Below are 282,375 nucleotides of genomic sequence, written 5' to 3' on the forward strand. Positions count from 1 at the left end.
TGTTCCTACTAAAACAAATTGTAAAATATGCAAAGGCCGAGAACGAGGATCACAAGAAGAAGGTGGACGCTAAGAACTCGCTCGAGAACTACGCCTACAACAGCGTAACACACGCTGTGCCAACAGTGCCTTCCCACTTAACCCATTAGTTTTCTTGCTTTTAAGAAATCTCATAGGAGTCGGTCAAGCCGTGTTGTGTAGTTGCCCTGGTCATTGGCGATGATCACCCATGTGTGATGATCACCCATGCCCTGCCCCTCCCCACATTTGCTCCTTGGTCGGGATGGTGGTGCCCCTTGGATGATGGGGTTCATGGCAAACTGGTTCTTAGCGATGTCACCGATGGGCCTCTCAGAGTTGGTAAATATGAGTACGACGGTGTTGTGCGGTTGCCTTAGTCATTGGCGTTGATCACCCATGCCCTGCCACTCCCCACATTTGCACTACCTCATTCCTCATTGCTTTGATTATCCTCAATCACGAGGAGCACAGGAAGAAGGTGGACGCCAAGAACCCACTCGAGAATTATGCCTCCACGCTTATATATTTCGTTTATCCTGAGTATCCATATCGTTTATCCACTCTTTTATATTTCATTTATCCTGAGTATATTTCGTTTATCCTGAGTATCCATTTCATTTCGTTTATCCACCCTTTTATATTTCGTGTACTAACCCTAAAGCATGCGATGTACGATGGTGTTGTGCGGTTGCCCTGGTCGTTGGCCCTCCGCACATTTGCTCCTTGGTCAGGATGATTCCGGGAGGACTGGAGTGCGGTGTCAGCACGCGGTGTTCACCTAAGGAGCAACTTTAGACAGATACTCCCTCTGTCCCCTTTTGTATGTCGTTTTGGGAGTAAAAGTAAATGTCTATATCCTCCAAGTCTAGATAACTATTGTTGTATATGGTTAAGAGCCCTAACGACTTACATATAGGGACAGAGAGAGTATGTTTGATCTAGGCATTCGCGTGGCTTTGATGCCTAGCCTAGGCTAGGTAAGCGTGTTCCCCGGGTGGGAACCAAACAAGCCTGGAGTCGACAAGTGCCAAAGGGAGATCATAGGCGGTAGCCTTGCATAGCTGTATGCGGATTGATGATGCAGCCGGTGAGTGATCGGACTAATATGCACACGAAGTTAGGTGGGACAATTGGGTCTTGAGTAGTGGCTAGCACATGAAACTCTAGGCAGCCCCAATGGAGGTGACAAGTGGCCAAGGGAAGGAGAGGCGAGGAGAGTTACAATTAGAGAGGGAGACTAGTCTATTATGGTGAGATGCAACTCTCGGGGATTGCTGGAGCAAGAGAAAAGGCTCATCTCTCATAATTTATTTTATAAGAATGATCGAATGAGAAGTGGTATATTGATATTGAGGGACTATTGGAGATGTCCTAAGTAGAATTTTACTTGGTTTTAAGTTTATTGCTACAAAAGTTTGGTGAAATAAAAAGTAGTGTCTTTGTTATTGGCTTCTAGTTGTTGAAGAGAGAGAGAGTTTTGTAACAATACCACTATAAGTAGGTCTTAGTCTTTCGGAAGTACTCCTAGTCGTAGAGATAGGGTATGGCCAGCCTCCTGATGCGCCCATATAATTGGAGATGACATCGATTGTGGACTTCGATGGATAGATAGATATGCAGCCATAGCTCAGTAGCAGCTGGAATTCTGAAGCAGCGACAGATCCATGGAAAACTATACGTGGCCTCGGTCGGCGGTTCACGACAAGTCCTTGGAAAAAAACGCTGCAGGGTACGTTCTAATTAATCACTGTTTATAATTGATGATGAGGGTGGACTTTGCTACGCCATGATCATGCAATTAGCATTATATAAACTTTCTTCGTAAACAGGTACAATATAAATAAAGATGTATTAATTCGCGGATCTCGAGCAGTGCCAGCTGTCCCCTGCTAGCGAACCATGAGCAACGGCAGTCAGGCACAGAGAGCCTATTTGGTTGTGTCCTCGAGCATACCTGCTCTTCTCAGGCGTTGAATTTTGGTTACCTCGTCAACTAGCTGCCTGTCACTGTCAGGGTATGATCCAAACAACCCACAGTCCTATCAGCAATGCGGCAAGGTGCTGCATTGTTAGCAGAATGGGATAGCAGAGGAGAGTGAAGTAATTGGTACAAGATTAATATGCTATGAGCCGGCCAGCGGGTAAAGGGTGAGCGAGGGGCAAGATCGACATTTTGCATGTCTAGCTGGCCACGTGGTGAGCCATCAAGGGGGCATGGACGAGATTGAGGTCAAAATCAATTATTTAAGGACGAAAATGTACTATTTAAATATTGAGGGACCAAAATAACTATTTTATCATTAATTAATACTTGAAAAACTTTTCTTCCGGTCTTAGTTTTGAGACCGTCACTACCGGAGAGCCGGCCTTTGCCGTGTGTCCACCCGTTTGCCGTGAGCAACACACGGCAAAGGTCGAGTTTGCCGTGTGTCTAATCAAAGCACACGGCAAACGCTAGGCACACGGTATATCTGTCCTCTGCCGTGTGTTGCACACGGCAAACACCAGGCACACGGCGAACTGAAATTTTTACACACGGCAAAAGCTAACCCACGCTGACGTCCACCTCCAGCCGTCAACGTTTGCCGTGTGCGGCCGTTAGGCACACGGCAAAGCCTGGGTTTGCCGTGTGCTTGAGGCTGGCACACGGCAAACACAAACTTTGCCGTGTGCCAGGGGTGCGACACACGGCAAACAATTTATCTTTTTTCAGTTTTTGCCCTCCAAATTTTTTCTTCTCTACACATTCACCATTTGTAACTCCATACTCAAATTTCATAAAATTTGAAACATGTTTGCTATATTTTTGCAATTAACATTATTTATTTTCATTTTTCCGGTTACGTTCAAATTTGAACTACGAGTCAGTGAAATAGTTGGAAAAAAATATCCAAAAAATGATATTTATGTTACCCAACCCTGTCTGAGAACACACATTCGAAACGGAAATGACTTTTGAATGCCGTGGTTAGGAGACACGACGCGGAACGTGCGTCGGTACATTTCGAAAATTCTAATAAATGCTATTTTATTCCGTAAATCCTGAAACTTATACATATGTCATGTTATCATACATAGAGGCCATAAAAAAAGTTTGGAAAGATTTCGAACAAGTTGTCATGTATGATGTATAGAAACCAGACAATCTTCGAAGAAGTTCCACAAAGATATGAGTGAAGAAGCATGAGTTGGAGTAGATTTGACTTTTATATTTGAATTTGATTTTAAAACTTTTTCTGTAGGCACTGCACCATATAGGTTGTGTCGTGTCCAAGTTTAGAATATTTTCGGAATTGTTTACTATTTCTTAATTATTTTCAGCATTTTAATTGAAAATTTTAAATTTTCAATTTTAAAAATAACATCGGATGGAAAAACTCTCTAAATAAACTTTGTAGATCTCAAAATGTTATGAAACTTTGTAGTTGATAACTTTTTATTTTGGAATCATCTTGTCATGCAAAAACTACGTTTGAATTTCTCAAATTTGAAATTCAAATTTTGTAAACGACCTCGGATGGAGAAACTCCCTAAATGAAAATTGTAGATCCCAAAAAGTTATGAAACTTTCTAGTTGACAACTTTTTGATTTGAAATCATTTAGGACCTCAAATTATCAATTTACACATAATTTGATATAATATTTGAGCAACCGAAATGCAATATAAACACAAGTCATAGTGTGGTGCAGTGGCTAAGAGCGAAAAAACGCGAGAGAGAGGTCATGGGTTCGAATCCCATGGGCTGCAAAAAAATTCAGGACTTTAGATTTTTTTCGTTGGGGTTTGCCGTGTGTCCAACCCTGGCACACGGCAAACCCTGAAACTTTGCCGTGTGTCACCCGCCATTCGTTATCTTTTCTTTGCCGTGTGTCAAGATTGACTTACGGCAAAGTTTCGCCGTGTGCCCATAATTTGGCCGTGAGCAAAAATAGGGTTCACCGTGAAAGAGTTTGCCGTGTGTTCTTTGCCGTGAGCAACACACGGCAAAGCCTTCGCCGTGTGTAATTTGGGCTTTGCCGTGTGCGCCAGGCACACGGCAAACCCCTGCTATCCGGTAGTGCGTGCGTTTAGAAGAGAAAAATGATTAAGAGGTGCAATATGTTAGGGCTTGCCTAACGCGATGATCTAGCGTGCTGCCCCAAATTCCACCTCAACCCTGTATATCCATGTCAGTTGTGCTAGCGGTCTCGCAGAGCTGCGGAGACTCCTGCAGAAGCAACATTGGCCTCCTCTAACAAAAGGGTGAGGATAACACCCAAGCAAGCGTTGAAGTGTGAGAATGACCGTTTGGTGACGTGCAAACGCTACACCAGATACTAAAGCGGAGACTATGAGGTCCCAATACAACAAAATAAATTAATATATAATTGAAGTTTGAAATGCTCTTTTACTACTTGCATTGGAAGATTAACTGCCTCATTGTGCTGCTTCATCGATGTGGCTTTTCTTTTAAGGCCAGTCTTAATGCATGTTTTATGAGAGTGTCATGCACATTAAATAGAGTGCCACATAAGCAAAATTGCTGACTTGGCAGAGTCATTAAATGAAGGAGTTTCATCAGATGAGAGGGGAGTTTCATCCCTATGAAACTCCTATGGCTCGGTTACCTAGTTTATAGTCTTGGTAACTGTGCCATGAAACTATGCACTGAGACTGGCCTAACTGGAACCACCACAGAACGTTCACCTCCATTGGTCCTGCCCTTAGGGCACTCACAATGCAAGACTCTATCACAGAGTCCAAGACAATTAATTACATATTATTTATGGTATTTTGCTGATGTGGCACCATATTTATTGAAGAAAGAGGTAGAAAAACTAAGACTCCAAGTCTTATTTAGACTCCAAGTCTACATTGTTCGAGGTAATAAATAACTTTAGACTTCATGATAGAGTCTGCATTGTGAGTGCCCTTAGGCTAGTCTCAGTGGGGGTTTCACCAGGATGTCATGCACATTTATTAGAGCGCCATGTCAGCAAAACTGTACTTTTTGCATGAAACGAAGAGGAGAGAGAAGGAAGTAGTTTCACCATGGTGAAACTCCGGTGGCGTTGTTTCCCACGCGGTGAAACATGATGAAATCCCCACTGAGGACTAAATCGTTTCACCATCTTACATGTGATCCAATCATTTTGTAGTAATTAAATGCTTTGCCCAGTCTAGGAAACATCAAGGTGAAACTCATGCATTATGGAGGTTGTTTCATTGTTTGTTTTATTGATGCTCTGTTAGCAGATTTGTTTCGAAAACAGTACATTGAAACGGGCCATTGAGACAGGCCTTAGACCCAGGAAGTAGCTTAGACTCAGCTTGCACGTTCGTCCTATTCTAGGAAATAAAGAAGTAAACTTTATGGTGCAAAGATGTAAACTTCAAAAGTTATCTTCAGTTATTCAAAGTTTTTGAAGTTATATAACCATATATAAAAGTTGAGACGTAAACCCAAACTAAAAATCATTGTCTTAGTGCTGATGCATCTAAAATTTGTTATTTTCGTTTCAATTTTTCTAGTTTGAATTTACATATTAATTCAGGTGCATATTTTTTCTAGTTTGTTTTTTTCATAAATATTAATTTTTTAGTTTGAGTTTATTGTTTGGCCATCTTTTTTTTTTGAAATTTAGGAAATAAAATTAATAGTTATTTAGGGACGGAGGGGGTATCTATGAAGTGTCATCGTAGAAGACTACTGTCATGGATATATATATTTATAGTTTTATACAGAATGTCCGAAGTACACAAGTAAATGGGGTCTGTGGCAGATTAATTCAAGGGTAAATACAAATGCTAGTAGCACGGAAGATACACAAACGTTCACACTACTCGCTTGCACGCGCGTGCTCAAGGAATTGGACACACTCACACACATAAGGAGAAGCAGCTATAGGTCAAGTCGATAACATCACATCCTCGTCGGCGACGGTGGCCCAGGCATCGCCGCGGCCTTCTTCTTGTTCGACACCGGCGCTGGCGGCAGCTTCAGCCTCGTCCCCAAGGAGCGCCTGTTCCAGATCTTCCCGCCGCGGTAGCCGTAGACCTTGCCGTCGTTGCCCGCCGTCACGACACCGGCGCCGGCGGCCCATACACTCCTCCCATCATCTTGAGACGAAGAGTAGACTGGGGCGGCGAAAGAACCCACGAAGACGACGACCATGAACAACCAAGCTAACATTCTGCGACCCATGGCGGCGCGCTGCTGCTGCTAGCGCTAGCGGTAAAGCTCAGGAATGGTTTTTGGAGTTTGGAAGTGTGTTGTCACTGTGTCCAAATTCCTCAACCCTGTTGCATATATATATAGTACTATGTAGACAGGCGATTTTGTGATGGATGCCAGCAGTGTGTCCATCGAAAACTGGATGCTGAAGCTAATCTTCTGAACAGGCTAATTAGCTGTAGTATTATACTGCACCTACTGGCTGCTGATGAGCTGCTGTGTGATACAACGAACGACTCTCTGTACTGGTACAATGTTTGTAGTTCGTGTGCAGGCTTTTTTATTGTTGACTTCAATTTATGATGTTAGATTCATTGGTTGACGTTGACCTCACATCGAATGGCTGGCGGACAGACTTTGGTGGCGCATGCGATTGAGGTTGGGCCAGGCAGATGCCAGTACTCTCCACGAGCTCCCTTTGCCTGTCTCCAAAAAAACCGTTCCCATCCTCTGAAAAGATAATCTGCTTGCTTGTCTTCTCTGAATTTCGTGGCTTTTGAAACCACTCGGAATCCCGAAGCTCTGAAAGATTTCCTTTTAAAAGTTTTGGAGAACTACGCGGCGTCGGTCGGCTGTTGACAACCCACGCCGATAGATACATGACTACATGTTTAAGCTTCGAGCAACCAATTAATCGTTGATGTTGACTTTGCTCCATGATAATCACGCAAGAATAAGTTAGGCCAGTTCGTGATCTAGCCTAAATTTGTTTCTTCAAAGACGTACTTAATTATTGGCGGATCCTGAGCTGTGATGTCTCCTCCTAAGGTACCGCGCTTGACATTATATGGGTGTGGAGCGGGTACCTAGTTATTTACCTATAGGTGGGTTTCCATATACCCACACTCGGCACTCAAAACGTACATCTACTTTGATTCTAAATCAAATGGATAGGTAATTTCCTCATTCAAAATAGGCACGATTTGTTTATACAACTACTATCTTATAAGAGCAACTTGAAAAGATACTTTATATCTTTCCTAGATTTTTATAGAAAAATACCCTCCAACGGTGTCTTTAATTGGATATTTAAATATAAACATTCTCTACTTTAGATTTATCACTAACCAAAGATAAAGAGCGAAGATGACTCTCTAGAGTTCACAATAGTTGTTGGAGGGTACAAAGATATAGAAAATATTTTTTATTCAAATGACTCTCCAAATGGTAATTTGGAGAGTAAATTAAAAAACTCTTGGAGATGCTCTAAAGATGGAGTTCTCCATCTCCAAAAATATCTCCATTTTCAACTACTCTGCTCCATGTCTTTTTGGTCCACTCTCAAATCCGCAAGCCAAACAACATAGCTAAAAAAACAGATATAGGTTAGCAGTAGAAAAAATGCATTTAGGCTCTAAGTGATTAAGTTACTAATGAATTTAATGAGAACTACAAGTATATTTAGTCTCAGGTATAACTGATATGTGTTTGGGCTCAAATTATGAAGCAAATGACATAAGTGAGAAATGAGTCCAGATTTATTGATGAAATGCATGAATGATAAGCATGTGGTGAATATGATAAAACAGACATGGTTTGATGGATATTCATGGGCTCTCTCATATGAAGCTTGGTCATATAATGGGATTGGAATTTGGGTTTCATGATGCATTACACACCTCTCAAACTTTAGAATAGCCTCTAGAGAGCTCCCAAGTCACTCTTTGTGCGATTTGAGTGATTTTTTTCCATATCCATTTGAATTGGAGTGCTATATTTGAGTCCTTGAGCTTAGTGAGCAATGGAGAGCTGAACATAGCCTTGAGCCCTTCTTGACAACGCCAAGTCCATGGTAAAGCATTTGTTCTTACTCTTGGAGCTTCGCTGCTACACAACTAGGCATCACCGATGAGTACCCAAGTTTGTGGAGTGCTGCGTCAAGTTTGTGTGGGGTGCAACCTTGCCCCAGAAAGGGAAAAGATCAACTAGTGGAGCGTGGAAAGTAGTTGAGAGCAACTAGGCTAGAGTGCATCGAGGATTGGTCACTCATGGCTTCCACAATGGAGACAAAATGGTCCAAGTGGGGATCTAAACTCTAGAAAATACATCGATGTGTCTCCCTCTTTGGTTTACCTCGCAATTGCCTTTAATTCTTATTCACATTGCATATTTGGGATTCACTTGTGTCTACTAGGTTATGCTTGTTTGTGGGTGTAGGGACACTTTGACTAATTCACAGAACAGCTGAATACACCATCAAGCACCTTGGATTGAAGTGGAGAAGGAAAGAAAGCAAAAACAATGTTCTTGTGCATGATCAATGAAAACAGGTCCTTGGTTTCTCTAGGGACATTTGAAGTAGCATGAGAACACTGACCCAGGCTGGTCTTGGAAGGTTGGGCTCAACCATGTTGTTTAATTACTAAGTTTGCTTGATAAGTTTTGTATAGCCTATTTCCCCCCTGGGCAATGACTCGGTCCTTTCAACTACATTGTTTGTGGAGCTCCTCCTTAAAATTTGAGCTTTGTATTTTCTTATGTAGTCGAGAAAAATTATCACCACTTCCACTAATAAAATATTGTGTGTTATTTGTTCTTTTCCCCCATAAGGTTGCCCCTCCACCCTTGATCACATGTTCTCTTCCAATAATGACCTATCGCCCGGTCCATTCCTCCAACCCAGGGGTATTGGCCAAAACCACCCACTATAAGGTTTCCCTATCAAGGTGACCACCGCAATGGATGGATTCATGCAATGGTCCTTCATCAGCCAACCCTATTTTTCATCCTAACTTTTCTGACAGGGGCGCCCATAGAACACACAATCAAAGGGCCTTCTCCTAGAGACCCGATCGCCCAAAGCCTCCTCATAGTCAGTCAGGCCATGGGTGGCGGCAGTGTGAAAACCCTAGTTTGATTTTAGATAATTGATGAAACCTTAGTACTAAACTCTATACTAAGTGTGTGTAGACTTAATAAGGTTGGTATATGCTGTTGACACTTGCTAACACCACTTGAATACTAGGTTGTCATCACCAGCATGGCACTAGAGTGTACTATGGTATTTATACGCACACAGATAATCCGCAAGCGCACGGATACCGTTGAAGCTTTTACCCGGTTAAAGGTTTTATCGTATCCACAGGGAAACGGGAGAACTGATCTACGCTCTAACTTAACCAAGATAAGTAAATAGGTGTAAATAGGAAAGATGGTAGAATCAAATAAGAACAATATTAAAGGTAAGATAACAGTGAGTGATAATATGGGAATAGAGAGTAGAGCAATCTAGTATATGGGCGATGGTAGCAGAATAGAGAGGATAACTATGGTTTCTCTACTTCAAAGGGGTATGTCTATGTCTGGGACGAACCATGTGATAAGATTACACCACAAAGGATGCTTATCCATAGGCCGATAAACCCTACCCGTCCTGCTAACGAGAGGTGGACTACAGAGGACCAACGTAACTGTCACCTACGCGGCCTACCACACGATCCAGCTAGACAGGGGATATCCACAAGTAATCTAGGTCTAAGCACCACGCTTACACCTATACTACAACTCTAACCTATAGCGTCCTATAGATTAGAATACTCAAAAGAGTTGTGAACCAGAACATACATGATTAGTAATTGCATAATGAATTAGAAGTAGATTACCAGAGTCATCCCATGAGCAAGCTTGATTAGAGCTTGATCATGACGAAGTACAACCGGAGGAAGAACCGACAGGCCGGCCTCTCCTCTAATCCTCCTTCGCTCTCCATCTCGCTACTATCTAGATCTACTCTAGTTTAGAGAAGAGAGGAGAGCTCTCATCTCTAAACCCTAGCTTTTGCTCTGTCTATGAATAATGAATAATGATCAAGGGGTGCCTCCTCCAGGGGGCAGGGGGTCTGCTTATATAGTCTTTTTAGATGAATCTGGGCCGTCGGATCAAACCGACATTGATCGTGTGGTTTTCCTTGAAGTATTAGGTCGGTGGAGCATGATCCGCGAAGTTGAAGCTGATTGGTTACTGTAGCTGGGCGGGCACCCAAGGGACTTGGGCGGGCGCCCTGCCCCCGGGCCCGATCGGCCTCCCGTTCGTTCCCGTGGCTTCTGGAGTCTTCTAGATGGTAGAAAATTGCGCGACACGTTAATATCTCTATGTAAACCCGATGTGTGGGCCTTTGTTTCATATTTCCTGATAACCCCCTGCAGAAATAGACAGACACCAAAACTCATGGAATTCTGTTAGATAAAACCCTAAGTCTAGATGTTGATTTCATTTGGATCCTTTTCTTTGTTTATTTGATAATTAAATTTGATACTTAAGGACCGTCAACAAACTCCCCCAAGCTTACCTCTTGCTCGTCCCGGAGCAAGGATAGACTCGGCAATGGATCAGAAGTTGTTGCAATATCTTAAAAATTTGACGGTACACATGCTTTTAAATAAGATCTCATCTCTGAGTTAGAGTAAATTGTCAAGAACTAAAACTTACTTACTTTACCTTTCACCATGGGACTTGTAACCGTCACTTCTGTCTTGAGTAGTTAAAAGATAGAACAGTCTAGCCAAGTGCCATGTCTCTTATTTTTTATCAGCTATAGCTCTGGAGTTTTTGCAGATTTTCAAATAAAACTCAGAGATTCCTTGTATGACTCTCTAAATCTCTCTTTTGTGGTATTTATGGATCCTTACCAAGGCAGTGATGGTATATGCCTTCTCTCAAGATATGTGGTATTTGTGGTATAAGGCATAGTGACATTGCCTTCTCTCTCACCCTACTCTAATAAGGCTTTAATATCTGGAGCTCATAGGTGGGAGATAAAGTATACATACTTACAAGACATTTATTGTATAGTCAAACCATGGATCCAAAGAAACAAATCAATAAGCCAAATCAAGATGTGCATGTGTGGCGAATGAATGGTGTATGGTGATGATGGTGATAACAATGGTGAAAGTCTAATTCTTCTTTTGCTCTTTTGAGGGGATACATACCTTCCTTGCTTTTTGAAACTTTATGAGGAGAATGAGATGCTCTTCTTTTTCTTTCCTTTCAGGTGGGTATCTTGTACCCCTAATTCTACTGTCGGACACTTGTCCATTTTTACCTCTCGTCTCACTTTTTCTTTCTTTCGAGGTTCCGGGCACTTGCCCCTTTTTATTTCCTCGTTTATTTTTTTTCTTTTCTTCTCTTTTCTTTTTTTCAGAGCACTCATCTCTTGAGATAATATAGCAAGTGGTAGTAGCAAGATAACTTGAGCATTTATTTCACAAGGGAAAATTGAAATATTTTTGGCTATTCTCTCCCGGATTAGGAGTAGAATATTTTTGGGTGGTTCTGGAGATGGACATGGATGGATATATGTGGATGGTACTTCCGGAGTAGAAGTAGCATATATGAGTGAACGTGCAAGTGAATCTTGATTTAACCATATGACAAGCTCCTAAGGGTCTACACAGCTTGACCACACTCAATGCTCATAAGCAGTAAACAGTAAATGTGTGGCTCAAAGTCTAGCAAGCATGTATATATGGCTGTGGTAGGAATTTAAACTCTTATCATACAGGAACTCATCATGCAATATTTTAAAGTTTTTCAAAGATAAAATTCTCCAGAATTCTAGCATCTCTAGGAACAGATAAACAGCAGCTCAACCTTCCCATATCATATCCGTTAACAACTTAGATTTCAGATCAAGTTTTCATCCCACAAGTTTAGATCTAGAGCAAGCTTTAAATTATAACAGTTATGTCTAAACTTGAGAGAGAACTTCAAATTTGCAAATTAGGCAGAGCAACTATTCATCATATCCATGCTAGAGTTTCATTATTAAGATTCAGATTAGCATAGCCACTTTATTTATTTATTAAACACACTAAGCAAAAGATATATATATATATATAAGCACAAAATCTTTATTTGGTTTTTCATAGTTTATGTATTTTAATATTCTAACATAATATAAGTATAAAGATAGGTAGAAATACTTAGCGAGATAAATGGGGGTGCTCTCCCCCAAGCTAAATTTTGACGTAATTTCTCTTGATGTAGCTAGCAGGTGGCAGAGGTGTATTTGAAAGTCAGCAGCATTCTGACAGCGATTAGAATGTCCTCCGTCTGCTAGTCTTCTTGATTCTTAAATTCTGTGGAGCTCAAATAGACAACAAAGCTTATGGAACTAATTAAGTGTTAGCATAAATATCTAGCCTTCATCATGTTGAGCTTCCTCAATAAATATTACTCCCTGTTTTTATATTTTTATTTTATGAAGCAGAAAAGAAATATTTATTTTATTTTTATGCCACCACAGTGAAGGTACTTATGGGTTTTATGCCACTCGTATACTCACATGGGGCTTAGTATTTTTAAACATTTTTATTTTCTTTTCAAGATAGCATGATTAACTAATAATCTATTTAAGGAAAGTAAATAATTAAAGGGAAAAGGGAATGCAGAAATGATAAATATGGATAACTACCGATCTTACCTTTCGGTGAGGGTTCAATGTTTTAAGTCTTCTTAACAAGACTTCTCACCGTGTTCATTCTTGAGGTGCGTCATTTGATTCAGGTGCGGACCTTGACGTCTGCACCTCTTCGTTTGCCCAGCAGTTCGAAGTGCGGCGTTGGCAGTATCTTGCTCACTGTGTTTGTGCTCGTAGATCCAGGTCCTTCACTTGGTAGAGTCTGAGAGTTATAAAACTCCTCCGTGTTTTGCTCGAAGTATACCTGCTCATAGAGACAAGGCAGAGATCAAGTGCATGGGTCCTGTTGGTGGAAAACACCAACAGAACCTAAAGTGTATTTGTTCTTCTCTAACCCTAAGCATAGTGAGCAAGACAAAGTTGATGGATGAAAAGTTCATGAGTGTAGCACTTATAACATTTGTCAGATCAGATTCGCTCAACCTTATGGAAAGATAATCTATCTATGTATATGTCTTTTTCTTTATATCTCTCAATGATTGAATGTGTAACATTTTAGCTCATATGATTAGGAGTGTGGGATCATGGAGGTAGTACTAAGAACAAAGATTAAAGGACTAAGCATGTTGAATCAGTTGGGTTGGTTAATTTAGAGTTGTAAATCATACATGTTTGTCTCTTTTATTTATATGAACGCCAGAACCAAGGAGAAGCTTATAAAAGTGATAGTCAAGTACCTTAAGATATTACCTTGCTTGAAGAGTGATGGTATAGTATCACCTTGTGGAAGCTTTCCTTTCTTAGCGGTTGTGCATCGTGTTTGTGGCACCCTCCATGGATCATCTCTCTATGATGAATGAGCTATGTCCTTCTTGTGCAAATTGTTAAACTTCATGTGTCACTCTCTTCGTCTCTGATGTGAGTTTATCTCAGGATTTCCCAAATCGATATTGATAGTTTTTCTGCAGGGGTTAGTCCGACAAAAATATACCAATGTCTAAACAAGCAGTTTTTAGTTCAATAACCAAACTAGACTCCATGTCTAATCAGATTAAGGAAGGCTGTTTAACCTAAGCACCATGATTAATTTAAAAGTCAATAGAAGTATGTGCAGTACTTCCAAACTAACACTTACTAGTAAATAGACAAAGGTAACATGACAGCATTTATAGAGATCTACTCAAGTGGAGATGAAGTAGTGTGATTAGTATTTAACAAATTGAGCATGTCTTAAAGGTAGGGACAACCAACATAGCAACATGGCAAATGATGTTTTTATGTAAAGTACTCCCCCAAGCTTGAATTTTGCAGAATTCAAGTTTGGATGAATTTAATTCAATGTTGTATGATGATTGGTTGGACATACCTTGTGCTTGACATTCATCCAATCTTCTTGTTCCAATCCTGGAAAGGTTAGTGACAAGAATACCCGAAGGAATATTTTTACAATTATCCTTATATGCTCAATACACAAGGTAATGTTGCAAATAATTAAAAACTCATGTTATGATTTGATCAATGCTTATTTTAGGACACCAAGCTTGTCCTTGGGAAACCATCAATTTATGTCGGCGAAGTGGTTTCCCTTCCAACGCTGACCTATATCAAGATTAGCTCAACGAGATCTGCAATATTTATTATAGACATATGCATCGACAACCGCCCTTTTAAAGTTTTTATAAATAGAAAGGAAAAGGGGGTTGGAGATCTCAAATGTGGTGATGTTGGAGAGACCAATAGATTGGGAAGATGTTTCATATGAGCATAGAGTAAATGAAGTGGTTATGAAATAAATTCCATGCTCATTAATGTTATCTTCATCTCCAATCTGAATGTTCAGAGTTTCTCTTGGATTGGTCTCACTTATGTCCTCTTCTATAGTTGGATGAATCCCATCTTCAAAGGGAGTCAAGAACTCACCATTTGAAATTGAACCAAAGTCAGAATTCATTAAGGCTTCTTCCTTATCCATCCATTCTACACATTCTAGCCATTTAGAACTTGTGATCAGGAAAGGGGAGGTGTTAGAATTTTCAATATGGCTTAGCTCTCCTTCACTTGATATGTCATCCTCGACTTCTTCATAACAGGAACCAGGACATTCTCTAAGAGAACCATTATTGCGAGGATTTGAATTATCCCTGCTTGAAGGTCTCTTATGGAACCAGAAGTCTAAACCATCAGCATCTGAAAGATTTAAGGTCAGAATTCTTTCCTCCCTTGGAGAATTTTGGGGTATTGATGGTTTAGGATCGATAGCTAAAGTTTGGAATTGAAGTGGTTGTGATCTGGCTATCGAAACTTCTTCTTCTTGTCTAGGAACTGGTTCTGTCTCTTTCTCAAGGATATAAAAGCTAGGAGACTTTCCACTTAATAAATCAATCAAATTCCAAGCTTCACTAGCAGGTAGGTGATAGAAGGATCCTCTAGAGGCTGTATTCAAGGTTTGCTTATTTTCCCCACTAAGGCCCTCAAAAAAGTGAATTAGAAGAACTTCTTCTGGAATAGAAAGCTTTGGGCCAGTGAGAGTAAGGTTAATAAAGCGGTCCCATGATTTCCTAAGAGATTCTTCTTCCATTTGTCTAAAAGAAATAATCTCACGCTGAAGTTCCGCCACTTTAGAGATTGGAAAATATTTTAAAAGAAAACTATTATGTAACTCCTTCCAATCTCCATGAACACTCCCTACTTTGAGTTTATACCAATGTCTAGCTTTTCCCGTTAAAGAGAACGAAAAGAGCTTCCATTTAAGGGTCTCATCGGACATTCCTTCTATGCGAAGGAGGTCACAGACTCGATAAAACTCTCTTAGGTGTGTGTATGGGTTTTCCTCACCTTCTCCTGAGAAAGGTTGTTTTTTAACAAATTCTATGTATTCGGGGTCTATCTCAAAACTAGATGCTATGATAGGCTTTGAAGATTTTGGTGGTTCGAGATGTGTGCCCGTAGGTCTATGGAATTCATAGATAGACATGCTTGAATGATAGACCAGAGATCAAGGATTAGATAAGAAGAAAGATTAGCAGAGATGAGGCAAAGGATAAAAGGAAAATATATTTTTTTTTATTATTTTTTTTTTAGAAAATGATTAAGCTAGTTCGTAGTCAACTCAGCAACCGTTTCTCCGGCAACGGCGCCAAAAATGCTTGTTGACACTTGCTAACACCACTTGAATACTAGGTTGTCATCACCAGCATGGCACTAGAGTGTACTATGGTATTTATACGCACACAGATAATCCATAAGCGCACGGATACCGTTGAAGCTTTTACCCGGTTAAAGGTTTTATCGTATCCACAGGGAAACGGGAGAACTGATCTACGCTCTAACTTAACCAAGATAAGTAAATAGGTGTAAATAGGAAAGATGGTAGAATCAAATAAGAACAATATTAAAGGTAAGATAACAGTGAGTGATAATATGGGAATAGAGAGTAGAGCAATCTAGTATATGGGCGATGGTAGCAGAATAGAGAGGATAACTATGGTTTCTCTACTTCAAAGGGGTATGTCTATGTCTGGGACGAACCACGTGATAAGATTACACCACAAAGGATGCTTATCCATAGGCCGATAAACCCTACCCGTCCTGCTAACGAGAGGTGGACTACAGAGGACCAACGTAACTGTCACCTACGCGGCCTACCACACGATCCAGCTAGACAGGGGATATCCACAAGTAATCTAGGTCTAAGCACCACGCTTACACCTATACTACAACTCTAACCTATAGCGTCCTATAGATTAGAATACTCAAAAGAGTTGTGAACCAGAACATACATGATTAGTAATTGCATAATGAATTAGAAGTAGATTACCAGAGTCATCCCATGAGCAAGCTTGATTAGAGCTTGATCATGACGAAGTACAACCGGAGGAAGAACCGACAGGCCGGCCTCTCCTCTAATCCTCCTTCGCTCTCCATCTCGCTACTATCTAGATCTACTCTAGTTTAGAGAAGAGAGGAGAGCTCTCATCTCTAAACCCTAGCTTTTGCTCTGTCTATGAATAATGAATAATGATCAAGGGGTGCCTCCTCCAGGGGCTAGGGGGTCTGGTTATATAGTCTTTTAAGATGAATCTGGGCCGTCGGATCAAACCGACATTGATCGTGTGGTTTTCCTTGAAGTATTAGGTCGGTGGAGCATGATCCGCGAAGTTGAAGCTGATTGGTTACTGTAGCTGGGCGGGCACCCAAGGGACTTGGGCGGGCGCCCTGCCCCCGGGCCCGATCGGCCTCCCGTTCGTTCCCGTGGCTTCTGGAGTCTTCTAGATGGTAGAAAATTGCGCGACACGTTAATATCTCTATGTAAACCCGATGTGTGGGCCTTTCTTTCATATTTCCTGATAACCCCCTGCAGAAATAGATAAACACCAAAACTCATGAAATTCTGTTAGATAAAACCCTAAGTCTAGATGTTGATTTCATTTGGATCCTTTTCTTTGTTTATTTGATAATTAAATTTGATACTTAAGGATCGTCAACATATGCCAAGTGATGGAGCAAGTGATGATCATGGTGATGACCACAAGATGATCAAGTGCTCAACTTGAAAAGAAGAAAGAGAAAAACAAAACCCTATGGAGATCAAGGCAAAGGTATTGCTTAGGGTTTTAGTTTTGGTGATCAAGACATCATAGAGGATTTGATCACATTTAGATAGATAGTCGTACTATAAAGAGGGGAATTCTTTGGCTAAGCGGTTATCAAGTGCCACTAGATGTCATTGTTCATGTACATGCATTTAGAACCTAGTGAGCTAACTTAACTCCTTCGAAGAAAATAGTTGTGAAAACACTAACACACTTACACATGTTGGTACACACTTGGTGGTGTTGGCACACTTTAAGAAAGAGGTGGAGTTGAAGGGTAGAGAGGGGTTTGGGTTCCTCTCTCCCTCCCGCCGAGCTTCTCCAAACTTTCCACCGGCGCGATGAGGGTTTTTTGCCGAAAAGAAAAACACTCGGCAAAGAGGGTTTTTTGCCGAGTGCTAAAAAAACACTCGGCAAAATCTTTGAGAGTGTTTTTTTGGCACTCGGCAAAGAATCCACTTTGTCGAGTGTTTTTTTTGTCGAGTGTTTTTCTTTTGGCACTCGACAAAGAAGCTCTTTGCCGAGTGTCAAAAAAACACTCGGCAAACCACTAGACACTCGGTAAAGAGCCAAATTCCGATAGTGCATCCATTGGATGCGAAGAAGTCCATGGTGCATGATTCTAAGACTTGGCACGCCTCAAGCGTCCTATGTCTGCCATCATCCACGATATGTAATAGAGCCCAGAGCCAAAGCCAGTATGTCCCTGCAAAAATACTTTCGGGTGATATTTATTAAACATTATTAGCCAAGCCCAGCGAAGAGCAGCAGCCCCAGTCAATAATGCCAAATTATAGTTTTTGTCCCCCAACTTCAACCAACTGCACCGTGTGGGAAGCGTAGAGAGCACCTTCTCAAAAACCTTAACCGATTGCCAAAAAGATGGTAAGAATGTCAGGGCGGCTTGATACCAAACACAACGTGGACTATACGCCAAAGAAAACAAGCATAACAGCATTCAAGGAACAAATATTGGATTGTTTCATTTATATCACAAAAACTGCAAACTCTACTACCATTTCAGTTCGTCCTTACTCGATTATCTTTAGTGAGGATCACTTCCCTTTTTAAATACCACATGAAGATTTTTATCTTGAGAGGATTTTTCATGTGCCATATTTCTTAGGTAACCTTTATGCCGTTATTGATAAGATGACGATACACATAGACTTAACCGAGAAAGAGATCTGTTTTTATATAAACTCCACACAAACAAATCCAAACTCTCATTTAGATCGATATATGTGCAACTGCACTAGGAAGGAATTGTATAACGTGCATACAACTATATACAGGAGGGAAAGCTATTTACACCTAGCTCGATGTCAGGCTCTCTTCAACGGTGCCATCCGCACAGGCATCGCCTCGGACCTCATCATGTTCGTCGACAGCTCCGGTGGCCGGCCGTCATCCTCGTCCTCAGAACCACCTCCTCTTCCTGTTGCGTGCTGTTGGCCGCCTACGCCCCGGCCCTGCCGCCGCCGGCCAGGGTAACGCCTGCGGCGGCGACCCATGCCTTCATCATAACTAGAGCTGATGATTCATATATGTACCACAGATATATAGGTTAGCCGCTGCTTGCATGATTGCAGTTTATTAGCCGCAGGAGTAGTAGAAATCCAAAGCCGAGCAACTCACATACCGATAGTGCGCGTGGAGCAGATTATTGGGGAAGCACATGAAGCCGGCCATGAGGGAGATGGCCATGAGGAAGATGGCCACGAGAACCAATGCGACGACTTTGCGATACATGACGGCAGGTGGTTACGTTAGCTCAGGAATGAATTTGGGAGGGTGGAAATATGCCGAGGCTGTTGTATACATGCATGTGTACATGTGTGTCGAAACGACAAAACCAATCTCTAGCTAAGCTAAGCTAAGCAGGTAGCAGGTAGGGTTAGTTCATATATACTCCCTCCGTCCCAAATTATAAGTCATTCCAAGAATCTTGGAGAGTCAAAGTTTTTCAAGTTTGACTAAATTTATATAGCAAAATAATAACATTTTTTGTACCAACCAAGTATCATTAGATTCTTTGTTAGTTATATTTTCATAGTGTACCTATTTTATGACATAAATCTATATATTTCTCTCTATATTTTTTGTCAAACTTGAAAATTTTTTGACTCTCTAAGATTTTTGGAATGACTTATAATTTGGAACGGAGCGAGTACTTCACATGCTTTGCTGCTGCTGCTGCTGAACTGCCGGTGCAATGTACTGGTACATATGTTATAGGCCTTGTTTAGTTGGTAAAATTTTGGTTTTTTGGCTACCGTAGCACTTTCGTTTTTATTTGACAAATATTGTCCAATCACGGAGTAACTAGGCTCAAAAGATTCATCTCATAAATTTCAGGTAAACTGTGTAATTAGTTTTTATTTTTATCTTTATTTAATGCTCTATGCATGCGACCAAATATTCGATGTGACGGGAAATCTTGAAAATTTTTGCGAACTAAACAAGGCCATAATGTACAATAGCTCGTGTATAGATTTTTAATCGAGACCACAGCTCGGTGGCACTAGCTACGTGCTGTCCGTCGACGGAGGTTGACAACGCACGGCAACAGGTGCAAGTTAACGTAAGTTTTAATCATAGTTGTCATCAGTTATACAAAAAGGAGAGATTAAAGTGCATTATTTAGCTTATTTTGATGAAACTATGTGTGGGTACACTTTAATTTTATTGCATAGGTCATTCTTGGAGTCGATTTTATTTGCATGACATCTGTTTCACATGAGTCTAAATACACATATTGAGACTAAACATATATGTGGATAGTCTCATCAAAATAAGTTAATTCTTTAATCATGTTGTCGTCATTGCAAATTAGTGCATATAAGGTACAAACATAGCTAATATGTATGCACTAGTTAGGTGCTATAATTAATTGATAATCCAACCAGTATGAACATCCCATACCAAACTCGGACAATACTAGATTGGTTACAATCTACAAAATATGATCACACTTGCACTAGAAAACCTGGACAAAGAAAATATCTAGTAGGGGTGTTGATAAGATGGAGAGGGAGAGGGTGGTCAGAGTGAGAGGGAAAGGGTGACCGGAGTAGGAGGGAGAGGAAGCCGCGTCGGGATGGTAGGGGGCACCGCGGTGTAGAGAGAATTGGGAAGCAAGGGCGTGAGGAAGGTGAGAGAGGGAGGCGGCTGACAGAGTGATGGAATGGTGGAGGCAAACTCTAAGTCCATTTTATATAGTAGAAGACAGAAATTGGGCCTTGATGGGCTAGCGGACAGAGTGTTGGGCCACTATTTTGCGAGGCGGGCCTTATATTATGACCGTCTCGGTTAATGGATTTACGGAGGCGGTTATTATAAGGCGACCGCCCCCGAAAATAAATTATTTTTGGAAGCGGTTGGATTAAAATGACCGCCTCGCTAAATTTATTTAGTAATTATAACTATGAGCAGTTCACGGTTTGTTAGACTAAATCAACATCCACCTACCAAATTCTTCTCCACTGAATGTATTTTACCTTAAATTTTAGAATAGTATAGTAGAGGCCGTGCAAACACATACCTCTCTACCATAAATTATGACATCCATTCTCCAAATTCAAATTGAGGGGATGGTAGACCAACGCATCTACCAATGTGGATCGTCATTGATCTAGGCCATGAGTCTAGTTGATCATCCATTGACCCCGTTCAAATCAGTATGAAGGTAGCCTAACCACTAAATTTATATTGACGCCTCCGGCTGAAATCCAAGTTGAAGCGTCTCAATCTCGGCCTTCTAACGTGGCTCCATATGGCAGCAGATAGCCAGACATTGGATGGCCCATCGGCATATGCGTTCCGGGGCCCATGGCCCAGTAACAACAACTGGCTCTCATTCCTCCTTTTCAAGAAACGATGAGAATGGAAGCCGATCTGGTCTGCCATGATTCAGACTTTCAGAGTAAGCAACTAAGCAAGTCTCCTCCATTATTGCTGTAATAATAATGGAATCGCCTTTCTGACAAAAACTTGCCAACGGCAGCGACAAGCTCACCTACATGCTTTGGACACGAGAGAGATCCTACCACTTGTTGCGTGGCCACCACCAACACTCGAACAGCCATTTCATTTTCACCGCCGTGGCGCCATTAGAGGTGTGTGGAGGTGGTGAAGGGCCGGCGGCGCCATCGAAACCGACGTGATGCATGCGCCATCAGAGGCGTACGTGGCGACAAGAACTGCGGCTCCGAGGTGCTGAGCACGTGAATTACGTACGCACACCCAGGGGGCCATGGATTATTGCACGGACATGGAATGGAAGAGCCAAAACGCAAGCGTGTCTCCGGCTAGTGGTAGGAAGGACCAGTCGCAATCTCTACTGGAAGTGGAATTCCGGTGAGTTCGGCTGGTTTCTGCAGACCCCAAGTATGGTAGTGCAGACCCACAGCCATGTATTGACATTGTATTGGCTAATGGATGCGTGTGTCCATCACCAAGACACCAACGAAATGGGCATCATGCATGTGATCATTCAGCATCCGTTGGGAAAGCATAAATCCCGCGAGAATTAATACTGCAGGAATTTTAACCGGAAAAAAATCCAGTTCGAACTTCGAACCCTGCAGTGTGATTACGGGGAACAAGAACTAGATCCTAGTACTACGTTCTAAAGAGACCTGCAACAGAACTGCGTTGTATCTTGAACCGAGCAAACAGACAACCATTAAGTTCAAAGTAACAACACTGTACACGGAGCGCGCGATTGATCTAATTCACAGTTCTTTTTTTATTCCCCTCTACTAGATCAGGCATTCAGACGACCATCTTCACATGCATTACGTACTGGAACCGCCAACACCAAAAACAGAAATGCCCGGCGGCGGCGTCGCTCACTCGCTCCAGCCGCCACAACAACCAAAAAAACGCTCTCCTTGCTCCCGATTGACGAGAGGACACGGCGAAAGGGCAAAACGGCACAACCTATGCCGAATTCTGCCTTGTGGTGCGCCCAAAGCGTGCGAAACCGTCGAGGCACCCACGGTTTCTTCCTTCGTGCGCGTTTCGCCCGTGCTCCGCTCTGCGCCACACAAGGCCAGTCACCATTCCACTAGCGTGGCAATGGCTGGCGTGGGTCGACAGCGACGACAAAAGGCGCTCGCTGGGTCGACCCGGCGGCACCGCGGCCGCGGGCAAGAGGCCCCGATCGAGCCTCTGTGTAGGCGCTAGGCGGTGGCGGTGGCGGTGGCGTGGGGATTAATTATTACTGGCGGCGGCGGCGTCGACGGCGGCGCGGCAGAAGGGGCAGCGTGAGGTGCCCTCGAGCCAGGGCAGAGCGCAGGACCAGTGGAAGCGGTGGCCGCAGGGGAGGTGCGCCAGGACGTCGCCGGCGCGGAACTCGTCCAGGCACACCGCGCACTCCGCCTGCTCCGCCGCGGCCCACCGCGGCCGGCTCCACCGCATCAGGCGCCGCATCACGCCTTTCTTCGAGTACACCTCCCGCTGCACGCCGGACATCGCCGAGCACTCGCCGCGTTCGTCCGCGACGGCGCCGGCGGAGGCGGCGGTACCGCCGCTTCCGCTCCGGTGCGGTCTGCTCAGCTTTATGCTCCCCGTGCTGTGATGCCTGCAGCAAAAGATGAGATGAGATCGTTAGGAATCTGTATCTGTTTGTTGTTCAGGCTGCCACGGAACGGAACAAACGACGACGACGTGCCGTGTGGGTGGCAGGTCTACCTCTTGATGGCGGCCTCCCTCTTGCTCCGCAGCTTCTGGTCCAGCCGCTCCTTGGCCTCCCGGGCATTGCTGTCCAGCGTCCACCCGTGGATCATCTCCATCACGCCGCTCCGCTGCTGCTGCCGCAAACCAAATCTCCCAATTCTCAATTCAGAAACCAATCACCCCCCGCCGCCGCCGTCTTATGCTTATCGCGATTCGTGACAACACAAGCAAAATGATTGCGATTCACCTACCTTGCCAGAATTGCCGCCGCCGCCAAGGCCACCAGCACCGCCGTGGCCGGCCGCGTACAGGCAGAAGGAGGACCGCCTCGTGCCTCCTCCGGCCGCCTCCGCACCCTGCCGGAGCCGCCGCCGCCGCGCGCACTCCACGCCGGGGAGCATCCCAGCCATGATGACCATTCACGCAGGTGACGCCTGCCTGCTGTCCTCTCAGTACTCCACAGTCCACTATAACCACAAGCCGCCGCCGCAGCAGACGACGACGCCTCGCGCGGACGCGGCGAGCCAGGGGGGCCCACAGCGGACCTAATCAACCGCGGGCGCGTTTCCGTGCGGAGGATCCAGCCGCTCTAGCGAGAACCATGCGGGCGCCGGCCATTTGAGGCAAGCGCTCGTCCGCCATCATCTCGTCGTCTTCTTGCTCCCTTCTGGTATGGCTGGGGTGGGGTGGGTGACGACTGTGAGCAGCAGTGATGGGGGGCTGATGATGGCAGTGCCGCCTCTGGTTGCAAGGATCCCCTCCCCTCCCCTCCTCGCGCTTTATTAATAGCTGCCACCACTCGTGTCCTGCCGGGGGCGCGCGGCGCGGGCAACTACCTGGCCACGACGACATGGGGGTGCCGGGGAAGGGGATCGAATCGGTCTGGTGCGGTGGGCCCCGCGTCGGGATCAGGGTCGTGTCAGGCCACATGACCACACTGATGTGATCGCCGGCCGACCTGCACTGCAGATTTTCTCGCGGTGAAAGAAACTGTCACTGCCGCCTCTCGAAACATCTCGCCCCTGCCGACCCTCGGCGTTGCTGAGAACTACTGCATGGATATTTATTTTTATCGACAGATGGATTTTCAAGTGGGAAGGGTCTCATTGGTTGGACTCCAAAATTTGTCCTGCTAAAATTAGGACAAGGCAAAAATAAGGGCATACTCGTACCAAATACCTACCAAATTCTAGTTATCAAAACTTAGGGGGAAAAAAATTGGTATAGCAACAAGTTGGGTGTGCAATTGTGAAATCCAAAGCAAGAAATCTTGTATCCCGCCGCCGATCGATTTGGCCATAAGCTTCAACACGCCAAATTCCGCCTATGTTGGAACCAAACCCTAAACACAAACACAAGAAAGAGGAGTGCTTTCGAGTTTCGATCTGGTGGTCAGTGCGACCGCAACATGCAAGTGGCTGGTCCTCAAGACGAACGAATGAGGCCTTGTTTAGTTTAAAAAAAAAATCAAAATTCTCTATTACATCAAATTTTATGGTATATACATGAAGTATTAAATATAAACTAAAAAAATAGTTGCATATAATTATTAAATAATATTTGTTAAATAGAAACGAAAGAACTACAGTGCTCGAAAACCTAAAACTGAACAAGGCAGGACAAAGGGTGTACCGGACATGAGTGATGAGATGAGAGCGAGAGAGGCCCCCCCGGAGCGGAGCGTGTCGTCGTCCGTTCCGGCGGGGCCGGGCAGCTAGCTGGTGAGAGGGACCATGGCGCCTTCGCCGAAGCTTCCGGGTAGCAGCGGCCGGACAGCCAGCCAGACATGGCACCACCCCCGGCCCGCCATTATTTCCTGGCTGCTCGATCTCGCACCGTGCTGCTGTGCTGCCCCCACGTACGTCTCGTTGCTATCGATCGGCGCCGCACAGGACGGGCTACAGCGGTGTGCATGCATTAGTACGTGTTGTTGTTAACCCCCATCTCGATTGTTCACGCATGCATTTGGCATTTCTCTATCGCTCTCCAGTCTCCACGCACGCATCATCATCACGCTCACACAACTTGGTGTGGTGGTAGCGATAGCACAGACACTGATCGATGAAGGATGGGCCTGCACTGCGTTCAAAAATGGGATTGGGATGCCGCCGCCGCCGCCCATGTGAGTGTCACCCTATCTTTTCGCCAGGCCACGTACGCGCGGTGGTGGTGTTCCTGATCGAGCTCTCCTCGAATTGTTTTATCCAGACAAGTACTATACCATATCGCGATGATTGCTATGCGTATCGTCATGAGATCGTCGTAATCTGATTCTGCTCAAGGAATCTGATTTAGACATACGTCGTCATACGTTCATGGGAGCAAATTGAACTGCCCACAGTGTATAGTATAATACTGTATTATCATCAGATGAGAAACTGTTGACGCCAGAGAGGGAGGAGGGGAGAGAGATTGCAGTTCGTAGCGTCAAAAATTCAGATCCAGATAGGCTATCTGGCCGGGCCGAGCCGGGCCCGTTCATGGCTGGGTATCTTACGGCCTCACAGAACACAAGGCCCACAGTATAGTAGGCCACCACGAAATGTAGCCTGTGAAAATCAGCGGCGTCTACGGGCCAACGAAGATATCCGCACGGGCCGGCGGAGAACGAGTCGGCTCAGCCTGGGCCAACAAATATATCGTCCTAGCTGTGGGTGGCCGTGTTGGGCCGCACGGAAAACCTACCGGCTGGGCCTCGAGCCCACGACCACCGCCAACGCACCGGGCCGGCCATCCATGGGCTCGGGGCTCCCACCCGCGCGCACGCACGCCGACTACTACGTGCCTACGTATACACCGGCACGCCACGGCGACGCTAGCTGCTCAACCTCCATGGCTGGCTCCATGCAATTTCGCGCCCTGTTGGGGCCCAGATGCAGACCTGCAGTCAGCAGAATCTCTTTTTTTTTTTTGTGTGTGTGTGAATAAGTTCTTGTTTAGTTCACCTCTAAAACCAAAAAATTTTAAAGATTCCACGTCACATTGAATCTTTCAGCACATACATAAAGTATTAAATATATACGAAAATAAAAACTAATTGCATAGTTTATCTGTAAATCACGAGACGAATCTTTTGATCCTAATTAGTCCATAATTAAACAATATTTACCACAAACAAACGAAAATACTACAGTAGTGAAATTCAAAATCTTTTCGCATCTAAACAAGGCCTAAGTGAGCAGAATCTCCTCGTGGACAAGCATGCCTACCATGGCAAGCCGAAAGCGGGGTGTGCATTATGATTATGGGGAGTGACGACGACTGGTCCACGAGATTTTAGTATACCTGATCTGATGATGCGTTAAGTAATTTGGAGTTGGATCGTCAGATGATTTGGGCTTGTCTGCACGTAATCTCGGTTCCGGAGAGAGGGACGGATCGACAGGGCAGGTCGGGTCGGGTCCCGTGGAATACTGAGGGATGTCGGCGGAGCGGGGACGTGATGTCGGCCGGCGTGGCGCGTGCGCGTGGGGCAGGCCCCGTGTCTGGACACCGCGGCGGTCGGTCGTCCACCATCGTGATCGTCCAGGTGGTGCGCTCGCTCGCTTTCCAGATTTAGAATGTGATCGTTATCACTAAGATCTTTTTTGCGAACATGAGTACGTACTTAAAGTTAGTGTAGTTTGTGGCCAGACGTCTCGGTTTCAGGATGACACCAAACTTTACGGCCTAAACTATACTCCTATTTATTTATTTTTTGACAACACTGTACTCCTATTCTTTATTTCGGTGCAGTAAACAAGAATAATAAGTTGGTCAGCGACGTCAGCAACGGAGCTGATGCCCAAACTGCTCGGTCTCGTGTGTGACGCAAAGATCTGCGGCTCCAACATGCAGGTAGTCAAGATCAATTATCTGCGCAAGGAAAAACGGGCACAAATTCGTCGTCTTCCCTACGCCGAGTGAAATGGCCCAGCAACCGTCTTCTTGCCGGCTGCGCAGCCGTTTTCAGCTTGGAACCGCAGACAGACGCACCAGTTTGTCGTCAAGCGCACGTCGGGGAGGCGCGTCACCAGTGATCCTCGTCCGAGCCCCACACGGCAGGCGCCGCACACCATCCAACCTACTACCTGTGGCCCGCGCCCAGACCCAGTCGTCCCTCTGCAGCTGCAGCAGCCGGGGCGCGACGCGTAGCGGGGACGGGGGCGGGTGCCGCCGCCGGCTCCCGCACACGTCGGCACGCCGCGCTTGCCACGCGCCGCTCCCTCCCAGCTCGCCCAACCACATTTTTTTTTCGACTGACGAGAACTTGTTGCACTTTCCTGGACGAACCGGGAGATGTCCAAGTTGTCGTCTGCGGGTGGGGGTCACCGAGGCGTGGCAACCTGGCAGCGGCCGGCAAGGCGTTGGGTAGTGCTGGCGGGAAACGGACGCCCCTGTCGCGACGCCCAGCGCCGTCGAGCGCTGCCACGCCGTGCCCTGGTTCGGGCGTTCCTAGGCGTACCGGGGTGGTGCAGCCTGTCTGTCACCATCGACCGCTCGGGTTCCAGACTTACTTTTTATCAGTATGTTTGGGCCTTGTTTAGGCCTTGTTTAGTTCGCAAAATTTTTTGTTTTTGAGTACGGTAGTATTTCGTTTTTATTTGACAAACATTGTCCAATCATAGAGTAACTAGGCTCAAAAGATTCATCTCACAAATTACAGGTAAACTGTGCAGTTAGTTTTTATTTTCGTCTATATTTAATGTTCTATGCATGCGACCAAAGATTCGATGCGATGGGGAATCTTAAAAAATTTTGCGAACTAAACAAGGCCTTAGTTCCCAAAATTTTTTATTTTGGTTCACTGTAGCACTTTCATTTTTATATAATAAACATTGTCTAATTATAGACTAACTAGGCTCAAAAGATCCATCTTATGATTTACAGGTAAACTGTACAATTACTTTTTTTTTTTGTTTATATTCTATTCTCCATGCATATGCCATAAGATTCAATGTGATGAAGAACCTTGAAAAAAATTTGTTTTTTGGATGAACTAAACAAGGCCTAGTTCCCACCAAAAACAAAAAACTTTTCAAAATTCTCCGCCACATTGAATCTTACGGCACATGTATGGAGTATTAAATATAGATGAAAACAAAAACTAATTGTACAGTTTGTCTATAATCACGAGACGAATCTTTTAAACCTAGTTACTCAATAATTGAATAATATATGTTAAATAAAAATAAAAGTGCTACAGTGTCAAAAACTCCGGAACAAATTTTATCTAAACAAGGCTGGAGCGAGCGTTTAGGAATAGAAGTCGAGATCGGTGGAGTTTTTTTGAAAATCCGTGTAAATTACGATAAAAAAATTATCTAAATTCATCAGAAAATTATACATATAGATGATATAATGATACATAGCCTTATTAAACAACTTTGAAATTTAACAGATTTCGATCTTGTTTAGTTCGTGAATAGAAAATTCTACAACAATATCATACTATAGTGTTATTATAGCAAAGCCAGTGAAGCCACAGTAAACTGGTTTCACGGGCTTCTCCTTCTCTGTAGTTTTTTCTAAAAAATATATAATCAGCAAGGCCGGTTTTGATTATCAATTAATAAGAAGAAGAAGCATAAGCATTCATCCCATGCGCGAGTAGCGCCCCCAACGCTGCCTAAGCTGCGTGGTGCAGAGAGAAAAAGAGATCGTAGTACAGTATTCGTTATGTTATCAAAGGGGTAGACATACGAATCTTATTAATTGAGCTCATGGATATACTCGTAAAGGGGTATACTCTTATTAATTGAGAAAAAGAGATCGTAGTACAGTACGAATCTATTTGGAACGTAGAAATTCTACATGAACCGTTAAAATTTTCACAATAATGAATCTAAATTTACAGAAAAAGACAAACAAGAATAGAAAAAATTTCTTGCGCTCCAAGGCCTTGTTTAGTTAAAAAAAATTTTAAGATTCCCCGTCACATCGGATATTACGCCACATGTATGGAGTATTATATTTAGACGAAAATAAAAACTAATTACACAGTTTGTTTGTAAATCGAGATATGAATCTTTTGACCCTAATTAGTTTATAATTGGACAATAGTTACCACAAACAAACGAAAGTGCTACGATACCCAAAATCTAAAATTTTTGTCAACTAAACAAGGCCCAAATAAACCCGTAAAGTTGGACGGAGGGAGTAGAATCTACTCGTACTAGTTCGTACATGGCTGTACAAATATTAGGGAGCACAATGAATTAATGATGCCACACTTATCTACCCTCACTCACATGGCTGCACAAACTTTAGGGAGCACAACGTAGCATAGCATTCGCCGGTCCCTAGTCCCAACACAGACCCTGGAGTAGAAAAACACCATCACCGTGTCTGGCCATCGCCCATCGGTTCGCACATCGGGCTCAAGCCTTATTTAGTTCTCAACAAAATTCAAGATTCATGTATGGACATTAAATGTAAATAAAAAATAATTAATTGTATAATTATTTATAATTTACGAAACAATTTTTTTTAATTTAATTAGTTCATAACTAAATATTAATTACTAAATACAAACAAACGATGTTACAATAGCGAAAACTAAAATTTCCGCTAACTAAACAAGACCTCAGACGCAAATGTGCCGATTCCCGAACCAAACCGGGCGACGCAAAAGTGCATCGAGGTTACGAAAGTCAACAGGAGCACGCGCCGCCTGCACGGCCCTTAATCTCATCGTTAAATGCTACTCTCTCTCCTAAAAGTTTCAATTCTAAAATCCGTCTCTAAAACTATTTTAAAATTTAACTAACTTTATAAAAAATAGCATCAATATCTAGAATATAAAATTATTATCTTAAGAAAATATATTTTAAAATAAATATATTACCGGTCTCTAAACTTGTTCAGGTGCGTCATCCGGTTCCTAAACTCGCAAAACGATCGCTTTAGATATCTAAACTTGTTCGGTTGTGTTATTCTAGTCCCTAAACATAGAAATCTCACATATAGGTCCTCAAACTTATTTAGTTGTGTCATTCTGGTCCTTAAACTAGTTTTTAAGTCTTATCTAATCAAAATAGGATGAATCTAAAAACTCTGTACAACTCTGTACAGAAAAATAACTCATAACTTTTCCGTATGAGCTCAAATGGCTCATAACTTTTTCATATGACCGGGATGATACAACATAACAAATTTGAGAACTTAAACGGGCGGTTTCTAAGTTTAGGGACCGTGATGACACAGTTGAACAAGTTTAGAAGCCGAGATGACACAGATAAATAAGTTCGAGGACCTAAACGATCGATTTACGAGTTTAGAGACCAAGATGACACGACCCTATAAGTTTAGGGACCGATAGTGGACTTTACTCTATATTTTATGATAAATCTAATGGTATTAATTTGATAATATAAAACCTAATATTTTTTCTAGAAATTTAATTAAAATTTAAAATTTTTGACTTAAAACAAGTCTAGAAATTGAACTTTCATCGGACTCATGTTAGACTCATTGGTCACCCTCTAGTGGAGTTAATCGATCATGAAACACTAAGCTGTGAGCGGTACGTATCCTGCGTTAGACATAACACGTCACGTGTTTAGCAACATCATATCAAACTTTCACTTGTCATATATAGCATGCCGTTCTCTTTAGCTATTCTATATAAAAATTGTTATGAAACTCTATACTTTGAGTGAGTTTTTTATTTTATATAATGACTAAATCTTGTAGTTTTGAATATAATTTTATCTAGTCTGTTGGAGGCTATTTAATTTGTCGCCTAATCGCCCCGCCGCTCGATGCGATGTAGGCCGCACCCACGGTCGTGGTACCGAAACACTGCGTTATCCGTGTGAGACGGTATGTAACCTGCGCTAGATACGGCGCATCACGTGTTTACCGGCGTCGTGCCGAACCAAACCGGGATATTTGCCAGCCCAGATTTAGCCGCCTAATTGACCCGGCTGCTCGACGTGATGCGGGGCACGTTGTCAGTGTGTGACGGTACGTACCGTGTGCTAGATACGGCGCGTCACTAGTTCACCGACGTCGCGCCGAATCAAACCGAGATATTGCCGGCCTAAACCTCCTAGATTTCACCGCCTAATCGCCTTGGCGGCTCCACGTAATCAGTGTGCCAAAACACCGCGTTTCAGGGCTTGTTTAGTTCTTTTTTTTGGTTTTTAGGTACCGTAACAATTTCGTTTTTATTTAGCAAATGTATTATCTAATTATAGACTAATTAAACTTAAACGATTTATCTCGTGATTTATAGGCAAACTATAGAATTATTTTTTTTATCTATATTTAATACTCTATACCTGTGCTGCAAGATTACACGGAATTTTAAAAAGTTTTTGTTTTTTTAGGTGAAATAAACAAGGCCTCACTATGTGACGGTACTTATAGCTCGATACTATGCGTCATGTGTTTATCGATGTCGTGCAGAATCAAGTCAAGATATTTGCACGGTCTAAATCTATCAGATTTATGCGTCTAATCACCCCGGCCGCTCGATGCGACGTAGCCGTACTGAAACACCATGCTGTTAGTGGGTAACGTTACGTACCTTTGCTCTAGATATGGCACGTCACGTGTTTACCGACGTCGTAGCGAAGGGAACCAAATCGCCGCTCCACGCGACGCTGAGGGCCGCGGTCGCGCTCGCGGTCGCGGTACCAAAAGCGTTAAACCGTTGAGTCACCCAGCGCACGGGACGGCGAGGTCAGTGGGTCACGGCCAAAGCAAGCGCGCTGCAGTGTGGAGAAGGGTCGCGGGAGGGCCCCCGCGAACTTATCCCCCGCACCGCCCGTTTCCCACCGCCAATTCCGCGATTCGTTTCGGTGCCGCCGCAGCCCGCAGTGGAGCGGAGCCACCGAGCCAACCTCCTGCCGTGGCGCGCGCGTCCGGGCCCGACCGACCGACCGAGCGAGAGAGTGGCAACGCAAAGGCAAGTGGGGATTGCGGGAAGGAAGGAAAAAACCCCCCGCGCGAGACTCGCGTCGCGCCTCCGGCCTCCTCCTCCTCCTCCTCCTCCTCCTCTCTCCCCCGCCCCCCGCGTTTCGGGTTCTGTTGCGCGGCCCTCGCCAGGGGCCTCGGCGGTGCGCGCGAGCGGCGGAAACCCTAGGCGCCGGCGGCCATGGTGAGCAGGGCAGCCGCAGGGGTGGCGGCGGCGGCGCCGCCGGCGGGGGACCCGAGCAGCCCGAGCGCGAGGGCGTGGGGCGGCGGCGGCGGCGAGGACGAGGCGGCGTCCGGTGGTGGTGCGGGGAAGGTGAAGCTGATGTGCAGCTACGGGGGCCGGATCGCGCCGAGGCCCGGGGACGGCGCGCTGCGGTACGTGGGCGGGCAGACGCGGCTCATCTCCGTCCCGCGCGCCGCCTCCTTCGGGGAGCTCCTCCGGAAGGTGGAGGCGGTGGACGAGGCCTCGGCGTCCTCTGGCGGCGGGGTGCTCGTCCGGTACCAGCTCCCCGGGGAGGACCTCGACTCGCTCATCTCCGTCTCAGGGCCCGAGGACTACGACAACATGATGGAGGAGTACGAGAAGCTGGCCGCCAACGCGCCCGACGGCTCCGCCAAGCTCCGGGTCTTCCTCTTCCCGGCCTCCGGGTCCGGGACCGACGCGGCCGGCGGCGGCAGCGGCGGCGGCGGCTCGGGACCCCACCACCTCGCTGCCGCTGCCGTGGACGAGTCCGGGCAGCGGTACATCGACGCCATCAACTGCGTCTCCGCCGAGGCTATGGCCGCGGCCATGCGGCGGAAGGACAGCGTCGCCAGTGCTGGTTCCTCCGCGCACAACTCCGAGGCGTCCGAGTACAGCGGCCTCGTGGAAGGTATGTCGCCGCGGGCGGGGTTGCCGCCGCCTTCGTCCGTCGCAACTGAGTATTCGTATTCAGGTGGGGGCCATTACCTTAGTGCTTTCCCGGAGTCGGTTGGCTTCACTGCGGTCTCGGTGTCACCTTCGGCGATGGGCATCCCGGCTCAAAATCCCATCTTGGTTAGGACAGAGCCCTCAACGTTGCCGCCTCATCAGGCTGCTGCTGCTGCTGCTGCTGCTTATGCAACACCGCATCAGCCGCCTCAAGTAACCACTTATGTGCAGCAGCAGCCTCAAGTCACCCATTATGTACCACACCAGCAGCCTCAGTCTGCTTCTTATGTGCAGCAGATGCCGCAATCGTATATAGAGCCGCAGCAGGTACACTACGTCAACGCCCAACAATTTGGTGTTCATGGGGTGCCACAATCTGTCAATTATGTGCCTGTGCAAATGAGCCAATTCATGCCCAGCATTCCTGCGACGGGTTCTGTGGCGACCACTGCTGCTCAAGTCGGTACGTTCAGGCCTGCTTCAGCAGGTGCAGAACCTGTTCTGGAGACCACGCAGTTCACAAGGCCAGTGCAAGCTCAGGTTGATCAGAGTTATCGGGTGGTGCAGACTCCACTATCGCAGCTTCCTCCTTTGTCATCTGTGCATCTGCAGACAAATGATGTGCAGAGGCAGAGATTTGGTGTTCAACAAGTAATGACAAGCGCAGTAAGCATGCCAGTGGTGACCAGCTCAGGCACAATTCCTGTGGTGGTTAGCTCGGCCACTGTTCCATCGTTGAGGTATGATGATTGCACAATGTGCCAAAAAGCATTGCCGCATGCCCATTCGGATAACATTATCCGGGAGCAGGGAAATTCTCGTGCAACGGGCAACCTTGAGGGAGCTCCAGTGTTTTACATCCCTCATCAAGACAGTGCATCCAACAAATCTAGTCCAAGTGCAAGCTCAGGAACTCCTGCAAACTATGCGGCGGAACCAAGAGCTGGGAACACAGCAGTGATGGCACAATTCGATTCGACTCTTCCTGCCAGAAAACATGCAGTCCAGGCAACTGCATCTCCGGATACAGGTTTGCCGGTTCAACCCACCATGATTGCTTTACCAGTGTCTAGTGCACCTGCTCCAAATGGAGTATTTGTGGGTCATTCTCGTCCGGCTGGGGTTGAAGATCATATCAGGTACCAGCAGCAACCGTTCTCTTATAGCATGCAACCACCACAAGTTCCAGTGAATGGCCCACAAGGCATTGATGCTAGTGGATACAAGGATTCAAATCATCCAGCAGCGGAACCGCTTAGAGAATATGCACATGATCTTCCTCATGACTATGCCAGAGCTATTGATGCTCGTATGCAAGCAGTTCATTTGGGTCCTATTGCACCACCAGAATCTAGTGTGCATGGAAAGCCTTCTATTCCTCATGGTGTCACTGATCATGCCAAAGTTGGGAAGCCACCTGTAAATATTGATGGTAGTTCTATCTATAAATCTCAAGCTGGAGGGTATCATATGGGGATTACAAATGCCTTTACTGCTCCAGCTTTGACCCAAGAGGACAACATTGCCAGGCACAGTGAGCAGCCACCTTATGCTTTTGATGTCGGTGCACAAAATGCCCATCCTGACATAATCCAGTGGCCACCCAATCTGCCTGTCCAGAGCAACCTTAGAGTTCCGATTGAACAACCTGTTTCTAATGAAAAGTTTACTGTGCAACTACCTAACGCTGGTGCTCAGGTTCCTGCTGGGCCTCTTCTACAGCATCCTAAAGAAATGCCCAATCACTTGGTTTCTGCTCCCCCCAATGGCAGCAGTAAATTTCCATTGCAGGTTACTGTTGGAATTGATCCTGTTGAAGTTACACATGAACCAGCTTACACAGATTCACTTTTCTCAAATCAGGATCCTTGGAAAGCAGTGGGCAATGCTTCTTTAGTGCCTCCAAGACCAAGCAAGTTAACTAAGGAGCCTGTTGTTCTTGGAGGTCAATATACTGATGGCCATATGGCTGATATGAACACGCATGCTGCCGTACTCTTTGAAGAAGACCCAAGTTTTAAGGATATCCACACAGTTAAGTTGAACAAAGGTTGGTACACTCTGTCATCCTATACTATTTCGGCAGTATTACTATCGTATTATTTCAAAATCATAATGGACTAAGCAACAATTCCTCTGCCACTCTCTTTGATCCTTTTTTTTCTGAAAGGATTTGGAGAAGATAATATTAAGCAACAATTGCAAGCTGTTGCTGAAGGGGTAGCAGCATCAGTTCTTCAGCCACCCTTTCCTGAAAAACCAGCTGCATTCTCTGGGGATCACATTGATTCACATGGAACAGTAATTGATGTGAAAGTTCAGGTGGGAGATGTTTCTATCTTCGCTGGCCTAATCATTGTTCTTTGGTTGGTTGTAATCTTTTGGTTTACTTTTGGGTTCAGGATGAAGGGAATAATCAGTCAGACAAAACAAGCCAGGGGGTTCAAGTTTTAGATGACATCGATAACCTTCAGGTTTTTGGCTATCTATTATTTATTTCCACATTTTATGCGAAATTTTAAATGTGTTATACTTATTTTCCACTTTGTTGATAACAGATAATAAAGAACAGTGACCTTGAAGAATTGCGTGAACTGGGTTCTGGAACCTTTGGTACTGTTTACCATGGAAAGTGGAGAGGTTCAGATGTTGCTATAAAGAGAATCAACGATCGATGTTTTGCTGGGAAGGCATCTGAGCAAGAGCGTATGGTATGCAATGTTTTGTTTTAAATTGAGTCCACCATGTTCTAACTTCTATTTTGTCTGTAGAGGACTGATTTCTGGAATGAGGCAGACAAGCTTGCATCTTTGCACCATCCAAACGTAGTAGCATTCTACGGTGTTGTTCTAGATGGACCTGGTGGATCTGTTGCAACGGTAACAGAGTACATGGCTAATGGCTCACTCCGACAAGCATTACAAAGACATGAAAAGTATACTACTCTTTTCAATGCCAACATAATGCTTTTCATATGATGACAACTCTAAGTTCATCATTCTATCAGCAGGATCTTTGATCGGCGTAGGCGTCTATTAATTGCCATGGATGTTGCATTTGGAATGGAATATCTCCATGGGAAGAATATAGTCCATTTCGACTTGAAGAGTGACAATCTGCTTGTCAACCTAAGGGATCCTCAACGGCCTATATGCAAGGTGCTTATTCTTAAACACCCACCCTCCTAATTGTGCATGCACAGTAAACTAGATCAGATAACCCTTAATAACTTATGCCAGTGAAGTAATGCACTTGTACCTTATGTTATACTGGATGTGTAGGCTTCTTTATTTGTCTTTAAGGCAGCAAGTGACCAAGTAAGGTCCAATCTTTTTTCCACTTGTATTAATTAATCAAAAGCACACTCCCAACTCATATGGACTAATGTGTTTATGGAGCACAATATTATATTTCTTTTATAGAGTGTGCAATCTTTGAATGTGAGAAATGTCTTCGACTCTTGCCATACCAAGGATGTAATTCTTTAGAGAATTGTTGGTTCCAGCACTAGCAGAACAACATGCAAGCTCTTAAGCATCTCTGATATTCTTGGTTGTGTTTGGACATGAGGATGACCTTCCTATTTTTGTAGGTTGGTGATTTGGGATTATCAAAGGTCAAATGCCAGACACTAATCTCTGGTGGAGTAAGAGGAACACTTCCTTGGATGGCTCCTGAGTTGTTGAATGGCAGCAGCAGCCTTGTCTCTGAAAAGGTTTGGTTCTGTTGCACCCTTTGGCCTAATGTGTGCACTCCTTTTTCTTTGACCTGCATCTGGAGGAATATGTTCCCATTCCCTGGGTCACCATCACATTCTCTGGATGTAGGTTGACGTTTTCTCGTTTGGCATTGTGATGTGGGAGCTACTTACGGGTGAAGAACCTTACGCCGAGCTGCACTATGGCGCCATTATAGGTACTCGCATAACTTACACTGTTATTATATATCTTATATACTTGGGGAATCCAATGCCATTCTTGTCCCTGAACTTTCTGCCAACTTCACTCAGGTGGAATCGTGAATAACACGCTGCGACCTCCGGTGCCTGAGCCCTGTGATCCCCAGTGGAGGTCACTGATGGAGCAGTGCTGGTCAGCCGAACCCTCAGAGAGGCCGAGCTTCACTGAGGTCGGCAAGAGCCTGCGCGCCATGGCAGCCGCTGCTCCTACCAAGGCACAACAACAATCGAAATAGATGCTTTAGCCTTCTTCTACCTCTCGCGCCCTTCTGTTTAGCAGACTGTTTCAGTCTTCAAACTGAGGAGGTGCCACCATGGCTAGCCTGGTATTTGTACATGAATGAATAAGTTGAAGAAAGATAGGAGAATATGGCATGCTTATAGAATCGGTGGATGGTTGATGCTTCATGTCTTGCTTTTGGCATGGATCGTGGGAAATATACATATGGAGCGAGCGGTGAGCATGTAGATGAATCAGAAGATGAGGTGTTATAGGATCTGCTGGCGACTGATGCTCGTGCGCTCTTGTCCATTGCGATTTCTTTTTCGTCCGTGCTAATGTACCAGGGCCGTGCAAAAGAAGTGCTGTTTGTGCCTTCTCACTTGGAGGAGCACTTCAACAGAAAACAAAGTTGTGTACTTTCTGCGGTACAATCCAAATGAAACCAGCCACACGTTTGTACTCTTTGGACTGTGATGGTTTGTCCGCAAATGACAAAATTATGGTACGGGGACTGTGATGGTTGCCTGCAAATGACAATTATGGTACAGCGTCTTTCTGTTTTGTGGTGGAACTGGAACCGGACGTGTCTAACGCGACTTAATTCCGTGTCAGTCAAGAGGAACAAGACAGGCGTCCTCTGTGTTTGTTGTGGCACTGGACGTTTCTAACGCGACGTCATGCCGTGTCAGTCAAGTTCAAGAGGAACAAGACAAATGAATGAAGCACACGGTTGATGACTTTCAGTATTCAGGCGCTGCTAGTTGCTGCTGGTAACAATTTGGCTTGTAGGATCGATCGTGTCAAATTGTAAGAGTATCCAACGTTTCTGGTGATACCACAATGAGATTGAGAAGGGAATGCACACCAGAGATGGAGAGAAGGCCCGTAGAGCAAATTCAGATGCCGTTAGAATTTGTGAGATATTCAGAACTTCAAACTACGCTTTCAGTGCATGAGAAGCACTTGCTAACTTTGGGACGATCCAAAGCATTCCACCATTGCGGTGCGTGCAGAGGACACAGGACAGATCATATGCTAAGGATCCGAAGAATCCGATTGTTGTGACAGGATAGAGCATATGCACATGAATAGAGCATGAAGTTTTTTTTTTTGGGTGGACAAGAAGAGCATGCAGTTATTGGTGGAGCTCTTGGATCTGTGAATGAAAATCTGCTTGGTGGAGTAGCCAGCTAGCTGATATTGGCTCTGAGCAACCTAAATCCTTGTTTCACTTTGTAGCATCGTGCAGTTGCTTTATAGTCGTGTTGTACCGGAGGCTGGTTATGTTGCCACTTTTGACTACCCAAAATGTTTACGATTACGGCCGATCCCGTTTTTGTCAGTAGTCCAAATCACTTTGGACCACTATCGGGCCTAATCCACGACGTAACATCCACGGAAATCCCACTATAGGGCCACCTCCATCATGGCGTGTCCCAACCGTGGTTGACCATTTTGTCATGGAAACGGCCTCATTTTTCAATAAAGGAAAACACAATCTGCTCTGCATTGTTGAGTGTATGCAGCCCAATAATGTTACAAACAAAGTAGCACTTAGGCTACAACACACCATAAAAAGAAAAGATTTACAAACTACTAGCAACAGAAGCTTCAATTAGACTGGGAAACATCCAACCAAACCGCTAAAAGGCTCCAGAACAATAACCTGAACCAATCATTACATGCATTACAAAGCGGCTGAAAAATGGTATTCCAAATGATCCTAGACACATGGTAATTAAAAAAAACAAGTAATGAATAGTTTCACTAGCTTTGCAGAAACAACACTTAGTGCTTCCTTGCCATTGTCTTTTAGCCAAACTATCTTTAGTTACAATCATCCCTTCATTGAAATACCATAAGAAAACTTTAATCTTGAGAGCAACTCTCTCACTTTCTAAAGATTACATTTCCTTGGTAAAGTATTGTTCTGAATAAGTGCATTATGCATTGATCGAACAATGGAAGTTATTATGCAAATCACACTTGAAAATGTCCTCGTCATTCAAGTTCACCTCAGCACCCCTGAAACTGGTTCAAACCAAGTTGCTAGATTGTGTCCTACCAATGTTCTCTGAAAAGAGACATTATTAAGAGGGATTGAATTTAGCACAATACCCACTGTTGCAAACTTCCTTCTAACTTCCTGCAATATCAATAGAAATCGGCATTGTCAGCACCAGTTCATTCCAAAAAGAAGAAGACGAAGAAGATATCCATCTAACAATTATGTATAGTGTGGGGGTAAGCCACCATCAAAGGTTTATCACCAATCCAAAAAATAATCTTCCCAAAATCTAATGCATGAAGTGCCAGGTTCAGCATCATTTTGTAATTCCTAGTACCATAGAAAGTTTGAATTGAGAAGGCATCGGTTTGTATGCACTCCCTCCCTATTTAAATCACAGGGGCGTAGTGTTTGTTCACAGCTACAAGCAACTAAGCCAAGGATCTCCATCTTTAGAGCTTTTTCCACAAATCCAGAGCAAAGCTAATAGTACTTACTATAGTATTTATTGGTTCCTCTTTGCATTCTCCATCTCCACAATGCCCAGATTCCTCGCCCTCGTAACCATCGCCGTTGCCGTAGTCAGCTCCAACCATCTCTCTGCAATGAAACCGACTGTCGTCGATCGTAATGCGCTACTCTCCTTCAAATCTAGTGTCCAAGGGTACCTTTCCAATTGGGCCTCCCATATGTGGACTTGGACTGGCGTTGCATGTAACTCAAGAGGGCGTGTAATTTCCCTCGACCTCGCTGGCTTCAACCTCACCGGCGTCATCTCGCTGGCGATCAGCAATCTGTCTGCACTTGAGTATTTTGATCTCAGCGACAACCAACTCTCCGGCAACATCCCCCAGACCTTGGCAAGCTGTCACCGCTGTGGTTTCTGAGCCTTCACAACAACCTTCTTTTTCTAGAACACGACTTCACGTGTATTTCATTAAGGAGAGACCAAGGTACAGAACAAAGTTCTTAACACACAACAACACGAACAGAAAAAAGAACACACGAACAAGAAAAGCCACGAAGGAAACACCAGAAACCGCAGGCGAGAAGCCTGTGGCAGGCTGAGCCCAAAACCGGAAACGCAACGAGGGCAAGAGGCCCTCGACACCAAGGACTAGGAGACTACTCGCGAGCAGCAGGCGCGACAAGTGCCGCCAGAGGTTTGAACCCCGCGGCTACCCACAATTCGGCCTCAGCGACCACCACCCTGACTACTTCGGCGACGGAGGAGGCGGCGGCGTCGAAAACCCGGCGATTACGCTCCTTCTAGAGGGACCAGCCGACGAGGAGGGCCAAGGAGTCAAACCCACGACGCAGCCCTTTGGGCAACCTCTTCCTCGAAGAAAGCCACCAGTCAACAAAGGGCGGGGCGCCAACGGGCAGCTGCAGCCGGATATGGCAACGTCGAAGTAGCCGATCCCACACCTCCCTAGCAAACACACAGGAAAGTAGAAGGTGGTCGGCAATTTCGACCTCCTGATCGCACAAGGCGCAGGAGTCGTCCGCCTGCAGTCCGTGCCTCCGTCGGCGATCCGCCGTCCAAATGCGACCACGCAAGGCAAGCCAAGTGAAAAGCTTCACCTTGGGCGGTACCGAAGCTTTCCATAGATGTCGAGCTCCCGGTAAGGAGGTGAGGCCGTGGAAAAACGCCTTGTACGCTGAGGAGGAGGAGTAGACACCGTCCGCCGACCAACGCCAGACGACACGATCGCGGACGCCCGGGCGGAGCCTTCACAACAACCTTCTCACAGGGGTTATCCCTGAAACGCTTGGCCTTCTAAAAAGCATGACTGACATTTCCCTTTCTCCCAACAATCTCATCGGTGAAATCCCAGATATCTGCAATTGCTCCTCCTTGATCATCATTCTCCGAGACAACAACCTCACCGGAGAGATTCCTTTCTCTACACGATGTCAGCTTCCATACCTAGATGTGCTCTTCCTCTTCGATAACAGGCTCGTCGGCGTCATCCCGTCCGTCATCAATATCGAATTTTACAAACCTTAAAAATGTGTACCTGGATGACAACAAAATTAGCGGTGCAATTCCTGGCGCCATCGGAAACCTTCCCTTTCTGGAATTTTTAGGCCTATCCAACATGTTGGATGGGCCAATCCCCTCAGAGATCTTCCAACTGCAAGCTCTTAGTGAAATAGACTTGTCATATAACCAAATCAACGGAGGAATACCAGATACCCTGTCGAACATCACTGGGCTGGACCACCTTATCCTTTGGAACAACCGGATCAGTGGTGAAATTCCCAAATCCATAGGTGCAGCTCAACAATTATCTTACATCGACATATCCTACAATTGTCTTCAAGGTGCAATACCGGAAACCTTGTTGAACCTCACTTATCTGCAGCATCTTGCTCTCAACGATAACCAGCTCTCAGGCCCCATAGCACCTGGTCTTAGCTGAAGCAAGAAGCAAGATCGTGGGCCTTACCAGTTACCAATAGCATATATTCAGGTTACTCTTACTCTTACCGATAAACCTGTCCTGGGCTTAATGCCGTCAGAGTCGGTCAGTGTTGTGTAGGCACCACTACAGGAAAGCCGAGCTTTGCCGAGTGTTAAATGCTTTGCCGAGTGCCGCACTCGGCAAAGCACGGCTCTCGGCAAAGAGCTCTTTGCCGAGTGCCAAACACTCGGCACAGCACGGCACTCGGCACAGATGGTCTTTGCCGAGTGTCGGACTCTCGGCAAAGCATGACACTCGGTAAAGGCTGACGGTCGTGCACACCGTTAGCCTTTGCCGAGCGCCAGAAGTCGACACTCGGCACAGATGGTCTTTGCCGAGTGCCAGGATTTTGGCACTCGGCAAAGATTTTTTTTTTGGTTTTTTGTCTCCAAATTTTTTCTACTAACTTTACACTTTATTTTGAAGCCTAAGTTAAAATTTGGCACAATTCTCGATATATTTCATATATATATTTAATTTATTTCGCTTAAACGTATTTCTTCCGAAAATACAATATTGAACTACAGGTGCATCCAATCATAGAATTAGTTGGTTAGAAAAATGATATTCACAATACTTACTATAGTTTGAGACCATTTCCAAGAGCACACCCGGAATTTCGAACGTCTTATACACGAAATATGGCGACAAAGTTGCGGGAGAAATGCATTTTAATTTTATAAATTGCAAATGAAGTCCAAAAATCTTAAAACTTGACGATATGTCTTTACATCACATGTAGATGCTATGATAAAAATTAGGGAACGTTTCACAAAAGTTATCACGTACGTTAGTTATAAACCCACACCTCTCACATGTGATCACATGTGAAATGAGATGAGAGACGTTGGTTTATAACTGTCGTACATGACAACTTCCGCGAAATGTTCTCAAATTTTTATCATAATGTCCTCATGTGATGTTAAGACGTGTCGCCAGGTTTTAAGATTTTCGGAGGTTATTTGTAATTTATATAATTAAAATCATTTCTCTCGCAACTTTATCGTCATATTTTATGTATAAGACGTTTGAAATTTTGGACGTGCTTTAAGAAATAGTCTCAAACTATAATAAGTATTGTGAATATCATTTTTACAATCATAGTATTCTATGATTGGATGCACCTGTAGTTTAATATTATATTTTTAGAAGAAATACATTTAATCGAGATAAATTAAATATATATATGAAATATATCGAGAATTGTGTCAAATTTTAACTTAGGCTTCAAAATATAGTGCAAAGTAAGTATAAATAGTTTTAAGACAAAAAACAAAAAAAAACTCTTTGCCGAGTGCCAGAAGTTTGGCACTCGGCACAGATTAACTTTGCCGAGTGCTGTAGTTTCTGACGCTCGACAAAGGATATTTTTTTAAAAAAAAACAGAAAATACGAATTTTCCAAAAAAAAACAGAAAATAATTTTTTTTAAAACCTTTGCCGAGAGCCAGATCTGGCGGCCCTCGGCAAAGGGACAGTCATATACGCCACTCAACAGCAAAAGGACGCAAATACATCCAACCCAGCCCCAACGCACCCGACGCCAGCCCCAACGCTCCCGGCGGCGCCGCCCGCCAACCGCGCCCGCCCACCGCGCCAGCACCACCGCGCCCGCCCGGCCGCGCCGCTCGCCCACCGCGCCCGGCCTGCCGCGCCGCTCGCCCACCGCACCCGGCCGCGCCCACAGCGCAGAGGACGACGTCCTCAACATCCTCGGCGAAAGCTTCAGCTGCGCCTTCTGCTTGGAGCTGCTGGATCTCCCTGTCACTGCTGGATGTGCTTTCGCGATTTGTTCCCAGTCCGATCCGTCTGCTTGGTCTGATCTCTTGCATCCCCACGGATCTGCGTTCCTCTTCACAAGGTTTGTTGTTTCTGTGCAAAATTTCTCTCCATTAGTGTAAAGTCAGAGATATTGTCAATGGTCATAAGCTGTCATAGAGTCAATGGAATGCTATTTTTAGGTGCTACGTACGTATTATGTAGTCATGCATTTCTTTGCCAGTTTTGACATCGTCAGTTTTGACATCGCCACCATGACTCAGGAACTAATGATTTATCAAGTTACATAGTCTGTACAGTGATGACCTTGGCCCAACGTAATGAATGAGCTTTAGCGTGATCGATGCAGCCACAAATAAAACTGCTTTTCTTCTTTTATATTTCAACTTTGAGATCAACGATTGCACTTCACTGCTTGATGATAGCCACTGAACAAGTTTATATTGGCTGTTTATCAACCTTGCAGTCTTTTCCTATTTTGTTTTTACGTTTCTACTGCTGCGCAAACATATCTTTGCTTATAGTTCTACCAATTCTTGTTGTAATTCCATGCCAGGATTTCTAGTTGCTAATATATCTTTGCTTATAGTTTTACCAATTCCTGTGGACGGAGCTCATTCTTTGTAGCACTTTGCTATATGCTATATCATTTGCAATAGTGTCATCTTTGTGTTCTGGTGTTTGCTCCATGTTGCTTGGATTCTAGTACTGCTTCTTCCGGCAATGAGAAGTCCAAAATATGGATGTCGGCCTTCGTGTCGATGGTTTTTTTTGCAGGTTTTGAAAACCTACCCGTAGAGGGGAGGTTCTGCCAAAATTTTTAACTAATAGTATTGTGTTTCTTCTTTTGCAGAGTAGAGTTGTTGGAGGGTAGCCGGAGCACCTAGACGACCCTGTCGGCGCTGCGGTCTTACCTGCACTGCACCGACTCGCCACTGCGCCACTAGCCTATCTCCACCGCCAACTTAGGTATAATTAACCTCTCTTTCTTAAGTACAAAGTTCTCTTTGCATGTGTTTGTTCGGTTGGTACACCACAGTCGCAGTGTCATGGTACAACACAGTTGCAGTTCTCTTACGATGCACTTGTGTTACTTATTTGGACTTGTGATGGACTTGTGGATTTATTTAGATGGACTTGTAATGAACTTGTGGATTTGTACTTATGGATTTGTTTAAATGTGACATTTATGTGATGTGCATGATATTTATGTGATGGATGTGAGATTTATGTGACAAATATGAGATATCTTTGAAGAATGTGAAATATATGTGATATATTTTGTTTATCACGATTAAATGTGAAAATTAAATAAATAGGTCGGTTCTGGTCACTTTGCCGAGTGCCGGGAAAATTACACTCGGCAAAGTGACCATTTGACCCAGTAGGATTCCCAGCTTTGCCGAGTGTCCCCCAGCAGAACACTCGGCAAAGAATTTTTTAAATAAAAAATTAATTTCTTTGCCAAGTGTCCTGCCTGGAGACACTCGGCAAAGAATTTTTTAAAAAAATCCCGAATTTCTTTGCCGAGTGCCTCCTGTCTGGGCACTCGGCAAAGAATTTTTAAAATAAAAAAAATAATTTCTTTGCCGAGTGTCCTGCCTGGAGACACTCGGCAAAGAATTTTTTAAAAAAATCCCGAATTTCTTTGCCGAATGCCTCCTGTCTGGGCACTCGGCAAAGAATTTTTAAAATAAAAAAAATAATTTCTTTGCTGAGTGTCCTCCTGTCTGGGCACTCGGCAAAGATTTTTTTTAATAAAAAAATTAATTTCTTTGCCTAGTGTCTCCTGTCTGGGCACTCGGCAAAGAAATTTGGGATTTTTTTTAAAAAAAATCTTTGCCGAGTGCCTTCTTGGAGACACTCGGCAAAGCTACCGTTAGTTTATAACCCATCGTAACGGTAACTTTTCTTTGCCGAGTGCCTCCTGGAAGACACTCGGCAAAGCCTTTGCCGAGTGCCCGATAAAAGACACTCGGCAAAGAAACCTTTGCCGACCCAAAATTTGCCGAGGGGCCTTTGCCGAGTGCGGCACTCGGCAAAGCCTTTGCCGAGAGCAATAGTGCCTTTGCCGAGTGCCGCAGGCACTCGGCAAAGCAGCTGTCTCCTGTAGTGCACCTAGCAACAGATAGCAGTAATATACATGCCATTGTTCGTGAGTTGCTCGTCCGTGCATCACCCTGATGACAAAAACAGAACCGGACTGTACAAAATTCTGGGCACTATTTTTGTCAGTCAGATTAGGAATTGTAGATATGCAATGCAAACCAAATAACCAATAGTCCATGTAAAGGGAGTACTCTGCAACAACATCAGTTCTTGCCTACGCTACGTCAGTGAAGGTCGTTCTTGTATATAACAACTAAGTTTAATTCTCTTTAACATAAAGGAATTCGTGGTTTCCTTGAGTCTTATTGAGAAAATTAGTTCTAGTTTGTTGCTAGAAACTTATAGAGGCCTTGAGAATTTTAAACGAGTGTTTGAGGACCTCTCACCTCAACTGTCACTCTTCTTCCACATCGCGTCCACGCTGGTCTCCATGGCGCGGCCGTGGCCTTCTCCACGGCGGCGCGGCCTCGCCGGACTCTCCACGGCACTCGCCCGCACCGGTCTCCATGGCGCGCGATCCTCCACGGCACACCCGCGCCCTCCACGTCAGGGGGCGGCGAACGGAGGCGGCAGATAGAGATAGCGAGAGAGAAATGCCGTAAGCCCGTAACGAAGAAAGGAGAGAGAGGATAGAGTTGAGAAAGACGTCTCAGCTATCCATTGTGATCCACCGGTTCAGACTTCAGAGCACAGCTACTGTTGATTTGGGCCAGGCTTGGATTGGTTTAGGCCAGTTTGGGCTGAATTTAAATACATATATATTCACTTTAATATCTTTTTAAAGTATATTCACCACAATCTATGGGTGTAATTGTTCGCTTGAACGGCAGCTAAGCTGATAAGCTATGGCAGAAAGTTTGGGCTCTCCTATTGGCCACTTAGGGCAGTCCCAATGGAACATTAATAGTGGTTTCTATCTCTATTAAATGAGATGCCACATAAATAAAATGCTGACATGTCAATCTAATTAATGAGGAAAGAGATCAAAATCTGAGGAAATCGTTTCCTAGAGGAGAAACGACGTCTTCCCTAGAACCGATGCAGCAAGAAACGATGAAATCGCTATTGTGAAGAAACCACTGATTTCTCCGCGCCAGCACCGCTCACCCGTGCCGCCCGTGCACGTCCGCGCTAGCTCTGCTCGCTCGCCCAGCCCGCTCCCCCGCACCGGTCCGCGTCGGCCCTGCTCGACCACGCCGGCCGAGCCTGCCGCTCCCACCTGCGCTCGCCCGCATGGCCTGCACCAGCCGCGAGCTGTGCCTGTCCGCGCCGCCCCTGCTCGACCGTGCAGCCCGCTCCGCCGCACCGCACCCGCTCGCACCGGCCACACCTCCACGACGACAATGGGCGCGAGCAGCTGAGCATGCGGTCCTCTTTGGCGAGCAGCCGGAGAACCCACACTGCCCGCCATTGCTACACACGCTCACTGCGCCTCGCTACGCGGTAGCACGCGTGCTCGTCGTGCCTGGCCATGCCGCCGCGCAGGCTGCGGCCGTTGTCGGCCCCTCGCTCGCGTTAGTCGCGTTGCCGTGCCACCGCCCGTGCAAGCTCCGCTCGCTCGCGCTGGTCGAACCGCCACGGCCACCTGCGCCGGCCACACTCGTCTGCGCTTGCTCGTCGGCCGCCGTGTTCTGCCGTTTGCGCTTTGCGCTCGCCCGCTGCCACATGCTTGCCTGTACCGCGAGCACTTGCCGGCTGCCGCACTTGCCCGCACCGCCGCATGTGTTCTGTCTTTTTGTTCCAAGTCCGGCGTGGCATGCATTCTATTGCTGTCCTGCGTCATGCGAGGCTGATAATGCAGGAGAGCAGAGAAAGTATCGGAGCGAGGAAGAGACAAGGAGAGAGAAAAGAAAGATTATGTAATATTTATTATATCAAAACACTTTCATTGTACAGAGTAGTTTCTATGGATAAATTTTGGGGGGGGCTTCGCGTCCGAACAGCCGGACCGGAGACGTCGGCCGAACAGCTCCCGCTCATTTTTCCCGCCCAAATTCTCGGTCGATTTGTTCCAGATGTTTCAGGGTCCCACGCGAACGAGCGCGCCTCAATCACCGAGCCACGCAGGAATCGGCTGCATATCAGCGTTGCTGACCTGCTGAGCCATGTGGGTTACGTTAATTTCCTTTTCCTCCCTTTTTTATTCTTCTTATTTCTTACTTTTTATTTTTATTTTTTATTTCTCTTTCTTCTTTTCGTGCTTCATTTTTTCATTTTGTTTTCTTTTATATGTTTTACGTGATTTTTATTATTATTTCCATTCTTATATTTTTATGTTTCTTTTTTCTTTTCCTTTCTTTTTCTTATTATTTCCTTTCCTCTAGTTTATTTTTTATTTTTGTTTATTCTCCGTTTCATGTTATTTTTATTATTCTTTTCATTTTTAATTTGTCTTATTTATTTTGTTTTTCTATTTTATTCTTCTTTGTTTTTCTTCTTTTTTATTTTCCCTTTGACTTTATGTTTTCTATAGAGTTTTTTATTTTTTATTTTTCTATTTTACCTTACTTAATTACTTTATTCATGTTTATTTTTTATTTTCTTTTATTTTTGTCTTCTATTCTTGTTATTTTTCTTTTCTTTTTCCAATTTATTTTTGGTTTTATTTTTCATTTCATGGGATCTTTCATTATTCTTTTCATTTTTTATATATTTTTATTTGTTATAGTTCTTTTTTCTTTTACTATTTTGTTTGTCATATTTTATTTTATTTTAATATTTATTCTTTCTGTTTTTCTTTCTTTTTCTCTTTGCCTTTATTTTTTGTATAGATTTGTTTTTCTGTTTAACCGTACTTTAATTATTTTCATCTTAACTTTTTTTTATTTTTCTTTATTCCATGAGATGTTGTGATGTTTATTTAATATTCTGTAATAAAATTTTTGTGATGTTCACATAATACATATATGATGTTCTATGATATATTTTGTGATGTTCCTGTAGTATAAATATGTGTTCTATAATATACGTTGCGATGTTATATGATGTACTATGTTATTACGTCTACATACTATGATGTATTTTGTGAGATTCACATAATATATAAATGGCATTCTATGATGTATTTTGTGTTGTTCATGTAGTATACATGTAATGTTCTATGATATTTTTTTATGTTCGTGTGATATAATGCAATGTTCTATAATGTAATGTTCTATAGTGTATTTAGTGTTATTCACTTAGTATACATATGATATTCTATAGTATATTTTTAGAATGTTTCAAAAGTATTTATGTGATCTTTTTTTCATTTTTCTCTATTACTATTTTTTCTTATGCTTTTCTGTAGATTTTATTTTTTATTTATGGTATGTATGTATTTATTTATTTATTTTATGTATATTATAATAACAATATCATGCACCTAAGACTAGAATATTATTGTTCTAAATCGAGAATATTATAGAACATTATTCTCTAAACCTAGAACACTGAATAATGTTCGTTGATAAAAATTACCTAAATATATTCATGTGAGATCTTGTTTTGAAGGATTTAGTTTAAGAGATTTGATGGTAATATCGAAATTTAATTTGGATGTTTAGTTTAGTAGTTATCTTTTTTTTGGTTCATGCACGTTAAGGTGATTCCAGCTTCATTATCTGCGCTATTTAATTTAGATCCACGCGCGACCGTATCCACCCGGCCACCCAGTCCGCCTGCAGCGCCGCTGCTGTCAGCCGTGAGGCTGTGACCTAGAAAAAAAATTCCCGCGCTGCTACCGGCGCCAGAAACCGGTCCGAACGACCGGACCGTAAGAGCCCCCCCGACGCCGGGGGCTCTTCCCTTCCGCCCATCGGACCATAACTTCGCGCCGATACTTTTTCTCGCTTACTTTTCTCGCCCACATAGGTAACTTCCGTAACCTCCACTCAAACGTGCAGACAGATGACAAACTATCCCATGGCATGAGACCTACTCACCTATGCATACTAATAAATTTTAACAAATTTAAAAAAGTTATTACTCATGAACCAAATATCAAAATTAAATTCTAATTACACCATTAGATTTCTCGGAACAAATACTTCAAAACAAGATCTCACATGGATATATTTAGATAAAATTTAATTAACGAACATTTATTTTATAAAGATAGAACATTTTCTTTTATTGAGTAAAGACAATATTTTAGGTTCACATAATAATGTTTCATCTTCATAAAAAATCTCAGTTTAAAAAAATAGTATTCTAGTTTTAGATTTGTGAAATTTGTAATATGATATACATAAAAATAAATAAATAAATAAATAAATAAATGGTATATGTATAAATAATAAGATCTACAGTAAAACATAAGAAAATAAAATAAAACATGTAACAGAAAATTGAAAGAACATCGTGAAATATACTACAGAACATCACTTGTGTACTAAGTGAACATCACTAAATATACCATAAAACAGCACTAAATACATTATAGAACATCGTATATATTAAATGAACATCACTAAATACACCATAAAACACCATTAAATATATTATAGAACATCACATATATATTACGTAAACATCACTAAATATATCATAGAACATTACAATACATTGTGTGAACATCACAAAAAATAACATAAAACATCACATGTATACTATGAAAACATCACATATTTGGAACATTACATGTATATCACGTGAACACAAAGAAAACATCACACAACATCGCATGTATAAGACATAAACATAAAAAAAACATCACTACATGAACATGAAAAACAATATAGAACATCGTAAAAGATAATATAAAAAAATAAAAGAAATAAGAAATAAAAGAAAGTTATAAGATATAAAAATATAAAAATAATAATAACCACATAAAAAATAAAATAAAAAACAAAAAAAATAAATGAACCACAAAAAGGAAAAAGAAAAGACAAAAAAAGAAAAACATGAATTGAATAAAAACATAATTAGAAAAGAAACAAAAGAAAAGAAATTAAAAGAAAAAAAAGAAAATATAACAAATAGAACATTACATGAAATATACTACAGAACATCACTTGTGTAGTAAGTGAACATTATTAAATACACCATAGAACACTATTAAATCTATTTATAACATCACATATATATTACGTGAACGTTATTGAATAATCATAGAACACCATATGTGTACTAAGTGAACATCACTAAATACACCATAGAACATCACTAAATACATTATAGAACATCGTATATATTATGCGAACATCACTAAATACACCATAAAACACCATTAAATATATTATAGAACATCACATATATATTACGTAAACATCACTAAATATATCATAGAACATTACAATACATTGTGTGAACATCACAAAAAATAACATAAAACATCACATGTATACTATGAAAACATCACATATTTGGAACATTACATGTATATCACATGAACACAAAGAAAACATCACACAACATCGCATGTATAAGACATAAACATAAAAAAAAACATCACTACATGAACATGAAAAACAATATAGAACATCGTAAAAGATAATATAAAAAAAATAAAAGAAATAAGAAATAAAAGAAAGGTAAAAGATATAAAAATATAAAAATAATAATAAACACATAAAAAATAAAATAAAAAACAAAAATAAATAAATGAACCACAAAAAGGAAAAAGAAAAGACAAAAAAAGAAAAAACATGAATTGAATAAAAACATAATTAGAAAACAAACAAAAGAAAAGAAATTAAAAGAAAAAAAGAAAATATAACAAATAGAACATTACATGTGCGAGCAGAAAGAAGAAAAAAAAGAAACTAAAAAGTAAACATAGCATGTCGCGAAAATAAAAAAATGAAAAAGTAAACATGAAAAACAAAACAATTAAATAGGGTAAACAAAACAAGGAGAAATAAAATATATATAGAAAACATTAAGAAAAAAGAAGAAAAAAAAGAAACATAAAGACAGAAAGAATAGGAAAAGAAAAAAAGTTAGAAAAGAAAAAGGATTATAAAACAAAAAATAGAAACTAATATATAGGAAATAAGAAAAAAAAGAAAAGAAAACAAATTAAATAATAAAATATACAAAGAAAATAAAAAGAGAAAAAAGAAAAGTAAATAACAATGAGCGGAAAAGAAAAGAAAACTAAAAACAAAAAAATAAGAAGGAAAGAAAATAAAAATAAAAACAAAGGAAATAAAACAAAAAGAAAAACAAAAGAAAAATATAAAGAAGACATACTTACCTGGAAGGCTGGAACCCGTCACGGAGGAAGCTCGCGCGGGAACCATGGGTGGGAATCGGAACATGTCACGCATAAAGATGGCAACGGGTACCCGAAACCCGAGTACCCGATGGGTTTTACCCGATAATAAGACGGGTACGGGAAGACTTCTTCACCCGTGGGTATGTTAGTGGGTAAAATTCTCTACCCAGCGGGTAGAGCGGGTGCGGGTGTGGGTTCATATTACCCATACCCGTATACCCGTGGGTAATTTATACCCGCTATATATGTTAGTCTTATCAATTCAGCCCAAAATAGTCAAAGAAAGTTGCGGCCCAGCCCAACTAAGAAACATATATATACTCAAAGTTGATCTGAAACCCTACCTCAATCTATTCCTCTCCCCTTCCGTCTTCCTGTTGTTGGCCGCCGCTGCATTACCTGCGCCTCCGTCTGTTCGCCGCCAGCACACCATACACGCACCACACCTTCACCTAGTTGGAGTTTGCGAGTCATTACTTGCTTGCCTCCTGTCGCCTCTAGTATCTAGTCTGACTCGTGAAATAATGTTGTCCTGTGACTAGATCTGGATTCAAGAATCTGGAGGTCTAGAACAAGGCTACATGCCTGAGACAGCGACTGCACTTTTGTTGTTTGCGTTGCCTTCCAGTTGATGCAAGTCCTTTCTAGTATCTGATTGGAGTATTTATTTTTGAAAGACATTTGTTGGTTTATTTTTTGGTTTCGCTGTTGGTGATTGAATTGAACACTATGCTTCCATCAAATTTCACACATGCTAGTAACAAAACATTTTGGTTTATCCTGTTGGATTTTTCTAGTTTGATGTCTGAGCTCGGGTGTACTGTCGGGTGTGGGTTACCCGCCGGGTACGATTACCCGTGCGGGTACGGGTGTGGGTAAAGTTTTGTACCCGCATGTGTGTTACGGGTGCTGAAGCGGGTAAACTTTTCCTTAGCGGGTGCGGGTATGAGATGGCAATACCCGTCGGGTATGTACCCGTTGCCATCTTGAGTCACACAGGAAGCTCACGTGGGAACCATGCGCGGGAATCGTCGGACGGTGTCTCCTGTCCGAATATTCGGACGGAAAGATTTCCGCGGAAACCCCGCGCGGGTAGTTTTCCCACCCATTCATTAGCTTTCCCGCTCCCTCGCCAATTAAACGCTCAGGCTTGTGATCCGCCCCGCACCAGGCAAGCTGCATCGCATGTGAAGCCGTTTAGCGCAGGAAGTGGAAGGCCAAAGACAAAATACTTTTTCTCATTTTATATATATATATATATATATATATATATATATATAAAATGCGAACATCACTAAATACATCATAAAACCTCACATGTATACTATATGTACATCAAATGTATAATACGTAAACATCACATATATATAAGAAAAAATAAAAAAGTAAAAAATAAATCATTAAAATAATTTGTTAGAGTAAAACAACAAATTACATGAAATACATAGAATAACTTAAATACACATAATTTGTTAGAAACATGATTAACAAATGATAAATACATAAAGCACATAAAACAAGTGAATAACTTAAATAAGGACAAAAAATTACAAAGAATAATGAAAAATCACATGAAATAAAAAAATTGAAAAACTCAGAGAAAAGAAATTAAAAATAATAAGAAAAGAAAGGAAAGTAAAAAAGAAACATATAAACATAAAAAATAAAAGAATAATAAAAATCACATAAGCAAAAAAACAAATAAAATAAAAAATGAAGCACGAGAAGAAAAAGAGAAAGAAAAAAGAGAAAAATAATACAATACAAAATAAAATAACATTAAACAAAAAAAAGCAGCAACACTATAAAAATAAATAGAATAATAAAAGTCACGTGAACTAGAAAGAAATAAATTTAAAGAAGTAAATAAAAATAATAAGGAAAGAAAAGAAAAACGAGAAAAAGAAACATAAAAAGTAAAAGATGAGATGAAAATTAAAATCATATAAAACGAAAAAGAAATATAAATAAAAAAATAAAGCATGAACAGAAAAAAAAAACTTGAAAAGAAAATAAGAGAAAAAAAGAAAAAACAAAAGAAAAAAAAGCATACGTATACTTACTTATACGCTGGGGAATCGAAACTGTCATACGGGCAAGCCGCGGTGGCTTCCGTCCGCAGCGGAAACAGCAACTCCCAACCACAGCTCACGCGTGAAACATCGACGGCGCATGCGGGAAAGCTACCGCGCGGGAAACATCGGCGGAACGTTCCCGTCCGAACGTTCGGACGGGAAGAATCTGATATGATTCGTTGGATACCGTGCGTAGTTTCAACCATAGGGATTGCCCTTATTAGCCCAATCATTGATTTATTGTGAGAGAAAAACAATATTGAATGATTGGACTAATAAGTTGTTCAAAACGGATAATGCAGTTTAAACCAGCCCACACCATGAACGGAGCCGTTGTTGCCGCACGGGACAGGTGGCCAATAGGAGAGGCCGAGACGTGGGGCACACAATATTTCAAGGTAAACAAATAACATCTATACAAAATCGCAACAGATATAAGTCCATCAAATTAAAAAATTATACCACTCTAGCCTTTTTTTTTAGAGTATTCTAACACCTGGACTCTACTTATCGGCCCAAGTCAATTTAGTCTAGGCAAACAAACAAATCCTACGGTGTTCATCTCAATCTACTCTGACATATATGGATTAAGATAAATCTTTGAACATCCAAATAAGATTTTCCTGAACTGGCCAAATATACTATGCGACCTAATTATCGAGATACTTCTAGAGGACCTGTTCAATCTATTACCTTAATAAAAAATAAAAATTGGATATTTTCTTTTTTTATTTTTATGTCAAAATAGGGCCCTTTGGATACATGAATATTAGAGTTGTATATATCTAGGTCTTGTTTAGTTGCAAAATTTTTATAAAATGGACACTATAGCATTTTGTTTGTATTTAACAAATATTGTCCAACCATGAATTAACTACACTCAGAAGATTCGTCTCGCAAATTACATGCAAACTATGCAATTAGTTATTTTTTAATCTATATTTAATGCCCTATTCATGTGTCGCAAGATTTGATATGATGGAGAATCTTAAAAAAATTGCCAAATTTTTGAGAAAGCAACTCCAACAGCTTAGCTATTCATGTTGTGGAGGCTATTTTAGAATTTGCATAGCAAAAAATAGGCTCCAACAAATGTGTTATCTGGTTTGTAAAAAAGAAAGTTGACTATCTCTTGATTTCCGGTGGCCATATATAGCCAACCAATGACACTAGCTATCTGTTTTTGTAAAATAGCAATGTTATTATGGATTCCTTCTTTTTTTAAGCAGTTTTTTATTTTACAAAATGGCTAAACAATGAAATTTGGCTATTAATTTTAGCCAAGCTCTTGGAGTTGCTCTAAGGGGGTGTTTAGTTCCGCGTAGAATACAAAATGCAAAATGTCAATTCCTTTGGAGTGGTGAAATGCAAAATGCCAAAAATTTTAGGGTCATATTTAGTTCCATCCAAAATAAAAAATGTATTGTCGTCATGAGAGCCTCTTGAGGCTCTTTTTAGATTTTTTTAGTCTCTTGAGGCTAAAATCTAAAATAAATTTGCATAGTGTTTAATTCTATTATATAAAATAATAAACTACAACCTAATTTTTTTTGAATCCCTGAACAAGGCTGAACATATACTCGAGCTGTCCCCAAAAGGCCAAAAACCTCACAAAGCCGCCGCCCACTTTGCTCGAATCCCCGCCGCGGCGTGTCTCCGCACGAAGCGCCCCCAAAATGCCGCGGGTGACGCCGGTCGGCGCGAGTCTCATCCTGGAGCACGTCCTGGCCGACCCCTCGGTCCCCGCCGCCGTGGTCAACAAGCTCCTCGTCGCGCTCCCCGTCCCCTCCCACCCGACCCCGCGCCTCCGCCGCGCGGTCCTCCTCCGCCGCCTCGCCGCCGACCCGGTCTCCGAATCCTCCCTCGACACGCTCCAGCTCCTGGCCGCGCTCCCCGCCCCCGCATCCCCAATCGCCGCCGCCCACATCGCCGTCGCGGCCTACCTCGCAGTCTCCGCGTCCGACTTCGACGACGCCGCGGGGGCGCTCTTCGCGCGTCCCAACGGCCGCGTGCGCCTCGCGGTCGACGAGGGAGGGTCCTCCGCGCTCGCATCCGATGAGATCATGACCACAGTGGACCAGTTCGAGGCCGCCGTCGGGAACTCCTTCTCTCAGGCCGTCCTCAGGGGCCTGTGGGGCGACCGGTCCGCCACGGAGGAGCGGGTCAGGGACCTCCTCGCCGCCGAGTGGGCTGCCATTGGGCCGTCGCTGCTCGTGCAGGCGGCTGAGCGGATCGTCGGGGATGGGGCCGTCGAGACATGGCGTGCCGCGGATGAGGCCACCCGTGCCAAGCTCCGCATTTTGGGTGAGCATTTTTGTTTTTTTTGGTCTGTGGTTTCCAGGGCATTGTGGTTTGTTTGATGAGTAAATTTGTTGGTAGCCTCTGGATTGGATGAGTCACGATGCTATAATTTTGTTGATGGCATGGAGCAGAGAAGATAACCTAGATAGTGTACAACAAACACAGATGCAATGCAACTCTAAGTTTATATACAAGCAATGTACTCGTTGCACATTGTATTTTGCAGCAGCATTGTGATTTGAGTAGATTGCTCTGTCTGTGGTTAACTCAAGGAACTAGTGTGTAGTGGGGCTTTCATGTCTTTTTTAGTGATATAATAAAAAAAGGGGAACATTGAGTCGGGATTTAGAGGTCATATTCATCGTGGTCTGGAAATCTGTTTGCCTAAAGTGTTATCTCTGAAACAACCATTAGTTGAAGCTATCCTAAACAGGTAATTGGAGTGTACTTGCTAATTTTTCTGCTTCTAGTTTCTTGTTTATCATAGATCAAACTACATAATTTTAATCTTGTGAATACTTTTGACGGTGCCACTACAATATTTTAATGGCTTTATACCATTCACATCAGTTATTTTAGTACTCCGTATGGACCGTATCTTTTTGTTTGTCTGCATCTATGTTTCTTATTGATTTTGCAATTCTATGCATTCCATATAGAGCAGTTTGGGTTTCATCTTTTGGGCCAGCTCTAGGTCTTTATGTGCATTGTTACCTGCTAGATGTTTTACGTTTCTAATTTGTTGTAATTCTGGTGTTCACAAGGTCATGGCCTTCATAGCCTATAATTGATTATATGAAATGAAATTTACAGCTGGGGAAGAAAGAACACATGAGATTCTCAGCAAACTTGAAGAACCTACCTCCAGTGCAAATCCAATTTCAACACCAGCTGTTGAGAAGGTAATTAACTCGCTCAAAACAAGCTGTGCTGAGCTTCACAGTGTTGTGGAGGATCCGCTTCCAGCTGCGAAGGCAGTTGCAGATGAGGTATTGGCTGCAAGGATGGAGAAAAGCGTTAGTTTGGATGCTGAAGAAGCAAGAGGTCAACCAACAACTTGTGGCACTGCAGGCCCGAGCGCTCCTAATGATAAAGGCAAGGGTCCAAGTACAGGTAAACCTCACAGCCTTATGGATTGGAACCCAACAGCACGCACCTTTCAGGTGAGCATTTGTTTTTGAAAGAGTTATCTTTGCTTTTTGAACTTTGTCCATACTGAACTTGCTTTGATTTTTAAATTGAATTTGTGATTGTAATTACTAGCCTTTGTTTCCATTGTGATTGAAGATGATATCAGTGCCTATATCATGTCAATGTTTTGCACACATTTTATTCGTTTCTCTACTGATTGAGTTTTCAGTAGTCAGTACAAATTGTTCTCTACATTGCCAACTTTCTGCTCCTGCCTACATTCCCTTTATTTTCTGCAAAATCTGGATGATATGTGTTCTGAAATATTTTGAGGCTATATGCGGTCTTAGTAAGATGCTGTGACCATGACAAGAAATAATCAAATGGGATCACAACCTAATAGTTGTAGGATTTTGTTTCACTTTAGTAAGGTAGCTACTGAAATTTGGATTTCGGATCATGAATGCTCTACCACAGTCCCTCTTTCGTGTTACACTCAAACGTAATCTTACTATAGTCTAATTTAAGCTCAATTAAGATACCTCATAACTTTTTAGTTAGCCTATAGGATAGCTTACTATCACTACCGTAAAACGTTAGATTCTGGTCATGTTTCTGAAAAGAAAACACTTGTTTGCAGTGGGAGGAATCACCTGGTCCTGAGAGTTCAGAACCGTCATTACGCAGACCACACTTGCCTAGCCCAAGGAGAGCACCAGTTTCTCCTTTGCCACCGGGAGAAAACAAAAATAGGCGTAGAAGGGCTAGGAAGTGGTGCTTGTTAGAAGAAGAAGCACTAAGACAGGGTGTTGAACAGTATGTTTTGTCTTGATGTTCAGATATTGTTATTGTTTGACTTGTCAGCTTTCTTGTTCTAAAACACTGGTGTTTAGATTGTTGTTGTTGTATGTTCCTCATCGTCATGTTGTGCTTGTTTCATGTGTAGGTATGGTAGTGGCAATTGGAAGGACATTTTAAATAACAACCCTGACGTTTTTATCGGCAGAACACCGGTGGGTACTTGGTTATTACAGTGAAGTTTCTGTGGTTGCCAATCAAGGTACTGACGGGTTGTATGTATGATGTATTGTAGGTGGACTTGAAGGATAAGTGGAGGAATATGATCAACCGTTAGTGTAATGGAGAAACATGTTGGACAAGTTACTGGAGCCCCAGCTTCCTTCGGACAGGACTAACTTCACGCTCTAGAGCACCTTCTAATGGTTTACTAGGGTGAAGTAGCTAGCCTGTTACCACTTACCACTGTAGTCGTGATGTACTTAGCGACGTCACTAAGTGAGCACAGTTAGTCTTTATTGAACCCCAGTTTCGCTAATCTCGGCCAAACTTTTATGACAGAATGTTTATCGAGTGGCTGGTTCACCGCACAGGTGTATTATGAGCTCTGTTTTATATTTTTATATGTATGTTGTCCTCGTGCCTGCATGCTTTGCATCGTAGCTTACTCGTATGTGTAAAGTATACATATACTGTAGATCAACATTACACTGCGTAATGCTGGATGCTCGACGGCCTTTAAGGCCCAATAAATAAAGGGCCCGAACATTAAGCTTTTAATAACTGGGCTTCCTGATTCAGTACCTGGAAAGCCCGGTCCAGAAAGGGAATCCTACGGGCTGAGCGTGCGCCAGGCCCACCAAATCCTCGCCGTCATTCCCATGAAAAAGAAATCCTCACCCTCACCTCTCTTCTCTCCACTCCGCAACGGCAGCAGGAAGCCAGGAACCGCCGCCGGCAGCCTTTTTTCTCGTCAAGGCCGGAGCGCTGGACGCCATGTTGCCCCCGCTTTCTTCGGCTCCTTCCCGTCTGCTCCCCAGGCGAACTGTCGCTTCCGCCACCGCCTCCTCGCCCTCGCCTTCGCCTTCGCCTTCGCCTTCGCGCGCAGGAGGGCACGGCCGCCGCCCCCTGCGCTACGCTGTCCTGGGCGCCGGCTTCGCGGGTCTCTCCGTCGCGTGGCACCTCCTCAAGGTCACCCTCCACTTCCCCTCTTCCTCCTCCTCCTCCTCCTCTCTCTCTCTCTCTCTCTCTCTCTCTCTCTCTCTCTCTCTCTCCCTGTGTGTACTATGACAAGCAGAAATCGGCTGAACCGACGGTGGCGCGATTTCAATTTTCAGCATAGCCCGAGGGATTCTCGCGTGTCGGTGGACATCTACGACGAGAACGGGGTCGGGGGAGGTGCGTCGGGCGTCTCGGGAGGGCTTCTCCATCCCTACTCGCCTAAAGGTCTTCCCTTCCTCCACCCTCTCAACCAAAACCATCTGAAATTCATGGGTTTCGTACCCCGCCTATGGCTACCCAGCGGATGGCCTGTCATCCAGCTTAATTCAGTTCTGTTATGCGTTTGAATTCTTTGTTAACTACTACAGTGAAGCTTCTCTGGAGGGGTGCTGAGTTCTGGAAAGAGAGCATGGATCTCCTTCGAAGCGCAGAGCAAGCAAACAGAACCACGGGGGCAGATATAACTAATGAAGATGATAACCTTATCTGGAGAAGGCAATGCATACATCTTTGCAGCTACTGTAATCTGTAGTATTTCACTTCTTGTCTCCACCTGCTATATATTTAAGGGGAGCTTCTAACTGAGCAGGGGAATTGTACGGCCGCCTACAACTGAGAAGGCTGCAGACATATTGCTGGAGGTACTGCTGGATTGAGATTATGCAGATGCGCTAAGGTGCTTCTTTTGTGCTTCTTGGTGTTGGTGCGTCATTTTAATTGCTTCAACCTATTCAAGATAGAATGTTCAGAGTTGCCTCGAGAGTTGCAGCCTTCAACTGCTTGATTCTGATGCCGCACAGCGTCTGATCCCTGGGTTGCGTACCCCATTTGACTTTGCAGTTTACATGCCACTGGCACTGAACGTCAACCCTAAGAAATATCTACAGGTTCTGCATTGCTTCTTGCTTCGTGTCATTTTGTCACTTGTTTTGCCATTTCTCTGTAGCCTGTACCTTGATGAACTGATCTATTTCTTTCATGGGCTTGTACAGGCACTGTTCTCTGCATGCCAAAATCTGGCAGATGAAGCATCCTCATTACCAAGTGAGCAGAAAGAGTTCAAGCTATACAAGCAACATGTTGATGATCTACACCATTTGGCAGGTAAATTCTGGTAGTCTCCAGTAAGAACAATGGACATATTACAATATTCAGTAACTTGTATTTTCTGTATTTTCTTTTGTGTCATTGTCGTTCACATTTTGGCTTTCAAAACTATCAATATTCTACTACAGTGAAGCATTTTAAGTAATGACACTAAATCAAAATTCTAATAGTGTCAAGTGTCAACTTGCATATATTTGACAGTTTGTATGGCTCTTTGAAGCAATTGCACTGCAGTAAGAAATTTTTTTATGCCTAAGGCACTTCAAACATGTGCAGGAAATTATGATTCGGTGATCGTCTGCCTTGGGGCCAAGGTTCGCTCACTTCCTGAACTTGCAAATAAGTTGCCTCTTAGGACCTGTAGAGGAGTTATCGCTGAATTTAAGTTGCCATCCGATACAATGTAAGGAGTCTCTGCATAATGAAAATTTGCACTACTTGTTTGGCAAATCTGAGTGATGCATATTGCGTATACTTCCTGCAGAGAAGAGTATGGCAGTCAAAGCCCTTCAATCTTATCTGATGCATGGCTGGCATTCCAAGGTCCCCGATCTGTTTCTATCGGATCAACTTGGCAATGGAAGTCTGAGAACGATTCTTCAACTGTATCTGATGAAGAATCTCTTACTGCAATGGAAGAGTTGCTCCCAAAAGCTTCTGGCGTATATCCAAGAATAAATAAATGGGATTTTGTAGGTGCAAGAGCTGGAATTCGAGCCATGCCTCCACTTACAGCTAATGGGTCGTTGCCACTGTTGGGTTGTTTGGACGATTTACTAGGCAAGAAGAGCAACTGCACATTTTGGATAGTTGGTGGACTTGGTGCAAGAGGTCTTCTGTATCATGGTTTAGTTGGAAAGTTGACTGCCAAAGCTGTGATTTCCTGTGATGAAAACATAATACCTTCTGAGTTCACATGCTGGAATACAATTAAGCCTTAGTGAAAGCTGAGATGTGGTCTAAACTTCAAGCATGCCGTTCTTCATCTGTAGGAAATGGAACCCTTGTAGATAGCCAAAGTCTGACAAGGATGGTGCAAGACCCATGGTGATCCTGGTGCAGTGAGCCAGTCACTACTGCTGTCCGTCCATGTAAACACAAATGCCACCACAACTCTGCAAGTAAGATGAGGTTCTGCTTCAGATGCCTGAGCTTGTGTTCAAAGAATTGTGACTAGCTTGTATGTTTCCCTGGTGAACTCAAATGGCAGCGCTGAAGCTTGGTTGAGTTGCAAGACTCTTTCTGTCCTAGGAAACGATTGGTTATCAGTGGAGCATAGGTCCGTCTACACATGTTCCTATACTTCCATATTACTCTGAGACCCCTTTGTGTTTCTTTTTCTAATTTCCTACTGTTAGTTGAATCATCACTTCTGTAAACCTCTCAAAGGTTATGAGTTTTGCATGAGTAGAGTGTTCAGACCAGTAAAGTATTCTGGCATTCACTAACCAGTTAGATGAGATAGTGAGATTGTTGCTTTCAAACTAGCAACCATTTTGCATTTACCATGTTTGATGTTATGTTCTCATGATTTAATTGATTCGCAACTGTAAGAAATATTTTGAAATGTAGGTGAATGATTAGTCATCCATCGGCTAATGCACTTGTGATACACTTCAACTTTACCCAAACTCGAAATCATTGAATAAAAGAAAGACTGGAAATATGATGATTGGATGAACAGAACTAAGTATATTGTATATGGATGTTACACCTCAGCATTCCCGTACCTTTGTGTAGTGTAAAGCTGTACAATGTAGAATTAAGAACACAACAATACGTAGGTACATATTCACTTGATCAGACACACCAGATCTCAGAAAAAGCTCTCTTGCCGCCCAAAAAACCACATAAGTACACCTAAGGAAACGAACGAAGAACACAGGACTCCCCCCCTCCGGCCACCGCTGGACGCCGTCGGTCACACGGTGTAGCTCTACGGAAAGGTATCGACGCCGATCCCCTTCTGCTAGCTTCGCCACCGACTCGACGCGCCTCTTGAGTGTCTGCAGCTCCACAAGTCTGCAGGCACCAAGAAGACCGGCGAGATCAGCGGCGCTAGAGATGGCTAGATCGTCGCCGGAGCCGGAGAAGACGGTGGCTAGGCTAACATACCTTGCGACCTTGGCTGGCCTGCTCGGTGAGCTCGGAGGAGGTGGAACGTCGGAGGAGGTGGCGAGCTGGTTGAGGCCCGTGGAGTGTGTCCTCTGCTCTACCGCCCACTGTGCCTCGCGCTCGCCCTCTTGCCGCAGTCCTTGTTCGTGAACGCCGTCCCCGCGCGAGACAAGCACCACGACACGTATCACTGGAGACGACGACGCGACAATGGCAAGGCAAACGATCAAGACAACAACAATGGAGCAGTTTGCTGAGTGAGAGTGGGCAAAAAGCTTGCCTTGTTCTGGACGTTGCTGCCCGCGGCCTTGCCTCTGAGCGCGGCGCGGATCATGAACTTGAGCACGTCGAGCGGGATGTAGGTGACGATGCTGAAGATCCAGATGGCGCCGCCCCACGCCCAGCCGATCCCCTGCATGCGGCAGAAGTCCCAGTTGGCGTACACCGCGATGCACGTCGCCACCAGCTGGGCGGCGAAGAAGGCGAAGAGCAGGAGGAATCCCGGCCGCTCCACGAACGACCAGCTCCGGGACCGCGTCACGAAGATGAGCGCCTGGCTGATGATGCTCACTTGCAGGTACAGCGCCGCCATCAGCTCCCTGTCGTTCTCCTTGATCGACTGCACGCCGAACACGGCCTGGGGGGCATCGCAATCGGCCAATCCCATCGCATGCAAAATTGGGAATGGCTGCTGGGTGAGCGAGCTTTGCTTGCTACCAATGTGGCAATTAATGGCAGTGGGGTAGTTGTACCGTGAAGAAATCGGTGTCGTGGGCGAGGTAGAAGAAGATGGCGGTGACGATGGCCATGTAGGTTCCGAGCACGATGCCGGTGGCGAAGATCTCGTCGAGCTTCCACGAGTCGGGTGTGGGCGATGGCTTCACGCGGTCCTTGGAGATGGTCATGATGGTGCCGTCGTTGAGGATGGCGATGATGAGCACCATGAAGGGCGCGAAGTCGAACTTCCAGATGAGCGCGATGAGGAGGAAGCCCAGCACGATGCGGATGGTGATGGACACGGCGTAGATGGTGTAGTTCTTCATGCGCTGGAAGATGGAGCGGCTCGTCAGCACGGCGCTCACGATCACGCTCAGCCCGGGCTCCGTCAGCACGATGTCCGACGCGCTCCGCGCCGCGTCCGTCGCGTCGTCCACGGCGATGCCGATGTCCGCCTTCTTCAGCGCCGGCGCGTCGTTCACGCCGTCGCCGGTCATGCCGCAGATGTGGTTCCGGTCCTGCAGCCGCTTCACGATCTCGTACTTGTGCTCGGGGAAGACACCCGCGAAGCCGTCGGCCTTCTCGATGAGCTCGTCGATGTGCATGCCGTTCACCGTGCTGTTCTTGTCGCCCAGGAGCGTGGTGGAAGGGTACATGTTGGTGCCCATGCCGAGCCGGCGGCCGGTCTCCTTGCCGATGGCGAGCTGGTCACCGGTGATCATCTTCACGTTGACGCCCAGGTGGAGCGCGCGGCGGATGGTCTCTGCGCTGTCGTGCCTCGGCGGGTCGAACAGGGGCAGGAGGCCGATGAACTGCCACGGCTCGCCAGCGCTCTCCTTGCTCTTCTCCGGCACCTGCTGGTACGACACGCCGAGCGACCGGAGGCCGCGGTCGGCGTACCCGTCGATCAGGGCATGGACCTTCTTCTCGGCCTCGGCGCCCATGTTGCAGAGCTCGATGATCTGCTCGGGAGCGCCCTTGCTGACCCTGTGCCAGTCGCCGTTGCCGTCGATGTAGGTGATGGCCGTGCGCTTCTCGACCGGGTTGAAGGGGAGGAAGTGGACTTCCTGGATGCCAGCGCGGGCCTCCTTGGGGTCGGCGAGCATGTTCACGATACAGGTGTCGATGGCGTCCTGGTTCTCGACGCGGGAGGCCCTCGCGGCGTAGAGGAGCACCATGTCCTTGTCGACGCCCTTGGAGTAGACCTCGATGAGGGACTTGTCGACGGTGAGCTTGTTGAGGGTGAGGGTGCCGGTCTTGTCGCTGCAGAGCATGTCCATGCCGGCCATCTCCTCGATGGCCGTCATGCGCTTGGTGATGGCCCCCTGCTGCGACAGGCGGTGGGAGCCGATGGCCATGGTGACCGAGAGCACGGTGGGCATGGCGATGGGGATCCCGCCGATGAGCAGCACGAGGAGGTTGTCGATGCCGTCGCGGTAGGCGCGGTGCTGGATCGGGTACATGACGACGACCTCGACCAGCATGCCGGCGGCGATGGAGATGATGCAGAAGTTGCCGATGGCCGTGAGCACCTGCTGGAAGTGGCCGACGTTGTTGGTGCTGTCGACGAGGTGCGCCGCCTTGCCGAAGAAGGTGCGGACGCCGGTGGCGATGACGACGGCCTCGATCTCACCCTGCTTCACCGTTGAGCCCGAGAACACCTCCTGCCCAGGGTGCTTGTTCACGGGGAGCGACTCGCCGGTGAGCGCCGACTGGTCGATCTTGAGCGGGTCGCCCTCGAGCAGCCTGGCGTCGGCGGGGATGATGTCGCCGAGCTTGATGCTGATGATGTCACCGGGCACGAGGATCGCCGCGTCCTGCTCCTCCCACCTGCCGTCCCTCAGCAGCTTGGTCTTGGGCGCCAGCCCAGCCATGAGCGCCGCGGCGGCGTTCCCGGCGTTGGCCTCCTCGATGTAGCTGATTGTGGAGTTGATGAAGAGCAGAGAGACGATCCCGACGAAGTCCTGCCAGTCGGGCGGCCTGCCGCCGCCGTTGGCGAGCGCGATGGCCATGATGGCCGCCATCTCCATGACCCAAGAGAGCGGGTTCCACATGAAGCCCAGGAACTTGAGCAGGTTGTTCTCCTTCTTCTCCTCCAGCTTGTTGGGTCCGAACGTCCTGAGCCTATTCTCGCCCTCCGTGCTGGACAGCCCCTTGCGGTCGCATTTCAGCGTCTTGAACACCTCCTCCACCGGAATCTTGGACTGCATGCAAAATCCCAAAAGCCATTATCACGTATGACGGCCGGCGGTCGAGAAGAACGGCCGGCGGTGGTGATCGCGGCTGCGCAACGTACCAGATTGACGTCCCCGCCGATGGTCTCCGGGGAGATGGACGCCATGGTTTGCTTCTTTTTTTTTCTTTTATTGGAGTGCGTGCGGCGAGCCTCTAGCCGTCGGGGCGGGCGGGCGCCGTCTCGCCGGGGGCGGCGGCGTTGGTCTTCGGAGCGCACGGAGGGAGGGAGGGGCACGCACCAGCTGCCTGCCTCTGCCGCTCTCTCCGTGGATGGACGAAGACGGCATTGTCCGTAACACGGGCGCGGCCGCCTTATAGGGAGGGAAGGGGCGCCCGCGACACCGGGCTCTTTTTTTGGCTGCCCGTGCCCCGGCCTTCGTGGGGCGCCTCTGGTTCGTCTCGGCGTGCGCTGGCTCAGAGTGCGCGGACGTCGAGGCGTTCCGGGCGCGCGGGGGAGGAGGCGACACGCGGAAATACCAAACCCGCCACGACATGCGGCCGCTTACGCTATCCTGGCATCCTGCTGGTCAACTCCTCTTGTTAGAGCGTCACCGACTATGTTCAGAAAACAGTCCAAAAGGCATGGCTTTTAGTTGTCGAAAAAAAGAAAGGCATGGTTTTTAGTTGTCCCGGAAAAAAAAATAAGGGCATGATTCTTAGTTTAGAGGAAGAAATAAACTCCTCAGCAATGGTCCTATTTTTTATTTCCACAAAAACTGACTCATGGATTCTAATACAAAAATGTTATACAACATTTCGAGAGTTTTGGAGCAATCCAACACTCTTTGTCGCTTCTCTTTTCTTTCTCTTTCTCTCACTCTTTTCTTCTCCAACTCAGACAAACTTAAAAAGGAATTGGGTGAGGGAGGCAGGCCAAGCAGTGGGGTGATCATGGCCATGGTGACAGCTGGGGAAGGGGAAAGAGGAGGTTTCCGTGGACACGGTAGGATGTCGTCGGAGCTCGAACGAGACCCTACCATGCTACGATGAAGTGGTGGGTGGTGGCGATGTGAATGCAGTGAAGCACCATGGATCGGAGGTAGAAGAAAACAGATGGAGTGTCCATCTCTCATCGGATGGTTGAAATGAATCGAGTGCCAATGGCTTTAAAACCTAGACTTTCTTTAGCACCTCTTTATGTGCTTTCAGAACTATCTTTTTTCTTAGGAGCACCCCGCTAGGTGCTCTAACAACTCAACTTTTTTTTCCTGAATTAGAGTAGCTTTTTTTTTCCCTGGAGTAGAGTTGCGTGGAACTGTAAAAAAATTTTAGATTTCGCTACTGTAGCACTTTCGTTTGTTAGTGACGAATATTATCCAATTATAGACTAATTAGGATCAAAAGATTCGTCTCGCGATTTACAGCTAAACTGTGTAATTAGTTTTTATTTTCGTCTATATTTAATGCTTCATGCATGTGCCGCAAGATTTGATGTGACAAAGAATCTTGAAAACTTTTTGGTTTTTGGGGTGAACGGCCAAAATGGAACAGTCCCAAACAATCCTTAATGTGAGAAAAATTATATGTTTGAGAGTAGACATGGAGGCCCTTCTCTTGCTGGTTACTAAGACAACAGAGCATTAGTAAGAGATAGGGGATGTTTCATGACAGAGCATTAGCAGACCCAAGTAATACTCCCTCCGTGGCTCGTTTCAGATTATACAACATTTTGACTGACATCGTTTTAAATCTGTATCTAAACAATGTATACATCTAACGTACATAGAAAAGTCAAAAACCTTTTATAATTTGAAATGGAGAGAGCAGTAGACTCAAAACAGGCTTAAGATGAAAAAAAATAGTGAAGCGCATTTGAAATGTGGAACTCAACGCCAATCATATCAGAACATAAGGAACTAAAGACCCTGCAAGGTAAACAATTTTAGCCCCAGCAGCTAAAATCAACTCAAGATGTCAGTGCATTCTATTCCTACGTTTTTCCTATTCCTGTGTTTCTAAAATCATGTGTTCCAATTCCAATGAGGCAATTAGCCCATTACCCCCAGCAGCTGAAAGCAGTAGTAACAGATGAGCTAGATAAGCAGCCTTATTCACATGAATGGTCCAGTTCTGATTGTGTAATGAGCACCGGATGTAACGTAGGTTTACACAAGCTATCCACCGAATAGGGAAAACATCTTCGCAGGCAATAAACCCTGCATTCTAATTCAAGTAAACAGCACCGCCTCTACTTATTCACAGCTTTTCTATGGAAAACACAGTTCAGGAACATCTATCCAAGAAACTGTGTCAGGATTGAATGCAATTTAAATAGCAACACAAATTTTGTCACACGAGCTTCAGCAGCCAGGAAAGAGCATCCAATGTATAATTCAACAGCTCCATGGTCATACTCTTAACATGTTTCTGACCTAAATGCACACATGTAACCAAGCAATACAACTCCATTAGGAACCTTGATGGAAAATACTAAACTATCATGCCAGATCATATATCAATACTGCACAAAAAAATGCTCTTAGTATCATAAACTATAACTGATACAAACAACCAGCATGAAGCATTGGCCAGTTGCTCATAGATTATAACTAGATCCTACACCATTTTGACTACAAGGAATACAGGAGGATACAGACAATCCGAATGCTGAAATTTTGGAAACAAGGTATCAAGGAGGGTACAAACAGTCCAACAAATTCTGAAAGGACCAGACAGAGCTTTCTGCTCGCCATGAATTGCACTAGCTTGAGCACAAAATAGCACACGAGACAACTGTAATGACACCCAACACTAATCACATGCCTACAGCATGCCACCAAAAAGAAGAATTCAAATTATCGCAAAATTAGCAGATCAAATGCATACCAAATCACAAGTAAACCAACCTAAATCATAGAAAAGTGTTGAAACCAGACAGTTAAGAGAAATGGACAACCATGCACAAACAGAGAAGCATAGCAAACTGGCGAAATAATTGGCTCGAGATCAATTAATTAAGGCACTGCAGGTTAAATAAATTCAGCATAACATAAAGGCTGTTCTTTAACCATCAGACAAACATGATATTCTCAGAATGCTACTACAAGCACAACTGATAAGATCCCTTTAATAACACAAGCAAAATCTTAAACAAGAGCTTCCTAGCTTGCAGAGCCCTAATCCTCCCCAAGCATCGTTGGCTAGCATCTCTCCGACCGCTCAGAAGCCGAGCTTGGTGCGGCGCCAGTGCCTGCGCTTGGCGTTGTACCTGACACACAAAACAAAGAAAAAAAAAGATACAAATGAGCGACCGAAACACGGAGCACCTAGCGAAACAGGACGAAGGTGCTGAGGCCAACGAACCTGATGGTGTTGTCGGTGCGCATGCGGATCCAGTAGGGGATGGGGCGGTTCTGGCGCATCTTCTTGGCCAGCTTCTTCTTGATCCGGAACGTCTTGTGGGACGGCTGCGCGGGGACGGGACGCAACGCAACACGACGGCACAAAGCGTAAGATCGACGAGGAACACCACGAGTAGCACATGAATCCGAGAGCTTAAGCGCAAAGGTCGGAGATACGTACCATGGCTTCGGCGGGCGGAGACGACGGAAGCAGCAGCGGCGGCGGCGGAGGAAACCCTTGGCTGGATGGGAGAGATCGAGAGGACGGACACCGCTAGGGTTTTTATCGGGGACTCGTCACGGGTGGAATGGGCTGGATGGGCTCGGGATAGTTTGGACTTAATTAACAAGGTGGGGGAGATTGGGCCTGTTTATATCCTACAAAAGGCCTCATCATGTCATACATACCCTCAATTTTGGGTTCGGCCTGCAAAAAAAAATATTTGGGTTCAGCATGTACTCATGTTACACCCTCGATTTGGGCATGGAATTCCCTCGTGCTCAGTGGGAAAGAGTTTAAACGTAGGCCTTAGCGACTTTATTTGGACCAGCCTTACTAATGCTCATGTTTCGGGCGTGGAAAGGGTGGGCCAGTATGATGAAGTTTCGGCCCAGTTTGTTGGAGACCGAGAACGGAAAAAAAAATGGTCTGCGCTAGGCACCCCCAACTTTTTGAGAGGGTGTTTAGTTCCCTATCTTTCCCTAATACTTAATCATAAAAATTTCAGTCTGCCATTGGAAATTCTATCCGTCTCCAGTGTCCGTCTCGGTTCCGACTCCGTCTGCAACGTGAAAGAGATTTTTTTTTTAAAGTTCCCAATGCAAAACCTTCTATAAGATGGAAGACTGTGAGAAAAATAAAGAACGATAAAGGACTCCGATGCAAATGTATCCGCGAAACCTCACCATCTCGGCTCCGCATCCACCGCGCCCCAGTCACCCTCACCCAGCTCCACACACCGGCATCTGGGAGCCATCATCGCCCTCACCGGCATCAGCGAGCGCGCCGCCGCCGCTCGCAACTTCCCTCGCGCGGCCTACCGCCGCTCGCGCACACCCTGAGGCCACCTTCCCCATAGCGGAGATGGCATGGCATCCCGACGGCGGAGGCCGCACGACGTCCCGGCGGCGCTTCTCCCATCCCGCAGCTGCAGTCACGATCTCACGTCACAGATACTCCTGAATCCCAATCGCACGAGCGGCGCGATTTCGAAACCCTAGCGTTGTTCGCCGAGGCGGAGGAGCTGCGTCGTGTGCTGCGGGGGGTGGGGATCGTCGGGGAGGAGATGTCGGCAGCCGTGCTCGGGGATCGAACGCAGCCTTCTCCGATGGTGGCGCTCGGGCCCGTCGCCCTCCCTCGCTGCTGTCTTCCACGCCCAGCAGTAGCACCAGCTCCCTGATGAACAGCAACACGAACTCCACACGACTTCCACGGTCAACAGCAGCACCAGATCTGCTCGACCACTTCACATCAATTATCGTTACTTCCTTTTACTCCTTTGGTTCCTTCCTAATCCCCTGCCCCCTACTCCAATTCATGTTCTTCATTTGAATCTGAAATACTTAGTTCATGTGCTGCATTTGTACATCCAGTTTCCCTTTTTTCAACAGGCTCGGGTGCTTGCTAATTAATGTGTTCCCATTTTTTTTAATATGCAGTTCTAATAGATCCTCCTGGTAGCGGACTGAGTAGTACACAGAATTATTTATTTGTAGTGGCAACATAGTCCCTCCGAGACAACATGACTGTTTATTTCTGACTCAAGATAGTTGTTTTGAGCAACTCCAACAGTCTGCTAAAAGTACTTGGCATCCTAAGATTTTTGCCAAAACCACAAAAAAACAACCTCCAACAAGTTGGCAAAACTACTTGGCAATTTTGTGAGCTTGGCAAAATTTCTTCTTCACTTGGCAAATATGTCAAGTCCTCCATCACTTGGCATTATGTGTATCCAAATTTGCCAACTAGTTTTGCCAACTTGTTGGAGGCTCAATTTTGTGATTTTGTCAAAAATTTTAGGATGCCAAGTTCTTTTGCCAAGCCCAAATAACAAACTGTTGGAGAAGACTTCTTTTTTTACTTGGCATTTGGTTTTGAGACTTGGCAAAACTATAGATTTGCCAAGTGAATTTTAGCAAACTATTGGAGTTGCTATCAACTTATTATACGATTTTGGTTGTAGTTGTGTAAACTGCACACTAGTGTGAACTTATCACATACTGATATGATGTGAAGTGGATAGGTTTATGTAAACTTCAAAGTAGATTCCTTAAGAAACGCTGCTATAACATTTCTGAAACGCTGAACACCTAGCCAGCAACATGACACGAGATGTCCATCTAGGTAGCTGTAGATTTTCAAATGATGAAAATTGCTGAAATACGAACATTGTGAAATACTGAACATTAATCATTCTCATGTGTAAACAAGCACAACTGAAGCTGTTCACAATTTGTTTGGTCCAAATTTAGCCGGAACAAGATGAGTATGAAGCGTCCCTGGTAAACCAGGAACTCAAATGTGATACAATACTAGTCCCTGAAGGCTAGTAACACATTTATTACATCAGATAAGTTTCAGCGCAGTAGTCTCGGAAAGCGTGGACAAGGAAGGCACGCTATAATAATAAGACACCAAAATACAACATAGGTCCAAAGGACCCAGAAACAAACGATATCGCCATCGAACATCTGACGAGTCCCAATGCCACAGGCTTAGTTGGGTGCAGACACGACCTTACTCGAACGCCACTTCAGGATCGAAGTCCGGATCTTCCTCTGTTTAATAAAGCAAGGGTGAGTACAAAGTACTCAGCAAATCCAACCTTACCCTACGGAAGGGGTTAACAATATATATGCATATGGATAAATCAAGGATGAGGCTTAGTTTTATTTGCATAAAGCTATCTTTTTACACATGCAAGGTTTTATTTCACAAATACTGTTGTAAAAGACCTCTTTTCCACATATGATAGTATTTCTGAAAATGGGGGTTTGATCACAATTTTAAGTGTTGTTGAACCCTTGTTCCCACAACACAATGGCAGTCAACCATTTATTTCCAAAATCACACTCACTCTCATATTTTTCACTCATCCCAACCCATCTAGTTGTTGAAACCAAACCATAACCCGTCCGAGACCGCGGACACGGCTATCCAGATAGATTTACACTCTGCAGAGGTTGTACACTTTTCCCACAAGTAGGATACCATAACTTACACCGTCGTGCAAGCACAGATCCATCAAAGTCATTACCCTCCATAGCTAAGTAATGGCGCTCACCACGGGAACACTATGGCCACATCTCATGATACCACAATAATTCACAAAGCTCTTTTCATATATTTCCACAATTTCACATACATCACTTAGTGTCCCGTTGCACACCTGCCTCCAGGTGATTGCCATACTAACTAGAGGGATTTAGACTAAGCTTTTCCCATGCAAGGCGAGTGGTTGTACGATAAATGAGTTAGGCAAGATGAATCATCAACTCAGTCCTTAATCGAGACAAGACGGATATCTTCTCGCTTAACCCCGCAAGGTATAAGCCACAACACCAGGGCATCCCCAAAAGAGATCCCATCCGCCCCATCTCCATAGTAATCACATCTATAACTTGTTCATTAACCCTTTTATAATACCCACAATTTATTTTCACCACTCACACCTTTTACTTTTGAAATCATTATATTTGAGAAAATATAGCGATGAGTATCCAGGATGAGTAATAAGTCCTAAGCATACTAAATAATAATATTTCTATCATAGCATATTATTTGTTCCTAGGTTCGAACAAGACAATTACCGGATAATATCAATTCAAGGATGGTTATTCAACAGGTTTTAACTAAGCAGCGAAAATACTTCGTACATATATTGTACATGCAATATTTAAAACGGCTTCTACGGGTTGTGTTTAAAAATAGGATCAATATGCATCAAAAGGGATCGGTTGGACTTGCCTCCGTCGGCGTCCTCGGCAAACTCTTGCTGACAGTCCGGGTCCTCGGCGTCAAACTCGCGGTACTCGTTTCCAACGTTCTCGTTTTCCGGCTCGTTCACTCCGTCAGCTAAAATACGCGACGAACGACACAGACAACAGGCACAGATAAATAATCACATAAATTCAAATGAGCTCTAAAAATTATGAAATTAATATGAGAGGTAGATCATGATTTTAGATGAATTTAGAAAAAAGAATTATTGAAATCAGAGTTAGCATGTGGTATTTGTAAAATGGCCGGAATTTAATCATGCGAAAAAGGCTAACGGTGATTAAGGAATGGATGCTTCACGTGGGCATTTGTTTGGCTGGTAGTGCATGGTGCATGCATGTACTATTTGGAGTTAATGCTTAGGCTATCTCCAATAGAGGATAGGCATTACAGAGACACATTCCTCCGTTTGGGTCGTGTACAGGATATGGGTCACAGACTCAAATCCTTCGATCTCCAACAACACAGGCAAAGGCAAAGGGGAAGTCGCCTCCCTCGCCGCCGAGCTCTTCCGCCTGGCCGCCAGCGTCGTCCTCAAGTGCCGGAGCAGCATCACCAGGCGAGGAGGTGGAGGAGGCTACCGACCAGCGGCAGCTGCCATGGCCCCGGAGGCGGCGGCGGCTTCCCGGGCTGCGACAGTGACGAGCTTGATGAGGAGCACGAGGAGCAGGCCAAGCAGCAGCAGCGTGCCGTCGCAGGCCCGTCGCGGGCCTACCTCGGCGCCGCATCCTCCTGGCCGCTCCGGTCGCAGGCCCGCCTCGGCGCCGCATCCTCCTAGCCGCTCCGGTCGCGCCCGTCGCGACCCGCCTTGCCGCCGGCGTCCGCCTCGCCGGCGGCATCCGCCCACTCCTCCGCAGCGCCGTGGAGGCGGCTACGCCCCGCCCCAACACCTCCTTCGGGCCCACCACGACGGACGCAGCAGTTTTGAGTTCTCTGCCTCTCGCGACGCATATTTGCCTCTCGGATCTGCTCTCATGCAAATTGGGTCTCCTGACTGCGTTCTCTGTTGGAGGCAGTTTATGATTGGCAAAACTCCTGTTCGTTACTCATTTTGCGTTTGCCTTCCATCGTTGGAGACAGTCTTATGGCCCACGCATGCATGGTTAGAGAGAAATTAGCAGGGGTCATTAGAGCTCTTCTGTATGTCATGGTTCTATTCGTGGAGTTCTTGGCAGTGAATCGGTACAGATAAATACAAAGAAAAATACAGGAAAAATACTACAGAAAGACAGAGAAGAGCAAGGAGATGCTCATGAGCTGCTCACCTCGTCTTGCGACGACAGTCGAGCTCGGCTTGTGCGTATGGCCGTATACGGTATACGCGAAGTGAGAACGAGTGAGCGAGTGAGTGAACGTGTTTCTCGGGTGGTGAGAGTGAGCACCCGAGGCTGGCTTTTTATAGGCCAAAGCCCTCAGCTGCGTGCCATTAAAAATGCTACTGTAGCGCATGGTCGGTGCCTAATTGCATGCCAAGGACGATGTCCCATTTGCATGCACAGTGCATGCAAATGGACGGTGCCTAATCACCGTGTCCTTGCATGCAGGTGCATGCAAATGGACGGTGCATGCTCGTCCTGCATGCATGCATGAGATATATATTCGTGTAGGTGTACTGCTATGTTTTCTTGCATGTAAGCTTGCTGGTACTCGCTGTTATTTATGCACGAAAAAAAATATGGATGGATTAGATGGAGATACTATAGAGCTCAAATTATTTTATAGTTTTTGAAATATATTTTGAAAATAATTTTTAATGCGAGTGATTTTTGGAATGTGAATTTTTGGGATGTTACAGAGTAATTCCACAAAACTGACGAATCCAGTCTCCAAGCTACATATTATTGTAAATATTAACTATCTAATACCATAGATGGTATGGTTATCAATAAAATAAATTGTGGACTTTAAATTTTAGAAAAAAGGATAAATATAAATAGATATGTAACATTATGTCATAATTTTTTATGGTCATTTGATGTTTTTCTCCCGTTGCAACGCACAGGTATATTTGCTAGTAGAATCCAAAATATAAAATGTTATATTTTGGAGTGATGAAATGTAAAATGCCAAAATATTCATGGTCATGTTTAGTTCCATCTAGAATGCAGAATTTATTATCCTCATGAAGCCTCTTGAGGCTCATTTTGAGGGTTTTTTAGTCTCTTGTGGCCAAAATCCAAAATGGAGAATAACTACCTTTTTGTCAAAAACTTTGCATGGTGTTTAGTTCAATTTTGTAAAATAATAGACCAAAAATTTTTTTAGAAAAAAAATGGGAACTAAACACCGAAGAAGACCTGGCTGACAAAGCCCTCGGACCCCATGCCTACGTTCTCACCTAGGGGCCATTTACTCTGTGAGCGGGATAGTACATTTACCTGGGCTTTGGGAAACTTGAGGCCCTGTTTGGATTCAAGGAAATCCAATGGAAAAATGTTGGAATCTAAAACGGAGGAAAGGAAATCGTTATCCGCGTTTGGAACGAAGGAATCGTTAGTTCCTTTCCTCTGGAATCCTGGCTAGCCATTTCATAGGACTCGAAACATCCACTCCGATCCGTTGTTTTCTTTTCCTTCGCATTTGTCCAAGGCAACGCGTGCAAAAGAGAGAACAACAAGTCAAAAACCAATCAGTGCAATTTGTCGATGAACAACAAACTCCTCCCATATGCGATGCCCGATGCAGTACCTATTCCTCCTTGCAACCATGGAGGTTGACGGAGCCGTTGCAGCCATCGGCGCGTAACGGAGCCATGGGAAGTGTGGGTGGTGCCAGCAAGGCTGCGTCGACCATGGCCTTGTCCCTAGCCTGGCCTCTATCTAGCTAGGCGTGCTTGTTGGTAAATGGCTGCGTCAACCATACATCTCTTGATGGTAAATGGCTGCTTGTTTTTCTCCACGTGTGGACCATGAAATGCATTTGCATATGTTCCAATTCCTATGTTCCAAACTCCTAATTCTAAATTTCCTTTGAGTTTTTCTTTCCTCTGTTTCACCAATACCACATATCCTATTCCTGCGTTTTTCTTTGTTCCTCTGTTTTCCAATCCTCCATTCCAATCAGGCCCTGACAGGCCAAGTACATATATCTTATTTTATACGAGTATAAAATTACTTTGAAACCAAGAATGTGGGTCCACCATAAAATACGTGGAAGTATGGTCTGTGCCAGCATGATGAATTTCGGCCTAGAACAACCAATCAGCAATCAGAGACCACAAAATCCTCCACAAAATAAAATACCATCTCTCTCATTTTTATACATTATATCATACTCGATTTGCTAATAATCAGGATGCATGCCGCGCTCTCAAGCTTGTTTTCTATGATCCCATTGGCCACTCTCATCGTCGATCTCATGATTAATTTCTGGACATGTCATTATAGCAATCACGCATGGCCACATGGCGTCTCCAGATGCTGTCTTCTCGCAGCGCCAGGAAGGAAACAATGGTCAGTAGCAGCAGCCAGCAAGAACAGGATCTGATGCTGCTGATGTGCGATCGACACGTGGAAACGCGCTTGGTTTCAGTCAGCGACGAGTCCAAACCGCCACACGTGCATTCCAATTTCCAAGCCAGAGCGCGACACGTACGGGGGCAGGACACGTCTGATTGCGAGCACAGGCCTTGTTTACATACACCTTAAAAACCTAAAACTTTACAAGATTCCCCGTCACATCCAATCTAGCGGCACATGCATGAAACATTAAATATAGATAAAAAATATAACTAATAGCACAGTTTACTTGTAAATCACGAGACGAATCTTTTAAGCCTAGTTTCTCCATAATTGGATAATGTTTCTCAAATAAAAACGAAAATACTACAGAATCCAAAAAGTTTTTGATCTAAACAAGGCCTTAATTAGCTGAAAATCTGCTGGTTGTGCCCAGGCACACACATGCCCTCACATCATTTTGTCGGCTTTAAATTAAGATTATTATGTGCATTACAAAAAAGAGGTTTGTTAATTTTCTGTTTGCAGTGTACTGCTTCTCCAGATTCTCCTGCTGCGTGCATGCATTTCAGCATTTTGCAAGTATAATAATGCAGACTGCAGACACAGTATCCGGGATTAAGGCCTTGTTTAGTTCGCAAAAAATTTTGTTTTTGGCCACTGTAGCACTTTCGTTTTTATTTGATAAACATTGTCCAATTATGGAGTAACTAGGCTCAAAAGATTCATCTCACAAATTACAGGTAAACTGTGCAATTAGTTTTTATTTTTATCTATATTTAATGCTCCATGCATGTGACCAAATATTCGATGTGGCGAAGAATTTTGAAAATTTTTGCGAACTAAACAAGGCCTAAGTATGAGCTGTTAAGGCATTTGGATTTGAAGAATAGGGAATATCATATCGTCGTGTCCAGATCATCATAAGATGCACCGTGCTCCCTTGTTTCCTGGCGGCAAACAAAAAAAAAACACCAAGAAACGTGGGTCGTCACGCATTAGTTCAGAGATGCTGATCATCAGTTAAGTGAAGACTGCATTCGGTTTGGGTGTTTGACCACCTGAACCTGACCAGCTTTATCAAATCCTACTAGGAGCAAACTGAAAACCACACTTTGTTGCAGTGAAGTGAGGCTAATTAGGATGCTGTTTGTAATGGTGAAAGTTCAGACATAAGTGCTGCCGGTGATGGATTGACGTGACTTCATGGAATCCACGGAATAGCAACCGGCGCATGTGTTAGGTGACAAGATGTCAAGATGGATGGACCCTTCACCATCCATCTATTCCCGCAGCGTTCAGAGACGACAAGATTGCGAAAAATAGGAGGAGATTCAAAAAGAGCATGAATTGATAAACAAGGAGATCAAGGAACACTGATGTTGCTAGCCTTTGAAACAGGAAGATGTACTAATAAAACAGCAGCACAAGGACATGCTGCATGCAGAGAACAGGCAAGGCAGCTCTCACAGTCACATGGGTGACTGGGCATTGAAAGAAACATGTCATGATCTATAGGTTAATGGATCCTAATCCAGAAATGTTGGTTGACTGGAAACTGGTCAACCAGTCACTTGTTTCCAACTTATTACCCTCAAATGATCCAGCAGATGAGATCATTGTCGTTTGCTACTGCCATACTCCCCCTGTCCCCCATTTTCAAGTACAGTATGTTTTTATTTTAACACAAAGGGTCAGAAGTGTGTCCCTCTATATATTTGGTTGTCTCCATAAGTTTTTATACAGCCTTGCATAGTGCTCAAAGCAGGTTCATTGTAGCATTAGCTTGATGCCATATTTGGTCGTACAAGGCCTTGTTTAGTTTCCAAAAAAATTCAAGATTTCTCGTTACATCGAATCTTACGGCACATGCATGAAGTATTAAATTTAAACGAAAACAAAAACTAATTACACAATTTACTTGTAATTTGTGAGATGAATCTTTTAAGTCTAGTTAGTCTATAATTGTACAATATTTATCAAATAAAAACAAAAGTACCAAAACTTTTGCCAACTGAACAAGGCCCAAGACAATGCAGATTCGCATGAGCCAATGAACACACTAAAAACAAAAAAATTCTCACATCCCTTATTAGCTCTAATAGAAATATGAGGCCTCTATTAGAACATGAATATGACTACCTGCAACAAAATATAAATAATCACACAAAATTATACCAAACGCAGCTTGTGTGTGCGGGACAACCAAACACGACACCCAGACAAGTATACGTCTGTGTTGGCTTGGCCGGGTTATCCCGCGTAAGGAGCAACTCCAACAGTTTTGTAAAAAGGTTTGACATTTTTGTTTTTTACTAAAACTTTTAAAATCTCCTATCCAACAATTTGATTGGACTTGATATTTATAGCAAGTTGGAAAATTCTCATTCTTTCTTGGTATTTATGCACGCCTTAAATAGGCTTGACATTCTACATGCGCGCTTTTATAGCAAGCTAACAGTCTGATGCTTCTTCCCGGAACCCCTAGATTTTTTCTAAGTTAAAATTGTCAAACACTAGAGATGCCCTTTTTTTCCTTCTCATATCGTTTTGGGAGTTGACAAATAACAACATTTGTCAAATAAAATTTGCAAAACTGTTGGAGTTGCTCACAAGCCCCCAATCAGACCCAATATACGTGTATATACGGTATTTTTATTTTTTTAAAAAAACACGTATATAGAATGTGTTTTCTACGGGCAAAGTAAAAGAACAAATTAATTAAGGCCTTGTTTAGTTCGCAAAAATTTTTGTTTTTGGCTACTGTAGCATTTCGTTTTTATTTGACAAACATTGTCCAATCACGAAGTAACTAGACTCAAAAGATTCATCTCCCAAATTACAGATAAACTGTATAGTTAGTTTTTATTTTCGTCTATATTTAATGCTCTATACATACGATCAAAGATTCGATGTGACGAAAAATTTTGAAAATTTTTGCGAACTAAACAAGGCCTAAAAACAATTGAAATCTAACATGTGTGCTACTGCTATATGCTGCTGCTGAACAGCGTGGTTTGTGTAGCCACAGCGCTGCAGATCGGGAGATCCGGCCAAAGATCCGCCCTCGGATCTCTTCTTCGCAAGCTCCCCGATCCTGTGCCCTGACACGCCCATCTCTCAATCTCTCACGCATGCCGGCTGGGGGGGCCGTAGGGGCCGGAGCGCTGCCTTGCGGCCACGTCAGGCTTGCGCCGTACAGAGACAGAGAGAGGCCCTAGTGGTCGTCTGCCGCGAGATCCCCCGATGCAGATTCGATCAGCCGTGACATGAGGATCCTAGTATGTTTTTTTGGACAAGGCTAGCAGGCTAGCAGCAGCTCGTGCTTTCGGCCATGGCAGACTGGGAGTTCAACAGGTTTGGAGCTGAGCTGCAGAACCCTAGACCCTAGCATGTAGCATCTCCTCTTCTTGTTCAGTTCAGCATTCTACTGATGCAAGCAACTCCAACTGGAGCACCTAAATCAAGGCCCAATATCTCATTTGGTTGTTCTCCTACTTTTATTGACCCTCTATTTTGCAATCTTCTCCGGCGAAAGCCCCCTAACCTAAGCCCCCAAATCCTTTTTAACATACAATGATAATTGGGACCCACTTGTCATCCTATATTCAGACAACTGAGTTATCTTAACGCAACAGGAAAGAAAGAGCGACGGTAGCGGCGCCTACGGGCGAAAGCGCCGGCGAGGGGAGGGAGCCAATGTGCGGTAGATCTGGTGCCAGCGAGAGGAAGGAGCGGCGGTCCTGCAGCAGATCCGCGCAGGAGGGAGCGCCATCGCGGGTCACAGGGAAGAGGAGGGAGCGCCATCACATGTCGCAGGGAGGGAAGGGGGTGGATCGCCGGAAGGGAGGCACGTGTGGTGGGGCAGCGACCAACACGTCCTTGCATCGGTCCATGCGACGAATGTCGGAGCAGCCCACGAAGGGAGGGGAGGAGTAGCGCCTGCGCGGATGGGGGTTGGCTTGTTGGGCCAACAAAAATCGGGTCTAGAAAAGTTTTGGATGCCCATCCCAAATTAGGGGCTCTAGTAGGAGCCTGCTGGAGCTGCGTTTCTTGTCAGGGCACCTATATTTAGCTATAGGAGCTCAATAAGAGCACTCCCAATGCAAGACTCTATCATATAGTCCAAGACAATTAATTACATATTATTTATGGTATTTTGCTGATGTGGCACCGTATTTATTGAAGAAAAATGTAGAAAAAATAAGACTCCAAGTCTTATTTAGACTCCAAGTCTTATTTAGACTCCAAGTCCACATTGTTCGAGGTAATAAATAACTTTAGACTTCATGATAGAGTCTACATTGTGAGTGCCCTAAGGGTCCCGCTGGAGTTGCTCTACTGGCTAGAAGTACTCTCTTGTTTAAGAAAGGAACTTTGTTTATGATGCAAATATTTTCTTCTTGGTAGCATGTGTGATCATGTTCTGAGGTAGCCAGATTAATGTCCCTACCCCAGTACTATGGAGTAGGATGCCAGTAAGTGTATTTATATATCCAATTCTTTTGAGGTTCATGCATGTAGCTAGTTTCTCTACATAGTTTAGTATCCCAACCAATTGGAAGTTGCCGAGTACATAAATCAGCTTGTTGGGTGGGTCAACAACTCTTCCTTAAAACAAAGAGTAAAAAAGTTTGGCAAGGTCCTTTTCTTCAAATGATTATTGGACTAGCTAATGCATGGTTTGTTACTACCGGAACCCTGCCCACATGGCTCAACAGTTTATCTGCTATATGAGCCCATGACCCTCCAAAGGGAAGCACACAGCAACCCTGCCTGCTCCAATGATCCCAAAGCGATGCTCCCCATAACATGGCACACCAGTACTCCTGAAGTCCTGACCCTTCCTGAAACATCTTGTGTGTCTGGATGAGATCAGATCACCAGCATGTACACATGAAAAAAGAACACAACACCACCTACAGTATCTCATGTCAGCATGGCTCTGAAAGCCTGAACCCAATGGACCATTTTTGCATACATTGCTGAGGTAACCACTTGTAGAACCCCAATTGCCTGGCAGTACGAGAGGATCGGACACTAAACGCTAGCGTCCAAGCTAGAGGACAGGACGAACCAAGATCGTGTGGTGGATACGGTGCATGCACGAAGGCCGGCCAGTCCATATGATGATGGCATGCCACACATGCATGCAGAATTTGCAGCGGCAGAGGTGGTGGTATGCTTGCCTCGTCAGCGGCAGGCATGCATGCACTGGAATAGTGGGCGTGGTCTTGCGTTGCCTTGCCTTTGCCTACGGCCTTGTTTAGTTTCGAAAACTAAAAAGTTTTCAGAACTGTAGCACTTTCGTTTGTTTGTGGTAAATATTGTCTAATCATAGACTAATTAGAGTCAAAAGATTCGTCTCGTGATTTACAGTCAAACTGTGTGATTAGTTTTTGTTTTCGTCTATATTTAATGCTTCATGCATGTACCGCAAGATTCGATGTGACGAAGAATCTTGAAAACCTTTTGGACTTTGGGGTGAATAAACAAGGCCTAGCCTTCGATATGATATCTGATCATCCATCGTCTGCTCTTCCCAAGGCGCAGGCAGCTCTTCCCAATGCGACACTCTGGATCCATGGATGATGCCAAGGGAGCTACGATGTAGCAGCCCAATGGAGGTGATTTCAGCGTCATCATCTGCACAGCCACTCCGAGTCCCCAATTGGTCAACAAGGGTACCACGAATGCGTAAACGGTCAACAAGGATACTACTCCTTCTCTGGATTACGCGAGAGAAACGAAGTTCTGATAAAAAAAAGTTCACTATTAGCTTTGCTGAGTGTTCCAGACACTCGGCAAAGTTTAAAAAACACTCGGCAAACATTTTGCCGAGTGTAACACTCGACAAAGTGCACACTGCAAAAAAAAAATGGCAAAGGACGCTTTGCCGAGTGTCCTTTATCGGACAATCGGCAAAAAGTTTACGGAGTACCGCTCCGACACTCGGCAAAGCAAAGTTGCCGTGACGGAAGAAGCTGCCATTAGCGTTCAGTTTGCCGAGTGTCGACCACCTGACACTCAGCAAAACGGGGCAGTTTGCAGAGTGTCAAGGCAAAAACACTCGGCAAAGTGAGCAGGTTTGCCGAGTGTCAGATGGTCGACACTCGGCAAAGTGACTAGGTGGTCGTATGACATGACATGATATCGTATGTGGAGATATCTTGATTTATAAGCATCCTACGTCACAATTTTCACAAAACCTTATTAAATTTTTATCAAAGCCTCTGCATACGATATCATGACATGTCGACAAGTTTTATGATTTTCAAACTTTATTTGCTTTTTATAGATTTTAAAACCAACTCGCCCGCAAGTTTGTGGTCATGTTCCGTGATCAAGATGTTCGAACTTGGTGGTCTATTCTTAGATAAGGCCTTAAATTAGTCTCAATAACAAGAATATTTTTTTTTTAATTTATTTTTTCTATTATTCGAGTGACTTTCAGTTTAAATTTGAATTACCCAAAAAATCAGTTAAATAAAATAAATTGACTAAATATAACAAACACTTCGAAAAGCATGCTAAATTTTAACATGTAGTTTATTTAACTATAGGAGTACCATAGAAAAAATTTTGGAGGTCAAGACTAAAAAAAAGTTTGCTGGGTGTCATGGAGACGACACTCAGACTGTGACACTCGGCAAAGCATGTCTTTGTCGAGTGTCAACCCTGTGACACTCGGCAAATTTGAAGCACTAGTTAACGGCCGTCAACTACTGCCATGGGGTGCTAACAGTAAAAATTTTGCCGGGTGGCTGACACTCGGCAGAGCAGGAGTGTGCCGAGTGTCGTTCACTAGGCAAAGGTCTATTTGCCTAGTGTTATTATTTACCGAGTGCCGAACACTCGGCAAAAGGTTATTTTGCCGAGTGTCACGTTTTGCCGAGTGTCCGATTTTTAACACTCGGCAAAGATATTTACACTCGGCAAATTTTGCGTTTCCGGTAGTGGTTTCTCTATGTTTAGGCCTTGTTTAGTTCACGAAAACAAAAACTAATTGTACAATTTATCCGTAAATCACGAGACAAATCTTTTAAACCTAGTTACTCTACGAAAACAAAATAGTTTATCTGCTAGAAAAGCATAAAGATTTGTTTTCATGATTTACAGATAACTAGGATACACAGGGAGCGAGAAGATGGATCACACGGGTTAAGCGGAAATAGCAGTGAGATTTGTATTAAAAAAAAGAATAAAATGCCATCAAGTAAATTGCCCCCGACCGGCGGTTAAAAAATTAGCCCAAAACACGGGAGTACAAAGAGGCTTTATCAGTAGTTGGGATGATCTCACACCTCATCAGCCTTCCACCGATGCCTTGCCTCTTGATTTTGGCAAGGACCAAGGAGATCCTCAACCATATATAGATTGGGGACGTCCAAATCTTGCATTCCTCTCCTTACATTGGATTTTATAAAGATCTAATGGCTTCCAATCAACTAAAAAGACCTTATCTAAAACAAGGAAAAAAAATCTAAACCAATGAATTTTGATGATCTAACGACATAGATTAAACTAAAAATCTAGACATAATACAGATAACAAGTAGTAAATTCAGAATATTAAGTTCAAGAAATTAGCAATCTGATTTTTATTAAGAGTTAGAAATGAAAACACAGAATAGCCAAATTGATCCCTCATCTTCCGTCTCAGGTTCAATTTAGTCAACTCTCAAAATGGCCAAACTATTCCCTCAACTTTCGATTTTGGTGACCATAGCAAACAACCCCTTAATAATATGAATATCGGAGTGTTCATTGGATTTGTAAGTCATACCCTAATTTCCAAAATATTTGACGTTTTATGATTCAAATTTTATCCTAAAATAATTTTATTTTCACTCATTAATATACTTTATTTTTTTCTCCCAATACATTATTTTTTCCAATCTTTATCTCTGCTTTTCTAGAGTATTCTAGTTTTTTGCCTTCTATATCGAGGCTATGTTCTGTCAGCTATTTTACAGTGTTTTTTAACAAATAATACTTTTAGTTATAATTTTTTCTGCCAAGCAAATAGCACCTGATTCTCATGATAAATTCTAGTAAAACGTAAGTATTATGTGAGGGAGTATTTATTTGGAGCGAGCAGGAGGATGCTGGTTCTATGGCGGCGAAGATCTTTGCCCCCCACAGGACACCTTTTTTCCCCCAGGGCATGCTTTGCGGCTGGCCGGGACCCAGGAGACAGAGAGAAGTAAAGGATGCTCAACCCATGCTGGGCCCACAGTCAGCCAAACACCCTGGTTGAAGCACTAGCGGGCCCACTTGGAAGCTTTCCCTATTTAAAGTCTCCCAGAGCTCGCCGGTCGCCGCATCAAACCGCTTGGCTCACTCCTCACCTCCCACCCTGTCGCACACAACGCAACGCAGAGGCCAGAGCCAGAGCAGAGCAGCTGCCCCCTCCGATCCGAGCGAGCAAGGGCGCCACCGTCGTCTCCAATGGCGCGGCCACAGCAACGGTACCGCGGCGTGCGGCAACGCCACTGGGGATCCTGGGTCTCCGAGATCCGCCACCCCCTCCTGTACGCAACCCGTGCTTCTTGGGCTGGACCGGACTGATTCTTGGCGTGAGTGGCTGACCATGGCGGCCGGCGTCCTGATTCTTGGATTTTCTATGTGCGCGCAGGAAGACAAGGATCTGGCTGGGCACCTTCGAGACGGCCGAGGACGCGGCGCGCGCCTACGACGAGGCGGCGCGCATCATGTGCGGCCCGCGCGTGCGCACCAACTTCCCCGAGGACGCCGCAGGCGCCGGCGACGGGCAGCAGCAGCAGCAAGCCGCGTCGTCGTTCCTCTCCCCCGCGCTCGTCGCCAAGCTCCACCGCTTCAACCTCGCGTCCGTGCAGGCGGCGCGCGGCAAGGCCGACGCTGCCTCGGCCGCAGCCGCCTCGGCGCCCGCCGTGCTCCCGCGCATCGCGGCGATGCCTGCCGGCAATGCCGCCATGGGAGGAATCGCCCCCTCGCCGCCGCCGCCGCCGTCGTCGTCGTCGGCAGGAGACTGGAGCGGCGGGTTTCTTGAGGAGCAGTACGTGGACCAGATGATCGAGGAGCTTCTAGACTCCAACTTCTCCATGGAGATCTCCTACTAGTTTTCACACGCACGCACGTCCGTCCCCTCCCCGGCCCGCCTCCTCTGCTCTGTGCCTGTGTCTCGTCTCTCTGTTTGGTTTCGTCAGTCAGCTCAGCTAGGGATCGTAGTGAGTTACTTAGTAGTGTCATTAGGCATTAGCTATGCCAGGAGGAACTCGAGGTTACTTTGGTCAGACGATCGAGTTAGTTCTTGAGCAGCCTGATGTGTACGTATACGGTAGCATCGTCAGAGCATAAAAAAAAATTGGATTGGACTCCATTTTTTCTACTGCCAATGTTGGAACTTCATGAACAACGAGCGGCGAGTAAAACTGAAAACTGAACAAGGAGGCACATGTTTAACTGATAAGCATAACTACGCTGCGACGTGTTTTGATTGACAAGTCTTGGATGAGAGGCTTCATCAGAGTCAGAGACGATTCATGAGCTTCATCAGAGTCAGAGACGATGCAAGCTTTCTGCTACAAGATAGATGATCGATGCAACATGTGTGTACTTTGGATAGCAGACCAACTTAACTGCGAACAAGGAAAAAAGGAGCTTCTAAAATCGATCCGTGGACAGACTAGAATCTCGGCGTCGAGGACAAAAGCCGCGTGATTTATGGCTCCGATCCTCTGGCACCCAAATCCTGACGAATCCATGAATTCTATACTCTGCATTGCGTTGCGCTGCATGAACATGAATCCTCTGCATATCATAATATCATATGCTAAGTACTCCCACAAGTGTGTTGCATGAATTCAGCAGCGGCAATGTCAATGGCAATGGCAAATGGCAGGCGCGGTGCCGTAATGCAAATCGTAGGCGCGCAGCAATCTGTTCTGAAGCTCATAGTGCGTCATCGATGACAGTAATGGTGAAGAATGGAAGGGGGGACTGATGAGTGATGACTGATCGTGATCTGCTGCTGATTGATGGAGTAGTAGTTGTTTAACCAAAAACCAAAAACTTTTCAAGATTCCTGTCACATTGAATCTTACGATATATGCATAGAGTATTAAATATAGACAAAAAAAACTAATTGTACAGTTTGACTGTAAATCACGAGATGAATCTTTGGAGCCTAGTCAGTCCATAATTGGACAATATTTGTTAAATAAAAACAAAAATACTACAGTACCGAAATCTATTTTTTTTTTTAAAACTAAACAAGGCCGTAGTAGTATCTAGGCGAGGATTCAGCTCATCATGGCATGTGCCTCCACATGCGCCTCGCCCAATCATGCTGCTGCTCCTGCTCCTGCTCGGGCTCTGCCCTTGAGACTTGCGACGCAAGAGACGTCGTCAGCCTGCTTCCTGCGCGCTTGCCCGCATTTGTCAAAAGAATCCGCGCCCTTTTGCGGCTGTGACAGTGACGGATATGCTTTTTGTAGGAGCCAGAGCCAATAATAACCGGAGTACACGGTTAGTACATGTTACCCGTTAGTATAACCGTACTGTAGGAACGTTCCGTATCCACCGGTTTTCGCCCCTATAGTCAACTCCTGCATTTCTGTTCTTTAGATAGAAAAAATGTGGTTAATAAGTTTATATACTTGGATACTTTTCTCACGCCTTGTTTAGTTTGCAAAAATTTTCAAAATTTTTCGTCACATTGAATCTTTGGTCGCATGCATGAAGTATTAAATATAGACAAAAATAAAAACTAATTGCACAGTTTACCTGTAATTTGTGAGATGAATCTTTTGAGCCTAGTTACTCTATGATTGGACAATATTTGTCAAATAAAAACGAAAGTACTACAGTAGTAAAAAAACCAAAAATTTTGCGAACTGAACAAGGCCAATGAAGTGTGAAGTAACACCCGAACCAAGAGAGATCAGTCAAGCCAACAGCCCTCTAGCAGTGTAGCACCATGTTACCACCACTTCTCCAATATCGCTCCTGTTTCGCCAACAATGTTCGGGTCGACTAGACGGACCCAAGTCAGGCTCCGACCAGGCAATTAGGTATGGATTTAGATTTTAATAGTATAATCCGCACAAATTGAACGCATTTGTGGGTGCTGACGTTAGATTAAGGTCCAAATTACACACCGGCAAGAAGGTTGGAAAAGAGCAAAAATTGGGTAATATTATAGATGTAAAAATGATGATCGCATGTTGGATAAGTTAAGCGATCCTCTAGTATATTTAGAGGGAACAGTCTTATCTAAGTAGAAAACCCTTTCACTAAATTTTGTACTAATGGTGATCCTGCAGGAGTATGGATCCTCTAAGTTTTCCATAGGTTTGAAAGAATTTGAATCAGAATACAAAAGGCGAGATCTGAACTAGGTCTTTTTTATTAGGGCCTTGTGTAGTTCCCAAAATATTTTGCAAAAGTTTTCACATTTTCCATCACATCAAATCTTACGGCACATGCATTAAGCACTAAATATAGATTAAAGAAATAACTAATTATATAGTTTATCTGTAATTTACGAAACGAATCTTTTAAGCCTAGTTAGTCCATAATTAGACAATATTTGTCAAATAGAAACGGAAGTGGTATTATTATTATTTTGCAAAATCTTTTGAAAGTAAACAAAGCCTTGGGCCTTGTTTACTTCCACCCAAAATCCAAAAACTTTTCAAGATTTCCCGTCACATCGAATCTTTAGACGCATGCATGGAGTATTAAATATAAACAAAATTAAAAACTAATTGCACAGTTTGGTCGAAATTTACGAGACGAATCTTTTGAGCCTAGTTAGTCCATAATTGGACAATAATTATCACAAACAAACGAAAGTGCTACAGTGTCCCAAAAAATTTCGGCAAGGAACTAAACAAGGCCCTAGGTCGATGACCCTGGACAGCCGAGCAGGGCCTTGTTTAGTTCCCAAAAAATTTTGCAAAATTTTTCAGATTCCCCGTCACATCGAATCTTTAGACGCATGCATGGAGTATTAAATATAGACGAAAATAAAAATTAATTGCTTAGTTTGGTCGGAATTGATGAGATGAATCTTTTGAGCCTAGTTAGTACATAATTGGATAATATTTGTCACAAACAAACGAAAGTGCTACAGTACCTATTTTGCAAAATTTTTTGGAACTAAACAAGGCCCAGGTTTCTTCAAATTTATCAGATGTTACTTCCGACAAGGGTCAGAACTTCCAAAGTCGCAACATCTTCCCGAAGACGTAACTCTTTCATCCGAACTTCAGATTAGATGTTTTACCATCTCGATGAGAAGAATGCAATGGTGCGCATAAACAACCGCCGTCACTTGAGTTGGCCCAATTTTCAATTCCCAAGCTCGCATCTTGCAGCCTTGGTAAGTGACTTTGGTTCATGTAAGCTATTTCCACACTAGCGCAGATCCATTACAAGGAATTCTTTTTTTTTATTTTACTTTTCTTTATTTACTTTTCCTTTATTAAAATATTATTTGCCTTTTCCTTCATAATTTTCCTTTTTATATTTTTCTTCACATTTTTACTCATCGACTGAAGAATCATTCTACATATAAATATTATTCTCCTAAATTATAAATCAGAAACCATTTTTACTTATATTTGAGAATTCATTTAATTATTTTACTCTAGTTGGTTTTGAACTTAACTTGAAATATCATAAGAATCTTGAATTTTTATTCCCCTAGATCTTGAATATAGACTGAATCTTCACTGAAATGATCACATGTCTCACAATTTTCCTACAAATGAAGGCATTAGAATATTTCCTTGTATAAGAGCATCTCCAAGAGTACTTAATAATCCTTCTCAATCCTTGTTTTTTTTGGAAGAATGGAAAAAATCCATCTCCAACAACTCCTAAAATGACCACCTAATCTTTTAGCACTTGGGGGAAAAAAGATCCAATACACGTAAAGATATGCGGACGGCCCATCACGCGTATCCGCCCTCCCATCGCGTGCTCCTTTTGCGTCGGCATTTTCTCCCGTGGTCTCCACGTGGGAAAGAAAAATGAGAAAATACAGGTGAGAAAACCACAAGAGAAAAAGATCTAGTGGAGAGCTTAAATGAATATAGAAACAAATTTATGATTTCTGATGCAAAACATCACAACTCCTAGCTGAGACCAACCTTTTGATTTTTTGAAAGTGGAAGATTAGAAACTCTTAGAGATGACCGTCATTATTCCTCCTAATACTTTTTTAAGAGTCGGAAAACAACATGTTTTTAGAAAGAAAAATATGACAGTCTTGAAGATGCTCTAATTAGGCTGTGTTTGCTATGTTACAAGCATATAGATATATAATATGGCTGTAGGAATCCTACAGATATAATAGATTTGGACCTTGTAACATGTGTCTTTTGCCAATGCCAACGTCCTTAATTTGTTTGAAAATTTGTAGAACCCTATTTATTATGAGACACAAAGGGAGTATATGAAAAGGAAAGGGAAAAGACAGAAAATGTACTCTTTATTATAGAACTTTGACAGATCTACCAATACATTCTGGTCTAGATGTTCCGATTTCAAAATGTGATGCAACGTAAAAGATATGATTAGTTTTTACAAAGACCTGCATATAGGTTTTGTGCAAAAACTGAAAACATTTTTGTCCTTTTATTATGAGAGCAATCAAACAGAAAACTGAATGCATGATCTTTGCTAAAAAAAAAAGTGGACTAGCTCGATATCTTTCCCCATTTGATGGCCCAATTATTAGGACAAGAATTTAATGCGGTGGTGAGGGCCCATATGCCTTGGGCACTTGGGCCGAACGAATTACATGCTAGCCCATTGGAAACTAACTTATGCTCATAAGCCATTTTAAATTGCGATAAAAGCAAGTCATTTTCGAAAATTAAACGCAAAATTTGAAATATGGGATTGTCAATTTATTTCCAGAAAATCTAAGACGTACAAAATGTTTCAGCTTTTTCTGATGAAATAAAATAAAAAAACCCGACCTTGATTACCACTACTTGAAAAATCAAAATTTCAGAAAAAAAAATTCGATGTCTACAAGATTGCTACCGCGCACAGTCAGCCAACTTTAAACTATTAGACCTATTTAGTTAAATAAACATCGAATTTATTTTTCTAAAAAACTGTTCGTTTGAGCTTATTTGTCAAATGTATAAGTTATTCAACAGTATTTTTTTACTAGTATTTTTAGTCATGACTTTTTAGACAAACGAACGTAGAAACAAAGCAGGTTAGGTCAAACCTTCAACCCTCTATTTTGACCGCAGACATCAGTGCCATTCACATCCAAGAACACCATCACTAGTAGGCAAATCAGCCCTACACAAGACTTATATGCAACAATCTTTTTGATTCGTGCTATTATTGGTCTAACTTTTACTGCTCCCTACAGTAAAAAAGGATGGTGCCTTTTGCTCCGAGTCAACAGGATGCTACTATTATAGTCTGCTGAATCTCTGAATTCCAGAACCTTTCAAATGTGGGAGACTCAAATCAGTGGAATAATTAGTTGGTATTACTGAGCCTCATAGGTAATTATAGAGTATAATATAGGCTATATTGCTTACTGTAGAGGAACGTAGTCTCCCTTTAGCTAAGAGCCTAAGACATGCTATAATTAAAAAAACATAATCTGCCATATATGGATCTCAATATATTTTAAGATCTACTCCCTCCGTCCCTGAAAGCTGTAATTTTTAGAGTTGTCCTAAGTGAAACTTTTACAACTTTGACCAAATTTATAGAAAAAAATGCTAAGATTTATAGTACCAAATTAATACCATTAAATGTATTATAGAATATATTTTTGAAAGATACTTATTTTATGTCATAGATATTGATACTCTTTTCTATAAAGTTGGTCAAAGTTAGAAAAGTTTGACTCGTACGAATTCTAGGAGTTGAAGCTTTCGGGAACGGAGGGAGTAATAAAAAAACATAATCTACCATATATGAAGATATCTCAATATAGTTTAAGATTTCGCGGTCATAGTGAGAGCGATACAGATGATATAATACTTTATTATAAGATGAAGTTTGTTATAAGATGAAGTTTGTTAAGGCGCCAACTATTGAAGTATAAGTGAATTGACTTTTCTTTATCAACTTAATCCTTTTGGTTCGACTGATGATTGATGAATGCCACTCAATATGATATTAGGACTGGAGCATACACAATTAAATAAAATAATTGTACCCGATTTCTATTTTGACATTTGAGACCCGGTAACTCAGGGTGGGCATTCGGTTCTCGGTTCGGTTTCGGTCGGTTCTCTCGGTTATTTATGAAATTCGGTTTCTAGAATATAAGAACCGATCGGTTCCAAAAAAATTTAGGAACCGAGCATTTCGGTTCTCGGTTATTTCGGTTCGGTTCCGGTTCTTACCGAACTAACCGAATTTTCCTAGTAAAGGTTATTACAACAAAAAAAATATGTAGGTTTTAAAGCAAATATAGGCAACACCACTTCTAATTTAGATAATAATAATTGGTAAGATTACAATAGCAATATAGTAACATAAATACATAGTAATTTAGTATGAGACGTCACACAAAAATCAAACTTTGTCTTACAAAATACTACTAAGTAAAGTAAAATTCATGAATTTCGGTTCTTTCGGTTAATTCGGTTAACCGAGGGTAGGAACCGAATTATTCTCGGTTATTTCGGTTCCTCAAAACTTGAAACCGAATAAGGAACCGATTTTTTCGGTTCCGGTTCTTTCGGTTTCGGTTCCGGTTCTTTCGGTTCGGTTTCTCGGTTTCGGTTAATTGTGCCCACCCTGACCGGTAACTAGTTTGTATTCTCACGTTGTCACATCGAGTGCACGCTTATACAAAGCATACTTTCGCTCGCTAGGTTCTATGTGAGTTTCTGATTAGTAGAGCTTGTGTTTGGATAGCAAGAATCGTACTACGCCAGATGACTTTCGAGACTGTCCAGTTTCGCAACGCAAAAAGAACTTGAATAACTATTATCTATTTGTACCGTCTGTAAACATTCTGAAGACCAAACACACATCGCGAACTAGGATCACCAAGGATGTCTCCTTTTTTTTTTTGACAACAGATGTCTTTGATTTGTTCTTGGAAATTAACTATGCGTGGACATGTTTTCCCACCTAGAGAAAACACATGGATACATGTCAGAGTTTCTCTGGGTGTGTCTCTGTTTTTTGTTAAGTTTGAAGTAAAACCCCCCACCAAATCTTCCTCACCTAAAATCAGACAGGGATTTGTGGTGGACCCCCAAGTTTGGCAGTCAATCAGTGTTCAGACTACAGAGTAGTAGAGTTTGACAGGAAATGGTCAGCATACTGTATCTGTTGCCGTCTCCTCCTGTAGACTATGAATTGTGCTCCTACTCGCCAGTGTTGAAAACTACTAAGGCCTTGTTTAGTTCCGAAAAGATTTCGGATTTTGGTACTGTAGCACTTTCGTTTGTTTGTGACAAATATTATCTAATTATGGACTAACTAGGATCAAAAGATTCGTCTCGCGATTTCCAGCTAAACTGTGTAATTAGTTTTTGCTTTTGTCTATATTTAATACTTCATGCATGTGCCGCAAGATTCGATGTGACGAGGAATCTTATAAACTTTTTGCTTTTTGGGGTGAACTAAACAAAGCCTAACTACAGTCTACAGCATATCTCATCAGCTCGCATTGACTGTTTGGCGTTTGCTGCATGCTTTGCTCGGAACGCAGCGTGTTGACAGTGGGCTCTGGGCTGCCGCACGGACCCGTAGTTGGAAGCCATGTCCACTGGTGTGTGGCTCTCCGGGACACGTCAGGGTAGCCAGCCGGCCGCGAATAGTTGACACACGGCCTTGGTTGACTTTTCACGATCGTGGACCCACGATACATATCACCATTTAATTTTAGACATGTGCCCAATAAATCACAACTCTGATTTTTGTTCAGTTTGTTTCTTCAATCATTTAAGTTGCTTTAATCCACCGTGGAATAATTTTGTTTTTGTTTCACTACGTAGGAGTTTTTTTTTTGAAAGATCCGGCATACAAGAATATCTCCAAGAAACTTTTTATATCTTTTCTAATTTATAGAAATATAGATTTTGATGACAAAACACCCTCCAACAGTCTCTTCAAAGAATATCCAGATTTCTCGCTACTTAAAAATGGAGAGCGGGGATAACTTGAACAAGATATAGAAAAAAAATATTGGATAGTATAAAGATATAAAAAATGATTTTTATTACTTTCTAAATAATGATTTAGATCGCAGATTTTAGAAAGACTCTTAGAGATGCTTTAATGAATCACAAGTTCTTCAATGTATCATTGTTTTTCCACAATATGAGATGAGTTTATAAAGTTTAAAAAACCTTGTGAACCTGTGTGGTGCGTTCATATGTCACGCCACATACGCTCGCACAGCCAAATGGATCAGACGTGTAAAATGTCCTTGACAGGATTAAATTTTAAAATATTGGCTAAAAATGTTAAAAGTTAAAGAAGAATAGGACTCACGTTTTTATTTGTTGAAGTTCATCAAAAAACCAAAAACACGAAACTGCAAACTGCAAATCTATTTATGAACTCAAAAATCATGGTGTTTGGAAATTTCTCTCTCTTTCTTTTGAGAGAGGCGCGCGTTTGGAAAATTTCAATCATGCGCGAGACCAAAAAAAAAAAAAAAGGGCGCCAAAAAAGTGCAGAAGACCGCGTCACATTTTACACGCGGCCATCTCGAGTCGCCGGTCTCGACGCTACGTACGCACTGGTGCAACTACTCCCTCTCGAGCCTGCCATCAAGAAGCCGCCGTACTTGCCGCGTCCCGCGTGCGCCGCGCCCCAGTTCCCATGCCGTTCCCCTGCTTCGCCGCCGGCGCCCGAGGTGGCGGCGACCCGTCCGTGGCAGCGGCGCCATCCTCCTCGGCGACGTCCGTCTACTGGACCCACCTCGGCGGCGTCACGCTGACGTGGTCCCGCGCTCCGATCGGCCTCCTCCTGGCCGCGGAGCTTCGTCTCGCCGGGGACGGCGGCGACGACGACACCGCGCCCGCGCGGTTCGCGTTCCGGCCGTGGCTCCCGTGGCGGCGGCGCGGGTCGAAGCGGTTCTCCGCGCCGGGCGGCCGCGCCGTCAAGTTCTCGTGGGACCTGTCGCGCGCGCGCTTCGCCGCCACGGGACGCCGGCCGGAGCCCGTGTCCCGGTACTCCCTGCACGTCTCGGTGGACGGCGAGCTCGCGCTGGCCGTCGGGGACCACGCGTCGTCCGCCGCGGGGCTCCTCCTCTCCCGCCGTGAGAACGCCGCCGTCGCCGACGACGGCCGAGGCGAGGCCTACTCGACCACCGTCAGCGTCGCGGGCGAGAGGCACGACGTGTCCCTCGCCGTGGAGGGCTCCACCATGTGGGTCGCCATCGACGGCGAGAAGGCTCTCCAGGTGCGCCGGCTCCGGTGGAAGTTCCGCGGCAGCGAGAGGCTGGACCTCCCGAGCGGCCGCCGCATCCGTGTCACGTGGGACCTCCACGGCTGGCTCTTCTGCCCGGACGCGGCCGCCGTCTTCGTCCTCCGGTTCGAAACCTCTGACGACGCGGACGACGAGGACGACGTGGACGAGGACGACGACGACGGCGGCGGCGCCAGCCCGCACGTGCAGAGGCAGAGTTCTTTCAGTTTCAGGAACCACCACCAGGCACACGGCGGTGGCGGCGAGAGCTGGTACAGCAGCGACAGCGATAGGAGGGGGTGGAGGCGCGGTCCGTTCAGGTCGGGCTCGGACACATCGCCGTCAGTGTCGGTGGCGTCGACGTCCGCCGCGTCGTCGGCCGGCAGCGTGGCCACGGTGTCGGAGTGGGCGGCCGCGGAGGAGGCGGCGGCGGCGCTCAAGGACGGCGGTGGGTTCTCCCTCGTCGTCCAGCTCTGGAAGAAGAGGAGATAGTGGTAAGTGCGTCGCCGCCAATCCATTGCACTGCCTGCCGAGCATTGCATGGAAGAAGTAGAAGATCGTAGATCGATCTCGCTCGTGCTTGGAATTTGGAAACCAATGCATGTCGGAGCGGAGAGGAAAGATTTTTTTTTTTTGGTTGTCAAACTGGATGATGAACAATCTGCGAGTAAAGTAAAGCTTTGATCTGTCGTGCTTTTTCTGTATGCGAGTCGGTCCATAAAATGGCAACGAATTCAAAACATGGCGATTTGATCTGATTTTATTTTGCCTATTTAATTCAATTGAGATTATATACAAATGAGCTATCACGGGCACACTTCGAGTTTATACCAAAAGGGAATGGATATTGTTTGTGATACAGCTTTAAAACCTTCTGCCATAAGTCGTTTTTGTAGCAGTGCATTAGCTTTGTTATTTGGATTGCCCTTGACTCCGTCACAAGCACAAGTTGTGCTGTGACTGAGAAAAAGTCAAGAGCTACGACCGGTGCATTAGCGGCGCGTTGCTCTAATTGCAAAGTAATTTCCCCCTCAAGCTCATTTGCACATGCCTGATTCACCTCTCGCTTGTCTTTATTATACTTCATCATCCATCTTAAAGAAATCAATTTCTAAAATCACAGTAAGTCAAACTATTTTAGATTTAACTATTTTTTTTAGAAAAAGATAACAACATATATGTAATTAAATAGATACACTATGAAAATATACTTCATAATATATCTAGCAATGGTAATTTGGTGCCATAAATATCGGTGCTTTTTATCTGTAAAATTTGACAAGACTTAAAATAGTTTGATTTAATTTTTTTAGCATTTTAGACACTAAGAGATATTTAAATTATAACTTGGACTTTGGTATGTAGTGGAAACATTTATCCAGAATAGTGGCATTAGGTTTAGAGTTCTAAGGTTCTTTAACATTCACTACATTAAAAGAGGCCTGACGATACAATAAGCGACCTAGTTGTGGCTATGGGTGCAAGGGAGCGGAGGTAAGGCAACGCACCGCTAACTATGGGGCAATGCAAGATTGGTGAATGGGCAGTGTCGAGCCAGGGATGAGAGGAAGCCATTGGATTAGTGTGGGAAGTGGTAGTGAGCAAGACTTAGCGGCGGTGATGTAGATTGGCACTAGGATGAGAGGAAGTTAAGATCTCCCCGTTTTGGGTAGTTCTACTCCCTGATTCTTCACCTCTGCTCCTTGATTCTTTGATGGAGTCATTCCATTGGATTTCTAGAACTAGGTTGGAGAGCTGATAAGAATTGATTCTCTATTGATCCCTACCAGAATATGACAAGGAGTAGAGTGAAGCAGATTTTTTATAGTTCCCAACTTCTAGTGTAAATGAAGAAGTGATGATCTCCTGATCCTCACCGGAATCAGTTGACATTTTGGAGCATTTGGCTTGTTGGGAGTGATTCTCTTTTTAAAATGTTGAAGCTAGAGCTCTCCCAAATGGCCCCTAAACTTAGAAGTAGAGAGAGTGTTCCTTTGGCGCCTATAGAGAAGATACTCAGGGTGCTGAATGGAGAAAAAAGATAAGACAACATCTATTAGATGGAGAATCAAGGGCTCGTATTGGTTGCATGACAAAAATTTCATTTTTTCAGACACAAAAAATATAAGATCTGAAAATGTTGCTCCAATCGCTCGTAAATACATGGTGTCCGAGGATTTAAGGCCAATTAAGGAAGGTAAGAAAAAGTCAAATGTATCCCCACATCAAAGTAAAGCGTTACAATCTTTGATTTGATTGGCCCCAATATGAGGAAAGACAGAGGTGGGAGAGATACATTATAATGATTTTTTTTGGCGAATCATTATAATGAATTAGTTTACGCTAAACCCATTACATTTATGGGTTCAAACTTCAATCATCTGATCATCTCTTATACTATTTGGAAGTAAGTACTCGCTCCATGTCTCTAAAGAATATCGTTTTCGACATCAACATGGTCTAGAAAAAACAACTTTGACCACTACTTTTTGCTATAAAATATTTATAGAATATAGTCGATAACTTTTATAAAACTATATTTCAAGATGAGTCTACTTACATCAATTTCATACTTTCAAATTTAAGCTGAAAATATTTATTTGTAGCTAAATTTTAAAATATTTAACTTAAAACAACCTGAAAACAAATTTCTTTACAAACATAGAGTACCTCTCAGCTACGTACTGCATCATCCAAAATGCGGCACCTGTCAGAACCTTTTCCGTGAATGAAGCGTAAAAGGACACTGTTAATTTTTTCCCCCTGCAATGTCGCTCGCAGTCGCAGTTTGCTAGTGATGGCGTATTACGTGCGATCGCCGTCATCTGTGATTATTAGTAAAATTCACTTCCGCGTATAGAGATAGAGAGATGTCGACACTCTACGTCAAAAGATTTTAAATTTTTTTTGGCTGTACACACTCAACAGCGACATGATATACTACCCTTTTTCTGGCTTTCTCGAACGACAGAGATGCCGCCGGCTGCATATGCATATGTATATTGCCCTACGTCCACCGTCGATATTCAAATCCGATGGTCTGTTCCACGGGTCCTCCAGTCCCGGACAAAACAACACCCAAACCCTATTTGATCCGCAGTTCGCAGCGGGCGATTTCCTATTTTGGCCTTCTTTAGTTCTGATTTGTAAGATACTGTAGCATTTTATGTTTTTATTTGGTAATTATTGTTAAATTATGGACTAAGGTCTTGTTTAGACCTAAAAAGTTATTGGATTTTGATATTATAGCACTTTTATTTTTATTTGACAAAAATTGTTCAATCATAAAGTAGATTTTGACACTGTAGCACTTTCGTTTTTATTTAACTTACTAGGTAGCATGCCCGTGCGTTGCTACGGGATAACTAATAATTTGTATTAAAAACATACGGATCGCACAATAAGATAATAATACTATAAAAAAATAAATATTCAAAAATAAAGTTTGTGAAATTACAGTCATGAAGAGCACAGATAACATCATTTGAAGTCCTCCCATGAATAACGAAGACTGGCCGACAGCGCGTGGCACGGTGGGCGGATCCAGCGTGCCTGCAGCTGAGATGCATTTGGCTGAGATGCGTTTGGCGCAAGGCGCGGATCGAGAGGAGGAAGAGAGACCAGAAATTGCGCGTGTTTCCTATAATATGCGGCGTGAGGCACGGGTCGCAGGTCAGGAGCGGCAGGCTGACGAAAACCAAAACCGCACCAAAAAAAATATCCCAGTTTTAGTCTTTTTAGTTGTAGGAGATATTATTTAATCATAAAGTAACTAGGCTTAAAAGATTCGTCTCGTAATTTATAAAGAAACGATGCAATTATTTTTTTATTTATATTTAATGCTTCATGTATGTGTCGGAAGATTCGATGTAACAAAAAATCTTAAAAGTTTTTGGGTTTTGGATTGAACTAAACAAGGCCTTAGTTTGAAAGTTGCAACTGCAAAGCAAGTGTCGGCTTCCATGGCTTCTTCCTCCCCTTCCCGTCTGACCACGCGGAGGCGGGCGACCGGCGAGAGTGAACGCGCGACCGGACCGGACCGCCCCCTGCGCCGTGGCATACTGCTCGTGCTTTGCTCCCTCCCTCCCGTTCCCCGGTCTGCGAGGTGGATGCTTCACCACCGGCACCGGCAAGTACGCGGTGTCAGTGGCAGTGCCGTTGACGATGCCGCGGAAAACACCGAGGGGCGAGGGGGCCTCGCGTCACGTCGCGCCGGCCGCTGCGGCGTGGGCTTCCGGAGCTGGTGGTGGGCCGGCAGTGTAGGAGGAGGTGGGCTCCTGGGCGGCGCGCGGTGCGGGCTGATTCGGCGGAGTCCGCGGACTGGATCTGCGTGCACTGCGCGGGATCTCGGAACCGCGTGTCCGGGCGCACGCCCCCGGGTGTGGCTGGGCTGCCGCGTGCGCCGACTCGGGCCGTCACGTCACGCACTGCCTTGGGCCTTGGCGTTTAGCCGGGCCGAGGGCAACGTGCCCGGCACTTGCGGCGGCGCCCGAACGTTCGGTGCTGACAACTCGGGGGGACATCGTTGATCGATCACACGACAAATGTGAAGAGACCCTGATTCCACCGACGAGCTCACTGCACGACGCCGGCGCCGGCGCCGGCGCCAGCGCGGCAGGAGGACCTGCTCTGCTGGCGTCAACGCCACGCCTACGCCCTGCCGGCAACTTTTGCACTTGTGGCCAAGCTCAGGTAGCTGGCCCGTGTCCACCACGCTTCGTCTACTCGTTGTCAAGGCGTTTTAAAATTTTTTCAAGATTTCTCGTTACATTAAACCTTGCAACGCATAACTGAAGTATTCAATATAAATAAAAAATAACTAATTTATACAATTTTATCTAAAATTTACAAGACGATTTTTTTAAAACTTAATTATTCTACAATTACTAAATATAAATAAAAATGTTATGATAGACAAAATCAAAAATTTTCGCGAAGTAAAGAAAGGCTAACATCGCTGCGCGTAGGGACACGGCCGAACGGGCGGTCAGCGGTACAGGACCAGAGTGATCGACGGGCATGCATTAAACTCCGCCGGAGAATGCGTTGCATTGCATGAGGGAGGTGGTGTGGATGAGCAGAGATCAGACCAGAGTGACGGGCACCCACGACACGACGGACGGACGTGGAGCTGAACATGTACCCGCTGTTCCTGTTGGAGAGCGAGCGTCGGTGGGTGGGTGGGTGTGGGTGCGTGCATCCGAGTACAAGCACAATGCCATGCCACCCCCCATACCTGGAGTAGTAGTACGTGATTAATTAGTACAAGGACACTTTCCCTGTCCTTGTGATTGACCACAACGTCATCTGCACAGTGTGCAGGTGCAGGCGGCGATCTCGGTAGGAGGAGGGGAAAAAAAAGAGCGCGAGCCAGCCAGCGAATCATTGCTGGACGCGCGCGGGGGGCTGAACTGTGGCTGGCGGCTGGCGCGACCGCGTCAGCTGGAAAGGCCTGTCCGATGTCCCATGGCCATGGGGGCGGGCGGGCGGGCGGCACGTTCCAGCTCCAGTTCCGCCGCGGCATACATTGGTCAGCTGGCTGCCGCCGATGGATCAATGATGATTCGTTCCGGTGGCCGGCAGGGGGACAAGTGCGGAAAAAGGCGCTGTCCGGTGTCCACACAAAAGCAAGAAAGCCCATGCCCCCATCAGCATCCGTGATTACCCTTTGCCGCCGCCGCGCGCTTTGGCCTGCCCCGGGTGCCCAAACCCACCAGACCAGAGGCCTGAGCGTACCAGCGTCAGTGCGTCACACGTTCTTCAAGCTGCCACGCCGATTCGATTCTCTCCAGCACTGCCACTAGTTTTTAAGCGGATACTACTGGACAATCCGGTCAAGGTGACGGTGTGACGCTAGCTGCTTGCTGTACGTGCAAACGTGCAGTCCGTCGTCTCGACGCGCGCGGGCATTACCGCAGGGGTCATCGGAGTCAACCACGATTACAGCTGCCGGTCCGGTCGGGTCAACCAGCATTTGCAGCCTTGCCGGTCCAGGGCGGGGAGCGCCACTATAAAACGACGCGTTCGTACACCGCAAGTGCGCCGTCCCACTCGACCCACTGCCACCCCACCTAGTAGTAGTACTAGGTGCACTAAGGTCTTGTTTAGTTCCGAAAAATTTTTGGATTTCGATACAGTAGAACTTTCGTTTTTATTTGACAAATATTATCCAATCATTAACTAACTAGGATCAAAAGATTTGTTTCGCGATTTACAGACAAACTGTGTAATTAGTTTTTATTTTCGTCTATATTTAATGCTTCATGCATGTGCCGTAAGATTCGATGTGACAGGGAATCTTAAAAACTTTTTGGATTTCGGGGTGAACTAAACAAGGCCTAAGGCTCTCAATGCATAGTTTCATGACACAGTTACCAAGATATAAACTAGGTAACCGAGCCATAGGAGTTTTATGGGTATGAAACTCTTGTGGCTCGGTTACCTAGTTTATAGTCTTGGTAACTGTGTCATGAAATTATGCATTGAGACTGGTCTAATGGACTAGTGCTGTTCTACAGAAATTCTAGCGTTCCAAAGTGTACAAGAATCATAGAGCAGAAAGAATTCCTGGCCAAATTTGTTACTTTAATTTATATAATCCGGAATGATTCTTGGCCTCGTAATGCCTTGACCGAACGGAATGATTAGTGGTTGCATTCAATCACCACTCTTCCAATCCCTAGCATCGCCAAGCGTATGTGCGCTGGGCTTCGATGCTTGCAAGTGCAGCCTACTCCTATGTGTTACTTCCTCCGTTCTCAAATACTGCTATTTCTAGCAGATTTTAGACAGATTAGGACATTCACAATGCAAGACTCTATCACAGAGTCCAAAACAAGTAATTACATATTATTTATGGTATTCTGCTGATGTGGCAGCATATTTATTGAAGAAAGAGGTAGAAAAAATAAGACTCCAAGTCTTATTTAGACTCTAAGTCTACATTGTTCGAGGTAATAAATAACTTTAGACTCTACGATAGAGTCTGCATTGTGAGTGCCCTTAGGGCACTCACAGTGCAAGACTCTATCACAGAGTCCAAGACACTTAATTACATATTATTTATGATATTTTGCTGATGTGGCAGCATATTTATTGAAGAAAGAGGTAGAAAAAATAAGACTCCAAGTCTTATTTAGACTCCAAGTCCACATTGTTCGAGGTAATAAATAACTTTAGACTCTATGATAGAGTCTGCATTGTGAGTGCCCTTAGTGTGACAAACAAAAGACTATTCTACCCTTAATTAATTTAGGTCCCACCATTTAATCATGCACGTTAAGCCATGATTCTCTGGTTCCAACGAGCTGTATTTAATGTCAACTGAATAGACTCAACCAATTATCATGCGCCAAAGTACTACTCCCTAGAAGAAATTAAATGAGTTGATGAACCACGCAAGTTCCGAAGATAATTAATGGGCTGGTGGACTGAGTACTCCCTCCATCCACGAAAGAGTCAATTTCTAGAATTGTCCTAAGTCAAACTTTTTAAACTTTGACCAAATTTCTAGAAAAAAATGCTAAGATTTATAGTATCAAATTAGTATTATTAGATTCATCATAGAATATATTTTCATATAATGTGTATTTTATATTATAGATGTTGTTACTCTTTTCTATAAATTTAGTCAAACTTTAAAAAGTTTGACTGTCACGGATCCTAGGAATTGATTCTTTCGGAGACGGAGGGAGTATGCTAGTAGAAATAGCAGTATTTTTGGACAAATTTTTCTCCTAGAAATAGCAGTATTTAGAGACGGAGTGAGTACAATGCGTTGGTGCTGGATCCAAAGACGAGGAAAAAGACGAATGCATTCCAAGTTGGTGTTGGATCACTCGCCCAGAGAGAATATGAATGGATGGATCGATGCCAAACAGCAAGAGTCACGTCGTTGATCACAACCTACTACTCCTATGATTAACCACCAAACAGTGCTGGCAACTGGCAACAAACACAAAACAGTACTAGCTCCATCGGCCCACTGGATGATGATTATCACTAGAGCCTAGCAGAATTAGTACCAACAACCGGAATTTAAAACCCGAATCAATTAACCACGGTAAGTACTACTCTCTCTCTTTTTTTTAACAAATTACTACTCCTAGCTAGTAGGCACGCACTACTACTAGCAAAGATTCAAATAATAATATGCACAGAGTTGTTTAGTAAAAGTAAGGTAAGAAGACTGTAATAAAAGAAGATAATGTTCTGGAGAAGAAACGGGGCCGTTTACGTGGTGGACCCCGACGACGTTGACGTCGAGGCGTCTGCCAGCGGCGGCGGCGGTGGGGAGGCGGACAGCGGCCGGGGCATCGTGAGGTTCTTGCGCCGTCCGCCCACGGAGAGGGACCGGAAGAACGTCCTCGGGCGCGGCGGCGCGGACGCGGACGCGGACGAGGCCTCCTGCTGGCGCGCGGAGCGGCTCCGGACGCCGCCACTGCCCTTCCCGGTGGCGGAGGCGGTGGATGGGGCGCGGCCGCGCACGACGGCGCGGCCGTTGCCCGGGATGACGCAGGTGAAGACGACCCCGATCTTGGCGAGGCGGTTGACCCAGCGCGGGATGCGTGCGCGGCCGGCGACGAGGCGGCGGCACGCGGCGTCGCAGAAGTGGTTGCAGTTGCGGGACACCAGGTTGTAGGCGTCCCCGGGGAAGTCGGCGGCGAGGTCGGACATGAGCGCGCGCACCTCGGCGCGGCTCAGCTCCGTCGTGCCCACTAGCACCGACTCCCGGAACGTGTAGCCCGGGCACCGACGCGGCACCACCTCGAAGATCCCGCTGCTCGCGCCGTCGTGCGCGCCGTACGCGTACTCCACCCCGTGAACTGCAGCAGCAGCCAGTCGTCAGCACAGAGGGAGGGAGGGAGGGAGGGAGGGAAGGAGGGAGGGGGACACGCGGGCGGCTGCCTGGTGAACAGAACGTGCCTTGCACGCCGGAGTGGTAGACGCCGAGGCCGAGCCACCGGGCGTAGCCGTTGGCGGGGGTGACGTCGTACACGTTGAGGAAGACGGGGCTCGACGACGACGGCGCCTCGCCCGCGCCCGCGCCCGCGCCGCGCTGCTGCAGCTGCTGCTGCCGCGTTGCCCGCACCGTCGGAGTGGAGCCCGCCGAGGAGCCCATCAATCCGCCTCGCCGCCGCGTCTCCCGTCGCGTCGGCGGCCGGCACCGCTCCCCCGCGCCGCGCGCGCTTGCACGGCGAATTTCACAAGTAGCTAAGCTAGCTACCTACCTTGTGCGCGGCTGGCACTGGTCGCCCGCCCGGCTGGCGAGACAAGGTGGGGCGGGGGCGGAGGGTGGGGGTGGCGCAACTCGCGCCCCGCACGCGCGCACCCCGGCACCCGCGCCGCGAGGCCGCGACCCGCCTTGGTGAATACCACGACTGAATGGTGACTGGGCCGCCGCGCCGCGCCGCGCCGCGCCCGTACCAGGCAGGAGCTGTAGGAACAGCGAAAATCCCGCGCTGGGCGTCGTCGCCCTGAATTCCCCTGCTCGTTTTGCTGGGGGGATGCGAATGAGTGTGCCGGATGCGCGCGCGCGCTTGCTTTAATTGGCAGTGCGCGCTTGGAATAGGGAGAGAGCGCATGGACACTGCTGATACGCAAGTTTGTTTGGTGCAGTTGCAATCGATGTTTGCTTCCACAAGAATGATGTCTGGGACGGGAAGGAAGGAAGGGGTACATCACTCATTCTTTCTTTTCCCTTTCTTTTATCTTTTGTATTTGTACATACTAGTATATAATATATGTGGGGGCACACTGCATTTTATGATGAACCGATTTCAGACTTTCGGTGAAGTGACTGACCTCGTCTGGTCATATGCTACCGTGCTACGTACTCTAAAAAATTTTTAGTTCGAGATATTCTAGTATTTTTGTTTGTTTGTGACAAATATTATACAATTATGAACTAAGTAGGCTCAAAAGGTTCATCTCGCGATTTACAGACAAACTATATAATTAGTTTTTATTTTTGACTATATTTAATGCTTCATGTATGTGCCGCAAGATTCAATTTGACGAAGAATTTCGAAAAGTTTTTGATTTTTGGGGCCTTGTTTAGTTCCCAAAAAATTTTACAAAATTTTTCAGATTCCCCGTCACATCGAATTTTTAGACGCATGCATGGAGTATTAAATATAGATGAAAATAAAAACTAATTACATAGTTTGGTCGGAATTGACGAGACGAATCTTTTGAGCCTAGTTAGTTCATGATTAGATAATATTTGTCAAATACAAACGAAAGTGCTACAGTGCCTGTTTTGTAAAAAAAATTTGAACTAAACAAGGCCAAGTCCAAACTCAGACTCAATCTCGACCTGCTTTAAATGGAAAATGGAAAAATTACTTGTCTCTGTTACTCGTAAACTGCCGGCATAGTTCATGATCCGCTGCAATCCATGCATGGTACATACATGGCTGACTATAGGTTTATCTAGATAAAACTATAACTTAGTCACACAAGATCTAATGAGCATAAATTTTTTTGCAACATCTCAAGCATTCAAATGATTAGCCCGTCGTAAAACTTTCACCATATTGAACAATAGAAACTATATTTATGAATTAATTATAGAAATATTTAGGTTTAAAACTACAATAAAAAATGTGTACTAAAATATATTATATCATATGTTTACTATGTAGATCTGCTCTTGTGAAGTTCAACAAAAAGTTCATGCTCATTAGGTCATGTATGACTGAGTTATACATTTAATTTTGTTTAAAAACTATTTAACAAACATAAAGCTAGATAAATCTATAACTCAACCATATATGATCTAATGAGTATGAAATTTTTACTACAACTCAAGCATGTAATGATTACCCTACCATAAAAATTTTACCACGATTGGACCAAAAGGAACCATAACTATGAGTTAATTACATAAAAATATAGATCTAAACTTACAACAAAAACTTTATGCTAAAGCATAGTATATCACATGTTTACTGTGTAGATCTACTCACGTGAAGTTCAACATAATTAGATTTTACATTTTATGATTTTTTTTGTGGTTTACATGAATGTTTAAAGGTTCAATCAAAATAAACATAAAAGAAAAAAGTGAGTGATTTTAAGAGATGAGGGAGAAATTATTTCTGATTTAGAGTTGACAAAGAAAAAACTGATTTTCGTGATAGTTCCAAATGAAGTTTTCCCCTTTGGCCAAGCAGGAGGCGTTGTGGAAGCTGCTCCATGGCCCATGGGCGTCATGGAGGATTTGAGGGCATCGGGTGAATGTGCACTCGCTGCTAGGTCTAAATTCGAATAGCTCCGTTTTTTTTTCAGATTCAGATTCAAATACGGATAGTATCAGTCATGTCGGATAGGATATGATTGATATTAACATCATAAATATGTCATTTGAGTATTCATATATGGATACAATATCGAATGTTGAATATCCAGACTTGGATACGAACAAATTTGAACTCCTCTAAACAGATTCAGTCTTGAGTACGCGGACCCCAGCTTGAGTTCTTCTTTTAACCCATCAAAGAAGGTTTTCGAGAAAAATATACCTACCGTTTTCATCCTAGGTAAGTATCTTGGGCCTTGTTTAGTTCCAAAATATTTTGCAAAATAGACATTGTAGCTTTTTCGTTTGTATTTGACAAATATTATCCAATCATGGACTAACTAGGCTCAAAAGATTTGTCTCGTCAATTCCGACCAAACTGTGCAATTAGTTTTTATTTTTGTCTATATTTAGTACTTCATGCATGTGTCTAAAGATTCGATGTGACGGGAAATCTGAAGAATTTTGCAAAATTTTTTGGGAACTAAACAAGGCCTTGGTGGTGCATACATTTGGCTTCCCCACGGCGCATTACAAACTCTAACCTCTTAGGCCTTGTTTAGATATGATTTTTTTTAATTTCGTTACTGTAGCACTTTCGTTTGTTTGTGGCAAATATTATCCAATTATGGACTAACTAGGATCAGAAGATTCATCTCGCGATTTACAAATAAACTATGCAATTAGTTTTTATTTTTGTCTATATTTAATGCTTCATGTATGTGCCGTAAGATTTGATGTGACGGGAATCTCAAAAACATTTTGGTTTTTAGAGTTAACTAAACAAAGGCCTTAATGAAACACGAGGCGGAGAGGCCCGTTCTCGAAACACTCCCTAAAAAGCTATGTACCAAGAGCCAAGAGGTAACAGTGTCGTATGACACACAACGAAAATGCCAAAGAAAAACCAGCCTTGTGTATACAACGAGAACTCTGAAAGCATCAGCAGCCTTACTATTCCTCCAACACCCATGTACAACAATCCTGGAGCTAATCCCTTGTCTAACCTGTGATTACGAATGTTTCCTGTACTAACATCAACTTTGTTTCTTGCCGCCAGCCAAGATCCGAGAGATTTGAAGCCCTCGGCTAAATGCCTGATTAAAGAGCAATCTCGTCTGGAACTCGGAGACAAACGGGAACCATGCCAGCACCGCCACTGGGACGAAGATGACGATCCCCATCAGGTATTCGTACCCCCTCGAGAGGGCCTTCACAGATCCCCACAGCCCACATGCCTTGATCACCGGTTTACTTGCTTGAGATATCTGGTGTAAAGGTCAGAAACGGATTGGAGTCTGAAATGTTTTCTATAGCAATCAACCATTTTACAGAAACCATCGAATACTCACAGAGGTACCTTCCCAGGCCAATAGTTTAAAGTCATTTTCATCTCAACAGTTTTTTAGGCTTCATACTTAGCATATGACATTTAGGAGCTTGAGAAATGAAATTAGAGGGGTGATACTGGTGGAGGTACCTGCAGAATGGCCCATCCTGTGGGTGCAAATGCAAGGAAGCTTGCAAATATGTCACCAACTGTAAGATGCAAAACAGTGAAAAGAACTGCCAGTGTTCCAACAGATCCGATGAACAAGAACAATTTGAGAAGCCGGAACATAAGCTGGAAATCCGCACTAAATTTCTTCCTACCCATGGATACCACCTAAAGAAGATTTTGATCAGAAACTTATTAACAAGGGCAGCTCATTTTGAAGAACTTAAAGAAGACAGTAACCAGATGCACACACAGCATATACATGTATTTCAAAGCTACCATGGAAATAAAGTTCACCTTTAGGACCATCACCACAGCAACAATAACCAGCCAAGAAAGACCGTAAACCTGAAGCCAAAAATCATATTTTTAGTGTACAGCCACAATAATAGCGTTGAATAGTTCTCTTAAACAACAAAAGAACTGTGTGGTGGTTTATCCACAAAGCCTCGAGTTCATTGAATTCTTTGAAGAAAGAAACTCAAATGAAAAAAGAACTTACAGAGATGCTTTTGTTGCCAGCAGATATATTCAGGTGGTACATGATACCGTATTGGAATATGAAGAACCTGAGAGATAGTATGATTTCCCAGAAACGGCCCAGTAGACCTGTGGACTGTAAATGTTCCTGCTCCTCTTCCCACCAGGATTCCCAAGCCTTGTTAGCAGGAACCCCAATGCCACCTCGACTGCTTATCCATTTGGTCCAATCATCCCAGTCATCTACTATTTTTTGCCACTCAAATCCTGATGGATTGAAGAGGAATGGAGCGAATAGCCAAGTTATGACCAAGAACCACATTGATGATGTCAGAAGTATATATGCAGTTGAATCTGTAGCAACATCACCATACAACTCATAGACTACTAGCAGTAACATCAGCTCAAGTGCTTTCACAAAATGGCTTCTGGAGTACATTCTGTAATTCTCAGCAAACCTTACATGGCGAACAACAAAGCCTCTGCCGGTTGCCCTATATTTTGCACCGCCATGGAGAATTGTGCGGCCAAAATAATGTGACTTGGTCCCAAGGGAGAAAGTGAAGAACACGGAACAAAGCTGAAGTTGCATGATTATGAAATCCCCTAGGGCACTTCTGAAACCTCTTTCTAGCCCAATCTCCATAAACATTGGCAATGCCATCAAAAGACCTAGCTGCACAATAGACTGAGATCCCATAGCTGCTTGAAGTGCACGGTTCCCTCTCATCCGTGCTTGTTTCATAATTGCAAACTCCAGTCCACTTAATGCTAAGTACAGTCTTCCGTACAAGAAAACATAAACTATTATCACAACCATCTGCACAACATTAAGACAAGAACATGAGAAAACATGTGATGGAGGAGAGCTGTTGCTAACAAATACTGTAATGCAAGCTAGTGACATATATACATTACCATTGAGCTAATATAAAACCCAACAGTTGTAAAATAGCACGAAAGCATCCGGAAGAAGTCAAATCGATGACCAAGCCTGTAGATATCTCTGCTGAGTATCTGCTCCCCATTTCCGCAAGCAACTTTGGCCTCAAAGAGAGAAATTTGATTGAGACCTACATCACGCCCTTTCCCCACTTGGATGTACTCATGATGGGTGACATTTCCTCTTCTTAGAGTCGAGTTGAAGCCTGAAAATAATATTCAACTCAATGCATTCAAGAGCAGAAATGGGTAACAAACAGAAATCCAAGAAGAAAAACTTCTGTTGAGAATATGCCTGAGCACACGTTTCATTAAGTCACATACCAGCAAAAATGTCTTCACTTAAATTTATACCACAGGAAGCCTTGCTGATGCCTCCTCTTGTAATGTGAAAAATCCTATCGAACACATCAGGATGTCCATAGTGAAAGCGTACCCTGCAAAGAGGATGAAGTATGTCAGGTACAGAGTATTTAGACTACAAAGTGTGATGCCTTGTGTCTTCTCAGAAAGTAGCCCAACAGTTTATCACGTCAACATGCTTAAACTTGAAAAGCTTCAATGCAGAAAAAATTTCAAGCAACTGATCTATTTTTTATTTACTTGTAATCTGAGACATGTTCATGCGTGCTTTCAAGTGCAGAAAGAATATCCTTAAATGATCATCTCGTAATATTTTCCTCAGGAATAGTTGCTATATATGCTCAGCAGATCCAATATCATATTGCAACATATAAGACATTCGGTGTTTACACCATGATAATGATTGATATTGTTTCATTCCAGTATGACATAAGAAAATGATTCATACTCACTTCAATGGATTAGCTAGGACCCTCTGTCCTATTGTCACAAAGCTGGTTTCCTGGTTGCTCATAAACCATGCAAGTGACGACACACTACAATCCACAGTTATAAAAAATTAGTTGCTGATGTGGAAATTATGATGAATAAAACACAATGATAACCACAAAGTTTCAACCTACCCTCCAGTAAATATATGCTCACGCACTCCAAGAATCGTGGGTTGACGGACACCATGGTTTTCATTAAACTCTTCCAGCAAATTCCGCATTTTCAAAGCCTCCTCCAAATAGTTGTCCTGAAGATAATTCATAAATACAACACATATTGCAACATATATCATGACTTGTACCATAGCCACTCAATTCACCTGATTCATATCGATAGTTTGGAGTGCTTCACCCCGTGTAAAAATGATTGCATGGTTTTGATTTTCCGGTTTGCCTTCACCTAATTTTGCTGGTCCTGGCAGTTTTATACGGTATATTTCCTTCACAGATACAAAGTGTAAGCATTATTGAAGTTGACACCATAGGTTTGGAATGGTGGAAAAGGACTTGTACTTGTGCTTAAGCTCACCTGATCATGATTGTCGAGAGCTTTTACTAGAACTGAATAAAAGACCTTCTGCACCTTGTCACCTTCTCTCTCTTCTACTTCATCAATGTATGCCACACGCAGACCAGGGTAACTGTAGTTTCAAATTGAAATTAAGCAATTAGTTTTTTTTTGGGGAGACTTCACTATAATTCAATGTTAACTACTGAAATAAAAAAAACAACTGAAGTAGTCCCCTTAGATTGGGAAAAAACATCTTGAATATATCATATCTAGTGATTGGCAAAATGATCCAATTCTTATTTCTTTCTCAGAAGAAACGACTTACTTCACCATCAAGTTCAAGATATCTGTTGCACGTCGATCACCAGATTGTTTCTGATTTCCATATATCTGGCAAGTAGCAACATATGTAAATTTCATGTCTGCTACAGCCTCGAGTTGAGAGGACAAAGATCTTTGGCTTTTCTTCTCCTCCTCTGCTGGATCTGCAACTGCTTTATACCCTTCCAATATTTCTGCAAGAAATACGGAGCACAGATCAGTAGCATTTTTTAAGGCACTAAAAAATGCACCACCTGGAATTTGAACAAGCTTACCACATTCAGAAGCCATGTCCAGGAACGCTTGAAGCTTCAAAGCCCTCCTATAGTACATCATGCCTCTAACTACTCGCATATAAAAAGAAAAAACATATATCTTTATTAGAAAAACATATATCGCATCCTGTAGTTAGCCAAGTCATCCTTATTAGATAAAATAAGGCAAATGATGATCAAATTACCTGTTCTACAGAGTGTCTGCCCTCTAAGAGAAGCCCAATGACGAAGTTGTAGGACATTTTCCTCATTTCCCCATACTTCACTTTCTCTTTTGCAATTAATTCTTTCCATGAAATTGTTCCATTCATCTACATCAGGAATCAGGATAAAAAAGTGGGGAAATTGGTAACACCATAATAAATAATTGAAGCATTAAGATTGAAGGGAAAGCAAAGAGAAATGGAACCTGGATAGATCTTTTGTAGGTAGAATATAATTGATACACCATCTTCATTCTCCAGATCAAGATCACTTTTCGAATATACAGTTTCCTCACTGTAGTAAGGAGTCATAACACTGCCAGGTGCATAGAGTGACATAGAATTATGTAGAGTTCAATCTTTTGCACTGAAATTCTTATTACAGAGCACACTTAAACCTAACAGAGTTAAGAGATGCTGTCATGGTGAATTTATACCAAAAACCATTTGTGTTTCTCTGTGTTGTTCAGGGGGGAAAAAACCATTTGTGTTTCTTCAAACAGAAAAGCGTACACTTTTGGTCAACAAAAGAATAAAAATGGGATCAGGGTTTGGTAATGGTATTTATATTTCCCACATTGGCTATTTGGCTTGTCCCTTTTCTGGACTGTATACTCTGTACTACTTGAAATGAATCAACAATAGCCAAACTCCAACCATTGGTTTAAATAACACATATGAAGTAACTTCTAAAAAAAGACAGAACAATAACTTCTGTTCTAGAAAACATCACAACTCAGCCATCAGGTCTGAAGTCAGGATTGTCTGAATCGAGCCAGAGCAAAATTGGCAACAGATGTAAAACTCATAGGACTTTAAGAATTGTTAGAGTAAATAGGAATAGTACCACATTGTGTACCCACGTGAGGTGTTAGTCCTATGTACCCTATATAATTAGCCCATGACGCCCAATGCAATACATCCAATATTCCACCAATTATATTATCCTTCATGGTATCATTCACCTAGGTTTAGATCCTAACCCTAGCCGCCGCCGCTTCCACATTGCGCGCCCTTGGGGAGAAGTCGATCTCCACCGGGGGCAGCGCCCCCGTTTAGGCGCTCGATCCTATTGATCCGTCTGCCATCGTTGCCGACTTGCCATCGCGCAACAGATCGGGATCTCCCCTATGTCATCGTCGGGCCACCACCGCCGCCTTGTCCCCAGGCTCGTTGCCGATTATCGTCGTCAACACCTGATCTTCGTCGCATGGAGGCATATGGATCTCGCCCCATCCCGTGACCTGCCGTGCGCCTTGCGCCTTGCGCCACCCGATCGGGTCGCACCGCCGCTGTCATGCCGTCCCAAGGGGTACTCTCGATCCCCTGTATCCTTTTGGTTTGCCTGATCACTGATTGGGATTGAGTCTCCCACCGCCCATCGACCTCGCGCGTTCTACTCCGGCATCGGCATCGACTTCATCGACACTGTCATCGAGTATTACGCTCATCTTCTCCGAGCAACAGGGCTACTGCTGTGTCGCCTCATCGGGCCACAGCTCCACCGCCCATGTGTCCGCTTCGCCATTGCATCTACATCGCCGTCACTTGTGCATCAACAACTATGTTGCGCCATCCCTGCTATGCCATCCGCCTGCACAAGATCTTCATCATTGAGTTGTCGCTACCCGTGTCGTCGCTAAGACCTGCTCGCCGATGCGTCTTCTCCTGGATTGCTTCTTCTTCGTCCAGCACAACCACACAGTTGGGGCCCTTGTACGCCTGGTATTGACAACATTGGACGCGTGCTTTCATCCCCGACACGTTGCTGGATCAGGCAAATCCAGCTGCGCCTCAGCGCTCAGGCGGCTTGACTGCATCGAATTCGGCATTGACCCTCCCATTCCCACCCTGCCTGCCTCAATTGCATAATCACCTTTCTTCTATGTCTACGACGGCCCTGACTGCGTCGACTTCGGCATCGCCCCCTCCCACGACGACTGCCTCGACGCGTCTCCGTCATTACCATGGCACCCCTTGTGTACCTGCAGCTCCATTGACATGGCATAACCCGACCACAACTACGTAGACCTCGGCAATCTTCTGCAAGGCATCTTCGACCACGGCTAATGCGGCCTCACGCTCGACTACCTCAACATCGGCATAAAGGGCTACCGCCTTGCATGAGGACTTATCGGTTTCTTCTCCAGCCACAACATACGTGGTGCATCGACTGTTATGACTGCGGGGGGGGGGGGGGTGCTAGTTTGTTAGCTTCTTCTCTAGTCTCACCGTCTGTAACGCTTCCACTGTGACTACGGGGGGATGTTAGAGTAAATAGGAATAGTACCATATTGTGTACCCACGTGCGGTATTAGTCCTATGTACCCTATATAATCAGCCCATGAGGCTCAATACAATATATCCAATATTTCACCAATTGTATTATCCTTCAAGAATGTTTAAGAAGCAAACCAGCACCATTCATCACCAGAGGATTTATGGTGAAATAATTGATAACTTTGTACAGTGGCCATTGTCTGGTTTGTTTCACAAAAACTTTTGATGTGAGGATCTCCCCCACAGTTCATTTCTCAAAAAAAAGGGTCACCTGCCTCAAATCCAATATCCACAGTAACTTGTGCATAGTCCTCTAATGTAGTTTTTTTCTCTTTATTTGAGGGCACACAGTTTGAGATTCAAATTCATTCCAAAAGTATTCATGTAAACTTGTAACAACAGATCATCATGATTTTCAATTTTTCATTTTAGGGAATACTAAGCAGAGGTGGGAACAAACTAGGATTCAATAAAAATATTTGAAAGACAGGAAAAATATCAAGGTTACAGGGATAGAATACCCAGCTAGTTAATGCCTAATTGTCCTCATTAATTAAATCAAAATATTTTAAATGCATAATAAGTTTTAGTTCTCTCATTTTTTAAAGAAATTCTTGAATAGGATCTTCTTGCAGCAAGTCAAGAGAAACAGAAGAATTATGATGCGGTGCTATCGTTAGACACTACCAATTTTGCAATAATGTGAACAAGTTGCTATATGAGAATAACCTGAATGAGAGCATTTTGCGTACTCTAGGTGCACGCGGCATGTCCATGAATAGTGAATTAGTGAAAAATGCTATTCTTCGACGAGCTTCTAAATTTGTTGGGACGTCCATTGCAGATTCTTTCACAGTCAAAAGGAGGTACAGTCGCTTAATCTGTAGACAATTGGAGTTTGTGAACACGGGTATATGAGACAATATACTCTGAGATGCATGCTTGGTAATAAAGGCAATCAACAATTTGCTTATATAACCTGTTCTTCCCACTGTGCTGAAACCGGAGGAGGGAAAACAATTGCAGGCTTTGTACCAGAGCCCGCAAAAAGCTGTCTTCTCGGAACTGATGAATCCTTGTTACCATGACCAAACTCAGCCAGCTCTCTGAAAATGATAAAAGGTAACAATAATTAGTTGCCTATTCACATGAAGATGTGTATATAATTATCAGGAGCTCAACAAAGAACCTAATCTCATTAACCATCATATCTCTTGTTATCACTTCTAACATGTCTTGAAGCAACAGCACCACATTATCAAACTTTGAGGCATCTCTTTCTTTCTGCAGGTGACCGTGTAATGTTAGCACCACATTATCAAACCTCTAACACGTCGGTCTTAAAAAGTTGAAACACTGAAATTTCCAAATAGGAGAACATTAAGTAGTTAAATTGCATTACCAAGGTAGATACAAGCTCTACAAATTTCTTGCAAAGAACTGGGAGTGCGCTCATTCTAAAGTTGGCAAGGAATGTATTCTTTCCAATATTAGCTTCTATTTCTTTGATTATAATACCAATAATCCTGTTGATGTTAATGAACAAACATTCCAAAAGAGGATCAGCAACTGAACATGGAGTTCAAAGACATAAGTGCACAAACAGCCATGCAGTTGAAGAAGCCAAACAGATATACCTTCAGTACCATTTAGGTTAAAAATAGCTAAAGCTTAATAACTAGAATCATTCCTTTATATTATACTACATCTATGGTGGTGCTTGTCTGTCCTCCCTGGTTCATTTTGGAATAGTTAGTTCCTGAATATTGAAATATGAATATGTGCATCCATATGCAAATCAGAAAATGTTGGATTCAATATTCTTAGTATAGGATTTGTAACCTTGGCTCAGTGGCTCACACATGCATAATTACATAGAGCAATGTAAAGCTCATATTCTGATATTGATTCTGGAATCATTACTAAGAGTGAAAATAATTCAGTCCAAGATACTGGTTATATGACTGGAGGCTTGTTTTTTAACGCAATGGTAGGAGCTCTGCCTTTCAATTAAGAAGAAAGCAAAAAATAGAGAATTACAGGAGTGACAAAGGGGCACAAATAACAGGCACCCCCAGCCTGCCAGAACATATTCCTTAATTAATTGAGTGGCAGAGCTCCTGCCTTTTTTTTTTAAAAAAAAAAGCCTGCTAGAACACAAGAGACACAGAGTGCCCAAGAGCCAAAAGAAGGCTTCTAGGGAATTTTATCTCCTACAAAGGAACAAGAATATTTGGCTTAGTATGTTGCCAATATTTAGCCACTAGGGAACATGTAAATTAATTTATTATGAATTACTCCAGATAAGCACCTTTGGAACTGATGCTTGTGACAGGCATGGTTTTGCAGACAAAAGAGTTCAAAGTTTTCTACCACATTTACTTAGGTGGCTTCACATTTACCATTTCTTAAGTTTTTTCCTGATTGTTCTCTTGTAGACCTTAGTTTGTGTTCGATCTTAACCTTTGTGCCACTAATCCATTCTCCTAATACAAATGTTTTTATGGCATGTCTAAATGAGAATAGTAGTATCATTAGAAATAAAAGGCTAACAAATACATATAGTGACATTGTTGAAGGAAAAGGTGCCTAGCACCACCTCATTTCTTAGTCTCATATGGAAGTGCTTATTTCCTAGAGCACTACAGTGGAAGCAAGTTACAGTTTTACAGCAGAATTTCGAGTGACAGTGTTAGTTCCTTTTGTAGTGAATAAATATTTGAATAGTATGAAAGAATTTGTTAAAACAAACAGCATGAAAAGAGTGGAAAATATTGGAAGATACCTTTTTTCATTTTCTCCAACCACCACTAAATTAAGAACAAGTTTGAATGACTCATAACATTCCAGTACAGCACATTTCATGTACTCATCAGCACATATACGTTTCCAAAGATCTGAATCTCTAGGTCTAAATTGTGCTGCCATGTCTAAAGCTATAGGTATCTGCATCAAACATAATAAACTGCTATCATATATATTATTAAAAATATGCAAACAAATTACAAATCTATTTCGCCAAACCTTGCTAGCAAGCAAGAACAGCGGCCACTGCATCAATTTGAGGCTGGGGTCTGACGAATAAGGAACCACTAGCAAGTCCATCTCCCTATGCATCAAAAGGTTCTCAGCTGCACTGCAACAATGATATCTTCTTACTAAACATGAGGTAAGTGTCTCACCTATCACTTATAAGATCTTCTTCCCGGAAACTGCATATTACTTCATTCCACAATTGAGCAAACTTGGCGGCTTCAGTTCTCTTGTTGGGAGAAACCTGTATGGTCAATAACTTATAATAAGAAGTTACCTTAGTTTATTAGGGGAATCATTCTGAAAAATTCAGTCATTTGAAACCTCAGCAAAGCGCTTTGAGAGTGAAAAGCGCCTGTTTCTGCTTTTATCTGAAGGCACCAAATATGTGTTGAAGGCTCCAGGCAAAGAATGGAATCGTGATCTCAGCATTCCCAATGTTCGTATCTAATGCAGATAAATTAACAGCTCGTTTAGAAAGTAGATTGGGTAGTATTCAACTGTTAAATGGTATAAACATGTCTAACTATTACAGAATAACTTTTTTTAAAAAGAAAATGATAACATTAATAAAAATGTGGCAACAGTTAAAGGAGTGAATCAGATTGTGCATGCAACAAGCCAACAGAACAAGTCTCTGTGCTGAACTTTATTAATACAATATGAGTAGAGCATATGCCATTAAATAAAACAACAAAAACCTTGAAAAGTGATCATAAAAGAAATAAAGAGGACAATAAGCCAGAAAACAGATCCTTACAAACATAAAATGCCTTTTGAAATTCAATTGAATTTTAAGGATGCAGAGACATTTCAACTGTTAGGACATTTCAGTAAGATTTTTCCATACAGAACATGTTTTGCATAAAACTTTGTTAAATTGTATACAAATTATTTCATTTGTAAAGTTAAAGCTTATTGGTTAATGCAACTCCCTGTGATTTTAATTTATTCAATTACCCACTAATACAGAAGTCATTGAAAAGAAAAACATTTGGTAATCAAACTCTCTACACATTTTAATGCTCGACGAGTAACATAGACTAATTTAGGTTCATTATTACCTCCCCAAGTCGCCCAAGTGCTCCAGTCATGCCACCAAATATTGTAGAGAAGATGGCATACCAAATCTGTGTATCCATTAAATAGACCTGCAATAATTAAAGGCAACAAAAATGAATATTAGAGTTACAGTTCATGTTACAAATCAAAAAAGAAGAATAAGACAAATATTACTAGCCAGATAGAATAAGACAAATATTACTAGCCAGACAATATATATAAGTTGGGTAAGTACATACCAATAGAACAGGAGCCCAGAGCGACATGATGGCACCAATATTATAGGATGCTGCAAAGGTAATAGTTTTATATTATATAAAGGAAAGGATTCACTCAATGAAGACACTACCCAAAAAATAAAGAATGAATGAAGGAAATAATATATTACCATTTGGAAAAAATTCATGCCACTCATATTTAATATTATGAACACCCATTACGTCCTTTGTTGGTTTTATCAGAGGTTGAATCTGCAAATTAAGATGAGTTTTAGATCCAGCACATAAAAGAATCATTGCAAAACATCTAAATATAGAACTTACTTGGACAAAGTAGCTGAACGAAAATTTGGAGCATAACAGCAAAATCCAAAAAAATGTATACCTTTGAATTGAACAGAGGAGAATAAGAATCCCATGAGAGAAGACTAGTAATAATAAACAAATATTGAAAATAAACAAAGAGCATGTTAACTCACTTAAAAAGTGAAACTTGGCTTTCGTGCATTCCACGGCCAACGTAAATTCGTTTCTGCAATTTTTTGTGCAATTAGGATATGTATGGAACAAGAAATGGTGCACGGAATTATTTTTATGCAGCAAAACCAAGGAGAAATCTCTGAAACAGACTTTCTAAAGAAATCTCTGAAACATTGCTTGGGTGCATGCTATGGAAATAGTTAAGTGTACGAAATGTTTTGACTGACTTAACTGTGGAAGTATTTATGCAGACATTTTCAGATAATGCTGATTAGACATCTACATTTGCTGAAGTAGCACATAATATGACCTCCTTTATTAATTATGTAGCTCTAAAAAATGCAATAGGTAGTATGCTTTGAAGAACTACACAATTACCAAAACCACACTTAATCAGACAAAAGTCTGAAGATGAGATAATTTCTTCCTTTTTTTCTCGAAAAACGCAGGAGAGCTGCGCTTCATTATATTGAGAAGAAGAAAGATGGGTTAAGAACACTTTACACAATACACACTACACACCAGACTGTTTGACTGATTACATTCACGCCCGTGAACTAGTTGTCAAGGCGACCAAAACCATACATGCTAACTATCAGAGAGTGGGGCAGTCAGGAAGGAAAACCCCCGAGCACCGGCCATGCACCATAACTGGCGCTCCTCCCCTGCAGCAACCAAGGCCCTGGGGACGCTAGGCGTTACCCCATCAACACCCATAGTCCTTTGAGATTTTTTTTATGGGATTGTTTTATGAGCTAACTCCTGTTCCAAGTCCAACTACAAACACTAGGATGCCTGACAGATAACACGAGATTGGCATATAGTGGGCATAACAATCCAAATTGACAATAATTCATGATGATCTTGTAAACTTGACTGTCATTCGAATAATCAAAGAAATGATCAAATGCATTTTTGCAAGAATGACCAAACTACAGATCTAGGAAATCTATGACTAAGTCAGTGACCAAATGCATTCTTGCAAAATCAATTGAATCCTGTCCAAATAATAGCTTAAGACTTTGCCAAGTAAAAATTTGTTGTCTCACAGCAAAAACTTTGGGAAGAGCTTTTTACAAACATGTTGCATAAGTAATTTTTGAAAATATATATACAACAAAAATAAAGAGACTAGATTGAATTGAATACCTGAGACCACCATAAAAGCAGTCTAACAATATGCCAGTCTGAATTTTCTATCCACCTTCGGAACATTGGAAACAGGAAGAGTGCTGCACTAAGGATATTAGGTATTAGGTACACTGCCACAGCCAGGATATATAGAGGTGGCACCCCTTTGACATAACGGAGATATTTATTTAAATCCTTGAGTGGTAATAAGTTGACTTTAGATGCTGTGCTAATGTAGAAAAATGGAAGAACCACAGCCCACACGGCACTAACTATCATCTTCAGAATACTTCTCATGATGTCAACGAACTTGCATCTATGACTGCCAGGAAAGTTCAGAATTAAGTCCAAAATGCCTGCCATCAATTATAGAAAAAGGTCAGTCATACTTTGAACTAGAAACATTTTTTAAATGTAATGGCAGGAGCTCTGCGTTTCAAATAAGGAGGAAGAAAGTGTAATATTGTGTTAAAATATCTGAGGACACATAAGCTCCAAATTCAAGAGCATGGACAAAACATGACTGCTCCATGCTACATATAGTTCTCAAGACAGATGAGATGATTGGATGAGATTGAAAAATTTTGGGGATCCGTAGAAAGTATCAGCAGAAGGTTGGACAAGCGATTTTTTTAAAACGAATTCGCCAACTGAAAGTTGTAAGTGGTAAGGCTAACAGATATTATCAGATGTTCTACAGATTCCCTCTAGCAATAATTAGATATCAGTCATTAGTCTGCATTTGAATTCCATTATTTGTTCAGTATCTATTAACTGAGAAGTTCATCTGACACCGTTTAACAATGAAGACAAATTCATATAGTTCATTCCACCCTAAATCACTTTGTCAATCACTTTACAGAAGGTTAGAGTACAAAGAGTGAATGAAAGAACATAAGGCAACAATGGCTTTGGCTTCCATAAAGATATATAGTTCATAAAAACTTGCTGCATATCATGTTGATATGTACATATTTAAGAAAAATTTTGGTGAGCAAAAGCATTTTAAGGGAGATTGTTTAACGGGTGTGTTCGTGCAAAAATACTAACCCCAGCCATCGAATCGGCATGTAATCAGATTTTTTTTTTCTATCTATCAATGAAATGACACGCAGCTCGCCTGTACATTTGAGAAAAAAAAAAGAAAAAGCATGTTAAAGGGGAACATACTTTGGAGGAACTGTAGAAATGCTGCGGTGACAAATACACTAGACAGAGAATACAAAAGGTCTTTCCGAAGGATCTCAGTCAATGAATAATCATTCCAGGCAATAATCAGCATTGCCTGTTCAATAAGTGACTAGAAGATTAGCAGGTATCAAACTGTAGTCAAGATAAAAGAACATCCATATGCAATTTCAGTATAGTACCTGTAGAGCCAAAATGTAGAAAGTCCACATTCGGTCAAAACTTCGGAAGATGTGCCAAAATGTTCTAGTCTCAACAAAATTTGTCTTCCCCGTACTTTTCGTGGAATCCTTTTGTGGTGAGCTTCCAGCCTATAAATAATGTTTGTCAAAAAGAAATTCCCAATCAAATTTCTTGGCAAGAGATATTGGCTGAACACATATGGATATCAAATTTGTACCATTGTTACAGGCCTTGAATCATGCACGGATTTGAAGAAGTCACCATCATCCCGCATAGGCCACCCAAGTGAGAAACAATCAGATGTCCTGAGTGAAACGGAATAGGACTTGTTACACGCAACGCGAAGGAATGGTTATCCATAGAGCAAAGAAGAAATATTTTCCCTTTTATAGAAGAATGGCTAGAGCGCCAATTGTGATCTTTTTAATATTCTTTGTGTCCTTTTTTGTTTCATGAATTCTATTGCTTACACACTCCTTTTTAATTCTATTATTAATATATTTAACCAGTATGGGGTTACCCCTCCTTTTTCTTAAAAAAAACACAACATGGAGTAGATATGTACTAAGAAAATAAAGCAGTGAACAGACCAGAAGTACTCGTTTAGATCATCATAGTTAGACCACGCAGAATGTGGCGTCTTCCCATGCTGTGATTTGCCTGCCTCCTGCAAATAATCACAATTATCCGTATTTAACAAAACTAATTGCGCATTTTCTATGTAATGATTTATCAAAGTACCTTTCTGATGACTCTATAGAAAGGTGTAACCACTTTCTTCAAGAATGCCTCCTCATCCCCACCATAAGATGGCCTGATATTCTCCCCAGTCACAATACTAACGTTTCCAGCTAGCAGACCATGCAGCTCATATGCCATCTGAGCAAATCAAAGATGGCATGTCACAGTGTATAAACTTTATTGCACCGAGCTTTGCCACAAAATGTGATAATTAAAAAAGTGTATCATACATTATGGAAGATGTAGCAAAGACACTCCGGCATAAATCTGATATTTGCTGCTTCACCCCATATTAGAAGATAAAGACCTAGGTATAGAATCTTCCGCTGCTGAATTTCCTGTGGTTGTGCGCCTTGAGGAAATCTGCAGTCAGAAGATCATCAGTACCATTTACAGTAAGAGTGATTTTTTCTCTGATAACAATTGTAAGGAATATTACACCTTAAACTATGCTTCCGTGACAAAAATTTGCACCACTTCCTGTAATTGTTGAATAGCTTAGTCATCACAACATCAACAGCTCGGTCATCAAGCTGTTTGAAGGATAAAGAAAAAATCCAGTTAACTGAGAGGCATGAAAAACAAAGGGGTTGATTAGTATTCTCTAGTGATACACTTGAGGCACATGCATGCAATCTAATACCCAATCTGTTGTGTAATGTGCCTGTGTGTGTTTGGACTGAACTATAGTTATATTCTTCACCATATGATAGAATGCAACTAGTCAATAATCCTTTCACATTTTATATGCAGCTATTTCAAAACTCAGTTAATCTGATGCCAGTATCACGGCACGTTTCGAGCCAACGCAATTTACTTCGGGAGACTTACAAGTTCGACAACAGAAGAATAGTTGCATAATATATCACATTTTTCACATCCTTATGGTCAAGCCACCGAAATGAATTGTGCGAAAAAGCAAACCTTGCTGAGTGGATCGGCCTTTGGCTCGAGCCTAATGTGGACATTAGCAAGGAAGAGAATCAAATGCTCTCTTTGATTCCGTACACTATCTCGCTGCACATAAGAAGAAAGCTAATGTTAGATACAAATGTTTTTTTAGGGGATGTTAGATACAAATGTAACCAGGCTTTACTAGGAATATGACCAAAATGATCCATATTCTATCTACAGTAGCGCAGGACCAAAAGTCCCATAATAATAACAAAAAGAGCAAGTATTCCTTCAAAAAAAAAGAGCAAGTAAACTGAAATAGAACCAGAAGACCTGAAAGCCAAACATAGCTCTCAACCAATCCAACAAATCAAGGTCGCCACCCTTCTGCCTCTGTGGCTCGAATGTTGAAGGCCAGGTCAAGCCCCGTATGTTCCGCAGGGCTGCAACTGCTGCTTTGATCTGTTAATACTCACTATTTCATTAAATCAGTACAATGGCGTTATTCTTTTAGAGGAAATTCATTCCACAGTTATGGATAGTACATACCTCCTCCAGCTGCATGATGGACTGGGATGCACTGGCGGCATCAAGAGGGAGGATATTGAATGGTGTGTAGATGTCTTTCTTCTCTTGCACATCCTTGTGCAAGCGAATAATCTGTGCAGGGGAATATTAGAGAAACTCATTAGATACACTGCAATAGAACTAATTAGAGTAGATGGCAAACACGAACCTCAGGATTGAGCTCCTCGACTTTCTCATTTTTATTGACGGCGCAGAGTACCTCAAAGAGGACTCCAGCGGTCTGGTAGGCCTTCCCAAGTTGAGCCCTTCAAGTGACATTGACATGCGACATGGTACGAATGGGTAGGATTAGATTTATACATACATTGGAGAGCTCTGGTAGGAAACTTGGGAATTACCTGTCAGCTTGCTCCCCTTTGTCAAGTGCACGAACATAGTTCTCGTAGTACTGTTGGTAAAAACTCTCGATCTCGCGAGCATCACTTTTCTTCACACGCTTAGCAAGACTAGGGCTATTATCCTGTGTTGTTGCAAAGAGTGGGAAAGAAAACACATTTTCAATAGTTCAATAGCAAGTTGAAAGATATAACAAAACTAATAGGGTATTTAGTTTCAGGAATCTTTCCATTGTAGCAAAAATCAAAAGGCAAGCTATTATCCTGTGTTGTTTCCAACATAATGTACCTTCATTTTTTAGGCTCACAGGCACATATATTGTTCAAGACTAGGGCCACTTTATCAGTGCCAAAACCTACCGTATAGATGTTGCACATAAAGAGAGCTAAAATGAATGAAAAAAAAAATCTAATTGATATGATGCTTGAACTACATGTTTAATAGTTCAATAAAATAGTAAGTAAAACATTGCTAATACACACAAAATCAAATATTTCATTCAGTAGTGCAATAAAATAGTTAAGGATACTGCATGGTACACACACACACACACACAAAAATGTTTCATTCAGTTGTGTGTGGACTGTGTGGGTGGGATGGGGTGGGGTGGGGTGCGGGGGATATAAGACACCAAAAGTCTTGGTCATCTTCATTTTTAAACGATGTATAAATTTAAATTGATGATTGAACTTTGAAATTGAATGAACAGAGTAAAGCTACAAAAAATTTTCAAAAAAAGAGTAAAGCTACAAACAGTACGAACTGGAAATTAGGGAGTAGACTGTAGACATTAGACGAAAAATACTTAAACTTGGAGGGTGTAGGCGTGTAGCTATAAGGGAGCAGACGTACAGGAGTGGAGCTGTGTGAAGGCCAGAGAGCTAAAATGGAGCTGCCGGCCTACGCCTTGTGGGCTATCGCAGTGCTGCAATACTGTCAGGGCCCAGCCGCCCAGGCCGGCGCGGCGCCCCAGCCGTTACCGATCGGCTTACACGATCATGACAGTGTGAGCACAGAGCAGGGAACAGGCGGACAGACAGAAATCCGAGATGAGTTATCGAGGAATGAGGGCGTCAAGCCGGCGTAGGGATCAGGATCCAACAGGGCGGCAGCGGGCGGCCGGTCGATGGTGGTGGGAGCGAGCGAAAGGGGCGATCGGCGTCGGAAGGGAAGGTTCCCCGTTCCCCTGGTTGGACTTGGGCCTGATATTTCATATGGGCCAAAAATCTATACATGGTAGTAGGAGTTATCGGGCCACGGCCCTAGTGCCCCTAGGCCCAGGCCCGCCGTCACCAAACAATGTTTTCAGAATTATTATCCAATTTGTGACGAATTTGACAGCAGAGTACACCTTACAAACCATGCAAGCCAAATAAGGTTACTGGAAAGCTAAAAAAAAACAATAAACGAACTGAAATGAATAAACCTAAAGGAGAATACAACATAAACACTATAGCATGCAAGACAATATGGAGCAAAGGGTGTGTCTCACCTTCTCAAGACGTTGGAGCAGTGCTGTCTTGAACTGCCTGACGCCACGGCCAATGGAGTTTTGATCCAGCCGGTGCGCCTTCTCGAAGGCATAGAACCGACCTAATTTCACAGCGAAACTATATATCAAGATGAAAGCATCAAAATGCTAACAACTTGCATTTATTTTGCAGGAAGTAGCGATCTGGACATCATATAGCTAGTACTGTTTATTATTTAAACAAAAACTAAATGTACGCGCCTATTTAATCCAAGTCTCAAATTCCAGTAACGAGATACTATTCATGCCAATCTGACTGCAGATTGGTTTATATACAAACCGAGAAAGTATGGGCAGGACAGTCATATATGCATCTAATCTGTGTTCTGAAAGACAAATTGCCCCCCCGAAACGAACAATTGATGCATACGGATGGCCACATAGAAAACGAACTATGTTACGTGCGGGTGTGAACATACTCCGAAATTTCCTCTCTGAAGCAGAGAGACGTGTGGCAAAACAGGAAAAGCTCGTAGAGAAACACAGCAACTCTTTGTCTGGACAGAGACTCGGATGCATGATCACAACGATTGAGCAAAACCTCTTCGAAAATCACGAATCAAGGCGTGCATGTGGCCCAAAAATTCTCAGAATAAGCTTGTCGAAACGCACGAACCAAAAAAAGTTCGAAGCAGACAACCAGGCTAATTAAAAGTTCATCAGGAGCCCTCGATTAATTCATTTCGTCGCAAAATTCAGACCAAACGCGTCAAAACTGCACGCGATCGAGTGCGCCACAATAATTCCCGGGAGCAGCAGGAAACAGGAATGCAACATACAGAGGTAGGCGACCCGGGGGCGCTCGTGCTCGATCTCGGCCGCGACGCGCAGGATGGGCGCGATGCTGTTGAGCGTAGATGGGACGACTTCGTTGTCGAAGACCTCCATGGAGAAGGTGGCCATGCCCGCACCCCTCGACCCGCGGCGGTTGAGCCCCGACCCGAGCGCGGACGTCGGCGTCACCGGCTCGTTCCCCGCGGCGTGCCCCGCCGCAGCCGACGACGGCGGCGGCGGCGGCGGCTCGTCCCCGCCACCGCGCGGCGCCGTCATCTTCGCCGCCGCTCCACCACCCCGCGCACGCTCTCCGGGGCGATCCTCCTGCTGCATTGGGCTAGGGTTAGCGCCAGAGAATAGGGGGATTCAGGCGGAGAGAGAGGGAGGGAACGGACACAAACCCCAAACCGCGAGGCCGCGACCGCGAACGCTTCGCCGCCTTCCGCCTCCGGTTCCGCTCCGCCTCGGCTCGCCTTCTCGGGGAAACAAACGGAGGAGGTGACAGGGGAGACGGGTGAAGAAATAGAGGGAGCGGTCTTGCGTGCCCGTCGTTATTTATACTTCGATCCGACGGCTCAGATGAGCTCCTTCTGGGGAAAGCGGGGCGCGGAGGAGATCAGGACCGTCGGGCCGGCTGATCGCTGAGCTCCGCAGCTTGGTGAGGGCGTGAGGCGGTTGCTCTGCCTGGACGGTGAGCCGAGCGTCGAGGCGGGCCGTTGGAACGCATCCCGCCTTTTGTCACTCGACAATTCAGTTACACACCTTGCCTTGTAGCGCTGACACCTGTGCCCCACAATACTCATCTGTGGAGGGTAGTGCGTTTTTACGTACAGACATAATCGCAAGGCTCATGCGTTCTTTCCAGCCAGTTCTCGGGCCTGTTGTCAGTGAGTCGTTACAGCGTAGAACTTGCGTGTACTGCTGTCAGAAAACTCCATGACTCGGTGACTCCGTTTCACCGTCGTGGGCCCGAGGCGAGAGGCGCGAACTGCGGTGTGCCGGACTGCCTGTGTCCGGCTGGACTTTTGTCTTCTTCCGCGAGAAACGGAACGAACCTTCTCTTCTCTCTGTCACGTGGGCCATACGGTTGAACGGACGCGTGACTCGCGGAACTGGCTAATCTGATGTTTTTGCATGGTTGCGTGGCCTGTCATCTGGCTCTCTACTCTTGCTAGGCTTAGTTTAGCAAGAGGATTAAACAACCAATCTACATATAATATATATAGGTCATGCTTTTGGTATGGCCATATCTATCCATCAAAACCGCACGAAAAAATCGATTCATATTTAATACTCTCTACTTTTGCTAGCTTTTGTATCATTACTACAACATCAGACACGTGGCTTCTCTTCTACTACATCACTGATAGTTTGATCAGATAATTGCTTCATGCATCAATAATGAAAAAAATAATAGTACATTTTCTAAAAAAACATAAATAGTTCATATTATATTTCTGAGTTTGACATCTAAAGCACTACAAATAAGATAGCTGAGAAAAAACTAATAAGTATAGTCCATCAAGAAGGGTCGCACTTAGCAACTCACAACAGGTGTACTTGCCATCCTCATGCCATCAGCAACAAGGAGGCTCTACACCAATGATGACTTCAACCTGAGAGATTGAAACTAAACAAATCAAGATTGTATAGTGAAGGTCACAAATAATAAATATTTGCACAGCTAGCACTATAAGCTAAGTTGTCGCTAAAAAATGTAACATCAACTGCAACATGTGTCACTATGCTCTCCCACATTCATGATTGATATTAATATATGTTTCATATATGAGTTATGATTCTAACTCCCAACTGAAAATTATATGGTACCAATAATAATAAAATACTAAAAACTGCAAAGTTTGGTATGATATATTTAGGCTAGTGTAACACATGTATGTTGATCTCAAATATATCTTAAGTACACTCTCGTACTGAGATGCTATCTAACTCATATAAGGGGAAAAGGAGCACAACAAGTACAATCTAGTAAACTCTAAAAAGCTTTTCCTCCTGGCTTTTTTATAATGTCAAAGCTAGGGTCACTTTCCTCTTTGAGATCTCGCCGACCACTAAGATTCTCGGTAGGCACATTGGAAGGCTGTCACGCTCCTAGATAACTACCGGCGTATACGCGCGGCGGGAAGTGGAAGTGACTGGAGGGTTGCCGGCGAACACGCTCGGCGGTGAGCACAGTGAAGCTGTCTCAAGCAAGGAAGTCTGGAGAAGGAAGACAACAGAGATGAAGAATAATTGCTTTGTTCATTCCCCTCTGTGTACAGAGCAGTCAGAGGCATATATGGTTTCATACATGGGCCAAGCCCAGCACAACGAAAGGCACACATGCCCAACCATGACCTACTTCCTAATACTATTGCAGGCCCATATGCTAGGTCATGACATTCCCCCCTGCTTAAGCAACAGCTTGTCCTCAAGCTGTGTTATATTTTTCAATCACCCCATAAGCATTGACAATGTTTGTATAACATAGGTGTTGAACATGGATTCACTTTGTGGAGACCGAAGCCTTCAAGGGTCTTCAATCATCATGTGATAGAACTCGAGCTCGAGGATGATACAACCAGCCATTGTCTTGTAGGGGACTTCCATGAATTCTCGAGTTTTGACTTGTACATGCTGGAACATGAACTGTTGGCTGAACAAATTGAGAAGCACACCACTCACTATATATAGCTTCCCCCGTAGAAATTGTCTTTTGAGGACAGGACAGAATAATCTTGGCATTTTCTAACTCCTCATTATCACAGCAGTCAAACAAAATTGATGTGGCAAGTCGAAGCAGCACTGGCCTTCTAGAATAGAGTAGGTGACCAACTATGCTCAAGAGTTGCCTAATGCTCGTAGTTCCAATGTGCAACAAACCCCATGTGAGTGAGCACTGAAGTATCACCCCATTTGGATTGCATATTTCCACTGTAAACTTCCTGATGGCACTGGTCACAGATTTGAGTATAGGTACCTCACTGAGTAAAATGATGTGTGTAATCATCTTCGAACTGGCACTTGTGTCCTCCACATGCTTGATGACAATATGATGGAATGTTGCAGATCTAGTACATGAGTAGTCCTTGACTCTAGCTTCTTGTTGATCCAAAATCTGTATGTGGCATAACCCCAGCGAGCTGCAGAACAGATCATGCTCCATGCACAGGGTTATCTGGAATATGCTTTTATTGCTCCAGTAAGAGGTAACCAGGCAAATATGTAGACTCCCAAACAGGAAAATAGGGTTGTTGGTGTACTCAGCCCAGTGCAAAATCAGCTTGGCATAAATCAGGTTCTCTGCACTAGAATATGCCATGCAACATGGGAGCAAAAGCTCACTCGCTGGCACAAATAGCAAGCACTGGTAAAAGAAACTTCCATTTTTGTTGCTTCTAGAATTCACTAGTGACAATATGAGGCAAGCAGCCGTTGAGAATTGTAGCATTACTAAATTGCCTCCAACACTTCTGCTTTCATTCAGAGATAACCAGCTATAGTATGGCTGCATCAGTATGGAAGCGAGCTCTGAAATATGCTTTAACTGCCATCTCTGACTTGAAACCAACAAAAGTTTCATAATAACAATTGAAATCATATGCACAGGCAGTGGCAATGAGAACACTTGGACCAAGCTATTGCTAAGATTGACCTGTACATGATCTTGACATGATCCTGGTGGCTTCCATAACTGACCCAAGCACCACTGACTATAATGTAGCAACATAAAAGCACGTTGACTGAAACAGAATAGTACCATGTAACTGTGTCTGTACGATATCACAGTTTTCAGGATGTGAGAGCATAAAGTCGGCAGTACAGTTATGGAGTCAGCTCTACCACTCACTTCTTGCCACACTGATAATGTTTGTACTATTGTGAAGGAAATGGCAAGCACCCATGTTGATGAATTTTGCAAATCCACAACAAATACAAACTCACACAAAGATGGCCATGGCTGCTGTAATAGCACATCTAGCTGACCACTGCTAACGTGTTGCCATGACTGTGAGCATAACCGGTAGGTGTCTATGAGTAAAGAGTTTATGTTCTTTAGAGGAGGTGACCTGATCTTGAGGCTGTAGTCAATATGGAATATGCTACAGATGATGTATACCCGGGATAACCATGAGAACTTCCAATGCACTGGCTGATGGTAACAAGTGATTAACAGATAGTACACATCTGTGTCTGAAATCACAATATGCAACTGATACTGAATCAAAATTGCCAGCTCCATTGTGATTAAATTAGCTGGCCAAGCACATGCGAGTAATTGCAGCCAATGTATATGGCATACTCCACTAAACTCATAATATTGATACCAGACTGGGTACTTATGCACTGAGTAGCAAACTAGGAAACGAGTAAGCAACCAAAACCACGCCTCCGTGCGTGAAGGCGGATATAACTGTGATAGTATGAGACTATCTTGATGATCGTACCAATTAGGCCATGGTTTCAACTCAATCACCAAGGCTAATGAGTGAATTCCCAACCAGGAAGCTGATGCACCTGCTTGCTGTAGTGTCCATTGTGGGGTGTCGAGGATTGTGAGATTGCTCTTCCCACGGTCAAACACACATGAAGCAGAGTAACTCCTTTCGTGATTCACAGGAGGTGACCACGACATCATGGAACCATAGCACTTGCCATCATTAACTGAGAAAGCACAAGGGCTGAATGATATTACCTCAAATCTCCGGTGTGCATGCACAAACAAACCAGTTCCAAGAACTGCAGCTTCTTTAGGGCTGGAGGTTGGCATCACAATGAGAATGGTGCCGAGCCTGCTCCCAGACACCAGCATGTTGGTGTCGCCACTGAAGCAATCCGTCGAACACCTGGTGGGCAGGGCGGCGTCGAAGTCTTCCTCTGCACCTGGAGAGTTTGGTGTGGGGATGGTTGTCGAAGGTGCACTCAGATCGGTTGGTGTGAGCCAGGAGGTCAGTGCAGCAGTGGGCTCAGTCGGTGCAGCGGCGGTCGGAGCGATGAATGCCGACGAGGTGGACGAAGACATCAGTGGCACGGTCAGGTTGGGTTGCCACAGCACAGCGAGCTCGCTGCAGGTGGAGAATGGGACCATGCAGTTGTGGATGCCCCCGGGCGGCGTGGTGATGCTCGTAGACGACAGTGCTGCAGGTGTTGGCGCTGTGGTCGGAGTCGAGGACATTGGTGGAACGACCGAAGATGACGACACGGGCGACCGCGATGCAACTGCGCTGGTCCTCAGGGTGCGACATATCCCGGCATTCGCTTCCTCCATCATCTGCAGCATGAAGGTCATCTGCGTGGACAACGCATCTAGCTTCTCGTCGATGGTAGACATAGGAGTGGTTAGGGTTGGTGGGGAGCTAGCGGAATCGAGCGGATCCGGTGGTGATGAACCTTGCTCTGGTACCAAATGTCACGCTCCTAGATAACTACCGGCGTATACGCGCGGCGGGAAGTGGAAGTGACTGGAGGGTTGCCGGCGAACACGCTCGGCGGTGAGCACAGCAAAGCTGTCTCAAGCAAGGAAGTCTGGAGAAGGAAGACAACAGAGATGAAGAATAATTGCTTTGTTCATTCCCCTCTGTGTACAGAGCAGTCAGAGGCATATATGGTTTCATACATGGGCCAAGCCCAGCACAACGAAAGGCACACATGCCCAACCATGACCTACTTCCTAATACTATTGCAGGCCCATATGCTAGGTCATGACAAAGGCCTGCAGAAAGTACCTGGGCCTGGAGCGTAAAAAAATTAGTAATGTATATTGTAAGATCAGCCCAGTGATTATTGATTTCTAGGTCAAGAATGGCTGGCCATTTTAAAAATGACATTGCCTGCAGTTTAGTTAATTAAACAATCCAATTTGTAAGCTCTTTGGTAACTTAAAATACACCCCAAGCTAAAGTTTTTGTTTCTGTTCATGCAAAACTAGCCAAAAAACATATAGATGTTCAATTTTTTGTCCAGATTGTGCGAATGAAGATGATACAACTTACCATGCATTAACTCAATGCACTTTTTGGCTAGTGTTTTTTGAAGTTATTTTTCAAAACTATGTATGGCATTAAATTACCACTGTTGCAACCAACTACCTAGAGCCTCATGACCTTCTTGATAGTACATCGTTTGCAAGATAAATGTAATACTATCTTATGTGGCATGTGGACATTACGGACATAAAAAAGTAGATCAAAACATGGGAAAGCATCAATTTATATATCTCAATCACACAAGTGGCATGGGAAATGGCAACTAATCTTATCCATTATAGTTCTTTGGCATATTCTCTAAAGAATCAAGTGAAGAGAGCTCACTGATGTCCTCGTCTTACATAATGCACAAGGTCGATTCGTAGCAACTCAATGTAATAAATCACATGGTTATATCTAATGTCTTTTGTCGATGAATCTTATACCCGTCTTGATGTGTTACTAATAATAAAGAATTTAGAACCGATAAAGGTTATTATTGAGACATATTATTGTCTATCTATAGAATTTTAGAGCTAGTATCATTCTAACAATAGCTCGCTTGGGACCGCTCCATTCTATCTTGTTTTAGTTTTGCTCCTAACTTTTGTAGCCAAATAGAGATAACTCTACAAACTATATAAAAAAGGAACTGAGAGCCAAACTCCCATTGTTCAGAGCGTGTCTAAAGGATACTCCAGCAACTCAATTTTTATGGAGTTATCACATGGTAAAGTTAGTGAAACAGAAATAGTTTGGGTGGAGGGAACAACCCCACAAACCGGTGCCAACTCAAAAATGGAAGCGCCCAGAAGAGGGTTGGGCAAAGGTCAATACTGACGCTGGCTTTGATGCTGAGAATGGCACGGGGAGATCGGGGGTGGTCATTCGTGATCACTCAGGGGCTGTGATTGGAGCTGCAGCAAGGTGGTTTGAAGGAGTGCAAGATGTGCTCTCAGCTGAAGCGCTAGCCGCGAAAGAAGGCCTAGAATTGGCTGTGGAACTAGGCCTGCCGCGGGTGATCCTGGAGCTGGACTGCCAGAGCCTGATGAAACTATCAGGGACCCTGCAGCGATGAGATCCTCCATTGGAGGGCTGTGTTTCGACATTTCAGAGCTTGGGAAGAGTTTTATTGATTTTCGGGTGGAGTGGGTTCGTAGAGAAGCGAATTCAGTGGCTCATGTTTGTGCCCGCAGGGTCTCAGCCACTGAACGTTGCTTTTTCTGGATAGATTGGGTGCCGGACTGGCTATCTGATTTAGCTGCCGGAGATTGTAATTCTTCCATGATATAATGAAGCTCTGATTTTTCAAAAAAAAAACCCACAAACAATGAGTCAACGTGTTTTTTCAGTCAAGTACACAGCCTTAGGTGCCGTATAGTCAACATGCAGTGCATCCTCTCAGGCCGTCTAGTTCTACCAAAAACTAAAAAATTTTCAAGATTTTTTATCATATCGAATCTTGCGCCACATGTGGAAAGCATTGAATATATATATAAATAATAACTAATTACACAGTTTGTCTGTAATTTGCTAAGAGAATATTTTGAATCTAGTTAATTCATAATTAGATAATAATCACGAAAATATAAACGAATTGTTTTCACCCTAACAACTAACTAAACAAGGCCTGAGAACCACAGGTCCAGAAAAAAATTGCATGGAGACGGTATGCAGCGTGGTGCAGTGCATATCTTTCGGACGTCGTGCGTCAAGAGCCGAGCCGTGCTGGTGCGTCCACCATGCAGTGCACCGTGCAAAAAAAAAAAAAAAACCACCAAACACTGCAGTCCGGCCCATCAGGAGGTTGGAAAAAAAAAAAGAGCGAGCAAAGAGTAGTTCGGAAAATTCTCTTCTTTAATCTAAAACTTGAGAAAGAAAATGGTATTGTGGTCTTGCTCTCCTTCCTCGTGGTCGGCGGCCGGAGCAGCTGTGGCCTAGTTGCCAAAAATTTTCAAGATTCCCCGTCACATCAAATCTTTCGGCACATGCATGAAGTATTAAATATACATGAAAACAAAAACTATTTGCACAATTCATCTGTAAACCGCGAGATAAATCTTTTAAGTCTAGATACTCTATAATTAGATAACGTTTGTCAAATAAAAACGAAAGTGCTACAGTGCCGTTTTTCACAAGTTTTTCCGAACTGAACAAGGCCTGTAGCCGCGCGCGCCTCCGCAAACCCTCCTCCTACTCCTCGCCCATCCTCGCCTCCGTCCCGTCCCAGCCGCAGGGTGATGGACTCTGCTGCCGGCGCAGGCCGCAACCGCGTCCGAATCGCAGTCGTCGGCGACGTGGTATCCTCCATCTCCATCCCCATCTCTCTTGACAACCATGCACTCTCTTCCTTAGGAGGGAGGGGACGCCATAGGTCTGGTACGGGTAGAGCACTTTGTGATCCCATGTTGGGTTCCAGGTTCAAGGTTTAGAAGCAAGGAGACGAGAGAGGATTTGAGAACTGGGGACTGCCGGACTGGGTTCTGCACATTGACTTGATTATTGCGGTTTTGGGGTGACTGGATGATGCGTGCGTCGGTAGGGTTCGGGGATGGGCGCGGGGCTCAGGCGGTATTTGGTTTCTAAACTTTTTAGAATGTTTGAAATGGGGAGATGATGTCCTTTGGCCCTCGAACCTTCGGGTTAGACAAATTACATGGGTTGTGTTTTCCCCAAATTTGAGCATGACCAAGCATAGAGTCTCAGGCAGATCCTTTAATTCCATGTTCTTCTGATCAAACACTGTGGAAAGCTACTAGTCACTTGGACTCCTCTCATGGATATGATTAGGATTAGTAGTAGGAGTGAATGACTTACTTTTGTGGCTTGGTTAGAGTCAGTGTCAGACCATTAATTGTAGTAGTAACAGAATAACTTCTGTACCATTTATTCTTCTGGGCTTAAAATTCATATGATGAGATCTCTAATCGTGTGGTTTACTAATTTATTGTCTTTTATATGTTGAACCTTGCAGCACAATGATTGGGCCCTAGAGGAAGATTCAAAGGCGCTCCAATTTCTTCAGGTATTGCATATTGACCTTTCAGCTTTCTGATAAACTCATCCATTGGATATCTTGTTATGCTGTGTACACTTCATATTTAGCGTCTCCCTTCTCTCTAGTTCTATAGTTCTACAATGTGCTATTGTCCAAAATATGTCCTATTCCATATGCTTTCCATGCATTTGCAATACTTCATTGCACAGTGACATATCAACATCATTGTAGGAAACTCTTTTCCTCAGAAAGTCTAACTTGTTCTCTGTAAAATGCAGCCGGATTTAGTGCTTTTTACAGGTACGCTGCTTTCCAGATATTACCTTTACTTCAATTTTTTACTCCATTTCTGTGAAATGAATTATTGGTGTTTGCCATCTTCTGTTTTTTTCCTCCATATCTGGCAGGTGATTATGGAAATGAGAATGTTGAACTTGTCAGAAGCATTTCAGATCTTCAGTTACCAAAGGCGGCAATTCTTGGCAATCATGATTGCTGGCACACACATCAATTCTCAGAGAAGTAAGAGTCATGATTTCATCTTGAAAGGAGAAAGTACTAAAGTAATTCAATTTCTTTTTATGTCATCATGTACTTGGTTGGCATTCAGGAAAGTTGATCGTGTTCGGCTTCAGCTCGCAAGGTAAAGATATTCCTGCTTTTTGCAATAAGCTATGCGTTTAATTGCTTATTGCAATATTTTGCTAGGATAGCAGGGTTTTTTTAGGAAGGAAATTTTGTTGAAGTAGATGTTGCACCTTGTAGATTGCATAATTGATGTTATGCTCTTCAGCAGTCTCACACGATCACCGTCACTTTAAGAGTTTCAGCTTTATTGTTTAGTAATTTCTTTCCTCTTTAGAAGAATGAAATTGGAACAATACTGAACCCAATTGGAAATTAGTAGAGCAAAACTGTACTAGCCTTCTAGGACTAAGTTGAAAGCCGATTCCTGGCCTAACTACCTGATGGTACTCAACCAGGTTATAGCCATGTAGAATGATCTTGGGGTTAACTGTCTTCGCTCTTCATCACTAGATTAATATACTTTCTAAGCTGGAAAATGATCAATAGTACTTATATTTCATTTCCTTTTTCTTATTAATATCAGCCTTGGTGAGCAGCATGTTGGATACAAATGTCTGGACTTCCCGTCAATTAAGCTGAGCATTGTTGGTGGACGGCCATTTTCCTGTGGGGGTGATAGGCTATTTAGACCAAAGCTTCTGTCAAAATGGTTGGTAAGAGATATGATAACTAATACATACATATGCTTGCTGACTTTTCTGTTTTGTACTTTGATATTTCTTTTGTCATTTCCTTGAATTTATTTTGAGATTTTGTAATATTCTTGGAATCATGGATTTACAACTTAACGCCCAAGACAGAATAAACTGTCGGAGTTATTTTCTCACCAACTGCATTTCATGCATGGTATTACTCCCATTTTCATGTGTGTATCTCTCAGCTGATTCCAAAGCGTAGTCATACAGATCTCTTGCACATGTTTGCTGATACAGTTGTAAATACTAGTAACTTAACTGATGGAGTGATGGGAGTGGCTAACCTCCAAGAGCAAGGAAAGCGACTGTTTCTTTTCTTTTTAATTTCCATCAAGAGCATTCACTGGGGTCTGTCGGGGAACCAAAACCAATCTGGATCAGGATTTCACAAGAAATAAGAATTGATGCCTTGATTCAAAGTTTGTATTGTTGATTGAGATCCTAGTTGTATCACTTGACTGGTTATCAGGTTCTTTTCGTAGTTAGTAGAATTACAACTGGAATGACCTTAGGTGGTAGGAAGCTGGGTGGAATGGTGATTACTGATAACTGGTACCGGTTCGATTTGAGTTGGCTCTTGTCCAAGCAGTGCACTATAGATTGATGGTTTTAAGAACTGAAGGCATATCTTATCTTTAGAAGGATGGCTACCTATGACTGGATGCACACAGTTTGTCTGCTTGCTTGATTTTGATTGTGGAGCTAGCTTATTTGATTCACATTCATACATCACTAACTATGATTATGGTAGACTAAAGTAGGAAATCGCAGCTCTAGCTAAATCGGCTACTATTTGGTGGTGTAGTCAGTCACAGTAGCTCTTGGAAAATTTAGATCTATCCCTCGTTTTCTTGCATTGGCAATCTCTGTCACTGCCTTCTTCATTATTGCATAACTACTCTCCAGAAAATATAGCTTCACTTCTTTTTTTGCAATCAAATATAGCCTCACTTCATGTCACACAATGTTCTCTTTTCCTTTGAGGAGGTTTAACCCTTGTTGATACCTGCTGTCAAAAAAAAAAAAAACCCCTTGTTGATACCTGTAGTTTTGATCTATCTTCACCAACCACCATTGACCATTTACTATTGTTACAATACCTTGTAGTTACGGTGTTAATGATATGGCTGGAAGTGCAAAGAAGATATACGATGCTGCTGCAGGTGCACTAGAGGGACATTCTGTTGTATTGCTTGCACATAATGGACCAACAGGTCTCTGAACATTTGATTGAGAAAATTTCATAGGTAGTTCATGAAACACATGAAGAAAATGTTTGAAGTCATAACATGACTATACAATGCTGTGGCTATGGCAGGTCTAGGTTCAAGAATGGATGATTTCTGTGGGCGGGATTGGGTACCTGGTGGCGGTGACCATGGCGATCCAGGTCTGGTGTTCATGGCAATACTTTCCCTCTGCTTACTTTGCCTCTCCTTCACACAGCTACTTCATATGTCACATGCTTGAACAAAAACTATGTAGATCTTGAGCGAGCCATCTCCGATATGCAAGGGGAAGCCAGAGTTTCCATCCCACTGGTCGTTTTTGGTCACATGCACAAGAGCCTAGCCTACGGGAGAGGCTTGAGGAAGATGATCGCCTCTGGAGCCAACCACACCATATATCTGAACGGAGCAGTTGTGCCTAGAGTGAAATTTTCCAAAACAATTCCTAGATATGAGCAAAATCAACCCGAAGGACCAGGATCCGTAGCTCCAACATTGCGCGCGTTCACCATTGCGGATCTCTCTGAAGGGCGTGTGGAGAAGATCTCTGAGGTCTGGGTGCTGGTGAGTGGTGCCAGGACTGAGGTCGAGGAGGAAATCGTCTTGTATAAACATCCTTGAGAGCATATGTGACGAAAATGTATCTGTTGTGAATGCTGTAAATGCGCTGGGCGATGCTTAAGTTGTTTAGTGAATGTTACAAACTGGCTTGTGTGCCAACTGAAAGCAGCACTTTATTATAGAGCCTGTAACCTAATGTGCTTGTTTTCGTCTGTGATGTTCTGCCATGGCTTCTACTTTATTATTACTAGCAAAATGTGCCTGTACTTCGAAAATGTAATTTGTTGCATGGTCATTTAGACAATTTGTTACTCAGAATTATTTGACCATCATGATTTGGTCTTGGTCATTTAAATAATTTGTTACTTAGAGATTTATTCAACGATCATGAGTTATTCTAACATTTTGGAATCAAACTTTATACTGTTGTAAATATTCGCTTTGTTGAAATTTGGTTGCTGCTGATGATGCTGATTTGTTGTGAGAGAAAACTTTTGTTCCTTTGCTGATAATATTGCTGAATTAGTGCTAAAAAACAGGGTGTATGTCTTGGAATCAGACTCTTTTTCATCTAACATGTCTTGAGTCAGGGGTGGGGTAAGGAGGACGGACACGGAGGAAGAGAGAATTGTGGACACAATAAACGAAAATGTCGTGAGTCTGGGACTTGGACACAGAGGATGAGAGCAGACGGATGAAAGAATTGTTTTGCTCTTTAGCGTTGTGGAGATAAAAAAAGAAATGGATGAAAGAATCACTTTGTTCCTTAATAAGAGATTAATTAGGTATAGATGTATGTAGATTTAATAGATTGACCGTAGGAGAGATCATTTTATTAAAAACTAGGTTTAGATAGAGATAGAGGATAGATCTTCTGAAGAGAGATGTTTCTCATGTTCAAAGGAGAGCGCGTCAGTGCGACAAACTGACAAGTTCAAGCGCCCAAAAACGTGAAGAGAATCAGCGACTTTCCGGCAGCCGTTTTGGGCGACTTGTCGCGTGTCCGCGTCCACCCTCTCTCCCTTCCTCGGTTTCGTGGCCCGTTACCCCACCCCGCTACCCGCTTCTCTGCGTGGGCACCTGACGCCGCGGGCGACCCCGACCCCGAGCGGGCTTTGCCGGCCAATCGGCTCGCCCGCGCCGACCACCGCGTCGGCCGCCGCGCCTCCTCTCCTCGCCGAGATCACCTGAAAAGGCAAGCGAGGCCAGCCTGAAACCCCACAGAAGCCCGAACCAAAAAAACGAGAGGGCCATTTCGTCTGCCCGCTCGCGCTCGGTCGCTCTCGCCCACCCCGCGCCCCCAACTCGCCTGCCTTCCACTTCCTCCGCTCTCCCGATTTCTCCTCCGATTCCTTCGCCGACCCGTTTCTTCTTGGCAATTTTTGGTTGCGCGGGCCATCGCCCCGCCGGCGCCTGGGTACAGCAGCTACAGGACAGGGCCAGGTCCCTCTTCTAGGAGAGGCCTCGCCCGCCGCCTCCCGCCCCGTCTCTACGGGCGCCGCCGTGGCCCGTGGAGCGGAGATCCATCCGGACTTGGATCGGTCTCGTCTCCTGGTAAGCAGGCCCAGCGTGTTTCGATGGATTCTAGAGCCTATACAGTAGTGATTGGAGTCATCAATCAAATCATTTCTCTCTCGCTTGGGTTCAGTTCAGTTGCGGATTTATCTGCGGCGTGGTTCCGTACTAATCTAATCCAATCATCCCTGGTTCGAGTAGGTTCTCTATTTGGACGATAAATAATCTGTTGAGACTTACACAATTGAACTTGGCACCCAGGTGCTTGTGCAGTTTATTTCCCATTAAAAATTGGTGGAATTCCATTCTACCCTTTCTGATCTTACCATTCGTTTTGCGTGTCCTAACATTTCGGTATAATTGCAGATAACAGCTATTGTTCTATTGCCAGTTCGAGCAATATGGGTTGGCTGACCAAGTTTTTTAGAGGCTCAACCCACAATATCTCGGAAGGGCAGTATCACAGCAGGCCTGCAGAAGATACAGCATGGAATGAACCCTCTAGCTCTCCTGTTGTCACTGTAAGAACCTTATGCGATACACTCCTGTTACCATTTTATGTTTTTGAGCAATGCCGTGTACTGCAGTTCCTCAGTACATTCCTAAACTCTAGTTGTGGATAAAAGGAGGCCATTCTATTTTTCTAGCTTAGGCAAAGGAGACGTGGTTGGCGTGAGCTCCAAGAAAAGTTGTCCTTATTAAGAAAAAAATGAAAGCTCTGATGTATACAGTGGATAGAATTTTGTACCCCAGTGACTTGAAAGGACAGCTTTTTAACTCCCGCTTCTGTAAATATATACCACTATGTCCTGTTAGAATTTTCCTTATACGGGTATGGGTACTAATGTTCGCAATGATTTGAGATTGATGACATGAAAACAACATTTTTGTTATTGCTTGTGGTGGTTGTGGCAACTTTGATGCTTCAATCAATATGTAAATACACAACAGCCGATTATGGGCAACTATAAGCTTCTAACAAGGTTTTAGATGGCTCCAAGCGACCAATTACTTCAAAATACCATATGCCTTTGTTATAACCTTCTAAGTAATGAATTGATTATCTCACTGATCAAATATTGACATGCAATGTAGGACATCTTTTCAGAGTTTAACAATGAGGATATTGACCGTGCTATAGCACTCTCTCTATCGGAAGAGGAGCAAAGAAAGGCAAAGACCATAGGTTGGTATGCTTTCTTATTAATTTATGCTGTGACATTCATCCAGGTTCTTAATGTTTTAGAGGAATTGTTGTCACCTATGTTTACCTATGATGTGACATTGTTGAGGTACTGAGTGTTTTAGAGAAGCACCTATCTCTCATATTAACTGGTACTTAAAAAAAACTTTGAAGGCAGTCCACTGCATATGATGATAGTACGTTCATCTGAAACCTTTGCTTTAGGATAGATAACTTATCGTTGTCCATTGTTTCTGATCTTGTCTAATTTTGATCAAGAAAGTCGTTTTCCTTTTCCATCTTTAAGTTGAAATAGTTCGTTCTAGATTTCTAATGGATTTCTTAGGTAAATGGAAACATCAGGTCACAAAAAGATCCATCCATAAGAAAACAAGGAATTATCTTATAGTTAATTGTTTTTTGTGGCATCCTTCCTTCCAATCGATAGTCTTACTTTTAAAGATGGATTCAAGAATCTTTTCTCCAATTTGTGGTTAAAAGTAACAATTGTTCACTGAATATTCTTATGGACTGCAACCAAGACCAAGTAAGAAACTTGCATCCGCGAATTGAGCATTAGTGTGTTACATAGTAGTGTATTGTGTTCAAAATTTTTCTAAGACTATTGTTACTCAATTTACTCCATGTCTCTAGCACTGCTAGTTTTCTTATGAATTCATGCAGTTAATGTGTGACACTTTCTGGTTTAATTTGTTTTTACTTCTAGATAAGGATATGCATTTGGAGGAGGATGAGCAACTTGCAAGAGCTATCCAGGAAAGTTTGAATGTTGAATCACCCCCTCGCAGAAATGGCAGTGCCAATGGTGGCACTACATATCATCTGCCTCGCGAAACTGGCAATGGTGGCAATGCATATCAGCCATCTCGCGAAAATGGCAGTGCCAATGGTGGAAATGCATATCACCCATTACCATTTATGTTCTCATCCGGATTCAGGTTCATTTCAGTTTGGTTACTTTACTTTTCTGGCTTTTGTGCAATACTGCAATTTGACTTGATGCTTATGAAATAGCAAATAAGCATATAACTGAACTGATATTTTAGTTTAGCAGAAAGGAAATACACTAAATGACCTCATGGACCATACAGGCTGCATGCTACTGCTAAAAAATAGCAAATCTTATTTTGTCTACTTCTACCTTGAGCGCCTGAATATTGATTTACATAATTCATTCCCTGTACCGCATTCTGTTAATGGCTTCACAAACACTGCTAATCACAACGAGATGTGTCTTCAGTGAGAACTCATACCAGCAGACTTTTCAATGGCTGTAGTCATTTCATATTAACAAAACTACCTAGGACTAGATAATTTTTTCTTAAGAAAGTATCTGTAGAAATTAAAGCTGAAGAGGAATCAAACTGTACACCACACACCTCCCACCAACTGAGCTATTCATTTCGTTGGAAGGAACAGAGAAAAAGCGCGAATATGGGTGCCTCCACTTTTCAACAGCTAATATAAAGTCCCGGACTGTTTTTCCCCACTAACCAATTACGTTACGACCACTGAACAAACTTGGTTGTCCTACCAGGAAAGTTCCAGTTTAGTTTGCATATCTAGTAAAGATGCCAAAGGCATGATGGCATAATTATTTAGAAAAAAAAATCCCATGGAGCTTTAGGTATACAACTGAAATGTTTTTATCTGATTTGTGTAGTGTGCTTGTTATTATGCTAAGTTATGTTTCCTTATCTTTTCTTCCAGTCTTTACGAAAACTGTTACAAACTGTGGTGAAATTTAGAGCTCAGATATAAAATGGAAGCAAACCTTTTAAAGTGGATGGGGCTTGTGATTATGAGATGCCTTATATGTAGAAGGATGAAGCATGTCCTCAAGGATGTGGTTGCCTTAAACAGAAGTGCCATGGACATGTGAAATTTTCCAATGCTATCAAAAGAATAAGAAACTGTAGATATGTGATTTTTTCAAATGCTGCTAAAAGAACAAGAAATTGTGTATGATTTTTCACCTCGATTGTAATAAAAAAGATGATGTAATGCTCAAGAATGCACTAGAATGATGGCATGGAAGATATCATTCTGGCCTTTTATCTCTTTCTACTATTTTTAATATAAGTTTACTTCTTTTCTGCAGAGCGTGCGCTGGATGTCACAGAGAGATTGGTCACGGGCGTTTTCTCAGTTGCATGGGAGCTGTTTGGCATCCAGAATGCTTTCGTTGCCATGCCTGTAGTCAACCGATATATGACTATGAGGTAACTTTTTTAAAAACTTTTTAGCAGTTTCTTTCAATGTACTGACCCTAAAGCCATGCTGCAGTTCTCCATGTCCGGGAATCATCCATACCATAAAACTTGCTACAAGGAGCAGTTTCACCCAAAATGTGATGTCTGCAAGCAATTTGTAAGAATCACTTTATTTGGCCTGACTGATCTGTTTATGCTATAAGTTGTTTTTGTTGTACATTTTACATTCCTGTTTGTGCTAATAAAATCTGCCTCCAATATCATGGAGAATATGCTTTCTCTACACTTTCCATGATTGACATGTTTACTCTTGCTAATATCTGATTACTTGCATGATTTTGTCGTAAACTTTTGCAACTACCAAGGCTCGGAAGCTTGGTGTTACTTACACATTTTAGTTAGCTGATTGATTATGTTTGCAGTAAGTAGGAAGTTGATTGTGTTGACTTCTACTTTTGTGTTCTCACATGTGTCTTCTTATGGTTTCTTCTTTGCAGATTCCTACAAATATGAATGGCCTTATTGAATATAGGGCACATCCTTTCTGGCTACAAAAATACTGTCCTTCACATGAAGTTGATGGCACTCCGAGATGTTGTAGTTGTGAAAGAATGGAGGTATGCCCAGTTAGCACGTTTTTCCTTTTAATTTGGTATTGTGGGCTTAGTCTTTGTGTGAAATTTGAATCAATTCACTCCAACATGGTTCCTTTACTTACCAGCCAAGGGAATCAAGATATGTATTACTGGATGATGGTCGTAAGCTCTGCCTGGAGTGCCTTGATTCTGCAGTGATGGATACAAACGAGTGTCAGCCTTTGTATCTTGAAATTCAGGAATTTTACGAAGGACTGAATATGAAAGTGGAACAGCAGGTTCCTCTGCTTCTGGTAGAGAGACAAGCTTTGAATGAAGCCATGGAAGGAGAGAAGGCTGTATGTTTATACTATGCTCAAAACCCAAAATTTTCTTTTCTACCCCAATATACTGTTTGCTGTAACTATTTTGTTTCTTTTGGGTACAGGGTCACCACCATCTTCCAGAAACAAGAGGACTGTGCTTATCAGAAGAACAGACTGTTAGCACGGTGAGAGTTTTTCCAAACACTAATTGGATTAGTCTTTCCTCATTTAGTTCATTTTCTGTTCCAATTTTGTTGTTCTGCTGGATTCTCAATGAGACAATGATGTTTTCAGATACTGAGGAGACCAAGAATGGCTGGAAACAAAATTATGGGAATGATAACAGAGCCATATAGGCTGACACGGCGATGTGAAGTGACTGCAATTCTCATTCTGTATGGTCTCCCAAGGTGAAACATCAACCTTTTGTTTTGTATAATGTCACAATGAGCACCTCCTGACCGAAACAGTAAGCACAGCTCCAGCTTTAATCTCTACGTGCACTTTTGCCCTCTTTCTTTTGACTATTTTCCATTGCCCCTGGTTTGGCCAAGCCAACGCACAGTTGCCCCTGGTTTGGCCACTTTTTTGCAATCAAAGTAGGCAGACCATAGGGATTCGTGTGTTTGAGTTGGTCAAAGCAGGGGCAATGGTGCAGAGTTGAAGAAAAGGGGGCAAACGTGCAGTTTAGAGGTTGGAGTTGAAGAAAAGGGAACAACTAAGTCAGCAAAGTGGTTTTCTTTAGAGTTTTGTTCCTTCTGTGTGCCCAAAAAAAACTTGCATGAGAACCAAGCTAGTTGCTCGGGTAGCTAGCACAGCCAGGTGAGCTCGCTGCCGGCACAAGTTCAATTCCCAGAATTGGGCTCGTGTCTCTCACTGGGATTTATTCCCAATATAATAGTCTGTAGCCTCTGTTGCGTGGAGCCATAAAAGGCTTGCAACCCGCCCATCGCCCACGGAGCCATCGATGGTCCCGGTGATCCCTAGAAGGACACGGTTTACTGATCTTCGTGTAGTTGTAGGTCTAGTTGTGCATGTGGTGTGAGTGGGCGTGGGTGTGTGTTTGTGCATGGACAGATGCTACAGTTGTATCTAGATGAGAGGCTTCAAAAAAAATTGCATGGAATTGGAGATGTCTGTACTATGAACTGACTGCAGAGTTCATGAGGAAAATAGTTTACTCTTGTCCATCATCACAATATCTTCTGTATGACATGGAGATACTATGTTCTTTTGTTTGCTTCTACATCGTCGAATCATAATGGATGCTCAAATTTGTTTGTATAGACTTTTATGATTTTTTTGTTCTTGCAGATTGTTGACAGGTTCAATTTTAGCTCATGAGATGATGCATGCATGGTTGCGACTTAAAGGTGATACCTAGTTCTTGTGTTCTTCCTCGGACCAAAGGGAGACTTATTTAGACCTGACACCAAGCAACTAAACTAATCTTTTATTTCTAGGCTAGTAAGGACATTAAGTTGTTTTCAAAGGGAGACTTATTTAGATCTGACACATAGCAACCAAACTAATATTTCATATCTAGGCTATTAAGGACATTAAGTTGTTTTCAAGACTGAACAAGTTTTTAATTTTTTATTAGCCAGTGCTAGTGAACTTGTGAGGCTGCCATGTAAATTGTTGGGACCCAACATTGGTGTCATGGATAATTACTAACTAGAAATAAGATCAATGCTAATTTCACGATTGAAAAAATCTTTTATTCATTTGGCAGTTGTCATAATCATTTGCCTAAATATCCTATCTACTTGAAACTGTTACACAGACATTTCTGCTAAAGTGCTAATGAACATGTCATGACAGGATACCGGACACTGAGTCCAGACGTAGAAGAGGGCATTTGCCAAGTTCTTGCTCACCTGTGGATCGAGTCAGAGATCATGGCCGGATCAGGCAGTGGTGCTGCTTCGTCATCCTCAGGATCTTCATCATCCATGTCATCCAAAAAGGCGGGGCGGTCTCAGTTTGAGCACAAGCTTGGGGATTTTTTCAAGCATCAGATCGAGACAGATACTTCCATGGCCTACGGAGAGGGTTTCAGAGCCGGGAACCGGGCCGTTCTTCAGTACGGCCTGAAGCGCACCCTCGAGCATATCCGGCTGACAGGGACCTTTCCATTTTGAAGTGGCATGGATTCACATTTTGCGGAAAATCTTATATTATATACGTGATTTGTCATCCAGTGTTCCTTTACAGCCAAAGAAACCAATTGTACAAACATTCTTTCCAGAATCCAGAGATATATCTTGGAAGGCAAAATGGGTATTAAATGGTTGAGATCGATGGCCAGCCTGACCAATCATTTTGTATTGTGACCAAACTCTGGAACGAAAACAATGGTAATTTTTTTTTTACACATGGCGTGAATTTCAATAAATACCAGTACGATTTTACAGTATGTATATACAGTTGCTTGAACTTGTGAACTTATCTGGAACTGTTTAGTACGTATTTCTCAAAAAAAAAATCTGGAACTGTTTAGTAGTATGTTTTTGTTTTCTGGCAGGTGGCAGCTGCCGAGCTGAATTCGAATTTCTTGCGGGGAGCGGGATTGAGTTATTATGGTATCCCACCGGACGGACGGACCCTTCATGTTTTGAGTATCCAACAGTAAGCCGTCGGATTCGGCAGAACAGTAGAAAATCTCACCGATCTTGCCGGACTCAGCATGTACGGGCCGGCACGCGGTTCCTGGCTTCGTCCTGCCTCGCCCTTAATAGGCGTCGGCCTCCCCTTCGGTACATGCAAATTGCACTTGGCCGGATCGGTAGTAGGGTTTCTGCTCCTACCAAAATCGTCATAGATCTCATAGTACTGACCGGTGCAACTATTACGGCCTTGTTTAGTTCCTAAAATTTTTGCAAAATTTTTCAGATTCCCCGTCACATCGAATCTTTAGACGTATGCATGTAGTATTAAATATAGATGAAAATAAAAACTAATTGCACAGTTTGATCGGAATTGACGAGACGAATTTTTTGAGCCTAGTTAGTCTATAATTGGATAATATTTGTGAAATACAAACAAAAGTACTATTATTTCTATTTTGTAAAATTTTTTGGAAGTAAACAAGGACGGGTAGTAGTACGATCTAGTGGCGTAGATTCGGCCAGGTACAGCAAGAGATGAGAGCCGCCGCGCCGGCGGCCTGCCCGTGAATTCAAGCTACGACAACGGATGGGGGTGCATTTACGGTATCAGCCGGTAGGTAGGCCTTGTTTACTTCTTTGCCGAAATTTTTTTAGGACATTGTAGCACTTTCGTTTGTTTGTGATAATTATTGTCAAATTATGGATTAACTAGGCTCAAAAGATTCATCTCGTAAATTTCGACCAAATTATGCAATTAGTTTTAAATTTTGTTTATATTTAATACTCTATGCATGTGTCTAAAAATTCGATGTGACGGAAAATCTTGAAAAGTTTTTGGATTTTGGGTGGAAGTAAACAAGGCCGTAGTATACTTTGTAGTACAGCGAAACCATAAAGATCGGAATCTGCAGCGTGGCAGGTGCTACAAAAATCTCCAGTCTCGGAGCATACTGCGTCATCCAGCCGGCAAGTTCCTCCGCCGCGTGCGCCTCGCCGGCAGCGCAGCGCATCATCAATTCCCTCCGAGAACTCCGATGCCCTCCCCTCCTTGGAAACGAAGACCGTGAGAGAAACGGGCGGGGGACATGCGTTTCAGGCGTCGCGTAGCGCTGGTGACCCCCCACGCCCCCAGACGGCAGCGTCGCAGGCTCTCGTCGTCTGGCCGGCGTGGCAGGTGCTGGGCAGGGATGGGACGGATGGCGGGGCGCCGAGCGCCGAGCTCCGAGCCCAGAGCGAGCCAGCGGCCAGGCCGCCAGGTGCTGCACTGGCAACTCGGCGGCCAGTGTGGGTGTGTCGTGTGTCGTGTGTGGCGGTAACGGCCACGTCCCACGTCAGCCCGCGCCCGCACGCGTCAGCCGTCAGTACGGGGCCGCCAAATTCGGCAGGATCCGCAGTTATTGCTGTCGTTACTGCGGAAGTAGTACTGTAGTGGTGGCGGGTGAGGAGGCAGCATTCACTCCGGGGAAATCCGGAGTAATAAATGAACTGGAGATCCTCTCGTTTTGACCCGCGCTGCTCCATCCACGGCTTCCCCGCGCGCCGAGCGTCGCCACGCACGGCTCGCCGGCCGCCGGCAGCCGGCGAGTTCAAGCTAGACTCGCAATACGTGATGTGCCAACCTACTACAGTTATATACTCCCTCCATACCTGAAAAAGTAGACGTCCTGGACTCCTTGGTTGATTTCGTGAAACTTGACGTTCTCCGACCGCAACTGCTCGCACGGACGATACTACCCCGGGCGTTCGCGTCCGTTCGACTCGCCCGAATGAAATTACTCTCCGCAGCGTTGGTCTTTGCATGTTCTCTGCTCTGGCGTTGGCCACTGCATGCGCGTTCATCAGGTATTGAACCTGAGACCTAATGCTCTAGACTGTGCACACTAGCCAACTGAGCTAGTTTAATTTCTTGTATAGAGAGTATTCGTAACCATATTTATTAAGGGCATACATGGAAAACTAACCCTTAATTAATTGCTCCTTGGTTACCACAATTATGTCCTAAACGTCAAGAATTATAGGTATGGAGGGAGTACTACTCAATCCATTCCAAATTGTAAGTCGTTTGATTTTTTAATATCTAGTTTGACCATTCGTCTTATTCAAAGTTTTGTACAAAATATCACTTTTTTTTGTTGTGTATTGATTTATTAATAAAAGTTCTTCAAGAATGACTTAAATTTGACTATATTTGCACAAATTTTTTGAATAAGACGAGTGGTCAAACTTGAGGTAAAAAAAGTCAAACGACTTACAATTTTAGAATGGAGGGAGTAGTAAATGCTGAGAGCGAGAGCGCGCGCGACAGGGGGCAGATCGAATCGATCGCATGGTCGGGCCTTGTTTAGTTCCAAAAAATTTTGCAAAATTTTTCAGATTCTCTGTCACATCGAATCTTTAGACACATGCATGAAGTACTAAACATAGACAAAAATAAAAACTAATTGCACAGTTTGGTCGGAATTGACGAGACAAATCTTTTGAGCCTAGTTAGTCCATGATTGGATAATATTTGTCAAATACAAACGAAAAAGCTACAGTGTCTATTTTGCAAAATATTTTGGAACTAAACAAGGCCTTGATATAAGAAATGCATGCATGTTACGTATGTCTCCGCTGCCCATGCGCGCTGCCACGAATGAATGCATACATGTACGTCCCCGATACATGAAAATATTTCTTCTCAAGAGATGATTGATCTGTTCATTGTTATGTTGGCCTCTTGGGCTTCTTCAGCTTCTGCGTGCAGCCCGGCAGAAAATGGGTTTGCTCTTAAAAGACATGCAGAAAAAATCTTATATGAATCGTGTTTCAGTATTTTATGGTCATCGGTGTAGTGTTTTATGATACTGAACGTATATTTTTTCTGCTTAGTTTTGACTTGCGGTGTAGAATAATGAGCTAAATAACAGTGTTCTAAATACAATCTTCATTATATTATAGAACACATATATACTATAGTTCCAACATTATTGATCCTAACTCTGGTGGTTACAAATCTGACATATTTGACTCCTAGAAATGTACATCGATCAAACGTAATTAGGCTGAAAAGATTTCTCTTACAATTTCTAAGCATTTAGTTATTTTTTAATTTATATTTAATGCCATGTACATGTGCCGTAAAATTCGATGTGATGAAAAATTTTTTAAAAAAATTGAATTGTGGAGGGGACTAAACAAGGCCGAAGATATGAGATCGATCGGCCAGCCGGTCAGTAAAGCACGATAGATCATCATGCCGTGGCTGTGCATACGTACATAGATCGATCCACCAATGATGGTCACGCGCGCGCGCACGTTGGTCTTGGAATAATGTGGCACTTCTTTCCCCTGGGCCGGGGGTTAATGAAAAGCTGCGATGCTGGAGAAAAGGTAGCCCCTGGCCGGGCTTAGATATGCTGCTGATGATGATAGCTTTGGGTTTAATGCATCTGCGCCCTACATATTATCAGGTACGAGAATCTAACAAGGAGACGGAACAAGAGCTAGAGGTTAGCGACGACGGGTATGTGCATAGTCTCATAGATACGTACGGAGTGAGAGAGTGAGGTGGACAATGTACTTCGTTCAGTGTTAGCCTTCACTAGGAAGCAATACGCCAAAAACCTTTTAGATTTGGATATAGTAGTATTTTTGTTTGTATTTGACAATTATTATCCAACCATAGACTAACTAGATTTAAAAGATTTGTCTCGCAAATTACAAACAAATTATGTAATTAGTTATTTTTTATTTATATTTAATGTTCTATGTACATGTACCGTAAGAATCTATGTGACGGGAAATCTTGAAAAGTTTTTAGATTTTAGATGAAACTAAACAAGGTCATAGTATATAAGCAGCATATTTCTCTCTCTTTTCTCTCTATACGTACTATATGTAGAAGAGCTGTACGTTCACAACTTTATTAACTACTATTGTATTAATTAACAAAGAAAGATCATCATCCAATCCAATCCAGCAAATGCTTTGCTTGCACAATAGATGCGGAGCGTCCTGTGCACTGATCACGCCGACAGCAATGCGGTTCGATCCAGCACTCTGTGTAGAGAGAGATTCTATGATTTGACAAGATGGTACTATAGTAAAGTTATAGTAAATATATATTAATAATAAATTTATTAGGTTTAATAAATTCATCTTGTGGATTATTATTATTATTATTATTATTATTATTATTATTATTATTATTATCATCTGAACACTCTCTCATGTAACACTCGTGAGCGTCCATGTGACATCCAAAACTTTTTATCATGAATTTAATCTTTGTTTAGTTGGTGAAAATTTTTTATTTTAGATACCGTAGCACTTTCATATCTTTTGCTGGCCGGGACGGAGGGTTGACTTTGGGGGATCATCTCATCATCCTATGATCCTGTCTCTTCTCGGACAGTCGGACGCGCTGCCTTTGCACTTGTCATACATTTGTTTAGACATGGATGGGACGCGTTACCTTGCACTGTGTGTAGTGGAGTACCGGTCTTGTTTAGTTCATAAAAAAATAAAAACTTTTTAAAATTTCTATCATATTGAATCTTACGGTACATATATATAGAACATTAAATATAGATAAAAATAAAAACTAATTACACAATTTGTCTATAAATCACGAGACGAATCTTTTAAACCTAGTTACTCCATAATTAGATAATATTTATTAAATAAAAATAAAAATATTACAGTGTCAAAACCTAAAAAATTTTTTGATCTAAACAAGACCTTAAGACCTGTTGAAAGTTCGGAAGAGCCACGTACCCAAGTTCCACTTTAGGATACGAGATCCTCAAGTACAGCGTGCGCTACATACACTAGCTGGTACAATACGACGATACCCTGCGTGTAGACCCACCTGCAGCTACACTGCACACGTATCTCGAGCCGGCGATACAGGAGTACATGCATGCATAACCTGCGCCCTGTACGCTCATCCCTTTTTTTTGCCTAGGTCTCGTTTAGTTCTAAAAAATTTTAAAATTTTTTATCACATTACATAAAACACTAAATATAGATAAAAATAACTAATTATATAATTTATTTGCAATTTAAAAACAAATCTATTAAGGCTCTGTTTGGTTCCCCTTGCTAAATTTTAGCTAGCTAAACTTTAGTCACTTGAGTAGCTAAAGTTCCTAACACATTGACTAAAAGGAGCTAAAATAGTTTAGTTCCATTAGTCACCCAAGAGTAGCTAAAATAATTTTAGCGAGCTAAAATTTAGCAAGGGGAACCAAACGGAGCCTAAATCTAGTTAATTTATAGTTGAAAATAATTACTAAATATAAACAAAGGCCTTGTTTAGTTTGCAAAATTTTTTGTTTTTGGCTACTGTAGCATTTCGTTTTTATTTAACAAATATTGTCCAATCACGGAGTAACTAGGCTCAAAAGATTCATCTCACAAATTACAGATAAACTGTGTAGTTAGTTTTTATTTTCGTCTATATTTAATGCTTCATACATACAATCAAAGATTCGATGTGACAGGGAATCTTGAAAATTTTTGCGAACTAAACAAGGCCAAAGTCGTAGAGTAGCTAAACACAAAAATTTACGGGAATTAAACAAAGCCTACTATGGGCTCATCATTTGAGAGCGACCTTTATGTTTCTTGTCAAAAAAAAACAACAGTCTCTGGAGGCCTGGTTTAGTTCCGAAAAGATTTCGGATTTCGGTACTGTAGCACTTTCATTTGTTTGTGACAAATATTATCTAATTATGGACTAACTAGGCTTAAAAGATTCGTCTCGTCAATTTCGACCAAACTGTGCAATTAGTTTTTATTTTTGTTTAAATTTAATATTCTATGCATGTGTCTAAAGATTCGATGTGACGGGGAATATGAAAAATTTTACAAATTTTCCATGGAAGTAAACAAGGCCTAAAAAAAACTCGGTGCGTCAGAGGTGTCCTCAGGGCTGATTATTGGAATTGTACACACAGGCGTACAGATGGCATTTATTGGTGTACTATTGCCACTGGCACACACTCACCCGTGGCAGAGGCGTACGTGTACTACAGTATATACTACATACTCCGTAAGTAGTATACTCTCTGTATCTATAAAAAAAATCGTTTTGGATAAAATTTGTGTCAGAATATAAATCAAGAATAAATTTTAAATTGTTAAATTTAGAAATATAAAAAATATATGAATAAATTTGTTTTGAAAAATACTTCCATAAAAATATATATACACCACTTTTTGATAAATATTTTTATAAAAATAAAAAGTCAAAATTAAGTTTTGAAGACTATGTTGTTGTTCTAAACGACTTCTTTTATGGGTATAGAGAGAGTACAGGCCAATGCAACCGGCAATCGCAGGAGTAGATAGATGCGCCGTTTGGGATTGTGCACTTGGTACGCCGTACGTATGTGTACGTACGTGCGTGAGCCCGCGGATCGATCCAGCACCGGGACCAAAATCTACGCACATGTATGGCACATGCACTCGCGCACGAGAGGAACACGGCCGGACGAACTCGCGAGATGAGTAATTCCCTCCATCCTAAAAAATCACTACGAGAGTTGTGTCCATTTAAATTAATAGCTGTGCCTCATATCTGCGCCAACACAAAACCCAGCGATCAAGCAAGAACGCAAGCGCGATTGCGGCGACCCATGCGAGGAAAATAATCCTCAGGATTCATGGATATGAAGGACATGCATGCTTGGCACAAGCTAATTAAGAGGGGTACGGTGTGTATTTGTGTAGTTGCTTGGTGTACTAGTATTATCTCAGCACCACAGATTAGTACGTGAAACAATTGGGCTCCGTTTGGTTCTCCTTGCTAAATTTTAGCTAGCTAAAATTATTTTAGTTATTCTTGGGTGACTAATAGAACTAAACTATTTTAGCTTCTTCTTTTAGTCAATATGTTTAGGACTTTAGCTACTAAAGTAATAAAAGTTTAGCTAGCTAAAATTTAGCAAGGAAAACCAACAGAGCTTTGGTGTCGTCCAAGCAATAGCTTAGTGCCTCAAGTCCATCAGCACCACTGACGCGCATCGGGCGGGTGTCGTCCTAGGCAGTCACGTTGCATGCAGTCACGTTACATGAAAATGGAAGGTTGAAAGGTTCTAATGTCTAGAGAGAACGAATAGCCTATAAAAATTTCTACAATAATACCAAGCAAAGTGATTAGACTAAAACGAGGCAAAAGAAAATATTACGCTAGCCTACTAAAAATGCAATTTCTTTTCAGTTTTCGTTGTTTGATTTTATTTTATTTTCTGTCCTTTCCTTATTCTTTTCTTGTTTTAATTTTACCTTTTATTTTCTCTTTCTTTTGGTTTTATTTTTATTGTTCTTCCTTGCTTCTATTTGTTTTTTTTTCTTTTTAGGTTTTCTATGTTTCTTCATTCTTATTTTATATTTTATTTCTTTTTAATCTTCTTTTTATCCTTATTTAAATTATTCATTTATTTTATTTGCTATATGCATTTTTTATCATTTGTTAATCATGTTTGTTTTTATATTTTTCTTCTTAGTAATTTTATTTTATATTTTTATTTTCTATATATATATGTGATATTTATGTAGTATATATTTAGTGTTTTATATTGTGTTATGTCATGTTTACGTAGTATACATGTGATGTTCTATGATGTTTCTTATGGTGGTCACTTTGTATACATGTAATCTATAATAGATGTGATGTTCTATAATAAATTTAATGATATTTTATGATGTATTTAGTGATGTTAATGTTCTATAAATATATTTACGATATTTGAAAAGTAACCCTTTGACATTATTTGAAAATTTTCTCCATTTTGTGTTTTTATTTTTTCTTATGCTTTTTACTCTATATTTTATTATTATTTTTATCTATGTCATGTATTTATGTATTTTATCGATAACATTTTTTTACAAAGACAGAATATTGTCGGTTGAACCTAGAATATTGTCTCTACTTAATAAAAAAAATATTTTATCTTTATAAGATAAATATTCATTAATAAAATTTTATCTAAATATATCTGTGTAGGATCTTGTTTTGAAGGATTTGTTATAAGAAATTTAATGGTGCAATCAGAATTTAATTTATATCTCTGGTTTAGGAGTTATGAATTTTTTTAATTCGCTAAAACAATTTTGCATGCATAGTTGAGTTAGGTTGATGAGATAGCTTATCATCGCGTAGTAAAAAAGACCACAGAAGGGATAAGAGTTGTGGATGGGTCCTCTCTCCATAATTTTTAGTTGTAGAGATAAATATTCATTAATAAAATTTTATCTAAATATATCCATGTGTGATATTGTTTTGAAGGATTTGTTATAAGAAATTTAGTGGTGCAATCGAAATTTAATTTATATCTTCGGTTTAAGAGTTATTACTTTTTTTTAATTCGCTAAAACAATTTTGCATGCATGGGTGAGTGAGACCTGGGTTGATAGGACCTCATGACATAGTAAAAGAGACGGGAGTTATGGCTATACTATGTATATGGTAGACGGGTTCTTTCTATAATTTTTATAATTTTTAGTTATGGAGATTAGCAAGGAGGAACACGCTAACACTTTACACTGCACGTCGTACGTGTGCATAGTATATCGTAGGGTGATACTACCTTGGCGACACAGTCGTACTGTGTGTATACATACGCAACGCACGTGGCACGTTCGTCGTACGTAATTAACGTGCGCACGAGCGCGCGCGCCCGCGGTCTCCAGCCGACTGTTTTGATTGGCGAGCAAAACGCAAACATCATTAATCAATTGATTATTATCTTTCTCACCGCGACGGCACGCGCGCGGATGCATTGCATTCATGGTGTGGCCGCGCGCGTTGACACAGCAGATCGACGAGACATCGATGGATCCATCAATCGCGCCCGGCCGGCCGATCGAATCCCCCCGATCGAGAACAGTGAGTTCGCAGGGCCGCCGTACGTACCTGTACGTACGTGTACGTATAGCAGTAGTAGTCCGTGCACGCGCGCGCGCATGCGTGTGATACAACCCTGCTGATGATGTGACATCGTCGACCGACCCGGCCGCGGTGGATCCGGCGAGCGTGCAGAGATCTGTTTCGCTTCCATGCACACCAGTACGTGTACGTACGACGATCCAGGAGCTAGCGTAACAGCGGACGTCGGATCGGATCCCCGGCCGGCACGTACACAATACAAACTAACGTCGATCGATTGATGATCAACTAAAGAGTAAAGAGTTACTATCTACTTCCTCCATCCCAAATTGTAAGTTATTCTAAGAATCTTGGAGAGTCAAACTTTTGTAAGTTTGATCAAATTTATATTATAAAATAATAATTATTATGGTACTAACTAAGTATTATTAGATTTTTTTTCTTAGTTATATTTTCATAGTATACTCAATTTACGTTACAAATCTTAGTATTTTTCTCTATAACTTTGGTCAAACGTAAAAATGCTTTGACTCTGCAAGATTTTTAGAATGACTTACAATTTGGGATGGAGGGAGTATAACATAATAATACTTAGCTTAAGTCATCTCTGAATTCAAAGATTAAGAAATAGTATATTTAGTTCTGCATCATGTACTCTACAATAGTACCTGTAGAGAGAGCGGACCTTGGCCTTATACTATACTCCCTCTGTCCATGAAAGCTGCTATTCCTAGCAAAATTCCGACAGATTAGTGGAGCTGCCAAAAGACTATACTACCCCTCATTAAGTGCACATGAATCGTTGATTTTCTGCTTGGGGCCATGCGCTGTTAGGGCACTTACAATGCAGACTCTATCATGGAGTCTAAAGTTATTTATTACCTCGAACAATGTGGACTTGAAGTCTAAATAAGACTTTGAGTCTTATTTTTTCTACCTCTTTCTTTAATAAATACGGTGCCACATCAGCAAAATACCATAAATAATATGTAATTAATTGTCTTGGACTCTGTGATAGAGTCTGCATTGGGAGTGCCCTTAACCTGCTTCGGGCTACGTGCTGGCAGTCATTTACTCATCTAGCGGCTGTTAACCTGCGATTGGAGGGGAATGCGTGGTCCAGGTGAGAGACAGGAGAGAAGGCACGGTCGAGTAGTACTTCGTAATAATTAGATGGGGAACACGAGGAGATATTAAACGAGGTGGTGGATGGAGTACTCTACGAATTCATCTTTTAGGGCACTCCCAATGCAAGACTCTATCACAGAGTCCAAGATAATTAATTATATATTATTTATGGTATTTTGCTGATGTGGCACCATATTTATTGAAGAAAGAGGTAGAAAAACTAAGACTCCAAGTCTTATTTAGACTCCAAGTCCACATTATTCGAGGTAATAAATAACTTTAGACTCCATGATAGAGTCTGCATTGTGAGTGCCCTTAGTGGACAAACTTTGGCTCTAGGAATAGCAGCTTTCAGGGACCGAGGAGTAATAAATTAAGACGCAAGGAGTAATAAGCAGCGTCAATTCTTGTGGCGTCATTATTAGGGCACTCACAATGCAAGACTCTATCATAGAGTCCAAGACAATTAATTACATATTATTTATAGTATTTTGTTGATGTGGCAGCATATTTATTGAAGAAAGAGGTAGAAAAAATAAGACTCCAAGTATTATTTAGACTCCAAGTCCACATTGTTTGAGGTAATAAATAACTTTAGACTCTATGATAGAGTCTGCATTGTGAGTGCCCTTACCCGTTTGGGTCATGTACTCCTACCAAGTTTTTCCCCATCTGATCGGCCTCGATCGCCATGCAAGCAAAGCGACCATGGTGGCCCATTAGTGGGGGCTTCCACAGTTACGCCTCCACGAACAAGTGGGGACGCAATAATCAAAGCTGCCGATTGATGACGATGAGTGATGATACTCCATAGAAAAAAAAAACACTCATTATCATATGTTATATGTTCTCCCCTCTCGTGTAGTTTTGGATTACGATTTACTAGGCCCCATTCACTATAGGATTGGAGTGGTTACAGCCGCCGGCTACATCACCCGTTGCTTCAAAATAAAACCGTCAATTATAAGTTATTACAGTCGATCGGTTGTTATTAACAACCGGTAATAATTAAAAGTATCAAAAATATGCAGCTACGGTTGGCTCTTCCTCTTCGTAGTTTATTTTTATCGGAGCTAGAGTCGTTCTTCGCACTACCGCTATACAATATTGAACAATGTTCAACAGTATATACTTGGAAGCTGGAGCACTTGTGCGCCTCTCTAAACGGACCCTAAATCTAGTAATAAGTCGGTCGGCTCCTTCACTTCTCTCACGGGGCGGTGAGCCCAACGGCACGCGCTAGTTGCAAGTGCAGGTGACGGTGATAGCTACGAACCGCTATTGTTTTTCATGTGTTTTGTGATTTGTGAAGAGAGAGCGACATCATCGGTTGCTCGCTCGACAATGATGTTTTATTTTGCTTTCTGTGGTTGAGGAATTTTCCTTTTTAGGTTAGTAGGACTCTTCTTTGCATATTACTATTGGATTATGACGTTTGGTTTTGTCGACATCAAAAGTATGGTATGGACCTTTTGATTTAAGCTAGACTGTTAGACAATCGTAAATATATTGTTTCATACATATTTCTGTCAGTCTTAGCTTAGTGTGAGTTTCATATTGTTTTATGAGCATTATATATGCTGACATGACACTATGTTATGAATTATGAAATGAGACATGACAAAAGTTTACGAGAGTATAAAGAGTTTCATTGGTAATGTTTCTAATATATAAGAGTGTTAGAAATTGAGACATAAACTTCCACCGAGACTGATCTTATTAGAGAAGAACAAATTTGAAACTTTGTACATCTGTGCCCCTAGCTAGCTTGCGTGGATAAGGGCCAGCAATCAGGTGTTTAATTAAGGCCTTGTTTAGTTTGAGAAAAATTTTGGATTTCGCTACTGTAGCACTTTCGTTTGTTTGCCAATCATAGACTAACTAGGATCAAAAGATTCGTCTCGCGATTTACAGGTAAACTGTGTAATTAGTTTTTGTTTTCGTTTATATTTAATGCTTCATGCATGTGCCGCAAGATTCGATGTGACGGGGAATCTTGAAAAATTTTGGAAACTAAACAAGGCCTAAAGGGACGCCAACGCACAAGATTCAGGGGTCACTTTGGATGCAAAGAATCTGATTTGCAGCACACACAGACAGCACCCCCTACGCCTACTCCCGACGATGGATCCCAAGTTGCAACAACCCCGGCCCAAACGCCGTCGGATCACGCGCGTATCGTCCCCATTAACTCCGGTAATGTCCCCTGGGATTCGTTTCATAAATGAGGCCGGCCGGCCGGGTAGTAGGGGCCGGGCGACGGCGAGCGGGCGCGCGCCGGCCGGGTGGGGAGAAATCCATACACGTACGGCTGCGCCATCATTGTTGCACCTCCGATCTGCCATTAAAAGGAGTTATTAACTGCGGGCGCGCGCGGCGTACTCCTACTACGGTAGTACGCGTGGTAATAATAGGCGGCGTAAACACCAGGCGCCAGGCCGCCGCGTCATCATGATAGCGGCGACGACGACGGCGAGTCGACGGCGGCGGGCGATCGACCAACAACGCGGCAGCCGCGCGCCTGGCAGGCAGGCAGGTCGACCGAGGTTCGTCAAAGCTGCCATTATATTGATCACCCGTTCGATATCGCAATAATGAGGTCGCAGATCGCACCATTAGTCTTCGTCGATGGCGCCATTAACTCGGGTGGAAGCTTTTAGACCGGCGGCCGGGCGCCGGCGGGGCCCGTGAGCCATGGCGCAGAGGCTGCCGCCGCGACGGGCGACACGATGGGACTCGCCGGATCCTTGGACGGACTATTAAGGCGACGGCATCATCAGTTTAATGATGAGTTGAAGGCGATGTTTGTGTACGGGTGCATATATATATATATATATATATATATATATATATATATATATATATATATATATATATATGACGCATTTATTTTACACGCGCGTGTAGTTACTCTCATCTATATATCTCTCTAGATTTAAGGTGTATATGACCGAACGAAATGTATATAGACAAAGTATATGATCATACTAGACCATCTAGAGTGATATGTACGTTAAGTATGCATGCATACATAGAGTATATGGTTATACTTATTATATATAATATATTAGTGGCATTTTAGTAATATATTTAAAATATAATTTTTTTAAGAAATTTTCGTGTGGTAAGATCTATAGTATCTTAATATGAGTATATAAACATACTCAAACCGATAAACAAGTATGAATACATACAAAATGTAGTTTATTGAAGATGAGAGTAACTACACGTACGTGTACAAAGGAATTTCCATATATATATATATATATATATATATATATATATATATATATATATATATATATATATATATGGGCACGCGGGGCATGGACGCATGGTCACCACTGAGATTCTGCCGACTTTTAAATATATATGGCCTTGTTTAGTTTAAAAAAAATTTCAAAATTTTTCAGATTCTCCGTCATATCGACGTATGTATAAAGTATTAAATATAGATGAAAATAAAAACTAATTACACAGTTTGATCGAAATTGACGAGACGAATCTTTTGAGCCTAGTTAATATATGATTGGACAATATTTGTCAAATACAAACGAAATTGGTACTATTCACATTTTGCAAAATAGTAAACAAGGCCATAAATATCGATCGATTGGTCGGGACCTATTTGTATTTGTACATACGAGGGAATTTTTGAAATCCAGTGATGAGATGGGGGCTCTGTACGTACGTATTGTCGTATCATGGGTTTTACTCGTAGTAATAAGTACAGTGTACAACTGTATATACATGTGTGGGGAAAACTGCACTAGGTATACGAAAATTGTTCTTGTTGGCCAATGACCCAGATTAAAATAGTTAACCCTATTGTATACTGTACTACGAATCTTTCAATCGATTAGCAAATACTCCGTAAAAGAAAAAAGGTGCCGTACGTACGTGTCCTGTATTGTATATATATGGCGTTGATGATGTAATGCGAACACTATGGAGGCAATCTTTTGTTACAGACGATAACAAAAAGTGCAATTATTCACAGGACTGTTACGTTGTCCACAAAATTTTCGTACTCATACTGTGTCATACATGCATAATCATCCCCTTCACCCACCACCAAAAGTTGACAGCACTTTTAATTTATTGTGCGCCCAGCAGATGTTCATTATTGATTCATCATCATCAGATATATCAGGATCGATCAATTGGTTTGCCCGATCGCCAACACATCCGATCCCGGACATTATTCATACTCAGGAGAGTCGTCGATCGTAGTATGCGGCTTTTACTTAATAATAAGCTAGCTAAAAAAAAGGAAAAAACTCTTGCAACTGCACTTTAATTGGTATATGAATGAACTATCTACAAATTTTGATCGTTATAGGTAGGCCTTGTTTAGATCCAATTTTTTTTTGATTTGGGTACTATAACACTTTTATTTGTATTTGACAATTATTGTCCAACTATAGACTAAATAGTTCAAAAGATTCGTCTTTTAAATTATAGGTAAACTATACAAATAGTTATGTTTTTAATATATATATTTAGTGTTTTATACAAATGTCGTAAGATTCGACTTGAAAATTTTTAAATTTTGAATGAAACTAAACAAGGCCGGCTACAAGCCACTAGCGCTGTGCAGCATTAGGCCGTGCCTAGCTAGGCAGCATGTATCACCAAATAAAAAAACACGTTTTGTTCTGTGCACGGTGCACCATCATCGTCATCATTCGCGTCACGCGTTTTTGGTATCGATCGCGTCTCTCATCAGGACATATATCTATATACGTACTCCGTCGTCTATACGTGCATCATATCGTACATTGCACATTCATACGCACGCACGGATTCAAATCATCTCGTAGCACAACATTCGATCGCATGCACATCTACTCATCTAGGACGAGAGAGAGAGACGAATAATGAATGATCCAGTATCTCGTACACACTAGTAGCTAGCCCTACTACGTACTCATCCCAGCTGCTGCTATAGACCTTTTTTTTTTCTCTCTCTCGACCTGATCGATCAATGCCGTTGCCCGTTGCCATGCATTGATGCATGAACGTCCGTCATGACGACAAACGCGTCAACTTTTTTTCGAAAAAAAAATCGATCGTGACACACACTCACACACTGCACGTACGAGCCGCGCGCTATTACGTCCTTGGATCCGGCAGAGCTGCATGATATCCAGTAATAATAAGCACTACACAATGCATGCATGCATATGGGCTATATAGCTAGATCATATCGCGGACGACGTAGTAATAACTCCACGGATTTGGCCATATCGGCGTAAGGCTGAGCCAAGATCGATCGATATCGTGGATGCATGATCACCGCACCGCGTCTCTTTTTCCCGCCCTGCCCAACGCAACGGCTGGGAGTTGCCTTGCCGGAACATTCATAGCCTATAATAATCCCTCACTGTCACTGTCACTGTCACTATCACAGGACGGCAGTCGGGGTACAGTAATCAGTAACAGTAAGTACAGTAGTAGTGAGTGTGCCGGCCATCGGGAGCGATCGATCGCGAGGACGTAGTAGCTTAATTACGCGCGCGTATAGTACGTCGGCTTTATCGGATCGCCCATCAGGCTTTTGCTTTTTGGTAAATGCTGGGGTGGTCATATTGACCCATGACAGGGGCCGAGTGATCGTCAAGCTACGTACCGTGTTTCTTCTCGCTAGCTCTGGCTCATCTCCGAGCTGAAAATTAAACGTACTTAAGCTTTGCTGATTATTTAATTTTTCAGCATCAGTTATGCTTTCTTTATCATGCAACGGGCTAATATTCCTGCAGTATATTAGTTTCTGCAACGGCTAATTACTAGTCCATCAGTCCACCACCATCAGCTAAGTCGGCTACTACCAGTTGTAATGTAATTACTATGTTTGCTAATTTCACGTCATCTAGATGAGTCGTCACACAATTTACGAGGCTCTTAGGTACAACTTATGAGATGATAAACTAAAATTAGAAGCCAAACAACATGATTCTCGGCTGCACTTTTAATAAAACGGAGAAAGCGGACCAAACCAAGCTCATTTTAACCACAATTTTCTTTTATATATATATATGCTACTTATTAGAAAAAAAAAAACATTTTTAGCCTACTCGGCTGCACTTCTCGCAGACCCGCGGTTGCGGCTGTTTATTGTAGCAATAAAAAGCTATAGCCACAGCGCTCTGAGTAGGCTATTTCTCTTTATGACAATTTGAGGTTTCGACAAAAACAACCTTAATCTCCTCTTAATAATGATAATAATCTAGAACCGCGTTCCACGTTGGTCCAACTAAGCATATTGTCCCTTTTTTTTTAAAAAAAAAAACAGAATACGAACATTATTATATTGCTTGGCCTAAAGTGCATTGCATCAGCCATCCATCAGAGCACACTTTTCCCTCTCCCTCCCCACCCGTGACAAAGCACAAGAGCCAAACACCCCCAACTGCCACTGGAAGCTTGTGGAGCGCGGGCCCCACCACCTCCCCGTCTGCGTGCGTCGCATTCCTCTCGGCGCCGCCGCCGCTGTGCCACCCCCATACGCTACTCTGTCTTGACCTCTATAAATCAGCCGCCCACACGTTCCCCGCCACCCCTCATCATCCAGCCAATCCTCCCGCGCTCGCCCTGCTACCTCCGGCCGCGGCATCCTCTCCTGTCCTCTCCCACGAGAGCCAACCGTCACCGTCACCGCTGCCTGCCCGCCCGCCCGCCTGCCGATTGCCGCCGCGCTTGGGTGGCCGCCCGGCCCGCCAGCCAGCCAGTGCTGTTCCCGCTCCCGCGTGCTGGGCAGCTTGCGTCGCCGTCGCCGTTGCCGTTGCCGTTGCCGTTGCGTGCGTTCTTGGCCACCACCTGGACGGTCGCTGTCGCCTCCCCCTCCCCCACCCCCATCCATCCTGCTTTCTTCGGCGTCGCTGTCTTTTGGGCTCTTCCCTCTTCCTCCCTTTTGCTTTCCCACTCTGCCTGCCTCGGCGCTCAGCAGCAGCCAAAGCAATCATGGAGGCGCGTCGGGTTCGTTCCTGACCTCCGTGCTCCCGTCCCGTCGTCCGCCGCTGCTGTCCCCCCTTGTCGACAAATCACGCCGCCCCTTTTCTTTTCGCTCCCAGTTTCAGGTGTTGTTTTGCCACTACCTGCTGTTGCTGCCTTTTTCCCTCCCGGCTTTCGCTTTTCTGCTCTCTGAAATCAGCTTGTTCGCTTTCTCTTCCGCTGGGAGCCACGCCTCAGAATCAGGTGCTGCTGGGCGAGTTCCCCCACCTCTTCCTTGTTCTTGCCAGGCATTCGCTTCAGTTTTGCCCAGCCAGGCCTTCGAACGATCGATTGGGACTTTTCCTGCTTTGAGGTGGCTTCCTTGTTGGGTTTTGCTGCTGCTGCTCTGACTTTGCCGGCGAATCCGGATGCTTCTGGGCGCTGCTGCTGCTGCTGCTGCTGCGAGGATGGAGGAGAAGGGGGCGATCACGGGGAGGAGGGAGCGGGATCAGTTCCCCGTCGGCATGCGGGTCCTCGCCGTCGACGACGACCCCGTCTGCCTCAAGGTGCTCGAGACCCTGCTGCGGCGCTGCCAGTATCATGGTGGGCACTCACTTCCTTCCTTCATCCATCCATCCATCCATCCCCAGTGCGTTATTACTGTTATATATGATTATCTGCCTCTAATTAGGCTTTCACTTAATTACCACTAGTGACTTTGTACATGTACATAGTAAAAAAAAAAGTGTCCGCACTGCAACTGCAACTGCACTTTGTACAATCTGCACATCCAGGACACTGCTTTTGCTACTGCTTCCTGCAATTTATCATGTAGGAGTACTAACCATCACTTAAATGTTCTCTGCGGCTTGCAATACTTACCACATGCGGGAGTAAATTTTTTCCCTTCCACGATCTGACATGTTTGTCGCTGGGGGATGCTGCTAATGCAACTCATTATTATCTTATTACTGATTAGACTGTTGTAATGAACTGATAATAAAGAGTGCCCTGTTCTTCATTGACAGTAACGACGACCAACCAGGCCATCACTGCGCTGAAGATGCTAAGGGAGAACAGGGATACGTATGATCTGGTTATCAGTGACGTTCACATGCCCGACATGGACGGGTTCAAGCTCCTTGAGCTTGTAGGGCTTGAGATGGACCTACCTGTCATCAGTAAGCTCCAAATCTTCCTGTTCTGTTCGTTCTTCCTATTCTAGCCAAGCGCTCTTGAGAGTGAGAGAGGGGATTGCTGAGTAACGCTGTTTCCACATGTAAAACGTGGATGCTAATCATGTACATTCTGTGGCAGTGTTATCAGTGAATGGGGAGACGAAATCTGTGATGAAGGGGATAACTCATGGCGCCTGTGACTACCTCCTAAAACCTGTTCGTATCGAAGAGCTTAGGAACATATGGCAGCATGTTGTCAGAAGGAAGTTCAGCAAGCGCGAGCGCAGCAATCTCGATATCTATAAAGATTTCAACAAGTTACCAAGCGCGGATCCATGCCACGGCCACAATCAGATCACTGCTGGGGCTTCTGACCAGAGTGGGAGGATCAGCAAGAAGAGGAAGGAAATGCATAGCGACGAGGAAGATGACGGCGAGGAGAATGATTTCCAAGAAGGTGATGAACCCTCGGCTGCTAAGAAGCCAAGAGTTGTTTGGTCAGTTGAACTGCACCGGAAATTTGTTGCGGCTGTCAACCAGCTTGGAATTGATAGTAAGAACTTGGCCAACCCTCCCTTTTGCTTTATGTTATTGTCCTTACATATTGCAGCAACTCATTTATGTTTTGTCCTTTATTTTGCTGTTGTTGCAGAAGCTGTACCGAAAAGAATTCTTGAGCTTATGAATGTGGAGAAACTCACCAGGGAAAATGTCGCGAGCCATCTACAGGTATGGGATTGGCAAGCACTCCTAGCATTAATTGCTGTTACTGCTTTACTTCCTCCTCTGTCTATTTTTTAGCCTGTGATGCATATGAACCAAAACCTTAATGGGAAGTGGGTCCAGCATCATGAGCCAAATCATCAGATTTTGATTGTTAAAATATTCACTTACTTACTATTACTACTATTGGTAAAACCAAGTTTTGCTTACCATAGCTTAGTTTTGTGTTATGGATGGTGCTAAAATATCATGAAAGATATTATTTCAGCTTTGATGTTTTTGTGTTTGGGCATTTGTTAAGTTGGTTTGGAACAATCTACATAATTGATGCAAATCCGTGTTATTTAATTCCTCTGCGACCCTAAATATAGAGATAGATCATGCAAAAATATATTGCTTACTTTGCTTTCGAACATGCCGATTAGTAGATTAAGTTTTATACAAACTACTACAAATTTCCAGATTGGTTCAATACATAGTACAAATTACAAGTTTACCTCATTCTAGATGTGTCCAGTTTTACCACCCTCTATCTACCATTTACCTTTAGTAAAAAAAAAGTAGTGGACTAAGCTGTAAAGCAGTCACCTGTACTTATCTCATGCGGGGTATATATAAACTGTGGTACATACTTATATGTTAATGCCTAATCAGTTAGTGTTGTGTGATATGCAGAAATACAGGCTCTATCTCAAACGGTTAAGTGCTGTGGCGTCACAACAAGCTAGTATTGTCGCCGCTTTTGGAGGTAGAGACCCCGCATTTCTTCACATGGGAGCCTTTGAAGGCCTTCAGAGTTATCAACCTTTTGCCCCCTGTGCTGCTCTATCATCCTTCAGCCCACACGGCTTGCTAGGTAGAACTAGCGCTGCAACATTCGGGGTCCCAGAACTTGCTCCTGCCATGACAGTTCAAACTGCTACCAACAATGGCATAATAAGTCACTGTGCTGGTGATGCAAACGATTTTCAACTCTCTGGTTTACAAGAAAACCAACAGGCAAATTTGGGACAAGGCTCGGCCACATCTCTTGGGCTGCCCCAACTCCAACAGAAGTGGATCCAGCAAGAAACTAATGATTTATCTGCTGTCTTTTCTGGGAGTGCACTGGCTAACACTCTGTCTGGTGCACTCCAGAGAGTTACAAGCAGTCCATTGCCACCACAAGAACTTTTGGAGAGCGCACAAAGCAAAGTTAGCGCCCAGCCACCAATAACAAGGCCATCTGTGACTGTGAGTTCAGAACTGGTTGAAAGGACTGTTGGAGTTTCGGCTAATTTGCAGGACTCTAGTATATCCCAGCAGGGTGCTCTTCCAATAAATGATGGATTTACTGCTGACAAGTTACAATTGCATGATCCATTTGATAGCATTGGTGGAACAAAATTTTCGGTAACCATGCCTGTTTGTTCTTCTGGTAGCCTTACAGCATCCAGCAATACCAAGGGTGGTGCTAGTTCTTGCAGTACAGTGCTGCTCGCTCCTGATACTGGGAGACATCCAAACTACTTGCAGTTTGGAGTTGCAGGCAACTCTAGACATGACATGAATGAAATTAAACAGGACCATCTACATCAAGGATTGAGCACTGGAGGTTTCAACCATAATTTTGGCGCCTGTATGACTGAACAGCCAAATCCAAATGTGTCATATCTTATGCCACAAGTGAAGCCTAACACCATGGCATCAGAAGATAAACTAAAGCAGAGGAATGCTTATGATTTGGGGATTCCAAAGCTCAATGGTGGTTTTAGCTCTAGTAGCTGCAATTTTGATGGTCTTCTCAATTCCATGATCAAAGCGGTATGTACACTTAGATGTCATCGTTCTTTCTATTTACTTTTAGAAAATCCTACAGCTTTTCTACATGAATATTTTAACTAGTACTAGTAGGTTCAATGCTTTTTCTGTAGTCTTCACTCTTAATTTTGCAAGTTACAAAGCCTTCCCTAACTTCAGGCCAGGCATACCTATCTGACATTTTGACCAACTGAAAGTACTTGATGAAATGTTACACTCTTGTAAAAGAAAAAATGTAGAGCCAAATGACCCCATGGAACATGTATGATCCTTCAAATCCGATTTGTTGAAGCGTTGTTTTATTCTAATGCAGGAGAAGGATGATCTCTCATTCACGGATAACGACTTGGGGTGCGACTTCTTTCCACTTGGTGCTTGCATATGAGACCTCTTAATAATTCCCCGTGCAGATTGGTCCTCTATGGGATGGGTCGATGGGTGGAGATTGTAAAGTACACTATTTAGGATAGCATTAGCCAGTTATGCTGCCTGATGTGTTACTATGCCTAGTATTGTGCACACTAGAAATACTAGGGATACAAGTAGCTAAGGATATGGCTTGTAATCTGCACTTTCTCCTTTTCGAAAGGGAAATGGAAGTGATTATGGTTAGGTGAAAAGGAGCAAGTATAATGCTCCAACTTCATATCATCATCTTAAAATTTACCAAATTTTGTTTCCATGCGACATTTGCGCAAAAGTTGGAACCCTAAGACAGCACCATTGTGCAGACGACATTATAACCTGATTTGATTTCATTGACTTTCCAGAAGAATGGAAAAAAAAACTTTGTAGATGAAAGGTAAAATCCAGATGCACCTGAGCTGGTTACAACAGAAACTAAAAAAGAAAGCAAATACAGATGAGAAGTAAAATCCAGATGCACCTGAGACACCATTGTTTAACTGCTAAAAGATATTTTTGAAAAAAAAAACTGCTAAAAGATACAGGTTGCTTATGAACCCTAGGCCTAGGGTACTAAGACACTACAACTGCGCGCGATGACCAGATGGATGCTGTGATCATCGGCATCCTAGTCGACGAAACCTCTGATGTCTTGCGTTCTTCACCCGATGGAGAAATGCATTCTGTCAATTCACACACTTGCAAACGTGCGAACAGCTTCCACTATCTTCTTCCCTAATATTGGCTTTGTCAGGTGCAGATCCATCCCGGCATCAATAGCCTTCTGCAGATCCTCCTGTGTGTCATGCGCGGTCAATGCGATGATCGGAGTGTGAATTCCATAGCGCTGTTCTTCCTCGCGGATGAGTTTCGTTGCTTCATAGCCATCCATATTGGGCATCTAAAATCAAAGAAAAAATATTAGCAATGTCAGGCAATCAGCGGATGGAGCTTTGTGTGTGCACATGCAGAGTTAACAAGTTTTGGTCGAACAAACCTGGCAATCCATGAAGATGACATGGTAGGGCAAGGGTACTATTTCCTCTCCTGACACATTGGCCTGCTCAAGAGCTTGTTTGAGCAAGTTCACAGCCACCGATCCATCTACAGCTACTGTGACAGTTGCACCAAGCTGGTTGAGGATTTTCCTTTGGATTGTTTGCAGCACAAAAGTGTCTTCAGCCAGCAAGATCTGCATCCCAGCAAGAGGCTTATCATCTTCAGGCTTCTGCTTCTGAACCAAGCATGGAGCTTCAGCTGATGCAGCAGCCTCCTGCACACAAGGAACAACAACATCTGGCAAGCCTTGCTGCTGGCTGTTGTTCCCAGCAATCTCAGGACCAACTTGAGAAGATTGTGCATGTGCATCTGAAGCCTGGAGGTCTCTCAGGGTCATAAGGAGAGTGAACAGGCGAGAGCCGTGCACCGGCTTTCGCAGGACGAGATAGCACCCCTGCTCCTTGAGCCTCCTCAGCTCATTGGAAGGGGTCTTGATATCCTCCAGTAGAACAACTTTGCATGGAGCCTGTTGCTTGGTCCTGGCAAGTTTGGCCATGTCCTGGTAAATTTCTTCCAGTGCACCACCGGACACGTCGATGACAAGAAGGATACCAGAAGGAATCCCCCCAAGGCTGGCTCTCTTGGGACCAGTGTTGTTCCTCAATTGGTTCACCATCTCCTTTGAGCTGAAGCACCGGTCGCCGCCGCCGCAGTCAGCGGCAGCGGTGGCCACGCTACTGCTCTGCACCTTCTCCAGCGTGGCGCTGATGAACTCGGCTTGCCGGACCAACCAGACCTTGACTCCCATGCTCTCCATCCATGTCTGCAGGATCCTCCTGGTTTCAGACCCATGAACGTAGAGAACGCAGTGCACGCCCTTGAAGCTGCTGGCTTCTTGAAACGCTGAGGCTCTGTAGTTGGAGCCGTTCAGTGTGCCTAATGGAACTGACGGCCCTTCTTCTATGTCTTGATGAGTCTGTTGCACCTCACTCATCTTCAGCAGCACGTTGAATGCGAAGCATGTCCCTCTTTCCCCGGGCTCTTTGTCCTTGATGCAAATTTCTCCTCCCATCAAACGTACCTGTGATCATGAAGACCAACATAATAAATCAGCCAAGACCAAAAAAAATATTTATAATAAATAAAATGAACATGATTTATTTATATGTATTTGATTTGATTGAGTAGTAACTTACAAAGGACTGCACGATTCCAAGCCCCAAGCCTGTGCCGCCTTGGCCATTGTTCACCTGAACATAGTTCTCAAAGACAGACATCCTCTTCTCCTTGGGGATCCCAATGCCGGTATCAACCACTTCAAAGTAAAACTCAACCAAATTGGGGTCATTCTGCACATGATCCTGGCCATCAGGATCCTCCGCCCTTCCTCTGAACAAGCGTGCCAATGAACCGCCGGCGCTGCGCCTTGGGTGCGCAAACCTTGACGGAGTTCCGACGCCGCTCCCGGCGATCGGCCGGGTCGCCCAGCCCCGGAGGAGGACGTGGCCTTCGTGGGTGAACTTGAGGGCGTTGCCGAGCAGGTTGTCCAGGATCTGCTTGAGGCGCTTGCTGTCCCCGAGGACGGCCGCGCATCGCAGCACCGAGAAGTCGCAGGGGTCCCAGATCACCTCGACCCCTCGCCGGACGCCCGTCACGTTGGCCATGTCCACCGACTCCTGCAGGACGTCGGACATGCTGAACTCGGCTTCCTCCAGCTGCATCTTCCCCGACTCCACCTTGCTTGTGTCTAGGATCGAGTTCAGTATATCTGTAGAAAACAAATCCATCACATCCATGAACACATGACCTGCTACTAGGTTCGAATCAGTATTGTTCTACAACTAATATATCTCCTGAAAAAGATTGCTACGATCATAGTATAACATTTACTTATGTTGAGTTAATATATACGGAAACTAGTCATGTTTGGTAGATAATCTGTAGTCTGATTGCTGATGAAACACCTACGAACTCCGTCCTGTAGCTGGAACCTTTCCTAATATAAGAACGTTATAATTGCTAACCCATATTAGCAGCATTAATCCTTTCCTACACACTATCTAGCTAAGAAAATCCAGCAGCAGATCACAAACCCTACATTTTTGCTAGTATTAAGTGGTGGATTAGTAGACCATATATAACAATGAAAACATCATATTAGTTGCACCACGATTATTCCTACTTTCCTAGCTAGACGATGACGATGACGAACAGAACAAAGCTTGATGCAAATTATAGTATTAACTTGAGATCAGTCCAGGGTTCAGTCAGACTAACCGAAGAGCTTGTTGGTGCAGACGCCCATCTGGTCGAGGTTTTCCACGATGCCTGGGGCGGGGAGCGACTGCGCCTCCGGACGGGACATGTCCACGAGGCCGGCGATGGCTGCCAGCGCGGACCGGATGTCGTGGCTGGCGCTGGCGAAGGCGTTGCTCTTGTTCATGCTCTTGCGCTCCGCCTGCCGCAGCGCCTCCTTCTGCCGGACCAGGTCGGCGTTCAGCGCCATCTCCCGCGCCGACGCTCGCCGCAGCGCCCGCACCGCGAAGGCGCACGACACCACGGCCAGCACCAGCAGTGCGCACGCGAGGACGATCACGGCGACGCACAGCGCCTGGAGCATGTGGCCCTGGACCGGCGGCCGGAGTACCAGCCGGAGCGCCTGCGGTGACGAGCGAGGACGACGCGGCGTCAGGACTCAGGAAACCATGTTTGCATGTGTTAGATCAGAGAAGACAACGCTTGGTCGTGACACACTCGATCGATCGGCCGTTGGCCCAATAGCCCAAAGCTGTTTTTTTTTTCTCTTTTTGTGAAAGGAAAATATATACATTATTAACATGGAATGCATGCGTATCGTATCAGCATTTAGGAAAGGAAAAATACTCGATCGATGCTATTAAGGATCAAAGTAATATCTGATGATCTCTCGGAAGGATTGCGCGCTGCATGGTATACTACTTGCCACGTCATTAATTTCCAAAAATAGCAGACGCATACGTGTAGTATATTTTTCCCACGCATCACGTACGTACGTGTAGTATATACTACTCCTTTTGTTGCACACGTACGTACCACTTGTACTCCGGAGACGTCGAGCATGGCGCACGCGGCTTTGTACCGGTTGTGCTTGGGTCCCCCGGAGACGACCTGGCCGAGCTCGGGCGCGGCGTCGTCAATGGCGGAGGCGGCGCACTTCAGCTCGGAGAACGTGAGCGCGTCCTCCGCCGTGTCGTCGGCGGTGCGGTGCTGGTAGCCAAGCAGCAGAGGTTCGTAGATGGCGGACGCTGACGTGACGTCGTCGTCCTTGTCGTCGCCGACCGCGTAGTACACGTCCAGGCCGTCCTGGACGCCGATGCGGTTGCCGGCGGCCTCGAAGACGTCGTGGACGGAGACCGCTGCCGAGACCACGCCGACGCCGGCGTCGCCACCGCCGACGGGCGCGGAGAAGAAGAGCATCCGGACGCCCGGGCGCGCCCACCCTTCCCAGAGAGACGCTGCTGGCGGCGGCGAGGCGTTGTTCTTGCCCTCGACGGGGGGCGCCGCCGCCGGCGTCGTCGTACTGTTCGGCACGAAAAACCCGTCTGTGGCCGCGGCGGCGGCGCTGCCGACCAGGCGGCCGGTCGCCGGGTCCACCGCCTGGGTGCACCACCTCTTCTGCGAGTCCGTGAACAGCGCTCTCGCCTCGCCGCACTCCGTGCGGTAGAAGGCGAACGCGTGGCCGTCGGCGCCGCCGGCGTAGTACGACACCTGCGCCAGCAGCGGCTGCATGGCGAAGGCCATGAACATCTTGGGCCTCACCTGTGTACACGTCCACGTAAGCAAGCAACCACGTGTCAGTTGTGACTTGTGATTTGATTCGCGTATCTGTATAACAAGACAAAAATGGCAAATATATGGAGTGCAGTAATGGCGATAACGGAAATGGAAATAAAAAAAATAAAGCAGCTAGCTAGCACTTGAGAGATCGAAGCTGGCGATGGTTCGTCGTTGGTCGCGGGCTCCCGAGCGGCGTCGGCGATGGCGACGGCGGAGCGGTTGGCTTCCAGGAGCGGCTGCATGTTGCCGGCGACGTGCCGGAGCGCCAGATCCATGGTCTCTACGTTGGCTTCATCTATAGCTCTCGTGGTTTCCCTCAAGGAGAGCAAAAGCACCACAAGGCTGAGTACCATGACGACTCCGACGATTGCCTGCATATATAGATGTGAACGCGAGTAAGGAAGATTGCTATGACAGTAAAAATCCACACATTTGAGCGTTCCATGTGAAAACTTCACCCTAAAAAATATATGAAAATTCACCCGTGTGTTCATTTTCTATTTCATGGTACGGTTTTCCTGCAAGAAATGACCAGGTACAATGTTCCTTGTATCTGTATAATAACAAAAGTTGGTTCTAAATATTCTCAAGAGCAATGCCAAAATTTATGATAGTAATACCTCTTTGAACTGATAAATAAAGCTCTCATGTAGCCTGAAAGATGGACGTAATTTTTTACACCAAAACGATTGTGATATACTAATAGGAGCAAATAAAAAACATGACTAGATTCTCAAAAGTTTCCGCTGATACATATTCTCCACCATGGTAGATCTACAAATATATCCTAGGAGACATCCATACCCAAACAGTGATGTACGGGTGGTGGTGGTGGTGGTTGGTGTGTGTGTTGGGGGGAGGGGGGTGTCGTAGATCTAGGGCTGAAGCCCTGGCCACACGCAGTGATGAATCTGTCCTGTCCTCGATTCCCCCTATCCTGCCCCACCCCCGAACACACAAAGAAAAGGTTGTTCAACATATTTGGAAAAATGCTCATTTTAACTCACCAAATATTTTTACTAGATTCATAGATCTAGGACTAAAGCCCTGGCCACATCTAGTGATGAATCTGCCTTGTCCCCGATCCCCCCCTATCCCACCCCAACCCCCAAACACACAAAGAAAAGGTTGTTCAACATATTTGGAAAATGCTCATTTGAACTCACCAAATATTTTTTACTAGATTCATAGATCTAGGACTGAAGCCCTAGCCACATCTAGTGATGAATTTGCCTTGTCCCCGATCCCCCCTATCCCACCCCAACCCCCACACACACAAAGAAAAAATTGTTCAACATATTTGGAAAAGTGCTCATTTTAATTCACCAAATATTTTCACTAGATTCATATACCATTATAGTAAAAAATAGTTTTAGATCCTGCTCAAGATTAGTCATGGTAAAAACAAACATAATAGGAAGCTAGATGCAACTACCAATGCAACAAAAAGAGCAATGAGAAAGTGCTTGCCGTCTCTGACTAGCAGTCCTTACCATGGGTAAAAGCATACACAAGTACTGGAGAAGGGATTTTCTTGCTTCTCTATTCGTTTCTACAGTCGCCATGACTTTTGCCTACTTGTTTTTGCCTTTGACTAGTGACTAGTGAGTTGACGAGTTTCTTTGGGTCGCCGCCGCGCTTTTATAGACGCCCCGAGCCCGGCCGGGAAACCAGGAGGTAGAATACCACTGCTAGCGACGACACCGCCTCTGGTTTTGAGCGATCCATGAGCGCGACTTTGCTCCCTTGTGTAACGGCGGCAAAATGATATAGACTCTACGTCACGGCGTCACCTGCAATTAATATTGGCCAAATTATAAACAAATCAACAATCAAATTTCAAAAGAATCTTTTTTCTTCCCGTTGAGAAATTCGCCACGCGTGTGGACGCGTGGTGTGTTTCAGCTCGGGCCATGCACCTAGGCCACGGACGTGCGTGTTCACGGCGTGTGCTCGTCAACGGTACATCGCGCTGTGAAGAGTGTGAAACTACCCGGGCCTCTATTTTAAAATAAAATCTTTTTTTTGCTAAGCATTCATTTGGCTTAGTTGTTTTACTTCTTAAATTTGCATGATCTTATTGATTCTTATAGATATATGCTTTGACTGAGATGTATAGCTGGTTAGACATTATGGTTAGAGATATACATACTAAACTATACTAAACTGTGACTACAAAACCAGAAAAACCATTATGAGTGGGCCTAAGTATTGCCCCCACAGCCAATTTTAAACTTTGACTCACAACTTTGTATGTATGACCAAACATACAAATGTCATGACGTAAAAGTATGTAAAATAAAATAAAAAAAGACAAATATACTATCTTATATCAATATACACAATAGTCGCTAAAAATCGAGGAGAAAATAACTTAAATTACAACATATATGTCATCTTGGTAATTTTTCTTTTGGCGGATTTATTGACAAGTGGTAACTATTGTTTTTTTTAAACTATTACACGGTTATGTCATATGACTATGGACGCAAGCACTATACATTATAATAAATATATGTACGTGCGGATTTGTGTACGGGCTTTTCCGTTAAAAGCAACTGATATTAATAAACTCCACTACGGATCGAAGTGAACTCGTACATTGGTTTTGGCATGTATTCTTTAGGTATATAGTAACGCTAAAGACTAAAGTTAAAGCATGTAATGCATTACTCGGTCCAAGCATATAGCTACTGTCGACATACGCATTATCTTAGAGATGTCTAAGGAGCTTGTCTACTTTGACGATTTTATGCATAAAGTTGATTGTTCCATAGCGTGCCACGTGGGGTTCTCACAAACACATGACTAATAGCTGTTGAGTTTTTTTTTGCCCTTTTAACTTCCTTCACCTTGAGAGTTTCTACGTGGTATATGGTGTTAGCACCACCACTATTTTCTCTAAATGGTCATCAATGTCTATAGTATAACATCCATCTTTTCTAACAATTTTGATAATTGCCAACTACATAATCCTCAAGAAAATAATTACCCAAAATTTTACATAATGAACCAAAAATACTACATATGTTTAAAAAATTGCAAGTCTTATTGATTCTTATAGATATACTTTGACTAAGATGTATAGCTGGTTATACATTATAGTTAGAGATACACATACTAACTATGCTAAACTGCGGCTATAAAACCAAAAAACCACTATGAGTGGTAAGTATTATCCCACGGCCAATTTTAAACTTTGACTCACGAGTCACGACTTTGTGTGTATGACCAAACATAAAAATGGCATGATGTAATAAATGTATAAAATAAAAAAATTAGACAAATATACTATCTTAGTCACTAATAATCGAGAAGAAAATAACTTAAATTACAGCATACATGCCATCTCAGTAATTTTTCTTTTGGTGGATTTATTGACTAGTGATAGATATTTTCTTTTTAAGTTATTACACGGTTATGTCATATGGCTATGGACGTAAGCATGGTATATTATATTAAATATACGTACATGCGGATTTATGTACCAGCTTTTTGGTTAAAAGCAAAACTAATTTTCTTCACTATGGATGGAAGTGAACTTGCACGTTGGTTTTGGCGTGTGTTCTTTAGTTGTAGAAAGTTAAAGCATGTAATACGTTACTCGGTCCAAGCAAATGGCTACTATCGACATACACATTATTTAAGAGTTGTCTAAGGAGCTTGTCTACTTTGACAATTTGGTGCATAAAGTGAATTTTTCCATAACATGCCACGTGAGGTTCTCACAAACACATGACTAATAGTTGTCGAGTTTGTTTTTTGTTTTTTGCTCTTTTCACTTCATCTCATGAGTTTCTATGTGGTATATAGTGTTAGCACCATCACTATTTTCTCTAAGTGGTCATCAATGTCTGTAGTATAACCTCCATCTTTTCCAACAATTTGAATAATTGCCAACTACATAATCCCCAACAAAAAAATTACCTAAAGTTTTATAGTTAGTGAACCAAAAATACTACATATATTAGAAAAATTTCAAGTCTTATTGATTCTTATATAGATATACTTTGACTGAGATGTATAGTTGGTTAGACATTATTGTTAGAGATGTACATACTAAACTACAGCTATAAAAATGGAAAACTACTATGGGTGGGCCTAAGTATTGCCCCACAACCAAGTTTCAACTTTGACTCATAAACTTTGTATTTATGACCAAATATACAAATGGCATGATGTAAAAAAATGTGTAAAATAAAAAAAAGACAACTATACAATCTTATATTAAATATACACAATGTCGCTAATAATCAAGGAGCAAATAACCTAAATTACAAGGGGCTTAAGCATTTCTACCCCTGTTTTCACGTCCATTTGTGATTTTGCCCTTGTTTTTTTAACTTTGTGATTTTACCCCTACTATTTTTAAACGAAGGAAGAGTTTACCCTTGGTCTATTAAGCCCATCTAATGGTGTTAACTTTTGAATAAAAAGACAACTTTGCCCATGTGATTTTACCCTTGTTTTATTGTGTTATTTGTGTTTTTACCTCTAGTTTCATCAAGTTGACACAAATATAAATGTTGTTCGAATCACCGGGAACAAAAAAAATGCACAGTAGTATACATGGGAACGATCCCAGTAATAAATAAAAAACATTTCTACAAAATTAGCCGCTGCAGCTGCAGATCCTAAACAAACACAAAAAATCGATCAATCGAGTAGTACCTCCAGTATCTCCAATTGAACATGAAAAACAAGCAGAAAAAAATTACAAGATCTGCACATGTAGAAGAGAGAAAAAAAAGACAAGATCTGCGCACATGGAAGACCAGTGCACATGTTCCATTTGAACATGAAAGAAAATACACGATCTGCATGCACGGAAAATCCAGTTCTTGCTCGTCCATCATCATTTGACAATCAAACATAAAAAAGACAGCGGATAGGATCTAGTATGAGTCGCTAGATAGGAAGATGGCGCCACCACTGTGCCCCTACGCCACCATGTGACGCCACAGATGGAGGGGAAAGATGGCACCGCCTCACCGCATGGATCCACTGCCGCTGCCTCGACGTATGGATCCAGAGCCACCACCAGTGTTGAGGATGAAGAGAGGGAATCCACCGCTGTTGGCGAAGGGTCAGGGTGGCCTCCACCGCGTGGGCGCCCCAGCGGATACCCACGACGCCAGGGGGAGTAGGGCGGAGAGGGAGGACGAGTCACAGGCACGAGCTGGGGGAGCAGGGCCGAGGGAGGAGGAGCCGCACCGCCACCGGAAGCTGCCCCCGCCGCTCGGACGAAACCCTAACTCGAGATTTGTCGCGACTCTGTTTTGCGACTTCGGGAGCGGACGAGCGCGACTGAGGTCCCAGGAAGAAGAAATAGACTGAAGGGTAAAACTGTCTTTGCTGTAGGTGTCTTTTCTTTTTTTCTTTTTTCAGCCAATTTATAATCTAATAATTTCTCACGGTGTTACATACCAGGGGTAGACATGAGCTTCATCTTGAAAAAACGAGGGTAAAATCGCAAAGTTAAAAAAAGAGGGGCAAAATCGCCATTGGACTATAGAATAGGGGCATAAACACCAAAATCCCAAATTACAATATACATGCCATCTCAATAACTTTTCTTTTGGTAGTTTTATTGACAAGTGATAGATATTGTTCTTTTAAACTATTGCACGGCCGGTTAGGTCATCTGACTATGACCATAGGCACTGCACCGTACATTATAATAAATATATGTACGTATGTGTACTGGATTTTTGGTTAAAAGCTCCACTATGGATGGAAGTGAACTCACACGTTGATTTTGGAGTGGATTCTTTAGTTGTGGAGTAACGCTAAAGTTAAAGCATATAATGCGTTACTTGGTCCAAACATATGGCTATTGTCGACATACACATTATTTAAGAGATCTCCAAGGAATTTGTGTACTGTGATGATTTTGTGTATAATAGGATTGTTAGTGTGCCACATGTGTTTCTGACAAATACACGACTACCAATTGTCAAGGATTTTTTCTCTTTTCACTTACTTTACCTTGAGAGTTTCTAGGTGGTATATAGTGTTAGCACCACCACTATTTTCTCTAAATGGCCATCAATATCTGAGGTATAACCTCCATCTTTCCCAATAATTTTGATAAATGGCAACTATGTAATCCACAACAAAATAATTACCCAAACTTTTACAATTATATAACCAAAAATACTACGTATGTGAGAACAATTGCAAGTCTTATATTGTTTATAAAATCCACTACTATAGGGCCTCTACCACTCATAGCTGGCTTTGCATTGTAACATGACATATTTGTACTAAAGAAAAAAATTATGCAAACTCTTTTTTAGTGGTTAATGCCTTAATGGCCACTTTTTCCATTTCATGAACATTAAAAAGAAAAAGAAGAGTCGTAGTTATAAATTTGAACAGAGGACGAATTAACTTAAAATTACATGACATCTGCATTACGAGGTAGCAAGCAACAATTGTAAGAAAAATATTTATTGAACCGTTTGGGAGGAGTGTCTTCCTGAACTGGTTGCAAGTCTTGACTAGGCATGGTTGCAACTTGAGCCATATGGATCATGACAATCTCTATCAGAATCCCTAACACCAAACAAAACAAACTTTGAGCTATTTTTCTAGAACTAGGCTAGTGCTATAGAGTACTGTTTCTTTCCATAGAGAGGATGCCAGGTGACACTGAGTTGGCCCAATCGTCATTTGGATTAATTTCATGCATCTTAAATTTGCATGGTTTTACTCAATCTTGTAGATATACTTTGACTATGATGTATAGTTGGTTATACATTATTGTTGGAAATACACATATTAAATTGCTATTGCAGAACTAGGAAACCACTATGGGTGGGCCTCAAGTATTTCCCCACAACCAATTTTGAACTTTGACTCACAAACTTTGTATATATGATCAAACATATAAATGACATGATGCAAAAAATGTGTAAAATAAAAAAAGTTAGACAACTATACTACCTTACATTCATATATACACAATAGTCGCTAATTATTGAGCCGGAAATAACCTAGCTACAACATATGTCATCTCAATAGTTTTTTTTTCTTTCGATGGTTTTACTGAGAAGTGATAGATATTGTTCTTTTCAAATCATTGCATGGATTATGTTATCTGACTATGTACGTAGGAAATGTACATTATAATAAATATATGTACGTGCAGATTCATGTACCAATCCTATGATTAAAAACAACTGATATTAATAAACTCCACTATGGATGGAAGTGAACTGCACGTTCGTTTTGGTGTGTTTTCTTTAGCTACAGAGTAATGTTAAAGTTAAGCAAATGGTTATTGTAGACATGCACATTGTTTAAGAGATATCTAAGGAGCTTGTCTACTTTGACAATTTTGTGCATAAAAAGGATTGTTCCATAGAGTGACATGTAGGGTTCTGACAAACACGACTACCAATTATCGTGGATTTTTCTCCTCTTTTCACTAACTTTGCCTCGGGTGTTTCTAGGTGTTCTAAAGTGTGAGCACCCTTTCTAAGTGGCCATCAATGTCAACAATATAACCTCTATCTTCCTAACAACAATGTCTGCAGTATAACCTCCATCTTTCTCAACAATTTTGATAATTGCCAACTATGTAGTCCCCAACAAAATAATTACCAAAGTTTTATAGTTAGTGAACCAAAGATAATACATATGTTAGAAAAATTGCAAGTCTTATAGTGTTTATAACCTCCACTATTATAGGGTGCCTACCACTCATAATTGGCTTGCATTGTAACATGCCATTTTTAGTAAAAGAAGGAATTTTTATGTGAACTCTTTTTTGAATGGTTAATGCCTTGATGGCCAACACCTTTTCCATTTCATTAAGATTAAGATGAAAAGGGGAGTGGTGATTATAAATTTCAACAACGGACAAATTAACTTAAATTACATGATGTCTGCATTGTGAGGTAGCAAGCAACATTTGTAAGAAAAACAATTGGTTAGCCATTTGGGAGGAGTGTGTCTTTCTAAACTGGTTGCAACTCTTGGGCATGGTGTTTCAAAAAGGCATGGTTGCAACTTGAGCAAATATGGATCGATCACTACAATCTCTATTAGAATCCCTAACACCAAAATGAAACAAACCTTGAGCTTTTTCTTTTTCAAAACAAAGAATATACATGTGGCACATAAAGAGAAGATCTTTGTAGTACTGTAGAGAGACTCTAGAACTAGGCTAGTGCTATATAGTACGCATTTGTTTCCACAGAGAGGATGCCAGGTGTGTCATGTGTGGCACTAAGCTAGCCCGATTGTCATTTGGCTTAATTTCATGCATCTTAAATTTGCACGGTTTTATTTAATCTTGTAGATATACGTTAATTTGCACAGTTGGTTATACATTCCTGTTAGAGATAGACATAATAAATTGCTGGTACAAAACCAGAAAACCATCATGGGTGGACCTCAAGTATTGCCCCACAACCAATTTTGAACTTTGACTCACCAAACTTCGTATTTATGATCAAACATACAAATGACATGATGCAAAAAGTGTGTAAAATAAAAAAATATTAGACAACTATACTACCTTACATTATATATACACAACAGTCACTAATTAATTAATTATCGAGGCGAAAAACACCTAAGCTACAATATACATGTCATCTCAATGGGTTATTTTCTTTTGGTTGTTTTTACTAAGAAGTGGTAGATATTGTTCTTTTTAAACCATTGCATGGATTAATTATCTGATTATGTACGTAGGCAACATATATTATAATAAATGTACATACGTGCGGATTGGTGTACCGGCTTTATGGTTAAAGCAATTAATGCTAGGTGTGTGGCACTAAGCCGGCCCAATCATCATTTGGCTTAATTTCATGCATCTTAAATTTGCATGGTTTTTATTCAATCTTATACATATGCTTTGACTAGGGGTGTATATAGTTTCTTATACATTATTGTTGGATAATAAAATGCTGCTACAAAATAAGAAAACCACTATGGGTGGCTCTCAATATTGCCCCACAACCAATTTGGAAATTGACTAATCACAGTTCACATATATTATCAAACATACAAATGGCATGGTGAAAATAGTGTGTAAAATAAAAAAAATTATTAGACAACTATGCTACCTTATATTCATATATACACAATAGTCGTTAATTATCAAAGTGGAAATGACCTTATGTACAATGTAATGCCATCTCAATAGTTTTTCTTTTGGCGGTTTTTTGACAAGTGATAAGTGCTATTTCCAAATCATTGCATTGATTATGTTGTGTGACTATGTATGTAGGCACTGTATATTATAATAGATATATGTACATGCGGACTGTGTAACAACTTTACAGGTAAAAGTCACTGATATTAATAAACTCCACCATGGATCGAAGTGAACTCTAACATTTGGTTTGGCTTGTGTTCTTTATATGTAGAGTAACACTAAAGTTATAATGTGTTACTCAGTCCAGGAAAATGGTTATTATTGTCATTCATATTGTTTAGGAGGTATTCGGAGTTAGACTACTTTGATTATTTTGTGGATAAAGATTACATTTGTTTTGTGTAGAGTATCACATGGGTTTTTGATAAACATGGTTGTGACAACATTAGTACATGTAACACATTATTACTAGATCCAAAAAGGAAGTTATCATAACCATATGCATTATTTAAGAGATATCTGCGAAGCTAGACTACTTGGATGGTTTTGTGCATAAAAGGGATTGTTCCATAGAGTGCCATGTGGGGTTCTGACAAACATAGCTACCAGTCATTGAGTTTTTTCTTTTTTTACTAACTTTACTAAAAGAGTTTCTTTCCCTGCAATGTTTTATAGGTGGACTATAGTGTTAGTGCCACCGGTATTTTCTCTAAGTGGTCGTCAATGTCTATAGTATAAACTCCATCTTTCCAATTTTTTTGATAATTTTCAACTATGTAATCTCAAACAAAATAATTATTCCCAATAGTTAGTGAACCAAAGATACTACATATGTTGGAAGAAATACAAGTCCCATAGTGTTTATAAACATCGCTATTGTAGGATTTCTACCACTCATAACTGGCTTGCATTGTAACATGACATTTTTCAGTAAAGAAGAAAAAGGAGATCGTACAAATTTGAAATGGAGCGTATGATTGTGAGGAAGAACAAGTAATAATTGTATGAAAAACAATCATGTAACTATTTAACAAGAGTGTACCATTCTAAATTGGTTTTAACTCTTGATGGTGGGGTCTCAAAAAGGCATGGTTACAACTTGAGCCATATTTATGACTACAATCTTTGCTAGAATCCCTGGCACGAGAATGATAATAAGCGTTCATTTTTTTCAAAAACAAGGAGCATAACCGTGGCACATAGATGAGTTTTCTAATCAATACTTTAGAGGGACCCTAGAACCATGGGTATTGTAGAGTATTTGTTTCCATAGAGAGGACCAAACGCAGGGCACTAAGCCGGCCCAAACCCTAGAACATGCAATAATGACAATGACAAGTGGACTAGAATTAGAATGTGCTTCAATACAATGGGCATTGGATAACCGAGAGTGTGAGACCCCATCAATAGCAATGGATAATGTCCCATGGGCTCACAGAGTCACAGTTCCACTGGCTCGGGCTCTACTTTACGCATTTTGAGAGCTCACTTCTTGGGTCAGGCTCGCACTGTTTCATGTTCAAGCCTCTTTAGCAGAGCTTATGCATGGAACTCAAGAGGATCAATGTCGAATAGTTATTTTTTATAGAAAAGTAATTCTATATGAAATTTGTGAAGTGGTTCTCTAATGAATTAGGAGTATGAGAGCAGAAAAAATAGCTTCCATGTTGAACCACTTTAGAATTGAACTTATCTTATAGGATCACTTTCAGCAGCACAATCACTTATCTCTAAAATTCCTAAAAAAATGAGAAGCTAAAAAGTACTATAAAAATATTTTTTAGATGTGTCTCTACTTTTTAATCATGGTTTTGAAAGTGGTCCCGACAAGTATTGCATACCAGATAACATTGAACATGCAATAATATCAAAATTTCCAATTTAAAGATGCAAAATCATCAAAAAAAAGGAGAGAAGCAACTTTCTTCAATACAGGATTTGTGCAGGGAGTTGGAGCCATCATGGCTTCACCGGTGAGGATTTATGTGTTCGCCTGCAGGTACGAAGTGAGGACTACAGGAGCGAGTCCTGAGGATGGAGGCAAAGCAAGTAATGGATAGGGTGGAGAAGTGGGAAGAGCGCTGGTGGAGTGGAACTATGGACAGTTGCTGGGCAGCAGATGGGGGATTGGGGAGCGAAGGCGATGAGCGACTAGTAAACTTGGGGACAGTTTGGTTCGACCCAACGGTTCTTCAAACCGGTCCAAAAAATGATACAAATGGGCTCTATTTCTGGCCCACTAAATCAGCTAGGGTTAGTGGTTCAAATCAATTGAACCTTTGGATCGAGTGGTTCGATCCACTCCCTTCCTCCCGTCTGTCTGACCCTGGCCGCCACCCTGGCTCCTTGCCACCGGTCGCTGAGCTGCCGCCCACCGCCTCGCCCCCGCCCCCGCCTCCCCGCCTACCAAGGAGGAGGAGCAAGTAGTCCATAGTCATTGACGCGGAGGTAGCCGAGGAGCAGCAGTCCAAGATGTCGTCTCAATCGCCGAGCAGCGAGGCCAGCAACAGCAAGAATACACGGTGGTCTCTAGTGCCGGAGTGAAGGAAGAGCCAGAGCAGGGAGGCGTAGCCCACGGCGACGGAGGATCACCCGACGCAGGAGCTACAGTGGCCAAGCAGGCAACCCAAGCCATGGAGCGGCCGCAGATCAACATCAGCGTCGACATGCAGCTGCTCCACTGCGCCATTATCAAGTGTCGCTGCCCCCACAAGCCTCCCGTAGTCAAGGTATGATGTCACATCCACCAAATCTATAGGCAGTAGATGGTTTGTTTCCTTCAATGTCCTTGTGTAGAACAAAGATTTGATTATTTTGCACCACGGATTGATGGATGTGCCTTCGTCCATGTGGCTGCAGTGCGAGGCCGAGCACCTCCTGTGTGGCGCCTGCCTCAACGGGGGCCACTGCTGCAAGTGCGACCGCGCCAGTGCCTTTGCGCAATGTGGGCTGGAGCTGGACGTGTTCATCGGCGACGCTAGGGTGTCGTGCCCGTTCAAGTTCTATGGCTGCGGCGCCTCCATCGTCTACCATGTGACCGCCACACACCAGGACGCGTGCGCCTACGCGTCGTGCCAGTGCGCGGTGCCTAGGTGCCCCTTCACGGCCACCCTGCCGAGGCTCCGCGACCGCCTCGCTATCGACCACGCCTGGCCCCTAACACGCTCCTAGCCTACGGGAAGGCGCTCTCGCTTCGTGTTCTAGGCCAGAGCCGCAGCACCACCACCACCGCCTGCCGATCGTGGAGGGCAACGAGCGCAACCTGCTCGTGCTGTCTGTGCGCCCGTGCGGCGGTGCCAACGGCGTGGCAAGCTGCGCCGTCTCAGTGTTGTGCATCAGGATGAGCGCCGTCGCTGAGGCCGGCCCACGGTTCACGTACATACTTTGGGCCAAGTCCCCAGCAGCACCACCACAACAAACCGTTTCCAGATGAGGCCAAAGAAGATGCACGTCACTTGCTTAGTATGTATACCTAGGGTGGGTCAAACCGCAATATCCATTGGTACACCACGGGGCTGAAAGTTATTTAAATGGAGTGTGTGGTGCTCCTATTGACACCAAATGGGTTGGTGGATCGGCTGTGGTTCGATCCATGGTTGAACCACGCCCATTTTGAGCGACTAGGCGAGGGCGATAGCATGGTTCCCAAACTCACAACTTTGTGATTTGGCAATGGTTGATAGGTTCACGAGATGCAGGAGTGAGAGGGGAGGTTTTGTGTGAATTAGGGTTAGGACTCATTTTATATGGAATGAGGGCTTAGGCCAATATTTATTTATTAGGCTCATTTTAGCATGTATACATGTGTAGCATGTCTCCAAGAAGTAACGAGGACAAGTACATATGACGGAACTAGGGTTAGGACTCCTTTTATATAGAATGAGTGGGCTTGGGCAAATATTTATTTGTTGGGCTCATCTTAGCATGTATACATGTGTAGTAGGTCCCCAATGAGTAACGGGGACAATACATAAGGAATGTCTCAGTACCCACTATATCCATTGGAGATGAATTTTTGTCCGTTAAGATCCCCGTAGAGAGATTCAGTTCCATCCCCATCCCCCAACGGATCAAATACACGTTGAGTATTGGGCCCATTGCCATCCCTAGTCCTAGTAGTATTTTCCTTTATCCCCCCAACCTCACCAACCCCACGCCGTTCTGTGCTGGCAGGCAGGATGACGTGCACTACTAGAGTAGAGGTTTTTCTTGATGACCAAAAACTATTAGGAAAGACCCAAAAACGATAAGAATCGTATTCCTGACATTAGGCCTTCCCCAACGCGCCAAGCTGGCTTGTAGCCCCGTCCTCCACATCAGCGCGCGAGCTCCAAATCATGTTTTGTAGTGGCTCCGCAGCAGCTTATAGCTGCCTGCAGAGGCTGCGACAGTCTCGCCTGACAAAAGTGCAAGGCACCCAGGCAAGCAAGCGTTGTAGACGGCGAGCAGCGAAACTGGTCTCTGCTTTTACAGAGGTTGTGAAAGAGAATGGCAAAAGAAATAAGTGACAAAAAGCTAAATGATGAGATGATGTTCTTACAGTCGATGTTAGCTTGCGTTGTAAAATCAGTAGTTCTCTGTACACACCATCTACCTGTCCTATACTTTTTGGCTCAAGCATATGCTACTGACTGCCCGCGTTGGGGCTGGCCTTAGGAGCAAGTCGACAGGAATAGCTCGACATAAATGATGGAGTTTTTCTGACAGCTGGCCAGTGACCAACAAGAAACTTTTCCTGTTGACAGTTCCTAACAACCTACGACATCTGACTTTTCACGCACGGATAAAACCACCTCTCCTGACGGCTTCTGTAGGCCATCGGGAGTCGAGTTTACTTTCGTAATGTTTTGTACATATTCTGTGTGTTTTGCAAACTGACAGGATTTGCACATATTCCTATGTGTTTTGCAAACCGACAGGAGATATATGGACCACTCTTGATCGTTTTCATTGGTACCTCATTTCTGACGGTTTTCTTTGAACCGTTAGGAAACATAAAAACTGTTAGAAATAGTCTGGTCTCTAAGAGTAGTGGGCACGAAGTGAGCTACTCAATTCATGGAATCTGTGTTAGGGGGTGTTTGGTTTGGGTGGTAAAGTTTAGCGGGTACTGTAGTAGTTTCGTCTTATTTGACAATTAGTATCCAATCATGTACTAATTAGGCTTAAAAGATTTGTCTCTCAAATTACTCTCCAGCTGTGTTTTTAGTTTCGTAAATAGTCTATACTAGAAATGTGCGTGGCGTTGCCGCTTTATGGCCAGTGGTTAGCTATGCGTCGTACATGTGTCTATGTGTTTTTATTTTTTTTCTTTGTATGGTGTATATTTTAAGTGTATTTATTTTGTTTGTTTACATGGTGACATGATGTACTCATATATGTGAGTGTACGAAATGTCATATATATAGTGAAGTATTTGGCTTCTTATATGTATATCAGCCAAGGTTTTTTATTTCATTATCGCAAAAATTTCGGCCACCACCGAAATTACCGAATTTCGCGAAATTCGGCCGAAATTTTTTTAGAGACTAGCACATGAAGTATGCTTTTATTTTTAAAAAAATTAGATCTAAACAAGTATCAATATGATTTATGATTACACATCTATTGAATAGAAGAATATGCAATATAAACAATAGAAAATATGAGTCTAAAGTTATATAGCACATGTATTAGTATATAATAAAATTTCGGATTTTTCTTTCGGCCACCACCGAAATTCGCGAAATTTTGAACCCTAATATCAGCGATTATTTGTTTTTGATTATTTTGTATTACAAGTTAGTATAAAATTAAAAGATTAGGAAACGAATATTATGAAAAAATGTATGAATTGATTTAGAGTTAAGGTGGGGAGAATTAGAAAGCAGAGATTATGAAAAGGGTATAAATTTATTTAGAGTTAATTTTGGAGAGATATTTTTAGTTCATATGCGATATGAGGAAAAAATTAATCACTGACATAAAATTATAGATGTATATATCTATCAAATAAAATGCACTAAACCATACGATATTTTAAGTTAAATGCATAGATCTAGTCATAAGAAACTCAACAAAATTAGTTTGTTTTTTTATGATTTTTCTATATTTTTTTACAAATTTTTGGAGATCTCTATTTTGAAAAGAAAATATTAAAAATTAATTGAAAAATAAAAATAGCATAGGGCCGTATTCGGCCCACTTAGGCCCAGTAAGCTGAGAGAGTGTGCGAATACAGACTGATATTTGATTATTTTGAATAAAACGTGGCCACGCTCCCTGGGCCTCTTTTGGTGCATGAATCGTCTTAAGGAGAAGTGCTGGACGGGGGGTTATATTTCAACAAAGTGCGAGGGCTTTTTTGCAAAATAGCAGAGAATGGCTCGATCTAGACCGTCCAACCGGCCGATCGGACGGCCTGCGGGAGCGTGGCCTAATTTTGGTGAGATATTTTTAGTTCATATGCGATATGAGGAAAAAATTAATCACTGACATAAAATTATAGATGTATATATCTATCAAATAAAATGCACTAAACCATATGATATTTTAAGTTAAATGCATAAATCTAGTCATAAGAAACTCAACAAAATTAGTTTGTTTTTTATGATTTTTCTATAATTTTTTACAAATTTTTGGAGATCTCTATTTTGAAAAGAAAATATTAAAAATTAATTGAAAAATAAAAATAGCATAGGGCCGTATTCGGCCCATTTAGGCCCAGTAAGTAAGAGAGTGTGCGAATACAGACTGATATTTGATTTCAGTAAAGTTCGAGGACTATTTTGAATAAAACGTGGCCACGCTCCCTGGGCCTCTTTTGGTGCATGAATCGTCTTAAGGAGATGTGCTGGACGGCAGGTTATATTTCAACAAAGTGCGAGGGCTTTTTTGCAAAATAGCAGAGAATGGCTCGATCTAGACCGTCCAACCGGCTGATCGGACGTCCGGGAATTGCGGGCGACGTGGCCACGCTCTCTGGGCCTCTTTTGGTGCATGAATCGTCCTAAGGAGATTTATTACTCCATGCATGTGTCCAAACATTCAATGTGACGGACGGTAAAGTTTAATAGGGCAAACCAAACAATCCCTTAGTCAAACTTTATAGAAGGAATTTACAACATATATGTCATAAAATGAGTACCTTATGGAATCTATTCTGTCGAATCTAATGATACTAATTTGATATCTTAAGCCTTGATTTTTTAAAAAAATTCGATCAAAGTTTTAAAAAAGCATGAGTTAAGGTACCAAATATACAAAGACGAGCCAGCCGTGCCCACTCGCACCTGGCCTTGGCCCTCGCCCTCGGCCAGCGTCCCGGCGGCTGGTCTGGTGAGGTCTGGACGTCTGGTAGCTATGATCCGCCAGAGATGCTCAGAAGTCAGAACAGAGCAATCACGGTCACTGGCGAAGGCGAGGCCGACGGAGATGACAGCCGGAAGGGAAGGAGGATGCTTGGTTGGTGCACTAGACTCGCTCGCCGAGTCCACGCACACGCGTCTTGGTGTTTCTTTTCTTCCGTGAATTGCCTCCGTGCTTGCTCGGATATTTTGCTAGTCCAGACTCCACAGTCTCAGTCCAGCTTCTCCCATCCGATCCATAAAGATGGGGACAGTGCTCGAAACGAATACCCGCAGTTCTTCTCTAGTGTAACTAAATAAGCTAAATGAAAGAAAATGAGAAGAGAAATTATATATCAGAACCGCAGATATGGTCATCCCCGTCCTTACCGATCCAGTGGAAAATTCTCGGCGGCAAAAAGAGCACGAGGCACCCAAGGTGAAAACGCGTAGAGTGGAGCCAGAAGAAGCAAGCGAACTCGCGCTCTCAGCAGCCAGCGCGCTCGCGCACCAGTCAATGCCACGGCCACTGCTTTCGTTGCGACACGACACATGAACACAACTGGTCTGCAGCCGAGAAAACTATCCACCGCAGCAACGGCACACGGTAGACGCTGCCCGTTGCTGCGTGCGTTGACATGTAGACTTCGCGTGCCTCGCTGGAAGAAGAAGCTACCTGCTGCGGCGCGCGCATCTTGCAGGCCCGTTCGCCATCAAGATGGAGCACGGCGGCAGGTTCGGCCGCGCCGGCGGCTACGACAACAGCAGCAGCAGCGGTGGCAGCAGCCCGGCGGCGTCCCCGCGCTCGGGCCCCTCGGACAGCGACGGCTCCACCAGCAGCAGCAGCAACGCCGACGAGTTCTGCCCCGACCCTTACCCGAGTGTACCCGTGTTCCAGTTCCAGCACCACGGCGCCGCCGCCGCCGCCTCCCGCGACGAGGCCGACGACCGCGCTAGCCGCCAACTGGTGACCGTGGCCGAGTCGTCCGCCTGCGTGCTCGACGACATCGACAGGCACCAGCAGCGCATGCTCGCCCTCCTCCCGGCCTTCTCCTCTCCCGCCAGGCCCCGCGCGCGCGCGGACGCCTTGTCTCGGTGGCTCGCCGGGTTCGACGCCGGCTGGGTGCTGGACACGAGCGCGTTGGGCGGCGGCGGCCGCGATGGTGGTGGTGGTCCCCTCTCGCGGCGGGAGGTCGGGAGGAGGGTCAGGGCGTGGGCGCAGGCGCTGAGCACCATGGAGCACGTGTTCCGCCTTCGGCACCAGAAGCTCATGGCCGCGCAGGTGGTCGCCATGGGGGAGCTGGCGGCCGCGAGCGCCGGGGCGATGCTGACGGTGGCCGGCGCCGTGGCCGCGCTCGGGAGCTCCCCGTCGAAGCTGCTCGCGGCGCTCGACGTGTACGTCCCGGTGTCGGAGGCGTTCCCCGTCCTCGCGAGGCTCTTCTCCTGGGGCCCCGCGCATCCGGTCTCGGTCGCCGCCGAGGCCGCGCTCGCCGCGCTGGTGGACGCGGCCCGGCGCTGCAGGCGCGACCTCAGGACGTCGTTCATAAGGTCGCACTACCCGTGGCGGATGCCACAGGGTGGCGAGGTGCACCCGTGCGTCGGCTTCTGGATGGGCTACTTCCGCTGCCTGCTGCGCAACCGCATCTCCCTCTACTTCGTCCTCGCCGCCGACGACGACACTGACAGCGACAGCGACAGCGAAGCACCGGCGGCGTCGCCGCCGCGCGCGGCAGGCGGCGGCGGCGGCGGGATCGGCCTGGTGGGGGAGCTCATATCGTGCCTGGAGGCCGTGCTGGAGGAGAAGTCTGCGGCGCTAGCGTTTCCGGGGCTGAGGCAGGTGTTCATGCTCAACAACACGTTCGCCATCGTGCGGCGCGCGGTGCGCTCCGACCTCAAGCTGTTCCTGCCGCCGGGGTGGGTTCGCGCCCGCGAGGAGCGCATGGAAGGCTACATCAAAGGCTACATGGAGGCGTCGTGGAAGCCCGTCGTGTCGCGCTTGGACGGCGGCGGCGGCGGCGGCGGCATCAAGGCCAAGCCTGGCGCTGCTCTCGGCCTCGGCGGGCGGCGAAGCAATCGGCTGAGCGCGTTCTACACGGCGCTGAAGAACGCCTGCAGCGCGCAGAGATGCTGGAAGGTGCCCAACCCGGTGATCCGGGGAATCCTCCGGAAGACCGTTGCGGAGACTGTCGTGCCGGTGTATCGCCGGTACTTGGAAGACCATCCGGAGGTAGAGGTGGCCAAAGGGCGGACCGTGGAGGACCTGGAGCAGCACTTGTCAGATTTGTTTGAAGGATAGAAGGTGGACTTATACATGGCCATACAGTCCACGGCCCGTGGCCCGGTGGTCATCGGGCCCGTGCCAGCATGGGCCGAGGTACCAGGCCATGTCTGGGTCACCACCTAGGCACGTGGCGCAGCACGAGTACGGCCCGTTTCAATGGTTAGCTTTGTGAAAATGAATTATTGATGTAGTTGTGACTTGTATATTTAGAATACATGTACAGGAGAAAGAGGAGGAAGTGGCATTGAATGTTAGTCTTCAAACCTTTCAAAGAAAACAATGTCTTGTATATTTAGAATATATATAGTAAAAGCTATCTTTCTATATTAATAGGAATACAAATTTTGATGAAAAAAAATCCTCGAATAGTTTCTTCAATTTAATCTCCAATTACTGCCACACTATTTCTGGTTTTTAGCTAGCCAAAGATGAAGGGTGGGGCTACCTCTCCAAAGTACAGATAAGAGTATCTCCATGAGTTTGGTAAAATAACTTCCTATCTTAATATTTTAGCAAAAAGAGAAAAAAACTTTCTCCAACAGTTTGGTAAAATAGCTTATTAAAATAGAAAGTTGTCAAATATCCTCCTCAACTCATCCAAAGTCAAAAGAACTCCCTATCTCTCATCATTAGACCTGTTTTCACGTCATTTCTTGTACAGTCCTCTGGTCTGACCACCGCTGGTATGTACCGGCCTCCATTGCCACCGCCCTATTAGTCAACGCTATTGCTCTATGCTTGCCTCCGCGGATGTTATTGATATTTGCTTCGAAAGCATGGCATGCTGACTTCGCATGTGCATAGTCTGCTATCTTTATATATGTTCATCGCTTGCATTGGCATGGATGCTAGGCACGCCTTGCTGGCCGTACAAAGCTAGTGCTTACGTCAGTGCGGTGCTGATAAAAGATACAATTTTCTTTTTAATTTTTTTATGAACAACATAATAAACTAAAAATCATTAAATATGGGCCCCATTATAACTTTAAAAAGTTATCAGAGGAGACTGTTGGAGAAAAACAGAAATTAAGGTTGTTATTTCTTTTGTTAACTTGCTAAATTAATTAGTTTAGCAAGTAAATTATACCAAACTCGTGGAGATGCTCTAAGATATAGGAAAACTATAACACGGAGAACAATTTTTATTCAAATGATTAAACAAGGATTTAGAGAATACAGACTAATGGATAACAAGGAACCAGCTTTGACCTACAGTAAAAAGATCTCATGTTGACTTACTCCATAATATCTAATCGATTTGGATAAATAATGTCAAAAAATATTTTTCACAAGATGGAAACAAAACTTTTGAATAAAAGTTCTCAACCAAAAGGTCCAGAAAAATGTCCCAAAATATTCTAGAAAAACTTTTTTGATGAAAAAGTTTAGGAAAAAGTTCCAATAGAAAGTTCAGATAAGAATGTTTGTCAAGAAGTCTCAAAATATTGGAAAAACCTTTTATAAGGAGCCTTAAGGAACATTTCCTTTTCTTCTCTAGGTAGAAAAGCTATTTCAATTTTCTACTCCCTCCATCCTAAATTATAAGTTATTCTAAGAATCTTGGAGAGTCAAAACTCAAGTTTGACCAAAATTATTGGAAGAATTACGAAGATTTATTACATCAACTAGATATACATGAAAATATACTTAATGAAGGACCTGTGATACTTAGTTAGTATCATAAATGTTATTATCTTATTATATAAATTTGGTCAAATTTGAGATGGTTTGACTATCCAAGATTCTTGGAGTGACTTATAATATGGGATGGAGGGAGTAAATATTGAGAACTTCTATCTTCTCCCTTCACGAACCTTTTTAGCCTTTTCATCAAGCATTTTCCCAATGCTTTTTGCAGTCTCCTTGTCAAACTTTTTTCTCTAATTTTTTTGGTTAAACCTTTTAGTTGGGACATTTTCCTAAAGTTTTTCAAAAGTTTGTATGGATTGTTTTATTTTTAAAAATAACTAGACTTTTTTAGTTGAAACTTTTAAACTAAATTTTATCACTTTTATAAAAAAAATCAGCATTTTTTGTTTCATAATGGCTAATTTAGAAAATAAAAAGGAAAATAAATTTTAAAAGAAAATCAACAATACAAAACAAATATATATAGGAACCTAAGAGCATTTTCTTTAGCTCCTTAAAACAGCTATCTAATTTGGGTTGGCCTTGTTTAGTTCCAAAATTTTTTGGGAAATGGACACTGTAGCACTTTCGTTTGTATTTGACAAGTATTGTCCAATCATGGACTAACTAGGCTTAAAAGATTCGTCTCGTCAATTTCGACCAAACTGTGTAACTAATTTTTATTTTCATCTATATTTAATACTCCATGCATTCGTCTAAAGATTCGATGTGACGGAAAATCTGAAAAATTTTGCAAAATTTTTCGGGAACTAAACAAGGCCGGAAAAAAGGGGCACCCCAATAGTTTGTACAATATTATTCTACAAGACAGACACTTGATTAATATTGTATCCAAGTCAAAGATATGTGTGTCCACCGTTTTGCACTACTCATCCAGTTGGGCACTCCTTAGTCCCTCCGGGTTTCTGATTTCCCCCATTGTTTTTTGTCTTCTTTTGTTCATCACTACATTATTTTTGGTTTATGGTAGTATGTTTTTTGTTCATCATAATTTTACTCTTGTTTTGGTTAATGCAAATTTGATTTAATTTTAATAAATGAAAGTTATATATTTTCTTCATCACACAACTTTTTTCCGTGTTATTTTTTCCAAGGTTATTGTTGTTGTTAATTTTTTTGGTGCATGCTAGTGTATTTTTTTTGTTTTTATCCATCGTAGCAATTTATATATTATATGCTACCAAAAATAGATAATATTTTTTTAAAAAAAAATTGTTTCATCACAAAAATTTGTGCTGATGTCAGTAAAGTAGCATCCTCAACTCTGGAGGGATCAGACGCCAAAAGGCCAAAAACCCTGTGCACTTAGCAGTTGAAATTTCGCGCGCCCGGGAAAATGTGAGGCTACTCAAACCTGATCACTGAATTCGAGTCGAAGTCGATAGCGTAGCCGCGTTAGAGCGACGCCATCGCAACTGGCCCCTTCCCTTCCCTTCCCTGTTTCCTTGAATATATCTCATTGGCTTCTCCCCATCGCGTCTTTGTCTTTCCATCTCGATTCGCAGTTCGCACTCTCCAATCGTCTTTCGATCCAACCTCCTCGCGTCCAGATTCCCACTGCCTCCCCAATCTCGAGTTCAAATTCGCTCTCACCCTGCTCTCCGCTCGTGTTTCGATCTCAAGTTCTGCTCTCCACTCGTGTTTCAGTCTCCAGTTCAGCATGTCTGCGCCGCCGCCGGCGGCGGCAATGATGGCCCGCAAGCGTCTAGCACCAGACCAAGAACACCGCGCCGCTAACGTGAAAAAACGACCGTGGTGCAAGGATCTCAGGAACATCAAATAGTTGGAGGTGCACCTCGTCCTAGAGTTGGTAGAGGCCTGGAGGGGGCGGGTCGAGCCTCCGACACGATCTTTGCTTCATCCATCGCGACATTAAATCAGAGACAAGGTCATAGCCCTATTCATGGCCCAATTAGCCCAATAATACCTATGTAACTTTTTGGCCTAACAAAAATAGCCCAACATGCATTCTACTGGAGTCTCCGTGAACCCATAACTTATGTATAGCTCGTGGATAGGAGTCGAGTCGCCACCCCTCCTGCCTTATCGCTCGCATAGTAGCAAGGTCACGTCCCATTAGGTCAGTTTTAATGGCTTAGTTTAGTGCAGAAGAGTTTTATCCCGATTAAACCATCTCTATTTCTGAAACTCTCATCATCTCTCTATTAATATGGTGTTACATCAACATAATTAGGGAGTATTTGGCACGACTCCTTACGAGTGGCTTCTCTATTTTTTACTCAAAAACGGTTTCTTGATAAAAACATTTGGCAGGGCTTCTCTGAGGAGCTGGAGCTGGAGAGAAGTTCTCTCAAACAAACCCTTAATGTGCATAAAACTTTCATAAAACCTACATTGAGCCTGGCCTTTTCTTCTTTTTTTTTGCGAATTCGGTTCTTCCATATTCAGGTAGCATCAGGGTTACCGACCCGGAAAGAGGAATTGGGGTTACCATCGGCTGTCACCAGGTCAACAACACAGGAAAGGGTAAACTGCCACTTACCCAACCTATTGTCATCTGAGACTTGCTTTGCTAAAGTATGAGCTACTCGATTACAAGATCTGCTATAATACATCACTTTGAATTCAGAAAAATACATACTAATATCACGAGCATCTCCCTGGTGATTGGCGCTATTCTTCTGGCCTTACTGCTACTCATAATAGCTGCCACACCGGCATGCCAACCTGCTTCGTGCATCGTTCCGTGCCTCCACTGACCGTCCCCACTCCGGACTCGGGTGTCCAATCGGTCCGCTCTATAGTTTGGCCTGCTCATTGTTTGTTCGTTGCCCACCTGACTGCCGCCCTGCCCTAGCCAATAGGCCAAGCCCTCGTCTCACGGCTTGAGCCCTCGCTTGGACACAGGAGCAGGAAAGGAGCCTGCATCACAGTGTAGCCTGAACTGGAAGGTATTTCTCTTGATTATTGTTGGCAGTAGTGGCCCATGGCCCCTCCCTTCCCATGATCGATTTTAAAGAGCCCAGCTATAGTACACTAGCTATACACATGTTTGCTCCTGCTAATCTACACATGCATGCGCATGCTTATAAGCAAATCTACACAGGCGCATGCTTATAAGCAAGTCAAACTGATCTCAACCTCTCACCTGTTGCTCTCCTCCATGCATCAACCCTTATTATACGTCTGTTGTGTTGCTTATCATTTATGCAATCTAGACTCGTAGCCATCTTAGGTTTTCGTGCCATTGCAGCATGCACTTTCTACAACACTTGCAAGGTGGTAGTACATATTCTTTTCAGATTTAATTTGTTTTTGTCACACTAATTTTCAGTACAACTAGTTTAGTGTCATTTAACCATTTAGCACGATCATGAAATTATCCCCTTGGTTTTAAGGCACGCTCATCCACTGAGCCCATATGACATATAGGTTAATATATCCTCCACCTAGAATTGAAGAGGCCCAATAGGGATTAGTACTCTAGCTTGTGAGATCCTCCCCACTGAGGGGCCATTTGTAAATTGTTGTTCCCTATATATACTGTCCAAGAACATTGGGCAAGGGGTCTCTTTCCCTCCTACTCATTTGCAAACCCTAGTGGCCACATCTCTCCTCTCTCTACACGTCCCTAACATGTTTCAAACCCAAGTTCCAACAATCGTTAATCTAGTTCTCTACTAATTTTTATTTCAAATTTCTAGTTTTAACCTTTTGTTGAGTTTTGAATCTAACTACAAATCTAAAATCAGGATCCAAATCTTCACTATTTATTTATTTCTAAATGTTTCAGATTGTTTCATTAGCTAATGTATGTATTATCTCCTTAGCTACTATCACTAGTACAACATAGCTTTCTAGTGGCGACATCCTCATTTTCTAGCAGCGGATGCAAATGAGCAGGCGCCAGTAGAAATAAGAAGATGGGCTCCACGACATAAACCGCCTGTATAAACATACAAAACACATACAAAACATTCTTTTTGTCCTGACCATTTCTTTTTTTTCAGTTGCACACATTGTATTCAGTCATGAGCTGCCATCCACCGAAAATTCTTAACCTTCAATGGAATATTGCATTTCCAAATTAACATCATTTGACGGTCGACCACTCCACCAAAAGTCATCAATCTGTATAAGGATCTCACTGAGTATTCTTTAGAGCTAGCAAGAAGCCAAATCACCTGATCTCTGCCTTCTGATAGCTCTATATGTAATAACTCTAATAGGTTTTCCCATTCTTCAAACAAAGATTCATTGAGTTGCCTTCAGAATTGAATAGACCAGTGACCATTATTTATTGCTTTAGCAACCGCTAAATCTGGATTCAAAGAAATATTGAAAGATTTGGGAAGCTGATCATCAAGGTACAAGCCTCAAGCCAACAGTCTTGCCAAAAGCATATTTGTTTTTCAGATTTTATCATGACACCTCTGCCTTTTTGGTACCAGTCCCTCACATCTAAAAGAGATCTCCAAAACTGGGAGCCATTTCTGTTCTTGATCTGAAAAATACCTTTGTCACCCAAATATTTCTTCTTCAAAAGAGAACAACAAAGGTTATTGTCATCTCTTTCTAATTTATCAATCCATTTAGCCAGTAAACAGACATTCATAACTCTAACATCTTAGAAGCTCAGTCCTCCAAAATCTTTTGGCCTGCTCAAGTCTTCCCATCTAATCATATGGTACTTTCTCTTGTTTGAGGTCCCTTGCTAATAAAACCTTGATCTTATATTGTCTAACCGCTGGAAATTACCCTCAAATAGTTGGTAAATTCCCAATGTGTACATGGGTATGCTAGACAGGCACGAATCAATTAAGACAGATCTAGCACCTGTTGAGAAATTAATACTCACATTGCCAGGTGCCTAGTCTCTTCTCAGATTTGTCACTCACATAGCTCAATTGTGACTGAGATTTTAGAACTACTGACTGGCATACCTAAATATTTCATTGGCAGCACTCCATTTTTGCAGCCTAGATAGTTTGCAGCCAGATTTTGTTCTTCCTCGGTAAGACCAATAGTGAAGATTTCACTCTTCTCATAATTTATATGCATACCAGACATAGCCTCATAATACGACATCGGAGAATAATGTAACATTATCACTGTATCATCCGCATATTGTAAATGCGATAGACCTCCATCTACCAGATCTGTAGACCAACCTACCTTTTTCGAAAACACTAACAGGATTATCAGGATTTCCATCCTGACAATTTGACTTTGATCATTTCTACTACAAGACCCAGTCTCAGTAGCTGTCTTATCGTCTTTACCAACTGGCTCACTACTACTATATGCACAAAAACAGCATTGTTAGAAGCAGGTACTACGTACCCTCTCAAAATGCTTAGATGTAGGTAAACGATGGATTGGAATTGAGGTGGTTGAAGATCTTCTTGTGTACAGCTTGAGTAGCATTCTCATCTCAATTACTATAACGTTGAAATCTGGAATATTGGTTCATTAGTAATCTCTATATGTCACTATGCATTATTAAGAATGGAAATTGGGCAAGGAGCAAATGAAATACTATTTTGGTTGGTTGATATATCTTGCTTTATTTGCCTGTAGTTGAACTATGCTACTTGAAACAAGCACTTACTATATATAGTACTTTTGAAATGAGTTACTACTTTTGATTTGTTATATAGTGTCACAAGCAAGCACCAGGATCGATGCATTGTGGGTACTACGTGTGTGAATTCCTCAGAAACAACAGTCGGTACAGAAGCAACCCTAAGAAAGTAAGTAAAGTCACACGCGTGAAGGTCATTATTGATGTCATCTTGACGTTGGTTAGCATGTTAATGTGCGATGGCTTTTTTTTCAAGTATACAAGTGTGTTGATGCAACGGTTAACCACCTTTTGGATGAAGAGCTCATGAACATTTGTAATGAATTTTGTTGTTTCATCCTGAAAGAAATATTTCACAAGGATGGGAAGTATTTTGATCACGATGGTGAGTTAGCAAATCCAGAGTACCAAGATCTCGTAGATATTGACATGCTAGAGCTGAACAATGAGTATTATTAGCTAGATTAATGGGATCATTCACACTGTGCGGATTGTTCACGGTGCACTAGGATTTTGAGTGATCTGCAACTCCTTTGGACACTGTTCATCATGGTGAAATATTTGAATATGATCTTTATTATGAGCCCCTGGTTTAGAAATATTGGACGCCCTGAGGACACGAAGTTATGACCTGTACGAAGCGCGGTATGGCGCCAATATTTGAATTTTTAAAAACATTTAGACTGACGGTCTCTATAAGCATACGCCTGTGAAAAAAAATATGTACAGACGGCTTGTCTATACAAACCGTCAGTGTAAATGACCTTCAACCAGCGCATTTTGTTATCAAACCGACTGTGTAAAGACATTTCAGAAGCGGATCATATAATAAATGTGATAGTGTAAATAGTTTACACAGGCGTCGGTGGTACAAATGCAGCCGATAGTGTAAATTGTTATCACAGTCGGTTCTTGAGAAACCGCTTGTATAATTTTTGTTTTGTACTATCGAAAGCTACTGGCGGTACTGTCTGCCTCTTATACAAATCCCTCTAGAACTGCCACTAAAAAGTTGTGTTGTACTAGTGTATATGAGAAGAAATGGCACGTATATATACCAGTGACGAAACATCGTCAAACAACAAGTGTGCAAAAGATGCACACGCTAGCTGATCTGGCCGGCTGCGTAATGCACTGGACCATCGAGCGCATCGTCCGGGGTACATTGTAGGTGACACCTGTGTAGTGATCACACATTGGATGGTCCGTCGAGATGGAAACAAGAGCTTTGTCAGTCAGGCTCCAAAGGAACTGCTATAGCACCAACCGTATCCGTTCTGAGTTCTGGCTTTAGTTTTTTTTTTGTAAAAGATAAAAAAAAATGGAATAGTTTGGGCCCTAGGGATTCATTTTTTTTAACATATGGGCCTTAGGAATCATCAAAACGATAGGTACAGCCTTGCAACGACTATCTAAAACTTCTGAAACAAATCGACTGTGGTTGAGACTTCTGTTGAGATCAACTGGCACAGCACCAGCAGATTACAAGAAAAAGAGTGTATTGACTGTTCCTGCGCTGCTTGGGCAGCACTCTGCATTTGATAGTGAACTCTTGTTTGTTTGTAAAAATGGTAAATGCTACCTAAAGTTCCTTACGAACTTAGACATGTTGAAACAGGCAAAGTGACAAAAACCTAATTCAGTTTTTTTTTTTTGAACTGAATGAATCCAATACAATGTTATGTGCCTTTGTTCGGCGCTATGACATAATGGAACAGAAACTGAGTCATGAGGTTCACATGGCTCCCCTTCCATGCTGCTGAACAACAGATCTCTGAACCAACTTGCCTTCTACATTGATCAACATTGACTCCTGCCACATTTTGCCAAAATGAAAATCAAATGGAAATTTAATTGTTTCATATTGATATTGGGATAAAGAAGGGGAAGCGTTGTACAGAGTCATGAACTTACCATCTCGAGGGGTCTAACTCTGTGCAAGAAAAAACCATCTACACTTGTTTGGTCATCGCCAAGGCTGGGATGTCCTATGTATAATATTGAATTGTCTTGGTGGAAATAACCGCAAAACCCACCCATGCTTATGTATGCATTCTGTATCGTATAGAGGGAACTAAGTTATAGAAATCACTAATTTGAAGAAAAAATGGCAATCAATGAAGAGAACATAAGTTACCACTTCATATTTTGCAAAAATGTGTTGAAATGGCACATAGAACTTTGTTGTTTCTGGTGTTTCTTCCCCATTGCAAACAAGTAATGGATTATATCCAGCAACTATTTTCCTGTCTTAAACAAAAAAAAATGTGAGCATTTTGGTTACAGACAATAACCCATGCATAAATCTCCATAAAGCATAAATGCGTAAATTCAACTAAAAATGGTGATTTTATTATTTGTTATGGATGTTCAAAGTTTGTCAAGATACCTTCATTATACAATGCTAAAACTCTATAATGCTAACTCGGCCTCTTGATGATTTAAGCATATATGCATGTATTTTTTTTAAAAAAAAACTCATATATGCATGTATATAGACTACATATTAGCATCTCCAATAATAATACAAAAAAGTTTGCACAGAAAAAACAGGAACAACTGCTACTAAGCACTTACCAGTTGCTGTCAGTGAGCGCTAGTGATTGATCCAACCATTTAGTTTGTCCCCTGTAAGAAGTGCTTATCTTGCCGTCATGTAGAGGTTCCTTGTAAAAACAGTTACAAATCAATGTATAAGAATCCATAAATGCCGCGTATATAACGTGATGTACTGCTGTTCATCAGATGGTTGCCTGCTAGAACTCAAAGGTGCTCGAGATGTTATACCTGCAGAGGCCATGTGTCCATACCAATAATATCTAGAACTTGATCGTAGGGCATCTTCACTTTCTTCAAAAAGTTGCCGACTGTCCGCCCATGTGATGACTTAGTGGAGTACCTTATGGAGAAGAAATTATAATGTACACACAGAAGAGGGCAAAACTTGGGCAGTACAGCGAACCATTGAGCTACATTTTCTTTACTATTAAGTGCATTTACATGCATGAACTAGGAACTACTAGCTTACCAGGGGATGTTCAGAGCTTGGAAGTACATGGAACCCTACAAATAGGAAGGAAAGAAATAAAGAAAGAAAAAAAAGAAAGAAACAACAGAGCTGAGAATTTGGTCACTTAAATGTTACAATGGCAATGGACAAGTAAAATTACACATGAGCCCAACATTATTAGCACTAAATACTTACATTTTGCCAGAGTGGATCATCCTCTCCCAGTTGAGCAACATCCAGCACGAACTTGACTTCATAAACCTTTGCTATGGTCTCCATCTTCATAGATAACAGTTTTTATTAGAAAGGCAAATCTAGAAAAGATTGTAGAAAATACATTCTTTTTTAGTGCATTTTTTTATGCCAATGGAAGAAAAAAGGCTAGACTGTCGATCAACAGTGTCACGAACTGACAAACAACCAGACATTTCTAAGGATCACCAAAGACAGACTTTTGCATCGATCAGTGGCAAAAATATGTCAAAACGGACTAGTGGAAAATCAGAACTAAGTTGTCTGGCGTTAACTAATACATACAGAATTACCGAGTAGATTGCCAAGATTGGTGGGGCACAATCACAATACAAGAATGCAGTTTAGGATAGCTCAGTGGTGATTGCAGTGAAAACATGATCAGGAAGCACATGCGCGCCTCATCTTTAAGCACATAGGCATGTGCCGTGATCCAGGACCCAGGTAAGTCCAATGGCATGGATTATAGAGTAATACCAATCTTGGATCTGCGCATGTGTAGGTCATCATACTTCCATGTATTATATTACCTGTGTGAACGCTTCGCTGGTCAGAAGCACGGGAGCATGCACGCAACTACATGAGCAAATCGTTATCAGAATGAGGAAGTCATATTTCTGAATGAATTCCCTGGGTTCATCCGACGACGGATGAACTCTTCCTAGTTACGCACTCAACATTTCCCGTGGAAGATTTACTCAGCAATAAGCACTCATCCAATTGCAATTGCAACCACAACGTTTGCCAAGGTGAAGTGAAAACGAGGTGAGCTGGTGAGGTCGACCAGAGGACCTCTGAGAAAATGCCGCACATCACGTTAAGCAATGGGGTAAGAGGCAATGCCAAGTCGCAAACAGGACAGGGAGAACCAAATGAAGAATACCACTCCCACAAGGCACGCCGGAAGGTGCGCGTGAAGAAGAGATCCCGGAGTGGGTGAGTGCAAACGCGCGCACCTGCCTCAGGAGCCTGGCCTGCTCGATGGGTCCCCGCGCGCCGCCAGCGACGCTGAGGAAGGCGACGTCGCCGCCGCCGCCGCCGCGCGCGCCCCGCCCGAGTGCGTTCACCCCGCCTCGCGGGATGAGCTGCGGCTCGCCGAGGCTGAAGGCCGCGTAGAGCGCGAGGCAGAGCGCGGCCTGCACGGCCACCGTGCAGCGCCACGGCGGGCGCCCGCGGTCTGCCGCTTCTTCCATGCCCGTCAACCTTCTCTGTCTCTGGTGCTGTCAGCTGCAAGCTGCGTCGCGTTCGCGTAGTGGATCGACTGAGGAGAGGAGACAAACACGATGGAATGGCAATGTGTTTGGTTGAGGTTGCTAAAGTTTAAGAGTTACGGTAGTATTTTTGTCTTATTTAAAAATTAGTATCCAATTATAGACTAATAAGACTCAAAAGATTCATATCGTAAATTACTCTCTATCTATATTTTTATTTTTATAAATAATTTATATTTAGTACTAATGACGGCCGATAAACTTAGCAACCGGGGCCACTCATTCTTGTTTCAAAACAAGGTTCAATCATTCATAGGATTCAAGTGGGCCCCGTCGATACAGGTGCCGTTTGATAGAGGTGACACCTCGGACCTATCATGTTTATGGATTGGTTGATGTGATTTTGACGAGCTCTTTTGCCCCTTCCAACGAACTTCATGTGGTCAAGTCTTCAACGTCACAATCCTCAGCAGCTAGCCATCAACCATCATTAGACAGGCACGGTACAGTACAACAGGATGTATGAACGGGACAGTGATCACCGGTTCGAGCACACATAACCTCACAAAATGGCTGCATGAAGCATGTGTCTAGTTCCGAATGTGTATGCATACTACAAGGACAATTAGAAAACCAAACGCGTTAGCAGTAACACTCAGGCCTGGAGGTGCTTTCCTTAATGTTACAATATGTAGCATACATTCTGACCACAGTATACATAGTGATTAGCGGGAATTCCCTTTCCTACCACTCTGGCACCTACAAATCAACCATCGATTTCCATGTCCGCCTTGGCTGTCGAAGACTGCCCATTCGAATCTTGCTGAGGAGCTGCTGCTGCTTTGGTGGCTGGATCTACCACTTCCTCTTTGATGGCACTAGCAGTACCATTCTGTTGTGGTCGCAAGGCCTCAATAACATTCTCACACACAATTTCAAACTGATGAAGGCTATTGGCCAAACTAGAAGATGCAGACTTGTCTCCAAAGAACGAACTGATCGCAGAACCACCACTCTCTTCAAGCACTCCACACATCTGCAGAGCATACACAGTCTGGTTATATCGAGGAAAACAAAAGATGTGTTCACTCATGACCCATGAAAACTTGTGCTGTTGCGCTTACTCACCTTATTGTAAAGATGGGGAACTTCTGACTGACCAGCTGTGCCCTCAGGAGCCACTTCATTGGTAGCTGGAAATGAGGATCCCAGTTATCAAAACAAACAATGAACAAACCTCAGAGTATGTCAACAACAACATCACATCTTTAGAGATGCTTTAGTACATAAGACAAGAGCCATGCATGCCACATGATTAAAATGGTGAGCATCTGCCTGAGCATGTTCTATGCCACTATGTGACTCTTCCTGCATACATGGAGAGAAGGGATAGATCACTTACAAATTGGCTCGAGATTGGGCAATTCCCGCAACAGTTCACTGATATCTGGAAGAAGTGGAACATGTCCTGCTGGAACACCTTGTTCAGTAATATCATCAGGAACAGGAATCTTATTCTTTATCTGCAAGAAAAAAAAGGTACGCTTTAACAAATGCTGCAGATACTCTGCAGATACTACATGAACGGCTACTGTGCATTCCCATGTGAGCTTTGAGTGCATGTATGTTCAGGGAAAAAGTCTAGTACTGTACCACAGCATATTCCAAATTCAAGGCTCTCTCCAGAAGGTGGTATCTCTTTCTCAAGAACTCAACTATCTTTCTCTGGATCTCCTTGTAATGGGACATGCTTGTTGAGTTCACCTGGACTTCCTGTGCACCTTCCAAATTCCCCTGGAAAAGGAATGGAGGAAATAAGAAATGCAATAGGTCACGTCACTTAGAACTTTGGAGGAAGAACATAGTGAGCACATGCTAACATTTGCCTCGGTGTTCGACTGAATTATTTCATTAGCCGAAGGGAGATTCAGCTCTCGTCGTGCAGCCTCAAAAAGCCCATTCTCTCTGTCATCTGATATATATTGCCACCTTGCATATCCATGCCTGATGAAGGCAAAAACAAATGCATTGTGTCAATACCTTAAACATAGTGTTGCTACAGTGTGAAACAATAGTTAGTAAAGAATGCACTATCCACAAGGAGAACACACAAAGTATATAAAAGCAATTGAAGGCATTCGCTGTTGAGGTCAAGTGTTCCTAGTTTACCCCTTAAAAACCTACTTCATTAAGCCATTCCACATGATTACAATTGTAAAAGTCTCTAAACATATGGAATCAAAACAAAAAAATTTAGGAACAAGATTACAATTGTAAATGTCTCTAAACATATGGAATCAAAATAAATAATTTAAGTTAGATATCAAATCAAATGTGGAGCCCATCTGGTTTGCATGTGATACTTCAGCTTGCTTATACAACATTCAAGATAAGCTGAATTTGTTGCCATAATTGCACAGTGTTCCTCAACTCAATGCCTCAAAAATCACTAGGGCACTGAGTGGACAGGCACCACCTGGACTGGAAGCTATCAAGCTATGTGAGAAGATGCCCGTTAGGGTAACCCTAACCTAACTTCTGGGCCCACTAGGTCCACTAAAGCCAAGATGCAAGCCATTGCTACCATACTAAAAAACTAATAATCCATCAACTGACACGTGACCCAAACACCTCAGCTCTGTCATTGCAAGGCCATGCCTGCTGACATAGAAGTAAAGTCTAATCATTGAATTTTTAAGGCTACTCTTGCCACGAAACTGTTCCAGCCACTGCTAGTTTCATGAAGGGGTAATTTTGTAAAGCTTATATTGTATAACAAAGAAAACATGCCAACAGATACATACTTCAGTATGCCTCTCAATAACAGTAGATCATGCTCCGCTTTCCATATTCTTCCACCAGATAAGCCTTGGAACTCATAGAGCAAGTAATTAGGAAAGATGCTTGTAATTTTTCCTGGTCCTGTAGCAGACACCTGGAACCACAATACAAAGGTAAGAAAGAATACAGTACACAAAGGTTGCCTCATTCATAGCAGAATTATATCAAGGTATTGTAATCAATGGAATTCTATAAGCTGCAAAAATCTATGAAACTGTACAGATACTATGCTTCCAAATTGTGACAAAGAACAGTCTGGCTTCAAAGGAACACACAAGTGGAAATATTGAAGTTCAGCTCTTGACAACACTTGCACTTTGCGCAAGAAAAATACAGCACAATCATGTTTGTATTGAGTATCATCAAGGTGCTCATAAGTTCCTTTTAAGTTCTAAGTCATGTTAGGATGCCAATAACAACTGAAAGCCACATGTACCTTCTCCTCGATAAGGGTTATGTTTGCTATCCTGACTAGTACATCATCAACACGCATCATTTCCTTTGGAACGCCATCTGCATTCATGCATATGGAGGATAAGAATTGGATGGGTAGAAACTATAGTAGCCATTACAAAGCTCAATTACCTGAAAAATTCTCAGAATCGTTAATATCTTCAACAAGATGTGTCATAACAAGTTCAGCATATCTGCAAGAACAGATTATAGAATAAGCCAATAAATTGCACAAAAGTTATTGCTATCGATCAGGATCTCCACAAAAAGGATTGCCTAAAATTGGGTTGTTTGGTGGGAAGCCATTTAGAAGAGGCCTACTTGACTTAAATGGGGCGATATACAAGCCTACCCTATACATTCTTGTGGTTATGGGCTCTACAAGGGAAAATAGTGATAGAGCTATATGAGCTCCCAGCTCCCTTAGGCTCCTGCTCGGGTTGCTCCCCACCTGCTGATTTCAGTGTTTGGCAGCGCTTCCCCATCAGCTTCAGCTCCAGCTCGCCAGGGCCGACATCCTCCAAGTGCACCACTCCTCGCCACAGCGGACCTGGCCTCCCTCCCGCCGCCTTCTTCCATCATCACCACATATCTGCTCGGAGCTCATGGTCCACGCCACTGTCGACGAGCCAGAGAGGGACTATGCAGGCAGAGGTGCGGTGGATAGCGGCGTGGGCGGTGGAGAGGGGAGCAGGAAGTGGAGCGGGAAGAGGAAAGGGGAGCGGTCTGCAGAGGGAGCGGATTTTTTCTGCTCCCCACCCATGATGCAAATCGACTGGAGCACAGGGGGAGCACTTCTGAGGTGAAGCAGCGGCGTTTAGCCGTGCTCCGCCCAACTCTCATGGAGCAGAGTGCTGCTAAACTGGCCCTTACTTCAGCTGCGAGCTTTGGTAACTGTTGGCTCAATTTGCTACTAGCACTGGGTTAAGCTATGGCCACCTGCTATTAGCGCTAGAGGTAGCATAGTTCTTAAGGCGTAAAGGCGAGGCATGACAATGCGCCACCGCCCGGACGCCTAGGAGAGCATTTTGCAAGGCGCTGGGGGGTCGCCTGGACGCGCCTAGGCGACGCCTTAAAAACTATGAGAGGTAGTCTATCTTCTGTGACTGTTGGCTCAATTTGCTACTAGCAGCACTTCAGAGAGAGTCTGACTTTGGTTACTGCCTGCTTAATTTGGCTTCATATGTGATGATGTCACTAAGGGTGCTATAGCTATAGAGATTTGCAACATAATAAATTAAGCATGAGCCGAAGCAAGCGTATTGTATGTATACCTAGGAGATAATCAAGAAAATGTAGAATGATGTGCATAATGTCCACCTAAGTTACGAAACTGTGCACCAGATTCCTCACTATTTGGTCTACAAGTCCACAACTCAAAATATTTGGGGTCACAAAATATGGAGAGCACATCTCACATACCTCTGAATTTCCTCGACACTTTTTCCTTTAAGACGGGGCAGATACTCTTTCCAGTCATAATTCTGAAAACCGAATCTGCAATGTTGCATGGGGTAAATTTATGACCACAAAAAAGAATACAGTACACATTCATGTTGGCCTGGTAGTACAACTAGAGAATAGCCAATGGCCTCAGCGCAAATATTTGATGCTTAAAACTGGATCAGAAATTAAAATTTGGTGACAAAGATACAGGTCAGAGCACACAACTATAGAAACGAGTAATAAAAATGTAAACACTAACCGATAATTGTCAAAAACAAAAAACCATGACAAAAATGTACCCATGGCCAAGAGATACAAATGAAACAGAATTTTCTGTGCGCCTGCTTTATCACGCAATGTAATAGCATGTCAACATCTGCACATAACCTATATGTTCAAGGTATTCACTTGCCAAACAGACAGGTTCAAGAGGCATATCAATAACTACCTATTGAGTGTCTGGAGGAACATTGCTCGTTGAGCATGGTTGAATCCAAGAACTCTCAAGGTCCGTCCTTCGCCCTCCATCAATGGAATAGAATCAACATTACCTAATGATAATGTGTTGGCAAAGTATATAAGTACAGAATATTCATAATGTAGCAATAATCCATATTCCATAGTGCAGTGTATTTCCATAACTGTCTTACGTGATTTTCTCCTAGAATATTGGCCCCTCTTCCCAGAAATATTTCCTTGCAAAGTTGTGTCGTTATCTGACACGTCATCCTCAAGTGAGTAATCCTCGTCTTCGGTGCTTAAGTCAATGTCCTCTTCATCAGCTGCAGCCATCTGAACATAACGCATTAAAGAAACAAGGCTGATCAGTCTTTTCTGTAACTGAAAATGTATATGGTCACTCTAAACTCTAAAGTTCAAATTGATCAAATTCTAAAAACAATACATTTGGTGTGTGGGGGGGGGGGGGGGTGGGGTGGGGGGTGGGGGTGGGGGGGCGTAATGTAATAAATATTGTACTGTTACATCAAGAAAAGATCTAATATAGAATGGCTATCTTTTGGTTTATTGTCATGCAAAACTAATTTTAAAAAAATTCCTTTGCAAAGAGAAGATTACAGTACACTGAGTAGTAGATGTCATGACTACCTATGAGGTAATGCACTAATGGCACTACGCCATCAAAACAAGAAAGATATAACAATGGCTACATTATTCCTTACTTTCATGCAAAACTACTACGGCTCCATTCAGAAGTGTCTTATACAGTAATAATTCACAAAAAATTGTCAAACTTTAGTCATAATATATACCAGAAACAGAGCATTAGATATTAGGGGGGATTTATTATGTTCTACATCACAGTATAATAATCTGCCTCTAAACCACACAGGGTCTTCTCTCAAAACATCCTGTATCTTTCGCTAGGATCCTTTCAATGCAATAAAATACAAAAGCTGTGCTTAGACAAATGAACTGTCGTGTTGATTCCGATCTGTGTGCTGTAGAAAAAACTAACTCTGAGGATTATGATATGATATAATTAAAAGCAGCTAGGACATCTTTGGCATCCATTGGGACATTTGTATAAACTATAAAAAGATTGGAAGCTCAAAAAGGGTCTTTGCACTGAACCATAATGATGCTGAAGGACCTGGTAAGTTTGGAATGCTAGCATATTTGGTTGCATAGAGATATTAGACATAGAGTTAAAGAGATGGGGCCAGGCAACCAAGCAAATGGAGTCCAGGATGGCACACAAGAGGCAGTAGCCATCTTAAGAAGCGCAGGATGCAATCAGAAGGCAGCACACATGCTTATTCTCATGACAAGATTAGTTATTGGCTTTGATGCATATTGTCAACACTCAACAGTGATTGGTTGCATCAGTTATGCTAGTTAGGTGTACAAGCATGGTTTCCCAAAATTTAATTACAATTACGCATTTACGCCCTTGTTCGGATGCATATGTATCCACCTCAACCCATGTGTGTTGGAGTGGTTTGGTGTGGAAGTTAGTTCCACCCCAACACACATGGGTTAAGGTGGATACATGAGCATCCAAACAAGGCCAGTGTCTACGTGGCGTTTAAAAGATTTTTTACAAGTGAAATACTGTAAGTTGCCAACAAATATGAAATTGCATCTACTGCCAAACTCGAAGCAAATGCAGATCGCAAAATAAGGAAAAAGGATATGAAAAAGGCACAAGGTTAACAATGGTTGGTAATGGTTAGAAATTACACCTGTTTGCGGCTTCTTTTCCCTTTTCCCATAGCAGTATGTTCTTCAACTTTCTGTACATCATATCTACCCTTCAATAGTTCATCCCAATAGTTTAATCTTTCAGAGTTTTCAGCCTCAGCTGCAGCCTTTCTGCGTGCCTCCTCCTCTCTTTCTGCCTGAGCCTTTGCCTCGTCGATGTATTCAAAGTTTGCAACCTAGCATGGAGTAACAGTGTAATACATGAAGTGAGAATCGTGTTGCTTTTGGATTAAATAAAGGAACACTCTTTTTGTTTGCTAGAATATGCCAAATACTTAGAACACAAGTGGAAAAAAATGAGTCACGATGCAGTTATATCATGCAGCATTTTTAACAATAAGTAGAACACAAATAGCATTGCGCTATGAGTAGCATAGCATATTTGAAATGGAAGAATAGGTGTCATGAGTAGTCAGCTAGGTTTATTGGGCCAGGTTCGGCAGTATGGCCCATTAGTATTAGGGTTAATTAGATAAGAGTCTCTTGCTAGGGTCAAGTAGCCCAGTCCCTCCTCTCCCTGCCCTTGTGGTCCGGATGATGCCTATCATCTTGCTGATGTCGGGCTGCTTGGGTTAGGGCCATCAAGATCAGATCAACATCCATAGCATCTGGCTTACTTGACCCTAGCAAGAGACTCTTATCTCTAATTAACCCTACAGTCAGACCTCACTGCCTCACAAGTATACTTGTGCAAAGAAGAGATTATCTGCACTTTATTGAATGCATGTGCACATAATAAGCAAGAAAAAGAACAAGCAATGTAAACCACAGTAAATATCAAGAGGATAATTAAAATGAAGAAGCTCCTCAAGCATTATGCTTGTAATAATGAATAATTGAAATAACACCTCAATACCTTGAATCCTTTTAAGAATTCATCTTCTTCTTCATCTTCCACAGATTCATCACCATCAACTTGATCACGGTCTAACAACCTGTGAGGCCAGTGCAGAAATATTAAAAAGTTACCTCCTCTAACATAGAGCAGTTTTAAGTCATAACAAAGAAGCTAAAATTGGGGGCATAAAAACAAGGGATTAGTGTTGCATATACTCTGCATGCAGACAGAATCCTATGAATTACTGTAATAATAGGAGAAAAGAAAGAATTTCATAAGAAAATTGAATTAAACAAACAAAATCGATTATGCTGCTCATGTTGTTCTTGCGTATAGGGTGATATTGAGTATAGTTTGCCATTTATTGCCATGGTCATGAAAGATTCCAGGTTTGCAACCATGATCAAAATTATCTCCAGATTCCAGTGTATTTTGTAAATTGTTACATAGATTTGGTAATACTTTAAACAACTTCACAAGTTCACATCAGAATTCAGAAAGGCATGATCCCTGAAATAACTTCCCAAGGTGAAGTTGGATCCCATTCTCATAGTGATTCTACATGGTGATGTATAATATAGATTCTAGATAAAGAAAAAAAATGAGGGCTGTTTGGATCTATTCTCATAGTGATTAAGGCCTTTGCATAGTGAGAATCTCCAAATAGCAAGGTTTGTCTAGATAGTTGGATTCTAGAATCCATGCTTGGATCTCAGTCATTTTTCTACCTCATTCTCATTTTTCTTATCTTAGGTGATCCAAAAAGGGCCTAAGAAAGTGTTTACCTCTCAATTGCAGCTTCGTCGTAATGAATTTGGCGAGATTCGTCATTCTCGTCATCAAAAAGCTCCTTTGATCCATAGCGTATAATATCATCCAGCTCCTCCTAAAACGGGCAAAGATGCATACTTATTATTTAGTACTGAAAAACCGATGGAGAGTTCACCAGTGGGGCAGAACAGAAAATTGGGTTAACTACTATCCTGCACCAAATCAATCAACAAGTCAAAGAGACCAGAAGTGTGTGATCCCACATCCCAGTAAGGACATGCACTTTGAACTGTTCTCCATTGTTTTGTTTGTACATCCCAATTACATGTTCTAAAAGTTAAAAAGTGTTGAAAGTCTGAAAGAAACATACACAAAACTGTAATGCTGGGATTAGACCAGCAACCAGCCCATTACCAGCTCCAGCAAAGATTCAGGAAATTTACGAGAAATAGGTCCTGAGATCCTGGGTTCCATCTTCATGGCATTCTTTTTATGTTTAATTCTTGAAGACAAGCCTTAAAGAGATTGTCAACCTTGTTTCCATGATAACAAACACTACCCAGTTGGCCAGCCAAGAGTAGAGTGTGGGATGCCTTACCCTTGGTCATCAAACCCTTATTCAGCCATGCATGTACCAACGCCCACCAGATCACCCAGCCTGATCTGAACTAATGCATCCACATAGATTATGAATTTGAAACAAACAAATGGGACCTTAACAACTAGCATTGCATATCACATCACAGCTCCAAAACATGTCTGAATCATACGTGCATAACACACCAGCAGAGCTAAACCTATACCACATTCACGCTAACAAACCCAAGGAATCTCATACAACCATAAACTGCTATTGACATCAAGAGAAACAATTAGACTCAATAGTAACCAACTCTGGCAACATGTATAAGGTTTTAAGCCTTGTAAAATGTAACACAAAGAAAGGGACATGATACTAACAGATGCTACATTCATTCCATGCAATCCCAGTAACAAAAGGTAGCATGTAACTACTCAACCTTTAACTCATAAATGAATTCACAAATAGCTTAAGCCATAAAAGATCAACCCAAATTAATGGTTTACAAAATTCACCATTAAAACACAGTCATCATACCTGATTGACATTACTAGCTTTTGTGAGTCGACCAACAACTAAGTGCTCCAATAAAATCTTTTTCTTTGTAAGCTGCATCATTCGCTCCTCAATTGTACCTCGGCTAACAAGCCGGTATATCATCACCTAAATGAAAAACAGATGAAAATTATACATAAAAATCAACACAAAACTTATTGAAAATCTGCTTTTTGATCCAATATAACATTGTAGGGTAAAATACCTTGCTAGTCTGTCCTAAGCGATGAGCTCTTGCCATAGCTTGCAAATCCGCATGTGGGTTCCAATCACTGTACATACATAGGTGAGAAGTTATAGCAAACCCATTATATTAACTGTTTTTGTCTAAACAGAGAGATTGTTTCACCTGTCATAGATGATTACAGTATCTGCAGTTGCCAAATTTATTCCCAGACCACCAGCTCTGGTAGAAAGAAGAAAGCAAAACCTAGTCGAATTCTTAGCATTGAAGCGATCTATCCGTATCTGTCTTTCAGCACCACTTATCTTGCCATCAATGCGTTCATAGCTCCATTTCTGAAACATGTATAGTTCATAGAACAGTGGATGAGATACATTAGCCCGTAAAGCTAACATAGTCACAATGGGAAGATAAGTACCCTGTAACTTAAATAGTCCTCCAGCAAGTCCAACATGTGCTGGAACTGTGAATAAATCAGAACTCTATGACCCTGCTCTTTCAGTTTCACCATCATCTTGTCCAGCAGCTGCATCTTACCTGATGAATCTAGAAGCCTCCTGCAAATTCAAAGAATCAAGATAGCAATGACACCTAATAAAAATAAATGTGGAGTAAAAATACTGCTCAGCAGATGTACTCAAGCTTGAAAGGTAGCTAAATCGAAAATAAGTTAATCCACTTCAGCATATGAACAATTTTAAAAATTACTCAAAGAAGCATTGTAATGGGTGGATACAGAAGTTATACTCAAATTAGAATGGGTACTATGACTATCATCAAGATGTATTACAGCTAAATCTCAGCCAAAATAATTGGCAACAACTCAATTATGTTTTTCATTGGCACGTTTTTAGAGCATGTTCAACAAGAAGATCAGAGGAAACAAACAATGGACAACTCCAATATGGCGAGGTGTCTTTACAGTCAAGCAAGCTTAAAAGGTTAGTGATACCAAGTACTCCTACAGACACTGGCAGTTCCAAGTGATCATCATACACCAGCAAGAACATTATGTAAAAGAACAAGAACAAAACCTATGAGTGAACTAAGAATGATGAGAGTATACAACTACTAAAAAAGAATTATACAATAAAAAAAACATGAAACCATATAGACCAAACCAATAACAATCACAGCAAAGATGAACTAAATAAACATAGTGAAGCAAAATAGAAGACAGTTAATAAACAAGAACCGGTGCACACCTTAAACCTTCTTCTGGATTGGCAGGTTCAAAATCAGGTTCATCAATCATGAATCCATGGCAACAGAGTTTGCGCAACTCCATTACAACGTTTATTAGAGATGTCTGTAACAAAAACAATTAAAAATTGTAAATCCAGTAAAGGAAGACATATAACCAATTAAATGAAAATCAAAACAAGCTATTACATGTCCACCATTACGACGGGCTAACACTTCATAATTCTTGGTGAGAATTGCCTTATAGTACTCCTTCTGTTTGCTTGTCAATTCAACTCGTAAAATCAATTCTTTTTTTGGAGGAAGTTCTTTCATAACATCCTTCTTGAATCCTATTTGTACCACAAGAACGAGAAGGTTGCAATAAGTTTTAGATTCTTTTAACAATGGCGACCAATTAAACAATTATTCAATTCAATATCAGCAGCACCATGTGCCTGACCAAAATATGAAAAGGTGAAGTAGATACTCACTTCGAAGAAGATGTGGCTTCAGCATTCCGTGAAGCTTCTCAATTTGCTTGTCTTGGTTTATATCCTTGAACTCTTCTTGGAGATCAGTTATACTCCCAAACTGCAGAGTACAGACATATAAGCATGTCACATCAGTCTATAAATAGTTTCAGGAGAAAATGAGCTTCGGTTGTCAAATAGAACATTTAATGTAACATGGGCTGAGGCGATTGGAATGTTAAACAATTGAACCAAGTATGCATTGTGCATACATGGCTATGCTATGCATCAAAATGTTTTCTTTTACCAAGCAGAAAGGGTTTGGGGTCCAACAAACTAAGTGATCCAATTAACATAGTGCCACTGTGCCAGTAAGAATTAATAGAAGAGGAAAATTACGATGGTTCAGTTATATATACAGTATTTCACTACCTTTAATCATATTTTGCTTGCACTTGCAGAAAATTTGTTTTAATGCCAATAAGAATTAATAGAAGAGGAAAATTACGACGGTTCAGTTATATATACAGTATTTCACTACCTTTAACCATACTTTGCTTGCACTTGCAGAAAAAATTATTTTAATGAATAATACAGTTCTGAAATTCAATGCCAACAGAGACTTCAATTTTATGGGGGCTTCACAAGAGTACCTTATGGTATTTACCCAGCCAACTGACAGGCTCATATAACATAGTGACAACAGCATATAAATCACTAGGACGAATGATAAACAACAAGTAAGCAATTACCATAACGACACAGCTCCTTGTATGAAAGTGTATCAGAACAGGTAATCATGGTGTGGTATACACACACAGTCATTCCTATCCTAGGCCCTACCGAAGCAATTCAATAATAAGGATTCTCTATTGACTATTGAAACATATTTATAAGAAAGAAAAAGGGCACAGAAGCCACAGAAAAGAGAACATCACTAACAAACAACAGTGCCATGAACTAAATGAAATAAAAATTTGAGCATCCAAAAAGCACAAAATCTTACACTTTCACCCTCAAGGAAGTGCATAAGCATGAAAAGCTCATCAAGGTTATTCTGAAAAAGAGGAAAACAAACATCAAGTTAAAATACTTGCAAAAAAATGTTTGGGCTCAACAGACACTAGTACAACAAGGAACAGCATACGTACGAATAGTGAAAAGAAACTCAAGAAGATAACGATGACATTATTATTAGCAAATGAATTGAATAACTCACTAACGTGGTCTCAAATAAATGACATCCCTAGTATAGGATCAATGCTCATGCAAAGCTGATGCGCTTAATTTGCTGACATGATTCATAAATAGCATCTCAAGATACAAAGTTGAGTAAAAGTGTCATTTCTCATTTCACATAAGCTGCACAAATATACTATTTAGATTGTTGTTTCCTGATCTGTTTGATGAGGAAGATAGTTACAAACATTACTCAAATACCTGCATTGCGGAATTAGCAAGTAAAACAAAAACTTAACAAGCAAAAAATTGCCAAAAAGGAGAGCTAGAAGGTACAAGACACTGTTGGATAAGCAAATATTGATAAAGTGAAATGTATAATTTTTCCATATAGCTCAAGCATGACAATGTATATGAAGAAGTAACCTGGACTGGGGTCCCTGTTAATAGAACACGATGCTTGGTGTTATAATCTTTAAGTTGACCAAACAACTTGGAATCTTTGTTTTTCAACCGATGCCCCTCATCCACAATCTGACACAACATACGGATCAGAAACAAGTTAATTAAACCTTAAAACATGCTATGTATGGACACAGCTGGACAGAGAAATGATGCTGAAACAAAAACAGTACCAAGCATTCCCATTCTATGTTTTTTAGAACATTAGAGTCCATGTTGATCATCTCATAAGACGTCAATAAGACATCAAATCTTATCCTTGACTGCTTCTTTTCTTCATTAGATGGAGATGATTTCTTTTTCTTCAGCTTCTTCAGTTTCTCTTTGGGGTAGTAGAACTCGTGTTTCCTAATAATGTCGCGAGAAGCAGCAGCTCCAAAATACATTACCTATCCACAATAAGGGAAAAGTATTAACGGGATATAAGCCTGTCCAAATTACACACCATATGGGTCTCAAGTTAGTTTGATCCACATACAACATTCATTTGAGGTGCCCAAGTTGCAAATTCACGCTCCCAATTCCGCAGGGTTGAGAGGGGGGCAACAACCAGATGTGGACCAAATTTGTCTTCAAACAGTGAAGCCAGAAAAGCAATACTCTGTATTGTCTTCCCTGCAATTGTAATCGTTTTCTCAAATCCCAAAACAACATTTGAACCAAAAGCTGTCCTTACAATATAAGCATCTCTTACCAAGACCCATCTCATCACCAAGGATTACGCGTTTGTTATGAAACCACGAATAGCGCAAGAAGTTTAACCCTTCAAGCTGATAGGGATGTAGTGTGCCTTCAAAAACCATCAGAAGCACCATTCATGGAAAGAATAGATCCAAGAATTACAGTCAGCTGAAAATTAAACATCCAGGAATAGTTTGTATTTAATAGCAAGATAATGTTTATTCATAACACATACCACAAGAAAGAAACGTCGGGCTCTCCTTGAATTGCCGTGGCTCCCGAGTGGCCTTGGCCTTATCACCAGATTTCTTACGCCTGGACTGGATCTCATTGAAGCGTTCAATCTCAGGTTGGAACGCCGAAATATCAGACTCATTTTCCCATGTACATTCCTCATATGTAAGTTCATTCCATTTAACATAGTACTCCCGCTCACCACCCGAGTTTTTTCTGTCCATTAACAAAATAAAATCTCAATATGCCAGACCTCTGCTAAATGGAAATTAATGGATATATGTAAGAAAGATGGTAAATAGGCATCTAGATGGGTGAGACCATCATGACATGGAAAATTAGAAATATGAAGCTGAAGTGGAAGGCATGATTTATAATGAGTAATTGGGTACTAGACTTCATTCTAGATCATGGAATAAATGCCCATCACATGAGTTTCATATGACTGACTGATCCACAGAACCAGTAGGAAACAAGAGCCCTGTAAATGGAGTATGCATTGACAATAGCGATATGCATGACAAGTTACTTGACGCAAAACTACATGCGTATGCTAATTCAATAATTCGCCAAAGAAAAAGCTGGAGCACCATATTAAAAAAAATCACAATAGCGATATGAGTCACTACATATCTAACAGAAAATCGTATTAGTGTTCAGTACCATCAATCCACTATACAACGTAAGTGGTGAAGCACCATGCATATAATGTCTGTTGTTAAATTACCCTGCATACCTGCTAGAAAGGATCCTGTCAACAGTTGTCCACTCCGGTCTAATGGCAACAATGTCCTCACCAGATCTTTCTGCTTCTTTTTTCATGGCTTCCTTTTGCCTTCTGAAGTTATTCAACCTAGTCCTCAAACGAGGATGGATATTCGCAGCTTCTGAATATTCTTTTTCTGAAACCCTGGTTTTTGAAGAGAGATAATAATTAATAGTAGAGTAGAGAGAAATATAATCATGTAGTGAGCAAGTAACTACCAAGAGCAGTGAATGTATGATAATCCTTTCCACTTAATAAGATATCGCTCCGCCTTCTTTGATCGAGGCTCTGTAGAACTAGAATCTTCTTGAGGGGCTTCCAGTACTTCAATATCTAGAATCCTCTCCATCTCTGTTAATGGACTTATCTGAAGATAACAAACAAGGTGAATTGTTATACCAACAGTATCAAGCATAAACTGAAAGGGAGGTGTATGATGAGGCAAAGACATACACATTCCGGGCAGCTCCATTTATCAGATGTGATGTTTAAGCAAGGAACCAAGCATTTTCTATGAAATGCATATGTACATGTTGAACAAGAGACCAGATTATCACTTTTTCCACATCGTTGGCAAGCTTCTTCTTTCTGCACATACAAAATAAGGATGAACCAACTAAAACTACAGGATTATGTAGACAGAAAAGAACAAGATTAAATAAACAAAATCACATGAACTAGAGGAGATTTGAAATCAGGATAGTGCATCATAAACATTTAGAGCTCCATAATATAGATAAAGACAAGGTTCAGTTTTTGAGCAAGATATCTCAGACTTCAAAATAGTAAGGATAAGATCGCTATCTTACTGTTCAGGATTTGATGTGAACCGACAATGAACTACTAACAAATAAAATTTCAAATATTTGCATGTCCTCTCTTATGATAATTTCATCAGCGTCCTTGCTCAGGCTTGAGTTTATGGAACACCAAGACCACCTATTATACATATAGAAAACTACTAGCTCACCTGCACGACATAGGCCGCGTAGTATTTACACGGCTACAAACATGGGTGTCACATCTGATTCTTCCATTTGAGTTTGAATTCAGGTAGCATAGTACCAACCAACTTTGTCAACATCAAAACCACAGACCCTTAGGTCCTCTTCAGAATGCACAAACTTCAATAAGTTCACTTTCGTTGACGTTGAACTAGTCTCGTTATACTAACTTACTAAGTACCCAGACTTGTAGCATCTCATAGCTAAACTCAGCCCCAAGAAAAACAGAGGGAGAGAGGCCAGATTCACGATTCAGCTAACTAAAGGCATCAAGCAACTATGTCATCCAACCAGATATTATTCCTAGAAACATCCCGGCACCAGTCAGGCACCTCAGTTCCCCTGCTCCACACCGAATTGCAAAACTGTTTCCTCCCGTTTTGCAATAGTTTTAGACATCTAGTAACATATCCCTCAATGCAAAGCACAAATCCTAGCAATAATAGGCCCAATCCCCCCCACCCCCCAACAAAAAAAAACAGCAAAATTCTCAACAACAAGCACAGAGAAGCAAACCCCCGATCAGCCATACCGCGTCCTCGCGCTCGATCCGCTCGGCTGGCGCGTCGTTCTGTCGATCCTTCCCCTTTCCGGCTACAGCGCGCAGCGGGAGGTCGTCGTCGGACTCGTCGAGCGCGTACCGCGGCCGCCTCTCCGACCGCACGCGCAGCCGCTCCACAAGGCTGCTCATCGTCGCGCAGCTGTCGCTCGACGCGGCACGGGATAGAAAACCAGCGCGCGAGCAAGCAGCGCCACCCTCGCTACCTCCGCCAAGCTCTCGTTCCACCTCTAGCGCCGCCGCCGCTAAGTGGGCTAGGGTTTGGTGGGTTTGGGGAGCGCCGAGGAACGAAGAGGCGCTATTTATACAGCAACGAGGGCGCGGGGTGCCGTGTGGGAGAAGTGCGGCGAGAAGCCGAAAATGGAAGGTAGCGACGAGGTGACGCTCGGCGTGAGCTGTGGGCGGAGGCGCGCGGGCGGCGAGGGCGGGGGGAGGGGGGGTCTGTCTCTCTCCTCTGCGCGAGAGAGGAGAGGAGAGGGGGCAGTGGTAACGGCCACTGACCAGGAAGAGCAGGGAAGAGCAGTCTTACGATCTGGACCTTCTGTTTTGTCCAAATTTGTGCAAGCCTTGTTGAGACCACAATTTAGATCTAGCCTTGTGAATGTACAAAAGGCATGTATGGACGGGGTGGAGTTGTTTGAAAAAAAAAACACTTCTTGTGCAATATGATATTTCCAGGTATGCATATGATTATAAGTGTGGTATATGCTATGCTAGATGTGAATTCCTAGCCTATATTTATTATATTATATTGCTAAATTAGTATGGCACATTAAATACTTTCCAAAATTTGGACATAAAAAACCATTTACTATGAAAATATATCTAATTTCAATTTTGAAAATGTATATTTTCACTATATGGTCTGACGTCTTCTTCGTACCACTCGATCGTCAATGCAATTGTAACCATTATAAAAAAGAGTCAGCAATGACACCTCATTAAGCATTCTGACTGAGTAGCCAACTCATTACACTCCATGGCTAGCCTACCCAACATCTCAGCCATAGACATAAGTAGCAGTAGCTGCAACACGAGTAACCTTCCTATGACATAAGGACACCCTAGAAATTATAATCCACAGCAATGAACTCATACATTGTTTGCAAGAAAGAAACAACCTGTGGAATAGCCTATTCGTAACCAGGACGTTGAGACTCGCTCGTAGACGCCCAAAAGAAAAAGCTACGACACGGAGCGGCCTTGTCAGCGGAGGGCACATCTATCTCAACTCCATAAACGGGGGATCCATCTCTGGCTAGTTTAAAGACGACAAACGCATAGGGCAAGCCACACCGAGTGACCACGTCCTGAAGCAGTAAGAGGTACGATGCGAGCACAACAAACACGGATCCACTCTATGTAGCCGATCAGCGAGCAAGAGGAAAGGAAAACCAACGTGCGCCGTCGGTGTTACGGCAAAAAGAGGACGAAAAGAAACCAAAAAAGGAAGGAAGAAAGGGGAAAATCAAAATGTGAAACAAATCTTTGTAGGTCAATCTCATGAGAAAGAAGTAAGCGCAACATGGAGACATCTGAGAAGCCATACCTAAGCGATCGTAAGCAGCAGTAGGAGCAGCGTCGACCGCGACTCAGATCCACCCTAGCTTCGGTCCAGATCTTGCCCCACCGACGGCACCACAGATCTAGCGTCGTCCTCAACCCCAACACCTATAGGCAACAGCGGCTGAGAGGGCTACACAGGGAGGCAGGGCACCAGTGAGAAGCAGCAGAGACCACAGTAAAATCAATCGATTCAAAGCCGATGTCGGGAGCGAGAAGGGGAAGAGGACGGGCGGCTTACCTCGCGTGGTCGACTGGATGGTAGGGGAGATGGGACGGAGAGGCGCAAGGAGCCTCTTATGTAGGACCGAATAGGAAATACCAGCACCATTCTTGAAGGCTCTAAGCGAGACTGAGTAGCGGGCCCTTTGCCTCACACAACCCGTGGGCCCATGAATTCAGCGACGTGGGTCTGATCCGCACCACACCCTAGCATAACCCACGCACACTCCCGACCAAACCTCTTGAGATGACACTGCATGTGGGACCATGTTTCTCTGACCAATCCACGATCGACAACGAGCACCGACCAATCCCCGATCGATAATGAGCAGTTTCTGCTGACAGGTGCCCCAACGACTCCTATTGTCACTGGTGACTAGGCCTAGCCGACCGGTGCCCCAGACACCAGAACTATCGCTGGTGACTAGGCCATTGTGCCAGTGGCTGATTTGGCTAGGGACATCACACCACGGTTGGATCCCAATCCTAGAGCCCTCAATCATTTCACTTTTGTGGCCACTCTGAGTCCGGATTTACTCTAGGCATTCGTGTGTTCTTAAATTACCCACATAGACACCACTTGGTTCCATTAAAGTGATGTTGTTCTATCGACTCGTCGTGCCTACTATGTAGATCAACAGTCATCCATTTTGTGGTGAAGTGTTCCACAACAAGAACTACATCAACCAGCAATATTGGTGCATGTTTAGAGTATACATAAAACTATGTGCATGGAACCCTATGGGAGGAAAAAACTTACTTTACATGACAAATGTATGATGTTCAAGGAAGTAGAACCACCATATATAGGAGCTATGACATAAGTGGCAAAGAGCGATTTTTGTAGTGCAAAGCTCCAAAAAAGAAAAGAAATAGGAAAGAGAGTTTGAATGGGTCCTACAATGAGTGAAAATGGAACCATGATCGCAAAAAAGAGGATGAAAGAAGTGCTTGTATTTATGGAGGTGCAACATGATTGGTGACATTTGTGAACCTGCTATTTTATATAAAAAGTAGTAGCAGCAAGCAGTTATATTCTAGTTATTGTGATGTGGGTAGCCAGTAAGTTGATGTGTAAAGTAGAAGTCAAACATATTTTTTCTATTATACTTATTGCTAGGTGAATCATAAGGGTGTAGAGTTGATATAGAAAGGATTAGAAAGCGAACATTTTTTGTTTCATTATATAGCTAGGGGAATCTCGAGAGTGATGACTAATATAAAATAGTAAGAGGAATTTTTCTTTTATTTCATGTGGTTAGAAGGAGCCATAAAATCGATGAGCTAATAGAGAAAAAACAACGAGGAGTCATAGGAGCATCGACACAACTTTGCCATTGTATACAAGAGGAAAGGTTAATAAAGACATGATAAAATATATCTAGATGGCTAGAACAGAGTTGAATTTAAAAAATTCTACAACAACAAGCACTAGACAAACCGAGTTAGATAACAAGGATGCTCTAAGCACTACCTCTAGCTACTCATGCAAGCTTGGGGTGAATACCTACATAATCTAGTGATCAAAATAAAGCAACTATGCCTATGTCACTTGGCAGGTAAAGCTATCTAAGAGAACACCCTAGAAGCACAACTACTAGTAACTATACACTAGAAATTGAATTGCGTAAATGTAAAGAGCAAGTGTAGAGCGATCAAACAACAACAAAATGACACGATATATATCGCCATGGCTCAGTGGCTTGCCGTCCAAGGATCACTGCTCCTCTAAAAGCTCAATGGTCGAGTGAGGAAGTAGAAAAAACTTACTTTACATAGCAAGAATGTGATGTTCAAGGATGTAGAACCACCATAAGAGTATGACATAAGTGCCGAAAGAGCAACTTTTCTAATGTAGAGCTCCAAAAGAAAAGAAATGGGAAACCGAGTCTGAATGTGTCCCAAAACAAGTGAAAATGAAGTAGAGTTTGGTTGAGGACGAAAGAGTCGCTCATATTTATAGAGGTGCAATGTGGCCAATGACATGTTGAACCTGTCATTATATAAAAAATAGTAGTAGCAAGCAAACATATTCTAGTTGTGTCATGGGTAGTCACGAGGACAGTGAGTTGATGTAACTTAAGTGTTCCTGATATTTATAAACAGTTAAAAATCAAAGCAATGTTATATTCATTTAGCTACCAAGGAGTACAGCTTGAATGCGTTTGCGAATAGTCTTTTTTTCAATTACATGGACAAGTTTCTTTTAGATAAAATTACGACACTAGGTAGAACTTTTATTTAACTTATGGACTCTTCAATGCTTCTGGAAATACTATACATATCTAAATTACCACAAATATCTACGCTTTGCAACCTAAGACAAATGTTAATTACCTGACACGATGAACCAATATTATAAATGCATCATCATAAAAAGCCTCTTTAGTTTTTTTTGTTTCGCTTTGCTTCTCTTTTCGTATCACGCACACAGTTTGTATTTTGCTGCTTTGTCCCTAATCAGCACTCTTGATTGAAATAATTTGCTTAAAGTGCCATTTTTAGCTTATCCAAATGCAACTCTATTGATCCCAATACCATTGTTATATCAACAGATCAATACCATTGTTATATCAACATTGAATACAATGAGTTTAGAAATATTCTTCACTGTTTATGGTACCACTTTTAAGTAAGTTCAAATATTCTAACATAGCTTTGCCTATGGCAAAGCACTGGATGCCGTATAGTGTATAAATAACTAGGTCAAATCATTCAACAATCTTTGGCGAAGACTACAAAAATCTTGGGGCCCAACCAAATGCATTTTTTCTCTAGTTAACTATTAGAAATAGATGTTGGACATTAGACATACTTTTTAAGAGAGAATTGCCTCGTTTGGATAAGTGCCCGCTTTGTGATCAAGAAGATGAGACAATTCAACACCTTCTAAAATCTTGTGTCGTGAATAGACAAGTGTGGTTCAGAGTGCTCGTCTCCCTAAACCTTGTTGAGGCAGTCCACTGACAATATGAGCGTAGTTTTGCTGGTTGGTGGTGCAAAACAATTAGAAGAGTTCCAAGGAGAACAGAAAAATGAGTGAATTCACCATGTTTGGTGCTTGAGTTATTTGAAAGCATATGAATGCTTGTGTGTGTGAGGGTATCTCTCCTTCAGTTAACTCCATCCTGCGTGAGCTGAATGACAAGCATAGTCTTCGGTGAGAACCTAGGTCTTAGGCCTTGTTTAGTTTCAAAAAAAATTGCAAAAAATTTAGATTTCTCGTCACATCGAATCTTGCGCTGCATGCATGGAGCATTAAATATAGATAAAAATAATAAATAATTGCAGAATTTATCTGTAATTTGCAAGACGAATCTTTTGAGTCTAGCTAGTTCATGATTAGATAATATGTGTCAAATACAAATGAAAACGCTACAGTGTCCATTTTGCAAAAAATAGAACTAAAGAAGGCTTTAATTAACTTTGGTCTTAGAGTAACACTTTGAGTTAGCTTTGGTCTTGGCTAGTTTCTTTCTCTCTATGAAACAAAGAAGCGTAGCTCTCCTAAGTTTTGAAAAAAAATCAATAATACCAACAAGAACTAATAAACACCTAGAACATGAGCAAAGCTAAAAGATTCATGAAAATAAACATACTACCAGATCATTTCTCGTGTATTTGTTGGAGTAAAATATATACAAGTAACGTGAGAAAAAAGAAAACATATTTGCCGCATCCCCCAATTGTTGTCACAAGCATACTTGCTGATCTAACATGAGTTAAGATGATTTTGTCTTCTACAACTAGGCCTAGCATCGAACTTTTGAAGAAGTACCACTCATACCTACTTTTAACAGGAGCGGGGGAGTATGCCAAAGTGTCAATTGATGCATAAATGTAGTCTAAAATAACAAAATAATAACATGAACATGCAAATCTCGCCCTCTTCCTCGTGGATTGAAGAGTACTGGATGCAGCTTGACCACCGGTATGAAGGGGGGCATAGATTAGCGACTAAAGATTACACATCTATAAAAAAATGACAAAGAAAGGAAAGAAAGGAAAACAAATCAAAAGACAATGCAAGGAACACTACCAAAACTTATTGAGCTGAAAATTATTCACGGGCTCAAATATCTAGAGGACGTCGCAAAAAGTCTGTCCTCTTCTTCCTCTAGATCATGAGCAGTATATTTAGAACCTTAGAAAACGAGGAGGGGAGGGGGCAGGAAGTGAGAGGTGAGGGAGGAAGAAAGAGAAGTCAACGGTTAGGACGCCACAAGATCTGCGATATAGGCTCCGATCAATCGACGAGTAGTTGGTGCTTGGCGAGGTAGACAACGTTGGGATGGCGAATACGATACACGAACAAGCGAGAGCGGCAGCCGATGGGGAAAGAAAATCATGAGCAGACAAGCATTTTTTGGTTTTTTATTTGTACCATTACAATTTTACAAGTTTAGAGAAGTGCCATTACTATTAGTCTAATTCTTCTTCAGCTTAAATCATGTCATTTTATACGTATATTCAACAGCATTGAACCCACGTGCAGGTGACTAAAAAACGGTGTATTTTCGTATGGCAAAAAAAACCTCCTGCTTCTCTCCCTTCACTCACTGGTGTGTGGGTCCCACACACACTAGCTTCTTCTTCAACCTTTAGCCACAGTTAGCAAACTTGCAAAATAAAAATACCTCGTGTATTGACACAGATAGATCTAAAAAGACCCGTGGTTATTTTGTCCTGACCAATATTCCAAAGGTCATTTGCATAAGACAAATTTAGACCTTGTTTAGATGCTCATGTATCCACCTAAATCCACACCCATGTGGATTGGGAAGGGATCCCATCCGGGTTTGGTGCATCCAAAGGAGTCCTTATTGTCATGTTGAAAGATCTTCTAAGCTAAAATTCGCATCATGTAATACACATCTTTGGCAATTTCTTGTCTATGAAACAGTCAACAATGAAAAGAAATGACGTATCAGTTAGAATACATATTTCCACTTACAAATCCAATGTATCTGAGGTTGCATCAGCAGTTTCGACTTCAAAATAAATCAGTGCTCATCAGATAAACAAGATCAAATAGATGGTCACATACGCATAGGTCACATATGAAGCTATTTTTATTTAAACAAGATCAAATTTCAAGCAACAGATAGTGATCTAATATAGAAATCCTAAAAACCAAAAATATAATGTGCTCCATTCCAACTTTGAATAAATATATAACCAAAAGGTTTGAATCGACCACATCAGCACATCGACCACATCAGCACAGGACAACAGCAACCAGCAATGTTGATCGATGTTCAATATGCCCTGAGCATTGGCAGTTTGTGTTTTCAATGATTCACAAAAGCTGCACTGATGCAGTTCACGTACGCACCAGCACAATCAGCAGACTTACTACAAAAGTTTGTGTGCCATAACAGCATCATAGCTCTGCATTGTCAATTAGCAGGAAATGGTATTTGGGAAAAGAATGACAAACTAGCAATGTTGATGTCCACAAAACCACATACTGTCCACACACACATCCTCACTGTTGAATTCCATGGATTACATCTTTTGTGGGCAATACATAAAAAGATCACATATGGACTTTGATTAACTGTACTGTGGCAACAAGCGAACAACGACATGAAGACCACCGTTTGTCATTTTTTTGGGGAACCATTAGCCATGCATACAAGTAACAACTTTATTCCAACACAAGCTGCAACACAAGATCAACTATTAGTTGCAAACTCCACACATCATTCATATGATGAATTTAACACTGCTCTAACAGACAAAATATGATCTCGCCAATCAAAGATAAATAACACCGCCAGATAAAGCGACCAACATTAAACTTGTGAGCCATCCATGATATGTGCGAGGCAAATCAATACAGGATCACCTCCATGCAATGCAATCGCTCTTGCCGTGACATCAATTCCTTCCCAATGGAAGCGACCACTCTTGCCATGACATCAATTCCTTCCCAATGGAAGTGACCGGCATGAGTATGTCTCCTTGAAATCCGACTTCCTGGACGATGTGAATATGGATGCATACACTTCCTTGTTGGCATGGGCTGGCGCATGGTCAGAAGCCTTGAAGCGCTTTGCTGAAGCCGCGTCACCCTTCTTCCCATTCTCTAACTTGTCAGCCCCCGCCCCCGCTGCCGCAACATTAGCAGCATGCTTATTCCCACTGAGGCCATTCCCCACCTTCTTCTCCTTCTTCTCCTTCACCTTCCCCCTCTCCTCCTCCATCCTCTTCCTCAGCGCGGCCACCTCATCTTCAGTCCCGTTGATGGGCATCTTGTCGGCCTCCTCAAACTCCTTGTGGCAGACCAAGCACGCGGACGTCTTGACCTCCTTGAGCGCCTTGACGCTGAGCACGTGCCCGCACCCCCGGAGCGCGAGGAACTGGTACTTCCCGTTGAACTCGAGGCCGGTGACGGGGCACTGGAACCGGACCTCCTCCCCGGCGGCGTCGGCGTCCGGCCTGGGGTGCAGGTGGATGGGGATCATGTCCCGCAGCCCCCGGATGTAGGACATCGCCTTGGGCAGGCGCTTGTGGAGCAGCGCCTCGACGAGGGCCTCCTTGTTGTAGAGGTTCCCGAGACGGTCGGCCACGGCGGGCGCGGCGAGGGGCTCCCCGGAGAGCGCGCAGCAGGTGAAGCGCGAGAGGCGGGCCTCGTTGGGGTCCGCCTTGTCGGGCTTCTTGGCGAGGTACATGGAGAGGTAGCAGTCGCGGGACTCGGCGCCCGTGGCGCCGCCGTCGCCTCCGCCGCCACGGAGCGCGCGGAGGCGGAGCTGGACGGACGCCGACGGGCGGAGCGACGACACCGGGGTGGAGGACGGAAGCGGGCGGCCGTCGGCGGTGAGGTAGTACGAGGAGGAAGGGAGCGGGAGGGAGCCGAGGAGGTCGGAGACCGGGAGGTGGGACGGCACGGTCAGGTACCGCGGCGGCAGCGACAGGTCGTCGAGGCGGAGCACCACGGCCCTCGCGGCGCCTGAGGCGGGGTGCGCGGAGCCGGCCATGGCGGGCTAGGGTTAGGGTTCCGGCGAGGCTGGCCGGATCGCGGGGGGCAGAGGAAGCTCCTAGGGGAGGAAGAGGAACGGATTCTCTCGAAGGGAGACGATGGGGAGAGCCCGAGAGGGGAAGAGGCCGAATCAAAGATGGGCGAGCGGATGGCGGTGCGGGCTGGCCGTGGAGAAGTTGGACGCGGAGGTGGTGAACGGAACCGGCGTTCCTTGTAGTGGGGCGTAGTGGGCCGGGCCGGGTCACGGCGGAAGCGAAGTCGGCGCACGTGACTTTGATGGGTTCACAGCGCCTGGGCTCTGAGAAGGCGAGGCCTGCCAGCTCCTTTTCTTCCAGAAGCCAGAAGGCTGTCTGGCTGAGGCTGACGAGATTTTCCACCGGTTTCGGGTGGAGAGCCCACGATCACGGAGATGCGATTGTTGTTGTGTTGCGGCCGGATCTTCCAGCGACTCAAGCCGATAACAGAGTCTGTGACCAGTTAGCCTTTGTAAGGAAAAAAAAGAGATTTAATTGTATGGCCTTAAAAAAAATACCTCTTTCTTGTATGGCTTTTTTTTTGAACTTTTCTCAATGGCTCTCAAACAAACTTCCATTCCTTCTATAGCATTCTGTATGTTTTCAGCATATAACGGTGTTAAGTGGAGGGTAAAAAGAGCATAATACCCGCGTGAAATTTTTTTCGCAAATTTTGGTTTGTTTCTTGTATATTTTGAGTAATAGTAAACAAATAAATTGACAATTTAGATATTATAACAGTACATATTTGGATCATGGTAAATATTTGGACAACATCATAGAATAGTACAGTATGTGCTCAAAAATTTTATTTATACGGTAAACAAACCAAACTTTGTGAAAAAAATCATGCCAAGGGCATTATGGTCTTTTTACCCTTCACTTAACACCGTTAAGTGCTGAAAACGGACGGAATGCCATATAAGGAATGAAAATTCGTTTGAGATCCATAGAAGGAAGTTAAAAAAAAGTCATACAAAGAAGAGACATTTATTTAGACCATACAAGTAAATCTCTCAAAAAATATAGTGTGTGTTTGGTTGGGTGACGAATTTCTAATATGCTTTCTAAAGCTAGTTTCGGGCTATTTGGTTGCAAAGTGGATTGTGGCTTGACTAAGTGTGGCCATACGTACCTCTAGGCCATGGCTAGAATGGAACGATCGAATTAGGTCTATTTTCAAGATTCTCTGTCACATAAAATTTTTAGTCGCATGCATGAAGTATTAAATATAGACGAAAATAAAAACTAATTGTACAGTTTACCCGTAATTTGTGAGATGAATCTTTTGAACCTAATTACTCCGTGATTGGACAATATTTGTCAAATAAAAATAAAAGTGCTATAGTAGCCAAAAACCAAAATTTTTACAAACTAAACAAGGCCTTAGTCGTTCTCCTAAAGCTAGCCCCGAGCACCATTCCCTTCACCTTTAAACGCTCCTGTTGCGCATTGCCCACCGTGCACCATCCACCGCATCGCACGTCCATGGCACCCACCCTGTCGGCTCCCCTCTCTGTGACCAGAGCTCCGTCTTTGATGCTGCTCTGCTGTGTCGCGGTGGTGCTGATTTGCTCGCCTCTATGTTTTCTCGCGTGAAGTAAATTGACCCACGATTTGGTGTCGCCGATGGGTCTTCTCTCTCTTCTCTTTCACAGTTCCACGTTAGATTAGATCCTCGGTATTCAAATAGCCGGCTCAAATCTCCTTATTGGGGACGCCCTAATTAAACCATCTTGAGCTGAGTCCCCTGACACTTCAATTTTTAAGCACGCGCAGTGTTGCTAGGAGAGGCCAACTACACGTACGTGTACTACTTGACAAACGTGCGTGCACCCATGCGAATCTTCGGACCGGTTCGCAATTAACAGCAGGCCCTATATATTCTTCTTCACATTCACATTTTGTTTCGGTTTCTCCAGCCAGCCATCGCCACGACGGTGGCACGCACGACCTGACCTTATATATATTAGTAGCAGTAGTAGCCTGCACATCGCTTCATCATCGTCCAGATCGACACATCATTGTTGCACTTGGACAGCGTAATCATCGGCACCTCAATCATTGACGACGCGTAGGAGTACGTCTTAAGAGGAAAAGATTATATACGATCGATGTTCCTCAGCACATGCTCGAAGTATAAAAGGTCAAAGCCTCAAAGGACGGTGTGTATATATATAATAACTCTATAATAATAAGTGTTGCTTAAACTTATCGGCACTATTTTTTACCTATACAATAATGTTTTTCTCTAATCAGCATGAGCATCAGCAGCCAAACAAAGAGCCATGTAAATAGGCCGAGATTTCCTTTGTCAAGAGAAACCGGAAGAAAATTAAAACGAATGTAGTATGATACAATAGCCATGCTGTCAGGATGCTGCTACGTCACTCTCCATGATTTTTTTAGATACACCCTTTCTTTGATACAGTTGTCGCTCAGGCAGGCAAGCAGGCTGGCAACCTGACTAAGGTACGTCACTGCTTCCCGCCACCGTCCCTGGCGGATCGTGAGTCGTCGCCTCCTCCTCCTCCACCGGCACTGTTAGCCGCCGACGCGGGCGACGCCGTCGCTGCCGCGGCAGCGCCCCCGTTGGCGTCGTGCATCTGGCCGGCGACGGCTGTTGCGTGGCGGCCGACGGCGGGCGGGCGGGAGAGGAGCGACGCGGACGAGGTGGCGGAGGAGATGGCGGACGCCAGCGAGATGGGCATCAGGCACAGGCCCTTTCCCTGCAGGTACTGCATGGCCGTGCCCATGTCCTCCTCCATCATCTTCGCCACCTGATGCTCCGTCACCCGCACCCCGCCGCTGCCGTTGCCGTTGCCGTTCTCGCCGCTGCCGCTCTTGGTGGTGGTGGTAGCACTAGCAGCACCGCCGCTGCCTTTTCCACCGCTGTTGTTGTTGCCGCCGCCGCTTCCATTGCTGTTGCCCTGCACGTGCGCGTGATCATGCATATATGAGCTTCTCAGAATTCAGACTACTACGTATACTGTACTTAGTACTGACAGATTATTAGCCATCAGCCAACGCCTATGCTCATGGTAAAGACTAATTAAGACATCTGTTTTGCTGAGTGACCGAGTGTCAAATGCTGCTAGTTTGGTTACCTCTGATGAAGCCATGCTTGCAACCAGAGGCGCCATGCCGGCGGCTCCTCCCAGTCGGCTCATGCTGAGAACCTGCAGCGCGCGAAGTCAGCACTGGCAGTCTGGCACTGAGGATAGCGGACAGCCGGGATCAAAAGACAGGTTGTTCAGGAGTAGGAGCATCACCTTGACTTGTAGCTGCAGGAACTTGACGTAGTCGATGATCTCGTCCAGCATCGACGCCTTGTCCGTCTGCAAAACCACAACCGCCCCCACGTCGCCGTTTCAGCCTCAGTAATGGTCACCACACATTATTTCACATTCTCACACTACATTTCTTCTTCCTAACATATTACTGCACGCTAACAGTAATAAGTAATAACAGCATCAGAATTTGGCAATTCGATCCGGCGACAACTGACAAACAAGCCGTCACACCAGGCCAATCGATCTCGATCGATATCGGCATGCTGCCATCGATCACCCCTTCCGAAATTCGGGGAGAGATTGAGCAAAACAAGGCATGGAAATTCACCCGCAACCCATTTATTTACTGCAGTCAATGAAGCTACTACCAGTAAGTATTACTTCTACAGTGCACTGTGCACAGCGCCATCGAAGCCCTGCAATCTGTGGCGCTAAGACATTCTAGTATGTCCAATACTCCAATCGATGAAATCAAAGTTTTGTTCGCTTGAGATTATGTGCCGAATCTGCCAGTCATTTGGACTTAGCTCTCAGCCTCACCTAGCTACCAGCTGCCGGCTCGCTCGCAGTCGCGGTGGTGTAAACGGGCAATCGCCGCACTGCACGCGAGCGTCCGCGTGGGTCGGGAAAGATTCGCGCTTTCCGCAGCCCGCCGAAGACGGAGAGCGAAATGACGAGAGGGCGCAGATTAATAAAGCGCGCGGTAAAGCAGCCATGACGATGACGACGACGGTGAAGACGAGAGAGAGAGAAATTAAGGAGCTAGAGGGGGCCGACCTTGTTGGCGTTCGGGACCAGCTCCTGAAGCGATTTCATCCGCTCCGCGATCCTCTCCCTTCGAAGCTGCATGCGAGAAATGGATTGCAAAATGCAAATAAATAATGTTTGAGAAAAATATATGCGTCGTACAATGCAAGTGGTAGGATACTAGGATCGGATCAAGCAATGTGTAGGGGATGATTTAGCTGGCTGAAACTCTCTGGTCGTTAATGAACGATGAGTGGTTTTAACTGTATGTCAATTTAAGACATAAAACTCCTCAACATGTACTTAATAATTTCCAAGGTTGTGGAATTAAGTCTCAGTGAATGTTAAGACTGAAGCTTTGCAATGCGGTGTTTGGTATGGAGCTTGTTGATTTTTGTTAAAAGGCAACAATTCTAATTCAGCTTTGAGACGAGAAAGGAGAAGGTGGCATACACGTTCCGCTATGCTGTGGGGGTCAGTGGCCTGCCCTCTCCTCGCACGCTGCCGCTGCTGCCGCGGGGGTGCCGCCCCGCCGCCGCCGGCCGATGAAGCTGCCCCGCCAGCTTGGGGTGCGCCGCCGCTCGCCGCGGGTCCTCCCATGCTCTGCGGCGACATTGATCCACTCTGCGACAGCATATATATAGGTGCATGAAATTAAAGAAGGGTTCTTGTTCTTGGCATATATATATATATATATATATATATATATATATATATATAGATGGTGATCTTACCTGGCCAAATTGTGGCTGCCCGGCGGCCGCGCCGTGCATCCCGAAACCGTTGAACAAGGAATGATCACCTCCCTGCACATGCGCGCGCAAGAGGAATTGAATCCATGTCAATGAAATAACCAGAAGAAGGTCAAGAAATAAAAGATCGACGTGAGGAGAAATGAAGGAAGAATTGAGCCCAAGAAGACGACAATTCTTACGGCGGAGTTGGGCGACTTGAAGCCGCCCTCCATCTCCTCCCGCGCCGGCACGGACGACCGGTCCGAGAACAGCGGCAGCGGGGAGAACCCGTTGCCCCGGCTCTCCTCGCCCCCGAGGCCGCCGTGGCGGTGCAGGTCGCTGAGCTGCAGCATGACCGGGGAGGCGGAGGACTTGACGTCCCCGCCGCCGATCTGGTGCTGCCGGAGGCGGGACGCGAGCAGCGCCGACTCGTCGCCGAAGTGGCTCTGCTGCGCGGCGGGGTCCTCGGCCGCCGCTCCGGCGCCTGTGCCCGGGGTGAGTTCCCAGGGCGACTTGCCACCGGCGCCCAGGTCAGCCCACGCGGAGGGCAGCGTGGACAGCATCTGGTCGAAGAAGTCGTCGGCCTGCTGCTGCGGCCCGCCCCCGCCCTCGCCGCCGGCCATCTCACGGCCGCTCGGCTGCATGGCGTTGAAGACGCTTGTCGAGGTAACTAACGGAGTTGATTGATTGAAGAAAGACAGGATGAGGAGATCTCCTCGCGGCTTTGGGCGGCTTTATAATAGTCGGACAGTTCCAGTTTTTTTAAACAACAAATCGAGCTTAATTAGTTCGTGCAGCACCTTAGCAGCATAGTGATTGTGTTTTCTTCTTCTTTCTCATTTTTAATTTATAGGGCAAACAGTAGAGTATAAACAGTAGCGTAAAAAAGTAATAGTTCAAAACAATCTAAACCTTTGATTTATTAGATTTTATAAATTAATTAAATAAACAAATAACCAAAGAAAATAATAAAAAAATCAGCCAAAATCCCGTAATTCCCTTTGCACACTACTCGAGAAGCCACCTTTGCTGAGGGCTCGGCTCTTTGCTTACCTTTGCCGAGAGTTGAACATGGAGATCTACGGCAAAACAAAGCTTTCGGCGTAAAGATCTTTACCGAGAGCCGGTGAAGGAGAGCTCTCGGCAAAGCCACAACGCCGTTAAAAAATATGCTCACAACGTGAAGCCACCTTTGCTGAGAGCTCTTCCAGGACTCTCGACAAAGAATTTCTTTTTTTATTCTATGCTCTCTAAACTTTTTCTTCTATATACATACTACATATGATACCTAATGTTACATTTTTGTATTTTTTTTACAATTATTTTTCATATTTAAATAATTAATTATGCAAAGAGCTAGGTTGCAGCTCTTGGCAAAGATGTCGTTGCCGATAACTGAATTGCCGACAGTCCTTTGCCAATGGCTATGTTCGGCAAAGCCTCTGCCGACGGCATTGCCCTCTTTGCCGAGCGTTTCGAGCCCTCGATAAAGACCAGGGCGTTTCGAGCCCTCGGCAAAGGCCCTCGATCCGGGCCTTGTTTACTTCCCAAAAAAATTTGTAAAATTTTTCAGATTTTCCGTCACATCGAATCTTTAGACGCATGTATGAAGTATTAAATATAGATGAAAATAAAAACTAATTGCACAGTTTGGTCGGAATTGACGAGACGAATCTTTTGAGCCTAGTTAGTCCATAATTGGACAATTTTTGTCAAATACAAACGAAAATACTACCGTGTCGATTTTTCAAAAAAGTTTGGAACTAAACAAGGCCTGGAGTAGTGGCAGCCGTGATTCTACGCAGGAGCATACCATAGGAGCCATGCCTTTACTTTTTTTCCGTTTGTGCATGGTGCACAACGCACCATGTGCAGTAGCGCAAGGTACAAGAAGCTTTCATTTTTTTTTCATGCACGCCGGTCTATTTACATATTACATATATATGGAAAAAAAAGTTATTGTATATATTGATCGGTAGCTAATACATTAATTGAGTCTTGAATTTCGGTGATCTAAAATATGTTACACACACATTATGTAGTTATAAATGTGCCTCGTGTTAACTTGATTAAAATTTAAAACTATAAATTATTAATATGACCTTCTAAATTAAAATATGGTGCACGACAACTAAAAGACGTTGGCAAAATAAAATATGTTACAAACTAACAACATATAGCTGTCACGTACATGAGACAAAAAGTTACATACAAATTAAATTAGGTGTCACAACATTTTATACTAATCAAATTTTTTCATATCCAAAATTGCAGAATAAAAGGTTTACCATATCAAATAGATCATACATGCACCATTACATCTAGAAAGAAGATTTTTATATCTAAAATTTTCTTTAATTATCCTATTTTGCCAAAGAAAAAATGAATAAATATATATTTTCACATATTACCTCCTATGAAATAACAAATAATTCTAACCATCCGATCAAATTAAATAAATAACTCATAATTATTTGGAGGTACCACAACAAAACTCCACATTCCACAGCAAATTGAGCTTTGGGAAGACAATATTATTTCACTCTCATGGCAACCACATCCTACCAGAAAAACACATTTGCTGCTCTAGGATCTCTATTAGCATCAAACCACTACTCTTCATCAAAGTATCCACAAGTTCAAGGCCTATATTAGAACATACAAATTTTATAGTAATTTTACAAAATATAAAAACTTCACATGAACAGTCCGATTCCCATTGAATTCAAAGGTGGAACAAACTCCGTTGCAACTTGCAAGAGACCTTAACGAAATCCAGTCCAGGTCCCAAGAAGCTACAATTAAACTGGCCTCTATATTAACGTTCTGCGTAGAAGTCAGAATCACAAGGCTTCACAAGTTCACAGTCGACTGGTGATCGATTGATGTTCAGGCTTCATCCATGCAGTTTGACCTCATTTAGTGCTGCCCTGCACACGTGCGACATGTACATTGCAGAAGCCAGGCGTTATGAGTTTATGACCCGCACGTGCTCAGCTCCGTGCGCGCGTGCGGTGCAGATCAGATGACGAAACGTATTTGGCATCCAATGAGAAACAGATCGACAGGTAAATGCAGTTATATGAGCAACACAGAAGATTCACAGACAGGATTAGACTTTAGGAATATGCCAAGAGCAAACAAGATCATTAACTACCGGGATTATTCTAATACCCCCACTACGAGTCATGTCTCGGTGTTATCTTGTAAAATGATATTGGTTAATAATGAAGAGGATCCTATGCCTTTGTGTAGCAAAACATGCTCAGATTCTTCGATAAAGTGAAAAGGGCCCGGGCACCCGGCTGATTGAGAAGACCCTGCAACTTGTAAAAGGTAAAGAGATGAAGACCATAGCAGATGGAAAATGACCGAGATCAGTACTAGTTTTTTCTACCAGTTTTCGCAAATTAAACGAATGGTAAAATTTGACTAGTTTGTATACATGCACCGCTTTTTTTTTTTAAAAAAAAAAAGAAACCGGCACAAGACGGTGCCCATTTTCATTGCATACAGAAGGTGCCCTGGGAGGCAGCAAGGAAGGGCAAAACTGAAAGAAAAGAAAAAAACTCTGCAAAAAACAAAGAGCTGTATAGAGTTGGGTATGGCTAAGAAGCGCTCATAACACAGCACCAATGGATTGGACACTCAAGTCAGATACAAAGTACTCCCACATGAGATGTAAATTGTATCTTACAATAATCTCTCTGCATCACAATCCACCATCTGTCCATCTCAGTTCCTACACATCCCCTATCAAAACATGTTTAATGTAGAGATAACATTCAACTCCACTGCAAAATTTGACAGCTTGATTCTTCTCAGCTCTCATCAAAGATCTTACCAAAATCTTATAGGCGCATAAATAAAAACACAAAAAAGATGGAATGATGGAGTGAATTAACCAATCAATTAGATCTTGGGTAGCTGTTGATTAATGAGGCTCAGATAATCCGTTGACAAGGGGCCAAGAAGAGTGCACGCACGACTGCGCGGTTTTGTTCTCCCCCTCCCTTGTCAAGTCTAGAAAAATAAGAGTGCACGGGGAGTGGGAGGCGAAGTCAGCAGCCAGCATTAACTGCTGATACATTCCTTTGCAGAGCTGAAGATCCAAGAGAATGGACGGATTAGTTTAATGGTGGAAGTAGTAGTAGTGGCAGGTTTAGGCCAGTCAATCCCTGCATTAACTGCGCTAATCAAATCTGGTTGCAACATTAATGGCCCCTGGATTAGTTTAATTGCCCCTGCGCCCGGGCTTCCCAGCATGCGTGGATGGACATGACAGACGAGATTAATGTCTTGTCGTTCATACTATATTGGGTTGGAAAAATTGCAGCCATGTTTCTGGTGAGTGTGGCTTTACAAGGCTCTGATGCGAAGACTATGCTTAAAAGCATGTGTGTGCACGCGAAAGAGGACCTAGATCATACGGAAAACAAAGCTTAATAGTGCTGGAACATCAACCAATAGTTAGGACAAACAAAAATTGTAAGAAGACAGCATATATCAACAGCAAGCAAAATGATAGAAGTAATGTTAACCACATAATTTTGTTTTTCTAAAGTAAAAAGGGAGACCTAAAGTCTAAATGTATAATATCAGCAAAATAATGGAGGGAACTCACACAAGTTACTCGTAATAATCTGGGTAAAGGGATAATGATGGGAATTCTTTATGGGTAAGCGAATGTCGAGCATACATCAAGGTTATCTGCATCTGATTTTAAGGTTATATCTCAACTTGGAGTGATCCAATATCTTATAGAAGATGTAGAAAAAAGGTCCATTATGCTTCTCAGAGACAGCGCATTAACCCTGTGTTTGCCAACATAATCAGTAAAGTTTCTTCTTATATAAAGGTGAATGCATGATATTTTGATATACTGTCATCCCTCAAAAGTCATCGACACAACAGAAAATGACATTATTCACCAAATATAACCACAGCAAGCCATTGAACCATCAGACAAACACAAACAAGAAATGTTCAAAATAATGCTTACCAGTGCATAGGCGATGTGCCCACCAGAACAGCAGTTTCATATACTGTTAGGATAATTTGAGTTTATTTGACTAATGAGGCTCAAAGGTTTGGAACATCATTCTGCCATCATGCATAATAGATCCCGATACAAAAACAAGGCTGTGTCAATTTCCGTCAGAAATCTTCAGAGCAAGCTGTGTCCATAATGACAAGGCAAGTTTTACCACAATAAAGCATCCTGTGCATCATTTATCCATCTCCCAGATAATGCCACTGTCCTCTGGATGCAGCCATGAACAAGAGTGAGAAGATGCATGGAATATCATGAGTACATAAGCAAGTATGCAATCCTAATCCATGGTTTCTGCAGTACAACTCATAATACAGTAATAGAAGAGAACAAGTCATAATCTTAATTTTCCCAGATACAGTCCCAAGGTACGAAAATCAAGTGGGCGTTTGATTTTGCTCCTGCTATGAAATGAAGGAATATACCTTTGATCTTTTTGTTTATCCAAACCTCAAGAAGCATCCCTGCACCAACGCCAGCAGCACATACACCACCGTAGATTGCCAGTGCAGAAGGCCAAGACCGACGAGGGAGAAAATAGCAGTCAGGGACTTGTCTGATTTTCTTTGGGAGACGCTTCTTAACAATTGGTTTGCTAGATTCAGTTGTCACTGCGCCACCCATGGTCTTCCAGTCTACATTCTTCAGGATATCTTTTGAGTCTTCAGCGGCCATTCTGAAACTGTATGTATAAATGTTAGCCAGAATTCCAGGAACAGACATGTAGGACAGTCACACAATAGGAACACATATTCAATTCTTCAGGATATATTGAGTCTTCAGTGCCATTCCGAAACTGTATAAAGTTATTCAGAACACAAATAGCACATGTAAGATAGACGTCAGGCAACAGCAACACCTTCTCCTTTTTTTTTGGCAAGGGATATGGATACATTCAATTCTTCAGGATATGCCTCTGTACAAGGTTTCAATATATTCTAAGACATATGGGTTTTGGGAGGACACATAGGGTAACATATTCTGAAACACATAAGGAGTGGCGTATACTTAGAGTTCCCATATATGCAACACCCTGGTTACTGCCGGAGATATAAGAAGAACTGTTACAACACCCAATTACTGCCTGAGATATATGAAGAAATGTTACAAACAAGAGCAGAAGCACGGGATTGCAGCTAACATATCTGAAAAAAATCACATAGTCAATTGATCCAGGTGCAGTGGCAAGTGGCAACTAGAGCTTATCAACTAATGCCACAGAATCCAGCACCACAAGTCATCACGGCATATAGCAAGAAGCTTAAGATGAACACGGCAGGATTGATACAGAAAGGACCAAAAGAGGAGGGATAACAACAGCTCCAATGACAGGTTACAGAATCAGTACAAGGTTCCATATTCATTTTTTATCAATTGATTGATACGGGTCTCCTTTGTTAAAAAAAATCTGATACGGGTCGCGCAATCCACAAACGCCCGTTATTCAGCTAGGCACTTGATGAAGAATGGAAGAGTCCAATCCAACGCATGCGCAGCTATAGACTTGATCTGTTCGCGCTGAAGGAGCTTACAAAGCCTTCCCGGAGCAGAACCCAACCAACACTTGTTAACCAGACAGCACAATCAGAGGAAGAAATTCCAACGGTCGACTATAGAAAGTGCAGTAGGGCTAGTGGGCAACTGATGGGGAAGCGAGTAACAGCGGAACAAACGAAGAGTAAGCGAGAAGGAGGGGAGATGGAAACGAGTCCCAGTTACCGCGTGGTCCGGGGGGTCAATCGATGCGGCGGCGGCGGCGGCAGTGGACGAGGCGGAGCGGCGCCACGGCGGGGGGAGGCGGCGGTGGAGGCGAAGAAGCGTCTCTGCGTTTGGGGAACGCCGAAAGGGCCGGCGGCCCACGAGGGCAGGCTCGCCTTTCATGGGCCATCCATGCAGTATTCCAGTGGGCCGGTTGCCTTGTAGTGCGACAGGGAGCAAGAGGAATCGATCGGTGGGCTCCACCTGGGTCATCCTACGAGGCGCAAATAATTGGGTCCGGCCAGACGGACTGGTAAAAGACTGCTGTTGGGCCAAAATTCACAAACGCAAAACAGCTTACTAATTTTTATTTTTATATTTTCTACAGATTATTTTTTTTAAAAAAATATCTAAGTAAAATAATCATAAGTATATACTTTTCTTCCAATTGAGTCAAGTGGTATCTAAACTCCCGTTAGTTAGAGCGACGGAAAGAAGTATAAGGACAATCATTTGAAATGGCGGAAGTTGGTTTCCACTGCAAAGAAGGCTAGTTACCCACAAAGGCAGTAGTTCAGTCTTAGAACAAATATGTAGGGGGGCTTAGAAAGATTCTAATCTTCAAAATAGATGTAAAAAAATAAGCATGGTCCATTTTACTAATATCTAACGTCATAGATTTTGCAGTTTTGAAACTAATATTCTTCGTTGAATGTTATAATTGAGTTTTCGGTTAGGTTGTTTAGCCCCAAAATGTTGTTCAAACAATTTAGAAAAAATCATCTAAATTTATGGTTTGAAAAGTAGTATTTTCTTAGCATACTTGCTCAGTTGAAGTTCAAGAGCTTTTTATTGCTTTACATGCTGAAAATTGAGCTTTGTTTTGATATTAATTTTAGATGCATCCTAATAAGCTAAACAAATCATGGATTCTAAAGACAATGGACATATGTCACAAAATTTGGAGAGAGATGATGGGTTCTAAAATTTTGAGCTTGTTTTTAATTAAATTAAATCTAATATCAAAACCAAATCTAAATTTGTGCATGTGTTTTATTAAGGAATTTTGGATTTTACTTGAGCATGTGTACTCAGAAATTACATGATAAAATAGTACTCTCTATACCGGTGATTTAGTACTTTTTTATCTTGAAAAATGTTTTGGGGCTAAACAACTCAACTAAAAACTCGAATGTAGTATTATGTGGAGAATGTTAATTTAAAAACTCCCGAAGCTATGATGCCAAATACAGGTAAAATGGTAGCGCTTGATTTTAACCTCATTTAAAAAGATTGCAAGAACATGTAGGGCAGATGTTAAATTCTTGTAATCTTTTGAATCGATGTTAAAATCAAGCACGACTCATTTCACCTTTATCTAGCGTCATAGTTGCTGCAGTTTTGAAAATAATCTTCTTCACAACATGTTATGTTTGAGTTTTCAATTGTGTTGTTTAGCCGTAAAAACGTTTTAATCTTCCTTAGATCCGGCTAAAAAGAACAATATTATAGCACTCCCTCAATTCCTAATTATAAGTTGTTTTGATTTGATTTTTTTGGTACATCTACTTTGTTATACATCTAAATAAATATAATATATCTCTATATACATAACAAAATGAATGTAAAAAAAGTAGAAGGAACTTATAGTTTGGGTGTAGGGAGTGTTAAACATCCTTGTTCTCCTTAGATCCGGAGTAATCCGTAATTTGTGAGATGAGTCCAGGGAACTACCGTTCTAGTTCTGTACTAGTGGAGGGCATCACATCAGCATCAGCGGGGCACTAATAATTTCTCACATCAGAATTAGTTACAGTTCAGGTATAACTAATGCTGCACACGCTCTACTCTGGCACCGAAACTGCACCCGCAGGCCGCAGCTGTGGTAACAGCCGCTGCCCCTTCTACTCGTGCGCTGCTGCAAGAAGACCCTGGTGCGTCGCAGACCCGCAGTTGTTTGCTCTTTTCGTTTTTACCAGTGCCGTCAGTTCGCCAGTTTTGCGGCCCTCCTGCAGGACATTAAACGCGCTCTGCAGCGTACTGTAGCGCAGGCCGACCCTCTGCCAAACTGTAGTGCAAGTAAATTCAGTCAGAAGCGGGGCCGTTTTTACAGCAGTCTACGCCGCCTGGTCCCCCGGGTTTCTATTCCCTCTCCCTGCATTTGGAACGAAGCAGGAACTGTGAGGCATTTTCTTTCGATAGAGGTAGAATGGAATCGTCTCACTGACAATTTTTCACTTTTCCTTCCTGTGTGTAAGCATCTTTGATTCAACTGTTACTCTCTCTCCCTCTCTCTCTTTCTCCCGCATTTATCGTTCAAACGAAATTGAAGATTCTTTTCGATTTTCGAATTTTTCATCCACGCAGACGCAGGTTATCTGCATTTATTTTGGTGTACGTACAACAAGCAGCGACCCACATCAAAATGTGGCGACAGCCAACATCACGGACCCAAGTACAAACTCTGATCGGGATTCACAAAAGGATTTCGTCAGAACCGGACAACGACACGACACACGACACACACCACCACCACCACCCCAGTGCTTCCGCCGCATGCAGCCTCCAACCATCGCCAGCCGCACGCGCGCATGGCAGCAGCGCGACAAGACGCCGCAGGCCGCAGCAGTAAACACCGCGTCACCCGCGCAGCGTGACGACCCCCTCGAAACCAGCCTGACATCTGCAGCGCAAGCCTTTCGCGCGCGCCACCCACACCAAGCCGTTTCGCGCGCGCGTGTTTCCGCGCCATGTTTCTCGTCGTTTCTTCTTCTACCTGGCGATGCGGCGCGACTCGTCGCGGCGGTGGGAGACGAGCTTGGCGGCGTCGCGCCACCACACCACCTCGCGCTCCTTCTCGTGGAGCCTGCGCTGCGCGCTGTCCAGCGCCGACTCCAGCTCCACGATCCGATCCTGCTGCCGCTTCTGGAGAAGCTCGTGGAGCCGCCGCTCCAGCGCGCGCGCCGACACGCCGCCGTGCGGGGGGCTCATCCTGTCCTCGCCGTACCCCCCATCTTCCTCCTCGTCCTCATCCTCCTCGTACTCATCGTCCTCGTCGTCTTCCTCACCATTGCCGTCGACTTCATCATCGTCGTGCTTGTTGGCACGACCATCGCCGCCGTCGTCGACGCAGCTGCGCGACGTGCTATCGTCGGCGTCGCCTTTCTTCGTCTTCACTTTCAGCATTGGCAACTGTGGCGGCAACGCCAGACACATCATCAGCAAGACGAACACACGCGTTGGTACGTGTGGTACGTGGCGTACCGGTGATTCGTGGCAGGCAGGGTGGGTAATCCGTGCGGCACGTACGTACCTCGAGTCCTGGCATCGGGGCGATCCGGTTGTCGGCGCCGCCGTGGCCGTGCACCGTGCCGCCGTGCTGCATGCGGCTCAGCTCGGCCTGGAGCTCCGCCTCCATGAGGTCCATGACCACGGCGGCGCGGACTTCGACCGCGGTGTCGGCCGCCGTGCGGGAGCAGTTGGACGCGGCGTCGGCGTCGGCGTCGGCCGCGGGGAACGCGATCGGGTCCTTCACGGCGGTGGTGGTGGCGGCGCTCCTGCCGTCGGATTCCTGCGAGGTGGACGGCGCAGCGGGAGCGGGGTGGTTCGCCTGCATCTTCTGCTCCTCCTCCGCCGCCGCCGCCTTCCACCGCGCCGCCTGCCTGATCTCCGACACCAGCGCCTCCATCTGCGCGCGCAGCTCCACCATCTTGTTCAGCTCCACGGCGCTCTTGGACAGCAGCAGCACCAGGCTCGCCCCGAGGCCTAGGTTCATGGACACCAGCTCCTCCTCCGGCTTCTTCCTCCCTGCGGAATCCATCAAAAACTTCACCATTAGCGTCACTGATCTCGATATGTCCATAATTCAAGCAAGCATTATATATATATATTTTTTCCTCTGTTCTGAATTTGTAGAAGATTTAATTAATTTAGTGATCATCCTGCCTCGGCATGCCGAACCCAAAGAACTCCGTGGCGTCTCGAGGGGCAGCTCCGGCGGCGGCAGCGGCGGCGGCTCCACGACCTTAACCCGGGGCGTCTCCCCTATCTCGGCACCTTCCTTCCGTTCCTCCCTCAGGCCGCCGCCGTACCGCCGCGGCAGGCGCACCCGGCACCCGAACCCACTCCCGCCGTCCCCGCCGCCACGCAGCAGGATGCGCGACAGCAGCGAGCGCGGCGACGGCTGCGCGTCCACCCCGCTCGCGGTGCGCGCCAGGTGCGCCCGGATGGACGCCGCGGCAGCCGCATTCGAGGAATTCACGGCCGCGAGGCGCGGCGGCGGAGGCAGGGGCAGCGACGACGAAGCCGCCGCCTCCTCCTCCCTTACCCTGCTTCCTCCCGCTCGACGACCTCTCACGCAGTTCTCCATTGAAAACAGCGATGGAATGGAACAAGCAAGCTAAGCTATAGCCCGCCCGCCCGCCGAGGAATTCGAATTCTTGGACACGGCTCGTGCTCCGGCGGCACGCCGCGTATTTATAGGAGAAGGGAGAAGAGGGCGAGGAGGAAGAAGCTGTTCTCTTCCGGTTCTGGAAAGGCGCGGCAACTTTGGAGGGAAGCTCGGCAAGTTTAAAAAAAGCAGGGGGTTTAAATGCTGGTACTAATCAAGACCATGAATGATCTTGGAAGCTTGCTTGAGCTGCGCTAATGGCGGGATGGCCCCACCGTCGTCCCAGGCAATTGGATGGAGGCGCAGGGGAGAGGGAGGAATTAACTGCGGGGGCGAGCAACCCATGTTGAGGCTGCAGCAGCTGCTGCTGCCTGCAGGCCTGCATGCAGGGGAAGAGAAGCTGCTGCTAGTACTGGACGTGCTGCCATTTTTACCTTCTGCATGCACAACAACAAGTCCTCTTGAAATGGAACTGTGAATTCCTGAGTGTTTACTGACGGCCGAACCAAGCAGAGCAGAGGGTGGGCACTGGGCAGTGACAGCAGCCAGGGGCAGGGAATTTTCTTCTGGAGACTGGAGGGTGTGTCCTCATGTCAGCGGCTGTGCTGCTGGCTGCAGCCTTGCAGGGTGCCTAGGCAGGCAGGCAGGTAGGGATAGGCATTTTTGTGGGCCGGAATTAGGTGGTTGGAGCCGTTGGATGGAGCATCCGACGGCTGAGATTGATGCCGGCAAAACGAGTGGTGTACTAGAAGATCGTGCCAGTCATCAGGAAAGCAATACGGGTGGTGTAGGTGTAGCAGCATTGTTTTTCACCACACAAGATTAAAAATTTGAAATGAGTTCATGGTGCGCCAATGAAGTGACAGTGATGTTGCGTTAAGTAATATGTGCCTAAAGGAGACAATTGTTCATGCATAGCTTTGGCAAAGTTGTTTAATAATAATCGCTCTGCTGATTGCAAGCGAAAGAGTAGCTCTAGAATCGGCGCCGATTGCATTGCACCTGTTGTTGTTGTCTAACACTCTAACCATAAAAGTTTGTATTATTAGTAGATCGTTGTGTTCAAATCCAAAATCAAATGGTTTCGTAATGTAGCTCAATCCAAAATTTCGGGTGTGCTGATCTACTCTAAAACACTATAATTATGGCGTAAAACCTTGATCGATCCTGCGAGTCCGTCTCTGATCGAAAGACATGGGGCAAGCCTGGTTGGTTCTTCCGTTCTTGTGGCCACAATGATGGTGAGCTACGGTTGCGTAGGCAGTCAAGTGTGGTCATGTGTCATGACACCACATGGCGATTAGAGGTACAATAAAACGCTCGTGTACTATAACTTGCGTGTTAATTGCGAATTCGAATTGAAACGTTGAAGAATTAAATGGAAGACACGGATTTACTCCCAGGTTAAACTTAAAAACGCTCGAGATAGAACGGAAGGCTTTAATCTTTGACCGTTGAGTTCAATTCAAATTCGTCCGTCAACAGTAGTCACCATATTCCAGTCGTCAGGCTGTAACGACAAATTTAAACCAACTGTTTGCGTAGACAATTAGGGCGATAAATACTTGCGGTCTGACTGATTGACGACGACAGACTGTAAGTGAATGATGCTTGCGTACGTACTGTGCAGCGCGCCTCAAAAAGTTACGGTTACGGCCTAAACACAGCAGTTCGTAGTTCGTACGTACACTTAACTTTCCCCGTAAGATCATGTAATGTCGTATGTTGTGTAGTAGTCTTGATTAGCACTAAACAGGGAAAAAGTGAAGTTACCTGTACAGCACTTTGAGAGAGAGAGAGAGAGAGAGAGAGATAGACCAGTCTACAACAACTTAATTGCATTTGCAGGTAGCTCTGTTTCAATCATCAGAGTTAATTCTAATAATGCAGTTATTACTACACATAAAGATTAATTTATAGAAGAATACTAATATGCATGAGCAGGTGGCTAGTCAGAACCGATCGAGGTGTCATAATTTACTTTCCTAGACGGGGTACGTGAAGTTAAAATTTTGAACAAAAAAAAAATTATTGGACGCGCGCGGCATAGTATATATATACATATTACCGGCCGTGTATATTTGGAGGCATTTTCTTTTTACAGCAGCATGCATGCCAAAAGCCCAAATGCATGGCACCATTCATGCCTAGGCGACGGTACAGTCCAGCAGTACGAGGCGAGGCTTAATTAATAATAACACAAACCAATCTCGGCGCAGCACCTACGTACGTGCGTACGCGCGCGCGAGTTCCGTCCGTATGCATGGCGCGCCATTCAAATTTTTTCCAAACTCTCGCATGCATGCACATGAGATATATGCATGCATGATGCATGGACCGGCCGGGGGCGCACAGCTACTGAATGAAGCCAGATATATCATCCCCTATTCATGAATGCTCGCTATCTACGCACGCACGTACAGCATATACGTACACTGCCGCCGCCGTTGCGTCGCCAGAGCCTTGCTCGCTGACGATGATTGCAAATTTGGCAACTCGCCCGCCTCTCGCTCCGAATTGAATCGAGATCCCTGTCGGCCACGAAGGATCGATCGGATCGGAATTGATGCGTGGCATTCGTGCACGGCTCCACCACTTCCAACGTGCTTTCGTTCTGTGTCGACTCGTGTGTGCGTGCGTACGTACCTCGATCGGCATGGAGCGCAGCGCAGCAGCAACAGCAACACCCGCGCGCGTCACGTGCATGCACTTCAATCTCGATCGGGAATTTTAATTCTACTATACAACAAGCGCACACAAGATTGAATTTTGAAACCCCTCCTGGCTCCGATCCGGCCGGCGGCCGGCATATCAATGTTGCACTACTGCTCCCCTCCTCCCCCTCCGTGTCGTCATTGATCGTCGTCCGTCGTCGAGCCGGCCGGCAGCGGCGGCAATCATATGGCAGCCAGGAGCAGAGATTCGCCATGCATCGCATGCATGGACCATGCATGGATGACGATCGAGGTTATTATGTTGCATGCAGAGTCGACGACGGAGAAGAGAAGAACGAATCATTTGCAGTCACGCAAGCAAGCGTATCGTACGTAAGGGACGGAGGAATGGAGGCGCCCGATGGATATGATCCCTGGGGCGGCGACGCGCGGTCGGACGAGGCCGTCGGGATGCCGCCAGGAGGCGGAGCGCGCGCACGTCCGTCGTCGATCATATTCATAGGGAACGCGTGAGGCCGAGCGGCACATTTACTCTACTCGTGCACGGGGCGGTTTAATACGCCCCCCCTGGGCTACATACCACTGCTACATCCATCATGGATGACGACGACGATGCGCGTGCTACGTAGTACGTATACTACTCAGGTGATGCACCCAAAGCCTTAAAATTTTACAAGATTCTACATCACATCGAATCTGCTTGTGGCACATGCATAAAGCATTAAATATAAATAAAAAAATAACTAATTGCACAGTTACCTGTAAATCGTGAAACGAATCTTTTAAGCTTAGTTACTCTATGATTGGATAATGTTTGTCAAATAAAAACGAAAGTGCTACAGTGTTAAAATCCAAAAACTTTTTAAATCTAAACAAGGCCTCAATCAGCTGGGAGCTTTTATTTTATTTTATTTTATTTTATTTTATTCTGACGAGATTCAGTTAGACGGAGACGCTACATACATAAGTACTATATGCTTATCTTTATGAATATACGTACGCACATTGTATCCCTATGCACATCTGATGAACTGAGTTGGATCGGCAAATCTCGAGATTGACAAAGTCACCATAGGTGTCTCACTGTCGATGGACATGTCGCCTACCACTGAAAGCATAGCGCTGTTAAATTCTAGAATAAATTTAGAAAAATACAAACACTCGTATTAAGTTGAGAACTTAAATTTATGTAGATAAGTTCCAACACTAGAAATCCAACCAGCTGATCCATGATTAATTCGCAGCTGGGAGCTACTAGTGGACTGTGGACTCATGCATCTATCTGTCATCGTCACCCCCGGCCGTTTCATTTCTGTTGGTACTAGCTGTGTGCACGTGTCTTCATTGGCTTGGTCTTAGCCGTTTGGCTGCAGGCCGGATCGATTGGGAGCGCACCAACGCATGTGTTCAATTCAATTCAATTCAACCCATCACGATTCACCAACGTCTAGGATCGAGCCGAGATCGAATTGTTGGCGATCCTCGCGCCATGATTTAATATTTTGTTGATTTGGTTAAAAAGTTATGGCTAAAAGAATTATTTATTAATTTATTATAATAAAAAAACATCGTTAAATCTATCCTACTAATGCACTAACCTTTTCATTGCTTAGTCCACCCCATATAACCTCCCCCGCTGAGAGAGCTCTTCTTCATGCACTCTTGAAAATCTATCTAGAAAAATAACTCTATAAAAATCAACCATCCAGATTGATTCTTAATATTCTCTCTCTTTACTCACTCAGATCCGACGACCACGATGGCATGTATGGTCCTCCTCAGCCCTCGGCCATCTATCGCGCCTGCAAGGCCGCCGCCAAATTAACGCGGCCTCTCGCCTAAAGAAATCGCGGCCATCTTCCTTGGCGCTACGTCGGGCAGTCACCGTGCAGCCCCTACGCCTCTATCGCCGTGCAGCAACCACGCGAGTCCACTCCGGTGGCTTCAGTTGTTGACCACGCTGGCGATAGATCAGCCAACGGCCGCTTCACCTCCACCGCAAGCAGCAGGGGAGAAGGAGGCCGTGCGTCCGGTGGCTTCAGTTATCAGCAACGCCAGCGGCAGATCAGCCAACGCTCGCTCCACCGCAGACTATGTCTCAATCTTCATTGCCCTCGACGGCACTGACGGCAAATTAGCCACTAAAAGACGAACCTGTCAAAGCACGAGTTAGTTTCAGTTTGTTTGATGGCTGCTGTTGCTACCACGCGAGGTCTGTGGTAATCAGTGGCAGATGTGAGTATTCTTTGAAACTTGAACTGAAATCTGACATGTGCGTTGGCAAGCAGATGGTGATCGCTTGTGCATGGCATTGTCGATGATTCAATAAAATATATGCTTAGAATCTGCTAACAAACTATTTAGATTCTAACTATAAACTATATAAAAAAATCTGTGCCCTGTGATATGCTGCTGCATTGCAAGTGGTAGATTTGATATCACCAATTTATTGATTGCTCAAACTGGACATGCCAGATAAGTTTCATGAGTATGTGTTTTACTGATTTAGTTTGCAAGATTGGTAATTATGGACTTCTGAACTTAAAAAGAAAATACACGATGTCTACACTGAATGAAAAATTGAAATTCATAAAACTTATTCTGCAGTGATTCTTTTTAAGTGCACCCCTAAAATGAAGTCGTGGCACGCCACGGGCACTATACTAGTAGTTAGTAAATTCAGCAGATAACTCAATGGCACTGAGACCTGTCTCCGGGGAATCTACCGGCGATGCTGCCGTGCTGGACTAGTACCGCCTATATACGTATATTTGTTCAGTGTACACGCTACACGTATGTACCCGAGCTCAAACATTAATACGCGCAGGAGCAGGCGGGGCCGGCCGGCCCAATAAACGTGGAGGGAAAAACGAAAACGTGCCAGAGCAGACCACGCAACTTTGCAAGCAAACATGCAACCCTTTTTTTTTTTCTCAAAACCAAAAAGAAAAACACACGCACACGTAGTACTGTAGTTCAGGACTCATTTCAGCGGTGCCCTTGGCTTTCGCGTGCGAGTTTGAACTTTCAGGGCTAGCTGTGCACACTGTTGTACTGTCTCTCCCTTCTCGCCCAGCCATGGCCGGTTCAAACCTCCCACCAGGTCTTGGCGCTGCTGGCCACGCCGGCGACGCGAAGAACTGCGCTGCACCGCACGGCGGCCGGCGGGCCAGAGTACCGGCGGCCGCGCATTCAAGCGGCGTCCCAAAGCCACCGTACCGGAAGCTGAATCCAATCCAAGACCGGATTCCCTTCCCCTCAGCCACCAGGACCAACAACGCCGGCCGCGGCCGCGCGGTGTCCGTCACGCGACCACCGTATCGCTGCCCGTTGCCGCAATTACTCCCCGGTCGAGGGGCGGGACACCACACCATGCTGCCATTCAAGCATCCAGCTTGTGATTGTGAACTGCCTCGTACTCCCCCGCTCTCCATTAACCAGTGGGATCACCTGTTATTATTATTATTGTCATTATTAGATTTTTTTTTAAAAAAAAAACAAGTGGGATCACCAGCTACAAGCCTACAACAACACGCCAACGGTCTGGTCCCGACAAGATCAACAAGAAATACGGTTGCAGCATCGCCGCGCCGTCTCGTTTCATCTCGACAGCCGTGCAATCTTTACTACAGTTACAGCACAGTCAAAAGAAAAAGGAGAATTACATTCCAAATGCGACGAGTATTTCTTCCAACAAGATAAAATGCATCGCAGCATTGGCAGCAAGGCAGTGAATCATACAATTGATCATCACCATCATTTTATTATTCAGTAACTCAACAACAGCAGTTGCGATAAAATAATAATCTCACTTTGTCTGCTCCGCTAAACAGTCCGTTACAACCAAACACAATGTTCAAATGTCTACCAAAAACTGCTAAAACAGAATAGCGACAACTATGGACTATCGACGACGAATGGTTTTAACATAATCTCTTTCACCAATGGGTGCTACAAGTAACAACAAACAAACAGCATGTGCGTCCCGGGGATTCTCTCTCATATTCTCAACTCCTCTATAGTGTTAGGCTTGTTCCAAGACTTGCCCTGGTAGGATTTCTGTTTCATCCTCCGCTCTGATATGTAGTCTGCCTCCTCCTGGAAGGGGTTCGGCCCGCCAAAGTCTTGCTTTGATTTCCGTACTTTCTTTGTCTTCCCTTTGTCGTACTCCTCGTCCCTGTAAAAAGAGGCCAGGTTAACATAAGCTCAATTTAAGTATTTGTTCCCTTCAGAAATGGTGAAGTCCAAAGTACATGTCTGACGTTTCAAACATGAATACAAGACATGACAGACTATTAGTAGATGTATTCACAATAAACTGTAGAAGATAAAAGCTCACCACTCATCTAAGATGTAACCAATGCTCTTGCGTTTGGAGTGTTGGCCCGCAGCAACCTTTGTATTTGGCACGTCTACATCATCCCAGCACGGAACTGGCAATCAAGCAAATATACAAATCACAGGTTAGAATTGATGGCGCAACAGTACATTTCATTTCATCTCTAGAATAGAATGTGCATCTGCAAAGAGAAGATGAGCTAACCAGTAGCTTCCATCAGGTCCGTTGCACGAATACTGACAGGCTGGGCTGCTACCAACTTAGCACCTATGGAAGAGCTTGGATCAGACTTTGGAATGTCAGCACTGCTAGAAGGTGCACTTGTGCCAGCACCAACACTAGCTCCATCAACCTTCTGCTTGTTTTTGGAGGACTGGGTGTCATCTTTGGACCTTGCACTAGCATGTGATCGTTTCTGACGGCTGGAGGTACATTCTACAGTTTCAGAGCGTGCAGTGGCCGATGTTGATGTCAGCTGCTCATTCAAACAAGATACATTTGCTGCGTCCTTGCAACCTACAACACGTCTTACAGTTCTACTTCTCTTATGTTTCGCTTTCTTCCCTGGCTTTCGCGAAGTGAACAACAGTTGTCTGGACCCTAACCACATGTTCACAACAGGGTACCTCACAAGCTTCTTCGACGACTTCACATTCACCTTTTTCGCTGTAGTTCCATTGCATGAAGCAGCCACAGCAACCTGCATAATACCACCAGAGCTGATCTCTACTCCACAGTCTGCTTGAGCAATTACTGGCGCAATATTGTTCTGTATACAGACACATGCAACAAATATAACAAAAATCAGCTTATGTTTAACAAAATTGTGGTACTATTATGTAAATTCATCTACAAAGGAGCACAGCGAGGGAGGAAAAGTGGGGCGCTACCTGACTCATAGGAAGTGCCTTCGAGATTTCATTAGCTTGATCCACAGATTCTGGAAAGTTCCTTGCTTTCTCACTGGAAGTGAGACATCCAATGCCAGGCACAACACCATTTGAAACAACAGAATCCTGGAATTTTCACGAAACAAAATAAGCTATGAATCCTTCAAAAATTATTTTAAAAAAACATACAGACCATCATACAGACCTTCTTTGATAAAGACCGTGCAGCAAACTCTGCAGCTGTGCCATTTACATGGGGAGCTACCTCGGAAAATGGAGTTGTTTGAGGCTGAGAAGTCAGTTTGTCTGCCTTGGACAATGTAGCGGCACCATTAGCAATGGCAGAGACAACAGAAGTATCTTTCCCCGCACCAGCCTTAGGTTCCATCTCCTGCGAGGGCTTCCCAACAACTGTTTGTTCACCACAAGTATTTGTAAATGGTGCAGGTTGGTGGGAGGAAGCTGTCTCCTGACTATTTACATCAAACTGCATCGGTTTAGTTCGCAAGGTACCACCATCATTTTGAGTTCCAGGGGCTTGTCTGGAAGGCAGGGCATTGTTTTGAGAGGCTGGAGCATCTTCAGCTTTGACCTCATTCTTTGAACAATGGCCTGTTGTAGTCTTGCTGAAAATTGTAGAGTAGCCAATGATTGTGTTGTGCGCCTTATCGCCAAACCGAGACACACCATTCAAATTTTGTGCTTTTACGCTGCTTTGGGTAATACCATTCAGACTTGAGATCTTTTCAGGGGTTTTCTTCATGGGCAAATTAGCAGTGATGTTCTCTTTGTGGGCCACTGACTTTCCAATACTGTTACGTACATAAAATAACATATAAGCCTTTTGCTTCAATACGTCTGCCTCACGAACTTGGCGCACCTGCAGTTGATGCCCATAAGTATCAGTGTGAGGAAAAACTAGAGTCTGCCAAAGGGCACAAAGTGAAAGTAGCACACATGACACAATGTAGCTCAACATATGATACAATTATTCTCTCATTTGTTGCCAATCTAACCAATGGTTCTTCTCCATCGAAATGAACAAAACTAATGTATCAAGACAGGATAGTAGGTGAGATCAATGACAGGCAACCACAAATAAATCTATGGTAACACTTTCCAAAACCCCTAAACCAAGAATTTGGCTAACTTTCATGAGCAACATTAAATCCCATGCAGATCCGCAGGTCCCTAATCTCACCCCTCTGCCAATCTCCGCACGTCCGCGGCTCTGCTTGTCCCCTCCTCTCTCCAGGCAGCACCTGCTCAATCCACTTCATCACCCTTAGTGCCTAGGTCTTCCCTTCGCTCTGCTCTGTTGCCAGTGCTTCCTCTACTCTAGCACTTGTTTGAGTTTGGCTTGGCTTGGCTCTGCTTAATCTTACAGCTTGACTAGTTGTGCTTGGCTCTTCTCTGCTCAGCAGCCAACAAGGCAACAACAGAGTGGAGAGAGTCCAGCCACATATAATCCCAGGAATGATCCAAAACGAAGACCACTAAACTCGAAAGATCCAAGATGGGATTATGGCTATTGGGCAGACCCTAAGGAGCGAGATAAGGTAACATGCTAGCTTTGCAACAAGAGGACTCTAGGAGGAATTATAAGGTTTAAGAAACATCTAGCTGGTGGCTATGGAGATGTGATTCCATGTCCAGAGGCTGACACTGAACTACGGACAAAGATGGGAGAATACTTGGGTGCTGCTAACAATGCTAATGAGTTTGATGACGACAACGGATATTGAAAGATGAGTGCCAAGAGTTGGGTGCTGATTGTTGAAAAGTTCCATGTGTCCTGTAATAGAGGGTGTGGTTCACTTCATTCTCCTTTTTGACGGGCATGCAAACACGCACCACATATTGTTCCTTCTACCATGCTGTGTGCATGCTGCTGCACCATAGAGTGAGCGTTTGATTGGCCAAGCGCGGATGACAGATGGCTGAATAAACGCGTGAACAAAAAAAAACAGCTGCACTGCCATCAACACACAGTAAACGAGTTGTTAGATAGAGTAAAAGTCCTTCTTGGTCTTTCTATGGAAGGGAGTTGCGCCTTCTATAGCAGGATAGAAGGAGTACTTATTACCTTATTTTGTAATGTGGTCTGGAATTGTGGGCTACTATTAATCTTGTGACTACTTACTACCTTAGTTTGTTTTAGGATATATCTATGGTGTCGCTTCACCACATGCCCTATGTGGCTAGCCGTTGTGAGGGGGTGGGTCACCACTTGTCGACCTGACGCCTTAAGAACCATGGAGATAATAGTATATTCTTGAAGAGCAACAAACTAAATAAAACTCGCTGCTTTGAAGAGAATTTGGAGGATTCAATAACAAATTAAATTGATGTATGCACTGTGTGAGACATCAATGAAGCTTTCAAAAGGAAGAGAATAAAATTGTAGAGCAGACAAACTTTGTAGTGTCCATGGAGCTAGAGGACTTAAACATGAAAAAAAAAATCTCTTTAGTAGTTTGATATATGTTAATTACATGGATACTAAATGAGTGTTCAAAGTATAATATAGTAGTAGCACTGTGAACTACAAACAGAATGAGCAAAACTTCATGGAAAGACTAATGTCATACTAGACCTTGTTATCATCAAGATTGTGCCACATCCCGCTGGATGTACGAACGAAGCAATAGTAATGACCTGATTGAGTGTTCCAACCTGTATGGACTAGGACACCATAAAGGCTGTATTTAAAATCTGTACCCTGCACCAATAATCAAGATGAATGATAATACTATGAGAATCAAGATGAAAATGCTAGAGAGAAGTTAATTGAAAGCATACAACATAAAGCAAGAATTTCAAAACAAACTACTCACTTTAGAGTCACTAACAAATGGTTTCAAATCGAGACTTGGTTGGAAGTCCACTTTTTTGTCAATCTTCTCACGAGGATTGAAAGGGCTGAAGCGCTTCAGATGAATTGTCAAGACATTGGGTGCCTTATCAATGGTAAACCGTTTCTTTGCTACAACTTTCTGCCTGCAGCGTTCACACTGGTATTGCTTTTGACCCCCGTCTAGTAGCTCATCCTCAGTAAAATTTTCAAGTGCCCGCACTAAAGTGGTGGCCTTGGCAATATCAAGACTGAGGTCCAAGAAAGGATCAAATTTATTGGAGCAATGTGAGCAACGCGTGCATTTGACCTGTAAGCACATATAAGGTGACCAACTAGTGATGAGGGAATGCGGACTCTTCTGCCAGCTAAGGGATCAATTTCAAGAATGCACAGAGCATACCTGACTTCTAAGGCGACCACCAAATATTTTGTGAACTAAGCTTTTGTCATAAGCACTTTGAGACTCACTCGGTACCCCAGAAGGTAAACAGCATTTATGCATGGATTCAAGCAAATTAACCATTAACTCATGTGCATCTTCTTGTCTTGAATTGCGGAAAGTGCGAGAAATGCCTATTTTGCAGTTAAAGATCACATTCTGGTTATTGAATAAAAGCAAGACTGCAGAATCACGTAAATTTAAAATGATTTCAATCATTTTAATTCACAGAGAAGATAAAAGGATACAGCGCAAGTTCTTGACAATACGAAATGGTGTCACTATTTTTCCAGTTGATTCTAGAGCAGTCTTGACATGGTTCTGAAGAGCACATAATGCGCAAAATCCAGATGCGCGACCTTCAGGGGAAGAGAGAATAAATTAGCAACAACAATAAAACAACTACCTCAGTGCAAAAATAAGAGTAGATTTTTGCTTGTTTAACAAGCTTCAGAGTAGAGAAAAGAACTTTAAGTTTCCTAAAAAGCCTGTGTCATGAAAACCAGTAGCATCATTTCTACTCCATATAGACATGCATCATGGTCATGGAACAACAGCTCAATTGTAGCAGTTATGGTGATTTACAACAGATCAGTAAGAGTTTCGATACTAGTGGTACTTTCCACTATACAAACATACAGGAAAGGATACCGTTTGTCATGCCATGAGAAATCTGGGCACAGAAATAATGATTAAGCATCAGATAGCAGATTTCCACAGTGCAGATACAAGTGCAAAGAATTGTCTGGCTGCCTTACTATCTCATAACTAAATAGGGGACAAGTAACAAGTTTACAACAAGTAACTTGAATACTTTGATGCATCATGTATATACAAAAAATACCACCCCACTAGTGAATACACATACACACACTCAGCTTCAAGAAATAGATCCTGTATTAATTTGAGCAACATCAAATACAGTATTAGCGGTATGACTGATTTGGAAATACAGGAAGAGCAATCAACTCATTACACATGAGACTTGGTCAACTTTGAATCCTGAACAATGAGTATAGTGGATTGAATACATCCAACTAGAGGAAACACAAAAAAGTAACATTCCAGTATGAACTTAATACTTTGTTCATTGTACGTGGCTTATCAGATAGCCAGAAATAGGACTGGGGATCTCAAAATGTACTAACTACGATTGATATTACGTACAATGTCCAGGCTAGTGAATAACTTCACGGTAGTCTTTTTTGAAGAGTGGGCTTCTTATCCATCATTGTCATTAAAAGACAACTTTTCAGTTTTCACCCCAAGCTGCAAAAACTTGCAGCTCTAAACTTGGATCAACCATTAGAGAAAGTTCCATGCATGATATGTGATTGCATCTTAGTTGGCTGAACAAGATCCAGGCTGAAGAAATGGTGAAATTGGGCAGTGGAGTAAAAACGAATAACATTGTCCCGTTTGAGTCTTGGCAATGAAGGATTAGAGGTACTCTTTGTCTTTGGTGTCACACCAATAAATGACAATAGTACATGAAATTGGTTTAGCTTAACTTCCAGCTGCATATAATATTCAGTTCAGTTACTGCTGCCTCTGAAATCCACAAGCTCATATGTAACATTGTCGTCTGACATAATGTGTCGAACTGGTTCGTTGACAGTACCAACAGCACTTACATGAGGACTTGTGCTTCCCGCTCTGCAGATAGGCTGCGAACGGCTCCGTGTACGTCAAGCATTGCAGAACTGAGTTGAGGTAGCAGGTATTCCCAAGATTTTCCAAACCAGCACCCTGCAAGACATAAGGAACTAAAATTTACAAACCATTCTCCACGACACTAAAACCTGAAGAAATGACCATGATGTGAACAAAACAAACACTTTGAATAACTATAAAATAACCAAAAATCCCAGCTACTTTTAATTTCAGTTACCCAAATTGACAGCTCTAGGGGCAACCGAAACAGGCACTGCTACTGTGCCACCCAAACCCCTACAAAAACTGAAAGCTTAATAGTCCAAATCCTCAAAGACAACAACTTTGGGCACTCACAATTCTCCCTAGGTAGATCCTGGCGACGCTGAGCTCCGGATCAATCCCGCCGGCGTCCGCCTTCTCCGACCTCGTCGCCTCCCCCTCGCTGCTCCCAACCGCCGCCCCGGCCCCCGCCTTACCAGCGGCGTCAGGGTTCAGCGTCTCCATACGGAACCCGCCTCCGCCCACCGCCACAGAGGCATGCGGCCTCCGCGCGGGGTGGAACTCAATCCGCCGGTGCAGCACCCCCTCGGGCGCCGCCGCCGTCGAAACCTCCGCCATTCTTAGGGTTTCTCACCACAGCGGGAGCAGCGCAGAGCCACGAGACCGGGCAGGAAGGCGATTAGCACTTCAATGAATTTCTGGTGGAATTCTGCCGGATTAAACCTTGCAAGGTCGATCGATAGGGAGGGGAAATTGGTGCGGCGCGCTGTCTTTTTTTTTTCTTTTTTCTGGCCGCCGTTCGCGACGCGATGGCGGAAGAGAGGGGGAGCTGGAGGTGCGAGGCGGAGCTAAAAACCCTATACCCCTAGCGAATGGACGACTGGGATCGGAGGGACAAGGGAGACAGGACGATCTGGACCGTTCAGATTTGAAGCACGTGGTTTTGCTTCTGACATACTGTGCAGTGGGCCCGTAGAGGAACGCGGAATATGAAGTGGGCTGCAGCTGCGGGCCTGAAACTTCCAAAAAAAACTTTGGCTTCATCAGCAACGCGGGACTCGTGAGTCGTGACAGAGAGGGGATTTATTAACCTAGGTGTAGTTTAGTTCACCCCGAAATCCAAAAAATTTTCAAGATTTTTCGTCACATCAAATCTTGCGGTACATGTATGAAACATTAAATATAAAGAAAAATAAAAACTAATTACACAGTTTGTCTGTAAATCGCGAGACGAATCTTTTGATGCTAGTTAGTTTATGATTGGACAATATTTGTCAAATAAAAACGAAAGTGCTACAGTAGCGAAATACGAAATTTTTTTGAAACTAAACAAGGCCCTAGTGCTATTTCGCGCACATTTAAAACTCAACCGAATATTTATATAAATTACCATTAGAGATAAAAAAAAAGTTTTAACATTCTTACCAATTTGCTCTGCTTGGCATGACATGTCAACATGTCCATGTGTGGGTCTACAGGAAAAGAGAATACTTATCTCATATGTATCCACCTTGTTGTGCTTGTGAATTTTAGCATCTACAACAATGGCATGTGGTTGTTACTACTCTGAGGCGTTATCACTGTAATCATGTCTCTTTGATCTAAGTAGTCATCGGCACCAACCACAGCATGATCCTAGCCAACGTCGTATGCCACTGCCCACTAGCCCGCGAGCACCACATGCATGTTTGTGCCTAGTGCGTCGTGACACCAATGTCACCATGCCTAGCATCCCCTTTTAAGGTACCAGTGTTGCTGAGTTGTCCTCTAGGAACATGCTGCCCTACCATTTCAAAGCAAATGACGATTAGTCCAATAGCAACTCCTCCATTGGTGTCTTCTCCAGGTGCTTGATCTCCTTCCTTTTGGAGAAAATCCACTGTTATTGTTCCGCCTCCAATGAGATCTTGCTTGCTGACAAGATATGTTAGTGGCAACCACTGCCACCCCCTTGTTGTTAATGTCAACACACGCTAAATGTGTTATGCGAGAAGGTACTTATTGGCAGTCCTTGTTGTGTGCATGGCACGACAACCACACACACACCCCACAACATGGTGGTATTCTTGCTTGGGTTTGCTAGCGGTGCCACCAGTTCACGTTCCATCGGCTGGCCCATCATCTAGAGAATAGCAGCTAGGACTAGGAGCAGAGATAAGTATTTTGCGAGGCTTGGCCTCTGCCATACCTAAAACCTGTAAAAAATACTAAATACAAGAATTATATATAATAGTAAATAAATACATATATATATATATATATAATATACGCGGATACGCCAATACAAACTGACCTAGTGCATGCTTTGTGGCCTGATGGGCTTCACTTGATGGGCCTCAATTACCATAAGTCCAGAACAGAGGAAGCGAACGGATGTAATTTGTAGGTTTAATAATCAATAGTCCAATTATTAATTATTGTTTGCCTTTTTTTCTCTTGTGATTTTTTATATATATATTTAGAGTATTTTTGCTAAAGCATTTAGCACTAGCAGTTGCAGCTCCAACCCAGCTCTGCTGGTAGATGACGTTGCTAGACAACAAGAGCTCTAAGACCATGATGATATGTGCATTGAAGTTCCACTAGATTTGTAGTCGATAGTTACATTTCGCATGTTTAATTTTTATAAGGCCGTGTTTAGTTTTTGAGGAAAAAAAAATTCGTGACATTGTAGTATTTTCGTTTGTTTTTTGTAATTATTGTTCAACCATGGACTAACTAGATTCAAAAGATTCGTCCCGTAAATTCCGACCAAATTGTGCAATTAGTTTTTATTTTTCTCTATATTTAATACTCCATGCATGCGTCTAAAGATTCGATGTGACAGGCAATCTTGAAAAATTTTGAATTTTAGGGTGAAAGTAAACAAGACCTAAATTCGCCACACCTGAGAAATATTGTTGGCTCCGGCACTGATAGCAGCGGTGATTGTCACAAGGTATACGCAACCCTTAGATCTCGATGGTCTCCTGCAATTTCATGACAACGAGGGGATATTTAACTTAGGGCATCCACAATGGGTGAGAAAAGGGTAGTAAGGGCTGTTTAGATTGGAGATGAAAAAAATTTGGATGTCACATCGGATATGTCGGAAGGATGTCGGAAGGGGTTTTTAGAAACTAATAAAAAACAAATTACATAGTTCGTCTGGAAACTGCAAGACAAATCTATTAAGTATAATTAATCTGTCATTAGCACATATGGGTTACTGTAGCACTTAAGGTTAATCATGGACTAACTAGGTTTAAAAGATTCGTCTCGCGATTTTCAACCAAACTGTGTAATTAGTTTAATTTTTTATCTATATTTAATATTCCATGCATATGTCCAAAGATTCGATGGGATGGATGAAAAATTTTTGGGTGGGGAAGGCCCTGTTTAGTTCTCAAAAAATTCTGCAAAATTTTTCAGATTCCCCGTCACATCAAATCTTTAGACGCATGCATGAAGTATTAAATATAGATGAAAGTAAAAACTAATTGCACAGTTTGGTCGGAATTGACGAGACAAATCTTTTGAGTCTAGTTAGTACATAATTGGATAATATTTGTCAAATACAAACGAAAGTGGTACTATTTCTATTTTGCAAAAAATTTTGGAACTAAACAAGGCCAGAGGTTGCAACCGGTAAGGTACATTTTTGTGTAGGTGGTAGTAGTTTTTTTTAAGAACAGGTACATTTATGTAGGTGGTAGTAGATGTAAGGCCTCGTTTAGTTTTAAAATTTTTGAAAAATGGATACTGTAGCATTTTCATTTGTATTTGATAAATATTGTCTAATCATGGACTAATTAGGCTCAAAAGATTCGTCTCGCAAATTACAAGTCAACTGTGTAATTAGTTATTATTTTTATCTATATTTAATGCTTTATACATATGCTGCAAGATTTGATGTGACGAAAAATCTAAAAAATTTATAATTTTTTAGAAACTAAATAAGTCCTAAATACAAATAATAGGTGCTACTAGTAATAATGCTACTACTGGGTAAGAGGGAATAAATAATTTGTTTCTCTACCACGGCCGTCCAGCGCGCTAGCAAGGTGCACAAGCTGAGATGACCGTGCATGTGGTCGGATAAAGTGAGATGATTTTTCATTGTTTTGTTTTCTAAAGATGGGACTCACCTTTAGTGACGAAGCTAGAGTAAATTAGAGAGAAGTACACTTAGTTTGTGGATGCATAGACATCTTTCGTGAGGGGCACATATGGTAAAACTATCTATGACAATTGTAACCGACTAGAATTAGTTTCCAGATCTGTAACCCTGCCCTCTGGACTATATAAGGAGAGGCAGGGGACCCTCCTAGGACATCATATTCTCTCAACACAAATCAATACAACCAGACGCAGGACGTAGGTATTACGCCAACTCGGCGGCCGAACCTGGATAAAAAGCTTGTCCGTGTCTTGCGTCACCATCGAGTTCGTAGTTTGCGCACCGTCTACCGATAAACTACTACCGTGGGTATACCCCAAGGTAGACTGCCGACCAGCTTTCGTCGACAGTGGCGCGCCAGGTAGGGGGTGTGCGTACAACTTCTCCGGCGAACAAGATGGTCATAGTTCCAGCTTCCGCGGCCGTGCCTGAAGGCCTCACGTTCATCGTCGGCCAGATCACGTGGACGACGCGCGGCGGTGGTCTCACGACCACGGTTTCGGAAGGAACCCAGATCCAATCTGGGATCACGTCGGCTCCGACCACTCGGATGACGGCACCGAGCTCCCGACCACCGCTCCCGCTCTACAAGGGAAAGAAGATCGACTGCTCGGACCTTCTCCAAGCACTTGATCGCGCCGATTCCAAGCTACTTGAAGCTTCCCAACTAGTAGATGGAATCTTGCGCCAGCGTGATCAATCCACCCCAACGGATTTTTTCAAATCCCACCGGCCAACTCGTGTCGTTACACACGAACGGCTGGGAACGTCTCTGACGATAACCTCAACTCCCTCAGGACGATCCGTCAAGCTCAAGGCTAACCCGGAGGAAGATTATCCTTGCGGTCTGAACAACTCGGCCTCTCTCTACTCACGACACATCCAATCCCTTTTCAACAAGGCGGGTTGGCTGCCAAAGTGGAACGGTCGACCTGCTCGTCACTACGTCAACATGGTGATGATCCGAGAACTACGGGACGGCCAGGCTTCCAGCACAAATTCGAGCACTGGTTCCGTCCCCACCGAAGTCATAAACTCCGAAGACGAGGACTACGACCTGGATTTGCCTTCACATCCTCCGGGCTTCTCTCGTTTCCCGGTCTTCCCACCCCGGCGAGGAGACATTGTTTTCAACGTCAGCGCCGACGAGCCAGTCGTTGATGGAGAAACAGACGAGCAGAGGCAGCTCCGCGAGCAGCGTAACGCCGATCGCGCCCGACGACGCGCGGACGAGGAACGTCAAATCCCGCCGCATAATCTCAGCGACGCTTTCGACATGGTCGGGGATCAGCCAGTTTATAAAACGCCAAGCGCCAATGTGGCTGTCGCCATGGCTAATTTAGATCGGCTTCCTGATACTCCCGAGTGCCGGGGCGTCCGAACCAGCGTTCGGGCACATCTGATCGCCGCGATGGGACAGACAGCCACTCTGCTCAAAAGAGTCCAAGCTGTCTCCTATACGGAGGCCACCTCCGACCAGACTCACCGCAGCCGGACCTCACCATAGCCCAGCAGGCACCACTGCAGCCGTTCCCCCGACAATCATCGAAAAGATTCACGGCGTGACGACGGCGGTCGGGATACTGGCGGTCACCACGAGCAGAGTCGCAGGCGTGGTCAAGAAGTAAACCAGTACAGAGATCTTCGATACAACATCCCTCCCAAAGACGCCCGGGACCGTATCAACAGGCGCGCCATGGAGAGAGCAGTTCACGAAAACTTGCGTCGTATTGAGTACGATGCAACGCACGGCCCTCCGGGCCTGAAGCAGTTCTCTTCACACCTCCGCCAGGTCGTGTGGCCGCGAAATTTCAAGCTTGAGAAACTCAAAAAATACGACGGCAAGGAAAACCCAGAGAACTGGATCACTCTTTACGAGATCGCCGTCCGATCAGCAGCAGGAGATGAGCACGTCATGGCCAACTACTTTCCAGTAGTCCTCGACCAGGCTGGTCACCAGTGGCTCCTAGGCCTGCCCGAGGACTCTTTCGACTCCTGGGAAGAACTACGCCAAGCCTTCATCGACAACTTCATCGCCACCTGCGAGCAGCCTGGGAACAAGTACGACCTCGAAAGGATAAGAGATAGGAAAAACGAACCTCTGCGCGACTACATCCGACGATTCTCGGATATGCGCCTTAAGATCCCGAAGATTTCCCACGACGAGGCTATATCTGCTTTCATCAAAGGGCTGCGATTCCACGAAGCACTGAGGAACAAGCTACTGCGCAAAAGGCCAACAACGATGACAGAGCTCCTCGCTGCGGCCAAAAATTATGTCGACGCCGATGACGCAGAAAAACTCATCCGAGATGACACCAGAGGTCCCAACCAGCCTTCTCGGCGTGACGATAGTCACGGCCGCTTCGACAACAGGAACCATCACCGCCCCGATAACCGGGACCACAGAGAGGGCTGGGACAGGCGCCGCGACAACCGCGACGATTTCAGAGGCAAGTGCCCTCGCGATCACGACCACGAGGTGAATACGGTCAAATGCCCCAACGGACGGCGGGATTACCAAGAAGACTAAAACAAGACGTTGAAGGGACCATGCCAACTGCATCCAAAATCCAACCACACCATGGAAGAATGCCGCGTCCTCAAAAGCATCTATACGCGGCGTGCTGCTCAAGACGATCCCTCTAAGAAAAACGAGAAACAAGATGGGCGCGATCACGAAAACGAGGACGAAGACCAGGATAGGGACCCACGACACCAGTATGTCAGTCCTACTGACGTGGTCCATTCCATCTTCGGAGGCAAGGTCTCCATCGAGTCTAAACGAGAAAGAAAGCTCTTAAAGAGAGCCTGCCTCAACATAGACAACACTGATGGTCTGATCGCCGATCCAAAATTTCCTCCCTGGTCGCACAGGGAAATCTCCTTCAGCAGGAAGGATTAGTGGGCCGCTATCCCGGAACCGGGTCGTTTCCCTCTAATCTTGGACCCTTGCATCAACAGCATCAGATTCGAGCGCGTGCTCGTGGACAGAGGAAGCTCCATTGACATCCTCTTCCGCAACAGCCTGCCCGCTGTCAAGATATCTCCGGCACAATTAAAACCCTACGATGCTCAATTCTGGGGAGTCTTGCCAGGTCAGAGTTCAGTGCCCCTCGGACAGATAACATTGCCTGTCCAATTCGGCATGCCCGACCACTTTCGGACAGAGTTCGTCAACTTTGTGGTCGTCGACTTTGATGGGACCTACCACGCTATACTGGGCCGACCGTCGCTGACAAAATTCATGGCGGTCCCGCATTACTCATACCTGGTCCTCAAAATGCCTACGGAGAAGGGCGTCCTGACCGTCAGAGGCAATGTCTACACTGCATGTACTTGCGAGGAGGAGAGCTTCAAGATCACCGAAGCAATTGATCTCTCAATTCGGATGGCAGAAACAGCAACCCAAGCCGCACAGCTACCTCCCGACCAGCTCCGCCTACCCGAGCAGGAGACCGCCAGGAAGAATTCAAAATCCAAGGAGCATAAAGAAGTACAACTGGTCGACGGCAGTCCCGAGAAGATGGCCCTCATCGGGGCCAATCTGGACCCCAAATAGGAAGACGCGCTCGTCAGGTTACTAAGGGACAACGTGAGCGTTTTCGCATGGAAACCCGTAGACATGCCCGGCGTTCCACGAAACCTGATCGAGCACTCCTTAAACGTCGCGAATACCGCAAGACCAATCAAGCAAAAGCTGCAACGGTTCGCTCGTGACAAAAAGGAGGCTATTAGGACAGAAATAACACGGCTTCTAGCAGCCGGATTCATAAAAGAAGTGTATCATCCCGATTGGCTTGCCAATCCAGTTCTTGTACGCAAAAAGAATAATGAATGGAGAATGTGCGTTGATTACACTGATCTCAATAAACACTGTCCTAAAGATCCTTTTGGTCTCCCTCGCATCGACGAGGTGGTCGACTCAATGGCCGGATGCGAACTCCTCTCTTTTCTAGACTGCTACTGTGGTTATCACCAGATCTCGCTAAAAGAAGACGATCAGATAAAAACGTCTTTCATTACTCCTTTCGGCGCATACTGCTACACGACCATGTCATTCAGACTCAAAAACGCCGGAGCCACCTATCAACGGGCCATCCAGCAATGCCTCCACGACGAGATTCGTGATGACCTCGTCGAGGCCTATGTAGACGACGTAGTCATCAAAACAAGGGATGCAAGCACCCTAATCGACAACTTAGACCGAACCTTTATGGCGCTAAACAGGTACAAGTGGAAGCTTAACCCCAAAAAGTGCATCTTTGGTGTCCCTTCCGGTCTACTACTCGGCAACGTCGTCAGCCGCGACGGCATACGGCCGAATCCTTCAAAGGTAAAAATAGTACTCGACATGCGACCACCTAAAAATGTCAAGGATATTCAGAAGCTCACCGGATATATGGCCGCACTCAGCCGCTTCATCTCAAGACTAGGAGAAAAAGGCCTCCCTTTCTTCAAACTCTTGAAGGCGTCGGAAAAATTTTCTTGGACAGAGGAAGTCGACGCTGCGTTCACCCAGCTTAAGACATTCCTCACTTCACCGCCTGTTCTTACAGCGCCTCGGCCCAATGAAGACCTACTCCTTTACATTGCTGCAACCGACAGGGTTGTTTCTATGGTAATAGTGGTCGAGCGAGACGAGCCAGGTCATGTCTACAAGGTCCAGAGACCCGTTTACTTCATAAGCGAAGACCTAAACGAGTCCAAGGCCAGATATCCACAAATACAGAAGCTCATATATGCTATTCTAATAATGTCGAGAAAGCTAAAGCACTATTTCGACGGCCACCGAGTCCTGGTAACCACCAGTTTCTCTCTTGGGGATATTCTGCGCAACAAAGACGCCAACGGCAGAATTGTAAAATGGGCATTGGAATTATGCCCGTTCTCCCTGGAATTCCAGAGTCGCACCACAGTCAAGTCTCAGGCCCTGGTCGATTTCATTGCAGAGTGGACGGATCTTAACGAACGCCCCGTTCCCGACGTCTCCGACCACTGGTCGATGTTCTTCGACGGGTCCTTAAACATCAATGGTGCCGGTGCTGGGATACTTTTCGTGTCGCCTAACAAGGACAAACTGCGTTACGTCCTTAGAATCCTCTTTCCGGCATCCAACAACGTCGCCGAGTACGAAGCATGCCTGCACGACATACGACTAGCCGTTGAGTTAGGAGTCAAACGCCTCTATGTCTATGGCGACTCTGCTTTGGTTATCAACCAGCTCAACAAGAAATGGGATGCAACCCACGAGAAGATGGATCTCTACTGCAAAGAAATTCGCAAGTGGGAAACTAACTTCTACGGCATAGAATACATTCACGTGGTCCGGGATAAGAACCAGGCAGTAGATGCGTTGTCAAAGTTAGGGTCATCTCGGGCACCGATCCCGCGAGGTGTTTTCGTCCAGGACATCCACGAGCCAAGCGTGGGCACAGGCCTGGTCGAAAAGCAACCTACTGAGGCAATGCTCATAGACGACACTACTCCGGCAACCAGTGGCTGTGATTGGTGCACCCCGTTCATCAAATATATATCGGACGGGTCAGGCTATCAGGACAAAACAGAGAACGAGCGCCTTATTCGACGATCAAAGAATTACATACTGGTGGACGGCAAACTTATGCGAAAAATGCAAGCTCTGAAGTGCTGCTCAAATGCATATCCCAAGATGATGGCATCAAGCTCCTAGAAGACATACATGCCGGATCCTGCGGCAATCATGCTGCCTCCAGAACACTGGTCGGAAAAGCTTTTCGAGCAGGTTTTTACTGGCCAACCGCGGTCAACGACGCAGAAAAACTGGTCCGACACTGTGAGGGATGTCAGTTCTTCGCTAAAAGGACCCACGTACCTGCTCATGAGATTCAGACTATCCCGTCATCCTGGCCCTTCGCCTGCTGGGGGCTCGACATGATCGGGCCATTTAAACCAGCCCCTGGCAACTTCAAGTTCGTTTTCGTATTAATCGACAAGTTCTCAAAGTGGATTGAATACATGCCATTGGTCAAAGTAACCTCCGAGAAGGCCGTGGAGTTCCTCAATCAAATCATACACAGATTCGGGGTTCCAAACAGTATAATCACCGACCTGGGTACTCAATTCACTGGCACTATATTTTGAGACTTCTGCGATGACAGAGGCATAGTCATAAAATACGTGTCAGTAGCTCACCCATGGGCAAATGGCCAGGTCGAGCGCGCGAACTGAATGATCATTGACGCCCTAAAGAAAAGGTTGTACACTGAGAACGACAAAGCGCCTGGTCGATGGATGAAAGAGTTACCGACTGTGGTCTGGGGCCTTCGAACTCAGACTAGTCGGAACACGGCGGTGTCACCCTACTTCATGGTTTACGGCACCGAGGCAGTTCTGCCATCTGATATAACCTTCGGTTCTCCCAGAATTGAAAACTTCGACCAGCCAACAGCCGATAGCGCCAGGGAGCTCGAAATTAACTGCATGGAGGAAAAGCGTCTAAATTCATCTCTCCGAACAGCAAAGTATCTTGCAGCCATCAGATGGTACCACAACAAGAACGTCAAAGACCGTTCTTTCGTGGTCGGTGATCTGGTACTCAGATGGAAAACAAGCCAGGAAGGAATGCACAAGCTGTCCACTCCCTGGGAAGGACCCTTTGTGGTCGCCGAAGTCACACGACCCACATCCTACAGATTGGCATATCTGGACGGAACAAGCGTGCCCAACTCTTGGCACATAGACAAACTGCGCCGATTTTATCCATAAGTTCTAGTAACTTTTGCTTGTAAGTCTTTTATAGTTGGCAATAATAAAAGTTTTCCTTTTTTGCTATACTTTGTTCACACGCAGAGCTTTCGACGAGAACAACAAAGACCTCTGCGATGAAGTTTCTTAACGACCAACAATCGAACACAGTGATACATCACTCAGATAACTTCACAGCGCTCAAAATAATAGTCATGACAAAATCAAACTTTATTACAAACTTTATATACAAAGTTTACATAAAACACCCTGACTAGTCTACTAGTCTACTCCTATAGACTATCCTACAGACTATCCTACTAGGCCTACTGCTCGGGCTGATCACCCGCCTGGCCTTGCTGCCCGGACGAAGGGGTCGGGGCCACCGGCGCCTGGCTGGTCGAGACCGGAGGCGACGACCGCCCATCTCCGGCAAGGGACGTCCCCGACAACTCCTTGGCTGACCTGTCCAAACCCGGCTGGTCGGGGGGAGTGGCCGTCCCGCATAGATTGATGTCGCCGATCACCGTCGACGACAAGTCTAGCAGTCCAGCCCGAAGCTCGTCCGCCTCCTGCGGGCAGACTTCCTTGGGATACCCTTTCTCCAGCCTGGACAAGTCGACTAGGGGGTAGTGGGCACGTACCATGCTGAGGATATGCGCGCCAGCAAACTCTTCGGTGTCCTTCACGAACTGCTGGAGCCAGTCCCATGCCCGTTGCGCCTTTTCAACTGGTGTCAGTCTCGGCGCGCAGGGTTGGCTCTCCGGAAGCTCGGGGCTGATCAAGTCTAGGACCGGGGCTACTCGTTTCTAAATCCTACAACAATGAACCTTCCAGGAGTCCCGATCCTTGACCAGCTCGTCCAGGTGCTTCTTGGTGTTCACCTTGAGCACTGCAAATCAAACAAGATGTTAGTCTCAACATATCGACAAGAGCGACAAGTGGCAAATAACGGGGGCGGCGCGTATTACCAACTCACGGTCCCTCTGGCCCAGCTCCTCTCCTGCTCGGCGCCCGACCTCCAGCGCCCCGGCAAGCTCTTGGCTGAGCTGCTCTTTCTCCTGCCGAAGACGCGCGACCTCCTCCTCCAAGTCTACACGAACAGTTAACAGTTCAGTAAAGTCAACCATGCGGCTATACACAGCCGCCTCAAAGTATGAGACTGACCTGTTCGCTGCCGATACTGGTCGGCTAGACGACGAGTGAGCTCGACACGACGCTCCTCCTGGGCGCTCATCTCGGCCACCTTTTCTCCAACCTCCGATCGCAGCCGGTCCACCTTCGTGGTCAGGGCCTTGTTCTCGGCCACAATACCTTCTATTTGGTCGAAGCACCTCTTTCGGTACTTCGCCGTTTTCATTGCGCCTTGCAAGACAAACATATGTTGACCCAGCAAGATAACATAAAGGTGTCGAGCAGTGCAAAGGATCACTTACCTTGACTTCGTCCACGAGACGCTTGGCCGCGCGCTCTACTCTGGCGGCCTCTTCTGTCTCCGCGAGCTCCTCGTGCCCAATAAAGTGGTCCCCGCACTGGTGCCACACATATACGTGTTGGCGGCCATCACGAGGACGCCCTTCAATCTCCTCCACCTCGTCGCCGGAGGCCGCCTGGGTTTCCTCGCCCGCTGCATCGCCCCCGGTGGTGGTCGCAGGCATCACCGGCCCCTGGACCAGGCCCGGGGAGCCTGCGGTCGAAGAGACTCCTGCCCGGGGCGGCGTTGGGACCTCCCTCCTTTCGACGGGGAGAGGGGTCGGGGCTCTTCTATCCCCTTCCGCGACGTTACTCGGGGGAGGCGTCCCCGTAGCCTCCTCGACCCTTGTCGGGCTGCTCGCCGCAGTCCTTGTCGAGGCCGGAAGCTCCTCGGCGCTCTCAGGCACGGCTGCCGCCGCAGGCTGCTCCGCGGTCTACGGCGCCGTGTCCTCAGCGGCACGAGCAGGCTCGGCCACCCTCTGGCCGGCGGTGTGGTCGGGGTTGACGCCCGACGCCGCGCTAAAGAATAAAGCAGCATTTTCAGCAAAAAAAAATCGCCAAAGTACGTAAGTTGAACACTTACAGGTCTGATCGACGATGGGCCGCGGTGAACCTCCTCCTAGCCCTGCCGGTCGGCACCTGCGCCCCCGTTTCCGTGACGCGCGGCGCAGGAGGGTCGCTGGCCACCCGATCAGTAGTGGCCGGTGCACTGTCCGGACGGCTACGAGGCCTTCGGACCAGCGACGGTGCGACCTCCTCCTCCTCGTCGTCGTCGTCGGTGATCCGGACGAGCCGACGACGCCTTGGCGCTTGGCTGCTCTCTGCCGGCAGCGTCGGCGCAGGCGAAGGATCTGCTGCCAACGGCCTTTTCCCTGCCACTCTCTCCTCGGTGGTCGGGACGGGGCGGGCCTGGTCCTCCTCACTGCTGGTGTAACGAGTACACCGAGCAGCGTCTTCCTCCGACGTATCTTCCCCCGCAGGATTCTCCATCCCAGGTGCCAGTGACACATACACTGTGCACCGGTCAACATCTCCGATCTGCAAAAGTAACAAAGACAAGTCAGCAGCAGACAATAACAAATGCTAAGGAGAAATAATCAGTAAGATACCTTAGGTGATGGTCGCCCTAACTTGAAGGCTTGCACCCGATCACTACCACGGACGAAGCCCCCGTCCGCAAAGTTGAACAACTCGTTCAACAGCTGCTGCACCTCTGCTTTCTCCAAGACCTCAGGCCGCATCCTGGTCGGGTCCAGGCTTCCGGCGTACTCGTACGCCGAGTGCACCCTCTTCTGGCAGGGCATCACCTGACGACACACAAAGTTGCCGACCACGCCTAGCCCGTCCAAGCGCGACCAGTCGATCAGCTTCATCAGGTCCGCCACTTGGCCGTCGAACTCTGGGCGGTCGGTCCAGCTTACCCTCTTCTCGGGGATGTACCCCACGTCGCAGAACGTGAAGCTGCTCGGTTCTTCCCTGACGTAGAACCACTTCCTGTACCATTCGGTTAGGGAAGTGTTCCATGGACAGTGCAGATAACGGTTCTTCATCCCGTCGCGAAGATTGAGGTATACTCCACCTGCAATCTTGGAGCCTCCAACCGCTCCCTTCTTTCTTAAACAAAAAAGATAACGAAAGAGATCGAAGTGCGGCTCTATGCCAACATAGGCCTCGCACAGATGGATAAAAGTGGAGATGAGAAGGATTGAGTTCGGGTGCAGATTGCAAATCCCGATCTCATAATACAAAAGAAGACCCTGAAGAAAAGGATGAACAGGAACCCCAAAACCCCTCTTAAGGAAATCCTCGAACACTACGATCTCACCGGCGCGGGGGTCGGGGTAGCTCTCCCCCTCCGGCGCCCTCCAGCCGCCGAGCTCCGGGCTGTGCAGTAGCCCCATATTCACGAGGTCACCGAGGGACTTTGTGGTGCTGCGGGATTTTTTCCATTCCTTGGCCATCAGCTCGGCCCTCTTCTTGGAGTCGCTCTTCGCCATTGGAGATGCAGAAGTGGTTTTGAGCTAGGAGGGTGCAGGTGGTTGAAGAAGGCGAGAGCGGAAAGCTTGAAGGCAATGGCAGGGTGAGCAATGCGGGCTTAATGTCAGGATTTTATAAACCGCAACTCCACCCCCCACTTCCCGCATTCTTGGGAAGTGGGCGGGCCATACGGCGGACGCGGCGTTTCAGTTTTCAATGATTATCGACAATTAATGCGGCGGAGTTTTCGTACAAATTGATGGTTTCCTTTTCTCAAACCGCGCAAAGGGCGGCTGCACAGTTGCCAGGCGCAACTTTTCATGTAGCCATCTGACATCCCGTCAGGAGGTCTCGTCACATCAACTTTTATGTGGTAAATTTTTTCAAAACAAGCAGACAAAAAATGGTAGAGAGTCAACAATCCGAGGACTGCACCGACCACCGAGATGCTCGGGGACTGGTCGCCCAGTCTATCAACTCGGAACTTCAAGGACTGCACCGACCACCGAGCACTTGATGCTCGGGGACTGGTCGCCCAGTCTATCAACTCGGAACTTCAAGGACTGCACCGACCACCGAGCACTTGATGCTCGGGGACTGGTTGCCCAGTCTATCAACTCGGAACTTCAAGAAATGCACCGACCACCGAGCACTTGATGCTCGGGGACTGGTCGACAAATTTGTTGGGACTGCACCGACCACTGAGCGCTTGATGCTCGGGGACTGGTCGCCTAGTCTATTAGTTCGGGAATCAGTGGGCTGTATTGATCTCCGAGCATTGTACACGCGGGGACTGGTTGACCAGCTCGTCAAATTGATAAGTCTATTCGATGGTAAATGAGCATGAGATGCTCGGAGACTGGATAATTTTAATTTTTTAGACCTTGCTACAAGGCTCATACTTCGCCTTCCAGCAAGCTCGGGGACTACATCGGTACGATGCATCTGGCGATGCATTTCAGTTTCAAAACTACTTTGAGGAATTTCCTTTTGACCCTGGCACCACGTGCCTACGTCACTTACTACCAGGCTCGGGGACTAAGTGGGCACACTTGACCTTGCGGTGAATATGCTTGCTTATTTTTTGAGGATCCGTACTTTTCACAAAAGTAAAGTGGGCACACTTCGCCGGAAAAGAAATATTTTTTCTCAAGAGCACCATGCATTCTTCGAATAATTGGCTTCTTCCATGATGATATTGATCAAATATGTTTAGATTTGGTCCGAATACCGCGCAATCGTCTGGACAATTTTCATGCTGATTGAAGATGTCAAAGTTTCATTGGTCGAAGAAGCTCAAGACGGCGTGTTACTTCACAATACATGGTGCTCGGGGACTAGCTGTGGGGGTATAAACCCCTATACCCTTACGGCTAGACTTGGGCCAGGAGGCTTGGCCCATTACGAGACAAGTTCAAGGCTTGATCCGACAGCTCGGAGTTTCGCGTAAGGAAACAAGACGTGGAGATCAAGCAGAATTCTAGTCGGTTAGAATAGGAATTGATATCGAACTATCTATGACAATTGTAACCGACTAGGATTAGTTTCCAGATCTCTGGACTATATAAGGAGAGGCAAGGGACCCCCCTAGGACATCATATTCTTTCAACACAAATCAATACAACCAGACGCAGGACGTAGGTATTACGCCAACTCGGCGGCCGAACCTGGATAAAAAGCTTGTCCGTGTCTTGCGTCACCATCGAGTTCGTAGTTTACGCACCGTCTACCGATAAACTACTACCGTGGATATACCCAAGGTAGACTGCTGACCAGCTTTCGTCGAAAACAGAAATATATATTCCTATAGAACATTTTTGGCGAAAAAAATTGAAGTTAATAAATGCTTTCTCATATTTTCGATATCATTTCAAACATCTTGTAGAAGAGTTTTTCTGATGAGTTCTGATGTCCACCGTTTTCCACGTGTGGAAGAACTATTAATCTCGTCATGTGTGCTTTCAAAGTATTTAGGCTTTGTTTAGATCCTAAAAGTTTTGGATTTTGACACTGTAGCACTTTCATTTTTATTTAACAAACATTATCTAATTATGGAGTAACTAGACTTAAAAGATTTGTCTCATGATTTTCAGACAAATTGTGTAATTAGTTTTTATTTTTATCTATATTTAATGCTCCATGCACGTGCCGCAAGATTCGGTACGATGGAGAATCTAGTTTTTGGGTGAACTAAACAAGGCCTTATTGTATATAAAAAGTCTTGTGCTTAGCTAAAGCCACATGTTAGCCTATACGTCAGAGCAGCGAAAAATCAACCAAATTGTAATTAGGTTTGACCTTTTCGTATGTCAAAGCATTTACCTACGCAGGCTGGGGTGATTTGGAGCCTACCGTACCGTTGCAGCATGGTGGTGATTAAAAGATTCTTAGCTTCGGTTTTTAAGTCCAGGTGTTGATGCTAAAAGCATGCCTTTTTTTTATTGGCCTGTTGGACGTGAAGGAGAGATTGCAAGGAGGTTGCATGGTTGGTTTGCCAAGTCAGGAAGCGCTAGCTCATTTTTGACATGTTGCATTAGTGTTTGTTCCAACTTCCAAAGGTGCATTGTTAGGGTGTGCTTATCTTGTAGCTGCAACAGATACTGCATACTTTTAGCGGAAGATGGCACATAACTACCCAGAGAACAACATCACAATTTCAGCATTGCCCAACGGGCAACAACAACTGAATCCAATTTCGACGCGCCACAATTTAGCTGTAGCGAAGTATGGCTACGAGCCAAACAGTGCATCATGTGCAAAGCTATATGGAGTACATGGTCAACGATAAACAAATTATTCATGATGTCACATGCATCTTAGTATGCTTAATTTGTTTCTATATAATAACTCTATTTCGAAGTTCCACAATCACGCTTTCTGGCTTTGTACTTTTGAATCTTTATTATGTTTTTACCTGTTTAGATTTGAAATTTTTTAGCTTAAAGAGGAAAATTTTTATGGAATTGGGGTCTGGAAACTAAACGGGGCTAAAAAATTTTGGGGCCAAAATTTTGGGCTGCAGGGCCTGCTACCGTGCACACACTCTCATAGAAACCTACCAATGACAACTGCAACTGCATGCAGCCCAAGTTGTGTCAGAAAATTTTTTTACCAAACTAAACACGTAAAATTTTTCGCGTGCGTTAGACTTCTGAGCTAAAGTTCTGACCATAAAAATTTTTACCACTTTGGCCAAAAAAATTCAAATCTAAACAGGGCCTAACATTTCTGCAGTAGGAGTCTTCGGCTCCTCCTGATTCCTCAAAAATGAACTCTAGAAAAAAGATCTAACAACGGTATATAAAGAAGAAATGAAAAAAAAGAGGACACAAAGAGATAAAGCCATGCGTTTTAATTTAAGAAAAAAAAAGAATAAACAAAAGGCAATCAAAGTTCAAATTTTGAACCCGGTTCCAACTTTTGCTCTCTCTCTTTTTTTAGGCCGTGTTTAGTTCCTCAGCGAAAAAATTTCGCGACACTGTAGCACTTTCGTTTGTTTGTGGTAATTATTGTCCAACCATGAACTAACTAGGCTCAAAAGATTCGTCTCGTCAATTTCGACCAAACTGTGCAATGAGTCTTTATTTTCGTCTATATTTAATACTCCATACATACATCTAAAGATACGATGTGACGAGAAATTTTGAATTTTTTTAGGTTTTTGGGTGGAACAAGGCCATAGAGAAGGGGGGAGCCGGCGATATGAAGCAAAGCCCCGGGCCCGTTCCATGATGGAACCGTTCGCCTCCGCCTGGTGCTACAGCGGTCGCACGCACGCGCCCACGACGACCCGTTAAACAAACCAAAAAACGTCCAAACCACCAAAAACCTCCGAGAAAACAAATCCACCCCGGCGCGGAGCTGCCCTCCTCGCTGCCACCTCCTTCCCTTCCCTTCCCTTCCCTCCCTCCCTCCCCGAGCCCCCCGTTATATCGCCACCACCGGCTCCGCTACTGCTCGTCACGTCTTCTCCCTGCCCGCCCCCCATCCCCCTCCGGCTACCCGGCGGGCGCGGCGCGGCGCGTTCTCTGGCCGGCCGGTTCCTGCGTCGGTCGGCGGGCGGGCGGATGTCGCTGTTCCGGCGGCTCTTCTACCGGCGGCCGCCCGATGGGCTCGTCGAGATCTCCGGCAACATCCTCGGTGCGTTCGCTTTCTCGGCCCAGTACTCGGCAATCTTGCTATTTTAGCTGGGTGCGTTTGTGCGAACCTGCTCGCTCGCGCAGTCGCGCTGGGGGCTCTGTTGGACCTTTTCGTCGGGGGTTTCTTGGAAGTAACGCGTCCCGCGGCACCGACACGAGTCACTCGTACGCGCCTCTTCTCGGCTTTACTCCCCATTTCTCGAGGGGGGAAATTATATTACCAAAAAAAGGAAGGAAGGTGCGTTCGTGTTGATCTCGAGGTGCAGATTTGCTTGCACTTGCAGACTTGCAGAGTGGAGATAGCTTTGCCCAGACTTTGCGGCCTTTTTGTGCCGGTGGGTTCGGTTTGTGTTTTGACTTGACGAAGGGAGCGGAAAGGCGATCGCTTAGCTGTTTCTAGATTATGAGCTTGACCAAAATAGGGACACGGGATTGACCAGAGTAGTAGTTGGCTATCACGTTGCCATTGTCCTTTTTTTTTAAAAAAAAGAAAGTATCACATCTTCGTGTATCGTGTTGGAGTGAGACGGTGGGTGTTATTGTTTCTTGGTGTTCAGGGAATTTAGCACAGAATATGACACAGATTTAAGTTATTGATGCCTGGAGCATGGAATGGGATGCATATTCTGATTTCCCAATTGGAGAATGGATGCGATCAAATGTACTACATTTGTTAATACTATACATACGTTGCAAATGGCGAGCTTCGGAGCTTGAAGGCCTCATGTTTGTGCCAAATACATACCTAAAGCTGCAGGATCGTGAATATTTGATACTGTTGTGTTTGAAGGAAGTTATCTTGTCAAATTGTTGACTGAGAAACTATCTGCTACCTTATTGTTTTGTTTTGAATTTTTCATGACTGTTAGTGATTCTAACAAAATTAATTGCCCCCAGAACTAGGCTCGTTTCCCCCATTTGACATCAACAACTCGTGTACCTTGGGTAGTACCCACTAGGCTACTACATTTTCATTTCCTATGCATTCATATTTCATTGAAGTCAAGGACACTTCAAATTGAAGGGAACTTTGTTCCAAACATGCTTATGCAAACATTCACCTAATTCAACTGTCATGTTTTGTACATTGTTTATAACTGTACTTTTTAATTTAAAAAATTGCTGTCTGTTTCTGATGGTGATTATTGATTGCTTCCTTACTTTACAGTATTTGACCACTGTTACTCCATGGATTTGCTGGAAGAAGACGAGCTAATGCCATACATTGGAGGAATCTTAAAACAGCTATTTGGCCGATACTCCATCGACTCATTCATGGTATTCAACTTTGAGGGAAGCAAGAAGGACAATCAAATTGCCAGCATTTTCTCATATTATGACATGTGTGTGATGGGTTACCCACGTAACTATGAAGGATGCCCCTTGCTCACCATGGAGATGATTCACCATTTCTTGAGATCTAGTGAAAGCTGGCTCTCATTAAGCCAGGACAACTTTCTGTTAATACATGCAGAACATGGTGGATGGCCAGTTCTTGCATTTGCATTGGCAGCCCTATTGGTCTACCTCAAAAGGTATACTGATGAGAGGAAAGCTTTGGAGGCAGTCTGCAAACAGGCACCTGATGGGTTAGCTGAGCTATTCTCACCACTGGACCCAGTGCCTTCTCAACTAAGATATTTGAAGTATGTGTCGAAACGGCACAAATCACCAGAATCATGGCCTCCTGTTGACAAAATGCTGAATTTGAACTGTATAATAATCAGGAAGGTACCAAACTTTGATGGGCGAGGGGGATGTAGACCAATATTCCACATTTATGGCCTAGATCCCCTTGCGCCTAATGACAGGGCTACTAAACTTCTCTTTTCGACACCAAAGACAAGTGATTTCGTCCAGCTCTATACACAGGTATAATTTTGTTTAGTCATTAACTCATCACGAATTTCGTATTGGTATCTTACAGTATGTCTCTGATATTTCAGTAGCCCAATAATTAAAAACCGATCTATTTGAAATATACAAACAAGCTTACAAGTTTAATCCAATTCAATTTATAATAGATTAGGAATGAGTCCAAACTTCAAATCACTTAACCTTTATCTTTTGTTTTTTTATTTACTTTATCGGGTTCCCATTTCTATTTCCAGTGTGTATAACAGGTGTATATTTGACTTAAGTGTGTTTATTGGGTATCTTAAGGTATCTTCAAGCTTGTTTGCATATTAAGCTGTTCTTATTTGCAAATTCAGGAAGAGTGTGAGATAATCAAGGTTAATGTCCATTGTGCTGTTCAAGGAGACATTGTAATTGAGTGTGTCAGCCTGGATGAGGACTTCGAACATGAAGTTATGGTGTTCAGAGCCATGTTTAGCACAGCTTTTATTGAAGACAATTTGTTGGTACTTGATAGGAACCAGATTGACATTCTGTGGGACACAAAACACCGGTTTCCTGTAGACTTCAGAGTTGAGGTAATTGGATAATTTTTGCATTTTATTGCATTAAGTTGCCTGCACCATTTCACTGTTGTATACAGTTACACATCATTTTCTCCTGATAATTGTAGGCTATATTTTCTGATATGGGAATGGGCACAACCACTCACAAATCAGAGTTATCTAGTGAGGAGAAAGAAAGCCTTTCCAAGGTTGATGATGCCTTCAGCCATCTGGATTGGTCAAGCAAAACTGATCACATCACAAATGAAGAATCAAAACAGAAGGGATTACACGGAGAACATGACGGCTTTGACACAATACCTATAGAGGAAACAGAAATCAGCAGCGCATCAGCTGAAAACAGCAGCAGATCTGTCCAGATTCATCACATAGAACCTGCTGAAAACCATTCTTCTCTTGCCAATGTGCATTCTTCGCCAGAACCTGAGCCTTCTGGACCGAACTTTCAAGGAGGTCAACCCTTCAATGATACATCTGCACAGGAGGAACCTGAAGTGGATGACTCCAAAATCAAACCCAATTCAGAAACTTCCCGAGATGCAGAAACTGGCGGTGCTGCCGCTGCCACCGCCGAATGGTCTGACAACAACTCGGATGTGTTTCTGTCAGACACACACACCCCCTCGAGCAGCACGCCGTCTAGTCCGCCAAAGTTCGACGAAGATATCCTGGAGGCTGGTATGGTTGAAACTCGATCACAACTGACTGAACTGAAGATATAACGAGTTTCCTTTCTTGGATTGTAAACTGGGGCTCACCTGATCCATGGATGATGGAGCTGTCCAAACCCCAAAATATGTACTTCAACAGATACGTTTACGCAACATGGGAAAATGATGGTAGTTCAGGCCATATTCTCAAGCATGTACAGTTGATGTTCTCAAACATGTATAAAAGATTGATCCAGATTTTGTTGCTTACCGGAGTATTCCGCCTCCTTAATAGTAGTATTATTATTGATGAATCCTTGATAGATTTCTCCCGTGAAAACGCGCTGATGACTGACGTGCTTGGCCATCGGCCACCGCCGTCAGCGGCGCAGCAACAGATGGTGGTGGGCTGGTGGCGGTACGGCGTGAATGCCGGCCGGTGTGGTCAGAACTCAGACGCCGCGCTGGTCTTGTCGGGCCTGCGCCGGCAGGATTTCCTTTCTTCGTCCCACCGCGACGCATCATGAGCTCGGGCCCACAAAGGCCCAACAATGAAATGACCATGGGCCACGCCCGCGCTGGGCTATAAAAGAGCACCTTTTCCAAAGGAGGAGACAACTTGAAAAGTACTCCAAAGGAGCAATGGATACTCCTAGTAGGGGGGAAAAAAATAAATTCTACGACACTTGTGTAGCTAGCGGCCGGCAAGCGGCACGCAACCGTGACATCTGACATGGATCATCTGCAGGATTTGTTTAGTCGACCTGAAATCTTGTTTCGGAGTTATCTTTTAATCTATACCTATCTATAAAGAGCCAAAATTTCAGTCTGCGCAATATTTTTCTGCTCCTATCCGCTTTCGGTTTATCTGCCTCCGGTTTACCGAATCCCTCCGTTCAACGTTTGTATCAAGCAAAAAGAAAATAAAAAATTTTCTAAGGTTCACAATGCAAAATCTCATATACCATCGGTCGGCCAATCAACCCATCCGGGTATGGTGGAGAGAAAAAAGAATAAAAAATTTTCTAGAGTTCCCAATATAAAATCTCCAATTTATTTTTCTTTTATTCTTTAAATCGGCTGAAAATTGATAAATATGTAGTAATTCATAGAAAAATCTAAAATTTATAAAATAAATTTTGTTCAGCTCCACATATGTAGATCCATACAGTAAACAAATAATATCACAAATTTTAGTACACTTTTTTTTTGTTGGAGATGCTTGCCTATGCTTTTTAGTGTAAAATTAAAATTGTAGTTATCTTGCTCCAAGTATTATAAAAATTTTATGGTAACCTATTTAATGTGATGCTTGATTCATATTTCATAGCAATCCTAATCTAAATAAAAAAATAATGCTAGCAACAAACTTCTCATATTTTAATATAATATTGAGGTATATTAAGAGGTAATATTAGAGTGAGATAAGGTTTAACTAATTTCTATTTTTATTATTAAATAATTATGTCTTCAAGCTATATATTATTGTAAATATTAACTATCTAATACCGTAGATGTTATGGTTAGACTTTAAATTATATAAAAAGGATAAATATAAACAGATATGAAACATTATGTCATCACTTTATCGGGTCATTTGATGTTTTTCTTCCGTTGCAACGCATGAGCATATTTGCTAGTAACAACAAAATGCTATGCACGAATTCCCAAACAAAAACTAATGGCTTAGCTAATAATAACATCTCAAAGAAAAACTGCAGATGCTACATGTTGGGCCCCTCGAAATTTCAGTTGAAGAAAAACTGCAGCCCATGGTTCGGTAAATCGGTACCAGGCTTTGATCCGGCGCAACGCAAACAGCCTGACAGCCTGCACCTATCGATCGGCGATGAATTCTGTTTAGTACCACCTTGCCCGTTAAAATGAAATCAGACCGGATGATAAGCTATTACCGTGATCCTTGATTCACCGCGTGGTAAACGCGGAGAGCAACTACATAATTGTATACCTTAAGTTCTTGGCTCGGGCGGTCGCAACACACTACATCGTGTGTATAGCTTTTGGCTTCTACTAAGGGCCAAAATAATCCTTTATATCTAAAGATGTTTTTATCTCCCCCTACATATATATAGAGTATATCTACATGGCAACTGAATGTTTTGGAAGCTTTGACAATTGATTTTTGCCCATGCATTTACAATGTCTTTTAGCTATATTTACACCATTTTATTACTATATTTACAATAATTTATTCGTTGTAATTTATTAGACAGAGTGATATAATTTGGGGGATAACACAACTTCTACTTCTATGAATTGCAGACCTCAGAGAAATATATGCCAGTTTTTTTAGAAAAAAATTTAAATTATTTCAATGGATTGCAGTTATCATAGAAATATATGTCAGATTGTTCATAAATTTCAAAAAAAAAACGGCGACGCGAGGGGCCACACATCCGACGGCGAGGAAGAAGAGCGTCGCTGGCGAGGCCTCTGGTCGTCAACGCACAGGCGAGGTGAGCGTGGAGCTCCGTCGTTGCGCTCACGACCATGAGCTCTGCACGGTGTTGGCGGCGGGTGAGGATGACGGCGGCCGATGCACACACGAGGGCGACCTACCATGGCAAGGACGATGCAAGACTCAGTCTGGCGGGTGAAGGACGCAAACCATAGTGGGCCGGCCGCATATGTGTGTTTTTTTAAAAGGAAATATACTAATATTTTAGCTTCTGCATCGACTAATGAATATAACTGTTTTTTTTTTGTTATAATCAAGCAAAAAAAAAAGATCCAGACAACCTTAAAAACAAATTTTGAAGCAAAGAGTTTCAAGCGCAGCCAAATCGGAAGGCCAAAAGTTCAGGTGTCAGAACCGACTGTCACGTACGAACAAAAGGCCAGGAAATTCAACTAGTGTAAACACACAATATAAATCCATTTAATATTATGAAACAAAATTTAGTTAATGAAATAAAAGTTATTAGGTATATATGCACACAATTGTTCTTCACGCTTGCACAGTTTGGCACAACATATCCACTGAAATATATACTAGACCAGTATATGCATGCTACATGCTATGATTGGTCTGTTTCCAGCTACAGCTAAAACAGCTACAGCTAAAACAGCTTTTACTGCTTGTTTGGTGGAGCAACAGTGTGGCCATCGTCGCTGTTGCTGGACATATCGCCTCAATTGATCTACAGAGACGACGGGCCAACAGAGACGGGGCTTGCACCCCTCCTGTTTATATTTTTTTTAAAAAAAAACAGAGACGGGGAGGGATGCCCTTGTCCTGTGTCTCGTAGAGGGCCTGCGCTGGCGGAGTGAACTCGAGGCCCAACTCCCTCAGCCGCCGGTTGGATATCTCGTACGTACGTCGCCTTCCTTGGTTGCTTGTTTAGATTTTTCAAGATTTTTTTATCACATTTAATCTTTGGATATATATATATATATAACATTAAATATATACAAAACAAAAACTAATTAACACAGTTTATCTGTAATTTACGAGACGAATCTTTTAAATCTAATTAGTCTATGATTGAATAATATCTGTCATTTATAAATGAAAGTGCTACAATATTTATTTAAAAAAATCTAAAACTAAACAAGGCCTGGGTTTACCTCATCGGAGCACCTGGCACGCAACAATGCAATCCAAGAACGGCACGCAAGTCATACACTAATACAAGCTTCGCTAAGAATAAGACGTTTGCAGCAATATATATATATATATGGCTGTATTCTGTCGTGTACTCTTTGTGTACGTACATAGTACTCATGATCATTATCTAAAAAAAAACGTAGTACTCGTGATGGCAGCAGCAGTAATGAACGTTGAACATACGTTGTGCAGAAGGATGGTGTGTGTCAACCAGCCAAGTATTTAAAACTTCATTGGAAAAGTTCGGACTTGTCCGTAATTTGGAATAGACATCGTCGCACGTGTGTACTTGTTGCGTTGTGTCAATAAGATTCCTAGTAGAGCCAAAATAATTAAGTGCTCATGATGCTGAGCTATTGATTTGATCTGATTTGATTGAACTAGTCACAGTCAAATCTTAATGTTGGACTACTGATTAGAATGAACTAGTCACAGATTAGAATAGCGCCCAGCCTTCTGCCTAATCACGTAATTAATCGTCAGATTCGGCAGCAGATTATTTCACTGCTTGTTCTACACTATGTGAAATCCACTTACAACACTTTCAGCCTTGATTATTAGCACGAGTGAGCATTGTACATTGACAATTCGATCCATATGCCTTTTACTATATGTTTCCTTAATAATTCCTACTCACGGAAGAAAGAAATTATACCTATACATCTCTCTAATGATTCCTTTCCAACACACGTTATCTAGCGGCCGGAGGAGCTTCCGCCATCACCACCGACTAGTCTAGATTGGTGCCCTTCTACCAACGTCACCGCAATTGGCATACGATGGTGGTGGCCCACGGTGTCACCCAAAAAGGTGGCCACACACATCATCGATTTATCCATTGTGTCTTTTATCTCCTTCCTTTTCCACCCTACCACCTATGTTCGCAAGTGAACACAATCTCAATCTGATACTTGGGTCACTGTGTGGATGAGTGGGAAGGCTGCCAATCCACCTTTGGCCAGGGTTTTATTTTGGGCTCCTGTTGGCAGATTGTGAGTTAACACTTGGGGGTGAGATAGTCATGGTGGATCTGTGATATGGCGACCTTACCATATGATTTAGCCAGTGTGCATCTACTCTTTGGTGCTTTAATGATGGCCGTAGTAGTGTGTTGGTTCCATGGAATGTACTAATGGGAATTGTATTCCACTCTCATCGATGAGTGATGCCTGTGTGCGCCACTTTCTTCGCTGAAGGCATCGTAAAAAACTCCACCCACCAAATTCTGGTTTATCCAGTTGTGTAATGACTTCATATATCGCTCTCCCCTTAGAAACATCGCATTGAGAGGTCTTCATGGGCTAAATGTGTGATGCTTGCCATCGTTCG

The 282,375-nt window shown here is 43.6% G+C and overlaps 24 protein-coding genes and 2 long non-coding RNA genes across 32 annotated transcripts; 11 read left to right on the plus strand and 15 right to left on the minus strand.

The window, feature by feature from the left end:
* LOC110431395 lies at positions 18,361-19,109 on the minus strand. The gene is made up of 2 exons (XM_021450497.1): positions 18,833-19,109; positions 18,361-18,723 (listed from the first exon to the last, which is right to left on the minus strand). The coding sequence occupies exons 1-2, from the start codon at positions 18,940-18,942 to the stop codon at positions 18,516-18,518; spliced, it is 318 nt and encodes a 105-aa protein (XP_021306172.1). The 5' UTR covers positions 18,943-19,109; the 3' UTR covers positions 18,361-18,515.
* LOC110431252 (E3 ubiquitin-protein ligase RLIM-like) lies at positions 21,802-23,686 on the minus strand. Of its 2 annotated transcripts, none has more exons than XM_021450140.1 (3): positions 23,124-23,686; positions 22,888-23,006; positions 21,802-22,777 (listed from the first exon to the last, which is right to left on the minus strand). In XM_021450140.1, the coding sequence occupies exons 1-3, from the start codon at positions 23,289-23,291 to the stop codon at positions 22,408-22,410; spliced, it is 657 nt and encodes a 218-aa protein (XP_021305815.1). In that variant the 5' UTR covers positions 23,292-23,686; the 3' UTR covers positions 21,802-22,407. The 2 variants fall into 2 exon arrangements, with proteins under 2 accessions (XP_021305815.1, XP_021305816.1); XM_021450141.1 differs by having other exon boundaries at positions 22,888-23,003; positions 23,124-23,680.
* Positions 31,607-37,369, plus strand: LOC8065405 (serine/threonine-protein kinase ste20). Of its 2 annotated transcripts, none has more exons than XM_021449147.1 (9): positions 31,607-34,733; positions 34,854-35,005; positions 35,086-35,157; positions 35,242-35,394; positions 35,455-35,618; positions 35,691-35,841; positions 36,276-36,398; positions 36,511-36,598; positions 36,693-37,369. In XM_021449147.1, exons 1-9 carry the CDS (start codon positions 31,955-31,957, stop codon positions 36,875-36,877), a joined length of 3,867 nt encoding a protein of 1,288 aa, XP_021304822.1. In that variant the 5' UTR covers positions 31,607-31,954; the 3' UTR covers positions 36,878-37,369. The 2 variants fall into 2 exon arrangements, with proteins under 2 accessions (XP_021304822.1, XP_021304823.1); XM_021449148.1 differs by having other exon boundaries at positions 31,613-34,733; positions 35,694-35,841.
* Positions 38,617-41,417, minus strand: LOC110430922. The gene is made up of 3 exons (XR_002448352.1): positions 40,617-41,417; positions 39,370-39,773; positions 38,617-39,010 (listed from the first exon to the last, which is right to left on the minus strand). It is a non-coding gene; the product is annotated as an uncharacterized LOC110430922 (long non-coding RNA).
* LOC110430923 lies at positions 42,977-44,333 on the plus strand. Its single transcript, XR_002448353.1, has 2 exons — positions 42,977-43,200; positions 43,972-44,333. It is a non-coding gene; the product is annotated as an uncharacterized LOC110430923 (long non-coding RNA).
* Positions 55,111-58,357, plus strand: LOC110430977. Of its 2 annotated transcripts, XM_021449313.1 has the most exons (5): positions 55,117-55,808; positions 56,619-56,968; positions 57,577-57,752; positions 57,883-57,949; positions 58,030-58,357. In XM_021449313.1, exons 1-5 carry the CDS (start codon positions 55,181-55,183, stop codon positions 58,069-58,071), a joined length of 1,263 nt encoding a protein of 420 aa, XP_021304988.1. In that variant the 5' UTR covers positions 55,117-55,180; the 3' UTR covers positions 58,072-58,357. The 2 variants fall into 2 exon arrangements, 1 of the variants encoding a protein (XP_021304988.1); XR_002448424.1 differs by lacking the exon at positions 57,577-57,752 and having other exon boundaries at positions 55,111-55,808.
* On the plus strand, positions 58,627-61,926 carry LOC8076197. The gene is made up of 8 exons (XM_002436556.2): positions 58,627-58,925; positions 59,072-59,180; positions 59,324-59,450; positions 59,545-59,596; positions 59,696-59,842; positions 59,948-60,059; positions 60,339-60,465; positions 60,547-61,926. The coding sequence occupies exons 1-8, from the start codon at positions 58,731-58,733 to the stop codon at positions 61,001-61,003; spliced, it is 1,326 nt and encodes a 441-aa protein (XP_002436601.1). The 5' UTR covers positions 58,627-58,730; the 3' UTR covers positions 61,004-61,926.
* Positions 62,292-65,415, minus strand: LOC8076198 (ATPase 6, plasma membrane-type). Its single transcript, XM_002437913.2, has 4 exons — positions 65,191-65,415; positions 62,930-65,098; positions 62,458-62,814; positions 62,292-62,367 (listed from the first exon to the last, which is right to left on the minus strand). Exons 1-4 carry the CDS (start codon positions 65,233-65,235, stop codon positions 62,365-62,367), a joined length of 2,574 nt encoding a protein of 857 aa, XP_002437958.2. The 5' UTR covers positions 65,236-65,415; the 3' UTR covers positions 62,292-62,364.
* On the minus strand, positions 68,054-68,797 carry LOC8065406 (60S ribosomal protein L39). The gene is made up of 3 exons (XM_002437914.2): positions 68,652-68,797; positions 68,433-68,536; positions 68,054-68,337 (listed from the first exon to the last, which is right to left on the minus strand). Exons 1-3 carry the CDS (start codon positions 68,652-68,654, stop codon positions 68,289-68,291), a joined length of 156 nt encoding a protein of 51 aa, XP_002437959.1. The 5' UTR covers positions 68,655-68,797; the 3' UTR covers positions 68,054-68,288.
* On the plus strand, positions 84,272-85,288 carry LOC8065407 (protein PPLZ02). The gene is made up of 2 exons (XM_002436557.2): positions 84,272-84,461; positions 84,566-85,288. Exons 1-2 carry the CDS (start codon positions 84,379-84,381, stop codon positions 85,026-85,028), a joined length of 546 nt encoding a protein of 181 aa, XP_002436602.1. The 5' UTR covers positions 84,272-84,378; the 3' UTR covers positions 85,029-85,288.
* LOC8076199 lies at positions 93,613-95,087 on the plus strand. Its single transcript, XM_002436558.2, has one exon. The coding sequence runs from the start codon at positions 93,745-93,747 to the stop codon at positions 94,822-94,824; it is 1,080 nt and encodes a 359-aa protein (XP_002436603.1). The 5' UTR covers positions 93,613-93,744; the 3' UTR covers positions 94,825-95,087.
* On the minus strand, positions 102,286-104,046 carry LOC8076200 (deSI-like protein At4g17486). The gene is made up of 2 exons (XM_021448971.1): positions 103,258-104,046; positions 102,286-103,157 (listed from the first exon to the last, which is right to left on the minus strand). Exons 1-2 carry the CDS (start codon positions 103,451-103,453, stop codon positions 102,565-102,567), a joined length of 789 nt encoding a protein of 262 aa, XP_021304646.1. The 5' UTR covers positions 103,454-104,046; the 3' UTR covers positions 102,286-102,564.
* Positions 106,375-125,631, minus strand: LOC8065408 (callose synthase 5). 2 transcript variants are annotated; one of them, XM_021450144.1, is made up of 43 exons: positions 125,559-125,631; positions 125,163-125,481; positions 124,345-124,445; positions 122,855-122,976; positions 122,665-122,761; positions 122,478-122,588; positions 122,262-122,390; positions 121,959-122,051; positions 121,476-121,567; positions 121,265-121,397; positions 121,035-121,172; positions 120,884-120,960; positions 120,511-120,598; positions 120,293-120,421; positions 120,093-120,207; positions 118,941-119,278; positions 117,791-117,843; positions 117,636-117,696; positions 117,482-117,563; positions 117,333-117,382; positions 117,096-117,182; positions 116,356-116,478; positions 116,181-116,275; positions 116,023-116,107; positions 115,784-115,944; positions 114,401-114,524; positions 114,188-114,282; positions 113,978-114,104; positions 113,728-113,879; positions 110,925-111,034; positions 110,701-110,826; positions 110,516-110,584; positions 110,245-110,434; positions 109,938-110,049; positions 109,729-109,848; positions 109,541-109,656; positions 109,370-109,453; positions 108,879-108,991; positions 108,531-108,760; positions 107,635-108,432; positions 107,430-107,480; positions 107,115-107,300; positions 106,375-106,902 (listed from the first exon to the last, which is right to left on the minus strand). In XM_021450144.1, exons 2-43 carry the CDS (start codon positions 125,431-125,433, stop codon positions 106,672-106,674), a joined length of 5,865 nt encoding a protein of 1,954 aa, XP_021305819.1. In that variant the 5' UTR covers positions 125,434-125,481; positions 125,559-125,631; the 3' UTR covers positions 106,375-106,671. The 2 variants fall into 2 exon arrangements, with proteins under 2 accessions (XP_021305819.1, XP_002437961.2); XM_002437916.2 differs by having other exon boundaries at positions 125,163-125,484; positions 125,559-125,630.
* LOC8076201 lies at positions 134,099-137,576 on the plus strand. Its single transcript, XM_021448823.1, has 8 exons — positions 134,099-134,148; positions 134,353-134,421; positions 134,529-134,643; positions 134,732-134,764; positions 135,233-135,358; positions 136,512-136,618; positions 136,723-136,794; positions 136,890-137,576. Exons 2-8 carry the CDS (start codon positions 134,394-134,396, stop codon positions 137,252-137,254), a joined length of 846 nt encoding a protein of 281 aa, XP_021304498.1. The 5' UTR covers positions 134,099-134,148; positions 134,353-134,393; the 3' UTR covers positions 137,255-137,576.
* LOC8076202 (protein DA1) lies at positions 138,176-145,450 on the plus strand. 2 transcript variants are annotated; one of them, XM_021450166.1, is made up of 13 exons: positions 138,176-138,748; positions 138,911-138,970; positions 139,076-139,230; positions 139,805-139,895; positions 140,620-140,851; positions 142,015-142,135; positions 142,200-142,283; positions 142,624-142,743; positions 142,848-143,060; positions 143,150-143,212; positions 143,322-143,437; positions 144,342-144,400; positions 144,852-145,450. In XM_021450166.1, the coding sequence occupies exons 3-13, from the start codon at positions 139,111-139,113 to the stop codon at positions 145,169-145,171; spliced, it is 1,539 nt and encodes a 512-aa protein (XP_021305841.1). In that variant the 5' UTR covers positions 138,176-138,748; positions 138,911-138,970; positions 139,076-139,110; the 3' UTR covers positions 145,172-145,450. The 2 variants fall into 2 exon arrangements, with proteins under 2 accessions (XP_021305841.1, XP_021305840.1); XM_021450165.1 differs by lacking the exon at positions 138,911-138,970.
* Positions 162,974-166,956, plus strand: LOC8076203 (two-component response regulator ORR22). The gene is made up of 6 exons (XM_002436562.2): positions 162,974-163,178; positions 163,604-163,756; positions 163,893-164,306; positions 164,406-164,482; positions 165,152-166,279; positions 166,590-166,956. The coding sequence occupies exons 1-6, from the start codon at positions 163,004-163,006 to the stop codon at positions 166,659-166,661; spliced, it is 2,019 nt and encodes a 672-aa protein (XP_002436607.2). The 5' UTR covers positions 162,974-163,003; the 3' UTR covers positions 166,662-166,956.
* On the minus strand, positions 167,333-183,049 carry LOC8076204 (probable histidine kinase 2). The gene is made up of 8 exons (XM_021449748.1): positions 182,937-183,049; positions 172,117-172,150; positions 171,637-171,867; positions 170,753-171,544; positions 169,958-170,339; positions 168,877-169,448; positions 167,679-168,761; positions 167,333-167,582 (listed from the first exon to the last, which is right to left on the minus strand). Exons 1-8 carry the CDS (start codon positions 183,047-183,049, stop codon positions 167,373-167,375), a joined length of 3,417 nt encoding a protein of 1,138 aa, XP_021305423.1. The 3' UTR covers positions 167,333-167,372.
* On the plus strand, positions 183,245-184,044 carry LOC8065410 (E3 ubiquitin-protein ligase SINA-like 10). Its single transcript, XM_021449749.1, has 3 exons — positions 183,245-183,340; positions 183,471-183,703; positions 183,816-184,044. Exons 1-3 carry the CDS (start codon positions 183,245-183,247, stop codon positions 184,042-184,044), a joined length of 558 nt encoding a protein of 185 aa, XP_021305424.1.
* LOC8076206 lies at positions 198,826-201,972 on the minus strand. The gene is made up of 8 exons (XM_002437918.2): positions 201,631-201,972; positions 200,618-200,701; positions 200,441-200,475; positions 200,200-200,311; positions 199,990-200,078; positions 199,550-199,658; positions 199,327-199,467; positions 198,826-199,225 (listed from the first exon to the last, which is right to left on the minus strand). Exons 1-8 carry the CDS (start codon positions 201,865-201,867, stop codon positions 199,148-199,150), a joined length of 885 nt encoding a protein of 294 aa, XP_002437963.1. The 5' UTR covers positions 201,868-201,972; the 3' UTR covers positions 198,826-199,147.
* LOC8065411 (CHD3-type chromatin-remodeling factor PICKLE) lies at positions 202,407-218,795 on the minus strand. 2 transcript variants are annotated; one of them, XM_021449658.1, is made up of 31 exons: positions 218,290-218,795; positions 217,207-217,341; positions 216,972-217,120; positions 216,724-216,897; positions 215,989-216,203; positions 215,767-215,862; positions 215,551-215,687; positions 215,246-215,461; positions 215,037-215,144; positions 214,438-214,488; positions 213,453-213,552; positions 213,169-213,311; positions 212,982-213,085; positions 212,195-212,333; positions 211,942-212,111; positions 211,798-211,864; positions 211,575-211,700; positions 210,472-210,572; positions 209,705-209,783; positions 208,830-209,024; positions 207,276-207,417; positions 207,074-207,176; positions 206,602-206,676; positions 205,312-205,373; positions 205,163-205,239; positions 204,690-204,820; positions 203,772-203,889; positions 203,539-203,679; positions 203,288-203,408; positions 203,014-203,078; positions 202,407-202,921 (listed from the first exon to the last, which is right to left on the minus strand). In XM_021449658.1, the coding sequence occupies exons 1-31, from the start codon at positions 218,446-218,448 to the stop codon at positions 202,652-202,654; spliced, it is 3,969 nt and encodes a 1,322-aa protein (XP_021305333.1). In that variant the 5' UTR covers positions 218,449-218,795; the 3' UTR covers positions 202,407-202,651. The 2 variants fall into 2 exon arrangements, with proteins under 2 accessions (XP_021305333.1, XP_002437964.2); XM_002437919.2 differs by having other exon boundaries at positions 203,766-203,889; positions 218,290-218,794.
* Positions 225,521-227,267, minus strand: LOC8065413 (protein RTF2 homolog). The gene has a single exon (XM_002437921.2). It carries the CDS (start codon positions 227,082-227,084, stop codon positions 226,026-226,028), a length of 1,059 nt encoding a protein of 352 aa, XP_002437966.1. The 5' UTR covers positions 227,085-227,267; the 3' UTR covers positions 225,521-226,025.
* On the minus strand, positions 229,241-232,799 carry LOC8065414 (transcription factor bHLH66). The gene is made up of 7 exons (XM_002437922.2): positions 232,075-232,799; positions 231,875-231,946; positions 231,594-231,764; positions 231,171-231,236; positions 230,373-230,438; positions 230,208-230,279; positions 229,241-230,030 (listed from the first exon to the last, which is right to left on the minus strand). The coding sequence occupies exons 1-7, from the start codon at positions 232,516-232,518 to the stop codon at positions 229,578-229,580; spliced, it is 1,344 nt and encodes a 447-aa protein (XP_002437967.1). The 5' UTR covers positions 232,519-232,799; the 3' UTR covers positions 229,241-229,577.
* Positions 236,828-238,787, minus strand: LOC8065415. The gene is made up of 3 exons (XM_002437923.2): positions 238,647-238,787; positions 237,353-237,609; positions 236,828-237,137 (listed from the first exon to the last, which is right to left on the minus strand). Exons 2-3 carry the CDS (start codon positions 237,600-237,602, stop codon positions 237,103-237,105), a joined length of 285 nt encoding a protein of 94 aa, XP_002437968.1. The 5' UTR covers positions 237,603-237,609; positions 238,647-238,787; the 3' UTR covers positions 236,828-237,102.
* On the minus strand, positions 240,952-242,524 carry LOC8065416 (nucleolin). The gene is made up of 2 exons (XM_021450555.1): positions 241,939-242,524; positions 240,952-241,817 (listed from the first exon to the last, which is right to left on the minus strand). The coding sequence occupies exons 1-2, from the start codon at positions 242,485-242,487 to the stop codon at positions 241,398-241,400; spliced, it is 969 nt and encodes a 322-aa protein (XP_021306230.1). The 5' UTR covers positions 242,488-242,524; the 3' UTR covers positions 240,952-241,397.
* On the minus strand, positions 249,422-256,747 carry LOC8065417 (ubiquitin carboxyl-terminal hydrolase 23). Its single transcript, XM_002437925.2, has 11 exons — positions 256,226-256,747; positions 255,850-255,964; positions 254,464-254,574; positions 254,177-254,349; positions 253,757-254,083; positions 253,516-253,641; positions 251,125-251,799; positions 250,920-251,045; positions 250,234-250,798; positions 250,030-250,123; positions 249,422-249,867 (listed from the first exon to the last, which is right to left on the minus strand). Exons 1-11 carry the CDS (start codon positions 256,487-256,489, stop codon positions 249,690-249,692), a joined length of 2,754 nt encoding a protein of 917 aa, XP_002437970.1. The 5' UTR covers positions 256,490-256,747; the 3' UTR covers positions 249,422-249,689.
* LOC8065418 (formin-like protein 6) lies at positions 274,005-277,732 on the plus strand. Its single transcript, XM_002436565.2, has 4 exons — positions 274,005-274,346; positions 275,514-276,217; positions 276,559-276,780; positions 276,876-277,732. Exons 1-4 carry the CDS (start codon positions 274,274-274,276, stop codon positions 277,488-277,490), a joined length of 1,614 nt encoding a protein of 537 aa, XP_002436610.1. The 5' UTR covers positions 274,005-274,273; the 3' UTR covers positions 277,491-277,732.

This window comes from Sorghum bicolor, chromosome 10 (assembly GCF_000003195.3).
Source record: "Sorghum bicolor cultivar BTx623 chromosome 10, Sorghum_bicolor_NCBIv3, whole genome shotgun sequence".
NCBI lineage: Eukaryota > Viridiplantae > Streptophyta > Magnoliopsida > Poales > Poaceae > Sorghum > Sorghum bicolor.

Excerpts from the sequence above, each read along its gene's own strand:
- LOC110431395 (XM_021450497.1), bottom strand. The coding sequence starts at position 18,942 with ATGTATCGCAAAGTCGTCGCATTGGTTCTCGTGGCCATCTTCCTCATG. Across the intron at positions 18,724-18,832 it reads CTGCTCCACGCGCACTATCG|CTCTAGTTATGATGAAGGCA; the intron begins GTATGTGAGTTG and ends ATGAATCATCAG.
- LOC110431252 (XM_021450140.1), bottom strand. The coding sequence starts at position 23,291 with ATGGTCATCATGGCTGGGATGCTCCCCGGCGTGGAGTGCGCGCGGCGG. Across the intron at positions 23,007-23,123 it reads GCGGCGGCAATTCTGGCAAG|CAGCAGCGGAGCGGCGTGAT; the intron begins GTAGGTGAATCG and ends GGTTTGCGGCAG. Across the intron at positions 22,778-22,887 it reads AGGGAGGCCGCCATCAAGAG|GCATCACAGCACGGGGAGCA; the intron begins GTAGACCTGCCA and ends CTTTTGCTGCAG.
- LOC8065405 (XM_021449147.1), top strand. The coding sequence starts at position 31,955 with ATGGTGAGCAGGGCAGCCGCAGGGGTGGCGGCGGCGGCGCCGCCGGCG. Across the intron at positions 35,619-35,690 it reads GCATTACAAAGACATGAAAA|CAGGATCTTTGATCGGCGTA; the intron begins GTATACTACTCT and ends TCATTCTATCAG. Across the intron at positions 36,399-36,510 it reads GCAGCCTTGTCTCTGAAAAG|GTTGACGTTTTCTCGTTTGG; the intron begins GTTTGGTTCTGT and ends CTCTGGATGTAG.
- LOC110430977 (XM_021449313.1), top strand. The coding sequence starts at position 55,181 with ATGCCGCGGGTGACGCCGGTCGGCGCGAGTCTCATCCTGGAGCACGTC. Across the intron at positions 55,809-56,618 it reads TGCCAAGCTCCGCATTTTGG|CTGGGGAAGAAAGAACACAT; the intron begins GTGAGCATTTTT and ends TGAAATTTACAG. Across the intron at positions 57,753-57,882 it reads CTAAGACAGGGTGTTGAACA|GTATGGTAGTGGCAATTGGA; the intron begins GTATGTTTTGTC and ends TTTCATGTGTAG.
- LOC8076197 (XM_002436556.2), top strand. The coding sequence starts at position 58,731 with ATGTTGCCCCCGCTTTCTTCGGCTCCTTCCCGTCTGCTCCCCAGGCGA. Across the intron at positions 60,060-60,338 it reads TGATCTACACCATTTGGCAG|GAAATTATGATTCGGTGATC; the intron begins GTAAATTCTGGT and ends AAACATGTGCAG. Across the intron at positions 60,466-60,546 it reads AAGTTGCCATCCGATACAAT|AGAAGAGTATGGCAGTCAAA; the intron begins GTAAGGAGTCTC and ends TACTTCCTGCAG.
- LOC8076198 (XM_002437913.2), bottom strand. The coding sequence starts at position 65,235 with ATGGCGTCCATCTCCCCGGAGACCATCGGCGGGGACGTCAATCTG. Across the intron at positions 65,099-65,190 it reads TCGGCGGGGACGTCAATCTG|TCCAAGATTCCGGTGGAGGA; the intron begins GTACGTTGCGCA and ends TTTTGCATGCAG. Across the intron at positions 62,815-62,929 it reads ACGACACCGATTTCTTCACG|GCCGTGTTCGGCGTGCAGTC; the intron begins GTACAACTACCC and ends GATGCCCCCCAG.
- LOC8065406 (XM_002437914.2), bottom strand. Across the intron at positions 68,338-68,432 it reads CGCACCGACAACACCATCAG|GTACAACGCCAAGCGCAGGC; the intron begins GTTCGTTGGCCT and ends TTTGTGTGTCAG.
- LOC8065407 (XM_002436557.2), top strand. The coding sequence starts at position 84,379 with ATGGCGCGGCCACAGCAACGGTACCGCGGCGTGCGGCAACGCCACTGG. Across the intron at positions 84,462-84,565 it reads GAGATCCGCCACCCCCTCCT|GAAGACAAGGATCTGGCTGG; the intron begins GTACGCAACCCG and ends ATGTGCGCGCAG.
- LOC8076199 (XM_002436558.2), top strand. The coding sequence starts at position 93,745 with ATGCCGTTCCCCTGCTTCGCCGCCGGCGCCCGAGGTGGCGGCGACCCG.
- LOC8076200 (XM_021448971.1), bottom strand. The coding sequence starts at position 103,453 with ATGGGCTCCTCGGCGGGCTCCACTCCGACGGTGCGGGCAACGCGGCAG. Across the intron at positions 103,158-103,257 it reads CTACCACTCCGGCGTGCAAG|TTCACGGGGTGGAGTACGCG; the intron begins GCACGTTCTGTT and ends CTGCTGCTGCAG.
- LOC8065408 (XM_021450144.1), bottom strand. The coding sequence starts at position 125,433 with ATGACGGCGCCGCGCGGTGGCGGGGACGAGCCGCCGCCGCCGCCGCCG. Across the intron at positions 122,589-122,664 it reads TCGAGGAGCTCAATCCTGAG|ATTATTCGCTTGCACAAGGA; the intron begins GTTCGTGTTTGC and ends TCCCCTGCACAG. Across the intron at positions 109,454-109,540 it reads GAGCATATATTTACTGGAGG|TGTGTCGTCACTTGCATGGT; the intron begins GTAGGTTGAAAC and ends TGTGGATTGTAG.
- LOC8076201 (XM_021448823.1), top strand. The coding sequence starts at position 134,394 with ATGCAGCCGGATTTAGTGCTTTTTACAG. Across the intron at positions 134,765-135,232 it reads GTTCGGCTTCAGCTCGCAAG|CCTTGGTGAGCAGCATGTTG; the intron begins GTAAAGATATTC and ends TATTAATATCAG. Across the intron at positions 136,619-136,722 it reads TGCACATAATGGACCAACAG|GTCTAGGTTCAAGAATGGAT; the intron begins GTCTCTGAACAT and ends TGGCTATGGCAG.
- LOC8076202 (XM_021450166.1), top strand. The coding sequence starts at position 139,111 with ATGGGTTGGCTGACCAAGTTTTTTAGAGGCTCAACCCACAATATCTCG. Across the intron at positions 140,852-142,014 it reads ATGTTCTCATCCGGATTCAG|AGCGTGCGCTGGATGTCACA; the intron begins GTTCATTTCAGT and ends TCTTTTCTGCAG. Across the intron at positions 143,061-143,149 it reads CCATGGAAGGAGAGAAGGCT|GGTCACCACCATCTTCCAGA; the intron begins GTATGTTTATAC and ends TTTTGGGTACAG.
- LOC8076203 (XM_002436562.2), top strand. The coding sequence starts at position 163,004 with ATGCTTCTGGGCGCTGCTGCTGCTGCTGCTGCTGCGAGGATGGAGGAG. Across the intron at positions 164,307-164,405 it reads CAACCAGCTTGGAATTGATA|AAGCTGTACCGAAAAGAATT; the intron begins GTAAGAACTTGG and ends CTGTTGTTGCAG. Across the intron at positions 166,280-166,589 it reads TCAATTCCATGATCAAAGCG|GAGAAGGATGATCTCTCATT; the intron begins GTATGTACACTT and ends ATTCTAATGCAG.
- LOC8076204 (XM_021449748.1), bottom strand. The coding sequence starts at position 183,049 with ATGACTATGGACTACTTGCTCCTCCTCCTTGGTAGGCGGGGAGGCGGG. Across the intron at positions 171,868-172,116 it reads TTATTTATCAGTTCAAAGAG|GCAATCGTCGGAGTCGTCAT; the intron begins GTATTACTATCA and ends CTATATATGCAG. Across the intron at positions 168,762-168,876 it reads TTGGAATCGTGCAGTCCTTT|GTACGTTTGATGGGAGGAGA; the intron begins GTAAGTTACTAC and ends TCATGATCACAG.
- LOC8065410 (XM_021449749.1), top strand. The coding sequence starts at position 183,245 with ATGGAGCGGCCGCAGATCAACATCAGCGTCGACATGCAGCTGCTCCAC. Across the intron at positions 183,341-183,470 it reads ACAAGCCTCCCGTAGTCAAG|TGCGAGGCCGAGCACCTCCT; the intron begins GTATGATGTCAC and ends ATGTGGCTGCAG. Across the intron at positions 183,704-183,815 it reads TGCCAGTGCGCGGTGCCTAG|GCCAGAGCCGCAGCACCACC; the intron begins GTGCCCCTTCAC and ends TTCGTGTTCTAG.
- LOC8076206 (XM_002437918.2), bottom strand. The coding sequence starts at position 201,867 with ATGGAAGAAGCGGCAGACCGCGGGCGCCCGCCGTGGCGCTGCACGGTG. Across the intron at positions 199,659-199,989 it reads GCGCTCACTGACAGCAACTG|GAAAATAGTTGCTGGATATA; the intron begins GTAAGTGCTTAG and ends TGTTTAAGACAG. Across the intron at positions 199,468-199,549 it reads TTTTTGCAAAATATGAAGTG|AATGCATACATAAGCATGGG; the intron begins GTAACTTATGTT and ends TATACGATACAG.
- LOC8065411 (XM_002437919.2), bottom strand. The coding sequence starts at position 218,448 with ATGAGCAGCCTTGTGGAGCGGCTGCGCGTGCGGTCGGAGAGGCGGCCG. Across the intron at positions 216,898-216,971 it reads TCATACATTCACTGCTCTTG|GGTTTCAGAAAAAGAATATT; the intron begins GTAGTTACTTGC and ends TTCAAAAACCAG. Across the intron at positions 215,145-215,245 it reads ACATAGAATGGGAATGCTTG|ATTGTGGATGAGGGGCATCG; the intron begins GTACTGTTTTTG and ends ATGTTGTGTCAG.
- LOC8065413 (XM_002437921.2), bottom strand. The coding sequence starts at position 227,084 with ATGGCCGGCTCCGCGCACCCCGCCTCAGGCGCCGCGAGGGCCGTGGTG.
- LOC8065414 (XM_002437922.2), bottom strand. The coding sequence starts at position 232,518 with ATGCAGCCGAGCGGCCGTGAGATGGCCGGCGGCGAGGGCGGGGGCGGG. Across the intron at positions 231,237-231,593 it reads CCCACAGCATAGCGGAACGT|CTTCGAAGGGAGAGGATCGC; the intron begins GTATGCCACCTT and ends TCTCGCATGCAG. Across the intron at positions 230,439-231,170 it reads TGGTCCCGAACGCCAACAAG|ACGGACAAGGCGTCGATGCT; the intron begins GTCGGCCCCCTC and ends GTGGTTTTGCAG.
- LOC8065415 (XM_002437923.2), bottom strand. The coding sequence starts at position 237,602 with ATGGCCGCTGAAGACTCAAAAGATATCCTGAAGAATGTAGACTGGAAG. Across the intron at positions 237,138-237,352 it reads GATAAACAAAAAGATCAAAG|AGGACAGTGGCATTATCTGG; the intron begins GTATATTCCTTC and ends GGCTGCATCCAG.
- LOC8065416 (XM_021450555.1), bottom strand. The coding sequence starts at position 242,487 with ATGGACATATCGAGATCAGTGACGCTAATGGTGAAGTTTTTGATGGAT. Across the intron at positions 241,818-241,938 it reads CCCCGATGCCAGGACTCGAG|TTGCCAATGCTGAAAGTGAA; the intron begins GTACGTACGTGC and ends TTGCCGCCACAG.
- LOC8065417 (XM_002437925.2), bottom strand. The coding sequence starts at position 256,489 with ATGGCGGAGGTTTCGACGGCGGCGGCGCCCGAGGGGGTGCTGCACCGG. Across the intron at positions 251,046-251,124 it reads CACGGTCTTTATCAAAGAAG|GATTCTGTTGTTTCAAATGG; the intron begins GTCTGTATGATG and ends TGAAAATTCCAG. Across the intron at positions 249,868-250,029 it reads GGTTACATCTTAGATGAGTG|GGACGAGGAGTACGACAAAG; the intron begins GTGAGCTTTTAT and ends CTCTTTTTACAG.
- LOC8065418 (XM_002436565.2), top strand. The coding sequence starts at position 274,274 with ATGTCGCTGTTCCGGCGGCTCTTCTACCGGCGGCCGCCCGATGGGCTC. Across the intron at positions 274,347-275,513 it reads GATCTCCGGCAACATCCTCG|TATTTGACCACTGTTACTCC; the intron begins GTGCGTTCGCTT and ends CTTACTTTACAG. Across the intron at positions 276,781-276,875 it reads CTGTAGACTTCAGAGTTGAG|GCTATATTTTCTGATATGGG; the intron begins GTAATTGGATAA and ends TGATAATTGTAG.